The sequence below is a fragment of the Geotrypetes seraphini genome, chromosome 11, assembly GCF_902459505.1.
Source record: "Geotrypetes seraphini chromosome 11, aGeoSer1.1, whole genome shotgun sequence".
Taxonomy (NCBI): domain Eukaryota; kingdom Metazoa; phylum Chordata; class Amphibia; order Gymnophiona; family Dermophiidae; genus Geotrypetes; species Geotrypetes seraphini.
In genome coordinates, this window is record NC_047094.1 from 102,312,601 (window position 1) to 102,600,958 (window position 288,358).

Sequence of the window (288,358 nt, forward strand, 5' to 3'; positions counted from 1 at the left end):
TCTGTGCTGCAAGCAGAGCAAGTAGGGAGAAAAGCCGCGCGACTTAGTACATCCAGCACCGCAGGAATCCCGCGACCCTCGGAGGCGTCCCCACGGGATCCCCGCGACCCGTGCAGCTTTCTATTGAGGACCTTCCCGCGTGCCAGCTGCAAGGCCTTCGCGTGCCACAGCTGGCACGCGTGCCATAGGTTCGCCATCGCTGGCCTAGGGCCTCTTTTCATCTAAATCCGGCCCTGATTGCTGGTAGCAATTGCTTGCACAGCAGGCTGCTTCTGGCCAGCCCTGGGTTTCCCTCTGCTGTGGCCTGGATTTGGAGACCTGGACTGCTCTGATTCATTCTTTGGCCATTAGCACGCTACCATTTTCAAAAATTACTGCCATTTATTTTGTAGGTGGAAGGAGCTCTTGGGTTATCCATATACTAACCAGTTAGCAAGCAGTAATCTCAATGCCCTGACTGGTTAGTACAGTCTCTGCCCCTGAGATGCCCTCTCCAAAAAATTATTTTTAGCAAAACTATTACATGATGTCCTGTGTCAGGCACACAGCTTAGTAAAGGGCCCCTTAACTAATTAGTTATTTCCACTTGGTTACAGGCCTTACCTATGTACAATTATATAAAAAGTAAACTCAAAAACCAACTTAAAATACAATTGCCAATACTTATTCCCCACCTCATAAAACACGCATTCATGTGAAAGGCATGCACTGTGATCAAAACGAGGACTGGATCAGTCTGGCCTAACAATCCGGAACCACTTGGCAACCTTCCTCCACTGGTATTTCCAGCGCTGAACAAAGCAATTGCAAGAGTCATCGCCTGGGCCTGTCCTCTGCTTCCCTCAGCCACACTTCATAAAAATAGATGTGCCAAGATGTGAAGCTAGAAAGTGCTTTCACACCTCACTCAGGCCTAGCAGTAAGCAAAGCCTCTCACTCTGGACAAAACCCTGCCCCACCTCAAGCGGGACTCCTGCCTTTCTCTGCTGCTCTCGTTGCTATAGGTCTGAAATATGGCACTTAACTTCTTTGTATTTCATACCTAATACCATTTGGGTTAGATCAGAGTCCTTGGCAGTAATAGTATAACAGAGCTGCCAACTTATCCAGTTCCAGAAGGGACATTTTAGGCCAGTACTGTTTTTTGTTTTTACATGTTATATTTATTAGAATTTACAACATATGTAGAACACAAGTATTCACTTGTTCCAGAAGAATAATTGAATATTGTCAGAAGTAAATAAAATACTTAAGAAAATATATCAGGCCCCCTTCCCCTAAAAAGCCATTTAAAAACAGACAAGAAAGAATACAAAGGAAGTCAAATAAAGTGCATAAGGCATTATCAATGGAAGATCTCTGTTGCACTTTGCACAAACATAACCGTTTGGGAGTCAAAGAAAACATATTTAATACCTAATTATTGCAATTCATATTTACAAAAAAAATTTTTAAAAGGAAGGTAACCCAAAGAGCCAACATTTCCTGCTTTTTCACTCAGAAATTACTTCCTCCATCATGGAAATTCTCCACAGAGATTGAAAAAGTTGCAGTTCAAGACCTCCAAAACACTGGCTCTTTGGTATGAAAATATATTTTCAAACACAATCCTCAGCAAATTCAGGAGTGAAGCTAACAAGAAGAGTGGAGTGGGCCTTGATAAGATCACAGAGCCAGAGCTTTCAGAAAACTTACAAAGGTATGCAATATTCCAAAAACGTTTTGGTGCCTAAAAATGTGCACTGTTCTGTAAGATGGCATTGGTGTTTAAGTGTTATAACGTAAGTGTAACGGGATGTACACATGGGTAGGCATAGGCGTGCTTCCAATTTATACATGCAGCTTATAAAATCCCAGACCTGCTGAGGGGCCCAGCTTTTTAAATAGGAGATTTGGGGCTCACCCAAGCCCACTCATAGCTCCGCCCCTAACACACCTCACCGATGTAGCTCTCAGACCAGCAGTCACCTCCCCTTCCAGCGGCAGAAGGAAACACCTTAATAAAACATCAGCTTCTGCTTCCCCGGGACTACTTCCAGAGCTCTTATTGTGAGACAGGTTCATGGCAGCAGGAGATGACATTGTATTAAGGCATCTCCTAATGCCGCTGGAAGGGGAAGCTGCCCAGCGGGAGGTCACCAGCAGGAGTGCGGGAGTGAGTCTTCTGCTCAATGTGGGAGACTTGGCAGGTCTGGAATACTATAGGTTATGTATGTTGCATGGCACTCCATTTATGACAACCATAGATCTGGTATGAGTGGTTATGCCCACATTCAGGCTCACGAATATGGGTTTAAATTGAGGTACCCAGATGCTGTTATAGAATAAGTACTACCCACCTGTGGTGTGGTGAAGGGGGCAGACCTAGGGTTGCCAGATTTTCCAAGCCTAAATGATCACAGATAAACTCACCATGAAAAGACCAAGCCTAAACGACCTCAGATAAACTCATCAACTAGGCCATAGTGCTAAGTTCCTCACCAAAGAATGTATAGTTAATTAGAGTATCTCGCAGGCTTATATCTACCTTAGCTGACTAGTGTATCTCGGATGTTTATATCTACTATAGCATGTACTGTATAGTTAATTAATGTATCTCAGATGTTTTCTATGTACCATAACTCGGTCATTGTACCACTCGCTTTCCAAATACGTCTTGTCCATATTTGTCTTGACTATACTGTGTATTTACTCCTGTAACATGTTCTAATCTAATCTAATCTTCCATTTGTGAGTCGCTCAAGGCGACAGACTAAAGAGGAAGAGGAAAAGAAAGAGGGAAAGAGGACATGGAGAGATAAGAGGAGGGAATTTGATGTAAGGGATGCTATATAGAAACTGAGATAGTTAGTAATCAAAAAGGTGAGTCTTCAGGTTTTTTCTGAATCTAGTGTAGTTTGTCTCTTTCCTGATAGTTTCTGGTAGATCATTCCAGATGTTTACACCCAGATAGGTTAGCATAGAGTGGAAAATTCGTTTGTAGTGGAGGTATTTTATGGATGGTAGGTTTAGTTGGACTCTGTTAAGGATTCTTTTTAATGTCGACCAAACATTAGAGAATAATTGGATAAGAGGGGCTGCTGAGCTGTATCCCTAGTGGCTAGGCTGTATCCCTAGTGTAGGATACATGACGATTTGAAGATTATTTGGGATGATATTGGGAGCCAATGTAGTTGCCTGATGAAGGTTGTAATTGAGTCAAATTTCTTTAATTTGTAGATTAGTCTAACGGCTGTGTTCTGGATGAGTTGTAGTTTGTAGATAAGAGCGATGTTGATGCCAAGGTAGGCGGAGTTGCAATAGTCCAGTTGGGGTAGGACCATCATCTGAACGATCAGAGCAAAGTGGTGTGGGTGGAAGTATGGTCTTGTGAGTCGTAGTTGATGCATAGTGTAGATGGTCTTTTTCTAAACGTTAGATATTTGTGGATCCATTGTGAGAGTGTCGTCTAAGATGCAGCCTAGTACCTTGGTGGATTTTTCCATTATGAGAGTGATGCCTGATGAAAGAGTGAGGTTAGGTATGACATTCTTTTTTGCGGTTCGGAAACCAATGGCTTTGGTCTTAGTGGTGTTCAGTTTCAACTTGTTGTTCGTTGCTCAGGTTTGAATTTTATCTGTATTGTTTGAGATTTTTTTGGCAATATTGGGATGGTTATGGGTTATGGGGATGAGGAGGAAGATGTCTTCGGCATACGATAGTATAGTTTCATCTTCCATTTTAATGTGACCCAGTGAACTCATGAATAAATTGAATAGGATTTGGGATAATGGGAAGCCTTGTGGGACGCAACAGAATGCCCTCCAAGGGTTGGAATATGATTCTTGCCTTTTGACCATGTATTCGTGATTTTGTAGGAAGTCTGCAAACCATTTCAGTACAATTCCTGTTATTCTGATTTCCGAGAGTTTGGTTAGTGGTAATTGGCGGACAGTCGAAGGCTGCGGAGATATCAAATTGGAGCAATATGGCCAGATGACCCGAGCTTAGCAACTGTTTGATTTTAGTGATTAAAGTGATGAGGAGGAGCTCGGTGCTGTGCTGTTTTCAGAAGCCATATTGGGATGTGTGAAGGCAGGAGTGTTGCTCTATGTATGAGGTTAGCTGCTTGCTGGCATGAGACTCGAGGATTTTAGTGAGGATCGGAATGCCAGCAATTGGTCATTAATATTTAAACAAGCACTCCGGGTGATTCTCTATTATCGCTGAGTGGTTCCCAACCTAACTGCCCTACATTTTCCGGCAGATTTGAGCTGTTCTAGCTTTAGTTTTTGGTCAGTGCCTGAGCGCTGATTGGCTCAAGTATTGACAGGAAAGTAAGGTTTGATAGTTTAGACCTACTAGAAGATTTTGGCGCCATCAAGCAAACACCCCCCCCCCGCCCCCGGCCACAGGAGGGATGCTCACTCCCTGCCGCTGCTGCAGTTAAGTAAACCCTGTCCCCAACACACACACCCCTGGCAGCGGAAGGGATGTCCACTAGCCACCAGCGATCGGCACATGCAAATTTAGCGACCCTCCGTAACTCTCCACCAACCTCATTTGCATGTGCATTTTTTTTAAAGAATGACTCCCCTTTGTGATAGCGGCCTGTTAGATTTAGCATGAACATTTGAGAATCTTCCTGAGAGTTCTTGGCTTTTGTTTGCAAAACATCTGATAAAAGTGTAGGTCAAGTTTCAAGTGCTGTGCTATTGTGAATGCACAATGACCTGTGAATCAGTGAGAAATACAGCAATCACCAGGGCTTCAGCCCGAACCTTTTGCTCATTCCAAGAATATTGGGGGGGGGGGAGAGATTTCAGAAGCCATCTACTAGTCAAATGAGCTATTTATCTGGTTGAAAGGTCGTTTTGAAAATTGTTCTCTCTGTATACAGGTAAACATAGTTGCAGTAGTCCACAACACACCCATTTTTACAGAGGTGTTCCCAGGGAGGGGTTAGGATAGGGGAAGAAAGAGTATCTATGGTTTTGCATTTTCCAAAATGTACACTGTTGGTTTTTTTTGGCTGGGAAAAGTAGCCATAGAAGAAGATGATGAAAATCTCTGTGGCTACAGTTCTCTTGGTGTAAAATCCATGTCTAAAACCCTTGGTCATTGCACCTTCTCCACAGTTTTGAAAATTGCCCCTGAGGAAGTCAGTATTCGGAAGATATATTCAACTGACTAGATCAATTGAGAGGCAGACATTTGTTTATTTATGTAAAAAAAGCTTTTATCCTGCATTGACCCATGATTCTAGGCAGGTCACAGTAGTTAAAAAATAGAAACGTGATGGCAGATAAAGGCCAAATGGCTCATCCAGTTTGCCCATCCGCAGTAACCATTATCTCTTCCTCTGCTAGATAATGCCATTTCTAGTGTGGATATTTGAGAGGTTTGGGGGTTCATATCAGAATCTGACAGCAAGAGAACATGCAATTTAAAAAAAACAAAACTCCATTTACTATATTTATTTGATTTTAGCTCATATCTTTTCATTGATATCTCGAGGTAAGTTTAATTCAGGATCGGGAAGTTCTTCTTTGTCACCAGAGTGCTTACAATCTAAGGACATTATGAGCATTATTGGTAATAAGCCTCATTAAGGATAAAGGGACTTATGTTAAATAACACAGAGCTGCCAAATTATCAGTTCTAGGCTGGAGACTTTTTGGCCATTCCTGGTTTTCACTTACACATTTCAAAGCTGTATGGGATTTGTAATCCCTGATTCTACTCATTGAAATCAGTGCTGTAAGTCCCATGATGCATCCTGATGAGATTGTCAGAAATCCAGGGTTGGCCTAAAAACCTCCCTCCTGGATCTGGGTAACTTGGAAGCTCTGATAAGGTGTGCTAATTAGCATTAAGACAGATTAGTTACAAACTTTGTACATGAGTCAATGGATGGTGATGCCACGTCCCAAGGCCACTGGAAATGCCCATGGGATTTAAAACCTGGCTGCCAGCCTGTTGCTTATGTGTGTCACCTTCAACAGAGCTGCTAACAATTAAAAAGAAAAACAGTTATCCGGTATCCACCAATCCCCGTAGGTGCCAGATAACTGAGATTTTACTGTATATTGATAATAGATCCCTAGTATGTGTCGAGTTAGGATAAAAACTTGCAATGAAAAAACTTGTATTGTAACTATGACAAATTGAAACCCGTTGACTGTATATTATGGCTGGGATTCACTAACCTGCCCGATCGGGCCCGATCCGGGCAGGTCCGATGAATTTGGGAATGAAAAATATGCAGATGGGGCGATCGGAGGAACGCCACCATCTGCCTGCATGGATCGCTCTATAGATGGTCTGCGCATGCCCGTCTGAGACGAGACCTTTTTTTTTTTAAACTTTAGTTTTTAGCCCTGCGAGCCCGTGGTTAAAACCACGGGCTCACTGGGCGGGGAAGGGCAGGAGAGCTTCGGGGAAGGACAGGAGAACGGCGATGCGGCAGGAGAGATTCGGGGAAGGGCAGGAGAACGGTGATGTGGCAGGAGAGCTTCAGGGAAGGGCAGGAGAATGGCGATGCGGAGAAAATTCAGACAGAGCAGGGCGGCATGAAGGTGAGCAGCAGGAGATATGAAGCAGGGCAGAGCAGGGTGGCATTCGGGGTGAGCAGTCAGGAGAGATCGCAGGGCAGAGAGCAGAGCTTCCAGACAGAAAGACGTTTTCAACTGGTCCCCAACAGTCGCTTCTTCAGGTGATCGGCCAGCTCAATCGGATCGGAAATTTGGTGTTGTGAATCGCATCCCAGCCTACTTTGCATGCGTTTCACCTCATTTGCATGCACGGATTCGAAGCGGATCGCAGGAGAGGTAAGTGAATCAGGCCGGATGGAAATTTGATAGTAAAGGGGTCGCAAACTGATCAGTTCACGATCGATTTGGTTTGTGAATCTAGCCCTATGTATATTAACCTGTAACTCTTTCTGAGCTCGTTGGGGAGGATGGGATAGATAATGAATTAAAGCAATAAATTGTCCAATTTACCTTAAAGAGGGTTCCTCCCCCAAACTGGCATGAAATTATGATGGGTGGACCTAACGTAGCGGTGTGGAGTCTATCAAAGGGGAGGAGAGGAAGCATCCCAGTGCTGTAACCTCTAATCCCCCTCTCATCCCCATGGAAATACAACACTGTTTAGTCGGCCTCGGAAGTTAAATTTAGATGGTGAAATACAGTTTGTTGAATGAAGAAAAGGACAGAGGGAAAGCTGTAATATTATTTACAGAGCCTGCTTGAAGCTTTTGGATGGCGTTCAAAAATTTAGAGATTGCTTTTCTTTACTTGCACAGAGTAAAAAAATAACGCTTGCTCATTAGGAATGGACTGTCTTGCGATGCCATAGGAAATGTCAACATCATTTAGAAACATAGAAAAATGAAGGCCGATATAGACCATATGGCCTATCTAGTGGGGAAGGTGTGGCTCACTGGTAGAGCTGCTGCTTCTGCACCAAGAAGTTGTGAGATCAAATCTCAGTGCTGCTCCTTGTGACCCTAGACAAGTCAATTAATCCTCCAGCACTGCTTTGAATGTTAAAGCTGCAAAAAGACAGTATACAAGTCTCCTTTCCCTATGGGTGAACATAAGAATAGCCTTACTGGGTCAGACCAATGGTCACTAGTACCTGGCCAAAACCCAAGGTAGCAATATTCCATGCTGCCAATACAGGGCAAGCAGTGGCTTCCCCCATGTCTTTCTTAATAACAAACTATGGACTTTTCCTCCAGGAACTTGTCCAAACCTTTCTTAAAACCAGCTACGCTATCCACTCTTACCACATTTGTAAAATCCGGACCTCTAGACCTGCCCCCCCCAGGCCTGCCCATGTCCTGCCCTAGCCCCGCCCCTTCTGCATGCTCTGGTCGGGCAGGAGGGTATCCACACATGCGTGGATGTGACGCGATGACATCACGCGCTCTCGCACATGCGCACGACATCATCGCGTGGATGCTCTCTTGCCCAATACAATCTCGGGGGAAGCTTTTCAAAACCCGGACAAAGTGCTGGGGTTTGAAAAGGTGTCCAGACCCCCGGCCATGTCCTCAAAAGGAGGACATGTCTGGGAAAATCCGGACATCTAGTAACCCTACCTTTCCCTTTCCCCCTAGTCTGCCTAATCCTGCCATCTACTATCCCCCTCCTCACTTTTAGAGATCCAACTTACTTGTCTCAATCTTCCTAGAATTAAGATACATTCTTCATCTTCACCACCTCCCCTGGAAGCCCATTCCACACATTCAGTATCCTTTCTGTGAAAAAGTATTTTCTGAGGTTATATCCTGTACTATTGTGTGACATTATCAAATGAAAACAAGTAGTAAGAACTAATTTTCCCCCGAATGCTATAAATGGTAATTTGAATTGCATCCGCGAATTTGATTTTATGCCCAATTGACGTATGCAACATAATTGAATAACAAGTTAATTAACGCTCACAATTGGTTTCTTAACATGCGATTATTTGCATCAATTGGCTTTAATTTAAATTTACGTGTGTAAATTTAGGCATGCGATCTGCACGGAAATGGGAAGGCCATGGGTGGCTTGGGGGAGGCATGCCTCAAAGTTCCACATGTAGTTTATAGAATAAGGGTCATCCATGCCTAACTTTAGCTGCAAGGTTTTGCACTAAATTTTCATTGGTGCAAATGGACGTGCAGGGTTGTCTCCTACGCCAGGCAGGCCTCGACCTGTGCCAGATGCTGGGAGGGCAGCCCGATGGTCTGCGGTGTCGGCTGCTTGGTCGCAGTCTTTCTCTCTTTCTTCCTCAGCTGCTGGTGAATGTGCAGGCGTTGCTTTCGGGCCTTTGGTGATATCTGTAGGCACAGGGGGGCAGGCGGTCATGAGATGAGCTTCCCCCAAGGCACTGAATGCAAACCTCGTGGGTGTCTGCGGAGGTCATCTTATATTTGCACTTCTGTCACTTTTTAAAGGCTGGTTTAGCTGCGCTTTCTCTCTGAGGATCAGCCATGCTTTTCTATTTTCTTCTTTTTTTCTTGGTGGGGGAGAGTCCAAACTGTCAAAATGATTTTGCCCGTGGTTTGCTACCAAATGGGTATGAGTGCAATACAATTGGGCCATTATAAGAAATTTAAGGAGGTTTGGGACCCATTGACAACATTTTGTAAAGATTGATTATTAGTTTAAGCTCTTTGATTTTACATATCCAGGATGGGTGGGTGGAAGGGGATATGCCTTTAATTTATTATTTGATTATAAATTTTTTGGTCTTAATCAGTTGTATTACTCTTGATTGTCTTTATACTATATAAAAGGGGGGGGGAGGGATATGCATTTATTATATAATTTGATGAAATTAAGTGCTGTTTATTTTGTACAATCCAAGGAGTAGCAACATTCCATGCTACCGATCCAGGGCAAGCAGTGACTTTCTCAATAACAGACGATGGACTTTTCCTCCAGGAACTTGTCCAAACCTTTCTTAAAACCAGCTACGCTATCCGCTCTTACGACATCCTCTGGCTACGCATTCCAGAGCTTAACTATTCTCTGAGTGAAAAAAAATTTCCTCCTATTGGTTTTAAGAGTTATTTCCCTGTAACTTCATCGAGTGTCCCCCTAGTCTTTGTAATTTTTGACGAAGTGAAAAATCGATCCACTTTTTGGTGTACACGGTTGTTTCTTACATCAGTACCCTCCGAATATTCTGCATACATTAACACTGGCACATCGGGGCCTGAGAGAACTAGAGGAATGGCCCTGTCCTTCCAATTCTATTTCTTTCACTCATTCATTTCATTCTTATCTCCAGGAAAGCTTTCTTCACAACATGTTCCTTGCACTCATTCATCAGGGAGGGTCCTTAGAGCATCTTCTGAACCTTGAGTGCACAGTAACCCCTAGCTCAAAACAAAACAGTATCCAGGAGCTAAGAGGGTATAAAGCATCCTTTGCTCTGATAAAAAGGCTCCTCAGGCAACCATTTCACACATCCTTTTCAGATTCCTTTTCCAGCAACACCCTCCACCCCAAGATCACAGATTTAAGGGCTAGATTCACTAACCTTCTTTCTGTGTCTGATCCGTGCCCGATTGCATGCAGGCCAACAAATTCATTAAAGGCCTGGATGCAAATGGTGGCGATCGTTGGCACGCCCCCCACCAACCGCATGGATCGCTGGAGAGTGATCCTTGAGCATGCTTAGACCATCTTCCTAGACTGTAGATGGTCTGCACATGTGCTGGTGGGCCTTCGTGCCCCTTTTTCTTAACTATTTTTTTTTTACTTCGCGAGCCTGTGGTTTTAACCCGCGAGTTAAAATCACGGGCTCGCACTGCGGGGAAGGGCAGGTGAGTCGGGGCTGGAGAGTCGGGGCAGAGAGCAGAGCAGGGCGGTCAGAGCAGGAGAATCGGGGCAGAGAGCAGGGTTTTAGCACAAACGACTGGTCCTCACCAGTCGCTGGTTGTTTGATCGGCCAGCCAGTCGATAAGTTTAGTGAATTGCGTCCTTCCTGCTTTGCATGCCGATTCCCCTCATTTGCATGCACGGATCGTGATCGGATAGGAGAGGTTAGTGAATAGGGTCGGAGGGAAATCGGGTCGCAAAGGGCTCGTAAACCGATCGATACATGATCGGTTTGCATAGTGAATCTAGGCCCAAATCTCTTCTGCCACACCACAGTTTTAAAACCAAAGGTAGTTTTAGTGCTATATCACTAAATTCACTTTGTTGGTCAATCCGTTGGCAATCTGTGGCTGAGTCTTGCCGAGCGACCGATTCACTAAACAGTCCTCATGCAAATTATTTGATCAGAGTCTCCTCCCACACCAACCGCACAGATCACTGCAGAGCGATCCAGACGCATTTGCAGACCACACAAGCGAGGTCAAAACAAAGGGGGGGAATACAGAACACGCTGCAGCCAGGTGGAACAGAACACTCTAAAGCCAGATAAACAGAACACGCTTTTAACCTGTGGGTTAAAACCGCAGGTTAAAACCACGGGCTCGCACTGCAGGAGAGTTGACATGGACAGGGCGGCAGAGAGCAGGACAGTCAGCAAGGACGTGAGCGACTGGTCCAGCAGTCGCTTCTTTTTGGATTGGCCAGCCCATTCGGTGTTCCCTCTTTTGTTTAGTGAATTGCTGCCTTCCTACTTTGCATGTATGGATAGGAGAAGGATATATCCTCTATACCAGGGATCTCAAAGTCCCTCCTTGAGGGCCGCCATCCAGTCGGGTTTTCAGGATTTCCCCAATGAATATGCATGAGATCTATGTGCATGCACTGCTTTCAATGCATATTCATTGGGGAAATCATGAAAACCCGACTGGATTGCGGCCCTCAAGGAGGGACTTTGAGATCCCTGCTCTATACCCTTTTCTGTAGCCTCACACTTACCAACAAAATAGTCATAAGGTGTTTCAATGCTAACAGACCCTCAGCGGTACCACCATGATACTCAAAGTGCTCTCACTGTATCAGGCTTCACGTACCATATCTTCACTGGGCCATAATGAATTAGCTTTCTTAGTTTTTCAAACTTTATAGTGAGGATTATTTAGGGTTCCTTTTATCAAGCCGCGCTAGCGGGGCTAACGCGTGTGACTTTTCATCACGCGCTAACCCCCGAGCTGGCCAAAAACTACCGCCTGCTCAAGAGGAGGTGGTAGCAGTTAGCGCGGCCGGCGGTTTAACGCACGCTATTACGCGCGTTAAACCGCTAGCGCGGCTTGATAAAAGGAGCACTTAATGATACTTAAAAGTACTTAGCTTATATTACTTAAGTGGTCGAACTTGTAGAGGCATTCGTGCCGACATGTTTCACCCAGCGGGTTTTTTCCAAGGCTCATATCCCTAAACTAGCTTTCGCCGCATTATCTGACCACCATAGTATCTGAGCACCATGTTCAACTTTTCTCTCACAAAAGTTCACAGTACAAACTGATAGTGCAGTTCACCAATTCCCACTTTGCATGCCACTTCCCCCTCATTTTCATGGGCGGATCGGATCGGGTGGGAGGTGGATCAGCCAGGAGGTTAGTGAATCGGGTCGGAGAAGGCTTGCGAAGCTTAGCTACGTTAGCTAGATTGTGAGCCCACCGGGATAGAGAGGGAAAGTGCTTGAGTACCTGATTGTAAAAACCGCTTAGATAACCTTGATAGGCGGTATATAAAATCCTAATAAAAACTTGAAACTTGAAAAAAAACTTAGTGAATCTAGCCCTCAGTTACCTTAATTTAAATTACCGGTATGTCAAGTCTTCTATTCCGCCACTACCTTCACAGTTCAGGGCAGATTCCACTAAAGAGAGCAGATGAATATATCTGAGAATTACATCAGAAAGAAAAAGACAATCAAAACTAACAAAATATAGCCAAAACTATCAAGCTGAATCTTAATCCAACAGACCAAATTAGTGAAACGTAAACACTTTCACATTTTTCCAAAACTGCAAGTAGTGTTTACAAGACCTTAATAAGAATGGAAAGGTATTCCAAATTTCTACCGTAGATAGATAAATAAAGACACTTCACCGCCTTGAAATTGTTAATTCCTGGAAAACGTAATAAAAACTGATTACGGGTATTATACCTTGCATTTGAACCATGTAGCAATGTAATTAGATTTATCATGTATGAAGTAATCTCTCCTGCTAAAATATAAAAAAACTTTAATACGAGTACAAAGCTGAAAATGAACTCCTGCTTAGAGATCATCTCCAGGTAAATCTGGATGGGTTTTCAAAACCTGGCACTTTGTCTGTGTTTTGAAAACCATTAAGCTTGGGAGGGACCACATCTGGAGGACCTCTGCACATGTGTGGATGTGACACAATGACATATGCATGCACGCATGTGTGTAACATCATCTCAATGCATCCATTCATGCGCAGAGGCCCTCCAGATGCGGCACCGAAGAAATAGGTTTTGTGCGGGACTAGGGTTGGGGACAGAATGGGGCAGGACTAAAGGCAGAATGGGGGGGGGGGGGAAATGGGGCAAGGCCACATATTCTCTTTTTTGAGGACAAAATCTGGCAGCCAGTGCAAGTTAGCACAGAAAACATTTAACAGATTCAATCTTGCGTAAACCAAAAATCAAACGGATCGCTCTATTTTGAAAAGCTTGTAACTTGTTGAATAAAGCCTTAAAACAACCTGTCAGAGTAAGGTTGCAATAATAAGACCGTGCAGAAAAAAAATTAGCAAGTCCCATGTGACTCTCCTGTGCTTGGGGGATCAGTCCTCCCTTGTATCTGCATATATTCAAGTTTCAAGTTTATTTAAAATATTTGATATAATCGCAGTATCCAAATCCAATGCGATTTACAAAATTAAAAATAGAAAAAATAAAAAATTTCCAACAAACAGGACATTAAAGACAATTATGATGTAAAAACACTGATGAAGAGAAGGGGGGGGAAAAATGGATTAAATACAATTCGAAAATAGATAAAAAGGAAGGGTAAGGAAACAAAAGGTTGGGGAACGGTACCCACTTAATTTCTACTTAACAGTGTTCCTTGTCCAGATAAATTCCAGGGAATGTGATTATGAAAAGGGTCAGTTAAAGGCGTCCTTAAACAGCCAGCTTTTTAGTAGGCCTTTAAATTTAGTAGGTAATTTTTCTTCTCTTATATTGAGAGGAAGTGAGTTCCAAATTTGGGGAGCTATAACAGAAAAGATCGATACTTTTAGCTCACCATTTCAAAGGATGCATTCTCAGGTACAAAAAAAAAAAAAAAAATGCCTACCTCTGAGAGCTTATAATATAAGGAAGTAACACTAGATAAAGGGGTCCTTTTACTAAGGTGTGCTATGCATTAGCCAGTGGAATAGCCAGACCTAGTGTTTTGGATGGGCCCACAGTTAACTTGGATAGGTCTGTTGAGAAACATAGAAAATGACGGCAGAAAAGGGCCACGGCCCATCTAGTCTGCCCACACCTATGACCATAGAAACATAGAAATAGACGGCAGATAAGGGCCACGGCCCATCTAGTCTGCCCACCCTAATGTCCCTCCCCTACCTATGCCCTGTGAATAGATCCCTCCCCTACCTTCGCCCTGTGAATAGATCCCATGTGACGATCCCATTTGGCCTTAAAATCAGGCACGCTGCTGGCCTCGATCACATGCAGTGGAAGACTATTCCAGCGATCAACCACCCTTTCTGTGAAAAAGAATTTCCTGGTGTCAGCTCGTAGTTTCCCTCCCCTAATTTTCCACGGATGCCCTCTTGTTGTCTTGAAAAGGAAGATATCTTCCTCCGCCTATATGCGGCCCGTGAGATACTTGAACGTCTCGATCATGTCCCCCCTCTCTCTGCGCTCCTCGAGTGAGTATAGCTGCAATTTGTCTAGCCGTTCCTCGTATGGGAGATCCTTGAGTCCTGAGACCATCCGGGTGGCCATTCTCTGAACCGACTCCAGTCTCAGCACATCCTTGCGATAATGCGGCCTCCAGAATTGCACACAGTATTCCAGATGGGGCCTCACCATGGATCTATACAATGGCATAATGACTTCCGGCTTACGGCTGATGAAACCCCTGCGTATGCAACCTATGACTTGTCTTGCTTTGGATGAAGCTTGCTCCACTTGATTGGCAGCCTTCATGTCTTCGCTGACGATCACCCCTAAGTCGCGTTCTGCTACCGTTCTTGTAAGGATCTCGCCATTAAGGGTATAAGTCTTGCATGGATTTTGGCTGCCCAGGTGCATAAATTTGCATTTTTTGGCATTGAAGCTGAGTTGCCAGAGCATTGGGAGCAGCGCAGAGCATTCAGCACGGCTTCTTGCGCTAATAATAGCTGTCGCAGTTTAATAAAAGGAGGCATTTAAGAAAAGTTCCCCTTATTTACTTTGGGGCTGATATTCAAGTGCGATTCTGTATAGTGTGCCTATATTTTACAGAATTGCACTCAGCACTTTACTAGTTGGAAAAATTTTTTTAGGTAGACTATATAGAACTGGGCCCTGAATATCAGTGGATAGTCCAGAACAAACGATTTATCTGGTTTATCTTTCTGGCTGGTTAAATTGCTTTAAACGTTAATCTCTATGAGATTAAACAGAGCTGTGTAACACTGATGGGGGAGGGTTTTCCCCTCCAATTTGGATTCAGTTCCCACTTTTTCCTTGGTAGTTCAGGGCGAGTTATATTTAGATCCCGTAGGTATTTCCCATTCCTTCAGTGTTTACAACCTACGTTTTTGTACTTGAAGCAGTGGAGGGTGAATCAAGTTGTCCAAGTTCACAAAGAGCCTCAGGGGAACATTACTGTTGTTTTCTTGGTTCTCACTAGAGAATGATACAGGGACAAATTTTTCCCCGTCTCCGCAGGAACTCATTTTCCCGTCCCATCTCCGTGAGTTCTTTTCCTGTCCTTGCCCCATTCCTGCAAGCTCTGTCCTCATCTGCACAATCCTCATACACTTTAAAATTATAAGTAGCAACATTCTAGAGCCCAAATTGTGATGTCATAATGCCTCATTCCACCAATGCCTAAGCTCCGTCCTCATCTGCACAAGCCTCAAAAACTTTAAAATCATAAATAGCAACATTCTAGAGCTCAGATTGTGATGTCATAATGCCTCATTCCACCAATGCCTAAGCTCCGTCCTCATCTGCACAAGCCTCAAACACTTATCATAAGTAGCAACATTCTAGAGCTCAGATTGTGATATCATAATGCCTCATTCCACCAATGCCTAAGCTCTGTCCTCATCTGCACAAGCCTCAAACACTTTAAAATCATAAATAGCAACATTCTAGAGCTCAGACTGTGATGTCATAATGCCTCATTCCACCAATGCCTAAGCTCTGTCCTCATCTGCACAAGCCTCAAACACTTTAAAATCATAAATAGCAACATTCTAGAGCTCAGACTGTGATGTCATAATGCCTCATTCCACCAATGCCTAAGCTCTGTCCTCATCTGCACAAGCCTCAAACACTTATCATAAGTAGCAACATTCTAGAGCTCAGATTGTGATGTCATAATGCCTCATTCCACCAATGCCTAAGCTCTGTCCTCATCTGCACAAGCCTCAAACACTTTAAAATCATAAATAGCAACATTCTAGAGCTCAGACTGTGATGTCATAATGCCTCATTCCACCAATGCCTAAGCTCTGTCCTCATCTGCACAAGCCTCAAACACTTTAAAATCATAAATAGCAACATTCTAGAGCTCAGACTGTGATGTCATAATGCCTCATTCCACCAATGCCTAAGCTCTGTCCTCATCTGCACAAGCCTCAAACACTTATCATAAGTAGCAACATTCTAGAGCTCAGACTGTGATGTCATAATGCCTCATTCCACCAATGCCTAAGCTCTGTCCTCATCTGCACAAACCTCAAACACTTATCATAAGTAGCAACATTCTAGAGCTCAGACTGTGATGTCATAATGCCTCATTCCACCAATGCCTAAGCTCTGTCCTCATCTGCACAAGCCTCAAACACTTATCATAAGTAGCAACATTCTAGAGCTCAGATTGTGATGTCATAATGCCTCATTCCACCAATGCCTAAGCTTTGTCCTCATCTGTACAAGCCTCAAACACTTTAAAATCATAAGTGTTCGAGGCTTGGGCAGTTAAGGCAGAGCTTATAGGAATGGGAAGGGGCAAGGGACAGAAACAAAACTCACGAGGACGGGATGGGGAAATTGAGTTCCTGCGGGGATGGGGAGTCCCCATGTCATTCTCTAGGTCTCACCCTGCTGCTCTAAGCACTAGGTTATTCCTCCACTTCCATGGCATGTTTAAATATAAAAAAAGCACATTTCTTACAGGGCATTACATTTATTGACTTCTATTCCGTCTTAACCTTGCAGTTCTAGGTGGATCCCAATAAGACAGTGTCTCGCAAACTTTGTCCAAGCTGCAGCACACTAAACGAGACAGCCACGACTCGAGGTATCTGGAAATGCGTGTACGTCGATGTGATGACATCATACATGTGTGATGTCATCACATCAATATCCGTGCATGCACAAAGGCCCTCCAGATGGGCCCCTGAGCTGCCAATGGGGGGTGCTGGAAGGGAAGACACACGGAGAGGCACTGGCACTGGCTGACTTCCTACAGGATGTGCCCCTCACCGCGAGAGCCTGTCCTGTAGGCAGTCATTCTGAGCCGGCGCCTCTCCTCTTCCCTGGGGTCTCGCAGCACACCTGGAATCTCGGGCGGCACACAGTTTGCGATACACTGCAATAAGAGATATCTGGGTGTTTTGAAACAATTACATTTTCATCCTAGTACAGGGCAGTCATTGGGTTAACATGGCTTGACATATTTCCTAAATAACATATTTTTTTATTTCCTTTTGGAAGAGTCTGTAGTTTGGCACTGATCTTAATGTTCTGACAACATCTGCGTCCAGTCATACATCCAGGCGCCATTGGATGACATCACTCATATACTATATGTAAATGTATCTGCTGCTGTCCTTTGAGAATACCTGCTATAGGCAGTGGCGTAGTACAGGGGTGGGGGCAGGGGGCAGACCTCCCCAGGCGCCATCTTGGTTGGTGCACCGGCACCTCTCCAACTCCTCACGCCTTGCCCGCGTCCTCCCTTCCCCGCTCCCCAAACCTCTTTAAATCGGCACCAGCACGAGCAGCTTCTCTGGCCTGCTGCTCACGCTGGCCTGGCTCTCCTCTGAAATCACTTCTGGGTCGCGGGGCCAGGAAGTGACATCAGAGGGGAACAGCAGGCCAGATAAACTGTTCATGCTGGCAAAGATTTAAAGAGGTGCGGGGGGAGGGGGGTGCAAGAGTAGCGTGAGGGGCCAGGAAGGAGCAGAGGGAGGCAGAGAGGAGGGTGCAGGGGGCCCCACTGCCGCAGGTACCTTCTAACCTCTAGCCACTGACTATAGGTGAGTTAATTTCACTTTTCTTAAGCTTGGTGATGTAAGAGCTGCTTGGGGTTGAAAATTGTACATGGCTCTGCTAATATCAGAGGTGCATAAACTAGATTAAATGTTCACTAACCTTACCCACTGTGCATCTTGATTACTGAAGACTAAGTGGAGAGGGATCCCAAAGTCACCCTTGCTCTCCTCTACCAGACTATGTCACTTTCTTGGCACTTAGCCTGTCTCTTGGCCAATCAACAATATAATCAATTCCCCTCCTACTACATTTCATGGGTGAGACAAACTCGCCTCCCACTGACGAGAGGAGACATTTTGAAACAGTTGTTAGGACTGTATGTTCCTCACATAAATGGCATCCTGATACGGAAGCAGAGGCTGATGCTTTTTATCACTGTGGCACTGTCAGTTGCTGGAGTCAGAGATTAGGAAGCTGCCTCTTATCAGCCTGCCTGCGCCATGAGGAAGGCAGTCGGCGTGGTTTCATTTTAGGACTGAGAACACTCCAAAGGGCCCAGCCAGAAAAGCTGGTTTGTGACTGTAAAAAAAAAAAAAAAAATAAAAATTTATATATATATATATTTCAGAGCAATTCCTAGAAGGACTTTCTTTTTTCCTAAAACTAGATTGGAAAATTAATAAAATTTCTATGCCTATGAACCCCGTTTCTAGTTTCCTTGAAAATGGGATAATGTAGTGTTCTTTTAAATACTTTGGGGTTAATATTCAGCTGTTGGGTGGTGAGTGTTTTGCTCACCACCGACGGCGTTATTCCTGCATAATCAAAGCCAGGACCTGTGTGGCCTTCAACTTTGAATATTCAGTTATTTTTAAGCTGGTTGCATTTCATTACTTAAGTGGTCATAGGCTACCGCAAAAAAAATAGGACAGACTTTTATGGAATGCCACTTATGCGGTAAAGGGGATGGAACTCCTCTTGTATGAGGAAAGACTATGAGGTTAAGGCTCTTCAGCTTGGAAAAGAGATGGCTAAGGGGAGATATGACTGAAGTCTACAAAATCCTGAGTGGTGTAGAATAGGTACAAGTGAATAAACTTTTTACTCCATCACAAATTACAAAGGCAGTGAAGTTATAGGGAAATACTTTTTAAAACCAATAGGAGGAAATATTTTTTTTACTCAGAGAATGGTGAAGCTCTGGAACGCGTTGCCGGAGGATGTGGTAACAGCGGTTAACGTAGCTGGTTTTAAACAAGGTTTGGACAAGTTCCTGGAGAACAAGTCCATAGTCTGTTCTTGAGACAGATATGGGGGAAAGCCACTGCTTGTTCTGGATCAGTAGCATGGAATCTTGCTACTCTTTGGGGTTCCAGAATGTCGCTACTATTTGGGGATTCCGGAATGCAACTACTCTTTGAGATTCTATATGGAATCTTGTTACTCTTTGGGGGTCCAGAATGTTGCTACTATTTGGGGATTCCAGAATGCAGCTACTCTTTGAGATTCTATATGGAATCTTGTTACTCTTTGGGGGTCCAGAATGTTGCTACTATTTGGGGATTTCGGAATGCAACTACTCTTTGAGATTCTATATGGAATCTTGTTACTCTTTGGGGGTCCAGAATGTTGCTACTATTTGGGGATTCCAGAATGCAGCTACTCTTTGAGATTCTATATGGAATCTTGTTACTCTTTGGGGTTCCAGAATGTCGCTACTATTTGGGGATTCCGGAATGCAGCTCTCTTTGAGATTCTATATGGAATCTTGCTACTCTTTGGGGTTCCAGAATGTCGCTACTATTTGGGGATTCCGGAATGCAACTACTCTTTGAGATTCTATATGGAATCTTGTTACTCTTTGGGGTTCCAGAATGTTGCTACTATTTGGGGATTCCGGAATGCAACTACTCTTTGAGATTCTATATGGAATCTTGTTACTCTTTGGGGGTCCAGAATGTTGCTACTATTTGGGTTTCTGCCAGGTACTTGTAACCTGGATTAGCCACTGTGGAAACAGGATACTGAGCTAGATGGACCATTGGTCTGACCCAGTATGGCTAGTCTTATGTTCTTATGCTTAGGAGGTGAGTATCAGCACTTAAGTAGCCAAGAGCTGACTCTGCTCCTAGAACACCCTCAACAAAGCCAGCTTTGAGTTTAGCGCTAACTGCAATATTCAGTGGCACTTACTTGGTTAAGTGCCACTGAATATTAGCAGTTAGCCCTGACCAAGCAATTCTACTAGTCATTGGCGGACTAAATTGCTTTTAATAATGAGTTTATTGAGTATATACATTAACCTATATAGAGTTGTATTTTGATATTTTTCTGCCTCTTTATTTTTGGATATTGTGTCCTATTGATAAGTATGACAGTATTTTTAGGAAGAGGGGTGGGAGTGGGTGGGTGGGAGGACTGGATTACTTAAAATATAGGTTTTCTTTTTATATAAAACTTTGTTTCTCAGAGGTATTGGAATTTGGACTTTTGATGTATGTTTATTAAGGCTCTCTGTCTTGTTTTGAAAACCTTCAATATAAAGTATCTGTATTACACATAAAACTAGAGTGGTATGTTTAATGGATAAAAGTCATTTTTCCCTTATTTTGGCTAAACGGTTTGCCATTTTTTCTCTTTGATATACATATGGCTATACTGAGAATTTGGCAGCATGGGTTGAATGATTTGAGCGATAATAACAGAGAGATAAACTCAATACACAGGTTTTTTAAAAAGCACAAAATGACTGACTCTATGCTGTTAACCATCACTAGTCCAGAAGGCCTTGAATTTGTCTCTTTTTTTCTCAGGCATTAGGCTTGTGTCCTAGTGAGAAATCATGAAACATTTGTCAGTGGAAGTTCGACTTCTTCCTTCTTTTAGGAAAACTTTGAAGACGTATCTTTTCCAGAAATTTTTTAACTGATAAATAGGGGACTGTAACAGATGAATCTTTTGTCCAATCATTGTTTTCCTCTGTCTTTTTAATTAATTTTGTGAACCGGATCGAGTTCCCTAGTGGGAATGACCTAGTATATAGGACTAAGGATTGGATTGGATTCTCATGAGGAAATTATCAAAAGCTTGCCATGGAAGTCAGACTGGTTGTAGGCAGTCTTACATGTGAGGCAGATCAGCCTTTGATGCTCAAAAGGGTTTCTTCAGCAGTTTTGGCTACCAAACTACGGCCTCCTTTTAACAAGCTTGCTTTAGGGATTTTTATCGCCAGCTGCTGCGGTAAAAGATCCAACACTCAGGAATTCTATGAGCATCAGAGCTTTTACCGCCGTGGCTGGTGATAAACAAAAACCCTAACATGGCTTGATAAAAGGGGGCCTACATCTTTACCAATTAGTAAGATCTTCGAAACATTCAAAATACTGAAGGGAATAGACTTAGCAGATAAAGACAGGTTGTTCACCCTCTCCAAGGTAGGGAGAACGAGAGGGCATTCTCTAAAGTTGAAAGGGGATAGATTCTGTGCAAATGTAAGGAAATTCTTCTTCACCCAGAGAGTGGTAGAAAACTGGAATGCTCTTCCGGAGGCTTTTATAGGGGAAAACACTCTCCAGGGATTCAAGACAAAGTTGGACAAGTTCCTGCTAAACTGGAACGTACGTAGGTGAGGCTGGACTCATTTAGAGCACTGGTCTTTGACCTGAGGGCCGCTGTGTGAGTCCCAGCAGCGGCAATTCTTATGTTCTTATAAGAGGTATGGTTTCTGGATATACCTTCATTTAAGTTAGTAAGATTGGAAGAATACAGAAATACTCTTTTCTATATCTCAGGTCCTAAATGATGGCATATGCTACCTTTATCTTTGAGGATGGAGCAAGATGTTAAAACCTTCAAAAAGAACTTGAAAACTCTGCCATTTCTTAAGATTTACGAGATGTATGAGTAGGAAGGTTTGATCTTACTTATGCTGTTCTTAGGAAGAACATTATGATGGACGAGCAACTTGTGACAACTTATGTGTGTCTTGTTTTTGTAATCGTTTTAGTTATGTATGTAAGCTCCAGTGACGTGCGGTGAGGGCTTTCAGGGGATTCAGTGAATCCCCAGCTCTACAGCCCTGCTTTTTTTTATTATTTTGTTGACTTTTTGCTTGATGTGATTTGTTGAGTAGGTGGCCAGCTCAACCAGACAAGCTGAATCAAACAAAAAGTAAACAAAGAAAGCAGGACTCTTGGTCTGGGGATTCTCCAAACTCCCTGAAGGCCCTGATATTACTGATCTGAATCAGATTGTCTGTTGACATCACAACCAATCAAATTCAGAGCAGTGCCATCAGGGCCTTTAAGGGGTGGGGTGAAGTAGCCAGTCTAAGGTAGGGTCATAGTCACAGCGTGGCCAAGAAGGGCAAAGACCCGAGGCCTCCACTATTGGTTCTATCCCCTCCAACCTCTGAGCAATGAGAATATTTACTGAAACTTTGCAGAGATTCCCAGGCCCTGCCAGCTGAATTGTTTTGGGGCCTCTCTGATTTATAATGACATGAGCCGGTTCCAAAGGCACATTATGACTGTGCTTTTGGTCCCTCCTATTGTTGATCTCGTGAGTTCATGGGCCCAGCATGTGGCTTGTGAGGCTTTGATTTGCCATGAGTGACATGCGAGAGAAGGAGGGGAGCAGAGACAGAACAAGTGCCTCCCTTGTTAACCATTGGCCCCTCCAAAAATTCAGTTCTGGCTCTACCAATGGCCAACGTCACAGAGTCTGAGAGCAGGTAGAATTCAAATCATGACAGGCACTTCCGCTGTGATGACTATAACACTCCTTTTGAGTGCACTGCTAAAGAGGGTAATTTTCAAAGACATTTACCCAGGTACCAAGGTCTGACTGAAAATTGTCCCGTCCCACCACCGCTCTCAAAATGTGGTTACAAGTTCAAGTCCTTACACAATATGGCGCCCAGCCAAACTCCCACCTTATGTCCCAAACAGACCCCTCCGCTCCCAGGAGGAAACGCATCTCCAAATACCCCCTGGTCGGAGCCTCCAACTAGAAAGTGCCAGATGAAGGTCATACTCAACCTCATGTTTCATTACCTATCCCTTTTTATTTGTTTAAGTATTTATTCCTCTTTTTTTCTCTCCTCCCTTTTCAAACGTATTATTTTATAAAAATTGTATTAATTGTCTTGAAACTTGAAACTCTCACTTCTTACTGGAATCATCTTCCTCCTAACATCAAACCTCTTGATGGACTTTTGAGCTTTAGGAGAGCAATAAAAACCCACCTCTTCACCTGACCCCTCAGAACAAGCTAGCATTCAGACTATTATTCCCAAACCACTGTATCCATAATAGATGTCCAACTGACTCTCTCCCTGTGCATGCTTCAGGCTCCAAGGGTTTGCTAATCTAACAATTGAACTATAAGCACCTCATGGTACCTTAGTCTTCTGTTCCCTGTTAGGTGTCTTGTTTGCTGTTCTCCTTGGAGAGGACGAGATTTAAATTGAATTAAATAAATAAATAAGAATGCACAGTTTCTTCTGTGCATTCTTCTACCCATAATAGATTATAACATAACAAGTCTTTATTTATACTGTATACCGCAAAATGCCTTTCGGTTCAATGCGGTTACAGAAAAGTAGGTACAACAAAGAAGAAGAAAAAATTTATAGCATTAAAAATGAATAGAACCATTTGAGTGTAGTATTAAGGCACATAGGGGTCCTTAACTAAGGCATATTAACCGATTTAGCGCGCCCATTATATTCTATGGATGCATTAGCATTTAGCACGTGCTAATCGCTAGCGTGGGCTAAATCAGTTAGCACCGTAGTAAAAGGACCCCATAGAGTTTCCCTATCTGTCTCAGATTGGGATCACAATTTAAGCGAAAGTGCCTGCGAAGTAAATGGTATGAACTATATATAAAGGAAAGAAAAGAGGAATAAAACCATCTTGGATCACAGCCTGGGCCAAAAAGGCAGAAGAGAAAAATATCTGAGAGGGAAATATAAGTATAATAACAGATGAAAATTAACACAAGAAAAAAAATAAAACAAGGATTCAGCATAACTTAGGGTTCCTTTTACTAAGCCGCGTAATGGGTTTTAACGCGCGGAATAGCGCTAGACCTTAATGCCAGCACTGAGCTGGTGTTAGTTCTAGAAGCGTAGCACACGGTGTAGCGTGCGGTAATTTCCTGCGTGCGCTAAAAACACTAGCGCACCTTAGGAAAAGGAGCCCTTAGCAAAATAATATAAACTCTGAAAAGATCAAAAATAAAAATATACAGTAATTCCAGTCTGTAAGAAAAAAAAAAAAAAATCCAAATAGAGCATTATGACCATTTTCACTCCATGCGATGACCAATAGAAGACCTTATTCAACGTCAAGGATCTGCTAAGGCAGAGGTTCTCAACCCTGTCCTGGAGGACCACCAGGCCAGTTGGGTTTTCAGGCTATCCCTAATGAATATGCATGAGAGAGATCTGCATATAATGGAGGTGCCAGGCATGCAAACCTGCTCCATTTCCCCCATTGAATATGCATGAGATCTATGTGCATGACCTGCTTTCAATACATATTCATTGGGGAAATCCTGAAAACCCGACTGGATTCGGCCCTCAAGGAGGGATTTTGGGGACTCCTGTGCTAAGGCATGTGAGGTAAATGTTCCAGAAATAGCCATTTTGGACTTTGTGATGGAATTCACAGAGTGTATCAGAGATAATCACGATTTTGGATGATTCTGCAGAACTCTGCCATTCTGTGAGCATTTCCCAGTTGAACACAGGAAAGGGTAAAATGAAAAGCCATGTTCAGGCTTACTCAGCAACAGCGCACATTTTGTTCAAATATATTCTGTTCTATCCCATTCTTTTTCGGGTCCTTTTACTAAACAGTGTGAAAAGGTGGTCTTTCCTGCATGCTAAGGCCAATTGTAGTGCTGCTGATAAATAGCTGATTTTTACATTTCGGCAATAATTGGATTGGATTTATTATTCTTGATTAACCACTATTGACATAAGTACATGGTCATAAACACATGGAGCTAGATTCACTAAGGACACTGACTGTGTCCTGACCACTTTGCGATAGCGACCCCCGACCCGATTCACTAACTTCACTCCCGATCCGATCCGTACATGCAAATGAGGGGGAACGGCATGCAAATATAGGCAGGCAACGATTCCCTAAAAAAAATGAGGGACACCGACTGGGCTGGCCGCTCAAAATATAAGCGAATGCTGAGGACCAGTCACTCAGGTCCTTTCTGACTGCCCTGCTCTCTGCCCCGACTCTCCTGCCCTTCCCCGCAGTGCGAGCCTGTGGTTTTAACCCGCGGGTTTAAAGCGGATTAAAACCATGGGCTCACGATGTAAAAAAGTTTTTTAAAAATTCAAAAGCTCTGTAAACATGCGTAGACCATCTACAGGCAAAGAAGATGGCCTGCGCATGCGTCGGGATCGCTGTTCAGCGATCCGTGCGGTCGGTTGGGGGCGTGATTCCGATTACCCCCATTTCCATGTGATCGCATCGTGAATCGGGCGGCTGGTAACCTCACGGATCAGATCGCTAACGGATCAGATCAGATCCGTGAGGCTAGTGAATCTAGCCCATGGTCATTAGCTTATAAACACTTATCGATACCTATTTTGTAGGCAGTGCCAATATCGGTGGTCACCTGAAAAGTGTTCACTGATCGCGTGGCAAGCACCCTATAGAGAATCACACCTCAGCGAAAGATAGATGCCAGAAAATGTAGGGTTACCAGATGTCCAGACTTCTCCAGACATGTCCTCCTTTTGATTGGCAGCGGGTCTAGGGTGGGATTGGCGGTGGGACTAGAGCGCAATGGGATGGAGATGGGTGGGCCTGGGAGCGGGTCTAGAGGTCCAGATTTTACTAAAGTAAAATTTGGCAGCCCTATCCTAGCGCTAAAAGATACATTTTATTTTTTAGCACATGCAAAACTTAACCGTGGGATGCCTGAGTGCACCTTAGTAAAAAGACCCCTAGATGCTGTATCCAGTGGCATAGGTACATGTGGGCCTGGGCTGGTTCAGGCCTACTCAGTGATGACAACACACTAACCTCTCCTCCTCTCAACTCTGCAGCCTCCTGACATCTGCCCTCCTATCTCCAAACCTCATCCGTCCCTGGTGCACCTTACAGGCGTCCCTGGCACCAGCAGTGATTAATTTTTGCCCTCCAGGCTTCTCTCTGCCACATCCCGCTGGACAGGAAACAGGATGAGGCAGAGGGAAGCCTGGGGAACCAGCGCTGGCAGCGAAAATGAATCACTGCTGGAGCTGGGGACGCCTGTAAGGTACACCTAGGAGGGATGGAGTTTGGAGATAGAAGCCCAGATGCTGGGAGGCCATGGAGTTGAGAAGAGGAGAGATACTAGATGCGGTGTGGATGTAAAAACCTGTTTTGGGGTGGTTTTTTTTTCCATATCTCCAGAACAGAGGGGAGGTTGGAAGGGCCCATCCAAGTTAACTGCGGGTCCATCCAAAATGCTGGTTCTATCCACTGAAATTCTTATTCCTGAGGGGAAAAACGATACTGCAGGTGCCACCTTTGAAATGATGCGCTGCACCAGAGAATCAGCTTCAAATAATGTCTAATGGTCCATTGTTCAATAATCTGTATACAGTCATTTACTAAACAGACTGTGTTGATCATAATTTTCTGAACAGAAACAAAAATATCATCCACATATATAAACAGTTCACAACCTGATACGCTAAACAAAGGGCCCCATTGTGGTCTCGTATAAGTTAAATACAGTAATATGGGAAACCTTGTGGCACTCCACTAGCAGAATTTCAGCTTGCAAATTGTGTAGTGCAATTCCTCCCCCCCTTTTAAAAGCCACAGCAGCGGCTGCTGCATGGCAAATGCTCCAATGCCCATTAAATCCCTATGGCTGTTGGAACGATTACCACAGCAGCTGATACCGCAGTTCTGTAAAAGGAGCCTTTAGTTTATTATACATTTCTTTATGAAGTTAATACTATATTTAGGGTTTGGGGGTTGTTGTTTTTTTGCTGTGCTAATTTGTAACCTTAAAAAGGCAATATATAGAATATAGAAAAGAAAAGAAGATACCTTTATGTTTTCTTTTATTTCTATATATTACCTTTAAAAGTGGTCTAATAAAGCTACCACAGCATTTTAACCTTGAAAAGCATCTTACAAATATGTAAATTAAGTTCTGGAAAGATGATTTCTTTGTCATTGAAAATAATACAGACTGCATGAAAATGCTCAAACTGCTGGAGACAAAGAGCAGAGTAGATAAAGCTGGAACAAGGCAGGAAGCCAGATGGCATTAGTACCGAGTCCACGGAGTTAAAAAACAAACAAACCAACCCAGAGGTTCATGAGTCTGTTCCTCTTGTAAACTGGTCTAATACATCTCTCTATATAACACAAAGAACAGCAAGACTCCTTCCTCCATTGTGCACCGATAGCAAATTTCTAAAGCATAGTAACAAAGCAGATGTTGGCAAAAAGGACCATCCGACCCATTCAGTGTGCCCCTAACTACTCTCCTCTAGCTCTGGTTTTGCATACCAAGGAGGCAGTGAATGTAAATCAATCTCATGAATATTCATTGTGGATGACCTGGAAACCTGACCGCCTAGAATTTCCCCAGGTCAGGTTTGGGAATTACTAAGGCACATCTTCTCTGCGGGTGGAACACGTGTTGGTTCTGCATGGGAATGGCAGTCTTCCCAAAGTAGACAGAGTATTGCAGCGCAAACTGGATGGGCCATTTTGGTCTTTATTTGCCATTAATCATTATGTTGCTATATTACCCTATTAACTATACACTTCCCCCTCTGTATTCGCGGTTTCTGTATCTACGGATTCACTTATTCGCGATTTTAGACCTAAAATTCCTTTTTCTTTTTTTCGGGCTATTTTAATCCATGTAAGCCCCCCCCCCCATAAGCCTTACCTGGTAGTCTAGCGGGTTTTTGGGGCAGGAGTGATCATCCCACGCTCCTGCCCCGTGCAGATTGCTCACAGGAAATGGCTCGAGAGACTACGGGAGCTCAAGGCAGCCATTTCCTGTGAGCGATCTGCACAAGGCAGGAGCATGGGAAGATTGGTCCTGCCTGAAAACCTGCTAGACCACCAGGTAAGGCTTAAGGGGGCTTTCAGGGCTTAAAATAGCCAGGGGAAGCGGAGATTAGGAGCAGAACTGGCCTGAATATTATTCACATTTTTTTAAAATATTCGCGGGCTGGCTCTGCCCCTAACCACTGCGAATATGGAGGGGGAAGTGTACTATAATCTGGGCATGTATTTAAAAATAAGCCGTCATGTTAATGCTACTAAAGCATGACACAGGAACCACTGTAAGATTGTGGTTATTGCAGTAATTACCACTGCAGCAGTAGCGCCACTGGAAGATCCCTTGGGAATACAGCAGGAAGAGTGAACCATTCTATGGTAATGCTATGGGAATAGTATCCATTCTCACGGCATTTCTTGCCTTAATAGTTTCTATTAGTTATTTATCCATTCCCCCGACTTTTAATTATTTTTTTTAACTCTGTAAAGATGTAAACCGCTTTGGTATGTAAAAGTGGTATATCAAGACATAATAAACTTGAAACTTGACCTAGTCTCTCTCTGTCTTTCTTCCCTCCCCTTGCGCTCCCCACCCCCACCCCCACCAGTGGTGCTTTGCCTTATACACTAGCACTGCCAACCGGCTGGCTGGTTGGTTATGTCTCCTCTGTCTCTATGGAAGTTGCAGGTTACGTGGGAACAGGAAGTTGAAATAACTTCCTGTTCCTCCCTAGCTGCAACTGCCATATAGGCCGGCAGTACTAGTGAATAAAGCAAAGCACTGCTGGCAGAGTAGGTAGGAGTGTGGGGGGAGCGTCGGGAGTGTTTTGTGTTACTTCACATTACATCTTGGATTTATACCAAACCTTTCATAGCAATAGCTCAAGGCATGTTGCATTCAGATACAATAGGTATTTTTCTATCGCTAGAGGGCTTACAATCAGTGGCATAGTAAGGAGGGGTGTGAGGGGGTGGTCTGCCTCAGGCACGGTCTTGGTAGGGGCACTGGCACCTGCCCTCCCCTCCGCCCCTCCCAGACCCCCCCCCCTTTGCTGCGCATGTGCGCCTCTTCCCTTGAACCTCTTTCATTTTCCCTGCCCGAGCGCCATTATGAACTTGCTGCCCGCATCAGGGTTGCCTCTCTCTGATGTCACTTCCAGGCCCCGTGCCTGACATGACGTGGACAGCAAATTCGTGAGGTTGCTTGCACCTGGAGAATTAAAAAGGTACGGGGGAAGGGAGCTTGCACGCGGCAGAGGGGGTCGGGAAGGAGCGGAGAAGAGGGCAGGGAGGGGCACCACTCACCCTTGCTATGCCACTGCTTACAATTTAGATTTCGCATACGAGGCAAGTGACGTGCCCAAGATGTCAAGGGGCATCAGTGGGACTTGAACCCTGGCTCGGCCTGCTGCTCTAACTGTTAGGTAAGCTAATACAGCTAATGTTGATAACTCAACAGAAAATTAAAGGCTAGCACAGCTGAAGCCTGGTGGCCAATTGGCAACCTACCTAAAGCTGGCTTTTACAAAGCTGCAGTCAAAGTTTTTACTGCGAGCCTGTGAGGTAAATACTCCGACGCTCACAGAATTCCTTTGAGATGTCAGAGCATTTACCTTGCTGGCCTGCGGTAGAAACCTCTAGCATGGCTTTGTAAATGGAGCCCTAACTCATTGATAAGTACAGTCAAACCTTGGACGGCGAGTAACGTGGTTTGTGAGTATTTTGCAAGACGAGCAAAACATTTTATTAAATTTTAACTCGATAAATGAGCGTTGTCTTGCAGTACGAGCGTGTATACGCGCATCACGTCGAGTGCGCAAAATATATGCATGTCACATCGCTGAGCGAGACTGAACGTAATAAAAGCATCACGCCCAATTCACCCGCAGTGTAGTGACTGTTCGAAACGAGCGAAGTCTTGCAATACAAGTACGTACAATACTGTATTTTGTATTAAAGGGAGATCCCTTGCCGTGATAAGCTCAGCGGCCACGTCTACTTACAACCCGATCTTCTATCTGGTGTCTGTAACATGGACATAGGTTAGAGAATCGGGTTCACTTTAGGCGGGCTTAGGTGTGATTCTGTATAGGGCGTCCGTCAGCTTCTGAGACGTCCTATACAGAATCCGGGCCTAAAAGCCAAGCCGCCCATAGGAACAGAACGGGTGGATCAGCATTTAGTGTGTGCTGCTGGACAGCGCAGCTTTGCAATAGGACCCATTAGTGTTGCTGTCTCCTTCCACATATTATTTCATTGATGTCCCTAATTGTGTAAAATTTCTGCCAAGCCCTGTACCTGAATGGGGTTTTGGTGAATTTGGAACCTTCCAGCTCTCCACGAACAAAGAATTCCAACAATCATAGTAACAAAGAATTCTGGAACCAAAGGACTGACGAAAAGCATTCTGGGTAAAGACTGCTTTCAGTACCCTGCCACTTAGTTCACAAAAGGGACCAGCCTGTATCTCACTTCCCATGTTGTTATTTGATAGAACTACACGTGACAACATGCCTTCATCCAGCCGGCAGCCTCCTCAGTGCTATAAACTTGCTGGTCCCATTCCCTGCAACAATTTCTATATAAGTAAATTCTGTACCTCTGTTGAGAAAGCCAGTAATTGGAACACACTGGAGGCAGTTTATGATATAGAAAAGCATTGTTTTAAGAGTAAGATCTTACTGAACACTATTGCCAGAACAATTAATTACAGTTTGGCGCACATTTGAGAAAATCACTCTGAACCAGTGCACATCAGTCTTTTTATGGCTGTGACCCTATGATCATTGCTAAATCAAATCATGCAACCCTCCCAGGGGTGCAGAATAATGATGCGCCTATGGAGAGACCATTTGAAGTCCTAGTCCACAGTCTGTGAAGCTCTGAATAGTATAAGTTATAAGTTTTCTGTACTTCTGGGGACACTGAAATTATTGCTGACTTGGCTTGGCGTCATCCATAATGTGATTTTACTTTATATAATTAATAGATTAAAGGGTTTTCCCTCCCCCATACAAATACGATATGCCTGGGCAGCAGGAGATGATAATCAAATGTGGAACTACAGGTCCCAGCATGCACTGGGCTATGGAGCTCAGTGTTGATCCACAGGGGTGGGTCTCATAGGAGAGAGACATTTCTACCCAGGGTGGGTTTATTCTAGAGAAGTCCCTGAAAGAGAAAGAGGAACTCTCAAGATTTCCCTAGAGATCAGTGGAGGCAGGCCTTGGGAAAACAGTCTGATGCATGCAGGAGTTTTGTTGAGGTAAGCCAAATTTATTATATTTTGTGTGAGACAAATGATAACAAATAAAAATTCTCTTTATATGCAATTGTGTCTTGGCTGTATATGTGCTGACCTCTCTGGGCAAGCCAGGCTAGTCTCCCACAATAAACAGTATTACTAATTTACTTATTAAGATTTATTTATCACCTTTTTGAAGAAATTCACTCAAAGCAGTGTACAAGAATAAGTCAGTAGACAATTGCAACAGTGCAGATATTCAAATAACACAGCACATACTATAAAACATCTTAATAGGCAGCATAGGATATAAGAAGAGGTAGAACATATAGAAAGATAAGCTCTTTCGAGCAGGGACCATCTCTTGCGTGTTTAATGTGCAGCGCTGCGTGCATCTGGTAGTGCTTTAGAAATAATAAATAGAAGTTGTAGTACAGGGGTAGGCAATTCCAGTCCTTGAGAGCCAGAGCTAAGTCAGGTTTTCAGGATATCCACAATAAATATGCATGAGATAGATTTGCAATGCAAGGAGGCAGTGCATGCAAATCCATCTCATATATATTCATTGTGGAGATCCTGAAAACATGACCTGGCTCCGGCTCTCAAGGACCGGAATTACCTATCCGTGCTGTAGTAGATATGATACAGCAGAGGAGCAGGAGTTAGATACAGACTAAGGGAAGTCAGAGAGGTGCATGAATTTGATTGCAGCCATGGTAGGAGTGGAAAAGCAAGTCCTAGTCTATTTTTATTTATTTAATTTATAACATTTTATTGAAGGAATTTATTTATTTATATTCCACACTATTCTCGTAATAGATTCTAGGCCAGACATGGGCAACTCCGCTCCTCGAGGGCCGGAATCCAATCGGGTTTTCAGGATTTCCCCAGTGAATATGCATTGAAAGTAGTGCATGCAAATAGATCTCGTGCATATTCATTGGGGAAATCCTGAAAACCCGATTGGATTCCGGCCCTCGAGGACCAGAGTTGCCCATATCTGTTCTAGGCGGATAACAACAATTAAAATATATATATATATATATATATTGTGTCCAAACAAAATTATTCATTTAACAATCATCAAAAATACAAAGCGTTAAACAATTTTCTAAAGATATAGGGCAGGGGTGTCAAAGTCCCTCCTCGAGGGCCGCAATCCAGTCGGGTTTTCAGGATTTCCCCAATGAATATGCATGAGATCTATTAGCAAACAATGAAAGCAGTGCATGCAAATAGATCTCATGCGTATTCATTGGGGAAATCCTGAAAACCCGATTGGATTGCGGCCCTAGAGGAGGGACTTTGACACCCCTGATATAGGGGTATAATGGAGCAGTGGTTCTCAAACCTGTCCTGGGGGACCTCCAGCCAGTCAGGTTTTCAAGATATCTCTAATGAATATGCATGAGAGAGATTTGCATATAATAGAAGTGACAGGTATGCAAATCTCTCTCATGCATATTCATTAGGGATATCTTGAAAACCTGACTGGCTGGGGGTCCCCCAAGACAGGTTTGGGAACCACTGTAATGGAGGATATAGGGGGATAGAATATAATGGGCGCCTTAGCATTTAGCGTGCACTAATCTTTAGCATGTGCTAAATTGATTAGCACACGCTAAATCAGTTAACGCACCTTTGTAAAAGGACCCCGTAAGAAGAAGAAAAGTATCTTATTGCAGTTGGAAGATAATTCCAAAGCTTTGCCTCCAATAAGATCAAAACATTTGTTCATCAAAGATTTCAAAATGATGGGTTTTTATAGACCATGACTAATTTTATTTATATCCTTTAATTATATTTCATTATTTATTAGTAAATATTTGGTTTAACATAGTCTTCCTGTTTTTTTTGTTGTTGCTTTGATAGGCAGCGTCTGAAATGGAGGGGGACCCTCGGCATACATCATCGCGGTTTGCCTTCTTTGACAGGAGTGCTGTAATGTATGCCCTTAGATTCTAGATAGGTTGTCTTCTACTTGAAACTGTAGAAGACAGCCCGGAGCTTTCTGGGAGGACGGAATATAAATCAAAATAAATAAATAAATTTATAGACTAGCCAAGCCTCAATGACTTTCTCAATAATAGACTATGGACTTTTCCTCCAGGAACTTGTCCAAACCTTTCTTAAAACCAGCTACGCTATTCGCTCTTACCACATGCTCTGGCAACGCGTTCCAGAGCTTAACTATTCTCTGAGTGAAAAAAATATTTCCTCCTATTGGTTTTAAAAGTATTTCCCTGTAACTTCATCGAGTGTCCCCTAGTCTTAGTAATTTTTGACGGAGTGAAAAATCGATCCACTTGTACCCGTTCTACTCCACTCAGGATTTTATAGACTTCAATCATATCTCCCCTCAGCCCTCTCTTTTCCAAGCTGAAGAGCCCTAACCGTTTCACTCTTTGAACCCTTTCTAGCGCCACTATATCTTTCTTGAGATAAGGAGCAATACAGGGGCATAACATTCTTAGTCTTGTTAACCATCCCTTTTTAAAGCATCCTACTTGCTTTTTTGGCTGCTGCCGCACATTGGGCGAAAGATTTCATCGTATTGTCTACGATGACACCCAAATCCTTTTCTTGGGCGCTAATCCCCAAGGTGGACCCTAGCATCCGGTAACTGTGATTCAGGTTATTCTTCCCAATGTGCATCACTTTGCATTTGTTCACATTAAATTTCATCTGCCATTTGGACGCCCAGTCTTCCAATTTCCTAAGGTCTGCCTGCAAAGAATTTCTCTAATAAGCATTATTTTCTGGTTAATATGGCAAATTATAACCTGTATATTATGTATATTAGTATTAGACCCCTAGTATAGAAACATAGAAATAGACGGCAGATAAGGGCCATCTAGTCTGCCCACCCCAATGACCCTCCCCTACCTATCTCTTTGAATAGATCCCACGTGTCTATCCCATTTGGCCTTAAAATCAGGCACGCTGCTGGCCTCAATGACCTGAAGTGGAAGACTATTCCAGCGATCAACCAAGATAAAGACATAATTGGACTTAAATGTATTATGCAATTTTGGTTATTGAAAGAATCTCCAAGTTTCTGGCACTGGAGGAACCAGTTTTATCGTTTGCTTTTGTTTGAGATTTGGGAGGTTAGGAGATCGTCTAGAGCAGGGGTGTCCAACCTTTTGGCTTCCCTGGGCCGCATTGGCAGAAAAAAATGTTTCTGAGGCCGCACAAATGTGCAAACACTGCAACAAGACAGAGGAGGAAGCTGGCAAGACACCCGAAGGCAGCAGAGGAAAACACTGCATTGCCGTCGACCGGGGCCACACAAAATACTTCACAGGGCCGCAGGTTGGACACCCCTGGGAGAAAAACTCATCTTTTTATGGAAGTTTGGGATCCGTATATTCAAAACCTTTCACCTAGAGCAAGAAGTTTAATTCTCAATGATTTATATTGAAGCTAAGGTTGTTTAAATTACATTCCAGTTCTTTGTTTTTCTTTATTTTTGTCAGCTTTCATCCGGAAAGGGGGAATTGATTGTGGGATGGAAGGGACAGAACTTTTTTTTTTAAAATAATATATGGATTAGAATTTTAACAATTGTGAATTATTTATTATTTGTAAAGAATATCTTTTTGTATAATTTATAAGTATTTTTACTCTATTCCCTTAATAAAATGTTTGAACATAAATAAGGGAGGGGAGTAGGGAGGGAGAGGGGGGTTAGGGAAGAGGGGAAAAGGGGATGGGAAGGGGGGAATGGGAATAATGTATAGAGGTATGAGGTGGGTAATATGGAAATTTATTTTGGAGGAATGATAGAAATATGTATGAAAATTAGTATTGTGAATATAATTGTAATAAACATCTTATTGTATTATATTATTGTATACTTAGTTGATTCCTTCAATAAAATGTTATAAATTAAAGCAAATCAAGTGCAAATCGTAACTTGTTAACTGCATGTTTAACCTATAACCCGTTCTGAGCTTTTTGGGAAAAACAGGATAGAAACCAAATTAAATAAATAAAATAAACCCACTTGGATTACCAAAACAAACTAATGTACATGCAGCCAGTGTTTGTGATTAGTAGGTTGGTTGTTTCTTCCATTAAAGGCCTGGGAGGATAATTCTTACTTTGGTCTAATATATGGTACAATAATCTACAAAGTGTCCAGTTTTCTTCAACCGCAAAACAGTACAAGTGTGAAATAGGAGGAAACTTTTTTTTTTTACTGTGAGAATAGTTAAGCTCTGGAATGCGTTGCCAAAGGATGTGGTAAGAGCGGTTAATATAGCTGGTTTAAAAAAAAAAAAAAAGGTTTGGACAAGTTCCTGGAGGAAAAGTCCATAAACTGCTGTTGAGACAGACCTGGGGGAAGCCACTGCTTGCTCTGGATCGGTGGCATGGAATGCTGCTACTGTTTGGGATTCTAGAATCTTGCTACTCTTTGGGATTCCGGAATCTTGCTGTTCTTTGAGATTCTGTATAGAATGCTGCTATTTGGGGTTTTGCCAGGAACTTGTGACCTGGATGAAGCCACTGCTTGCTCTGGATTGGTGGCATGGAATGCTGCTACTATTTGGGTTTTTTGCCAGGTACTTGTGACTTTGATGAAGACGAGATGCTGGGCTAGATGGACCATTGGTCTGACCCAGTAAGGCTGTGCTTATGTTCTTAACAAATCATCTTTTCCACCCCAACTACTTTTACATTATAAAGTAAATCCAGAGAGGAAGCCAATGGCCCACAATTGTAAATGGTTTGCATGAGGACAATAGCATAGCAGAGCAGTCATGATCACCTTAACAAAATGGAATGGCCCTTTTGTCTGCTATAAAAGCACCAGTGAACACACTTAAAAGCCTGAAAGTAAATCTGGAGAGGGGGGGGGGGGGACAGCTTAAAGTGACAGATTTCTTAATTATTGTACTTAACAAGAGGCTGTGGCTTAGTCAAGAGAATTTGCATTTAAATAGTATGTTAAACAGCCTCCTACCAGCTCCAACTTGGTTAATATCTGGAAATCCAACGAGATTTGAAGATATTGCTTATGGAAGGTTTTGTAACCCAATTCCGTGGTTTTCAGGAGTCCTCGTAAAAGGAATATTTTCTTCTGCAGAACCTCACATGTCCTTCTGCGGAGAATGGCGGTCTAATGAGACTGCTGTGATGAGGTGACAGTTCAATGCATTACCAGATGAGTTATTATTATAGACATGTGAAGTTTGGAGCCCTGCGGTGATTTGGCCGGGCAGATCACTCTGTGTGATGTCCCTCCTCTTAGGCCATACTTAGAATGCTGATGAGAGAGAGAATGCCTGCTTCGTGTGTCAGGAGAGTTCCAAATCTGCCCATTGACCTGCCTTGGAATTTTGGCCAGCAGGCTGGAGTTAACACCCACATTCTTGTGAAAGTTACCACAGCATCCCTAAATATTCATAGAGTCAACAGGACCGCAGAGCAAGATCTATCCCTGGAGACAGCTCATCCCATTTGTATTTCTGTAGTGCTCCCTAATGCTATTAAATTGTGCACAACGCACAGTCAGGCAACTGATTTGTAGAACAGAATTTACATTCATAACTCAATTAGCTAATGAGCTGTTAATCATTGTGAATGGTCAAGTATTGCCCGTGCTTCATATTCAATTGTTTATTGAAAGCTTCTATACCTCTACTAATGGCTGGGGAGTCAATTCAGAGCGGTTTACATGAGCTTCCGTAATGGTGTTATAATACACGAGCTTCTGTAAAGGTGTTACAATACAGAGTTAACATTGGTTTTCAATTCAGTCACATTTATAGCATACTCAATCATCCAACGTATATTTGTTTATTTATTTAATTCATTTTCTATCCCGTTTTCCCTAAAGAGCTCAGAATGGATTACACGTTAACATATATAATACGAGCTAACAGGTTTCAATTTGTCATCGTTACAGTACAAGTTGTTGTTTTTTTATACAAGTATTTATCCTAACTCGACCCATGTGAGGAATCTAATACCAATATATACTGTATAATATACAATTTACAGGTTAAATTTGTCATAGTTACAGTTTAAGATTTTTCACTACAAGTTTTATCCTATCGTGACATATACTGAGGATCTAGTACCAATATATATTTCTTTGTAATTCATTGGCCGTGGTATATACACATATATTTATTTACTTAAAACATTTATAATCCGCTTTAAACCAAAGCGGCTCACAATACACATACGTACACAATATGGATATAAATCGCGTTGCCACAATAATCTTAAACGATAAAAAACTGAACCAATAAAATATAGACGGCGAAGAATACTACTCATCATGTCATCATATAATAGTAGTATTGTGTACTATGGGCTCCTTTTATCAAGCTGTGCTAGCGGGGGTTAACGCGCGCAACTTTTCATCACGTGCCAACCCTCGCGCTGTGCTAAAAACTACCGCCTGCTCAAGAGGAGGTGGTAGCGGCTAGGGCGGCCGGCGGTTTAGCGCACCTTTGTAAAAGGAGCTCTATGTTCATAATAAATCAATAACCCCCTCTTTTACTAAGGCAAGCTAGCCGATTTAGCCCGCGCTAAACGCTAACGCGTCCATAAAATATCATGGATGCGTTAGCATTTAGCATGCGCTAAATCAGCTGGCGCGCCTTAGTAAAAGGACCCCTAAATGCTACATGCAAATTCCAGAGCTTGGACCAGGGAGGGGCATGGGCAGGTCAGGGCATGTCTAGCAGTTGTATGCATGGTTATAGAATGTCTCCAGTTACATGCGTAACTGCTTACTTTTCGGTAGGTGTGCTTACACTAGTCATTTAGCTTGCATAAGTGCATGTGCCTATCATTACCTAACGTTAGGCGTAGAAATCCAGATTTGCTCTAGTATTCTGTAACAAAAATTGCACGCACTGCAGGGGCGTAACCACCCAGCACCCAGTTTAGGCTCAAGTGCACCCAGCGGCGGTCGACTTTGACAAGGCCGGCATTGGGGGAGCGAGCTGGGCTCCCGTGTTCCCTGCATCTCCGTCCCTTCTCTCTCTCTCTCGTTTCAACAGGGCAGTAGCAGTGACTCCTACATGCTGCCTGCTGCTAACCCAGAAGCCTCTCCTCTGCCACATCCCGCCTCCTCTGTCATGACGTCCAGTTTCTGCTCGGGCAGGATGCAGCAGAATAGAGGCTTCTAGGTTAGTGGCAGGGAGAGTGAAGGAATCGCTACCGCCGCCCCGTTGAAGTGAGGTACACTTAGTGGGGGTGGGGAGGGGTAAAGGAAGGAAAGATGCTGCACGCGGGTTGAGAGGGGTGAGAGAGGGAGGATTGTTAGACATGGGGCAGAGGAAAGGAAGGGAGAGAGAAAGGAAAACTGTTGCACATGGGATGGAGAAGAGGGAGAGATACTGCATGGAGAAGCCAGAGAGGGAGAAATATTGGGGAACAGGGATGGAGGAGATAGAGAGATGGTGCACAGGGAGAGAGGGAGAAATGGATATAGGAGGTGAGGGGAGGGATAGATGATGCATAGAGATGGAGTAATATTAAACATGATGTTGGAAGGGAGAAAGGAAAAGATACAGTAAAGTGTATGTGTGTGTGTTGAGGGGGGGGGATGCTTGACTCAGAGCACAAGGGAATGGGAGAGAAATGGTGGACAGTGGATGAGAGGCAGAAATGTTGGACAATAGGAGTAAGGGATACTGCTGGACCATAGGGGAGAGGACAGGAGGGAAGAGAAAAGGGACAGGGAGATGTCAGGCTACGAGGGCAGGAAAGGGAGAATGAGGGAGCAGATGCTGGGCTAGAAAGGAGGAAGATGCTGAGAATGGTAGAACCCTATTGGAGAGACCAGGAGGGGGAGGAGAGAGGTGAAAAGGAAATGAATAAGATTGTGATTACAGATAACTTAAAGCATAATTATAGAGGGTGAAAAGAGGGAAGCAAAATCATTAAACGGTACCCGTTTCCACCTAGTATTATTATTCAAATATCAATACAGGACAGCGTCGGCAGTAGTAGATCAACATGAATTTCTACATCAAATTCACGGTTGATTAGCCCTGCACAATAATTGCTGGTCATTTAGCTATGGTGTTAGCTCAAGGGGAAACCAGAGTGAAATGGGGAAACTCTGTAGAACAGGGGTAGGAAACTCCGGCCCTCGAGAGCCGTATTCCAGTCGGGTTTTCAGGATTTCCCCAATGAATGTGCATGCAAATAGATCTCATGCATATTCATTGGGGAAATCCTGAAAACCCGACTGGAATACGGCTTTCGAGGACCGGAGTTCCCTACCCCTGCTGTAGAACAAACAATGGACACTGAGCATGATCAATCTGGAAGTTAAGTCGCGATTCTTCTTTGTTTATAAGACCATAGTGAACTGAAAATAACCAATATTATATTTACAATAAGGAGGTTTTTCTGACCAATGATAGCTTCCAAAATTTGCTTGACACTGAGAAGCACTCGAAGTCTTTTCCTTCTTAATTATAAATTATGGAACATTTTTACTAAGGTGCGTTAAATGCCAAGGCGCCCATAGAATATAAAGGGTGCCTTAGAATTTAGCACGCACTAATCTTTAGCACGTGCTACATCGATTTGCGTGCACTAAATCGGTTAGCGTGCCTTAGTAAAAGGACCCCTATGTTACTTTAGCGAGGACGGTTCAAGATCTGCGGAGTGGCCTAGTGGTTAGGGTAGTGGAACGTAACATAAGAAACTCGGATTCAAATTTCATATTCACTCTTTCTATGTTTCTTTTCATAAGGTGTATGGCAGTGACTCGCAAACTTTCCGGCCGGCGGCACACCAAATCCGGAAGGCACCCGGAAGTGCGCAGCCGTCGACGCGATGACATCGCGCGCATGCGTGATGTCATCACTTCGACGTCTGCGCATGCGCGGAGGCCCATCTGGCCACGACCCGCTTCGGTGGAGGGATCCAGGACTTGCAGGGAGAGGAGGAGAGACGCTGGCCGGGAGGAGAGTCATCGGTGCCAGCTGACTTCCTACAGGACGTGCCTCTCAAGAGGCACGTCCTGTAGGCAGTCAGCCGGCGTGGACGGCTCTCCTCCTCGCCAGTGTGCCGTGGCACACCTGAAATCTCAGGAGGCACACTGGTGTGCTGCGGCACACAGTTTGCGATACACTGGTGTATGTGATCTCAATCTGTATACTTTGGAGGGAAGACGGGAGAGGGGAGATATGATAGAGACATTTAAATACCTCCATGGCGTAAACATAGAAATAGACGGCAGATAAGGGCCACAGCCCATCTAGTCTGCCCACCCCAATGACCCTCCCCTACCTTTCTCTGTGAATAGATCCCACGTGTCTATCCCATTTGGCCTTAAAATCAGGCACGCTGCTGGCCTCAATAACCTGAAGTGGAAGACTATTCCAGCGATCAACCACCCTTTCAGTAAAAGAATTTCCTGGTGTCCCCGTGCAGTTTCCCGCCCCTGATTTTCCACGGATGCCCCCTTGTTGCCGCGGGACCCTTGAAAAAGAAGATATCTTCTTCCACCTCGATGCGGCCCGTGAGATACTTGAATGTCTCGATCATGTCACCCCTCTCTCTGCGTTCCTCGAGTGAGTACAGCTGCAACTTATCCAGCCGTTCCTCGTACAGGAGATCCTTGAGTCCCAAGACCATCCAGGTGGCCATTCTCTGGACCGACTCCAGTCTCAGCACATTCTTACAGTAATGCGGCCTCCAGAATTGCACACAGTATTCCAGGTGGGGACTCACCATGGATCTATACAATGGCATAATGACTTCAGGCTGACGAAACTCCTGCGTATGCAACCTATGATTTGCCTTGCCTTGGATGAAGCTTGCTCCACTTGATTGGCAGTCTTCATGTTCTCACTGATGATCACCCCTAAGTCTCATTCTGCTTCAGTTCTTGTTAGGATCTCGCCATTAAGGGTGTAAGTCTTGCATGGATTTTGGCTGCCCAGGTGCATGACTTTGCATTTTTTGGCATTGAAGCTGAGTTGCCAGGACCTAGACCAGCGCTCCAGTAGTTGTAGGTCGTGCATCATGTTGTCGGACATTGAATTTATGTCTGTTGTGCTTTTGCTCACTACATTGCTTAGTTTGGCGTCATCGGCGAATAATGTTATTTTACCTCGCAGCCCTTCTGCCAAGTCTCTTATAAAGATGATGAATAGGATCGGGCCCAGGACCGAGCCCTGGGGCACTCCACTGATTACCTCCGTCATTTTGGAGGGGGTGCCGTTCACCACTACCCTCTGAAGCCTACCTCCAAGCCAGTTCCCAACCCATTTCGTCAATGTGTCGCCCAATCCATGCCGGCTGAATGCGCAGGAATCGAGTGTCTTTCATTTGTAAGGAAGCTCTGGAATGAGAGGGCATAGGATGACGTTAAGAAGTGATAGGCTCAGGGGTAATCTAAGGAAATACTTTTTTACGTGGTAGATGCGTGGAACAGTCTCCCGGAAGAGGTGGTGGAGACAGAGACTGTGTCTGAATTCTAGAAAACATGGGATAGGCACATGGGATCTCTTAGAGAGAGGAAGAGATAATGGTTACTGTGGATGGGCAGACTGGATGGGCCATTTGGCCTTTATCTGCCATCATGTTTCTATGTTTCAATATATTGAGGACTTGAATTGATATTAGTATAATAATACCAGGAGTTCTCAGGCATGATTGCGACCCTTTTCCACTTTACATTGGGGTCCTTATACTAAGCTGCAATATAAAATGGCCTCAGTGTGCCCTTATGTGTGTGGGTGTGTGTGTGGAGGGGGGGGGGTGTTACAGCCAGAAACTGGCTGATTTTCGATGTTCTTTAAGAAGCGCATGATATAGTGTAAAAAGCACCAGACTTAATATTTCTCTTCAGATATATGCACTAGAGAATGACACGGTGACGGTTTACCCGCGGCCACCGCATTTAAGCCGCGGGTCACCGCCGAAAACGGGGAAGAAAACTAGCAGTCGCTGCGGTGACGGGGACAAGGCCATTCACCGACCGCGGAAACGGTGAACAGGTTTGTCCCCGCGGGCCAATGTACCCCCTCAGTATTACAAATACAACAATTGTACATATCAAAGAGTTCTAAATAGGATTTTAGTGATTTTGGATCATCAGAGATATACGACGTATACTGTTCCGCACAGCCTAGTGCATGAATATCACTTCTTCATCAGTCCATATTTTAAATATAGGTCATTTTGAAAAACTTTCTCATCAATTTATTTTATCTAGCTTGAAACTGAATTTCTCAGGCACTTATCTTTAAAGACGCATCGGGGATATTAGGTGCTGACACGAATTCACGTTTTGCCGTGATCTGGATGTTTCAAGGCAAGTCCCCCTCTGTAATAGCTCTATCATTCACCTTACAAAAATGCTCCCATTAGCACGTGGCCATTAAAAGAATTAGTGCATGAGTACTTAACACCTACAAAATAGGTGGCAGTAAGAGGCTGATTTTACATGTGGCGCCTAGAAAACGGGTGCCTGCCGTGCGTCGATCACCAACAGGCACTGTGTATAGAATCAGGCATATCAACACCTAGCAAGGACCCTAGGCACCAGAAATATAGGCCAGGGTTTCAGAGGCCTACATTTCCGGCGCCTAGGGTCCTTCATGAATTGCGGCCAGAGTCGCCTAGTGATGCCGAAAGCTGACTCCGCCCCTAACCATGCCTATTGCCAGCCTTCGGCATCACTAGGTATCGGTAGGTGCCTTGGTAGGCCACGTAGCAGGGATGGGCTTTTTTTTTTATAACGAGTTATTAATTGGGTTTTAATGGTGCAACCAATTATCATGATACTTAAACCCAATTAAACCAATTAAGTTAGGTGGCAGTAGGGCGGCTATCGATGCCTAACTCAGAGCGCCATGTTGAGAATCTGACCACAAGTGTTCATGCACTAATCCTGCGCTAATCAGTTAATTCACAGTAATGTAGTTGTGTTAACTGATTAGCGCGGTAAATGGCAATTCTCCAACCGCAAGCACGGACCTTCCATGGAAAAATAAAAATTATTTTTTAGCATGCAATTTGTGCATGCAAATTAGAAATTTAGCGCAAGATGCCCGAGCACGTCCTGTAGTAAGCTCTTTTTGGCTGCAGTATGCACACTGTAGCATGTACCACAGCTTAATAAAAGAACCCCATTGTATTGTGTTAAAAAGAAAAGAATTAAGCTCCTCCTCTTTTTTTTTTTTTTTAAACTCCAGCTTGTAAATCATCCTAGGTTCTGAGAAACGATTTCTTGCTGCATGCGTGTATGTGTTTTTTTGTATATTTAAACTGAACTTAGAGAGACATTAAAAGTGTAAAAAGGTAATTCTACCAGCGGTATATCAAATGCAATAAATCAAATCCATTCCAATAATTTTGGAAAGTGCTTTGTTTGTTTTGCCAGGGTTGAAGGTGATCTAACATTTGAAGGAACAGCAGTGCTCTAAAATGCCTTTCTGAACCAGATCCAGGCATTTAAACGACAGTGACTGCTTATGCCAAGAATAAAGACAAAAACATTTAGAGACAGGAAAAGAGATTCACTGAACAAAAAGAAGTTGGAACATTAGGAGGCCTGCCCTAGATCTATCTTTATACCGGTTTTAGGAAGAAGTGGGGGGGGGGGATGATGGAGACCTCACAAGAACTTAGTACAAAGATGATAGATACTGTTATAAACCACTATATACCAAGAGACATGCATAGAATAAATACAGAGTATGTGTGGTGAAGAAGTGAGGGGAGGAGGTTACAGTAGATGGACTTATAATGATTCTTTCTACTATAGGGATTTTTATTCATTTGCATTCATCCCACTAGCTCGGAACAAAGGCTAGTGTTGGACAAACTTCTACAAACCCCGTCCTGTAAATGACAAAAAGACAGATGAAGATCAAATCCAAGTTTCTGAGTTTATTTAGGATTTCTCTCTGTTCTATCAATTTAATATCTGGGCAGCTTACAGAAAAAAGGAGGGGAAGTGGAGAATATATTAGACAGACTGTGGGGAAGGGAGGGAGAACTACAGTATTGGATAGAATAACGGGAAGGGGGTAGCACATATGGGTAGGGATGTGCTGATCAAATTGGTCGCCAGTGATCTCAGAATTTATTTATTTACCGTATTTTTCTCGCCATAAGATGCACCTGACCATAAGACGCATCTTAGATTTAGAGAAGGAAAACAAGAAAAAACCCATTCTGAATCAAATTCTCCCAGCCAGGCTCGTTACCGTGGCCTTCCCCCCTCTGGTGGTCTAGTGGTAGGCAGAGACAGGACACAGTGTATCAGTCATGCTGTTTGTGAAGATCTGAACTTTAAAAAATATGTAAGAGGAAGACGTGTTTGGAGTTTTTAGCTAGCAGGGCCTGGAGATCCCGTCCAGCTAGATCAGAGATGTTCTGCTGCTGCTGCTGGGTGGGCCTGGGCCAACCATGGCTATGCCACTAGTTCTATGTCTTTTCCTGCCCTGAGGGAACTGCTCCTGTTTCTCTGCCCTCCTTTGCTCCTGTTTCACCATCATATTTTCCCTACTGTTCCAGGCCTCCATGCTGGTGGTGACCTTTCCCCTAAAGCTTACTGTCGCCGAGTATCCCCCTCCCCCCCCCAGGCTGTCCAGTCACACAACACTGTCCCGAACAGCAGCATTTATCCGCGATGACCCACCAAAGATTCCAGCAGCTGTTCCGTCCCATCACAACCTTAACATAGTAACATAGTAGATGACGGCAGATAAAGACCCGAATGAAATATCCAGTCTGCCCAACCTGATTCAATTTAAATTTATTTATTTTTTTTTTTTTAATCTTTTCTTCTGAGCTATTTCTGGGCAAGAATCCAAAGCTTTACCCGGTACTATGCTTGGGTTCCAACTGCCGAAATCTCTGTTAAGACTTACTCCAGCCCATCTACACCCTCTCACCCATTGAAGCCCTCCCCTGCCCATCCTCCACCAAACGGCCATACACAGACACAGACCGTGCAAGTCTGCCCAGTAACTGGCCTAGTTCAATATTTAATATTATTTTCTGATTCTAAATCTTCTGTATTCATCCCACGCTTCTTTGAACTCAGTCACAGTTTTACTCTCCACCACCTCTCTCGGGAGCGCATTCCAGGCATCCACTACCCTCTCTGTAAAGTAGAATTTCCTAACATTGCCCCTGAATCTACCACCCCTCAACCTCAAATTATGTCCTCTGGTTTTACCATTTTCCTTTCTCTGGAAAAGATTTTGTTCTACGTTAATACCCTTCAAGTATTTGAACGTCTGAATCATATCTCCCCTGTCTCTCCTTTCCTCTAGGATATACATATTCAGGGCTTCCAGTCTCTCCTCATATCTCTTCTGGCGCAAGCCTCCTACCATTTTCGTCGCCCTCCTCTGGACCGCCTCAAGTCTTCTTACGTCTTTCGCCAGATACGGTCTCCAAAACTGAACACAATACCCCAAGTGGGGCCTCACCAATGACCTGTACAGGAACGTCAACACCTTCTTCCTTCTACTGACTACGCCTCTCTTTATACAGCTCAGCATCCTTCTGGCAGCAGCCACTGCCTTGTCACACTGTTTTTTCGCCTTTAGATCTTCGGACACTATCACCCCAAGATCCCTCTCCCCGTCCGTGCATATCAGCTTCTCTCCTCCCAGCATATATGGTTCCTTCCTATTATTAATCCCCAAATGCATTACTCTGCATTTCTTTGCATTGAATTTTAGTTGCCAGGCATTAGACCATTCCTCTAACTTTTGCAGATCCTTTTTCATATTTTCCACTCCCTCTTCGGTATCTACTCTGTTACAAATCTTGGTATCATCTGCAAAAAGGCACACTTTTCCTTCTAACCCTTCAGCAATGTCACTCACAAACATATTGAACAGGATTGGCCCCAGCACCGAACCCTGAGGGACTCCACTAGTCACCTTTCCTTCCTTCAAGCGACTTCCATTAACCACTACCCTCTGGCGTCTGTCCGACAGCTAGTTTCTGACCCAGTTCACCACTTTGGGTCCTAACTTCAGCCCTTCAAGTTTGTTCAACAGCCTCCTATGAGGAACTGTATCAAAGGCTTTGCTGAAATCCAAGTAAATTACATCTAGCATATGTCCTCGATCCAGCTCTCTGGTCACCCAATCAAAAAATTCAATCAGGTTCGTTTGGCACGATTTACCTTTTGTAAAGCCATGTTGCCTCGGATCCTGTAACCCATTAGATTCAAGGAAGTACACTATCCTTTCTTTCAGCAACACTTCCATTATTTTTCCAACAACTGAAGTGAGGCTCACTGGCCTGTAGTTTCCTGCTTCATCCCTGTGACCACTTTTATGAATAGGGACCACATCCGCTCTCCTCCAATCCCCAGGAATCACTCCCGTCTCCAGAGATTTGTTGAACAAGTCTTTAATAGGACTCGCCAGAACCTCTCTGAGCTCCCTTAGTATCCTGGGATGGATCCCGTCTGGTCCCATCGCTTTGTCCACCTTCAGTTTTTCAAGTTGCTCATAAACACCCTCCTCCGTGAACGGCGCAGAATCTACTCCATTTTCTCGTGTAACTTTGCCAGACAATCTAGGTCCTTCTCCAGGATTTTCTTCTGTGAACACAGAACAGAAGTATTTGTTTAGCACATTTGCTTTCTCCTCATCACTCTCCACATATTTGTTCCCAGCATCTTTTAGCCTAGCAATTCCATTTTTTATCTTCCTCCTTTCACTAATATATCTGAAAAAAATTTTATCTCCCTTTTTTACATTTTTAGCCATTTGTTCTTCCGCCTGTGCCTTCGCCAAACGTATCTCACCATTATTGATTGTGGAATTCTGACTGACAATTCCATTATAGGCCCGCCTCTCCTTTCCTGTTCATTCCGCTGGTCAACAATGTAGCGCTACCCCATTGGTCCTCCTATAACTTGATCCCACCCCTGAAGACACTAACCTGTCTGGCGTGCTACCAGGCAACTTGTGAGTTGCTGCCGTCTTTCCTCCGGAGGAGCGCCGATGCCGGGGGGCATTCACACAGTGGTGAGGGACAAGGCAGGCGTTAGAAAAGCTTGCGCCTGCCTTTAGCGCCGCTGTGACGCTGCTGCTGCTTCGGGAGTGAGCCGAAGGGAAGGGCAGGACTGCTGGAGCTAAATAAGGTAACGGCGGGGGTGTGGGTGGGTGGGGGTGTTTGTGGTTGGGTATTCACTCTATAAGACGCCCCCTTATTTCCACCCCCTTTTTGGAGGTGGAAAAAGTGCATCTTAAGGAGTGAAAAATACAGTATTTGGTTTTACATCCTGTCCTCCCAAGAGAGCTCAGAATGGGTTACAAGTTTATATACATAGCAAAACATGGTAAAATATAACATGGCAAACATGGCACGGTGTGACACAACATGATGAGGCATGACAAAAATAGGATGCCAGCTTTGCATGATAAACATAGTATTACAAGCTTGGCACACATAGGGCTCCTTTTATGAAGCTGCGTTAGGGCATTAATGCGTGGAATAGCGCGTGCTAGACACTAACGCCAGCATTGATCTGGCGTTAGTTCTAGCCGTGTAGCGCACGGTATAGTGTGTGGTAATATCCCGCATGCGCTAAAAATGCTAGCGCACCTTAGTAAAAGGAGCCCATAGAATTATATATACAAGTGTAGTATGAGAAACATAGCATGGCAGACATTATATTATACATAGTGAACCTAGTATTATATATACAAACGTAGCATGGCAAACACAGTATACAAGTGTGGCTAACCTAGTATGACATGACAGTAAGGAAGATTAAGTTTTCACTTCGATAGTCTTCTTTCCATTAGTTCCTGGAGGATTCAGTACGCCAGAAGTACAGTACAGAGCAGTGTTCGTCATAGGCATCAATGAAGAGAAATGTTTTAACATTGGTTTTGAATTGTTCCGGAGAAGATGAGTGTCTAAGATGAGCTGGTAGTTATTCCAAAGCGTGGGTCCCTAAACTGAAAAAACAGGATACCGCATGTCATTCTATATGATTTCCCAGACAGTAGGACTACGAGTAAATTTTCAGAATCACAATGCTATTTTTTTACATTGTTTCAGATCATTGATTGAACCATGTCAATGAAAAATGTAGAATTTTCAAGTGTGGAACACTGAGCTGTCAAGAAGTTCCTTTTCCTCCAGAGAAAAAAAACCTCCAAAGGAAATCCTTGATGTATGATGCAAACATTGAGTGATAAATGCCCATCATACTCAACAGTGAAGTGGGTGTACAAACTTTCAGCATAGAGATTTTGAGACTGAAGATGCAGCAAAGTCAAGCAGTGTCAGGTCCTGAAACTGTTGACAATGTCCATGACCTGAATTCGGCAGATCGGCGAATATCGGCCAAAACAATTGTTGAGACACTACAGATATCCAGGGAACAAGAGGACACTTGGAAAAGTTGAAAGGGGACAGATTTAAAACGAATGCTAGGAAGTTCTTCTTTACCCAACGAGTGGTGGACACCTGGAATGCGCTTCCAGAGGGAGTAATAGGGCAGAGTACAGTACAGGGGTTTAAGAAAGGATTGGACAATTTCCTGCTGGAAAAGGGGATAGAGGGGTATAAATAGAGGATTACTGCACAGGTCCTGGACCTGTTGGGCCGCCGCGTGAGCGGACTGCTGGGCATGATGGACCTCAGGTCTGACCCAGCAGAGGCATTGCTTATGTTCTTATGAACATGTTGGGTGTATAATCCATGAGCAGCTGGGTATACAGAAGCTGTCAGCCAAGTGGGTGTCCAAATGTTTGAATGCTGATGAGAAATGATGTTGAGTAGACACTTCTAAATTGATTTTGCAGCATTTTCAGCGAGCTTGGGACAACTTTTTGGAACGTGTTACTGTGTTTTGTTTTGTTTTTAATTCTTTACTGATTTTCAAACTACAAATGCGCAATAAATGATTCACAATTTTGTACATTATATAATAAGCGCAACAAAACTTACAAATATTACTGCAAAAAGAAATTCCCCCCCCCCCCCAACTAATAAACAAATATATCAAAACCTTCAAGAAACTATTCATAAAATCCCCGGATCAATTCCAATTCCACTCCCTTCCCCCCCCCCCCTTCCCCAGGATGTGTATGTTTACATGTCTATAAAATAAAGTTAATTATTTCTCTTTACAGTATTTAGCCAATGGCTCCCAAACATCCATAAAATTCTTAAATCATCCCTGTTGTACAATGTGATACTGTTGATGAAACATGGTTACACCACTATGATCATGAGCCAAAACAACAGTCCATGCAATGGTGGCACTAAGGTTCCACCATTGCAATCAACAGGAAAGGTCACGGCTGTAACTTGCTGTGGTGATTAAAGGAGGTATTGAAAGAAAAAAAAAAGGAGAGGGAAGCTGCGGAAAGGAGTTCTTTTTGCTGATGAAATTGGGGTTTCAGTGCAGAGACCATCCACCCTACTCTCCAGATCTTGTTCCATCTGATTATTTTCTATTTCCAAACCTTATAAAGAGTTTGAAAGGGTGACAACTTTTGAGTGATTCGGAGGTGATTTCAGCAGCGGAGCAGTATTTCATTGACCAGACATCAGAGTATGTTTTGGAAGGATTACAGAAACTTCAGACACAATGTGCCAAGTATGTTGAACTTAGGGGTGAATAAGTGGAACAACTTGTAAGTTTCATGACTCTACATCATTCCCGTCTTGGTTGGGCTGAGAACTTTTCAGCACCCCCTCCCCTTGTAATTACATGTGAAGTGAAGAATTATATTCAACAATTTGGTTTATAACAACAATTTTTATTGAAAGAATCAAATAATCAGTACAATAGGATAATACAAAAATACATTCAATACAATAAGAATCACAATAATATTTCATACAAATTTAAATCATTCTTTCAAATTTAATTTCCATATGAATTAATTCAATCTTATCTACACCCCCCTTAATTCCATCCCCTACTCACTATCTTCCCCTAAATGAAATCCCTCACCCTGTATGAAAATTGACAAAAATAAAGAATTAAAATAAAAAACTGGAATGTAATTAGTAAACCTAATTTTCATAATAAATCATTGATAACCATACTTCGTATTTTTGGTGAAAGATTCTGAATATAAGGATCCCAAACGTCCATAAAAAGATGAGTTTTTTTTAGGCGAACCTCGAACCTCCCAACTCTCAAATAAAAATAAGCGATGTAATTGATTCCTCCAATGCCAAAAACTTGGAGATTCTTTCTGCAACCAAAATTGCATAATACATTTATGTCCAATCATACAGGCTTTCTGAAATAAAAGACATTTTAGTTGGCCAAAAACCCCACAAGCTGATGCTTTACCAAAAATTATACCCCTAGGACAACCCACTATCGAATTACCCCATAAAGAACCCCAAAATAATAGGATGGCAGACCAAAATGAGTTGATCAAAGGACACAACCAAAAAGCATGATATAATGTGCCAGGATCTTTATTACATTTAATACAAACTGGGGTATCTATTAAATTTGCATGAAAAGCTTGAATTTGGGAAAAATAAGCCCTATGTAAAATTCTATAAGTACATTCTCTCCAATATCTTATTGTAAACCGCGTCAAGCTTCATGAGAAATGGGGATGATGCGGTATATACGAGAGCAAAGATTAGATTAGATCAGATCATTTTCGTTGCCCTTCTCTGTATCTTTTCCAATTCTGCTATATCTTTTTTTGAGATGAGTAACTATTATGTTTATAAGATACACAGTTCAGCGTCTTTTTCATTTTTTGCCGCTTACATCTCTGGTAATTAATTATGGAACTACAGCATGCATTGCTGAGGTTCCCGATGAAGGGGGTTTTATCTACCTGAAACTGAGCCCTGTAGAACTGAACATTGAGCCTTCAACAACTGTTCCAGCCATTGAGATTTTTTTTACTACTACAGGAGATAAATTTTATAGTTTTTACTTCTTCTATTCCACGGGTAGGGAACTCCAGTCCTCGAGAGCTGTATTCCAGTCAGGTTTTCAGGATTTCCCCAATGAATATCCATGAGATGTATTTGCATGCACTGTTTTCAATGCATATTCATTGGGGAAATCCTGAAAACCCGACTGGAATACAGCTCTCGAGGACCGGAGTTACCTATCCCTGTTCTATTCTGTATGCATGTATCTGACGATTCTATATTGTGACTATTTCTCTGATTGTCCAGCACCTCTTGTTGTAAACCGCCTCGAACTATTATGGCTTTGGCGGTATATAAGAATAAAATTATTGTTATTATTATTACTATGAATTTTTAAAACATACCCAGGTGACTTACTTGGACACTCTAGACACCAGATTATGGATTGCAACTCTGCCTTTCACCATTATTGCTCAAATGATTGACTCAAGCCAGCAAACAGAAAAAAGGAATCTCCCTCTTCCAGAGTTTGGAACGTTTTCAGAAGCACGGACCTTAGAAGAGGAAGCACGTGTCATAAACTTTAATCCTGTGTAAATCAAACATGCTGGAAATGGTGCTTACAGCAATGGGCTCACGGAGAGCTACCAATCTCAGATGCCACTGGGAATCACCTCTTAGTTCTGGGAGAATTTTGCACAGAAATGTTGATAATTCTACTGATGGGTTTATGAAAAACCTGCTTTATTAATGTATAATGTTATATGTAGGACCTGTTTTATTAATGTATACTGTTATATGTAGGATTCCTCCACTAAAGAACCAATGCTAGGAAGTTCTTCTTCACCCAAAGGGTGGTGGATGCCTGGAATGCGCTTCCAGAGGGTGTGATAGGACAGGGTACGGTATCAGGGTTCAAGAAGGGATTGGATGAATTCCTGAAGAAAAAAGGGATAGAAGGGTATAGATAGATAGAAGAAAAAAGGGATAGAAGGGTATAGATAGAGATCATTATACAGGTCCTGGACCTGATGGGCTGCCGCGTGAGTGGACTGCTGGGCAGGATGGACCCCTGGTCTGACCCAGCAGAGGCACTGCTTATGTTCTTATAGGGTCTTTCCTGCCTTAGGTAAAATGTAGCGTGTCAAGTATTGTCTGACAAAGATAGAAAAACAGAGTTAACAAAGCATGGTAAAAAAGTAATATGGCAAAACATGTTAAGGTGAGATATAGCATGGTGAGCCTAGATTGGCAAACATAGTACAGTATCCCCTCTGAATCCGTGGATTCGGTTATTTACAATTTTTTTTTTTAGAAACGCTGCATCCCGGACCTTACCTGGTGGTCTAGTGGAAACGCAGGGCAGAATCGATCGAATTATGCTCCTGCCTCATGCAGAGCCGTCATCAAAATGGCTGCCGTGAATTCCCGCTGTAGTCTCAAGACCTGCTTTACTAATGTTATATGTAGTCTCGAGGCTACAGCGGGAACTCACGGCAGCCATTTTGATGACGGCTCTGCACGAGCGTAGGATAATCAATCCTGCCCTGCGTTGTCGCTAGACCACCAGGTACGGTCTGGGGAAGGTCCGGGATGTGGGTCAGAGCCAGCCCTGAAAGTTATCCGCGATAGTTCAATATTCGTGGGCCGGCTCTGCCCCTAACCCCCGCGAATATTGAGGGTCTGCTGTATTACAAAGCATGTGTAGTGAGAGACTGACTGTAATAGTAACAAATACCAGATGCTTCTCTGAGCATACAACTGAAGTATTCTTCACTTTCTCCTCACTGGTATTTGTTACTATTACAGTCAGTCTCTCACTATACATCATAGCCATTTTACTGACTAGTGTGTACATAATAAGTAGCATATTACAAAGCATGGCAGTGACACGACTTGGCAAAAAATGGTTAAGGCGCGCGTGCACGACAAAACATCGCATGGAAGACATGGAATGGCAGACATTGCGTGCAGTGGCGTAGCGAGGATGAGCGATGCCCGGGGTGGTAGCGCCCCATCCCCTTTTTAACTTTGGTCTGAGCAGCCACCAACTTACTGCCCGCATTGGCTTCGGCGCTCTCTCTGTCACTTTCTAGGCGCGGGTCCTGGAAGTGACATCAGTGAGAGCGCCGAAGCTGACACGGGCAGCCAGTTGATGGCTGCTCGCACTGAAGTTAACAAGGTATGGGGGATGGGAAGGGGCGCATGCAAGGCAGGGGGAGGAGTGGGAAAGAGGGCGGAGAGGAGGAGCGGTGCCGGCGCCCTGTGCAAGTTGACGCATGGGGCAGACTGCTCTCCCTTATCCCCTCCCCTATACTACGTCACTGATTGTGTGGCAAACATGGCATGAGAGGTCATGGCGTGGCAAACATACTATGGTAAATATGGCATATAGTATAGTAGGACAAGGATGTTGGACTGTATGACAGAGTGTGGTAGAACATTGTATGACAAAACATGGATTGGTAAGACATGGCAAGAAACAACAACAAAGGTGACCAACTGCTGCTCAATCCCTTTTATTGTAATACACTCGACACGATAGTGTTTCGGCCCCAAAAGGGCCTGCTTCAGGAGTCTTCTTGTTAAGCCATATTAGATAAGATGTACAGATTCACATGCTCTTATTATTCATTGAGTTGACGTTGAACCGTGAGAAACATTACTGCTGGAAAAGACGGTGGAGAGTCGGGGCCCTTTGTCAGAGGGTCCAGAGAATTTGGATAGGTGCATTTGCAGAGGGTCGGGGAGAGAAGTGAATTTTTATTGCCTTGATGTCACCACTAGCGTTTTTATCTTTCTCCTTCGTCCCTGTGGGTCTGGCGTCTTTTCTCCCCGTCATCAGCAAGATGAGGACAGGATGCTTTTGTCTGGCTCATGGGTTTAGCCTCTGAGGCAGGATGCAGCAATAGACAAAGTTTACAGGATCGCAGGATGGAGAAGGGGGGAAATGGGACAGGAGAAGGAGTGATGCTGGACCCACAGAGATGGGAGGGAGGGGGGAAGAAAGAGACCAGACTGAGGGCTGAGCAGAGACACCGGACAGAGGAAAGGAGGGAAAGATGCTAGATGGGGGGGAGGGGGGCAGGGGGAAGTGAGGGGACACTGAAGAAAGTTGACTCAATGGGCCACAATCCCTACATCTAATGAGGAAGATGAAGACCTGTAACTAGGTATCAGGGAATATGTGCTCGAACAAATCAACTCTTCTGCTCTTTGAAAATGTTGATGCACCCCCAAACACCAGAAATACAAACCTTGCAGCCAACATGAGAAACAAAATTGCAGTGGAAAAACCAGGGCTGCAGTCCACGAAGGTCCTCCTGAAGTCCTAAAGTGGAGGCTCCAACCACGAGCATGCCACTTCCCTGCAGCAGAAATGCCAAGGATTTGTTAAACAAAGCAGGTGCTTATCGTCCAAGGCTTACACAAATACAAACATTCTGCTGGTTGAGAACAAATCTCAGGGTAATGATTTTCAGGTTTTCAAGAACGTTCCAGCCAGCGGCAGCAGTGCTAGAGAGCAGACACTGTGCTGCCTTTTTAGGACATTCTGTCAGTCTGAACAGAGCTTTCTAGGAAGAAGCCAGGCACATGACACTGCCGGCTGTACACTGATACATGACAGCCAGGGCTGGGAATGGAGCAGCAGAGAAAGCGGGCTCATTCTTGGGTTTGTCTTTTATTGCTGGCTGCTAACACAGCCTTTGCTTTTTCGATCAGCAAATCCTCTATATGTTTATTCAAATCTTCATATACCGCCTTATACAGCCAAAAAAGGATCAAAGCGGTTTACAATATAACTCAATGAAATTTATGAAACGAACTCCATTTAAAAAGGAAAGAAAAAGAAAGAAATTAACATTTCTAATACATAGTACCCTAATACATCCATATTAACAAATGAAATTAAAAATTAATTAATACAAATTAAAAATTATAAAACTATATAGATGCAGATTGCAGTCCCGAATTCAGCTCATCAATTTAAAAAGGCCATTTGAAAAAAAAAAAAAAAGTGCCTTTAAATGTCTTTTAAAATTTTGAAATGATTCTTCCTTTCTCAATTCCACAGGCATGCTGTTCCATGATATTGGAACTAAATGCACAATTTCTAGTCAAAGCAAGATGAGCCTTTGAAATATGGGGAACAACTACTCTATTTATCATTCAAAGATCTTAATAAGTGCCTAGGCGCTTAAAACAACACTAGGTTAGAAAGATATAAGAACATAAGAATTGCCACTGCTGGGTCAGACCAGTGGTCCATTGTGCCCAGCAGTCCACTCCCGCGGCCACCCTTAGGTCAAAGACCAGTGCTCTAACTGAGACTAGCCTTACCTGCGTACATTCTGGTTCAGCAGGAACTTATCTAACCTTTTCTTGAAACCCTGGAGGGTGCTTTCCCCTATACCAGCCTCCGGAAGAGCGTTCCAGATTTCTACCACTCTCTGGGTGAAGAAAAACCTCCTTACATTTGTACGGAATCTATCCCCTTTTAACTTTAGAGAGTGCCCTCTCGTTCTCTCCACCTTGGAGAGGGTGAACAACCTGTCTTTATCTACTAAGTCTATTCCCTTCATTATCTTGAATGTTTCAATCATGTCCCTTCTCAGTCTCCTATTTTCAAGGGAGAGGAGACCCAGTTTCTCTAGCCTCTCATTGTACGGCAACTCCTCCAGTTCCTTAACCATTTTTGTCGCTCTTCTCTGGACCCTTTCGAGTAGTACTATGTCCTTTTTCATGTACGGCGACCAGTGTTGGACACAGTATTCCAGGTGGGAGGGGGGGCACCATGGCACAGCAGCATGATAACCTTCTCCAATCTGTTTGTGTTCCCCTTCTTAATCATTCCTAGCATTCTGTTCACCCTTTTCGCCGCCGCTGCGCACTGCATGGACGGCTTCATTGACTTATCTGCAAGTACTCCCAAGTCTCTTTCCTGGGGGCTTTCTCCGAGTACAGCTCCGGACATCCTGTATACGTGCATATGATTTTTGTTATCAACATGCATCACCTTGCACTTATCCACGTTGAACCTCATTTGCCACGTCGCAGCCCATTCCTCGAGTGTGGTTGTCTCATTGTAGGTGTTCGCAATCCTTCTGTGTCCTCACTACTCTGATGGTTGTAACTCATACAATACTCTATGTGCTAAAATATTAGCAGGGCCTCTGATAAGCAGAAAAGCACATGCCAGCAAAGAGACGGGGGAGTCGTCTGGGAGCCCGCACAGGGTTTTGCTTCCTTTTGCTTATGAAGATGACGATGTGATAGGGATGGGGATTTCGAGCAGGGCTGCTGATATACATTCAGGATAAACTTGGGGGGGGGGGGGGGGAGAGGACTGGAGCACCGAAGTCCACCTGCAGAGTATGCCTCTTTCAACTTAGGGCAAGCCTTGGGCCCTTTGTGGCATAGGGGATGGAGGGCAACTGCCTTGTTTGTCACCCTCTAACACTGGTTCTAGCATGTCATTCTCTACGCTGAGCGTCAGAGGGCTAAGTTTCTGCACTGTTCTTGTGTTAGGGCAGTGTCTCTCAAACCTTCTCGAGCCGGGGCACACTAAAGTAGAGGCCACGGCTTGAGGCACCCAGAAGTGCGTGGACGACCCCGTGATGACATCACGCATATGCATGACATCATCACATCGACGTCCGCATGTGCAGAAGCCCTCCAGATGGGCCCTGAGACACCAGCAGGGGGTGCCAGCAGGGAAGAGGGCCGGAGAGAAGTAGAAGCACTGGCGCAAGCTGATTGCCTGCAGCAGTGTTTCTCAACCACTTCAAGCTAAGTACCCCCTAAGTCTAACAAATATCAACTGAGTACCCCAACCACAGACCTCCCTAGGCCCACCCAAGCTCTGCCCTAGATTCCACCCACTTTACTAATTGTAATGCAATTTTTTCCATTCATTTTTCATATACACACAATATACACAGCAGATATAAATGCTCAAAACTGACACATTGCAATCACTACATTAAAAATAAAATCATTTTACCTACCAGCGATCCTCTGCAGGCTGCTGTAATTAGCTTTAAAGGTGAGACTGGGAGGCCAGGGGGGGAAGCCAGTGGACGCTAGAGAGAAGGGGGAAACATGCAGGCCTTCAGCGAATCGGGCAGTGCTGGCGCTGTACCGCGTAGGGAAGTCAGCTGATAGGCGCCTATCTTCCTCCTCAGTGTGCCGCGGCACACAATTTGAGCTACACTGTCTTAGGAGGTTCGCTCTGTTGGCTTTAGCTCCAGAGCTTTGAGCATTGGGGCTTCAGAATGATACACAGAGTATATATAAAGAACTTGACAGCTGCTTTGTTTCTACTAAAGGTCTGTATCAGGGGTCAATTTAAACTAATGTCCCCAAAGAGATACAAACCATAGGAGACAAAGCAGTCACAAAATCCACTAATGTGGAACCAAGAAATTGAATTTTTGCAGCAGCTCAGAATCGGCTTAACCACTGGCATAGGTGAGATACTGGTTCAGGGCACTGCAATCCTTTGAGCCGGCCCTGCAGAGATTTGTGCTCTTCTTGTGTGTCTCCTTCAGACAACTTCATAAAGAGAAACAGGCACCCGCTTGACCTCTTAACTAAGAGGGCCTGTTATAAAATTACCTTCCAAAATCACACCAGAATTACTTGAAAGCACCCTTTACTGCCCACCCCCACCACAATGGAAGCTTCTCAAATCAGTCCTCGGGGCACACCCATCTAGTCAGGGTTTCAGGATATCCATGATGAATATGCCTGAAATAGATTTACTAGAGGATTATCGGATTCTTGCCCAAAAAAAAAAAAAAGAATGCGTGGCCCCACCCTGTTCGGCCCCATTTTGCCTACAGCCCTGCCTCGTTCCGCCCCTACACATACTTCGTCTTTTTGGAGCATATGTGTGACATCACAGTGTTGCATCCGCATTTTCACAGATGCGGCCCCGATCTCGATGCTTTTCAAAACCCAAAGTGCCAGGTTTTGAAAAGCTGTCTGGACACCTGGACAGTCCTCTAAAATCTGGACGTCTGGTAACCCTGAGATTTACATACCAAGGAGGCAGTGCATGCAAATTTATCTCATGCATATTTACTGTGGGCATCCTGAAAATCCAAATGGCTGGATGTGCTCCAAGGGCTGTGTTGAGAAGCAGTGCTCTAACAGTATTTCACTCAAGAACTCTTGTAAACACAGATGCTCTTTGCAGACAGTCTGGGAAGCTGTAAGGTGATGAATTTTCAGCACTAATCTACAAACATGACAGAGGAAAAGCCCTGCTAGCTCAGAGCAAGGGTCATCAAGCCCCGCAACCTTTTGCAATAGGAATTCAGCCCGGTCCCTTGATGTAGCAGTACATGAATGGTTTTCAAACCTGTCCTGGGAGACTGCCAGCCAGTCAGAATTTCAGGATATCGCTCATGAATATACATAAGAAAGATTTGCATGCCTGTCGCCTCCATTATATGCAAATCTCTCTCATGCATATTCATTAGGGATAACCTGAAAACACAACCGACTGTTTGCACCCCAGGGAAGGCTTGAGAACCACTGCAGTAGATCTCTGCCCTGTTGCTAAGATGCTATCTGGATCCAGATTTATCCCATTTACATGCAGGGATTTGTGGTAACATAAGAACATAAGCAATGCCTCTGCTGGGTCAGACCTGAGGTCCATCGTGCCCAGCAGCCTGCTCACGCGGCGGCCCCAACAGGTCCAGGACCTGTGCAGTGATACTCTATTTATACCCTTCTATCCCCCTTTCCAGCAGAAAATTGTCCAATCCTTTCTTAAACCCCAATACTGTACTCTGCCCTATTACGTCCTCTGGTCTTGCTTTTCATGAAGAATACAATGAGAAAATCGGAACCATGAGTCCAAGTTCAATTTCAATTTATTTAATATACCACAAATAAAAAACCAGAATGCAAATCTAAGCGGTTTACAATAAAAAAAATTTTTTTAAACCCCAAGAACAAATTAAATAGGGTAAGGACAGAAAGAAGACAAAACGTCAAGGAAAATAATGGAGAACATGGGGAAAGAGAGAATGAGGGATTACAATAAAAATGAAAAAAGTTGGGGAAAGGGATGAACAATGTGGTTAGAGAGGGAGGCAAATCTGACAATCCTACCCATTGTCAATTCCCAAATGCAGAAGCCCAGACAAACTCTTAACTTTGACCACACCTTCTGGCACCACAGTTTAATTGTGCATTGACAGAAAAAAAAAAGGTACTCTTAAGTATGCTAGAATGTTCCCCTAGTCTTTGTACTATTCGAAAAAAAAGTAAATAGCCTTATAAATTGTGCATGGTGTAGAATAAATTAATTTTGCATGCCTTTCTTAGACCCCGCTCTCACTTATTGCTCCCCTGGGGAGCTGTGATGAATAGCTTCTATGCATTATACTTACCGGGACCAACAGGTAATTGCTTTTTCTTCCCTAACAACATTCTAAAATGTTGGTAGGGCAGATATCAACCATCCACCCTGCTTCTCAGCAGGAAACATACAGCCCATGCAAGTGGTCTGAGCCGATAACGATGCATCTGTGCCATGACCTATAGTCAGGAGATGTGGGGGAAGGAAGCACGCCTCCCCATCTCAGTAGACTCTTATCAAAGGCTGCAAATGTCCAAATTCCTGGCAGTAAGTAGGTGGCATGGGTGATTTTCTGATCTGTGCTGCACCTGCGTCTGTGAGCCATGAGGGAAGAGAAACCAGTGGTAGGGTAGTCTGGCAGGAAGGGGAACTTCTTTCTCAAAACAAGGGAAGAAAACCCTTCTGAAATCTTAACCATTACAAAACCACACCATGATACTGTAAAAGCTGAAATTTATACCCCTATGTACACCATGTTTGCTTTTCCCACCAAAGTTTGTCTTACTTATACTGTGAATGTAATCTTGTAACCCGTTTTGGGCTCCTTTGGGAGGAAGGACTAAATAAATCAATATTAATTGCAATTATAAAACTGTTAACTATTCACTTGAGGATAATATCTCCAAATGGGTCAGTTTTGCACATACCATGAGAGTAATGAACTCATTCTTATGTGGAGTTTGATTTCAGTCTTAAATGTATTGCTAACACACACCGTAGTACTTGCATCTTTCCAAAGAGAGTATCCTGCCGGAGTTCCTAAGAACTTATTCAGGAGTGCTTGAAAAAGCCTTTTCATCTCTCAGTATGCAGAACAAACATATTGTGCAAAGTTATGTACCTCAGATCAGTCATTTTCACAACTAGTCACAGGGTTCCTATAGATTATCACTCCTATAGGAGGTTTGCGCTAGAAGACGTATGAGGAGAGACTGGAAGCCCTGATCATGTATACCCTAGAGAAGAAAGGACAGGGGAATTATGATTCAGACGTTGAAATACTTGAAAGGTATTAACGTAGAACAAAATCTATTCCAGAGAAAGGAAAGTGGTAAAACCAGAGGGAATAATTTGAGGTTGAGGGGTGGTAGACTCAAGAGTAATGTTAGGAAATTCTTCTTTACAGAGAGGGTGGTTGATGCCTGGAATGTGCTCCCGAGGGAGGCGGTGGAGAAGAAAACGGTGACAGAGTTCAGAGAAGAAAATAATGAGTATACATTGAAGGAACTAGGGCCAGTACTGGGCAGGCTTGCACGGCCTGTATCCTGTATATGAACATTCAGTTGAGGATGGGCTGGGGAGAGTTGCGATTTCTGGGATGGTTTAGATGGGCTGGAGTGAGCTTTGATGGAGACTCCAGTAGATGGAACCTAAGCACATTACTGGGGCAGGGCTCTGGGTTTCTGGCCGAGAAATATCTAAGAAAAAGGACCATTTAAAGTAAAGAATTAATTTATGGAGCATGTATACTTGGGGAGACTGGATGGGCCACTCGGGTCTTCATCTGCCATCATTTACTATGTTAACCACTAAGGTTGGAAAAAGTGATCCAAGAAAAGCCTAGAATATTGAGGCTGGAGCAAAACAACTGCACCTCTGCATGGGTGATTTCACCACAGCTGCTCAGGACAGGAGGCTGACTCACAATCCAAGGCCTCTTTCCATGGGTGTACTTGAATCCTTGATGGACTAGGGCAGGGGTGGGCAACTCCGGTCCTCGAGGGCCGTAATCCAGTCGGGTTTTCAGGATTTCCCCAATGAATATGCATTGAAAGCAGTGCATGCAAATGGATCTCATGCATATTCATTGGGGAAATCCTGAAAACCCGACTGGATTCTGGCCCTCGAGGCCCAGAGTTGCCCACCCCTGGACTAGGGTCTGTTGGGACACGAGCCCATGGCTGCGGCTGCAATCAATATGGCAACTGTGACCTATCACCATACTTTCGCAGTGGGGCTTGGGGTCATGGTGACACTGCAAGACCATGATGAAAAGTCGCAGCTGCCATATTGGATGCGACTGTGGAATTTAGGTAGGCCTGGGGGGCCCACAAGGAGAGTGAGTGGCTCTGAAAAGTTTCATTTTGTGTCATTTCCTGTGACAACAAAGAGGGAGTGAACCCCTAAACGACACAAGAAATGACACAAAATGAAAATTTTCTGGCTGTGTCCCCCCCTTCTTTAACCACCTGCTAGATTTACTCAACTTTGGAAATAGCCTCATAAGCTTTCCATTTGCAGCTACCCAGGGCTTTTCTGCCTGCCCTGTGGCCCGTTCATCGCTCAATAGTCACCTCCCTCTGAAATGTGTTCAAGTCCCGCAGTGGGTGACACTGGGGCACTATTGCCATCCTTTTGAATTGCAATTGAAATACCTCTGCATACCCCCTCCATTGTCCACCCTCTATAGTCTATCTACAAAGAAAACCATGTAGAGACCCATCACATGCCTTATTACATGTTAATAGAGTCAGTTTAAAACCTAATATATATGATACAGTTACATGCCTACGTATTGAGCCTTCAAACCCAAGCAGTGGCGTTCATGTACTGTAGAGACATCCTATTGAAATAGAAACAAAACACTAATTGCACATAATAAATCAGACTTGGCGCTGAAGGCTCCATTCTTCATTTCAACAGTCTTTTACTTGGCTGTAATTTAATGTCTGCGTTTTCAGCTGCAGGAAATGCATAGTTTCCCCTAGTCGATCACTTTACTAAACTAGTTAAGAGCATTATAGAACAGAAATAAAAAGCCCAAGGAACCATGTTAATGGACTAATGCTCCCTTTCTCCGACTCAAATTCACTGTAATATTTCTAAAGCACCTCCTCCAGGCGTATAAAATACAACCAATGTTGCATCTATCATCTGTTTTTAACATAAAATTTACAGTTAGTCCAATAAAAAGGAACCACTTTATTCTGTCCAACCCCTATTTCCATGCATTCAAGGGGATTAACCGTATTTCTTAATCCAGGGTCTTGCAGAAGCAGTTCTTGGTGAGTATGGCACAGTGGTTAAAGCTACCTCAGCACCCTGAGGTTCTGGGTTCAAACCCACACTGCTCCTTGTGACCCTGGGCAAGCCACTTAATTGTCCCAGATAGAGTGTGAGGCCACCAGGACAGAGAAAAATGCTTGAGTACCTGAATAAATTTATGTAAGCCATTCTGAGCTCCCTTGGGAGAACAGTATACCAATGCCTAAGAGCCAACCTCATCAGTGATGTCACAATGGCTTCATTGTCCTAGACTTGGCTCACTTTTACGATGTTTTCATTTCTAGAGTGGTGCAGTGGTTAAAGCTAGTCTCAGCACCCTGAGGTTGTGGGTTCAATCCCACATTCCTCCTTGTGAACCTGGGCAAAGCCACTTCATTGTCCCAGGTACACCAGATAGAGTGTGAGCCCATCAGGACAGAGAAAAACGCTTAATGCAAGCCGTTCTGAGCTCCCTTGGGAGAACAGTATAGAAAAATAAAGAAAGCCATATATATTCATGGACCTAATTAAAACAGAATTTCAGGAAATATAATACAGTACCACATTTTTGTTTGTGGACTAGTTCTCTCTGACTTACCTGTTCTTAAGTTCAAAGTACTGCTCATCAGATGCATGTACCAGTGGGGGCAACATTCGACTGCAGCGTTCTGTAGTACCCCTTGGCCTGGCTGGTTTTCAGGATACTAAGGGGTCCTTTTATAAAGCCGCGCTAGCGGGGTTAGCGTGTCGGACATTTCATCACACGCTAACCCCTGCGGCCGGCTAAAAAACATGCCTGCTCAATGCAGGCGTTAGCGGCTAGCGCGGCAGGTGGTTTAACGCGTGGTATTACACGCGTTAAACCCCTACCGCAGCTTGATTAAAGGACCCCTAAATGTAAAATTTTTTTTGCTTGACGGAATATTTGTTTAGCCAAGATTATAAATGGGAACAAGAACCATTTATTTACTAAATGAGCCTCAGAACATCTAGCTGCAACAAAAAGCAAGAACTCCTTCCACTGTACTTCTGGATTCTGGGGCTTCCTTGCAGATCGAGTTCTCCTCTAAGATTTTGGGAATCCTTTTTGACGCTTCTCTTACCTTTAAGGATCAAATAAATTCTCTGGTTAAGAAATGCTTTTTCAGTTTACGAGGAAGGTTAGATCTCTTTTTTCATCAAGGTCATTTTTCTGTCTTGGTCCAATCAACTATACTATCTCGGCTAGATTATTGTAATGCGATTTATCTTGGCATCACAAAGATCTGTCTCCAAAGGTTACAACTGATTCAGAATACATTACATTACGGATTTCTATTCCGCCATTACCTTGCAGTTCAAGGCGGCTTACAAAAGATTTATAAACGGGGTTACGATGGAGGAACCGATGATAAATTAGAGTGGTAAATAGATAATTTCGGGGTAAGGATAAATACAGTTTACAGGAAGTGTGTAAATGGAGGTTATATTGGTAGCATAGTTGTTATTGCTGGTGTAGTGAGGGTAGATGTTTTGTCTATTTTGGCATTGTTAATAGTACGTGAAGTTAGGGCTGATTTAGGAATTTCTTAAAAAGTATAGTTTATATTTCTTTTCTGAATGTCTTGTAGTCTGATGTGGTCATCAGCAGGTTGGAGATCCGGGTTTCCAGTTTTGCGGCTTGGGTGGCTAGGAGGCCGTCATGAAGAATACCGCTGCAAAGTTGATTTATGGAAGAAGCAAATTCGGCCATGTGACTCCTTTGCTTTTGAGCTCTCATTGGCGCCCGATTTATCTCAGGATTCAATTTAAATGTGCATGCATTACTTTCAAAATCTTATATGGTATTTTTTATTCCTCTTGTTCCTCTGCTATGGAATGTTTAAAGACTTTCCTAGGCAAGAGGCATTCAACAATTCAAACTTTCCCTCGCTCCCAGGAAAGGAATTAAAGGAGGAGTCAAGAACTTTAGCCTTTCATTGGCTGGCTTTCAAATTTTCTCAATTTTGGAATGAACTCCCCTTTAATTTTGAGATGCCCTAGCCCTTTCCAATTCTTCTGCAAATCATTAAAAACTTTTTTATTTGCTAAACACTTTGAAAATTAATTCCCTTGTAATTTTAGCATATCTTTCTTAATTATTGTTAACCGAACCGAGCTTCCTCTGGTTGATGACACGGTATTTAAAGTTAAGTTTTAGTTTAGTTTACAGCAGTTTGACCGCATTTTTGACTACCTTCCTTCTTTCCTGAAGCAGCATAATTTGGCAAAATACTTAAAACATAGAAACATAATGGCAGATAAAGGTCAAATGGCCCATCTAGTCTGCCCATCCGCAGTAACCATTATCTCTTTCTGAGAGATCCCACGTGTCTATCCCAGGCCCTTTTCAATTCAGACACAGTCTCTGTCTCCACCTCTTCCGGGAGACTTCCACGCATCTACCACCCTTTCCGTAAAAAATGTATTTCCTTAGATTACTTTGGAGCCTATCCCTTAGATTACTTTGGAGCCTATCATCTCTTAACTTTATCCTATGCCCTCTCATTGCAGAGTTCCCTTTCAAATGAAAGAGATTCTTGTTGAAGGAGGAAGATTTAAAGTAGCCCCGATGGTTGACTGGATTACAAATACAGTAAAACCTTGGATTGCAAGTAACTTGGTTTGCAAGTGTTTTGCAAACATTTTATTAAATTTTGACTTGATATACAAGCAATGTCTTGCAATACAAGTACATACCGTATACACGCGTCACATCATCACAACTGAGCCGATGGTTCTTCTCTCTCTGACGCTAAAAGAGTGTAGTGACTGTTCTAAACGAGTGACGTCTTGCAATACAAGTACGTATAGTATTTTGTATTAAAGTTTCTGGGTTGTGGAACGAATCGTCTGAGTTTCCATTATTTCTTATGGGGATATTCGCTTTGATATACCAGTGTTTTGGATTACAAGCATGCTTCTGGAACAAATTATACTCACAAACCAAGGTTTGATTGTATGTGTGTTTGAACAGCATGTTGATTTTCACATGTGAATTCCTGACAGCATGGTTGCAACTCTCTAAAGCTAAGTGCTGTTGGGGCTTTTTTCTCAATTTTTCCTTTTGTTTTGGGAGGATTTTTGTATTTGTTATCGCATTGTGTTTGCCTGGATTATTTAGGGACTATTTTTGAATTTATTCCTATCTGACCGTGGAGGATAGCCAAGGTTTTTTTCTCAGTGGGTCCTTTGAGCCCTCGGATTTCTCACTTGTTTTCCCTCTTGGTCAGAGGAGCCTATGATTTAATTTTCAGAGCCCTTTCTCATTTTTTGTTCTAGCTGTGCTACTTATCTCAGCTAGATGTTTTGAGGCTCGTTTAATAAATAAAATGGTTCTTGTTCCCATTTATAAACTTGGCTAAACAAATATTCTGTCAGGTAAAAAATTTTTTTACATTGAGTAGCTAGTTTTGACAGTAACGCTGATTTTTGCAGTACTTTATGGTTCTCAGGATATCCACAATGAGGATGTGTGAACTAGAGAATGACACGGTGACAAAATTCATCACCGTTCCCGTCCCGTGTCATTTTCTAGTGTCCATTTCAACCTCAGTCCTTCTACACCAGCATTCTTTAAAGCAAAGCTTGCGGGTCAGTAGTTGTGCCCAATTATACTCTGATTCTTCCCTCTCTCTTTAAATAATGACATGAAGATGGTTTCCCGCGGTTATCTGCGGGGACGGTGATGAATTTTGTCACCATGTCATTCTCTAGCGTGAACTTGATTTGCATATACTGCCTCCATTATATGTAAATCTCTTTCATACCTATTCATTGTGAATATCCTGAAAACCTGACAGGGAAGGGCATATTCCAGGACTTGGGAAACACTGCTCTACTGCGAAGCAATGTTTATACACTTCCCCCTCTGTATTCGCAAATTCCATATCTACAGATTCGGTTATTCACGATTTTTGACCAGAATTTTTTTTCCATTTTTTGGGGCTATTTTTAGCCCTGTAAGCACCCCCCCCCCTCTTAAGCCTTACCTGGTGGTCTAGCAGGTTTTCAGGCAGGAGCAATCTTCCCACGCGCCTGCCCCGTGCAGATCGCTCACAGGAAATGGCTGCCTTGAGCTCCCATAGTCTCTCAAGCCATTTCCTGTGAACGATCTGCACGGGGCAGGAGTGTGGGAAGATCGCTGCTGCCTGAAAACCCGCTAGACCACCAGGTAAGGCTTAAGGGCTAAAAATAGCCAGGAGAAGTGGGGGATAAGGGCAGAACCGGCCCAAATATTATTTGCGATTTTTCCATATGCGCGGGCCGGTTCTGCCCCTAACTCTGGCGAATACAAAGAGGTAAGTGTAATCATAATCTACTGCTCCAACCAACAGCAATAAGAAGAGACGGTAGTCTAAATGATTAAAACAGTAGATTTAGTGTGCCGGGGTGACTGGTATAAATTCCACCACTGCTAACGTGTCATTTTAATCTACTATTGAGACAAACATGGGAGCCTGGAACAACCTGCCTTGACTCAGTGCATCAGGATCCATCTCTGGCAGTAGTCAAATCCGGGCTTAAAGCCCACTTCTTCAAAGCTGTGTTTAAGTCCTAACCATACCAACTTGCAAAGCACACAAACCTTTTGCCATTCCCGCTGAAGTCTCCTTCCTATCTTAACATTCTCCCTGTAATTCCATACTAAACACACATAGATTCACCATTAGTTCTTTATGTTTGTCATAATTAGATTGTAAGCTCTTTCAAGCAGGGACTGTCTCTTGCATCTTTAATGTACAGCCCCGAGTGCATCTGGTAGCGCTATAGAAATAATAAATATTAGTAGTAGAAGCCACTGCTTGCCCTTGGATCAATAGCATGGAATTAAGAGAATGATATGGGGACAAATTTTTTCCCGTCCTGTTCCCAAAAGTTTTGTCGTTGTCCCATTCCTGTAAACTGCCTTAACCGCACAAGCCTCGAACACTTATGATTTTAAAGTGTTTGAGGCTTGTGCAGGTGAGGACAGAGCTTAGGTGTTGGTGAAATGAGGCATTATGACATCAAAATCTGAGCTCTAGAATGTTGGTACTTATGATTTTAAAGTGTTTGAGGCTTGTGCAGCTGAGAACGGAGCTTAGGCATTGGTGGAATGAGGCATTATGACATCACAATCTGAGCTCTAGCATTTTGCTACTTATGATTTTAAAGTGGTTGAGGCTTGTGCAGATGAAGATGGAGCTTGCGGGGATGGGAAAATGAGTTCCTGTGGGATCGGGGGAAAATCTGTTCTCGTGTCATTCTCTATCTGGAATCTTGCTGCTCTTTAGGGCTCTGCCAGATACTTGTAACCTGCATTGGCCACTGTTGGAAACAGGATACTAGGCTCGACAGACCATTGGTCTGACACAGTATGGCTGTTCTTATGTTCTTAAGTGAAGAAGTGGACTCAAATCATAAAAAGGAGACTTACTTTTTCTTTTTAAAGCAAACTAAAATAAACCATACCAATGCAATTCCCATCCATTAGAGATGATTCATAGAGAACTCTATTTACAAAGCAAAAGAGCCGGTGTGTTGATCAAACAGTCCTAGAGGTGCTCTTACACAGAAAAGAAAGAGTAAGCGCTATCCAGCTGCTAATAGCTCTGTCCTCACCGCTCCTGCTGCACAAGAAGAAGAATAATTCCTGTTTCAAGTTATAGAAATCCTTCTCCTTGAAAGTACAAAGCATTGAAAAAGCAATCTATAAGCTCCTCATTTCAGGTGTAATAGGTCATCTAGTGTAGAGAATTCTAGTGCTTGGCGGTTAGGCAGGTACTGTAAGGGTAAGATGCAATTACATAGGCGTCACACTAGAGGGAGCTACAAGTGCCATGGCAACCCCCTACATTTTTCTCCCTTGGTCTCTAGACCATTTCTTCTTCTTCCTCCCATGCTAGGCATCGATTCCTCATCTCTTTTCACTGGGCTGCAATCCTATAATCTGCTTAACAAAATGGCCCGGTGGCCAGCAGGCACAGTGCCGTGACAATCTGTGCATGTTCAAGGCCTGCCAGCTTCCACCTTTAAAACAGGAAGTTTGGAGGGGAAGAAGTCAAAGAGGCCTTGAGCATGCACAGCTGGTCAACACCACATGGGTTGAGCACATTGCAGAGTTGGTGCTGGGAGAGAGAGTAAGAAATCAGTGCTTAGCCTGGGAGGAAGAAGAGAGATGCTAAAGCTGGGGAGAAAATGCTGAAAAGGCACAGGAAAGGAAGATAAGAAAAAAAATGTTGGATACCATGGGGGGGGGGGGGGAAGGGGGGGAGAGAAAGAAAAATGCTGGGCAGGGGAGAGAAAAAGAAAAATGCTGAAGAAAGGAAATAAGAGAAATGCTGGACACCATAGCTTGGGGAATAAGGAGAAATATGCAGAAGACATGGGGGGAAGGAAAGAAATGCCGATGAAACCTTGAGGACAGGGCCCCTCACTAGGATGCTCCAGGAAGGTGGCTTAAGGCCCTAAGTAGCCTGGATATCTTAAGCCTCTGTTATGGGAGGGGCCTTAAGTACCTAGGCAAAAAAGGGCCTTAGGCCCCCTCCCCAGTGCACCCCAGAACACACCCAGCAGGGGCAAGCCTGCCATTTTGAAGATGCAGGCCTGCTGGCAAGAGGGTGTGGATATATCCCTCTTGCCAGCTTCCACAATGAAGAACAAGGGGAGGGGCTGGGGGAATTTCAAAGCTGGTACCATGGTGAATTGTGGTGGCAGCAGGTGTACTGGTAGAAAAAAGGCCCAATGAACAGATCTGAGCCTGGCTGCAGGGCTTAAACTAGGATTTCTCCATCTTCAGCAAAAAAAATAAAAATTCCTGTCTAAAAAGGGAAGAAGTGCAGCAGGCACTCAATTCCTAGTAGATAATGCAAGGCTGAAGAGTAGGGAAGGCTGTCAAGAAGAACCTTTTTTATGTGGTAGGGGAGAATCATATTAAAACATCTTGATAAATGCAATTAAAAAGACAAAACCCCAACTCCATCCTCAAACACCATGCGTTGCAATTATAAAACCCCTCCTAGGCAAGGTTTAGTTCCTTTGTATAAATTTATCTGTGCACTAGATCAGTTAAAATCAAATTTCAACAGCAGAGAGGTTTTTTTTGTCCAGGTCTTCATCATAGCCTATTAAGATAATTTGGTTGTTTAGCAAGGAGAGAGAACACGCATAATCTAAAGAAAACAGAGGCAAGAGGGCCTGGATTAAGCCAACAAGCAGTGGGTACCTCATATTCTACTACAAGATGTCATCATCACTGTGATATTTGGTATGGAAATGAGAACAAAAAGTCAGATTTCTGCAAATAATAATAAATTACTACTCATAATGACTGGTGTTGCCATTAAGCAAATTACATATAATTGGAAGGATTGGAGGAGATTAAATTACAACTTGTGGTGGAATTCTTTATGCCATATCTATAAAATGGAAAGGTTTATTGCAGTACAACAGGGATATTTTAAGAAGTTTTCAGGATGTGTGGAAACCATTAACAAAGTTTTGTAAAGATTAATTTGAAATTGTTCCCCTTATATTTATCAACTTAAGGTGGAGGGAGGGGGGAATTTTATTATATGTTTTATATGATAATGGAATATATGGGTGGGAAGGATGGGAAAGGGATAAGAATTTATGAAATGTATCAATGATTGTTTGTAAGTGATGTATTTATTGTTACTGTGAATGAATATATTTAACACTTAATGTAATTTTGAAAATGAATAAAGAATTAAAAAAAAAAAAAAGTCATCACCCAGCTTAGCAAAAAGGAACCATGTGTCCTTGGGGTACAGAAGTTATTTGATCCGCTTGCCTCCTCCTGCTTCTAGGTCTTTAAGGCAAATTAAAATTTCCCCACACTGGGTGGCACATTATCTCATTTCAATGACATATTACTGTTTCAGGTTGGGTTTTTGTGACAGAAGCCCTGGACTATGAGAAGCAACCAACACCCTTGTTTTCTCTCATATCGAGTGATAACACAGCAGAGGCATTGCCCCAAGGCCAGTGGAAACAGGGAAGCAGTTAGAGTAAGCCTTAGACCAGGGGTGTCCAATGTCTGTCCTCGAGGGCCGCAATCCAGTCGGGTTTTCAGGATTTCCCCAATGAATATGCATTGAAAGCAGTGCATGCACATAGATCTCATGCATATTCATTGGGGAAATCCTGAAAACCCGACTGGACTGCGGCCCTCGAGGACCGACATTGGACACCCCTGCCTTAGACAGACAGAATGAAAGCCGTTCAGAATTTGCTCTCAGGCCACATCCAGCCAATTGAGGTTTCAGGATCCCCACAATATGCATAAGCTGGAAGTAGCATATAAATCTGCTGCAGGCATCCTAAAAAAAAGCTGACTGGGTGGATATGGCAGAGGCCCATTGCATTAAATATTCTTCCCCACAAATTTGATTTGAGAAGGTAAGCCACCAACCTGGCTTGCTCATGGCATACAACGCAGATAAGTTGCTGATATATTTTTCATTGTGCTGATATCAGTTAATTATATATACTGTAATGACAAAGAAAACTGAAGACATTTTTTCCTGTTCAAAGAGGAAATACCATGTATATATGGGTTTTACTAGTTTTGGGATGGTGATTTTTCACTTATAACTTTCATTAAAAAGGCAGACATTACAATGTACAGAGCAGACTCATGAGTCATCAGTCTAGGGATCTTATAGAATTCTTAGTTCCCCAGTACCGAGGTCTGTTCCCTATAAATTTACAAATTTCTAAGTTTGTGATTTGCATTCCCATATTGCATGGTATAAACCTCGTTGTAGCAGGATGTATATGGTGAGATTTTTCACTCTCCATATCGATTGCCAAATTGTTGTTGATTTTTCTAAAAGTTATTGACAACCTTAGGTTTGTTTTTTTGCGCAAGTAAATGAAAACAGGAATTGTAATTTTAAAATGGTCATCTTTATTTTAAAATCTTGCCTTATATATAAAAAAAAAATAAAATTATTGGTTGCTCTAAGTCAAGAGGGGAACCAAATTGCTAAAGAAGAAGCCATGAACATGGCGGGGGAAGGTATGGAGACAAAAACAAATCATGGCTTGAACCCCAAAAGGGTCCCCATGTCATACAATAACCCTGCTACAGGGCAGTACAGCACCAGTCTGTGCCTGTCGCATGGGACAGGTTACCACAAGCGTGTCTGAGCTGGGGAAGGGGGGGGGGGGGGAGACAAAAACATCTGCCTGTCAAGACGTTTGAATGGCTTCACTCGTAAACAAAAATAGCGCACTTACTGTTTCAGTGGAGCTGAAAAATGCTGTAATTCCAATTAAATGAATTTTAGTGTCGGGACAATGAATTTTCAGCTTTAGAAAAAAGGAATTGCAACCCTGAGCAGTATTCAAAAACCATGCCTGACAGAGCAGAAATACTAGGGGGGGGGGGGGAAGACCCAAACATTTTACTGTTGGTTCTTAAACCCTTCAGAATAACTAGGGTTACTAAATGCCACCAACATGACCTATTTTCTCTCAGATCTCATTTATCCGAGACCTGTTATTCATGATACCTCAAATTCTGTGTATGGCTTCTAAAATCGTGCCCGTACATCAATGTGTGCAGTCGATGTATGCACCCAACTTGATTAATGGCCTAATTGGCAATTAACTCTTAATTAGTCCCCAATTAGCATCAATTGAGGTTATGTGTACAACTCCGAAAGTGCGGTTCTATAGAAAGATATGAGCCAGTTGCAGTGCATGAATTTGAAAAGGGGGCATGGCCACAGATGGATTAGGGCGTTCCCCAAAAAAAAAATTTATATGCACTTACAGAATACGCTCCATGTGCGCACGACTTAGCTGGCCTAAATGGGTGCCTGAAACTGGTGCTAAATACCTACGGCTAAGTTATGCGCCTTACACAGGTACTAAGCAGCGTTCTAGCCGGTGCCATTTTTAGTTTTTTAAACCACCCTAGATCGGCTATGGCTCAATATGTTTTAATAATGGAAACACTTAACTCTAGCAGTAGATTTCTTCACAAATAGCGGTAAAATCAAAGACAATCTGCCAGAGAGATCCTATCAAGTAAAATAGATTTCCCCCACCAGCAGTCTTCCAAGTGGAGCCAGATAAGGGATGAAGACTTCACAATTCTAATCTTCCCATTTCACTCACAAAAAAAAAAAAAAAAAAAAGTTTAGCAGCAACACATTACAGGGTTATTCCTACATACTTCCTGTGCATTTTGTGAATACCATAAAAACAGAGGCTACAACGCTCCGACTACGTCTGCCCAGTGATAGCTGCTTTCATACAGTTTATTGCTATTTTGCTTAAAAATCTTAGGTATATTTAACTTAGTCTGTCAAAGTATTCAGTCTTTAAAGTATAAAAAGACTCTTTGTTCAAAGATCCATTGTACCTTTTGATCACTTCCTGATCCAAACAAGACAGTACCCTATTTACCTTTACATAAATACTGAAAATTTCTCAAGGTTGCAGCAATAAGGATCCGTCAAAGAATACAATAAGTAAGGATTTTTGCTTTTTACATTTTAAAAAATAATTAAATTTGCGATCCTCTAAACAGATTAACAGTTAGAATAATATTACAGTGCAGCGACTATTGCTTTTATATCAAACACTCCCTTTTGTTTTTGCATACTGAAATGGTTTGAGCAATTCCTCAGATATTTTCCCTACTTACAATCTGGTAAAATGAGAATTAAACAAGGTAGATACTTACTAATCTCCCATTTTGCAATTCACGGCTCATGTGACTAAAAAAAAAAAAAAAAAAATATATATATATATAGATCGCAATAAATAGTCAAAAATAGGTATTTCTGTAAGGCATCTGCGTATACAAATTTTTTTTTTTTTTACAACAAAAAAATTTAAAAATGTTCGAGTATCTCAAATATATTTTTGCCACAGACTGGAAAATAAAAATTAAAAAAAAGACTAAAAGGAAATCTGAAGCAGGTATCGTGTGCAAGGAAAGGTATTTTCTCCTTAAGGAAAAATAAAATAAAATAAAGGATTTTGTCATTTAAGTCATCTTCAAGACAGATATTGGTCTGCAGCCTTTAAAAAGTTCTTGGCATGACTGTAGTTCAACTTAAGGGCTGAAGTTTGCCCTTAAAATAGTATAAATAGCTTTAATTTTTAGGCATTTAACAGGTCTGTTCATTTTTAACACAGTAGCTTTGGAATTTGTATCCTTCCCAAGATCAAAGGCTGTCCAAGGTGGTACTAGTGTGGTCCCATTACTGCATGCGATCCGGTTGCAGCTGCTGGGGTTGGTATTGAATGAAAGCGGTGGAGGCTGAAGCAGGATTGGTGGTGGCTGCAGCAGCAGTGAGGGGTTGCTGAAGAGCGCTGGCATAGCTGTAGCCTACAAAACCTGGCGCAGGGGAAGCTGCATAGGGGTATTGCTCATAGGCAGCTGTGGTATACTGGCTGTAGGCCTGAGCAGCTGTGCTGTAGTCTATATATGGAGACGTAATGGACTGGATAGGAGTAGGTATGACGACACTCGGCTGAACAAGAGCTTGGGGGTAGATGTACTGAGGAGAAAGCCTGTGGAAAAGAGCACACAAAAGCACTTTAGATCTCAAAAATGTGTTAATTAAAATTTGGATTAGTAGCACTGATGCTGTTCAATGTCCCCCCCCCCCACTCCCATCTTTCAAAGACGACAACAATGCTAGAAGCTAGGAAAAGCCCCCAATTAGTTAATAAAAAAACCCACCTTAATTATGTGCCATTAAAAAGTGGAAAAGAAAAAAGGTTTACAGTGCTGGACTTCAAAAATTCACAACAGAAATGAATGTTTCTACACCAGTGCCTTTTGGCAATATTCACCTCAGTGCTTGTTGCAAAACAGAAATTGTGTTTACTTTACCTTGAGTAATATTTCCTAGCAGCTGCCCTGCCAACACCCCCAGCTATTTAGTAAAGAGACCAAGGAGCTGTTGTGCTAAAGCCTTTTTTCATGATGTATCTACCTGCAGCCTCTGATGGAATAGGGAGAGGTCTCCAGTACAGCCTAACTGAAGCGATCTTTATTTTCTGCCAAAACTGAAATCCGCAACAAGAGGTTGGCCACTTGGTTTTGGAAGAAGCCAGAAAGTGCCCCAATACCTGACCAATAAAGCCCCTTTCCTGAGCCCGCCTGCCTGCCCACCAGCAACAGCTCCCTTTACAAGCCCTCAAACCTACTGGCTGCAACCCCCTCCTGGGCCTACCTTGTTATTGGTGAGCCGTGAGCACAAGACATTCCCACTTGCTCCTGCACATGAACCAGTTCCAGTCATAATGACTGCCAGGAATTACCACTACAGCTATACCACTTATTTTCCAGCACCACTGCTTCCAAAGCCTTGCCAGACTAACCATATTGCCAAACCAATAGTGATTGCCTTTATAACTGCAGTACAGGTCCCGAAGTCCTCCCCACTCATCCCTCAAAGGCTTTATTTAAACAGCTTGGAAGACCAATAAAAATGTCCTCTGTATTCTCTGCAGTGTAAATAATCCATATGAGCATGGTCTTATATTCAACACCATCTTTGGGGGCTGCCCAGTAACTGGTCTGGTAGGCATGGAAATTTGAAGTTTTCGCTCTTAAATTCTGTCCAGACTAAAGAAGTGCCAGACCATCCATTGCCAGAAAATTGGTACTAATCATTTCTAATCACACTATTAAGACAGCACTATACTCATTAGATGCAGGTACTCTGTCTGTAGTGGGCTTACAATGCAAGTGTGTTTTTGTTCCTGGAGCAATGTAGGGTTAAAGTTTGAATAAAATCCAGCTCCCTAGGCTTAGCCCACTGCACTAACCAGTAAGCCCTTACCCCTAAAGCAGTGGGCCTGTCAGCGAGGACTAGGAGGCAGTGTTGGGGGAAGAGCCTGGACTTAGATGGATGCCTACAATATTCAGCCAAGGCCCATACAAGCTAATCAGGTGAATCCAAGACAGCTCAAAAGCTGTTCTAAATTTACCCGCCCATCCCACACAGATCCCAGCAGAATATTGGACCGGGACCCATATTAAAAAAAGTGTCCCCCCCCAAAGGTCCACATGACCTCTCCAGTGGTCCAGTAGACTTGCTACTGTCTATTCTAATTCCAATTTCAAAATGGCTGCCAGTAGCTCCTGTGGTAGTTTCATGAACCATTTCTACTGACCAACAGCAAGGGCAGGGGGCTCATTTCTGCCCCTGAAGAGGCTTCATATGAGAGGGCCTAGAGGTGGTCAGGGAAGGCATTGGGGGGGGGGGGGGTGAAGCTCTGTTTCACTTTCAGCCAAAACCTAGATTCAGATTTTGGGTTGTTTCTGTACCAAATCCAAAACGGAAATTTGGTCAGCCTCGATCTCCGGTATGGTAAATTTCACATCTCTCTCCTTCAGCATTGGAGAATTCTCTGTGCTGAAGTGATAGATTAGAAACACACTCTAGAGACAGCTATTTAAACTAAAATCTTGAAATGGTCAAGCAGGAATTCTAACAGGACCATGAATAATTAAATCAGCATTGTTCACAGGTGATTTTCCCTCAGTTCCAGTGACACATGAACCATTGATTTAGAGAGAATCGCTTGCTGGTAGCTCTCCCTATTATTCTCAAGTGATATAAGCATTTAAATTTATTACCTGCTAAGAGATCAATGTTAGGGGGGATGGGAGCAAGAGCAAGAACCACAAAAGTAAAATGTCTGTTCAGTGCAAGTATTACCAACTGCTATTTAGTAACCTTTCATACACCAAAGAAAAAAGGGTGTCAGGTCAAAAGCGTGCCGGGACAAAGGTGCGCGCAGACAATTGAGCGCAGCACGGAGCTGCGTGCCGCAGAAAATTACTGTTTTTAGGGCTCCGACAGGGGGGGGGGGGAGGGAAGGCGTGGGGGAACCCCCCCACTTTACTTAATAGAGATCGCGCCGTGTTGTAGGGGGGTTTGTAACCCCCCACATTTTACTGAAAACTTTAAGTTTACAGTAAAATGTGGAGGGTTACAACCCCCCACAACGCCGGCGCGATCTCTATTAAATCAACTGGGTGGCTCCCCAACAAAACCCCCCTTCGGAGCCCCTAAAAACTGTAATTTTCTTCGGCGCGCACCTCCGTCTTGCGCTCAGTTGTCGGCGCGCGCCTTTGTCTTTCGCGGGGTTGTCTATGAACCGAAAAAAGTAGACACCATCAGAACACAAGCATGGAATAGTAGCCCATGTCAGAATGCCCAAACAGATTAAAAGCTAGACTGGTAAAGGGCTACAGTTGCCCCTCCGTGCCCTAGTGCTGTCCGATTCAGAGGGGGGGGGAGTTTAATTCGATTTAGCCTCTTGAATAGATTTTTCCAATTTGATTTCCTGCCCTAATTGGGTGCATTTTTTTTTTATTTTCAAAACATTCTGGCAGTTTTATTTTGTCGTCTCTCCACTAACCCTTTACCCTCTCCCCCCCAAGCTAGCACTGTGGTGTAAACAAAACAAGAGAAAGACTTTTCCTCTCTGTTTTAGTGTGAGCTAGGCCCTAACACCAGCTAAGGCAAGAAATTTCAAATCTGACGTATTATAAATCACAAAATAGAAAAAAAATAATAAATTCTACCTTGTGCTGTCATTTTATTATTCAAATCATGGTTGGTCCCAGGCTCTGGTGCCTGCTTGTCTTCTGCCCATTTGATGTTTTTTTCTCTGCTCACCATCCATCTTTCATCTCTGCACCTTTCCTTCCCACTGTCTACCATATCTCTCCTTGCCTTTGTGCCCTGGATCAAAACTATTTCCCTCCTTGCAGCATCTCTCCCTTCCTCCCCTCCATCATCACGTGAAATATTTCTCTTTCCCCACATGCGCCTTCTCTCCTGTGTTATACTCCCATCCTGTCTCCAACCAATCCCCCCCCCCCACCACGAGATCTGCCCCCTAATCCAGCAGTGGCAGTGCAGGGCTAGCAGACGCAGGCTCTGAAGGCTTGTTTGCGGCCTGCCTCACCAAGGCTTCCCTCTGCCACATCATTAGTGATGCAGCAGAGGGAAGGCTCTTGTTCAAAGCCTGCATCTACTAGCTGTCCACTGCCACTGTTTTAGGTGGCCCTGGAGGTATGCCAGCATCACCGAGGAGGGTGGGGCTGTTCACTTAATCAGTGAGTCTGAATTCTGGGGAAAACATCAATTTACCAAAGTGAATTGATTCAAAACAGCGAATCGAGCAGCACTACCATGCACCACAGCTGTTTTCAAGTTTGAAGTTTTAGTGCGCAATACCACATTACATACCTAAGCGGTTTACATCTTACAACGGTAAAAATTAAAAGGGGGTATTACATATAGGAATACATCGTTAGACAAAGTGGTGGGGAAGGAAACAAAAAAGGACATACTACGAATTTTATGTCTTGCTCTGGTTCTAGGTCTCATATGCGTCTTTAAAGAGAAAAGTTTTAAGCATCATAAGAACATAAGAAGTTGCCTCCGCTGGGTCAGACCAGAAGTCCATCGCGCCCAGCAGTCCGCTCCCTCGGCGGCCCATCAGGACCATGACCTGTAAGGTGATCCTTGACTAAACCCTTTAATTCCCCCTTATCATTCTATCTATACCAGGGGTCTCAAAGTCCCTCCTTGAGGGCCGCAATCCAGTCGGGTTTTCAGGATTTCCCTAATGAATATGCATTGAAAGCAGTGCATGCACATAGATCAAGCATATTCATTGGGGAAATCCTGAAAACCCGACTAGATTACGGCCCTCAAGGAGGGACTTTGAGATCCCTGACCTATACCCTTTCGGGTTTTCAGGATTTCCCTAATGAATATGCATTGAAAGCAGTGCATGCACATAGATCAAGCATATTCATTGGGGAAATCCTGAAAACCCGACTAGATTACGGCCCTCAAGGAGGGACTTTGAGATCCCTGACCTATACCCTTTCGGGTTTTCAGGATTTCCCTAATGAATATGCATTGAAAGCAGTGCATGCACATAGATCAAGCATATTCATTGGGGAAATCCTGAAAACCCGACTAGATTACGGCCCTCAAGGAGGGACTTTGAGATCCCTGACCTATACCCTTCCGTAACCTATCTCTACCTCTATCTGTATCCCTCAATCTCCGTGTCCTTCAGGAATTTATCCAATCCTTCTTTGAAACCCGGTAGTGTACTCTGTCCTATCACAACCTCCGGAAGCGCATTCCAGGTGTCCACCACCCTCTGAGTAAAAAATAATTTCCTAGCATTGGTTCTAAACCTGTCCCCTTTCAATTTCCCTGAGTGCCCCCTTGTTCTTGTGGTTCCCAATAGGCTGAAGAATCTGTCCCTTCCTATCTTCTCTATGCCTTTCATGATCTTGAAAGTCTCTTTCATGTCTCCTCCGAGTCTCCGCTTTTCCAGGGAGAAGAGCCCCAGCTTTTCTAACCTGTCTGCGTATGAAAGGTTTTCCATACCTTTTATCATTTTCATCGCTCTTCTCTGAACCCTCTCAAGTATCGCCATGTCCTTCTTGAGGTTCGGTGTCCAAAATTGGACGCAGTACTCCAGATGCGGGCGCACCATCGCGCGATACAGCAGCATGACGACTTCCTTCTTCTTGGTTGTAATACCCTTCTTAATAATACCCAACATTCTGTTTGTTTTCTTTGAGGCTGCTGCACATTGTGCCAATTTCATTGTTGTATCCACCAGCACACCCAAGTCTTTTTCAAGGTTACTTTCCCCTAGCACTGATCCCCCCATTTTGTAGCTGAACACTGGATTCTTCCCTATATGCATGACCTTGCATTTCTCTATATTAAAGTTCATTTGCTATTTATTTGCCCACTCCTCCAGTTTGTTTAGGTCTCTTTGTAGGTCTTCACATTCTTCTGTGGTTCTAACCCTACTTCAGAGTTTGGTGTTGTCCGCAAATTTTATAACTTCACACTTCATCCCCGTTTCCAGGTCATTTATAAATATATTGAACAGCAGCAGTCCGAGCACCGACCCCTGCGAACACCGCTCGTGACCCTCCTCAGTCCGAGTAGTGTCCCTTCACTCCAACCCTTGGCCATCTGTATGTCCCTTTCCACCCCGTGGTTCCACAGCTTCCTAAGTAGCCGCTCATGAGGTACCTGGTCAAAGGCTTTTTGGAAGTCGAGATAAATGATGTCTATGGGTTCCCCTTTGTCCATCTGGCTGTTTATCCTTTCAAAGAAGTGCAGTAAGTTTGTTTGGCACGATCTTCCCTTGCAGAAGCCATGCTAGCTCGCTTTCAGTTGTCCATTTTTTTCTATGCGCTCACAGATGCTGTCTTTTATCAGTGCTTCTACCATCTTGCCCAGAACTGAAGTCAAGCTTACCGGCCTGTAGTTCCCCGGGTCACCCCTTGATCCCTTTTTGAAGATAGATGTGACATTTGCTATTCTCCAGTCCTCTGGGATCTCCCCAGTCTTCAAAGATAGGTTATTTCGTTTTAGTTCTTTTAATACCCTTGGGTGGATTCCGTCCAGGCCTGGTGATTTGTCACTCTTCAATCTATTTATCTGCTTGAGGACATCCTCATGGCTTACCTCTATTAGAGACAGTTTTTCTTCTTGATTTCCACTTATCTCTTCGGGTTCTGGTACATTGGATTGTGTCCTCGCTCGTGAAGACTGACGAGAAGAACTTGTTTAACCTGTCAGCTACCTCTTTTTCCTCCTTTACCACTCCCTTTCTGTCTCCATCATCCAACGGTCCTACTTCCTCCCTCACCGGTTGCTTCCCTTTAATGTATCTGAAGAACGTTTTGAAGTTTCTTGCTTCCCCAGCCAGCCTCTCTTCGCTTTCCTAACCACTCGGTGACATTCCTTTTGGTGTTTTTGTGTTCCTTCCAGTTCTCCCCGGTTTGGTCCTTTTTCCAGTTCCGGAACGATTTTTTCTTGTCACCTATCGCTTTCTTCACTTCCTTTGTTATCCATACTGGGTCTTTTGTTCGATTTTTTTTGCACCCTTTCCTAAACCTGGGGATATACAGGTTTTGTGCTTCTTGCACCGTGTCCTTGAATAGGGACCAGGCTTCCTCTATGGTCTCCATCCTTTTTGAGCTGTTTTTGAGTTTTTCTCACCATTGCTCTCATAGCATTGTAGTTCCCTTTCTTGAAGTTGTGCGTTGTCGCTGTGGTTCTCTTCACTTTTGGTGTTCCTACTTCTAATTTGTTCCGGATCATGTTGTGATCGCTGTTTCCTAGTGGTCCTACTACTTCCACTTCCTTTGCAAGTCCCCCTAGCCCGTTGAAGATTAGATCGAGTGTGGCATCCCCTCGCGTTGATTCCTTGACAAGTTGTTCCATGAAGCAGTCCCTCACAGCCTCTAGGAATTCTGCTTCCCTCGCACAGTTGGAGTTTCCAATACTCCAGTCTATCCCGGGGTAGTTAAAATCCCCAATTACCATCACACTTATGATTTGTATTTAGAGGAATTAGATTCTTGCCTCAGCATAAGTAGTAGTGCTGCCCAATTCACGATTCTAATCGATTTACCCTGACAAAAAAAAAAAAAAAAAAAGCCTCCCAATTTTGACTGACCCTCCCCACTTGCCCTCTAAAGCAGGAGCGGCTGGCCTGCTGCTCCTGCTTTAGAGGGCGAGTGGGGAGGTCAGTTGGAAAGTGGCTTACCCGCTGGCCTCCCGCTGCTGTGTTGTCCGTCTTCCCCACTGGCCTCCTGGAATCAATCTTCCTAACTTCAGCAGCCTGCAATAAGATCGCTGGCGCTAGCTGTACAGCTTGCAAAGATTGCTAGCACCAGCGATCTTATTGCAGGCTGCTGAAGTTAGGAAGATTGATTCCAGGCGGCTAGGGGAAACATGCAGGACTTCTGGAGGGGGTGTGGCTTTCCGGGAGAAAGGGGGGTACAGGCCTTCAGAGAAGATAGGCAGGCCGGCCTTCGGGGGGTGCAGATATTCAAAGAGGGGGACAGGCAGGCAGGTTTTCAGGGGGGATGCACGCCTTCAAAGGGGGGACAGACCTGTGGAGGGGGGCCCTGGTGTAAAAGTACAGAGTGAGGGGAGGGGGGGTTCAAAGAGATGTGCTGGACTTGGGGGGGGGAAGAAATAATGGGTCTGAAAATAGGAGAGGAAGAGAGATGGACAATGGTATTTAGGGAGGGAAGGAACAGAAAGGGAGAGAAGTTGGGACACAAGGAATGTTGTGGAGGGGGGAGAGAGATACTGGATAGGAGGGTAGTTGGGAAAAGAAAGGAAGAGATGGTGGACCCTGGGGTGGTGAGGAAGGAGAGATGGATGAAAGGGTAGTTGAGAAAAGGTGAATCTGTGGATTGAGATGAAAAAAAAAAAGAAAAAAGAAAAATGGTAGACCTCCGGGGGAGGGAAGGGAAATGGAAGGGGAGGACAGAGATGGCAGATGGATGGATGGTTATAAAATGGAAAAAGAACGAGACCCTGGCAAGCAAGTTATCAGAAGAAAACCAGAGCCTGGGACCAACAAGATTTGAAAAATGACCAGACAACAAAAAGGTAGAAAAGCTAAATTTTCCATTTTCTGATTACAATATGCCAGATTTGAAACGTATATCCGCCAGAGCTGGTGTTAGACAGGAAACGCGAGCTAGGATTTAAGAGAGAGGAAAAGTCTTGTTTACACCACAGTACCAGTGTGGTTGTTTGAAAAACAAACAAAAAACCCCAATTGGGCAGGAAAACAGAATCGAAAAACCAATTCAGTAGGCTGAATCGAATCAATTTTTTTCCTGAATCGGGCAGCACTAATAAGTAGCAACGCGTTCCATACCGTTGGGGCTACCCCTGTAATTGTTTTTCGGGTTCTGCCATAAAATATTTGCCAAATGGAGGGCATTGCAGAAAGAGATTGAGTGGTCTGGAAGTAACATACAGATCCAAGAGTCTATCAAGTGGATGAATGGTTAGATAATAGTCGACTCCACCTAAGTGTGAAGTGGGGGTGGGGCGAGGGGGAGAGTTTCCTTAGGAACCAAGTTAGGCATCTACAGTCTTGCACGTTTAAGGGACAGGGCTGCTTTACATACCTGTGCAGATTGTGTCTACTGAAGGCACACATACAGTGACAGCATAAAAGTCTGCCTTCTTTGGAAAATACAGTGCATTCTGCTCCCAGGCTTTGCACATGCCACACAGTAAAATGCAAAAACTACCACAGTACAAGAGCCCCTTTGTATCGTATGAGGTCTGGATAAAGGGTGAGGAATGTCAAAGAATCCTCCAATAGGGGATGTGAAGCTATATCCAGTAGTGCTGCCCGATTCAGGAAAAAATTGATTCGATTCAATTTAGCCTATTGAATTGGTTTTTCGATTCAATTTTCCTGCCCAATTGGATGTTTTTTTCAAACATCCTGGTGGGTTTATTTTATAGCCTCTTCACCCACTTTGTCTTCTCCTAACCACACTAGCGCTGTGGTGTAAACAAGACTTCCTCTCTCAAATCCTAGCTCACATTTCCGGTCTAACACCAGCTCTGGCAGGATACACGTTTCAAATCTGGCATATTGTAATCAGAAAATGGAAAATAAAATTTAGTTTTTCTACCTTTTGTTGTCTGGTCTGGTCATTATTCAAATCTTGTTGGTCTCAGGTTCTGGTTGTCTTCTGATAGGCCTGCGCCCCCCCCCCCTCCCTCTGCTTTAGAGGGGAGGAGGGAGAGTCAGTCAGGAAGTGCTGTGTGCTGGTCTCCGGCTGCCCCCCTCTCTGGCGTCCGGTTTTCCGCCTGGCCTCCCCCGAGGACTGCATTCCCCTCCCCTCCCCCCGGGAAGGCCTCTGTGTTCCCTTTGGTTTCCCCGCACCGTTTACCTCATAGCTGCAGTCTGCAGTGAAGATCGTGGTTGCAGCGTCTTTGTAAAACTTGCTTTTGAGCTGTTTCCTCGCGATCCTGCCTCTTGACGTCAAAGGAGGGGTGGGACCGCAGCAGAGGAAACAGCTCAAAGCAAGTTTACAAAGACTCTGTAACCGCGATCTTCGCTGCAGACTGCAGCTATGAGGTAAACGGTGTGGAGAGGCCAGGGGGAACATGGAGGCCTTCCCGGACAGGGGGGGGGGGAGAAGGGAGGGAGGAATGCAGTCCTCAGGGGAGGCCAGGCTGAAAACCGGACGCAAGAGAGGGGGGCAGCTGGAGGCCAGCACAGCAGCACTTCCTGACTAACTCTCCCTCCTCCCCTCTAAAGCAGGTACGGCAGCGGCCGGCCAGCAAGAGCAGCGCTGCCGCTCCTGCTTTAGGGGGCGAGGGTCAGGACGAATCGGGAAGCCAATTTTTGGGGTTTTTAAAATCGATTCGAATTGATTCACCCGAAGTGAATCGGTGAACCGATTCAAATCATGAATCGGGCAGCACTAATATCCAGACAGATATTCATTGCAAGGGCCTTATTTTCCCATGCTGAGTTGCTCAACGGTAGGGCAGGCTCTGCTTGAATCCTACCAGGCAGAAGCAGATGTTGCCATACATTATTTTAGAATCTACTGCTGTAGGACTGAAAAATTCCAAAGCACATAACACTTGCTCAGAGGTTCCAAGCTTCTGCACAAAGAAAGGAACTGAGTACGTTTAAAACTATATCATAATTTGATAACATGCACGTTGACTTTTCCTTGCCACACAGCAATTCTTTATACACCATATAGGGACATACAAGCACCGTTACAGATAATGGCTAGGTTCATTTGAAGGTGCTACTGCACAAGAATGCATTAACACAACCAGAAACAAAACAATCCAGCCAACTGCAGCAGAAAAGAAAGTAAACTGCAGAGCTGATGTACAAGGGTTTAAAAGTAATCTTTGGTAGGAAAGATGCAATGAAGCATTCCAAACAAATTTTGCAAAGTAAACGACAGCAGATAGACACAAATGGTCCATCCAGTCTGCCCAACTGTACACTCTAAATTAATGATTTAACTTAATTGTCCTTTTTCTTAGATATTTTTGGGTCCGAAACCCAGAGGCCTGTTCGGTAGTGTGCTTAGGTTTTATCTACTAGAGTTTGTCAAAGCTCACGCCAGCCCATCTAAACCACCCCAGCCATTGAATATCTATTATTTTCTAATTATAAATCCTCTGTGTTCATCCCATGCTTGTTTGAACTCTCCACCACCTCCCTCGGGAGTGAATTCCAGGCAACCACCCTCTCCGTAAAGAATTTCCGAACATTACTCTCGAGTCTACCACCCCCTCAACCTCAAATTATGCTCTTTGTGCGAGTATACAGGACCCAATACAGTCTGTGTTTCGGAAAACACTCCTTCATCAGGGGTCCACAATGTAGATGTACATCAACGTAGAGAACCTGAATAATAATGTCGTCTGTCCTTTAAGGACAGTTGTATTATTCAGGTTCTCTTCATTGATGCACCTCTACATTGTGGACCTCTGACAAAGGAGTGTTTTCCGAAACATGGACCGTGTTGAGTCCCATATACTCACACAAGGACATTTGTTTGGAATGCTACATTACATCTTTCCTAATAAAGATTAGACTTTTTAAACCTTTGTACATCAGCTCTAAGTATCCTTTCTTGTTTTAACATGCATTAAAGCACATTAATTACTGCAACAGGGCTATTTGTATATTAAACAGCAATGGAGCACAAAAACACAACAGCACATTTAATAAAGACCAGCTCATAAGCCCTAACATAGGGCTAATGAGCTGCTGAAGATAAACATTAGATTTCATAGATAGGACTTTGGTCACCTGATATGACCTTTGAAGCTATAAGGTGAGTCACAAATTACAAAACAAAGGAAAAAAGCTACTTAATTAGGATGCATGCACGGCTAATCATTGCATACAGAAAAGTGATCAAATAAACAAACATAGAAAATGACGGCAGAAAAGGGCCACGGCCCATCAAGTCTGCCCACTCTAATGACCCCACCCTAATTTCTTCCATAAAGAGATCCCACATTCTTATCCCATTTTTTCTTAAAATCTGGCACGCTGCTGGCCTCGATTACTTGCAGTGGAAGATCATTCCAATGATCAACCACCCTTTCAAATACCAACCAACAGGGAACATATACTAAACACTGGATGAATTACGACTCTTCAGGGGCAGTTCTCCAAAATATGTCGATGGCATGGATGGGCAGACTAGATAGAAAGAGAAAATTTGAAGGCAGATAAAGATCACATGGCCTATGTAATCACAACAGAATAGCATTTCAATAAAAAACCAATTTCCCTATGATGGTATAACGTCTCAAAAGATTTCAGGTCAAGTAGAAAGCGGCACCGTGTATTTTAGTTGTGGTTGTTGAGTACCTTCTAGCAGTGCACAGTTAAAAAAAACCCAAAAAACACATCCTTAGTCTATCAAGATCTTTACTTCACAGCAGAATCTAAGAACATGCATGCATAAGTGAAGTGGATATAGCATGCTAGTTTCTATATAGTTCAAAAAATAAGAATACTGAAGAACCAAGTTCAGATCAAGTCAGGTCAGTTTTGATTACCAAAAACCCACAAACAAGAGACACAAAAAAAGCAAAATATCAAAAGCATGAAGTTATCTGCTGGTTGCTTCAGATTGTTATTCAGATGCAAGGTTCTTGAGTGCATGGATAAATTTGTCAATTGGACAAAACATACAGTGTGTTGGGGTTTTTTTGTTGTTTTTTAAAACAGTTTTGTGAATTTGGAAGCCATGTTTTAGTTTGCAAACCACTAATGGTCTGTATGCAGATCAGAGAATGATACAGGGACAAATTGGTCCCCGTCCCTGCGGGAAGTCATTTCCAGTCCTGGTGAATTATTTTCCTGTCCCATTCCTGCAAGCTCTGTCCTCATCTGCAGAAGCCTCAAACACTTTAAAATCATAAGTGTTTGAGGCTTGTGAAGTTAAGGAGAGCTTACAGGAATGAGGCAGAGACAGGGACAGTGACAACTCATGGAGATGGTATGGGGAAGCTGTGTTCCTGCAGGGACAGGGACAAATTTGTCCTAGTGTCATTCTGTACTGCAGTTCAAAGGGAAAACCACCCAAAAAAAGATAATTTGTTTTTCAGCTGCTCTAACATTTATTCAGGGTACTGGTCTTTGACCTGAGGGCCACGGCAATTCTTATGAATCTACAGGAATTAAAGCAAATGTGAACCAGAAGAAAACTTCATCTCCAAACCAGAAAGTGATCAATTATTAAAATAGTGATTAAAAAAGTCAAAATCAATGATCAATGGCATCAATATCACACATAATGAAGTTGTCCTGTGAGCACCGCACAGCATGAGATACATCAGCAGATCACTGGTAGGGACCACAACACACAGTGAATATGGTCAAACCTAAAAGGGAGCAGCTGCTGCCGCCAGCTGAAGAGCCAAGAAGTGCTTTGCTGTCTGTGCCTCTCGCCCACGGCACTCCAGATCAGTGGCAGCATGAGCCAGTGCATTTAACTAGAAGAGATAGGGAGGGGAAAAAAAAAGTGGCACCAGCCCCAGTCGTTATAAAAGAAACACATTGTTACAATTGTGGAGAATACTTCTAAATTGATGTAAAGGTTTTCTTTAATTAAAATGTCAACAAAGTCTAGAGAGGGATTCAAAAGTAAGAATCGCACAAGAAGCACAAGGGACAATTAGACTTCAATTTATTGGCCAACCCGACACGGGCAGTATTACGGCGTACCTGCCTGCATCAGTGGTTCATCGCATGAGAACAAGGAAGGAATAATTGTTGAAGTAATGACAAAATGATAAACAGGTAAGGCTTGAGGGTTTTAAAGCCAAACACATGCATGTTTTTTTCATTTCTACCATGCCAACGCAGTTGCACTGGTTGGCGTTCCGATCGATTTATATTTGGCATTACTTTGTTAATTTCAACAATTATTCCTTCATTTTTTCATTGTATGATCCCTAAACACAAGTGGGTATGTGTTGGGTCCAATAAATTGAACAAAGTCAGATTGCTTGGAACCTGTAGGCCCACTGTGCTTCTTTTTTCAAGCTTCCAAGAGTATATAACAGAAATAGCACAATGTCAATAAGAATAGCTTGTCACCTTGAGTGAAAGTTAAATGTAGATCAAAACTCTTTTTACTAAAGCTTCATATGCCAGCCTTGACTATGCTTTAATATTAAAAGGCCCCTTAGCAGGCAATGCTTCAGTTGCAGAGGTAAGCAGCAAAACTGTTCAGTATTTGACCATTTATACACTCTGGAATACAACTATGCACTTTTCATTCACACCCATGTTTGTGAAAAATACCCCATTTTTTTTTTTTTGAGTCCTCCACTGAATTAATGTTTTTAGAGAATGACACTGGGATAACTGAACATAATTGCCGCTGTTGGGTCAGACCAGTGGTTCAGCGTGCCCAGCAGTCCGCTCAATCAGTGACCCTTTGGTCAAAGGCCAGCGCCCTAACTGTGGGAAACCATCATGTATCATTCTTTAGTGGCGGTCCACAGACCGGTGTCGGTCCGCAAAAAAATCTTGCCAGTCTGCGAAGGATTCGGGTCCCTGCCGCAACGAAAGGTGCCAGCGTCAGCTGACTTGCAACTTCCCGTTGCCGTCGCTGTGCCGGGACTCCTGCCGCATATGCTTCCTGCCTTGTCTCTGCACCTCCAGACCAGCAGCGGCAGCTCTGTGTGCTTTTAACGTCGGCACATAGCTGCCCCTAAGCAGTAGTTTATCACGGTTTCATGAGGCAGCCTCGGGGCCTTTGTTAGGCCGGCCTGCTTCGATGATGCAATGTGGGCTGGCCTAGCAAAGGCCCCGAGGCTGCTTCATGAAACCGCGCTAAACCGCTTAGGGGCAGCTCTGTGCCGAAGTTAAAAGCACACAGAGCTGCCGCTTGCCTAAAGACTCTTGGGCCACTGAAAGAGGGCAAAGAGCAGCTGTCCTGGATGTTTCCCTTCCTCTCATCTTTGCAGGTCCTTTTTTTCCACCTTTTTTTCTTTTTTCTTCAAACAGCAACAGGCCCCAGCATCGACATCAAGTAAATTCCACTGTTCCTTGCAAACGGTTCTGTGCAGCCAAAGCTTTCCCTCTGACATGAGCCACCCTCAGGGGGGCAGATGATGGAATGGAGGAGATGAGAGAGAGGAGACAGATGATGGAAGTGAGAAGAAGGGAGAGAGAGAGCAGAAGGCAGATGGATGTCAGTTGAGAGGGGAGAGCAGATGCTGAATGGAAGTGGGGAAAGAACACATACTGGAGAAGCGGAGACTGAGAGGGGACATGATAGACTTATAAAATCATGAAAGGCATAGAGAATGTGGAGAGGGACAGATTCTTTAGACTAGCAGGGACAACTAAAACAAGAGGTCATTCAGAAAAACTGAGAGGAGACAGATTCATAACTAATGCAAGGAAGTTCTTCTTCACTCAGAGGGTGGTGGACACCTGGAACGCGCTTCCAGGAGAGGTGATAAGACAGAGTACAATTCTGGGGTTCAAAAAGGGACTGGATGACTTCCTGGAAGCGAAGGGGATTACAGGGTACAGATAGAAGTTTACCTTACAGGACATTGAGTGAATAGGGTATGGATATTTTAGGTTAGGTAGGGAACACTTTCAGGTCATGGACCTGGGGGGCCGCCGCAGGAGCGGACTGCTGGGCACAATGGACCCTTGGTCTGACCCGGCAGAGGCAATGCTTATGTTCTTATGGATAGAAGGAGGAGATAAAATAAAGGGGGAAGAAAATAGTAAGATAATGGAGGGGTGAGGGAAAGGGGTGACAAGCTGTGGGTAGACACAGTGAAGAGGGAAAAGGGACTAAATAGTAAGAAAGAATTTAATTTAGATGGAGGCAGGAAATAGAGAAGGAAGACCAGAGAAGAAAAGGGAAGAGAGCAGAGAAAGATATCAGATCTGAGTGAAGGAAATGAGAAGAGAGAGATGCTAAAAACCACAGGGGGGAGGAAAGAACAGAGATGCCAGACCATGAGGGGAACAGAAGGAAGATGATGGATGCCAGACCAAATTTGGGGGGGCAAGAGGAGAGATAGCAGGGAAAGACAGACAGTGAATGGAAGGGGCAGATGCTGGACTGAAGAGACAGAGAAGGTTATCATGCCGCTGTACCGGGCCATGGTACGCCCTCACCTGGAGTACTGCGTCCAGCACTGGTCACTGTACTACTCAAAAGGGTCCAGAAAAGAGCGAATAAGATGGTTAAGGGGTTGGAGGAGCTGCCGTACAGCAAAAGATTAGAGAAAATGGGCCTCTTCTCTCTCGAACAGAGGAGATTAAGAGGGGACATGATCGAAACATTCAAGATACTGAAGGGAATAGACTTAGTAGAGAAAGACACTAGTCACCCTCTCCAAGGTAGGGAGAATAGAAACATAGAATATGACGGCAGAAAAGGGCTATAGTCCATCAAGTCTGCCCACTCTAATGACCCACCCCCCTGACTTTACTCCCTTAGAGATCCCACGTGAATGTCCCATTTTCTCTTCAAATCTGACACGCTGCTGGCACTCTAAAGTTGAAAGGGGATAGATTCCGTACAAACGTAAGGAAGTTCTTCTTCACCCAGAGAGTGGTAGAAAGCTGGAACGCTCTTCCAGAGGCTGTTATAGGGGAAAACATCCTCCAAGGATTCAAGACAAAGTTAGACAAGTTCCTGCTGAACAATAACGTGCACTGGCAGGGCTAGTCTCAGTTAGGGTGCTGGTCTTAGCCCAGAGGGCCGCCGCGTGAGCGGACTGCTGGGCATGATGGACCACTGGTGTGACCCAGCAGTGGCAATTCTTATGTTCTTAGGGCAGACGCTGGATGGAAGAGTGAAAAGGCAATGAAAGCAGAAACCAGAGACGACAAAAAGGTAGAAAAAAAATAATTTTATTTCTATCTTGTGATTCAAATATCAGATTTGAAATATGTATCTTGCTAGACATAACTGGGGAGTGCAAAGCCCAGGCAGTGCTTCTTTAGTTTCCAGCTGGCTTAGGACTCTCTCTGACCAGATGAGTTGCCCTAGTTCCACTCCCTTAACACCATTCCTGTCATGTGTGACTGTTGTATTCTGTTACATATTTGTGTAGCATTCTGTAATAATTTGGCTTATTCAGTTTTCTTGATAGTAGAGGGGATATATGTGAAGGGGAGGGGAGACAGGGGTTTTGTTGATCTTTGCCCTGTATTATTTGTATTTATAAAATTACAATTGTATAGAATATTGTTTCTTTTTATACTTTAATAAAATATGTTCAATATAAAATCATAACTATTTGAGGCTTGTGCGGATGGGATCAGATGGTTTGTGGGACCGAGTGGCGATGGGTTTTTTAAAAAAAAAAAAATTTCAGTCTTAGTCTAAGTGGCTTTCTGAAAGGCTCTTGTGAATTCTCGCAAGATTTAAACCCCCACCTCCTCATTAGCCTTCAGTAAAATTAAATGAACTAAATTCTCAATTAGCTCAGCAAGAATCAAGTGTGAAAAACTACTTAAAACTTTTGCTTGATAAAGCTTTTGTTTATGAAATTTTATCAAACTGAAAATTTAGTTCATTGAACTTTACTGAAGGCTAACTTTACTGAGGAGGTGGGGGTTTAAATCTTAGTACAATGAAAGGGTTTGAGCCTAAGTGTTACCGCTGAAGCCAACAGAAAATCAACATTTGAAGATATTTAAACAATTAAGATACTGACCTACTCCCATGCAGTCTTAAAAAATTTACACCATTTGTGTCTCAATTAGCAGAGTAAATTACAAACTTTAATATGCAGATATTACTCATTCCGAATAGGAATGAAAACACTAAGAGTTTGGACCCTGGCACAGGTTGGAGTCACTAAAATTTGGGATTGTTCTTGCACCCAAAGAAAAGAAAACAGAAGAGGGGAGATATGGGAAAAAAAAAAAAAAAAAAAGAAATCCTATTACACAAGACAGAACCAGTTAAACTACGTTTAAATCCTACAGATACTTCTCATCTTGGGAAAGCACATTAACCCTGTAAGCAACCAGGGACAGGGAAATACTTAGCACAGATGAATTTTGTAATTCATTTGAGCTATTACTGAAAAGCATGAAACCAGAGACAGTAGTGTTATTCACCATGTTGAATCCTGCAAATATACCCACAGGAACAGTTTCATCTAGAGCAGGGCTGTCAAACTCAATCACACTAAGGGGACGAAATAATTAAACTACATTGTATGCTTCTCAACATTCATTCCTACCAGAACATAGATAACCTCTATGCAAATAAAGGGCCAAAAACTAAAAGTACTAATATATGAAAAAGAAACCCTAAGATTCAAGACTCTGCATGCAGTACAACCCCAGAGAAAAATAAACAAAACGTATTTTTTCCTGAGCAGTGCAAAAGATAGATTAAAATTCTCAAAATTGACAATTCAAACACTAAATTGAAAATAAAATCATTCCCCCTACCTTTGTCATCGCCCTCCCTCACCACTGCAGCTGTGCAGAATATTACTGGAGGCAGGAGAGGTATTCAAGCTCCCCACCCCTGCGCACATTGTACTGCTGGGCCAGACCAGTAGGGAGGTGAAGCTGGAGGAGGAAGTCAGGAGAGGAGGTGGAGATGGAAATCAAGAGGACAAGCCTACAGTTATCAGTGCTGCCTCAATTTTCTCTTTATGGTCTGGCTTCCTCCTCTCTTCAGCAGAGCCGGCCAGTAATTTACACATGGCATGAATTTAACTGTGCCAGCCCCAGCGATGCTTCCCAGCTGGGGCCGGCACAGTTAAATTCATGTCTGCTGCGCTGCCAGCATGCGCAAGTTGACAAATCACACCGGTGGTGTAAATTACTGGCCGGCAATAGGGTACGTCACTGGGATAGTTTCTGTTGTGTTGCTGACGCGTACAAGCTGGTGATCACTGTGGCCCATGAGTGCTATTGTTGCAGTCAGATGAGGGCCCAAAACAGAGAGCAAGGTGACATCATGAAGCCCTGTTTACTCCCCTGAACCGTGGGCCGCATAAAGCCAAGTGGGCCGAAATAGCCCCAAAGCCTCGTGTTTGACACACGTCATCTAGAGCAGTGTTCAACCACCGGTCCATGGACCAGTGCTGGTCCACGGAAATTTCCTGCCGGTACACAGGGCCAGCACGTGCATCAGGCCCAAAACAGTGTTCTTCAACCGCAAGTCCATGGTGTGATCGATGCAGTTATCTTCGAGCCAGCTCCCTCTTCCTCACTGATTAAGTGCACAAAGCCACGGGCAGTGGCTCCTACACATGTCCTGCGCCTGGACCGGAAGCCTTGGCTTCCAGATGAGGTGTGGGACGCACAAGGATTCACTGCCCACAGCTTTGTGCACTGCATCAGTGAAGAAGAGGGAGCCGGCCTGAAGATAACACCGGGGGCGCATAAAATGGCCAGGCATGAGTAGGCCAGAAGGTAAGGCAAAGCATGGAGGGAGGGAGACAACAAAGGTAGGGGGGGAATGATTATTTTTGAATTTAGTGATTGAAATGTCAATTTTGAGAATTTACATCTGCTGTCAAGTGTGCTTTGTGTAGTTTAATTTTGTGATTAACCATTATGTGTTGTTAATAAGATTATATTGTGTGTATCTATGAAAAATGAATGGAAAAAATAGTGTTACAATTAGTACTATTATGGAGGTGGAGTCTGGGGTGGAGATGGGCGGGGTCTGGCCCAGTGTTCTTCAACCGCCGGTCTGCGGACTGATGCCTGTCCACATAATAATTCTTTTATTTCTACCGGTCCATAGGTGTATAAAGGTTGAAGAACACTGATCTAGAAACCTAGTGTACCCATCAGGAACTGAAAAAAAAGGGGGCTTAGGTCCTACTAGACCCCAAAAGTGGAATTCTATTAAAGGAGCCTGCTTAGAACTTAAAAACTTGTTTTGCTCTTTTCAATGTCACTGGTTTTCCCCTTGTATACTTATTTTGATGTTTCCTCTAAAAAGTTATGTCTTCATTTTGGAACTATCTGGCATCCCCCCCCCCCATCAGCACAGGGACAACCTTGGGGTTATTTGGCTTCCCTGCTCGCCAACATGTCCCTCTCCTGAGCTACTCTTGTTTCTCTAATCAGACAGGCTGCTCTTGAAACTAGAGTCCATAAAGCCTTTACTGTATGGTATACCACCAACAGGCAAAAAACAGTGTCAGACTATTCCATTTTCCTGTCCTGCATCTCTATATTTCAGATTTAAGGGCCTAAGCCTCTTATGTCCAATATAGCATGCCACTGCATGGTTTATTAAAAAAAAAAAAAAAAAAAGGAGTTACCTCAGCCAGTCAAACAGGTGACTAAGTCTCCATGACTAGCATATGTAGATGAACCAAAGTCTCCCCCCACCAAAAATAAAAAAAATAAGTTCTCCTCCCTGAACAGGAAAGAAAACAAACCGGTGGCCTTAAAGCAGTGTCTCGGCACACTAAACCTAGTGCCTGCGTCTCAAGATACCTGAAGTGCACAATGTCGTGATGACATCGTGCACGCGTGTGACATCACCATACTGATGTCCACATATGCGTAAAGGCCCTTCAAAAGGGCCCTGCGCTGGCTGGGGGGGGGGGGGGGGGAGATTTTAGCAAGGAAAAGTGCTAGAGAGAAGAGGTGTCGGCTGATTTTGCAGTGAGAGGCATGTCCTGTAGGCCAGGGGTAAGCAATTCCGGTCCTCGAGAGCCGGAGCCAGGTCAGGTTTTCAGGATATCCACAATGAATATGTATGAGATGGATTTGCATGCACTGCCTCCTTGAGATGCAAATCTATCCCATGCATATTTATTGTGGCTATCCTGAAAACCTGACCTAGCTCCAGCTCTCGAAGACTGGAATTGCCTACCACTGCTGTAGGCAATCACCTGGCTCCTCTCCTCCTCCCCAGTGCATCACGGAGGACCTGAAATCTCAGGATGCGCACAAATTTGTGACACTGCCTTAAAGTTTCTCCCCCCACCCTACCCTCTTTCAGCTCCAATCTCTCATGAACATAGTAAAATGATAGCAGATAAAGACCTGCACAGTCTCATCCAGGATGCCCAACATATACAATGACTTATGATGCAATATAAAGCTTTCTTGATCTGTCCATGTCCTTTTCAAAGCACAGACTAAGTCTGCCTGGCACTGGATGTACTCTTGACAGGAGTAGCACATATCCATCCAGTTTACTTCCTTTTCAATCAGCTCCTGCTCGTTCCCAATTGCAATTCCTTACCCAGTTCCCTGTTATACAGAAGTTAAAACCTTTCATGAATATGTTTATTAGAATGGAAAGGGGGGCTCTGAATGGAACAGAGAAGCCTATATAAGCACTGATCAAATGATGCAAGATATGCCACCCATTCTATGAATACTAAGGGGGGGGGGGGGGTCAAAAGTACTTTAATATTTAGTTTACTTAACTCTTATATGGGCCTTAAAGATTTCCCCATCCCCTACCTGTCCAAATACCCCCCCCCAAAAAAAAAGCGCTCTTCCCCTATAGCAAATACCATTTGTAAGGGTCTCAAAGGGGAGGGAGATGGTACGACAAAGCTATATGAATATTCATCATATCACCTTGCAAGTAATCACACAGATAAGATGTAAAAGCATGAATCAATATAGCAAAGATTGATTAAAAAAAAGTGTACGATGGAGGAAGAATTTCAGAAAAAGGGGAGGTAAATAGAAAGCTGAATGCTTGCCTTGTATTTCACCCAAATGAGAGGAAGGCTAGGTTCTGTATTAACACAGAAAACCAAACAAAACATCTGTGAAGGATAGCAGAGATTTTACTGAGCAGCAAATTCAGGGGCCGATACAATTACCCTTGTGTTAGAACCTTTCTAAAGCTAAGCACAAACTGTTGCTCCCCAATGCTATGCAAATTGACAAAAAACCTCCTAACTTATGAGCACACTGAATGGATGTACATATGCATTTCTGGCTATGGAAACTGCCTTGCACATGGAAGAAAATCCCCCCCCCCAAAAAAAAACCAACAAAAAAACACCTCTGTACCGATGGCATCTGCTCTCAGCTTGTGTGTGCATACAAATACATCAATGTGAGCGCAGGTGAACATCAATGTTCAGTTTAGGTGATGTAGACACTTGCTGGAGTAATGTAATTTATTTCTTATATACCGCTAATTCCGTTAGGTTCTAAGCGGTTTACAGAAACTATACATTAGGGTGCATTAAAATTATAATTAAGATAGGTACTTAGAAATTCCCTTACTGTCCCGAAGGCTCACAATCTAACTAAAGTACCTGGAAAAAATGACAATTAGTCAGGGAGTGTCGGGGACATTTGGGGGGGGGGGGGGTACATGCATCAGTCCAGCAGTTTATTCTTCCTCTTTGCTCAAATCTACCCAAGCTCTTGCTGGAAGGCAGAAAAAAACCCAATGCTCTGCAAATCCTTTTATGCTCACATTAGTAAAAGGAACTAGGCAGGCGAGACAGCTAACTGCATCTCCTCAGACCTTATGTTCAAGCCCTGGCAATACTCAGCCTTCTTGTCTTCTGCTGCATACAGTATGTGCAAAAGAGCTAATAAATGTAAACTCTTATTCATATATATTTAAGGGCAATAGACAAGGCACAAAAATAACTTTCCATTTTTATTCTCCAATTTAAACAAAGAAAATGTTTGTGGATCCCAGACACTGCGCTTAATGGATAGTCTGCCCTGGGTTCTTTTCAAATATGACAAGGTATCCATGGTGTCTTGAAAGCTCATTTACCCACTGTGCTTTCAATTCCTTTATTGCACCCAACAACTTAAAATAAAACTATTAATCTGTATTTTGGACTGATGAAAGGGTGAATTAAATCTGCTAACAAAACAAAAGGGAGTTGCTTTTTCTTAAGCTGCAGACTTTTATAAAGTCTTACAGCACCCCCCAGCCTTTGCATTACGTGCACATTCCAGTCAAATATTGCTTTGCACAAAGCAAAAAAAAAAAAAAATCCAGTGCAAGTGGTAGGTTTGTTTCATTATAACTAAACCCTAAACAAAAAAATTTGCTTTCCTTTGGGCAGTTGTGTCTAATAGGCAGCTGACTCAAAAACATTTTGCTGCCCCAGAGAATACCTGTTATTTGGCCAGGAAATAAGGCCTGGCACAATGTGTGGCAGAAGCCCAGTACTAGCTGTTTCTGCCAGATCCACTTCCTAATTCCTAGGAAGAGAATGCATTAAGAAACTGAAGTGTATTGATGCTTGCACCCAGTGATATGTACTGTATATACTCGAATATAAGTTAACCCGAATACAAAGTTGAGATCCCCATTTTTCCCCCCAAAAAGGAGGGAAAAATGGTTGACTTAACATAAGTTGGGCAGCTTAATATTCAAGTGCCCTGCCAGGATCAGCACCCAGCCTCTTTCCCTTCGTCCCTCGCCACCCTGTAACCCCTGTCCCTATCATACCTCCTCTGCCGCTGGAATCCCTGGTGGTCCAGAGGTGTAGCGGACAGGAGCTAGCTTTCCACACCCCTGCCCCACTGCTAACCCAGTTGATCAATCGCTGCTGTGAGTTCTGGCTTCAGCAGCTGAGCGGTATCGAGTAGGAGCGCACTTTGGCACTGAACGGCTTTCTGAATGGCCCAAAAATCCCAGTTTATATTTGAGTATAAACAGTAATTCACTAGTTTGCAACCCTGGCTCTTAGGAGCTATTAACTAGGTTTCTGAGGTTGGTGCATCCAGAGATAGCCGATGCCTATTGGAATATGTTCCATTATCTGTTTTGAGATGACATCCTTTAGGTGGGAGACTGAATAGCAGCCTCCTGCTAGAGTTAGGGGAAAAAATGGCCAAGTTAATTTAACTTAGAGAAAAATTTCAAAGTTACAGTGGTGCCTCACACAACGAACTTAATTGGTTCCAGGAGCAAGTTTGTTATGCGAAAAGTTCGTTATGTGAAACGCGTTTTCCCATAACAATACATGTTAAAAAAAATAATTCGTTCTGTAGCATAAAATATGCTAAGATGACATAAAAAAAGATAAATTTGTTATTATTTTTATTTAGATACATCTAAAAACATAATTGTTTTTTAAAACACACATTTTTTAAATTTAAAGACAGACTAAGTAGAGTCTAATTTTACAGTGAGAGAGGGCAGAGTCTCAGCGGCAAAAACTGGGACTTAACTGTTCATTTTTTTTTTTCTTGGCTTATTTTTGGTTGGCCCGGTGGTTTTCATGTTCTGTGGTGTTAGTTTTTTCTCTTTTTCGGTGCAGTAACATGGCAGCAGAGGTGGTTAAAAGTTGTTTCCGGTGTGGGAAGCGGCAAACACCATCAGGGTTATGCGCTGCAGGGTATGTGGACGCTTCGGGGGAAGATGTAGTAATGGCGCCGGTTGAGTTGGCATTTTCCCGCCCGAATGATGTGCATTCAGTTTCGCTGGCTCTCTCAGTGGATGCAGCCACATAGGCGGTGCAGGACCCACAGCTGCTTGATACCGTGCTTCTTTCCCTGCGACATCACTTTCTCTTCTCGGCGGGGTGTCGGCTGTAGCGCCAGTGCTTGTTTCAGCGATAAAGGCCGGTCAGAGGGCAGTTGTTTCTGCAAGGCAGTTCTCTGCTCTACTGGTGGGGCAGCTCAGTCCCAGCATTTGCCGTTTTCCCCCGAGTTTGTGCTGCTTTTACATAAAACATTTCTTCTTCTGAGCGCTCACCCTTCCCTTCATTGGGAAGCGGCGAGAGTAGCTCCGCCCCCCCCAACGCCATCAGCAGTAGGCGCCGGGCCCCTGCGAGCCGACGGTCCACCACTGCACAGGGAGCCAGGCGGAGAGAGGGCAGTTAAGCGCAGTGCCTGCGCGGAAGGATGCAGCTCGGGCGACTTCGTTGTGTGAAACGAAGTTCGTTGTAAGAAGCAAGACATGAAGTTCGTTGTGCGCAGCGTTCGCTGTGCGAGGCGTTAGTTATGCGAGGCACCACTGTATAACAGATCTAGGTTTTAAAGAGTTGTTAAAATGTAGTTATCAATGAGCGAGGACGCACTAATCTATATTTTGTAATCTTGGGTGTGTCAGCAGGACGTTAAAACTACAATTCCATTCATGCAGTGGGACAAGATACTGAACAAGCAAAACAATTCAGAGGTGCTATGCAACTCAGCACTAGGCACTCAGCCTTGTTGCCTGGTCTGACTTTGAAGGCCTATTAGATTATATATTTAAAAAAAACACTTCACCCTATTAATTTTTATCCCATTCCTTCTCCCTCCATTATATCCCATCCCTTGACAGCACCACTCTTATTGACCTCAGACCTGACCAGAGTTTACCAACCAATCAATGAATGGGTCCCCAGTCATGACCTTGTAATTGCTGATTTGGGCCTGGATAAGATGCAATTCTACACCAAGAGCTATCTCTGGATCTTGGGCTCAAATCTAGCTAGTTATAATGCAACTAATATGTCACCTTCCACCTTTCCTTTTTTCTGCTGACATTAGATGAGAGAAAGGGAGGATGTAATATTGCACTATCATAAGAACATAAGCAGTGCCTCTGCTGGGTCAGGCCAGAGATCCGTCATGCCCAGCAGTCCACTCATGCGGCGGCTCATCAGGTCCAGGATCTGTATAGTGATCCTCTATCCATACCTTTTCCTTCAGGAAATTGTCCAATCCCTTCTTGAACCCCAATACTGTACTCTGTCCTATCACGCCCTCTGAAGCACATTCCAGGTGTCCACCACCCTTTGGGTGAAGAAGAACTTCCTAGCACTGGTTCTGAATCTGTCCCCTCTTAATTTTTCCGATTGGCCTCTCATTCTTGTAGTTTACTCCTCAGTAAATAAGGATGTTCTAATAGAGTTGTCAATTTTCAAGTTTCAAAAATAGCATGCTTTCACATTACTTAATACTATTGTGACTGTTCGCTGTGCCTCATCTTAAAGCTGTAGTGATGGTGAGATAAATTTTTAAAAAATTTGTTAAATACATGGAGGGGCATAATCAAAAAAACCATCTAAGTCCCTTTTTGGCCTAAGTCCTTAAACGTTCAAAGTAGAAGCAGGGAAAGTGTCCATAACCAAACCAAACGTCCTTGTTTTGATTATGGCCTTCCTCTGCCTAAACGCCTAATCACCACTTCATCTAAAAGTACACCCACATGACGTCTACACTTTTTAGCCATAATGAAACAAAAAACCGCCTAAGCCCCAAACGTCCAACAGAAGGGCTTTTAGGCGAAGGAGGAGCCAGGCCTTCGCCTAAAAGCTGGATTCTGTAACTGGTGTCTGTAAAAACACCGGTTACAGAATTCCCCCCCCCCTCCGATCGAGGCATGAGGGTGCCCAAGCCCTCCTGCCATGTCGAACCGCCAACTCCCTCCCCCCCGACAACATCGGGGCAAGAGGAAGCCCAAACCCCCCTGGCCCCGACGACCCCCCCCCCCCCCCGCTACTGGAATGAGCCAGGAGAGAGCCCAAGCCCCCTGGCCCCGACGACCCCCCCTACTGGAATGGGCCAGGAGGGAGCCCAAGCCCCTCTGGCCCCGGCAACCCCTCACCCCCCACTACAATACAGGCAGGAGGGATCCCAGGCCCTCCTGCCCTCAACGCAACCCCCCTCCCCCCAACCCCCGATCGCCCCCCCCCAGCCCCCTTTTCAAAATTGGCCGGACAGACGGGTGCCAAACCCGCCCGTCCGGCAGCCGACTCCAGAATGGGGCTGGATTGGCCAGCAGTCCCAAAGCCCTGCTCACAGGTGGGGCCTAAGGCGGCGGGCCAATCAGAATAGGGGGGGGTGATCGATGGGGGGGAAGGGGGTTGTGTCGAGGGCAGGAGGGCCTGGGATCCCTCCTGCCCATATTGTAGTGGGGGGTGGGGGGTTGCCGGGGCCAGGGGGGGCTTGGGCTCCCTCCTGGCCCGATTGTACTCAGGGGGGGGGGGGGGGGGGTGTCGCCGGGGCAAGGGTAGCTTGGGCTCTCTCCTGGCCCACTCGAGTCGGGGGTCGCCACGGGCCAGGAGAGCTTGGGCCCGATGTGAATTGAGGGGGGGGGGTGATGGATTGCGGCAGGGGAGATGAGGCATCTCTCCTGCTGTGATGGTTGCAGTGGGTAGGTTGCCGGGCTGCTGAACTGATGGCGCCAGTGGCCATCAGCTCAGCGGCCCCTTTTTCGGCACTTAGACCTGGTTTGACTACGTATAAGTCAAAAAGGTCTAAGTGCCGACTAGGCAACCTGTAAATGTTTTGGTTATACCTGTTGTACGCCTAGGTGTAGGTTGGCCCACCTCCCGCCCACTCTATCCCCTCCTCTAAACACACCTCTTTTCTCTCTGTGCATCTAAAGGCAGGGGAAAGGCCTAAGCTGTTTTTAGATACGTCTAAAAACCAGCTTTGGTTATGGGTACTTGGACGATCAGGCTTTTTGATCGTCCAAGAAACCATTTAGGACACAATCACCACAAAGTTTGCGAGACTGCCTTAGAGCAACGCTTTTAATTCTTTCCACCACCCCATGTTTATTGGTTCATGCAAGAATGAATGCAAGCTGTAGTTATATGCTGTACTCAGAATATCTTGTGTACTGGCTGCAATACATTTACCAGTTAACAAAAAAAAAATAAAATAAAAATTCAAAATCTTGTGCAACACCCTCAAAACAAATAGTTTCCAAAAGCAACAGTGCAGTGAAATGTTAGAGCAAAAAAACATAAAAAATAAAAAAAAACACCCCCCCCAAGAAACACTATAACATTAACACTGCCACCTTATGAGAAACAAACATGACGGCAGATAAAGCCCAAATGGCCCATCCACAGTAACCATTATCTCTTCCTCTCTCTAAGAGATCCCATGTGCCTATCCCAGGCTTTCTTGAATTCAGACAGTCTTGTCTCTACCACCTCTTCTGGGAGACTGTTCCATGCATCTACTACCCTTTCTGTAGAATAGTTATTTCCTTAGATTACTCTTAGTTATTTCCTTAGATACTTCCTTAGATTACACCTCTTAACTTCATTCTATGCCTTTCATCCAGAGCTTCCTTTCAAATGAGACTCAACTCATGCTTACATCACATAGGTATTTAAATTGTCTATCAAATCTCCCCTCTCCCCACCTTTCCTCCAAAGTATACAGATTGAGATCTTAAATCTGTCCCCATACGCCTTAAACGAAGGCCATGCACCATTTTAGTAGCCTTCCTCTGGACCGGCTCCATCCTTTTTATATCTTTTTGAAGATGCAGCCTCCAGAACAAGTACATCTACACATCTCAATTTATTCAGAATCACGACTGATGGCAGGCAAAGAATGGGGGATATTACAACACACAATGAACTAAATTAATTAATGTCTCAAAAGCAAAAGTAAAAAATACAAACTTCTAAAAAATATATATATATATATATATATATATATATATATATATATATATATATATATATATATATATATATATATATATATATATATATATATAAATGGGGTGTGGAGGGGCAGGTTTTAAGTTTTACAAAGTAGTAATATTCTCCTTCTGGAATGAAGTAAAGACATACATGAATCATTAATAGTTAAAATGCAGGCAGTATGACATTCTCCATTGTTCTCTAGCAACATTTGTCTTTTCCACAGCAGCTGCCAGATCTCTTTAGATTACATAAAAGAACCTTCGGACTGCAAGGGGATGGGATAAGGCATTGAAACAGACACACAATAACCCACTTTTGTAGAGACTCTTCCGAGGTCAGCAGAACATCTGTCCAAAAATCTTTCCAACCTAATGTTACTTTGCAAGTATGAGAACTAACATGGTGAATACCAAGAGAAACACAATCAGCTCAGATTATATGCGCCTGAAACACCATTAACCTTGTATACAAAAAAAAAATGCAGTGCATGTCTTGGCTTACTGAACTATTTTGCATTCTTTATGATGTAAAGGAAAATAGATTGGACAAAACTCATGGTATGGCGTGTTTAGCTATAGACAAGTTAGCACATTTATCCTCTTAAAAATAAGATCCAAGACAAAACCTTTTAAGAACTTACCCATAAGATCTCTGAATAAATGCGGGATGTATTGGCTGGACACCTATGGTAAAACCTAGAAAAAACAGATCAGATTGAAATGCCACACTGTCAAATAATGCAGGCAAAGCCTAAACTGGTAAGGGCAGCACTTGTATACTGCTATTTAGAGCCGTCCAAGATGCATATTAGGGACTGAAAGTCTAAATGACCTGCTTAGAGGCTCTATTTCCACCTTATCCCCTATAGCAGGAATAGGTTATTCCGGTCCTCGAGAGCCACAGGCAGGTCAGGTTTTCAGGATATCCACAATGAATATGTACAAGATGGATTTGCATGCACTGCCCCCTTGAGATGCAAATCCATCTCATGCATATTTGTGGATATCCTGAAAACATGTCCTGCCTGTGGCTCTCAAGGACCAGACTTAACTACCCCTGTCCTATACAATCTCATCTCTCAAAAATCAGGGCTTACTGAACATTAAAAGACAATTCTACAAGTTGTGTCACTTGTGCCAATAATTCAAAGTTATGCATGTAAGTTCTGTGAGGGGTGGGCAACCCAGTTAAGTTTCCAAGACAACAATTATGCATAGAGATACATACAGAATGGAAGCAATACATGCAAATCAATCTCATGCATATTCATTGCAGAAATCTTGGGAGCCCAACTGAAGCTTTTAAGTTCTTTAGCACGCAATTGCCAAGAAGGTATATGGGTGGAGCACGAGTACTTTAAATGACACATGCAGCTTATAAGAATACTATCAATTGCATATGCTGCACTTAGGCACACAAACTTGGATATACATTGACACATCAAGTTTGGCGCAACACAGCAGCTTTATTCTAGAATTCTATAACGGCTTGGGCATACCTAGAAGCTATTACAAAACTGGTACTCTATAGATTTGTCCTCAATGTGCTAGAGCAAAAAGCAGCTTGTGGGATATTGCACTAACAGAGCAAAATGTTTGTGGCACACCCACAACCCCACCCGAACTGCATCTTGTTTTCACTGAGCTTGGGCCCATATCTGGAGTTCCCCCCCTCCCCCGAGTATATACAGACATTGATGCAGTGACGCTGCACACGACATGTCGACATCCGAGCATATTCAGAGGCCCTCCAGATACAGCTCTCTCGGGGAAAACAAGATGTGGTTCAAGCAGGAGAGGAGAGGCACAGACGCCAGAAGTGACTCAATCTCTGGCGGCACAGTTTGCGCTTCACAGCCTTAGTGCCTGTAGGAAAACCAGAGGGCTCTTACTAAAGCAAAAAAGTGTGCCCTTTCCAGCATGCCTAGGCCAGGAACTTGTGACCTGGTTTGGCCACTATTGGAAAACAGGATACTGGGCTTGATGGAACTTCGGTCTGACCCAGTATGGCAGCTCTTATGGTCTTTGATGCGGTCAGAAATTTCCCGATTGCTAGAATTGACGGTACTATGCTAATCCCACAATTAGCTCATGGCCATTAAAGTTATCATGCATGAGTCCTTACTGCCACCCATTTTGTAGGTAAGGGCTCATACACTAACCAGTTAGCACATAGCAATGCCCCACATGCTAACTAATTTGCAGTCACATCCACTCTCCATCCCCAGAAAATTAGATTTGTGAGCTCACCGGGACAGACAGGAAAAAATGCTTGAGTACCTGAATAAATTAATGTAAACCATTTCTGCAGGATACCTCAACACACCCTACAGTAACTTTAAGATGTGCCAAGCAAACTTTAGTTCTTACAGTAGATTGTAAAGAGACCGTTAGGATGAATTAGTTTTTGTAACAGTTTAGTGGTTTGAAATCCTCTGCCTGTTGACGTGAGACAAGGTTCATCTTACAAAAGTATAAATCTATTTTTTTTTTTATTAAGCCTACAATAAATTTTATTTTTTTTAGTTTACTATAAATGCTACTTTTTTTCTTTTTTTTTAAAGTAATCTATTTCACAAAACATCAAGTTGCATTTGATAAATTTCTTCCACCTAGAACTGTTGGACAGATTTTTCAGTACCAATTTAATATGGAAACAAATTTATCGGCAGCAGTTATCAAAGAAGTTTGCTGAGTCAGTGGTAAGCAAGCAATTTCTAAAATATGACACAGCATTAACTTATTTAGAATGCATGTTACCCAGCTTATGACTCAGATGTTTTGTATGGTAAACTTTCTACATAATCTGGTAGAAAGAAAAAAGCATACCGAGGATACTAAATGCCCCCAAGACATCAAAATCCTTTATTTGGATGACAATTCAAAGAGAAATAGTCATGGATTCTCCCCAACTTTTGTTTGGATATCATAGTATGGTAGAGAAATGCCTATTTAAGGCAGTAGCTCCCCCTTCCAAGGGAAAGCAAAGATAACTTATGCTAGCTTTTTGAAGCCAATAGCAAGTGATTACCAAATCTTTTATCTTTGAATTACAGCTTTTAATTTAAGGAGTGTTATTCTAGTTGGAAGAAAAAAATTCTCCTCAATTAGGCATTTATTGTAGATAAAACAAGCCAGTAAACTTTAGCAATAAATTTACTACTGTCTGTCATTAGCTAGGAAACAATTTCCCAAACTGTGGAGCATATCCCCCCAAAAGGGTCAGTATACTGTATCTAGGGTCACGGCCTGGGTGGACTCTCCATAGGTTATCATTTTTCACCCAGGGGGGGGGGGGGAACAGTTTTGATTACAGTCATTGACACAACCCACCCATCCCATCATCCTCACCCCCATACCTTGTCAAGCTTGGTACTTGGAACCTGGCGTGGCTATAGAAGACAAGATTCTGGGCTTGATGGACCTTGCTTTGACCCAGCATGGTTTAGCTTATTTTAAGCTGTTTCCACAATGATCTTATTTTTTAACTGTCATTCACAGGAGAGGTAATTTGTGGAAAGAGATTCATTTTAGCTCCCCCCCCCCAAAAAAAAAAAGTATATCAGAGACCTTGACCTGAATACATTTCACAAAAAGGTACTATAAATAAAAAAATTACACCTCCTCGTGCCTCACCGCTTTGAATATTTCTTGGTTTAGCGCCCAGATAAGCCAGGTTCACATTTGCCTTTCTACCATCAATGATCGGATTAGGGTCTTTGCAGGCTCGTTCTGCTGCTGCCCTGTCGACCATTGTCACCTGCAAAGGAAGAGAAGCCGTATTTAATCAAGTCAAGCAATAGCGCCACCTATCTAAGACAACTTACTCTTACACCAGAAACTAGGATAGAAACAAACATGAAGATAGATAAAGGTCAAATGGCCCATCCAAGGATGATCTTCCTAGATTACCAAATAACAGGCCACAGACACAAACTCAAAGAAATACATCTCACAAGATAACTTTTGTACTGAGGAAACAAGAGTACAGTTTAAGGCTGCATGAACACTAACAAGTGCTCAAACTATAGCGAGCTCATTCAGAAAGGCCCGACGAGGAGTCTTCAGGCAGTTATTAGTAAATTTGATGCACAACATGCCATCAGAAATAATTACGTTCGAGATGCTTTTAGCCTTCTTGGTTGGTTATTTTTGTGCCCAATTCCAGGGGCAGATGACGTGCAATCTTTTTTTTAGCCAAAAATGCACAAGGGCTGGGAGCCAAAGGTATTGATCAATCTGTTGAAGAAACACTCACCAGCAGCATCAACCAAAACACCTTAAAGCAAAAAGAAGAAACATTTCCTCAGAACGCTAAAAGTGAAAGGAAAAGGTCCTCAGTGAATGCTACATGTTCTGTGTAACCAGCTACAAGACAGCTTCTATGGAAAGTTAGATCTATATTTTAAGATGATATTACACGTTGGAACATGGCTTGTTTGGTCGAATGCTGTAAATTATTCACTAGAGTAGGACAGAAACATGCCAACATTTAGAAATCCGAGAGGAAACAAATTGCTTTTTGTGATGTGCTTTGGGAGGGGGGGTTAGAAAAGAGTGAAAAAAAGTCTAGCTTTGGAGAAGGTGGACCTCTCAGAAAAGCTTCACAATGAGAAAAGGGAAACTGAGGCCAATTCACACCAAGTACAGTCATTGTTTGGCAGCGCCCCTCTATTTTTTTGCTGTTGGTGCTTTCAGTCAATAAAAAGCTTGTTTTTTGTTTTATTTTTAATAAATAATTCTTTTTTTTTTTTTTTTTTCAAAGGCGCCCCTTCTAAACTTCAGGAGCTCACGCCGCTCTTCACATGAGCTATAGTTTCCTCTCACGATGACAAACTGGAAGAAAAGCTAGGGTGGAAGGAGTTCAGTCTAAGAAATTAACAGGCACACACACACAAAAGGAGGCTGTACCCCATCCCCCAACCCCTAGGCAGGTTCTATGGCCTCCCCCGTTTTGAGCACGACCTGCCCCCTCTCCAGAGATCTAGTCCCCCCCCCATAGGCACGAAGCAAGGCATCGAAAAGCTACAAAAACTAACTCCAGCCCTCCTGCAAAAAGGTTCCCAGGCAGAGCTTCATCCCCCTACTTCGCACCATGTTTACAAAAAAAAAAAAAGAAAAGACAAAGTGAACCTATAAGTTCTCTCTTTACGGATCTCAAGGCATTTTGCCCTTTGAGAAAATTCAAGGCGCCCCCCCCCCCCACGTTCAGTTGGGTCGGGCAACGTCGGCGAACGCGTTAGTTTTTCGGCTGCCCACGTGCAGGATTTGGCGAGCTGCTGCCGCCGCCGCTCCTTGGTAACTAGGAGTAACAAGCGCAGGGAGGCACTTACAAAGCCGTAGCCTCGCGACTTGCCCGTCTGCCGGTCGGTGATGACCACGGCTTCTTCGATGTCCCCGAACACTTCAAAGTATTTCCTCAGGGAGGAGTCCGTCGTGTGGTAGGGCAATCCGCCCACGAAAATCTTGGTGAACGTAGTGTCCTTCTGTACAGTGTGCATGGTCACCGGGGTGTAAACTAAGGACCTTTGCAGGAGCATGAAATAAAACGCGAGAGGCGCTACGATAACAAAAGAAAACAAGTTTAAAAAAAAAATTAAAAATAAAATAAAAATAAAACGGCCTCCAGGCAAAGGAGAGGCTGGAACCGCGGTCGCTGGTGCTGCGCGCGCGCTCCCACACGGCGCTCGCCTTTCCCAACCCCCCGCCGTCCGCCGCTCTGCAGGTCACCGAGCATGGCTCGGCAGGCTTTGTACCCGCAGCTAGCCACGCCCCCCACTCCCCAGAGATCGGCTCCACCCCTGTAAGCGGGAAGAAGCGTGAAGGCGGGCGCGGACGTGGAGGAGGCTGGGAGTTGTAGTTCCGGGGTTTTTAAAAAATTTATTTTTTAGCATCGGCGTGAGTTATGGAGGTGCTTAAGCCGAGGGGTTGTTTGTTTTTTTAAAATCCTCGGTAAAGCCGCGGAGGGGAAGCTTGGCTGGGAGACATTTTCTGCAGGGTCAAATGCTTCCCCCCCCCACCTCTCTCTCCTTGCGCTCTCCCTGGTAGCTCTGGCTACAAAAGTGGCGTAAGCTTTGTCGCTTTCCCTCGTTCTCTGTTGTGTCTGGGAACAGGCTACTTCCAAAATAATGTTAGATCGACTCTTTTCAGAGCCCCCATCACCAGCTCAGCTCGTTTGCTCTTACGAATGGCAGGTACACGGTAAAACTTGGTCGTGCATATTTGCGGGGTTTTTAATGCAATGCATTGCAAAGATGCGCCCTGAAACCAACTTTTTTTTCCTGATCTCTGCTGGCTATAAATACATGAATAAAAAGCCCTACCCGCCTTTAAGTCCCGTGGTGCCCAGCGGTGCCCTCCCGACTCGTGCAGTGTTTGGTTGGGCGACCTGGCAAAGAGCGCCTCCCGCTCCCCCGCCCCGGAGGAAAGGAGTGGCCTCGGCTCATTTGGCTAAGAAATATACGTTTGCAAAACAAATAAGTGTTGAAGCCCGCCACGAATAGCCGCTTTAAAGAAAGAAAGAAAGGAAGGAAGATAAAAGGATCCCTTCCCTCCCACCCACCAGCTGCAGGTGCAAACGTCATATTTTATTTAAATAAAAAAAAATTTAAAATATGGACGTCAACAAGGCTGCTTAACCAAATATCTTTCAAGATATTAGGCTTCAGGTTTCATGACTGACTGACTGACTTTTTAACATAATAGATCATCAACTCTCCTACCTACAAAAGACAACATATAAACGACTAGATTAAGGTTGAAATATGACTTTTCTAAAGCATTTGCTAGTGGGAAAACCCTGCAGATTGCTTCACCTAGCTTGAAAGCAGAGTAGAGCAGATACAGGCACAACAGTAGGCTGAGAAGCCAGGAGGGCAGGGGTCAGCTTCCACTATCACCATTGATGTTTCTTGTGTCCATCAGTAAGTCATTTAGGGCGAGATTCTCAAAACTTACCGCACCATTCACAATGGTCGCTAAACCGGTTCGAACCAGTTTAGCGCGCTAGTGTTTTACCAGCCTGTTCCAAGCTTCCTAGAAGTCTCTGACTTTGCCATGTAAATGTGGTACAACTTGAGGCCAAAAATATTAAAATTGTAGTAAAATAGGCTCGTCCATATTTAAAGGAGCACTCCGGGTGATTCTCTGTCATTGCCAGGTGATTCCCTACCCTCATTGTGACACATTAGCGGGCAAAATTTTCCAAGAGGGTCTGAGCTGTTATAGCCTTACTTTCTGGTCACTGCCTGACTGCGGATTGGCTCAGGCACTGACAAGAAAGTGCCTACTCAGATGCCCCCGCAAATTAAAAAAAAAAAAAATAGGACAGCAGGATTGATGCCCACTCCCTCCCGCCACCCCTTCCCTGGATACACCCAGCAGGAGGGATGCCCCCCCCCCCCAATACACCCATCAGGAGGGATGCCCATTCCTACCGCCAGTGCTCCCCAACAACCCCAGTACCTTTCCGACGAAGGCCGGCAGGAGGGATGCCCACTCCCTCCTGTCACTGCTTAAGGGGAAAAGGAATGGAACTTGTATACTGCCTCTTTGTGGTCACACTTTCAAAGCAATTTACATACTCATATATACAAGCACAGGGTACTTATTTTGTACCTGGGGCAATGGAGGATTAAGTGACTTGCCCAGGGTCACAAGGAGCGGCGCTGGGATTTGACCCAACAACTGCAGGGTGCTGAGGCAACAGCTCTAGCACTAGGCCACTCTTCACCCTGCTAATTGCAGGGACACAGAGTGAGCATCCCATTGCTAACCAGTTAGTGCATCTATCTTAATGGGTGCTCATTAGCACCATTTGTAACTCCGACCACTTAACTCTACCATTGCCATCAATGAAAAGTATTAAGTACGTGTGAGTGTTCGCAGCAAGTCTTTTCATTATAAAATAGAAAAAGCACGGAACTCTCTTCCTACAGACCCAAACTATTACTGAATATTCCATGTTCAGGAAATGTCTAAAAACATGGCTTTTCAGAAACCTGACAGATACAGCCCATAAAACTGAAAACACCTGATACAACACTCTGCCTTATGAGAAAAAAAAATATAAGCAACAACCCGATTGATAAGAACATAAGAATAGCCTTACTGGGTCAGACCAATGGTCCATCAAGCCCAGTAGACCGTTCTCACGGTGACCAATCCAGGTCACCAGTACCTGGCCAAAACTCAAGGTATCAACATTCCCTGCTACCATTCCAGGGCAAACAGTCTTTCTCAATAACAAACTAGAGAGTTGCGCAGGGACAGAAATCCCACCCATCCCCACCTGTCCCCGTGAGGAATCCCTTCCGTCCCCGCCCGTCCCCATAAACTTCAGAAATAGTTATTTCATTTAATTATGCTACTGAATTAAAGGCTCTGGTAGAAACCCATTTACAAATAAGCAAAGAGACTTTATTAATTTGAAAATATTAATTGGGAAGAATACATACTTTGTAAACGGGTTTCTACCAGAGCCTCTAATGTTTATAAATTTTTATCAACACAACTAATATAATACTTTATCCTGAAGCAAAAAAAAAAAAAAAAAAAGAAATTGAATTTTTTCCTACCCTTTGTTGCCTGGTTTCTGCTTTCCTCGTGTTCTCATTCAATTCCTTCCATCCACTATCTCTCTTCTCTCTGCGTCTTCCATTTACTCTGTTACTGTGCCTCTCCCTTTCTCCCCCCCTTCCAAATTGGTCTGGCACCCATCTTCTTCCCTCCGCTCCCCCCATAGTCTGGCATCTCTGTCTTCTTCCCTGCCAGCGTCTTCGCCCCTCTCTCTTCCCCATTTCCCTTCAGCATCTTCTCCCCACTCTCTCTTCCCCATTTCCCTTAAGCATCTTCTCCCCACTCTCTCTTCCCTATTTCCTTTGAGCGTCCTTCTCCCCCCATCTTCCCCATGTCCTGACAGTGTCCTTCTCCTCCCTCTGTCTTCCCCATGTGCTTTCAGTATCCTTCTCCCCCCTCTGTCTTCCCCATGTCCTTTCAGCAACCTTCTCCACCCCTTTGTCTTCCCCATGTGCTTTCAGCGTCCTTCTCCCCCCTCTGTCTTCCCCAGTGCTTTCAGCGTCCTTCTCCCCCCTCAGTTTTACCCATTTCCCTTAAACGTCTTTTCCTCTCCCCTCCACCTTTCCTCCCTTTCTCCCTCCCTGCCCCTTACCTTCGTGGTGCTTCCCCGCCCGCCCGACAACAGAACAGGCCCGGTCCAACAAACCTCCCTGCCCTGAATCCAGCTGCTGTAAGAAGGTAATTTAGATTCACGGCTACAGGGCAGGGAGTTTTGTCGGACCGGGCATGTTGTCGGTCGATCAGGGGAAAGCGCCACGAAGGTAAGGGGATCTGGCCGGCTCTGCACCCCCCCTAAGGTCCCCCCCCTTGGTACACCACTGCCTTGAATTTATCCTACCTGCCCTGCCGCAGCACACAGCCGACCGGAAGTCTACCCGATGTCAGCGCTGACGTCAGAGGGAGGAAGGGCTTTGCTTAAGCCCTCCCTCCGACGTCACCACTGACATCATGGAAGACTTCTGGGTCAACTGTGTGCTGCGGCAGGGCAGGTAGGGAAAAGAAGATGAGCCTCGCGGCTCAAGTGCATCGAACCCCACAGGAACCCTGTGACCCTAGGGGGCGTCCCCACGGGATCCCCGTGACTCGAAGGGGGATCCCCGCGGGTCCCGCGGGATTCCTGTCCCCGTTCCCGTGCAGCTCTCTATAACAGACTATGGACTTTTCCTCCAGGAAATTGTCCAAAACTTTCTTAAAAACCAGCTACGCTATCCGCTCTTACCACATCCTCTGGCAATGCGTTCCAGAGCTTAACTATTCTCCGAGTGAAAAAATTTTTCTTTCTATTTTAAAAGAATTTCCCTGTAACTTCATCGAGTGCCCCGTAGTCTTTGTAATTTTTGATGGAGTGAAAAATTGATTCACTTGTACCTGTTCTACTCCACTCAGGATTTTGTAGACTTCAATCGGTTCATAGTCATAAGCGTGCGAGACAAACACGCGCTGACATTTCAGAGTGGACAACTGAGCACAAGACGTGAGCGCGCCGCTCTAAAAGCTTCTTTTAAAAGGCTCCGATGGGGGTGTGTGAGGGGGAACCCCCCAATTTTCTTAATAGTGTTGGCGCTGCTGTTGGGGGTGTTTTGGGGGGGTTGTAACCCCCCCCATTATACAGAAAATTTAACTTTTCCCAAAAAATAGGTAAAAAGTTAAGTTTTCTGTATAATGTGGGAGGTTACTCCCCCCACCCCACCCCAACACGGCAGCGCAAACGCTAATAAGTAAAGTGGGGGCCCCCCTCACCCCAGTCAGAGCCCTTTAAAAGAAGCTTTTAGAGCGGCTCGCTTGCCTGCTCTGAAATGTCAGCATGCGTTTGTATTGCGCGCTTTTGTCCTGTCACCCTTCAATCATATCTCCCCTCAGCCGTTTCTTTTCCAAGCTGAAGAGTCTTTCTCCATACGAGAGGAGTTCCATCCCCTGTATCATTTTGGTCGCTCTTCTTTGAACCTTTTCTAGCGCTACTCTATCTTTCTTGAGATAAGGAGAGCAGAATTGAATGGGTGATTCCCACCTCCAGTCCTCTCTTCTATTAAAGGCTGTAGCAAGCAAACTCTAGCCCTGAATAACAGGGCTTATGAGAATCAGGAATGTGTATTTATTTGAAATAAGAAGGCTTTTTTCCTGAAAACAATAGAACCCAATCCCATCACCTCTCCAATTTTCTTCATGTGCTGTACCGAATAGCATATTTTACTATGTGGTTGAAAATGAATAACAAAAATTAATTTTTCTGCCCGATAAAAATGGGGATTGAGCTTTAACATACCAATGAAAGAAGCAACATGAAATGAGAAATCAATAGGATTTAGCACAGAAGAGCTCCGGGTTATTTGTTCTGTATTTGGAATTTAAATCACTATTTGGCCAAATAGGAATAATGTATTCAGGGCCAAATCAAATCAAATACAAATATTCGGTGCAGCCCTAGTGCACACACTTCTGAAAGAGTACGTACTCTGCCGAAAAACGATGTGGTCTTTTCAAAAGGGCATGTCCTCTTTGCATATAGTCTGCATTGTTTTTGAAAGTGTAACTTTAATGCTAAGAACATATAAGAACTGCCATACTGGACAAACCGAAGGTCCATCAAGCCCAGTATTCTGTTTCCAACAGTGGTCAATCCAGGTCCCAAGTACCAGTCAGAAACCCAAAGAGTAGCAACATTCCAGAGCTGAGATTGTGATGTCATAATGCCTCATTCCACCAATGCCTAAGAGCCAACCCTCACCAGTGATGTCACAATTGCTCAATTGCCCTATACTTGGCTCACATAAGAACATAAGAATTGCTATACTGGGATAGATCGAAAGTCCATCAAGCCCAGTAACCTGTTTTCAACGGTAGCCAACCCAGGTCCCAATTATCTAGCTAGATCTCAAGTACAAGTAGTAAAATAGATTTTATGCTGCTTATCCTAGGAATAAGCAATGGATTTCCCCAAATCATCTCAATAATGGCCAATGGACTTCTCTTTTAGGAAATTATCCAAACCTTTTTTTTGTGTAAATATGTTTATTGAACAAGAAAGGAAAAACAGCATACAGTGAATCAAAACTTTTTTCTCCATACCATCACAATTCCCAATCCCCCCATCCCCCCCTCCCACCCCACCCAGGCAGCAGCAACTAGAACCAATGTGAGAAATAAACAAGAAGCAGCTCAAGCATCCCAGAGTTGTCTACGAACATAGGGAGTAAAGGTCAAACTAAAAGAATACCAACATTGACGAAAAAGTCTGCCTGTCTTGGCGGACATGTCCACGATGTCTCTGCGCTCCAGCAACATTTGCTGCAGCATTAATGCTCTCCACTGTTGAATAGTCGGGGGTTGAGAAGAAAGCCACTGCAACAGAACACACTTCCTCCCCAGCAGGATAGTCCTCTTGATAAAGGCCGAACAGCCCGGTTTGGGCGGGTGGAAACGAATCTGTAGAGTAATGAGGAAACTCGGGTGGAGTCTCCAGGAGCACCCCCATAGCTGGGCCACAGCAGATACCAATTGCAACCAAAAGGCAGACACCAGTGGACAGGTCCAAAACATATGTCCAAAAGAAGCCATGGGTTGTTCGCATTTACCACAGCCGTGCTCCGCACTGATCCCCATTACATGAGCTCTCTTGGGGGGGTAAAAGGCTCGCAGGAGAAATTTATAATTGCGTTCCCACTCCATGGAAGATAGGCGTAGGGCATTCCCCAAGCAAAGTCCCTTTCGAATCATGTCAGCTGTGATAGGCACCTGCAAATCCACCGTCCATTTCCTGGCCAAGGTCGGAAAATCAATATCTCCCAAGCAGTCCAGAAGCAACCCATGATATATTTTCAGGGGTATCAGGTCCTGTGCTGTCAGTCCAAGAACTTCGTGTAGTTTAGTGTAGTTCTCCTCACACAGCACCGCCGGTGTCAGGTTCCGCAAATAATGCTGCAATTGTCTGTATGCAAACCAATCAGCTGCAGGGAAGTGGAACTGTGTGGTTAGGTCTGTAAAGGAGATAGGTAGTCCCGTGTGTTGTATGGCCTGTGAGATGTACTGAAGCCCCACTGAGGTCCATCGGTGAAACGGTCCAGAATCCAAGCCAGGTGAAAAATCACCATTGCCAGCAATGGGCAAGTAAGACGTCACCCTGGAGTTGATCTTCAACAGTCTGCATAAGGATTTCCAAGCCCTGCGCATGGCCGGCAGAAGTGGATGAGAGCTAAGCTGTGGCAAATCCGGCAAGTGGAGAGCATGTAATAAATAACTAAAATGGTATGGTTTAAAGCAATAACATTCAATCTCCGGTAGAGAAAAATATTTAGTATCACAAAACCAATCATGGATATGTCTTAGCTGGCAAGCAAGGTTAAATCTAGAAACACTTAGGAGACCCAACCCCCCTTTCCTACGAGGTAACATCAACTTAAATAGAGAAATCCTAGCCCGCTTCCCCTGCCAGAGATATGCATTAAGGTGGGAATTGTGTTGAGATACATGAGCGGGGGAAAGCATGATGGGGAGCATCTGTAGTACATAAAGCCATTGGGGCAGGATCATCATGTTGTAGAGGGCAATACGGCCAAACCTTTTTTAAACCCCACTAAGCTAACTGATTTCATCACATTCTCTGGCAACAAATTCCAGAGTTTAATTACACATTCTGTGAAGAAATATTTTCTCCAGTTTGTTTTAAATCTACTACTTAGTAGCTTCATCGCATGTCCCCTAGTCCCAGTATTTTTAGAAAGATTGAACAAGCAAACCACCGCTGAGCCATCTCTGCTCCAAGCTGAAGAGCCCTATCCGCTTTAGCCTTTCCTCATATGGAAGTCACCCTTCTCTGTACCTTTTCTAATTCCGCTATATCTTTTTTGAGATAAAGCAACCAGAACCGTGGCTCTGTAACAAAAACAAAAAGCAAAACAAACATTTTCAATGATACTGAAAAAGAAACAAAATGAAACATTTTGGGTTACACACTCCTAAAGCGAATGCACTAAGTTAGATAGATCTTGATGTATTGGGAGGTCTACCTAACCTGGGGGCTCTTTTAGCAGGTTCCATTATCCACTAACCTTAATGCAGCTTAAAAGTGGTGTATCGTGGGACATGCTCAGGTACAATAATAATAGTAATAATTTTATTCTTATATACCGCCAAAGCCATGAAAGTTCGAGGCGGTTTACAACAAGAAATGCTGGACAATCAGCGAAGAGTTTACACTACATTGTTATCAAATATAAGCCATGATGATTTGAGGCAGTTTACAATGAAAGGAACTGAACATACAGTGAAGTGGTCACAATACAAGCTTACAGAAAGGAAGAAAAGGAAAGTTTATGAAACTGTTGTATCTGTGACAATGAGAGTTGAGCGACTTACTCAAGGTCAAAAGGTGTAGGCAGGCTTGTAACTAGGCTTCCCTGCTTGTCTTCCCAATGCTCTAACCAGGTACTCCATTCATATTCTTTTAAGTATCCTCTGCTCAGTGATGCAATAAGAACATGGAATGATCTGGAAAATGGCATTTTGTTCTTTGTTGTAACATATTTTCTTGTATTTGTCTGTAAAGGGGTTCCCCTCCCCCCCCCCTTTATTATTAACGCCTGGCCTGTTTCACCTATGAGCACCCTTCGTCACATTTTGTGTTGGGTGACGTATGGCATATGAAAGGGGCAATTATGAATAGCCGGATCTCTTGCGAGCAATTTTATCTACTACAGCCAAATGAAACTCACCTTAAACTGCTGCTGAAAAAGATGTGTTAAATCCTACTTAAATAAAACGACACAGAAATATCAAGCAATTGAGATAAAAAAGTAAGAGCTTGGAAACGCCAGTATCCTCTCTCGGAACCAGCCTTCTCTTTATTTGTTTCCCACCTTACCTCTCCTACTTCTAAAGTCCTCACCAGGACTTATTGCCATGGCAGTGCCAGAGTGCACAGGGCTGTACGTAAACAAACCTTCAGCAGATGACACGACAGGGAGGACAGCCAGCGCCTCCAGCCCTTTCGTTTTTACGACAAGTCTCGGCTTTGAAAACAAACACTGATGTCATTTGCTTAAATGCTCAGACCCCCAGAACACTGTGCTCCAGCCCTGAAGAAAAGAGCCGCACTTGAAAGTCAGTCACTAATACGTTACCGCTGCCATATTTTCTCCGCTTTTAGAATCCATGACGCCGTACGCCTGGAACAGACCGCTCGAGTTGGTTCGTCAAGCCCCCATCCCTGGCAGTATTCAAATCCAGACTAAAAACCCACTTTTTCAAGGTTGGTTTTAACTCTTAATCCTCTCATCCTAAAGCACCTGCTGTAGTCTCCTTGTGACCCTGGGCAGGTCACTTGGCACGCCATTGCCCCAGGCACAAACTTACAATAGACTGTGAGCCTGCTAGGGACAGAGATACCGGCATAGCAAGGGTGAATGGTGCCTGGGACGGTGGCAGCCCACCCCTTTCCCGCTGCACATGGATGTCCCTTTCCCGTACCTTTTTAACTTTGGCGTATGCAGCCACCAACTTACTGCCTGGATCCTGGAAGTGAAGTCAGAGAGAACGCTGAAGCCAACGGGGGCAAAGTGCTTGTGTCAAAGTTAAAAAGGTACGGGGGAAGGGAAGTGGCGTGCACACGGCAGGGGGAGGTGAAGAGGAGGGATGCCAGTGTCCCGTGGAAGATGGCGTCTAGGGCGGACTGCTCCACCGCGCCCCCCCCCTTACTACTCCACTGCAGAGATATACCTGCATATGTGTGCAGTGCTGCATACACCTAATAGCGCTGTAGTACAGAATGACATGGGGACAAATTTTTCCCTTGTCTCCGCGGGAGCTCATTTTCCCATCAACGCAAGTTCTTTTCCTGTCCTTGCCCCATTCCTGCAAGCTCTGTCCTCATCTGCACAAGCCTCAAACACTTTAAAATCATAAGTAGCAACATTCTAGAGCTCAGACTGTGATGTCATAATGCCTCATTCCACCAACGCCTAAGCTCCGTTCTCATCTGCACAAGCCTCAAACACTTTAAAATCTTAAGTGTCTGAGGCTTGGGCAGTTAATGCAGAGCTTAGAGGGATGGGGATAGAGACAAAACTTGCAGGGACAGTACGGGGAAATTGAGTTCCTGTGAGGACGGGGAAAGATTTGGCCCCGTGTCATTTGATTAGTAGTAGCAGTAATTTTTACGTTGTCCATAATTATGCTTAACAATTTACTAGCTGAAATATTTAGAAGTTAGTTCCCTGGTTTATCTTATTTCTGGACCCCTCAAATGATGTATTTAGTAAGGTTGATTTGTTTTATCTTGCCTAGATTATTTGCATTGTTTTAACTCTTCAAGGGTAATGTGCCTAAAAGGGTTAATATTGCACACCGTGACAAGAATGAATCTCAGCCCTATGCCAGATTATATTACATAGTAACATAGTAAATAATAATAATAATTTATTCTTATATACCGCCAGACCACGAATGGTTCTAGGCTGTTCACAGCAGATAAGGCTGAACAACCAGCGAATATACATCAATTTCTAGAATGTACACAATACATGTTGTATTTAAAAAGCATTAGGAAGCTTGGGTTACAAATTTGTCAAATAGTTGTGTCTTTAATAGTTTTCTAAAACCTAGACACACCGCAGGAGGACAAACGAGACGAGGCTCGGGGACTGGAAGCCCATGAAGGGGTCGGCAGGAGTGCCAAACCACGAGGAAAACCAACAGGGAGGGCAAATAACCGGGACTTACATTGCCTATACACTAATGCTAGGAGCCTAAGGGCCAAAATGGGAGAGCTGGAAGTCATAGCCAGAAAGAAGGACCTAGACATAATTAGAGTCACAGAAACATGGTGGTCTGATGACAATAAATGGGACATGGCCATACCAGGGTACAAACTATACAGGAGAGACAGGACACATAAAAAGGGTGGAGGAATAGCGCTATACATAAAAGACTCCATACCCTCAACCAGGATGGAAACAACAGTAAGGGCGGATGGCTTGGAATCACTAAGGGTTAAGCTACCAGGAGGAACTGGAGCAGACATAAAATTGGGTCTGTACTACCGCCCACCTGGACAACCGGAAGAAATCGACCAGGACCTGGAGGCTGAACTGAGGCAGGTATGCAAAAGCGGAAGTGTAGTGGTGATGGGGGACTTCAACTACCCTGGGATAGACTGGAATATTGGGCACTCAAACTGCATGAGGGAGACCAAATTCCTGGAGATCACGAGGGACTGTTTTATGGAACAGCTGGTCACGGAACCAACGCGGGGAGATACCATACTTGACCTAATCTTCAACGGACTAGGGGGACCCGCAAAGGAAGTGGCGGTATTAGCCCCACTAGGAAACAGCGATCACAACACGATCCAGTGCAGGCTAGAAATTGGATCATCAAAGGTGAAAAGAACCACAACGACGGCACTCAACTTCAAAAAAGGGAGTTCCGCAGGGGGTGCTGGGACCGCTCCTGTTCAATATCTACATTAACGACCTAGAGGCGGGAACAAAATGTGAGGTCATTAAATTTGCGGATAACACCAAACTATGCAGCAGGGTTAAAACCACGGAAGACTGCGAAGATCTCCAAAAGGATCTAACGATACTGGAAGAGTGGGCCAAAAAGTGGCAAATGAGCTTCAACATAGGGAAATGCAAGGTCATGCATGTGGGGAAAAAGAACCCGATGTTCACTTACAAAATGGGGGGATCACTACTTGGGGTAAGCAACCTTGAAAGAGACCTGGGAGTGATGGTAGACACAACACTGAAGGCGTCGGCAGTGCGCCACAGCCTCAAGGAAAGCAAACAGAATGTTGGGTATCATTAAGAAGGGTATCACCACCAGGACGAAGGAAGTCATCCTGCCACTGTATCGTGCAATGGTGCGCCCGCATCTGGAATACTGTGTCCAGTACTGGCCGCCGTACCTCAAGAAGGACATGGCAGTACTTGAGGGAGTCCAGAGAAGAGCAACTAAGCTGATAAAGGGTATGGAAAATCTCTCATATACTGACAGATTGAAACAATTAGGGCTGTTCTCCCCGGAGAAGCGGAGACTTAGAGGAGACATGATAGAAACCTTCAAGATCCTGAAGGGCATAAAAAAAGTAGACAGGGACAGATTTTTCAAATTATGGGGAACCACAAGTACAAGGGGGCACTCGGAGAAATTGAAAGGGGACAGGTTTAGAACAAACGCTAGGAAGTTCTTTTTCACCCAGAGGGTGGTGGATACATGGAACGCGCTTCCAGAAGCTGTGGTAGGCAGGAGCACGTTACAGGGCTTCAAAGAAGATTTGGATAGGTTCCTAGAGGACAAAGGGATTGAGGGGTATAGATAGGTGTAGAGGTAGGTTATAGGGATAGGAGTAGAGGTAGGCTATAGAGCTAGTCAGGGACCACTGCTCAGGCAATGGGCCTGATGGGCCACCGCGAGAGTGGACCGCTGGGCGAGATGGACCTCTGGTCTGCCTCAGCGGAGGCAACTTCTTATGTTCTTATGAGACTCCTGGCATGATTTTGCCAAACCAGGCGTTCATGACAGCAAATGATCTGTGTGGTCCATCCAGTCTGCCAAGCAGTCTCACCTTCATCATCTAATAATTATTTATTTCACTTGTTAAATTCCTATATAAGATGTGTATCCCCCACACACACCATGATAAGCAAGACCCGCACTCAGATTATATGAATGTGGTCTAAAATACATACACTTCTCCCTCTGTATTCGCGGTTTCAGCAATCGCGGTTTCGATTATTCACGGTTTTTAGCTTGCTTGCTGGCTCCCCCCCCCAATTGCATCAGCTTGCATAGAGAAATCGCTGATTCCAAGCGTTTACAGAGAAAAATCGCTGATTCCCAGCACTTTCTTCACCGTGTGTTGCCTCTTCATCAGGAACAGGCCAGGTCTTCCACCATGCTATTTGCAGTTTCACCATATTCACGATGGGTTTTACTAGAATAGAGCGAATAACATATGAAAACCTTGTTCGCGGGTCTGTTAATCCCCTATCACAGCGAATACGGAGAGAGAAGTGTACTTGCTCCTGATCTGTCTTGCCATATACAGGACATAAACCGTAGAAGTCTGTCCGGCATTGGCCATATTGCCCAAGTGCTGGAGTCACCGTCAAAGTCAGGCTAACTCCAGCCAACTCCAGTCCCGATTTGCCTTACTTATTGGACAAAGATTGTAGAAGTCCATCTGGCATCAGCTTCACTGCTGGGGCTGCATTTAAGCATCATAAGCTTTTGAGTTTCATGTTGATACCATCCTCTTTCTATTTAAGAATCCTTTGTGTCACTGTTTTTCTTTTTTTGTCTCTACTACCTCCGCAGGGAGGGCATCCACCACCATATCTTTGAAGAAGTAGTTCCTGATATTACTCCTAAGTCTACAACCCTGCAACCTCATATTACGTCCTGTTTTACCTCTTCGCCAATTCTGGAAAAGATTTGTTTGTAGATTAATACCATTCAAGAATTTAAATGTCTGTATCATATCTCCTCTACCCCTTCTTTCCTCTAGGGCAGTGTATTGTAAACTGCCGTGGCGAGATTGCGAATGCAGCACGCCAGCAAGGAGAGGCACTGGCGCCTCTCCTCCACTTCTTACCTTTCCTCCTCCAGCGTAGTAATTGTAGGCTCAGGGCCCATCTGGAGGGCCTCCGCGCATATGCAGATGTTGATGTGATGACATCATACCCGCATGTGACATAATCGCATTGATGCCCCTCGGCAGCGGCCACGAGTTTGGTGCGCCACAGCTTTAAAAAGTTTGCGAGTCATATTCAGGTATTTGAGCCTGTGTAACGGGAATACTGTTTCTCGTTTGCGTATGTTGTTTTTTAGTCCCTCGAAAAACATCCAAAATGCATATACTGATACAGCAATTGAACCATCCGCACCCTGATACGATGGAGAAAAGGCCTCAGTGTCCCGAAGGATATAGCTAACGTAATGTCCAAAGGACTTTAACTAACTTCAAAAGAATTTTAATTTTGAAGTAAGAGGCACATCCTTGGTCAGAAAAACTCCAACATCAATTATAAGGCTTAACTTTTACATTAATCTTAGTGCAAGTGACTTCACGGTTCAAAAAACCACTGCCACCATTGTTAAAAATATCCACATTTTAAAATGTTTGGATTCCCAACAGGGTCCTTGCTTCGTCAGGGGAATCACTATAATCCGAGTTTCCCGCTTCCAAATTGTTGTTTTTTTAAAGCAAGTGTGTGGTTTGTTCCTGTATTCCACCCTGGGTTGTTCTGTGGAAGGGTAGCCTATACATTTGTTGCCCTAAGTGCAATATCCAGCTGAACGAGTAACAGGTTGCTATTAGAGAATGACACGGGGACAAATTTTTCCCCGTCCCCACGAGTTTTTCGCTGTCCCTTTCCCTGCCCCATTCCTCATCTGTACAAGAGTCAAACACTTTAAAATCATAAGTAGCAACATTCTAGAGCTCAGATTGTGATGTCATAATGCCTCATTCCACCAATGTCTAAGCTCCGTCCTCATCTGCACAAGCCTCAAACACTTAAATCATAAGTAGCAACATTCAAGAGCTCAGATTGTGATGTCATAATGCTTCATTCCACCATTGCCTAAGCTCTGTCCTCATCTGCACAAGCCTCGAACACTTTAAAATCATAAGTGTTCAAGGCTTGTGCGGTTAAAGCACATCTTACAGGACTGGGACAAGGAAAGGGACAGCGACAAAACTCACAGGGACGGGACAGGGAAATTAAGTTCCTGCGGTGATGGAGACAAATTTGTCCCCATGTCATTCTCTAATTGCAATTATGTACAATTTGAAAGTAATTTACTGGGACAATCCATCGGTAGTATTGAACAAGTCTGCTTTAAAATAGCACTTACCATTTATAGATGGGGGATGTTTGACACTTTGGTAGAAGGGGCTGCTCAGCATGTCAAAGCCTTTGCTTCTTTTACTATTAAAAATGCCAAGTGCAAAATGAGCTATAAACATCATGGGCAGAATGTAACTCTGTTGATATTATTACACAATAACCATTGAGTCATAACCCGAATATAAGATAGCTACCTAAAGTTCACTATATCCAGGGCCGCTTCTGGTAGATTTTCATGCTCACATTTCAAGTTTGAAGGTCAACCACCCGTGGAAAGCCCTGGAAGGTTCTGTGACCAAAACAAGACCCAGCATGTCCTGATCTGGAAACAGTCCTACTATTTGAGCTCCTAGAAAACAATAGAATAGTAAAATAGAAAACAGGAAATTCCTGCCCTCCCATTATTTCTTTTACAAATAGAGTGCATTTGCTTGTATGTTAAACATGTAGCCGGTTATTTATTTATAGTATAGTCCGTACTGTCCAAAGATCTAGGCATATCTGAGTTTAATTGCAAATGTTTTAAAATGGTGTATTACTGAAAAAGTTTTTGTTCTTAACTAGACTTTTAAAGTATTTTAACCATTTTTTAAAAACTTATTTTAATCTGAAAGCGCTTTATCTGCATTGGATGTTACAGAGCTTTGAAATTCCAGTGCAATTAAGAAAAAAAATTGTTTTAATGAGCTGGTTGATTGATTTTTGGTTTAAAAAAAGAACGACCATATTATCGTTTACTTCATTGGCTGCCTTTGGAGGCAAGAGTATTATTCAAATTTTCCTGTATGTGTCTCCAGCTTACCTTTTTCCTCATTTTATGTTGCATAAACCATCAAGAGAAACTAGAAACTTCTTATTTGCTTATCCAAAAATTAATGGGTATAGATATAAGACTTTCTTAGATAGGATCCTAGCATTTCAAGCTGGTAGGCAACAATCTTGGTTAGGTAAATGTATTCAGCAAGCTATGTTATCCTATTGCTGTTTTTGGAAATTAAGACCACTTTGTTCGATAAGTTTATTACTTAATGAGAGTTTTATTATTGAAATTTTATTTTACAAATATTTGTATTTTTTACTGTATTTTGCTGATTGTCCTGCTCTTTTTAGTGTAAACTGCCTAGAACTTTTGGTTATGGCGGTATAAAATAATAAAGTTATTATTAAAAAGTTTGTGCTGTTTCCTTTTGTTCACTGTCCGCAGATTCCACATCTGGGATATCAACATAGGTTTTAGGGCATCCGTAGAGTGCATTAGTGGAAGTGTGTTCTTTCTCAGGGGAGAACAACTTACTCTCGACCGCTGTGACCAGAAGCTATTTTGGCTTTTGCATTGGAATGGAGCAGCACTGAAGCTAGGGGGCGCTACAGAATGTCCACCTGTTTCTTAGAGATCATCCATCAGAGTGGGCTGTAGAGAACAGCTGGGCATTTTACCTTAATTTAAGAGAATGCTAAGCATAGCCAGATGACATAAGACATGAATTTTATTGGGTAGAGTAGACATAGGAAAAAGATTGTAGGCTTTCTGGCTACACAACTATGACAAAATGAAACCTGCCTGGTGTTTCAGTTTTAGGAAACAGAACTAGCACTTTGTCTTGAAGACAAAGCAAAGGGTTGGTTAAAATCCCCATAAGGTGAACAAAACCAGGTCCTGAATTTACCTGGTCCTTTAATCTTCTATACCTCACCTAGAATAGTAGATAGTGCGAGCCACAAATGTTTTCAATAAAATAAATATTTCAGAGCTCTGATGGGATCATTTCACTTTAAGCACACATCAAATTCTAATGATAATTTTATTGGAAAATATTAAACATGAAACTAAGATACAGCTCAAGCCCTTCAAAGTAGGGTTGACTAGAAAACTGAGTAAGTTAGTTAGGTGTCATCGACTTGTACTTGAGTCCTAGAAACTTGATGAATTACAGATCTAAAAAGAGATCGGTTTTGTGCTAGTTTGGTAAGGTCCTCCAGCATCATCCCCATGCTTGTTTTCAACATGTCCAACCATCTAATTGCAGGTCGCCCTCTTTTCGTGGTTCCTTCAATCTTCTCCAATCATCTTTCTCTTCTGACAGTGTGACCAAAATAAGAAAGTCATAACTTCAGCATTTGAGTTTCGAGTGACACAGCTGGTTTGATCTCTTCCAGAATTGATTTGTTATTTTTGGCAGGCCAAGGCATGCATAAAATCCTTCTCCAGCTCAAGTTAATCTTCTTTCTGTCTTGTTTCCGTAGTGTCCAGCTTTCGCATCCGCAAATGACCACTGAGAAAATGAGTGCAAGCCACTGCTTGCCCTGGATCGGCAGCATGGAATGTTGCTACTCTTTGGGATTCTAGAATCTTGCTACTCTTTGGAGATTCTGCGTGAAATGCTATTACTATTTGGGGTTCTGGAATATTGCTTACTCTGAGATAATGGAATGTTGCTACTCCTTGGGTTTTGGCCATGTACTAGTGATCTGGATTGGCCACCTTGAGAACGGGCTACTGGGCTTATTGGGCTGACCCAGTAAGGCTATTCTTATGTTCTTAAGTCTGATCTCCTTTGGTATGTCAGCTCTAGAGGAGTTCTTGTAATCATCTTCCCCAGCAATTTTGTAAACAAGACAGGTATAACAAGCATGGATTTTCCTCGATATTCTGCAGAATTAATTTTCATCAAAACAGTACCTATAAATTATAGATCTGGATGTTACCCTAAATTCATCACACATTGAGCTAAAAGGCAATCTAATGAGACACTTTGTCTCCTGCCAATGGAAGGACCACAGCTTGAACTCTGTCAGGTGTGTCAACCCCGGCACTGGTAGAGATTACTGTGGAGGCATCATTTACACCCATATTAGGGGTGTGGAGGGAGCTGTGTTCATTCCTTAAGGGTGACTTGAATCGGAAGTCAGTTTCATAGCTCCAAAAGGAACCTTGGTGCAAGGGCCCCAACCCAGGACAGTCACTGCAATGATCAAGCGAGATATGCTGCAGGTGGTGGGGAAAAATTCCTGGGTAATTTCAAATGAAGACTCCAAGATCCCAGCCCTAGCTCCAACTGAGCTGGAGCTACAAAGAAGCAGGCGGACACTGCCAATTCAATTGTTATATGGTTGTAATGGAGTTCCCAAGTCAGTAAGCCATGTCCATCTCTGGCCCTATTCAAATCCAGGTTTAAAAGCCAACCTTTCTGAGTTTGATGAATCCAGCCCTTATTTATCTATTTAATAGCCATGTTGTTTAAATCATTTCTATAATAAATGATACTCCCTCAGTGTTTGTTTGTCTGTCTTGAAAAGACTGTTGGTCTGACGCAGCACTGTACAGTCCCTGCTCTCGTAGAGAGCTAATAGTGCTATAGAAATGAGTAACAGTAATAATTGAGTTAAAATCTGCCAACGTGTGAATGAAAATAGTTTAGTTTAGTTTTCAGCACAGAAGCGAAATAATGAAGTACCACCCTAGAACGCTCACTAGACCATTCTGGTCTAAACCAGGTCCCATCAACATCTTAACACCGACGTAATTTTTATTCCCGTACAACCCTGCTGTTGCAGTATTTTCAGACCTCACAAATAGTATACATTTTTCAGAAAAATGTGCATTCGCTCCTCAAACTAATTCAAGGCTCATAAAGAGATTCACTGCAGAAAATAATTCAAGAGTAACGTGACAGTCAGTTGCAATCATTCTTTTTTTTGTCCTAGGAGTAACATAATCCCCTGTTTTGGGCAGTCAGCGATCTGTTTTTGTTTTGTTCAGACATCAGGCCCCAGTGAAGTGTAACTGTTAAGAGACCGTGCTGATGTAGCAACCTCACACTGTGAACCTGGCCACAGGCGGGCTAATCTTTATCTTCGTGTCCGTCTAGAACACCGGCTACAAATCGGCTGCATTTTTGTTTAAATGTTTTACAGTGGTTGCTCATTAACCGAAGTTCTGTTCTTGCTTTGTCTGTATGCAAATATCACACCTGTAATCAAGCAGTACGGCATGCTTTGTGCAGCTGGACTTTCCCGAATTAGTCAAATTTCACACAAGGCAACATGAATAAGTTATGAAATGGCAGGGTTTACGTTGAACTGCTCGGTGTGTGTGAGAAGGGAATTGTGATGGGAAGGTATGTTGGGATTCCTTTTCTTAGAGAGGGAAGGACTAGGGAACCACAGGTTAGCTTGGTGGCTTTACAGAACAGCAGTCTTACTAAGAATGGCTCCTAGAGGTAATAATTATTCCCTTAATAATGCTTCTGCTAGCTTAAAAGTTCTGCTTTGCATTTGGAAAGTTCATTCCTTTTAGTCAAGTTGTGAGAAGTTAAATAAAACTAACCTAAATGTCTTCCACAAAGACAGAGCACCACTCTTAAAGGTGCTGCATGTTGCAATATTTTCTGCAGCTATAGTGCAGGAGAACAGATGTCAACCAAGATTTAAAAAAAGGAAAAAATAAAACGCACACACACAAAAAAAATCAACGACAGCGCACTCCCTTCTAAACTTCTAGCAGGATAGTTATTTTGTGAAAGCAGCATACAGACCTTCCAAAGAGAGTATGTATGCTCCATGCTTTTTCATGCATTCAGTTGTGAAGTACAAGTCCCTCCCTAGCAGTCTGCATACTCTTTATATGAATTATATGGTCCCAGGTTCCAGCAATCGTCTTCCACTTCATGGCTGCAGAGTTCCTTCAGGGGCTGTGCTATGTAAATTCACCATGCACAAATGCCTTATTTGGTATACTGCCTCAGTGTGTATGTAAACAGTAAAAGGGAGTTCTGTTTCTATTCATCAAAAGCTGTCAAATTAATTGGCATTGTATATACACAGGGAAACGGCAGCCGGGCCCCTGCTTAACAACTTCCTACAGTAAAACATACAATTATCATAAGACTAGTATTTTAGCCCGTTACATTAATGGGTGTTAGAATATATGTCTTGTCTGTCTTTATTTCTGTCTCTCTCTCCCTCCCGCTGTCTTTCTTTCTGTCTCTCTCTGTCCCTGGCCCCCTTTGTCTGTCTGTCTTTCTTTGTATCTTCCTGCCCCTGTGTCATTCTTCTTTACCTTCTATCTCCCTTCCTCCCACTGTCTGTCTGTCTGTCTTTCTAGCTATCTGTCTCTCTCCCTGCCTCCTATGCAGCAGCATTTCTCTCCCACCACTTCCCTGTGCAGCAGCCAAAGCAGCATTCCCTCCCCCTCCATTTCCCTCCCCCCCACACCACTTCCCTGTGGAGCAGCAGTAGCGTTTCCTCTACCCCCCCTTTCCCTTCCCGCGGTCTGTCCGGCTCCCTTAGTCCCTTACCGCCCCCCCTTCCCGCGGTCCCGACTACGAACCTGGCGATTCCAGCAGCGTATGCAGCAGTCTTCACACGCTGCTTCGGGCCCTTCTACTGCCCTGATTTGCTCTGCTGCGTCCCTGATGACATCATCAGAGACGCGGCAGAGCAAATCAGGGCAGTAGAAGGGCCCGAAGTAGTGTGTGAAGACTGCTGCATAAGCTGCTGGAATCGCCAGGAGCTAGAAAATATGGGGTTTGTTTGTTTGTTTGTTTTTACATGCCCTCCCTCCGGCGCTGCTCGCTCCTCCTCCCCCCAGCCATGAACGCTGCTGATCCTCGGAGCAAACTTTAGCAGCCCGGAGCGGGGAGGAGGGCATGGCCCCACCAGGAAAAATGCCTCCGACAACGCGTGGCGGGGTCAGCGCAAAGAGCTGGGAAGGAAAGTTGCTGGGCTCCTCGGGTCCTCGGCATTCTTTGAGAGGAGCCGCCGCTGTGAACTTTAAAATAAACTTTGGCAGTAAAGTGTAAGGGAGACGGAACTTGAACTTACACCGTGAAGGGAAAGGGAGCCAGAGCCGGCAAAACCGCACCTCACCTTGCGGTTTGCAAGAGAGGGAGTGTTAGCCACAGACCTATGGATCACGGATCACGCAGGTGAGAGTGCGCATGCATGCCTAGCGTTTTATTATAGAAGATACAAAGTAAAGAGTTTAGATTATGCAAAAATATTCAATCTGCTGGACAACAGAATCATGAGCATGCACCAGCTCAGAAATAAATTTCTGAGGTGTTCCACTGAGCTTTTACTTCTCATAGGATGAAATCAGTGTCTTCCAGGAAATTAAACTCCTCTTAATTCTCTGTGAATACTGCCAGTTAAGAGTGCTGACTTTCAAATCCAGGGCTATTTTTTCTTTGTCAAAATGCACTCACTTGTTTTTGTGTGTTTAACAGAGCAGCATAAAGGTGAATGGAAAAATAAAATGTGCTCTTATGCCTGGATTTCTTTCTCAGTGTCATGCACAAGAGCATTTTCTGTGGTCATGTTTCATGGTCCTGTGACCTTTCAGAGACTCCTGTTGTAGGGATTATTAGTCTGTCTGGAATATTACAGTGAACATTGTCCAAACTAAAACAGCAGCTTCAGCATCCACATCCCACACAAAAAACACAGAGGCAACAAAGAAAGGGGGACCATATGGAGGCTGAAAAGTGGGATCTTAGTAGAATCAGCTGATGCAACTGCGGCAAAGGGATATAACTTCAACATAATCAACTCACACAATATGAAATAAAGTACAGCGTGCATTAATATTGTCTACAAAACATTTTTTTAATGAAAATTTTTTTGAAGAGACCATAAAGTGTGTACATACATTTATTTATACATGAAGACAATCTTTACTCATGCTGACTCCAGAGTTTCACAAATAATGAACAGGCTGAACAAGCAGTCGGCTCTGAAAGGGAACAAATATGAGTTACCTTAGTATATGCAGAGTTGGGATTCTTTTATTTTCTCTTTTAGCTAGAAAAAACAATCGACAATGACCTGATTTCACTTACAGCTCTCTTTTTAGATTTCTTACTCACTTACATAGAAACATGACGGCAGATAAAGGCCAAATGGCCCATCCAGTCTGCCCATCCGCAGATGGATGGTCTATGCACTGAAAGCCTAACTGCGTCAAAACATCCATCATTTTGCCAGGCCTGTGAGCCAGTGAAGTTTCCCTCTCCTTTTTCTTTCAACACCTCCTTTAATTGGCACAGCAAGTTTCAGTAAACTAACTGTTAAACTGTTTGGCTCCCATTTGAAGATTAAACTTTTCCCCCAGTAAAGCAGAGTTAACTTACCTGTAACAGGTGTTATCCAGGGACAGTAGGCAGATATTCTCACAGATGTGTGATGTCATCCATGGAGCCCGGAACGGACAGTCACTTTAAGCTTTTAGCAAAGCTTCGAGACTGACTGCACCACACATGTGTGAGTGCCTTCCTACCTGACACCAGCTCGCGAGGTCATCGGTTCTATGCCTAAGTGACGAAGTCAACTAGGGGAGGTGGGTGGGCTGTGAGAATATCTGCCTGCTGTTCCTGGATAACACCTGTTACAGGTAACTGTGCTTTATCCCAGGACAAGCAGGCAGCATAATCTCACAGTTGGGACTCCCTAGCTTAACTGAAAGGGATGGAGGGAGAGTTGGCCTCTAAGTAAAGAATAAATGGTGCAGTACCACTTAATGAACTTGGATATACCATCTTATATGAGTATGTAGAGAGTAATGGGGGAAATAAATGGTACACAATGTTCTCAATAAGAGCAAAAAGCAAATACTGTAATCCAGTAAAGCCATCACCGATTGAGGTTGGTAAATGTATCCCAACCTCATAGTAGTAGCCAAATCCGAACACAGGAGAGCAAGATGTTATGAAGACCCAGGTATAATGTCTATTTGGGTTCTGGAATGTGGGATGTGTAAGGAAGAAAAGGAAACAACAGGTTATGTGAAGCCCTGCATGGCTTAGGTCGTTGTATGATAGGGAACGGGCTGACTGGGCTTACAGAACGTTGCCAGCAGTATTCCCCTAGGGATTACCCTGAGAGCTCTGGTAGCTTTCCTGCAAGGTGAATAAAGATCAGTGCTCTAGGTTCACCGACTCAAATAGGAGAAGTGGTACTTTCCAAGACAGGTAATGAAAGTCAAAAAGAGCAGAGGTGTGGCTGGAAAAAAGATCAGCGAAGATAAGACCAGTTGGAGAGCACAACCTGCTGGAGAAGGCTTGAGCATAGGGTTGGAATACCTGAATGCGTCCATTATTGTAGAATCAAATGGATGCTGCTCAGGGAGAGGGTTATGGCTGAAAGGAAGTATTGGAGGAACTGATAGGGGTTGAAGTGTGATCCAAAAAAAATCTAACCTCAGGTTCTGCTGAGATATGGAGTCAGATAGCTGTTCTGAGAGCCATGAGCACTAAGCTTGACAACATAAAGGGCTCCTTTTACAAAGGTGCGTTAGGGCTTTAATGCACGGAATAGCGTGCGCTGAATTGCCACGTGCGCTAGACCTTAACGCCAGCATAGAGCTGGCGTTAGTTCTAGAAGCATAGCATGGGTTTAGCGCGCGCTAAAATCCTGCGTGCGCTAAAAATGCTAGCGCACCTTCGTAAAAGGAGCCCAAAGTTTCAAGTTGAATAAATATTTGATTAATCGCCTATCTTGAATGCAAAGCGATTTACAATATAAAATGGTAATGCAAGGTTAAAAATTACAAAGACAGACTAAGAAAAACGAGAGGAAAAAGGGTTGAACTACAATAAAATCAAGAAGAACGAAAAGGGGAATAACAAGGAGGTGGGGAGATTCTTCAAAGGTGGTGTTTCTTTGAAGGCAAGAGGAGGGTTAATGTCAGTGCTCAAAAGCATCGTTATTCACGTTGTCAAATGAGACTTGGACAAGAGGGCAAGGGCTGAAATTGAGGGGCGACAGGCCCAGGACGAATGTCAGGAAGTTCTGTTTCACACAGCGAGTGGTGGACGTTTGGAATGCTCTCCCGGAGGAGGTTGTGATGGAAACCTCCATTATGGGATTCAAGTGCAAGTTGGATGCACACCTCCTTGCAAATCACATTGAGGGATACGGCTAAATATGGTCATCATAAGGGAACACCTAGGTCTCCATCAAGGAACACCTAGATTGGTCTCCGAGTGTGCGGGTCACCGGACTGGATGGACCAAAGGTCTGATTCGGTGAGGGCATTTCTTATGTTCTTATGAATAAAAAACATTTCAAAGCCCCCTTGAATTTATCCATGTTTATTTCCTCTCTGACATGATGGGGCAGAGAGTTCCATGCGAGGGGGGCGGTTACTGAAAATATTGTTGAATGGCGCGTGCTGATTGTCTTAAGTGAGGGGACAAAGAATAAATGTTGGGCTGTAGATCTAAGAACTCTGGGCGAGATATGAGGAATGAGCATTTTATTGACGAAAGCCGGTTCTCTGGTTTTATGTTTTGAAAGTGAGTAGGGTAATCCAAAGAAAATGTGGAAAATAACAATTTGTTCAAAACAACAAAAATTAAGTGCTCTTCTTTAATGTTTTTTTATATACAATACACCAGCTGTTGATTTTGATATTGTGAGTAATAACTTGAGCCGAGACAAGACCGATGATGAACACATTACCCCAGTAAGGACACGAATAAAATCTAAGTAGTGTTTTGGGTGTTTGAGGTCTTGCAAAGAATTCATGTTGCATCAATTTGTTCTTTGTTTATTTGAAAGTGAGTAGGGCAAGCTTATAAATGATTCTGTGAGGGACGGGAAGCCAATGGGCTTTTTTTTGTAGAGGGGTAACGTGGTCATATTTTTTGAATTGGTAATGATTTTAATGGCTGTATTCTGGATCAATTGAAGACGCCTAATTTCTTTTTGTAGTAGCCCTTCGTAGAGGGAATTGCAGTAATCAATTTTGGAGATTACGAGTGAATGGATTAATATGTTTAGGGAGGAAGGCTCAAGTAAACTGGCTAAGGACCTGATCATTTGAAGTTTATAAAAACAATTTCTGACTACTGCCCCAATTTGTTTCTGAAAGCTTAGTTTACTATCGATGATTATGCCCAAGATTTTGATAGAAGTAACCTCATTGATCGGGGTATTGTCTATGGAGATTGGTGAAGTTAGTTGGAATAGCAGGGAGGCAACTACAAAGAGAGTGCTTAGGAATCTAGAGACAACTGGTGAGGGATTACACTAGGAAGTGAAACAAAACTAATGGAAGCAAAAACATCAATTACTGGATGGCCTCCAGTACTAGGTATGATAGTAGAAAATGGACAGAGAAGGGGAAGTCCTTCTGGCTGTTGGACGTAAGAGAGTGAAGGCTTTATGAAACAGAAGATCTCGGTTCTGCGTAAACTGGAACTGGAAAATAAATATATGTTTCTCTTTTTGGTTGAAATTTTTTTCTTTTAAAAAGGGTTTTTTGTGTCAAACTGTTAAAGTAGAAACAAAAAAACAAGTCTGCCAGGGCCATCAAAATGGTGGAAGAATGATGGTGGTTAGTTGTCAGTCGAGTGTGAGGAACAACCTCATGACTAGAGGGTGGAAAAAGTAGTTGAAGCCACAAGTTGGGTTTGTGCCCATGGAAGTGAACACTTAGATAGGGTTAACAACCTCTGGAGTAACTTTCTGCCTTCACTAGATATGAGGAAAATAATGTGGAGAATTGAAGCAATGTGAAATCGTTAGGAGACTCAAATAGATTTGTAGGAGGAATTTCCCAAGGGGAGAGGATCCGATGCCAAGCGGTGGAATGGAAAGTCCACTAGTGTAGTGGAAAAAAAGTACTGAGCTTGTAGAAATAGACACGAGAGAGAAGTAGGGCCAGATCGTTCACTGCCTGCTATGCGTGGTCTCATGACACAGTAGAAGAGACTGCAGATATCATTGTGTGGTGATATAATACAGTACAACAAATGCAAAAGTCCAAAAAAGAAAACCTGGAAGAGGCAGATAAGCTGGAACTCTGAAAGAGAAGTGCCAATTACTCACTGCGTGCAAGGAGAAGTCCCAGACTATGGAGGAGACTCGTACACATACATTGATGAATTTTGTGTGAGAGCAGTATGTGGAAGATACATAATAGAACACATCTTTATAACCCGAGACCACTGCAAGAGCAGTATCCATTGCAGAGGTAAAAGCATGAAAATGGGTTATACGAATAGTAGACACCAGTTGGTGTAGTTTTAGCCCGAGTCTGGAAGGGAATTATAATGAGAATCATTGAGAGATTTCAGTACTAATCTTGGAAGTTCCATTAAAAATATTATCGCTTTGGGAGCTAAAGTATTTGAGGAGATGAGACTCCTATTAGGTAAGCATCTCAAGAAAGAAAACTTTGTAGCCGTGAAAGGAAGTGTTGTTGCTACCACAACGGAAAAAATTAGTTAGTAAAAATTCTGAACAAAAAAACCTAGTCAAAATAGCATTATGAGATGAGAAGTAAGGAAGCTGCAGTTGCATATGAAGGTATAGGCAAATGCCTGTAAGAGGTCTAGTGAGTACATATATAGACCAGATGGGAAGAGGTATACTGCTGTCAAGGTCACCTTGGGGGTTAGCGCCCAAGAAAAGGATCTGGGTGTCATTGTTGACAATATGATGAAACCTTCCGCCCAATGTGTGGTGGCGGCGGCCAAAAAAGCAAACAGGATGCTGGGAATTATTAAAAATGGGATGGTTAATAAGACTAAGAATGTCATAATGCCCCTGTATCGCTTCATGGTGCAACTTCATTTGGAGTATTGCGTTCAATTCTGGTCTCTTTATCTCAAGTGGCACTAGAAAAAGTTCAAAGAAGAGCGACCAAGATAGTAAAGGGGATGGAACTCCTCTCGTATGAGGAAAGACTAAAACGGTTAGGGATCTTCAGCTTGGAAAAGAGACGGCTGAGGGGAGATATGATTGAAGTCTACAAAATCCTGAGTGGAGTAGAACGAGTACAAGTGGATCAATTTTTCACTCTGTCAAAAATTACAGACTAGGGGACACTCAATAAAGTTACAGGGAAATACTCTTAAAACCAATAGGAGGAAATTTTATTTCACTCAGAGAATAGTTAAGCTCTGGAACATGTTGCCAGAGGATGTGGTAAAAGCGGATAGCGTAGCTGGTTTTAAGAAAGGTTTGGACAAGTTCCTGGAGGAAAAGTCCATAGTGTGTCCACTGCTTGCCCTGTATTGGTAGCATGGAATATTGCTGCCTTGGGTTTTGGCCAGGTACTAGTGACCTGGATAGGCCACCGTGAGAACGGGCTACTAGGCTTGATGGACCATTAGTTTGACCCAATAAGGCTATTCTTATGTTCTTATCCTGATTAGGATGTATAAGTGGCCTCCTCCTCCCCTACAGCCACTTCCATTCCTCCAAATCCTTCAGAATAAGGAAGAAATAGTTGGAGTAGAACTCTTGGTTTCTGCTTTCAAGGCAATGTTCATGCTCCTGTTTATTTGGGAGGGGGGGGTTGTCTCACCAGTTCTACAGCAGGTGGTTGGAAAGCTTCAGTTCTTGAAGGAAGAGGAGAAACAGAATTGAAAAAGAAGCTACAGAAGAGTAGAGTGGAGGACCATGTTGAAGCAAAACAGGAAACCCTCTTATATCACTTAAAGAGATTATGTGATAATAGACATGAGAGCCAGCATTGATGGCATAGTGGAAGAAGACCTCCGTTGGTCTGAAAAGAAGGCAGAAACAGGAAAACAATGGGTATGCATTGTAGAGGCATGTCCAAAAGAATGCGCTCATGGGTAGTACTGGAAAGTGCATGTAGAATCTGGTTGATACTGCTAAGAACATGATTAAACCTGAGCAGAGACACCAGAGCGTTACTGTGAAAAATTTGCAGAGCATTACAAGCTCCTTGTAGTCTCCTGAGGAAAGCGACGTAGTCGCCAAAACTTGGATCCTAGTCAGGACCATATTCAAACTGTTTTCAAGGACTTGTATTTGGACTTTGGACTAATTTTCAATAAAGTATATGTAACTGGAGGTTGGTTTTGACATCACCTGTGCCTCTTCTTTTGTTATACAGAAGATTAGACCATTCCCACCCTAACTGCCTGTGTCTGAGAGCAGTAAGACCTAAGCAAAGTTGTAAACTGATATTCTTGAAGGTCTCTTCCATGAACAGCCTTAGGGATCTGGTTAAGCAGGGCCCTAATATTGACAGTGTGAACACTTAAACCCAAATCAACTGTATTTCCCTATGACTTAGAAGTAGATCAAAGTCCTTTGGGGGAACAATTTAGTACCCAAGAGAGGTGGTGGAGAGTAAAACTGTGACTGAGTTCAAAGAAGCGTGGGATGAACACAGAGGATCTAGAATCGGAAAATAATATTAAATATTGAACTGGGCAGACTTGCATGGTCTGTGTCTGTGTATGGCCGTTTGGTGGGGGATGGGCTGGGGAGGGCTTCAGTGGTTAGGAGGGTATAGATGGGCTGGAGTAGGTTTTAACAGAGATTTCGGCAGTTGGAACCCAAGCAAAGTACTGGGTAGAGCTTTGGATTCTTGCCCAGAAATAGCTAAGAAAAAATTTAAAACTTTAAATTGAATCAGGTTGGGCAGACTGGATGGACCATTTGGGTCTTTATCTGCTGTCATCTACTATGTTACAGAGCTTTATGATAAACAGGAGATCTGACCTTGATTTAAACGGTCTTCCCCAGTAACTCATCCAACTGGGCACCTATACGAGTCTGTAATAATAATAATAACTTTATTTTTATATACCACCATACCATAAACAGTTAGACCCTTACAATCTAATGACAAGTAACTTATTAGACTTACTATAATGAGCCACTTGAATATAAGCAAAGTGATATCCCCCTGTTGCATGGAGAGCCTCTCACTATGAGATGCAAAAGATATCAGCGAACCATCATCTCTTTAAAAATGTTCAACCTGGGTAAAACCCCACCTAGCCCATCTTTGTGAAATTCCTGAGTCCATCCCCAGGGAAACTGTCCATTGTCCATGCTTTTATGCTTATCCTAGAAAGTAGATCAGCAGAATATACTGGCCATCACTGAATGCTTTGTGCGCTCAGCACCAGATCAGGGGCAAAATCAAAACAGAGTGCAGCAAATTCCGTCATATTGCCAAGTCAGTGATCCAAAGTGATGATTCTGGAACACTAAAGAGGAACTATACTCACTACTTCTTATTTCTGGGCTTTAATTCTTCTGCTGCATTACGAAGAAAAATATAGTTTTTCTTTTGTGAATTATAGAATTCATGACCCTATAAACAGAAAGAAAATTCATTAATAGAAAGGCACTGCACCATCATTGATTTACTATTAAATTCTACAAAAAAGAATTCCAAGACCTGCATCAGCTTTAATTTATCCAAGCTTGACTTTTCACAATCAGATAAATTACCATCTGCCATAGCACATGCAAAAGTGTCAAGAGGACAATATTCCTTTAAGTTTGAAAGAATTGAATATTTCTCTTGCCTTTGACCAATCGTAGCTGGAGGAATATGCAAATATATTGCCATTGTGGTTGAAGGAGCAGGCGGAGATTGGCTGATCCAGCTGTTCAGATGTTTTTAGTTTTGTTCGTGCATCTTTATCCCAGAAGCTGAATCGCCCATCAGATCCTACAGTGGCAAGAGTCCCATGGACAGGATGGAAGGCAATGCCATTAACCTACATACAGCAATGCAAATTCTTAGTGCAAATGGGAATCTGCTTGTAAATTTGCTTTTATCATAGGTGCACATCATTTTAAGAAATAAAGATTAACAAATAAGTTGCATCTGATGTCTTGTTACTGTATGAATTCAATATGTCTGTTAAACTGTGGCTAAGTTTGCAATTATTTAGTTCAATGAAGTAACACCTTTAATTTGTTTTTATAGACTTAAGTGAGCTAAAAAAACACACTACCACAATTGTTTTAAAGTTCTGACACTTATTCAGGCTTTAATACAGATTATGGTTGGGGGAAGATGCTTATTTAAAGCACTCAAATACAGTACTGAGTTTTTGTTTTCCATTCTGTGTTAGTGTTTAATAGAGAACACAACTAGAGTCATCAACAATATGATTAGCAGTCACACTCCTGCCTCAAGGACAAGCCCTCTGAAATTTCAATTTTTATTCTGCTTACCTCTCAAGCATGAATATCAAAAATTCTATGGAAAGATGATTCAGTTTTTCAAGAAGCTGTTGTATGCATAATATTATACACAGTCTTCTATATTAAAGCATGCACTCCTCTGGTACAAACACTATGGGGCTCATTTTCAAAAAAGAAAAACTTCCAAAAGACAGCATAAACTAGCACTTGGACCTCCTATCGCCAGGACCTCCAAGGGTTGATTTTCTTATTTTTCCAAATCTTTATTCATTTTCATTTCTTACAAGTGTACAATAAAATATCAATTAGATCATACAAATCACTTGAAAATCTAATCAAACATCAGCATAAATATATAAATAAAAACCCCTCCCCCTCCCATCCCTTCCAACAATAGTATTAAATTAATTCAATATTACATATATTATAAACAAAAATAGGAAAAATTATAACTCTAAATACCCTCCCCCCTTCTAACTATGTTCTGTTATGTAAGAAGGTGTCTAATCATTACAAAATGCTATCAATGGCCCCCAAATCTTCTTAAAATTATTATAATTCCCCTTTTGTAAAGCAATTATTCTTTCCATTTTATATATGTGGCATAGTGAGTTCTACCAAAAGGTGTAATTGAGTCTGGTATAATCTTTCCAGTTTCTAGTAATATGCTGAATGGCAACTCCTGTCATTATTAATAGCAATTTATTATTATTTGCTGAAATTTGGCTTCTCAATCTCATAGAAGTACCAAATAAAACTGTATCATAGGATAGGGCCACAATAAAACAGGGGAACCAATTCCACAGAAAACGAACAAGCAAACAGGCACAAGGTCTTTCTCTCACTGCATGGCCGTGTTATTTTGCAGCGTTTACAGACTCGGAGCAATGGTATGATTGTTTTTCTTTAGACCATTTGCCATTCAAAGACTACTTGCTACCCAAAGACTCCTAAGACTCCTGATGCAGGCCGGATGGCCGAAACATGATCATGTCGAGTCATTGAGTTGCTTTGGATGTACGATTTGTTTTGGATGAATAAAGACCATTGGATTTATCAGATGAGTTGAAAGATACTTTTTTTGTGCACCATTCTGATTGGACATTTCCACTTTGCCCTTGCTTGTTCATAGGATAGGGCTACATGGTTTTCTAATAGAGAAATAAGGAATAAGGAATGCCTGGTATCCCCTTTGCCTGATTAATGGCTAATAACAAGGGTTCTAAAACAACATCAAAAAGCAAAGGAGACAAAGGACAACCCTATCTAACCCCCCTTTGCAAGTTAAACCGATCTGATAAATTATTATCTAATATAATAAAACGCTAGGCCGCGCATGCGCACTTCCTATGTGTGTGCCGGTTTTCCGTGAGCTGTAGCAACATATAGGAAGTGCGCATGCGCAGCTTACGCTCTGTCCTGCTCCCTGTTGAAAGACGCAGCGGTGGCTACTATCACGATCCCCGCCTGCCGTCCACGCCGCCTCTCCGCTCTCTCTCTTCCTCCCCTCCCCCAGGCGGATGTCGGCCGCGGCGGCTGCTGGCCGCACATCAAAAGCCAACCCTTCTGGATTTTAAGTTGGGCACTGCTTCTCCTGCGGCGCCGCGTATGGGGGGGAGGAAAATACTGCACAGGGAAGTGGGGTGGGAGGGAAATGCTGCAACACACGGAAATGGAGGGCACAAAAGGGGTTGATGTAAAGGGGAAGAGGTGCAGATGAACAGGGAGGGGGGGCAGAAAAATAAAAACAGGCCTACTGCTGGACAGGGGGAGCAGGAAGGAGGTGATGATGGACAGGGGGAGGTAAAACCAAGGAAGAAGGGCTTCTGCTGGATAAAGTGAGCAGTGATGGGGTGGTGGAGGACACAGGGGAGGTAAAAGGAAGGGAGAATGGACAGGGGGAACAGGCAAGGGGTGGTAGTGGACAGCCAAGGAAAAAAAAAAAGAGAGACAGAAATACAGAAAGCGACTAAGGAGATAGAAAAAAAAATAAAAACAGACACACGCATATATATTCTAGCACCCGTTAATGTAACGGGCTATAAGACTAGTTAATGTATAATCTTGCACCAGGAGAGCTATACAGCGTCTGAATCATTTGAATAAAACCAGAACCTATACCAAACCACTCCAATGCCTGATACATAAAAGTCCATTCAACTCGATCAAAGGCTTTCTCCGCATCCAAAGAAACTAAGAAAGCCGAATCATTCATAGTTTTTGTTAAATTTAAAGTATGAAAAGCCAATCTAGTATTATTAGAAGAATGTCTCTTCGCAACAAATCCTGTTTGGTGCACATCAATAATAAAAGGGAGAGCTTTAGCCAATCTTGAAGCCAATATCTTAGCAAAAAGTTTTCCATCTACATTTATTAACGAGATAGGCCTGTAGTTTGAAACCAAAATAGGATCTCTGTTTGGCTTTGGTAAAACAATTGTTAACGACTCTGCCATAGTTCAAGTGTTGATTTTCAAAACCATCTTTCTGGATATCTTGTGAGGCGTCCTAGCCGCTGTGTGTCCAAACTGGACACACATGGAGGCGTGTTCTGGGTGGGCTTAGACACCTTGTGGCAATAATCAAACGTTTACCAAGATGTCCTGGATGGAATTTAACAAGATACCAAAAAGGAGGCAGTAAAGATCACACGGTTCTCGGAGAGGCTGCTTGCTGACCAAACAACTGTGAACACACAAGAAGATAGAGTAAAATCAATATATTAATTGTTATAATTTAGTAATGGAGTACCCTCAGTGTGACAGAGCAGCGAAAGGAGCAATACTCCAGCGCTTCACATCATGAGACAAGGACCAGCCAGTCCCTGCCCCCACACCATCATGGGGTACTTCCAGGGTGTGTCATGTAAATCAAAAGAAGTGCAAAAAGTGCAAAATGAAGCACAAAGAAAACACAAATGAGGTCAATCAAACAATCTCTCAGAGAACCTCCCCCAGAAAACTCCCACAAGAATCAAAAAGCCGACTTAGCTGAAGATGAAAACGGATGATAAAGTGGTCTCCCAAAACCAGGGAGATCCGGAGGATACCAGGTCCAACCAAGCCTGGTTTCGAGAACCAAAATCCCTTCTTCAGGAACCCAAAATTACAAATCTCTGAAGACCATCGAGCCGGCTGGGGGAGAATTTAGACATCCAGAGCCAGATCTGTTTTAAAAGTGTGTAAGTGTCAAAAAGGTACCCAAACTCGCCAGATGACCACCGGAGGGAATCAAGTCACTGACCCCCTCCCATCCTCCCAAAATATGAATGCATGTGTCTAGAACAGCAGCACCTGGCATGGGAAATCCTAGTAAAGCATCACACAGGTATCTTAAGTAATCTGGTGGGTGGGCCAGTGAATCAAAAAGAGGAGGGTCCAGGCCCATAAGCCACTCATTTATGGTGGAAAGTGTGAGGCCACCAAAACCCTACTATACTGCTTTATAGGTGCTACCTGCAGCCATAAGAACTACTAGGGTGGTAGACAGATAGTATATTATTCCTGCAACCTTTGTTTTTCATCCTACCTTTTTGCTTTTCATTAAAATTTTAGCTCAATCAAGGCACATCCCCCTCCCTCATTCTTCCCCTTTAATGTAATCTTTTCTTATAACAATGTAATTCTTCCCTTCCTCTCCCTATGTACCTGTTAGTCACTGTCTATTGAATGTTATGTAAGTATTCTGATGCCTATGGGATATTGTTATTTGCATTAATGTACTCTTTATAAATGTCCTGTACCCCGATTTAGTTTGTACAGCGCTTAAAAGGTTTTTATAAGCGTTTTATCAAATTTTAAATAAACTGTTTAATTACCTTTTTCCAGGGATGGTCACACATGCTTCCACTTTCTTTGGGGTAATTGTGCAAAGGCTCATATGTGCATTTTAAATGAAGTCAAATGAAAACTATGTCTTGGTCCTGAATCCCTATGAGCCTAATATGGGGTGCCATTTCTAAATGCTGCATACAGTATCACAATTCAAGTTTCAAGTTTATTTAAAATTTGTTATACCACTTATCACATTTCTAAGAGGTGTGTACTGTTTATTTAAAAAAAAGAGGATTTACAAACTGATAATAAAAATCTACGTTAACAAGACATTACTAAGGTATGAGAAACAGGAGGATAAGGGGGGGAACTCCATAAAATATATAGGATAGTGAGACATTTAGGGGAAGTACATAAGGGAGTGGGAATCTTATCTGAGATGGGCCTAGAAGGCATAGTTTAGATTTCAAAAGCATCAGTGACTGAAAAAGACAGGTCAGGAAGAAACCAAAGAGCATCCATTCAAATACTCACAGCATAGATGTCCTGAGGCGCTGTAGTGTTAGTCCCGTTGGATCGATGGCATTTAAAAGTGAAGTTATCTTTGGCACTAGAAAACAAACAATAGAAAAACAGTTCTTGAGATGCCTCTCAAATGAAACAAGAAAGAGCTAGCGTAGAAAAAATGGTCAGCAGCGGACTTACGGATTTGGTGGATTAATATAATGGATGGCAACTCGTCCTTCAATACTTCCCAGAGCAAACCCCGTTGGCTTATTCTGCTTGTCTTTAAATATGGCAACACAACGATGCTGAATCAAACGATGAAAGGGGCATTTCAGAGACTGCTGTGATATTGTATGTCAGACTTAAGTAACCTGTGTTCCCTACTTGTGCGAAGAGTTTAAAGTCCCCAGCCAGGTACAGTTTTTATAGAAAATGAAGCACTGCCCTGATCCCAAAACACCAGAGCTCAATAAAACACTAACCATGTTCCACTTTATATTTGTCCAATCAAGGGTGTTGGGCTTTAAATTAAAGGCTAGCTGCTGGCAGTAATACTTACACTTAAAAATAACTGCCATTTTTATAATGCCACTGGATGAACATAGTGCTACACAGCACCCGCCAAGTACAATATGAATATTCAAATACAAGTGGAGAAGAAGCCTAATGGTTAGAGCAGCAGTCTGAGAACCAGGAAAGTCAGACTAAAATCCCACTGACACTCCTTGTGATCTAGTGCAAGCGGCTTAACCCTCCACTGCTTCACATACAAATTTGGAGTGCTCTGGGGCCAGGGAATCATATGGAAATCGAATTGAACTCCTAATGAGGTATACTAGGGAATCTTACATATTTATACAATACTAGTCATTAAGCCCGTTACATAAACGGGTGCTAGAATATATGTATGTCTGTCTTTCTGTCTCTCTCCCTCCCACTGTCTCTCTCTCTCCCTGGCTCCCTTTCTCTGTCTTTCTGTCCCTCTCCCTGTGTCTTTCCTCCAGGTATTTCCCTTCCCCTCCAAGTCCCTGTGCAGCAGTATCAGCATTTTCCCCCACCCTCCTTCCCTACTCTTAGCACGATGTGGCCTGCTCCTTTTGGCCCCTCCCCCTTCCCTCCCGTGGTGTAGCCTGCTCCAAGGGCCCCCCTTCCCTTATCGTGTTTCCCGCAAGCAGGCTCAGCTTCTCCCTGCACGTACCGTTTTTTTTTTTCTGTTTCCCTCCCTCGCGTGGCTGCCTGCCTGGTCCCACTGAGCGGCTCGCAGCTGGAGTCTCTTTCGGCGCTTCCCTGCCCGGTCCGCGGTCTGGCCTGCTCTGGGCGAGTGTCGCAGGGTTCCTCTCGATCCCCGCCAGCGTCGGACGCCTTCTCCGACACTGGTACGGCTCATGAGAGGAGCCGACACTGCGATCTGGAGAGCAGGGAGTCCAATGCTGGCGGCTGGGAAGCAGTAAGGCTGGGGACTCGCGCATGCGCACTCCTGCGGCCACGGACCTACATCTCACAGATCAGAGATCACGGAAGCACGCAGTTGAGTGCGCATGCGCGGCTAGGGGTTTTATATATATAGATAATGCAATACTATAACTGACTGTAACTCACCTAGAACTACTATGAAAGGCGTAAACTAAATTCACAATTCATAGGACCTTCCTCTAAAGAGTTTACTGCTTAAGTCAGTACCTGAGGCAGTGGGAGATAAAAGTGACAGAATTTCAGCGGCAGCAGCAGGATCTGAATTCTGACTTCCTTGGTACTTAGACCACTTGCTCTAACCGCTAGGCTATTCCTCTGGTCCCAGAGAGGCTGTATTGGGTCATGACAGCTACAAGGAATTCACCATTCTCTGTGTGTGTTACCATCACCAAATTATTAGGCCATCAATATTTCAAGAAACATGGGAAAATAGTGTTCTGGAAATTACAGACCTTTTAATAGAAATGTCATACTTCTATAAAGACATTCATTTGCAGGTGTAAATCACTGACCTGAATACTCTGTGCATTCTTCTGTACATCTTAAGCATCCAAATGTCATTTCTTTTTCTGGTACTAACTGTCTGGACCTTGCTAGGACTAAGCAGCATAACCGATCTCCATAAAGTTTGGGTTAGAGCTAAGAAGCAACAAACAGAATCTTCTAAAAGAGCTAATCCTAGTCTAAACTGGATGTAATCCATGAGGGGTATCTATCTACTTCACCGCTGCTCTAAACACCAATATCTTTGTATTGTAAAAGAGTTACGGCATGGGTTGGCCATGATTTTATTGCAATTGCTTAATGTTTATCCAGGAGCAGATATGGATCGCGGGCATATAAGTTTGAATAAACTAATGTGATCATTTGGACTGTAGTAGAATCCTCTTTTACAGGGGTCAGGGTGCTTACCTGATGTTTAAGTGGAGATTCTATTCTTCTGAATTCTGAGGGCTGGTTTTCCAGCTGGTAAACTATAAGACCTCTTTCTGCACTGGCTACAACAGCCATTGGATATACCTTTGTCACAGCAATTAAAAAAAAAGAAAGAAATCATTGACTTGCATCCATCTCAGTGTCTTTGTTTATAAGGATCTCGATGTAAGCACAAAATAAAAATGTTTTCTGATCAGGACCCTTCCTCAACAGAAATGTTATGATAGTTACTATTAAAACATTAATTCTTCACCTATATTAATAGTGTGCAAAAGCCGAGGCTCACCCTCAGGCTAAGCAGTCTCCAGGCCATGCAGTTCTGAGTTTGAACCCTCATCAATTTTGCAAAAAGCTACTCTACACAGAACAGCATACATTTTACACCAATATTGCTACGATTCCCAGGTCCTTGGATAAGATTCGAATTGTGTCATACATGAAGATACATTATTATTATTTATTTTAATTCTGTACAATCTTCCAGATGCTTTTGGTACCTTAAATCTCCCCCCCCCCCCAATTCAGAAGTATTAACAAAGGATGTGGGCGGTTCCAGATAGCCTTTTTAAGAGTGCTAATTAGTACAGGGACTACAACTACTGTTCTCTTTAAACTGAGCAGAAGTCCTGTTTCACCATCACATTTTCTACTGCAAGGGACAGGCAGGCTCTATAGGACCCGGGGGAACCTGCCTGTCTCTAGAGATTGAAAACCTAATAATTTTAAAAAAGATTTGGGGGCCATTGATTACTTATTCTAATGATCAGACATCTTAAACACCTTGGTATTATATAAGATATAGGTGGAGTGGGATTGGGATTGGGAAAGATAATAATTGCTAATTGTTTTATTATTAACTAGTCTTTAAGCCCGTTACATTAACGGGTGCTAGAATATGTGTGTGTGTCTGTATTTATTTATTTCTCTTTCTCTCCTTAGCCTGTTTCTGTATTTCTTTCTTTCTGTCTTTCTTTTTTCTCGGCTGTCTACCACCACCCCTTGCCTGCTCCCCCTGTCCATTTTCCCTTCCTTTTTCTTCCCCTGTCCACCACCACCCCTTCACTGGTCCCCTTATCCAGCAGCAGCCCTTCTCCCTTTGTTTTAACTCCCCCCCTGTCCAGCAGCACCTCTTTCCTGCTCCCCCTGTCCAGCAGGAGGCCTCTCTTCCTTTTTCTGCACCCCCCCCCCCGTCCAGCAGTAGCCTTTGTCCCTTACTTTTAACTCCCCCCTGTCCAGTAGTACTTTTCCCTTCCCTGCTTCCCCTGTCCAAGATACTACCTGTCCCCAACCAATCACACCCCTACTTCTAAAGCAAAGCAAGTTAATTTCTTGTAGCCAAGAAATCACACCCCTCCCCCCAAAGGAAAGCAAGATTTCTTGTCCCCAACAAATCACACCTCTTCCCCCACAATGGAAAGCAAGATTGCTTCCTGGGCCCCTTCCCCAGCACACCCACCCCTGGCCTTTATCTAATCAATGCACGATAGTTCACAGCTTCCCCAGCACACACCCTTAACCCAAAACAAACCGCAAGTATTTTTTCCTGCCCAGCAAACTGCTGTAAAAAAACAACCTTCTAAATCGGCAGTTAGTTTTGCTTACGTCGGTTGCTAGGGCTGCGAATACATTTTCTTCAATGTCGGTGCAAGGGAAAGAATCTGCCAAGTGTCCCTTACTTTCGGAGGCAGCTGGGGCAGGGCTCGCTGTAGGTTCCTTTTGTAAGTGGGGAGCCGAGCTGAAGGGAAAGCCAGCAGCTACTGCAGCGCGAGTATTCTTTTTCACAGGGAGGCTGTTATTTGGTGACACGGTTACAGCCGGCTGGAGATTTTTTTCGGCGCTTCCCTTTCCGCCCCTTGAAGTGTCACCTTGGCTCCTCTCGATCCCCGCCAGCGTAGGAAGCCTTCTCCGACGCTGGTGCGGCTCCTGAGAGGAGCCGACAGGAGAGCAGGATGTCCAGCGCTGGGGTCCATGGTGGCTCCGTGCTTCGTGCTTAGCCGCGGCGGCCTGCAGCTGCTGATAGCAGCCACGGCCTGCAGCCGCCGGGGCTATTAGGCTTTCACCTCTGACTTTTGCCGGTCTGGTCTGGCCTGCTCGCCTTGCCGTATTTTTTTTTTTAGTTGAAACACGCGGAGGTGGCTCCTCTCATGATCCCCACCTGCGTCGGATGTCCGACGCAGGCGGGGATCGTGAGAGTAGCCACCGCTGCGTCTTTCAACTAAAAAATGCAATACGGTAGGGAGCAGGCCAGACCGTAAGCTGCACATGTGCACTTCCTATGGGTCGCTACAGCTCACGGAAAACGGATGCACGCGATGGGAGTGCGCATGTGCGGCCTAGCGTTTTATTATATTAGATAAATGGGTGGGTGGGAAGGGATTCTTTTATATTTTAATGATTATAAGTAAGATTGTCAAGTGATTTGTTAAAAATTTTTCTGATTGATTATTATACACTTGTTGTAAGATATGAAAATGAATAAAGATTAAAAAAAAGTAAACCTACTGCGTTTCCCCGAAAATAAGACATTGTCATATTCATTTGGGACCCAAAAAAGGCATTAGGTCTTATTTTCGGGGTATGCACATGATCATCTCTCCCTCCCTCTACTTCACCCCAATTCTTCCTCTTTCCTTTCTCTCCCCCACATGTACAGCATCTTTCCACCCCCTCCCTTTCTCCTATCCCCCTGTGCAGCAGAAGTTTGCCCAGCTTCTATCCTTCCCTCCCATCCCTTGTGCAGCATAACCCTTGCCAGCTTCTATCCTTCCCTCCCTCCCATCCCTTATGCAGCAGAACCCTTGAGCACCCCCGCCCTGCGCAGCCGAACCCCTGCTGACCCTCCATCCTTCCCTTCCCGACAACCGCGAACGAGCCCTACCTTCAACCTAAACAGCGTCGGGCCGGTAGCACTCTAAACAGGCTGCCTGGCCTTGTCCGTTGGGGATTTCACTCTGCTGCATTACTGATGATGTCATCAGTAATGCGGCAGAGTGAAATCCCTGCTATTGAGGACTTCTCAACCACGCAGAGTTTTGCCAAGAGTCATTTTTAGCCTCTGATCCATGTGTTTCCATGCCAGGACCTTTAGGGACCCCTGAGGCAGACAGTTTTGTCAAAACACGGACCGTGTTGGGTCCATAGTCCTCAATGATTTGGGTCCTTAATATTTCTTTTTGTGGATTATTGGATTGAACTTTTAATAAAGCCTGCATCTTTATCATCTTCTCCACGGTGTCTTTGGTTTTATCAGATTTTTATTTTGGTGGAGTTTTTCGGGGTCAACCTTTTGGTTGTACTGATTAAACCTTTAACAATTTTGTAATTTAAAGGACAGTTGTTTCAGGTGTGAATAGATATATGAAAGAAAGTGGTTAATGCAATTAAGTCACCCCCTCCCTCCCCCCACACAAATCCATTAACTCACCACATCTGCACAGTAACACCTTTCTGGAAGCTGCAAGGTCATCATAGGATTTGGTGATCGAGTGTCCCAGAACTGCAACAGAAGGAAAAGGACTGTCTAGGAGGGCCCAAGATTCAACAGAGGCTAACTAACAGCACACAGCAAAAACGGGTACCGTATATACTCGAATATAAACCGAGATTTTGGGGCCCAAAAAGGGGGGGGGGGGTCTCAGTTTATATTTGAGCCTTGATCTTTCTTGCTTTTTCCCTCTGTCTCTCCCTCCCTCTCTCTGAAGATTACATCTCCTCCCCTCCAACCAGCACCTCAGGCCTACCACCTCTTACTGCTAACCAGCATTTCTGTTCCTGACCCCATCTGACTGGCACTTCAGGCCTACCACCTCTCCACACAATAACCGGCACATCCGCCCCTCCCCCCAGCACTGTTCTTTTCTGGTCTGAAGCTGAAGCCAATGCTGTATATTGAGCCGGAGCGGAGCCTTGTGCATTTGCGCATGATCAATGCCTGCCGGTTTCCATCCTCTCCGAGAATCTCAGTAAAGGAAAGGAGCCAGCAGAGGCTCTGAGCATGTGCAGATGAGCAAGGCCCCGCTTCGGCTCAACACACAGCACTGGCCTCAACTTCAGACTGGAAACAAACTGTGCCGGTCGGCCGGGGGGAGCGACAGATGTGCCGGCCATCAGGTGGGGACGTGGTAGCACTGAAGTAGCCGTCGGGCAGGGGCGAAAACAAGCCCATTGCTACAAATTTTCTTTAGCAATTATTTGTAGATGCCAATAATTTTCCTCTGCACAGTTGATGAATTATTCATGATTTTCACTATATAAGCTACGATATTAGTTTGTAGATATAATTTCTGATGATTGTTTGTGTGTCTGTTTTATTATGTTTTTATAAAATTATGTATGTAAATTATGTAAACCGTTTAGGTTTTTTTTTAGAAATTTTTAAAATAAATAAATCTGAACTGTTATTCTCAACACATACCATTAAAACTTGTACATGCTCAAATTAAGCCTCAGCACAGCTTGTAAACACTTTTGTAAATAGGACAGCTATTGGAGTTAACCAGCATCACAAATCATAACTTCCACAGAGGATATGATCAGTTTTTCCTTTTCAGAGTATAACCCAGGCTCCACTACAATATTGCTTGATGTGCTTCAAAAGATGAGCCCAATGGCTATTCAAAAGTTTAGGATATGATCTTCAGCAGTTAAACTTTTAGTTAACACAAAGGGCTCCTTTTACTAAGGTGTGCTAGCATTTTAGCGCATGCAGATTAGCTTGCACTAACCCCATGCTACGCGGCTAGAAACAATGGCAGCTCAATGCTGGCATTAGCGTCTAGTGCGTGGCATTGTAACGCGTGCTATTCCACGCGTTAAAGCCCTAACGCAGCTTAGTAAAAGGAGCCCAAAATGTTCTTCAGCACTTGATAGTCTTGGAAAACATTTTTTGTGCATGTGCCCGCGTGTTATCTCTGCTGCCTACGTAATAATGGCGTTGTTGAATTTTATGCTATGTTTTATTGCTCCAGCTTCATGTCTTGGATTTGTGTTTTCTCTAAAATGCTGTGTTTTACCTCTATGGTGTAACATGGTACACACACATAATGCATATCATTTTAATAGTTATCTGCTAGTATTGTGGTTATTCTTATATTTATTGTATTCTTATATTCTGTAATATTATTTTAAATTTATGTTTCAGCTATGCTATACATAAAGTGTCATATTGCTTAATTTTATCTTTATGATTTGTGATTTTTATCTATTTTTATGTCCCAGGGCTCCTTTTACTAAGCTGTGCTAGCGGTTTTAGCAGGCGTTAGTTTTTGGCGCGTAGCGCGGGGTTGGCGCGCGCTAAAAACGCTAGCGCATCTTAGTAAAAGGAGCCCTCAGTCTTTTGTGTGGTGTTATATACAAAAACTCTTTTCTATTTTTAAGGTTTATGTCAGGGAAACAAAGAGGTTAAAATGAGACTTTGTAAAGTTAAATAATGTATTAAAATTTATGGCAAAAAATGTCTAGTCTTTGTAGACTGGCTTACAGTGATAACCCAAGTTTCTAACCTCGGTTTATATTCGAGTCAATCTCCCCCCACCTCAACTTGGGGAAAAAAGGTTACTGGTTTATATTCGAGTATATACGGCAATTAAAAAATAAAATGTTTGAATAAAAAAGGAGCCAGTTACATTGTATGCAGATATATCATGCTACATAAATGTTTTTTCTTTTGTCTGGATACTTTCTTTTCTGTATATGCATCACAGATTTAACACTCTTTACAACTGAGCTTTCCAAACTGTAGGTTGGAACCTGCATTCGGGGTAATGAATTGTATGGGCACCTCATAGGTTGTTACTGACCTGCACTGTCCAGATGACATGAGCTTTCTGTGACCATACAATTTGGGTTCCAATTATAGAAAGACTGAGGAGTACTGCTTTATGCTATACCTTCAGTGTTTTGTCCCAGCTTCCTGTCATTATGCACGTATAATTTGGTGCTTTAATCCAATGGACAGTCTTGATAGGAGCTTCATGCTTTAAAAATAAATAAATAAATAAATTAGAAAATAAATTACTCAGTGCTACACACTGCCATGCTTGGGGACCTGGATTTCATTCCCAGCCCTGGTCTTCCACTCTCTGGGAGTATTGCAGAGGTAGCATTCACAATCCCTCTGTGAGAGCTGAAGTGAGGAAGTTATTGTCATTGCACAATGGTGACACCTAGTGGCTACATTTAGGGCTAAATTCTACAAACGACGTCCTGATTGTAGACGGTAGGTATCTTGCTGCTGTCTAACCAGCCAATAGGGACACATGTTTCTAAAAAAAAGCAAAAAAACATAAACACCCCAAGGCAGGCTGTAGGCATCTGTCTCAGTTGAGGGAGATGCATAGGGATGCTTAAGCTCACCCAAGGCTGGGTGTGGGCATGGTTTCAATCAAAAGTAGCCTTAGGTGAGCTTAAGCAGCCCTTTGCATCTCCCTAGGGCCGCGTGAGTTTAAGCAGCCCTTTGCATCTCCCTAGGGCCGCAAGATAGGCACCTGAAATGTAGGCCTTTGAAATCCTGGCCTACATTTCAAATAGATGCATCCGCTAAACTAATCGTGGCAAGGAAATCTCCCTGCCATGATAAGCTCAGCGGCCACAGCAGGGAATACCCACTGCAAGTTGGCCGGAGGAGGGATGCCCACTCCCTCCTGCCACCAACCCTGAACTCTCCCCACCCCAGGAGGGATGCCGAATCCCTCCTACTACAAACCACAAAACAATCCCCGGCAGGAGAGATACCCATTCCCTCCTACTGGCACCCCCAAACCCATGACTTCCCTCCCATACCTTTAAAAGGAAGCCCAGCCAGAGGAATGCTTACTCCCTCTGAACGGCAGGCCCTCCTCTTCAGAATGGCGGGCCTTCCCCTTCCTACTGCATAGGAGGGGCTTTAGGCACCTGGGCTAACCGGAGTCTTAGGCTTCCTTCCAAGTGCATTCTGGAATGCATTGGGAGTGGCCTAATATTCCGATTGGCCAGAACCCTAAGGCTACTCCCTTGGGCATCACAATTCTCTAAAACAGCATCTGTGTCATGGACGCCGGTTAGAGAATTGAGGTGGTTAGGTGATTCTATAATTGACGCTCATGTGCGATTCTCAAAAGCCGTTTAGGTGGCTGCTGAGAATAGGCGCTCTATACAGAATTAGGCCCTTAGGGTCCACAACTGCAGGGTTCTGACTCACGGCAGTGACTGCACCAAGTGAGTTGAAAGGGGATAACTTTGTATAAAGACTATAAACTATTTTAATTTGTAGTTTCTTTATGATGATTATGGATTACTGTCTTTAGTTAAACGGAAATAAAATAGAAGAAAAATCTGATCAATTGTGAATTAATGCTTATGGCACCAGATCCGAGCCCTGGTTACAATTAAGCTTCAAGTTCAAAGGAACAGGACTACTAGGGTTATAAATGATGCAGTGTAACATCTACTTGAATTAACCTTTCCAATTTTCAAAGCTGGATAACAGATTAAAAAAAAAATTACTTCACTAAATAGATGTTGCAATCACTTGTAATATGAGGCTATGATTTTTTTAAAACAGACATTTACAAAAGTCATTTTTTAGAATTGTTATTGTAGAATGAAAACAGAGAACTTGACTTTTACAAAAAGATGCATTTGCAGTAAAGATGTTGCTACATTTTCACTCGGAGAGCTACATTCCTGTAGTGATGTCAAAAGTCTAGATCTAACTAGTACAGCAATTTCTTTCTTTTTTTTTTTTTTAATTCTTTATTCATTTTACATCTTACTTTTATTTATTTATTTATTTATTTATTTATTTAATCAGTTTTCTATACCGTTCTCCCAGGGGAGCTCAGAACGGTTTACATGAATTTATTCAGGTACTCAAGCATTTTTCCCTCTCTGTCCCGGTGGGCTCACAATCTTTCTAATGTACCTGAGGCAACGGGGGGATTAAGTGACTTGCCCAGGGTCACAAGGAGCAGCATGGGTTTGAACCCACAACCTCAGGGTGCCGAGGCTGTAGCTTTAACCACTATGCCACACTCTCCCCTCTTACAACAAGTATATCATAAAATAACATTTAAACTTATACAATATCACTTGATTCTCTATCAATTTAACTTAAATCATAATATTTAAACCCTCCCTGCCAACCCTACTAATTCACATGTAGTACATATATCATATAATATATTACATATTCTGTCCTATTAATCTAATCATTTAATATCAAATCATAAATCCCACCCCCCCATACTTTGCAATTATACTTATTAGGGAAAAATGATAATCCAATAATTACTCATTACAATATTCTATTAATGGCCTCCAAACCTCCTGAAACTAGCACAGTTCTAATGGAATTACCCGCAAGAAGCATATAAAAAAAAATACAAGGGGATTATTTTAAAAGATAGTCTTCAAAATCATAGCTTCCTCTAAGTCAACACTAGCAGAGTGTGGTGACTGATGGCACCCCCAACTCAACCTGTGATGCCTCCCTTCACCCCCTCCACTGAGCCCTCACACAGTCTTGTCTATATCCCATCTAAGGCAGTGGTTCTCAAACCTGTCCTGGGGGTCCACCACTCGAGTTTTCAGAATATCCCTAATGAAAGCTGTCAGAGTCAGGAAGATGCCTGAACCCCCAGCGTCTGAACCAGCCTTAAAATCCCCTTTCCTAAGCAAAGCAGTTGTTCCTCAAACACAGAACATACCAGGAGACAGGAGAATCCCAGCCTAGAGTAAGACGGGGATGCAGGAGAGATCACAGTGCATAGTAAACTTTGCATGGGAAGGGTTAATGAAGGGAGGAGCCATGAGGAAGACAAGCCTCCTTGGATCCATGTAAGTTTTGAAGATCATGTTAACAACTTAGGATTTTCAGACTTTCTTACAATACAAAAACTAAGAAGGGTAAGACCCTACTTCTTCCAACAGCATTTCAGGATTCTAATAATAATAATAATAATCATTTTATTTCTTATATACCGCCAAAGCCGTAGTAGTTTGAGGCGGTTTACAACAAAGAAGGGCTGGACAATCAGCAAATGAGTACAATCAGCGAATACAGATACAATTAATATATGTAAGCAGGGAACAGGTGCAATATAAGGGGTCAAAATGTGTAGTGAGCAAGAGGCAGAGGTATGACAAAAGAGATCTTGGGGGACAAGGGTCGGGTAAGAGGTCTTAGGTTACAAATCGGTTAAATAGGTTATTTTTAAATAATTTTCTGAAGTTTAGGTAGGATGAGGAGCGCGAGATAGTATTGCTCAGCCAATCATTTAGATGACCTGCTTGGAAGGCAAGTGTTTGTTCAGGTATCTTTTGTAACGGCAGGCCTTCAGAGTTGGATGGCTGAAGAGATGAGTTCTGTGAGTGGGTCTGGATGGACAGTCTAAGGTAAAATGGGGAACCAAGTATAAGGGGGTCGAAACAAGAATGGATTTGAAACAGAGACAGGCAAACTTTAATTGCACTCTTGTTTCCAAGGGTAGCCAGTGGAGATTTTGGTAGTAGGGAGTTATGTGTTCCCATTTTTTAGCCCAAAGATCAGTCGGATTGCTGAATTTTGGATGATATGGAGTCTTTGAATGGTTGTTTTGAAGGACCCCAGGTAGATAATGTTGCAGTAGTCGAGTAAGCTCAGAATGGAAGATTGCACCAGTAAGCGGAATGAGGTTCCATCGAAGTACTTTCTGATGGTTCTTAGTTTCCATAAAGCGGAGAAGCCTTTTCTGACTAGTAAGTCGGTGTGAGTTTCAAGAGTGAGGTTACGGTCTAGTGTCACTCCCAGAATTTTTATGGAATCTGTGATAGGAAAGACTTGACCGTTCAAGGAGATTGTTGAATCTTTGATTTTGTCGTTCGGGCTTGCCAGGAAGGTTCTAATGCAGTCAACGATATTGTCACTACTAAACTACACTTCTCCCTCCATATTAGTGGTAATTAGGGGATGAACATACACGCGAATATGGAAAAACCGTGAATAACTTTGTATCTCTACTGCACTTCTCTCCACACGCAGGAAATGGCAGCTACCCCCCCCCCAAAAAAAAATGTGCGAGACGTAACGCCCCTTTGTTCCTCCCTTTGTTGTCATCGGCTAATAGGAAATGCAATGGTCCGGCTGTTCTTCTACAGCTTTGACCCCACCTCGCCCTCTTTTCAGCTGAGTCGTGGCTGCCAATTGGCCTTCCTTCCTGCCTTGCACACGGCTCTTCTAAGTTGGGTTGCCTAGCAACTTGGCATAATGTTGAGTTTTCTGTTCTCTTCCCTTCCCTGTGCAGAGGCTACAGGTAATATGGTGCTTAAACTTCTTAACTGGACTTTGGCCAGAGTCAAGGTTTTGGTGGCGGAGGGCTGAGATGTTTCTAGGTACTGCATTTTTTTCTTTATGTGACGATAGGTATTTAAAGACGTGTCTCTTGCAGCTCTCTGATGAATGGAAAACGGTAGCTGCTACTTTGAAAGCGCCAAAATTTTTATCGGATGGCGTAAATGGGGGGGGGAGGAGCCAGCATGGCAAAAATCACGAAAACCCAAAATTGCGATTGTTGAAACCGCGAATACGGAAGGAGAAGTGTAATGCAATGCTCTGTTCTCCGGTATCTCTAGGAAATTAATGAAAAAACTCCAACTGATACAAAACACTGCAGCAAAACTCATATACTGTACTACAAATCAAGATTTGACCATGTCATACCACCTCATAGAACTATACTGGTTACTGATAGAAAAGAGAATAGAGTTCAAACTATGTTGGGTAGCATTTAAAACGTCATACGGTGATGTTCCCTAATAGCTTCTCCAAATTTGCTGAACTATTAGGTAGATCTGCAGACCAATGTAACTCTAACAACCTGACCCTATCATTCCCAACTCTGAAAGATATAAAATCTCATCTCATCTCATATAAAAAACATCTCATACCAAAACATTTACCCCCTCTTTTACGAACGCATAGCATGGGTTTTAGCCCGTGCTATGCGTTCATAAAAGAGGGGGTTAATTACCAAATGGCAAAAGTGTGGAACTCACTTCCCATTGAAATTTGCATAATCACAGTATACACACTTTTGCAAAAATCTAAAAACATGGCTTTTTAAGAAATCCCTACCAGGGGTCCAAAGAGACTCAGACTAACAAAACAAGTCACCCAAAACAAAGACAATGTTTATGGTCAGTTGTTATGAAATATTACCTCAGACTGTATATATACTTTAATTTGATAACTTCATGGTTTTTATTTATATCTCACTTTATACAAAGCGGGTTCCAAAAACACATACATAATAAAGGAGAAATTAGGTTCTTACCTGCTAATTTTCTTTCTTTTAGCCTCTCCAGACCAGTATAGCTGTAATAGTAATCTTACAGATGGGTATGTATCTTATCATGACCAGCAGGTGGAGACTGAAATAAAACTTTGGAACTGTACATAATAGGTTACGCTCCCTTATTCCCTCAGTCTGCCGAATAGCCAAGCAGGCCACAACACGACCAGTTCCCTAGAAAACTCCAGGAAGGGAGACTTAAAGAGAAAGCCTGCAGCCCAGAAACATGCTTAGCAGAAGTAATAACCACCAAGAAGACCACTTTAAGGGTAAGGTCCTTTAACGAGTAGGCACCCAAAGGCTCAAAAGGAGAGCGCACCAGCACGGACACGACCAGATTAAAATCCCAAGATGGAACAGACGGTTGCATGGGAGGCTTGAGCAATTTGGCCACCCACAAGAAGTGAACGACATCAGGAATGGCAGCCAGACGCTGACCTCACAACAACTCAAGAAAGGCTGACATGACCGCAAGCTGAATCCAGAGAGAAGACCAAGCCGGGCCCCTGTCCAGGCCATCCTTCAAGAACTTTTAGATGTTAGGCAGAGAAAAGAGACCACTTCACGCGCAGCACACCACTCTTCAAAGACACGCCAAACCCGCACATAAGCCTGAGAAGTGGAAATGACTTTATCTGAATACCCTTTTTTACCTAGGCGCTCCCTTTCAAGATCCAAGTCCTAAGACAAAAGGGGCCCGGATCGAACATTGGAATGGGACCCTGAGTCAGAAGGGTGGAAATGACTTTATCTGAATACCCTTTCTTATCTAGGCGCTCCCTTTCAAGAGCCAAGCCGCAAGACAAAAGGGGCCCGGATCGAACATTGGAATGAGACCCCGAGTCAGAAGGTCGGGCGAGAGTGGCAGAGGATCCGCCATCAGATGCCACACCAGGTCCGAATACCACGGGCACCTAGACCAATCCAGGGCCACCAGAATCACCAGGCTTGGATGGCGAACAATACGAAGTAGAACTCTGCCCACTAATGGCCACGGAGGGAACACGTACAACAGACCCTCCATTGGCCATGGTTGGACCAGAGCATCCAGACCCTCGGCCTGACTGTCTCTACGACGACTGAAGAAGCGGGCTGTTTAGGCACTGACACCCGTGGTCATCAGGTCCACGAGGGGCTGACCCAAAGACTGCACTATCAACTCAAAGGCCTTGGGACTTAAGATACCACTCTCCGGGATCTAGCACGTGACTTAGAAAGTCCGCCTGAACATTCTCCACTCCTGCTATGTGGGAAGCCGAGATGTCCAGAAGATAAGACTCTGCCCAGACCATGAGCAGAGCTGCCTCTTGCGCCACCAGAGTGCTCTTGATGCTCCCCTGACGATTCACATAGGCCATCGCTGTGGCATTGTCTGAAAGGACCCTGACTTGCCCGTCAAGAAGGACTGGAAGGCTAACAGCGCCAGGTGGATGGCTCTGGTCTCCAGAACATTGATTGACCAGGACGCCTCCTCTGTGGACCAGGTGCCCTGAGCTGAGTGACCCAGACACTGAGCCCCCCAACCCAAGAGACTGGCATCCGTGAGAAGCACCATCCACTGTGGCTGATCCAGACTCGCCTCTTGAACCAGAATTTTGGGGGGGGGGGGTCTTAAGCCACCAACGAAGAGTGCAACGAGCCAAACCCCTCAAAGGAACAGGATGATCCAGACCGTGCCTCTAGGGTGACCACCTCCGAAGAAGAACATACTGAAGAGGACCGATATGGGCATGAGCCCACTGCACTACCTCTAGGGAAGCCGCCATTGACCCCAAGACTTGGAGGAAATCCTGCGCTCGAGGACACCGGGATGCCAAAAGAAGGAGGTGTCGAACAGAACCCCAAGGTACTCCAGGTTCTGAGATGGGTTCAACCGACCCTTGGAAAGGCTGACAACCCAGCCCAGCAACTGCAGGAACCCCACCACCTGAGCCGTGACCCAAATGCTCTCCTGCAACACCTTTGCTCGAATGCCCTCTTGGCGCAAAGCCGCTGCGACAACTACCATGACCTTGGTGAATGTCCATGGAGCCGTGGCTAGACCGAAGGGGAGCTGACCCAAGATCGCAAAGTGAAGGAAGCGCTGATGAGAGGCTTGATTTGGAACATGCAAGTAGGCCTCCGTCAGATCCAGAGAGGTCAGAAACTCCTCTGGCTGAACTGCCAGGATCACAGACCGCAGGGTTTCCATGAGAAAAGAAGGAACTTTGAGAGCCCTGTTGACCCCCTTCAAATTATCTAAGTTGGTACGATAGGTCCCCTATTTCTTGGCCACCACAAAGTAAATCTAGTACCTTCCGGTGCAACACTCCTGAAGGTGAACTGGCACAACTGCTTAGAAATCCATCAATCTTTGAAGGGTCTGGCGAAAAGCCTGCTTCTTACACTTTGCATGACAAGAAGCTAGAAAAATCCGGCAGGGAGTGAGCAAACTCCAGAGCATAACCATCCCAAATCACCTCCAAGACCCACTGATCGGACATGATTTCTGCCCACTTCGGAGAAAAATCGCACAGCTGGGCACCCACCGAACCAGAGAGGGCACCAGCAAGGATTCCCAGCTCCCCGAAAGGACTGCATGCGCTGATAGAAATGACCCCAGGAGAAACCAGAGGTCGGGTAGGGAGCAGCCCCTCTCCCAGGGCAGTATCTGAGGAACTCCAGCAGACGTCCCTGAGCAGTGCCACCCCAAACAGCCTGGCAGGAACAGTCGTCAGGCAGGCAGGGTACTTTAGAGTCTGTCAGAGTCTGAACTAACTTATCCAAATTCTCTCCAAACAAAAAGGACCCCCGAAAGGGAAATTTAGTAAGTTTAGTCTTGGACGCCGCATCCGCTGACCAAGCCCGCAGCCACAGTCTGATATGCAGCCACCTCGAAAGCCATCCACAACAAATCATAGAGGGCGTCCGAGAAAAAGGAAGCAGTAATCTCAATCTTTGGCACCTCCTGATCCACTAAGGACCAGTCATCAGACTCACAGTCAAGGACCCACTCAGCCCACAGAAACATGGCCCGAGCCACCAGCCACCCACAAATAGTCGCCTGGACCCCCAAGGCAGACACCTCAAAATTCTGCTTAAGAATGGTATCCAACTTGCATTCCTCAGAGTCCTGTAAGGCAGAACTGTGCTCAATGGGTACAGTATGCCGCTTAGCAATAGCAGGCGACTTTAAGGTAGCCCTATCCCCCTCCGGGATGGGATACAAATGAGCCATGGAGCAGCCAAATTTAAAAGGTGCCTCTGGCGTAGACCACTGCGCCAGGATAATATAACGAATATACAGATGCATCGGAAAAGAGCGGATCCACCTAAGAGAGTCCCCCACACTCGGGGTCTCCGGTGGCGCCTCTTCAAAATGCAACACTGAGGAGACCTGCTGAATCAGATCTGGGAGCTCGTCCCTCTGAATAAGGCGCACCACTGACGCCTCCTCACCGGTAGCCAGAACCGCAGAGGCCCCGCTACCAGCAGCCGTCCCCTCGAGAGGATTCTGGAGGTCTCCCTAAGGGTCCAGGTCCTCTTCAAGATCCACACGCTCCTCAGACCACAAGTCTTCATCCTGAACCACCTGCGGGCGCCTGGACGAGGGAGGAGGAGGAGGGGTGCTAAAGGAGTAGAGGGGGCAAAGCCGCAGGGGATGCAGAGGGAAAACCCACCCCCGAGACCCCCGCCCACCTGAAAATAAGCTCTGCACAAAGCAAAAATTAAATCAAGGGAACCCCCCCCCCTTGTGGCAACCATGGGACTCCCTGCCACAGCAGGGGATCCTGCTGAAACCTGCTCCTGTTTTTCCAATATAGGGGGAAGGTCACCTGAGGTTGCAGACAAGATGGAGGGGCCTCCCGCCAAAAATGGCAAAGATCCTGCCAAAAATAACCTCTCCTGGGCCTGTAGCGGCTGGGAAGCCTGAACTGTCACAGCCGCTAAAGCAGGAAAGCCGGCATCAGCTGTGAGGAAATCCCCAGCCGCATTGGCAGTAAGGGAATCCTTTTTACCCTCAAGAGGAAATCCCTCCATGGGCACTGAGGGAAGACCGGGCATCTAAATGACCCAGACACACATAAAATACACGGACTTTAAAAGTAGTTTTTGTTTTTAAAAACTCACACTAATCCTTGCATTCTCTATTGCTAAGTTTTTCATTCATAATCATCAAACCTTTCAGCCCAACTTTTATATAGTGCTCAAAAACAGGATTCCACCTCTCCTTTGTTAGCTAAATTACACTGGTGACCTATTCACCTATGCATCTGGTTCAAAACCCTTTATCATAAAGCTCTTCATTTAGGAATGCCTCTTCACCACTTCAATCACTTTGATCCATGGATGAAAACCAACTTGTTTTACCTCCCCTTAAGTTTGCATCTTATGACTGAACCAGAAATTCTGCTTTTCTCTTTATAGCAACTAAATTGTGCCATTAGATTAGAACCTTCCTTTTTTTCAAATTTCAAATTCTTTTAAATTTGTCAGCTAGCCTTTGGGGTGAGTTTACCAACTTAATTTTCTCTAACTATGCCATAGCCATGAGTACAGTTAGGAGTTTTATTGAATGTATTCTTTCTAAAGGTATGGATGTTGTATGTCCTATACATATTGGCATTCCTTGTAAATTTTATTATATTAGCGGTTTACAAAAAGCAATAGAAGCTATGATCTGCACGTTAGAAATGCCGATATATCAAAACTTTTAACATAAACCTTGTGCAGAGTGCTGAGGCAGACTATTTGACTACTGCTTAAACACTGCAAGTGTGTGGCCCTTTCTATTGGCAGAGGACCCCTACCATTATAATATGCATGATTGTCACCTCTATTACATTCAAATTTCTCGTGCATATTTATTAACAAAGCAGGGTACAATTAACCAAATTACCTATCTCAAAAAGTATTTAATACATATAACTAGAGAGGTTTTTTATTTAAATATACTGTATTTTTATTAAATAACACAAATCTTAACACTATATTATATATTAAACATAAATGAATCCCTATTGCACTTCCAGTTACTAAAATCTGTATTATCCCACAATACAGTGGAAGAAAACCTGGTGCTTGTATTCAGTCCATTCACAAGCCTTTTCTGATGAAAATAAAGCTGTTCCACATATATTATTTCATTTCTCCAATATTCCAACAAGCATATATTGATTCTTAGACAAAGCTGTTATAATGCCTTCTCACTCCAATTCAGACTGTGTCCAGCCAGCCCGACGTAGCGCCACGTTTCGCTATTACAGCATCTTCAGGAGCTGAAACGGGCAGGTTTTCAACTTCTTTACTGCTTCATTTCATTATAGATTAGCAACTGTACGGGTACACAAGCTCACTCTTCCCTCAGACAGGATACAAACAGAAAAGGCTTGTGAATGGACTGAGTACAAGCTCCAGGTTTTCTTCCACTGTATTGTGGGATATTATATATTTTAGTGACTGGAAGTGCAATATGGATTAATTTATGTTTAATGTGTAATATAGTGTTAAGATTTGTGTTATTTAATAAAAATACAAAATATTTAAATTAAAAACCTGTCTAGTTATATTATGTGCATATTTATTAGGCATATACTAGAGAATGACACGGGGAAAAAATCTGTCTCCGTCACTGCCCCATCCCCAGCCCACCGCCCCGTCACTGCCATTTCCTCTACCGCCCCGTCACTGCTATCCCATTCACTGCCCCGTCACCGTCCCCGCAGCATCCATATAAGCCTTAGTACTGCAATATTTAGCTTATTCCTTTCTTATAAATCAAAGTTCTGGCTGCTGAACTAGAGAAAGAGATGTTCAGCTGGCAGGGCTTTGTTTATAAATTTTTATCAACACAACTAATATACTACTTTATCCTAAAGCAAAAAATAAATAAATAAATATAATTTTTTTTTTTCTACCTTTGTTGTCTGGTTTCTGCTTTCCACATCTTCTCATTCAATTCCTTCCATCCACTGTGTGTCTTCTCTCTGCGTCTTCCATTTGCAGTTACTGTGCCTCTCCCTTCACCCCCCCCCAATTGGTCTAGCACCCATCTTCTTCTCTCCGCTCCCCCATAGTCTGGCATCTGTCTTCTTCCCTTCCAGCGTCTTCTCCCCACTCTGTCTTCCACATTTCCCTTCAGGGTCTGTTCCTCTCTACCCTCTTTCAATGTCTGTTCTATTCCTTTCTACCATCATCCTTCCCTCCCTCCTTCACCATCTGTTCCTTTCTACCACCCTTCAGCTCCTCTCGCGTGGCTTATCTATCTATCTACCTCCCTCCCTCTTATTTTTGTGGCACGTTACAATGTAATTTGTGCAAGCCGCTGGAGCCTGCGAGCTCAGTCCCTGTCCCATCTCCACAAACCATCTCGCTTCTGTGTTCCTATTTTCCCCATTTCTAATATCTCCCCAATGTATCTGCCATTGCCCTCACACTGTGTCCATATACCATCCCCATGGCATGTCCCCTTTATGTCTCTGTCCCTATGCCCCATGCACATAATTTCCCCTCTTTCTGTTATCTTCCTGTGTCCAGATTTCCCCTATCTTCCTCTTCCATACCAGTATGTCTCTTCTTTTCAACGCCATCTAGCTTCTCACCCTTTTTCTTCCACCCCCCTGCTTCCAGCATCTGGCTCACCTGCCTGTCCTCCCCTTTCTTTCTTGCTGTGGATTTCTTTCTTTCCCTCTTCATCCCCTTGGCCCAGAATCTTTTTCCCTTTCACTCCCTCCTTCCTAGTGTGAGCCGGGAACACACGCGATCGCGCGGTCCAGCAGCCCCCACCCGCCCGATCGCAGCGTTTCGCCAGCTCCCTCTCTCCACCTCACCTTATATGCCGAGTTTGCCGGCTTTCTTTATCCCGAGCCGCATGCGTTCAAAAAGACACGCACATGCGGCTGCGCGAGTTGATCAATCTTCTCCTCTCCTGCAATTTCCTGTTTCCAGTTGCGTCAGAGGAGATTGATCAACTCGCGCAGCCGCACGTGCGTGTCTTTTTGAACGCGTGCGGCTCGGGAAAAAGAAAGCTGGCAAACTCGGCATATAAGGTGAGGTGGAGGGAGGGAGCTGGCTAAACGCTGCGATCGGGGGCTGCTGGACCTCGCGATCCTTGATGCCTCACTGCAGAGACAAGACCATTCACCGCTCCACGGGGCGGTGAATGGCCTTGTCCCCGTCCCCGTAGCGACTACTATTTTTCTTTCCCCGTTTCGGCAGGTTACCCGCGGCTACTCGTGGCTAGCCGCGGGTAACAACCACCATGTCATTCTCTAGGATATACTGAAAAAAACCCCGACTGGCTGGTGGTCACCAGGATAGATCTCAGAACCACTGATCTAGGGCCACCTTTTAAGAATGGCCTTCATGATGCCATATGCAGGGAAACTTCTGTTCTTTAGCTCTTATGCCCGATTGCAAGACAATGTTCACAATTACAAGTTTTCTTTGCTAAAATGTAACAAAGTCCTAAATCTACTTGTAAACAAACAGAAATGCGCTGTACTGCAGATCTTTTTACCTGGGCAATCTGTATGGCCTGATTACTGTTGAGGTCCCACATTTTGGCAGTTTTGTCGCAAGAGGCAGTGAACACTTTGCTTCCATCCTAAAATTATAGGAAACAGTAGTAAATAATTGGCAGTGACAACATGAGATCCGCTTAATACTTTTAAACAGACAAGTCAAAATAGAATTGGCCTGACAGCTGGTAAATCTAGAGCAGATGTCACATTTATTTAGAGGACAATTTACAAAGCCTTTTCTGTATGTGAAGTGGATAAAGTGCAGTTGTATACTTGTATTAGGGGTTCTCTGTAGCCCTACCTGTTGCGTTTTGTTCTTCCAGATGGAGATGGAACCAGTACTCCATTTCCTTTAGCAGAGAAAACCTTTTCCTTCCAGGCTCTTGAGCATTTCAGGGATCCTTCTATACCAGTGGTTCTCAATCAAGTATGGACACACTAACGTGTTCCCAAAAGACAGGAGGCGTGTCACAAAAAAATGTGATGTAACAGACAACTGAGAGGTCTTGCATACATCCCTTGTAGCATACAGATTTAACAGCAGAGCCCGATGACAGTGGAGATTTTGCACGGTTGATTCCAACTGGCTGGTGTGAAGTTTAGGGAAATAGGTTGGTAGAACAATGGACTGGTTAAGATGGAATTCTGTGATCACCTTTGACTGGAATTTAGGGTAGGTATGAAGGATCATTCTGTTACTGAGGAACTTAAGTATATAGATAATACACTAGGACCTGAAGTGCACTGATTCTTCTGGCTGAAGTAACAGCTATTAGAAACAGTCTTTCAGGTTTGAAAGATGCTTCCCTCAGCAAGCTCAAAAGGGAGCATTCTAGAAGCTATATCAAAACAATATTAAGCTCCACAATTGTATAGGTTTTCTCTCTCTCTTTTAATTGAAAAGAGGCTTTACTGATAATAAACAAAGGATAAACACAGGCAACTCAAATTTACTTAGCCAACAGAGCATCAGATTGCACCAGTGAGAGGACTGGGACTCCTCCTGTTGCTCCAACACCCCACCCCAGGTGCTGGGAATGACTTTGGTGAGTGGATGGAGTGCACAGACCTCCAAGTTCTTAGCACAGACTGGAGGGAGGAGGAGCAGCTGCTATTGATACAGGAGGATCAGTGCATGTACAGGAGAACAGATGGAAAAGGTTCCCTGAATTGGAGAAAACAGGGAAAGTGTGCCTGTGTGACCTTTTACTTGTCATAAGAACATAAGAACATAAGCAGTGCCTCCGCCGGGTCAGACCATAGGTCCATCCTGCCCAGCAGTCCGCTCCCGCGGCGGCCCAAACAGGTCACGACCTGTCTGAATCACCAGAAGGGGCCCCCTTCAGTGTTCCCTCTAAGCTGCGCTGGCGCGCGCTGGCGCACAAAATATTGCCTCGCAGCGCACAATGTCACGTCACAGCGCACGGCGTACGGAGATGGCAGGCCGCGGCGAGAGGAGAATCGGGCGAGTTGGTGCTGGCGCCCGATATTTTTAGCGCACGGGGAAAAAATTTTGCTCACACCACCCGCCCGCTTAGAGGGGACACTGGCCCCCTTGCCACCTTGGTTTCCCATTGAGTCCTATCTTCCCATCGAAGTCCTAACCCTCCGGTCTTGCACATGCACGACCTGGTTGAGTTTCTATACTTATTACCTGGTTAGCTTTCTATACCTATGTTACATCCCAGCACCTCTCTCAGTATCCCACGATCCCTTTATCCCTCAGGAATCCGTCCAATCCCTGTTTGAATCCCTGTACCGTACTCTGCCTGATCACTTCCTCCGGTAGCGCATTCCAGGTGTCCACGACACTTTGTGTGAAAAAAAACTTCCTTGCATTTGTTCTGAACCTATCTCCCTTCAGTTTCTCCGAATGCCCCCTCGTACCTGTTGTCCCCTTCAGCCTGAAGAATCTGTCCCTATCCACCCTCTCTATGCCCCTCATGATCCTGAAGGTCTCTATCATATCTCCCCTGAGCCTCCTTTTTTCCAGAGAGAAGAGCCCCAGCCTATCCAACCTCTCGGCGTATGGGCAGTGTTCCAGCCCTCTTACCAGTTTCGTTGCTCTCCTTTGGACTCTCTCAAGTACTGCCATGTCCTTCTTGAGGTACGGCGACCAATATTGAACGCAGTATTCCAGATGCGGACGCACCATCGCTCGATACAATGGCATGATGACTTCCCGCGTCCTGGTTGTTATGCCCCTCTTTATGATGCCCAGCATCCTGTTGGCTTTTTTCGAGGCTGCTGCGCACTGCGCAGATGGCTTCAGTGATGCATCCACCAGCACACCCAAGTCTCTCTCTAGACTGCTGTCTCCCAGCAATGCCCCCCCCCAATTTGTAGTTGAACAACGGGTTCTTTTTCCCTATATGCATGACCTTGCATTTTTCCACGTTAAAGCACATTTGCCATTTGTTTGCCCAGTCTTCCAGCTTGTCCAGGTCCCTTTGCAGGTCCTCACACTCCTCCCTGGATCTAACTCTGCTGCACAGTTTGGTATCGTCTGCAAATTTTATAACCTCGCACTTTGCCTCCTTTTCCAGGTCATTGATAAATATGTTGAAGAGTAACGGCCCCAGCACCGATCCCTGTGGCACACCGCTCGTGACTCACCGCCAGTCAGAATATTGTTCCTTTACTCCGACCCTCTGCAGTCTACCCGACAACCAGTGCTCGATCCATCTGTGCACATCCCCTCCCACCCCGTGGTTCCACAGCTTCCTAAGCAGCCTTTCATGTGGCACCTTGTCGAAAGCCTTTTGAAAATCGAGGTAAATGATGTCTATGGGTTCCCCATTGTCCACCCGACTGCTTATTCCCTCAAAGAAGTACAAAAGGTTCGTTAAGCATGACCTTCCCTTACAGAATCCGTGCTGGCTTGTTCTCAGTAGGCCATTTTTCTCAATGTGCTCGCAAATACCATCCTTGATCATAGCTTCCACCATCTTCCCTATAATTGAGGTCAGGCTCACCGGCCTGTAGTTCCCGGGGTCACCCCTCGATCCCTTCTTGAAGATAGGTGTGACATTCGCCAGTTTCCAGTCCTCTGGTACCTCTCCAGTTTTCAAGGATAGGTTGCAAACATGCCGGATTGTGCCCGCTATTTCTTGTCTTAGTTCCTTCAGAACCCTTGGGTGGATCCCGTCTGGGCCCGGCGATTTGCCGCATTTTAACCTGTCTATCTGTTTGAGGACATCCTCCCTACTTACCTCTATGTGTTCCAATTTTTCAGCCTGTTCCCCACTTATGAGCTCCTCTGAATCCGGTATGTTAGATGTGTCTTCTCTCATGAAAACTGACGAGAAGAACGTGTTCAACCTCTCAGCTACCTCTTTATCCTCCTTAATCACTCCCTTCCTATTCCCATCGTCCAACGGCCCCACCTCCTCTCTCGCTGGTCGCTTCCCCTTTACGTAACTGAAGAATGCCTTGAAGTTCTTCGCCTCCCTGGCCAGCCCCTCTTCGTAGTTCCCTTTTGCTTTTCTAACCTCCCGGTGGCATTCCTTTTGGCATTTCCTGTGCGCCTGGTGATTTTCCTCCGTTGGGTCCTTTTTCCATCTCCGGAAGGATACTTTTTTGTCATTTATTGCCCTCTTTGCTTCTGTTGAGATCCAAACCGGGTCCTTTGATCGCTTGTTCTTGCCGCCTTTCCTGAAACTGGGGACGTACATTCTTTGTGCTTCCTGCAGGGTGTCCCTGAATAGGGTCCAGGCGCTTCTTACAGTCTCCATCCTAAAGATGTTTCTGAGCTTCCTCTCCACCATTTCCCTCATAGCAGCATAGTTCCCTTTCCTGAAGTTGAGCGCAGTTGTTGCGGTCCTCCTTACTGTGGGTGTCCCCCTTTCTAATGTGAACCTGATCGCATTGTGGTCACTGTTGCCTAGTGGTCCTCCCACTTCTACCCCTCTTGCAGGCCCCCCTAATCCGTTTAGGATGAGGTCAAGAGTAGCACTCCCTCGCGTCGGTTCCCTGACTAGTTGCTCCATGAAGCAGTCCCTCACAGCTTCTACAAATCCTGTTTCCCTAGCGCAGTTGGAGTGACCCGTACTCCAGTCAATAAAGAATGGCTCTTATACAATTGCACAGTGACATATATACAAAAGGTAGGTGCAATAACATAGGGGGTCCTTTTACTAAGGCGCACTAGCTGTTTTAGGGCACGCTAAAACGGCTAGCGTGCCCTAGTAAAAGGACCCCATAATGCCTCTTATCCAATGTGAGAAGAAACTTTCAGGGGCAGAGCTGTGATGTAGATGTGTGTTTTATAAAACACATTTACACTGTCTTCGGCGCATGTGTAAATTTGTACATTATTAGAGGTCACTCTAGAAGCCTATTTTATAATGTTGCTTTCATAAAAGGGGTGCTTTTTTCACAACTTTTAGGCATCCTATTATGAAATTAGCAACCATATGATGCCTCTCATAGAACGACAAAAACAGGGGGAAAAAACAAAACCACTAACTCAAATGTACCAAACGCTCAGTGGAACTCTTCGGTTTTTTGAGAAGTTTTAGTTGACTTTCTTTTGGGTTCAAAGTCTGGTAAGACCTATCAGAGTGGGAACATATTCTAGATATTCACATTGGTGGCGCTCAAGACTCCTAAGAAAGGCCTGTTGGCCGAAACATGTGCATGTCGAGTCATTGGACGTATTTTTATGTCATTGGATGAATTATCCGATGCATTGGAGGACACTTTCATTAGTGCACATCATTCTGATCTGGACAATTCCACTCAGCCTTTGGTGCCTCTCACAGAACTACATGATGGCAGATAAAGGCCAAATAGCCCATCTAGTCTGTCCATCTGCAGTAACCATTATCTCCTCCTCTCCCTATTGGCTAAGACTCTCTTAACATTTGCATCTCCTCTTCCTATAGGCTAAGGCTCTGTGCACCTGCATTGTGAGGTCATAGAGCTGCCCATCCACAGTAACCATTATTTCTTTCTCTCTCCGAGAGATCCCACGTGCCTATCTCGAACCCTTTTGAATTCAGACACAGTCTCTGTCTCCACCACCTCTTCTGGGAGACTGTTCCATGCATCTACCACCCTTCTTGTAAAAAAGTATTTCCTTAGAGTACTCCTGAGCCTATCACCTCTTAACTTCATCCTATGCCCTCTCATTCTAGAGCTTCCTTTCAAATGAAAGAGACTCGACTCATTACGTAGGTATTTAAATGTCTCTATCATATCTCCCCTCTTCCACTGAATACCAAGTCAAAACATCTTTTGTATTGTCCTCTCCTCAAGAGGTCTTAATATACTGGTAAGAAATCACATTCCAGATGTATTCCTACACTGTATCATACTCCAGCAGGATCAAATTACACAGATCTCTAAATGCTCCATAATTGGTAAACTAAGCCTAACAAAGCAAGCCTTTCCATTGTTAGCGGACATTGTGACACTGCCATCAGAATACGAGAAATATTTCTGGGGAAGGAGAGGAATCAATTCAGTTAAAAAAACAAAATTGTGGAAATGCAGATACATACATCGCTCCAGCAAACATCCAGCACAGGGCCCGTATGCATCTGCTGAGCTTTTGGAATAGTTTGCCCGTTATCTTGGACCTCCCAACATCGAACCTAGATAGAAAGCAAAGGGAGATGCGTCTCTCATAATTTAACATTCCACTCCCCTACCGCTCCTCACTGTCTCTTAAGCCAGAGTTGAATAAGACAAAAGCTAAACTACACTTCCCCCTCCCTATTCGCGGTTTTGATGTTCGCGGCTCCGATTATCTGCGGTTTTTCCCCCAGGCCCCTCTCCCCGAGAATCGCTCATTGGCATAAAAAAGGCTGGCTCCAGGACTTGGAGGAATGTGATCAGAGATGGCGGGGGGGGGGGGGGGAAGAGGGGTGATCGGAGGCAGCGGGGGGCGGTGACGAGGGGCAGGAGCGATCTTCCTACAGTCCTGCCCCGTGCAGAGCTGTGCTGTGAATTCCCATGGTCTCACGAGACTACAACAGGGAGTTCCTGTTGTAGTCTCGTGAGACCACAGGAACTCACAGCACAGCTCTGCACGGGGCAGGAGTGTAGGAAGATCACCCCTGCCCCGTGTCACCGCTAGACCACCAGGTAAAGGTCCGGGGGTGGGTTAGAGCCGGCCGAAAGTTATTTACGGCCTATTCGCGGGCCGGCTCTGCCCCTAACCCCCGCGAATAGGGAGGGAGAAGTGTAAACAGAAATGAAAAGCTTTACTATGTCATGGCTTAAGCAAAGCTTGCAGTGAAATCTAATGCAAATTTTACTATGGGCAACTCATACTACAGCAGAGATAGAAAAACAGAATACTTGGGCACGCACTACAGTTTTTAAGATGCCAAAGAAAAAACTTGCTTTCCAGTTAACATTTTATCTTTACTTTATTGTTCGTTTATTCTCGTCCGTTCTCCCCTCTAGTTTTTTTTTTCTGTTCTCTGCAGCTGAGCAGTTCCTCTTAGCCCCAGACCTGTAGGTGATCAGGTGCCTTGGATTTTTCCTCCCCTTATTCACCCAAAGCAGAGGTTAGAGAAATTGCCTGATAACCAGGACACTTAAATTCAAACTCTGCTCCTACTACCGACACTCAGAACCTTGGGAAACTAGTCTCCCACTGACTCTGGTAACAATTTAGAATGTAGTCTCTTTTAGGTAGGCATGTACTCTACCTGTATGCAATTTGTTCTAAAGCACCCGAGTGCCAAAATAAACACCGCCAACACATAACAAGACAGAAAAGGGCTGCAATAATCACATTATGACTGCATGCAAAATAATACCTTTTTACAATACTTACATCATTTGCCCATGATCCTGCAATGAGGAAGTTACCTGGTAATGTCAGGGGACTAAAAGAGAGACAACTTATGCTATCATCTGGTGGAGAAGTTACTTCAATATCCTGTTCAAGGAAAAGAAAAGTGTATACAAAGAGATTATTCATTATCTCACAAAGAACTATGCAGAATGAGACATTAGATAATAATAATAATAATTTATTTTCTTATATACCGCCCAACCGGAAGTTCCGGGTGGTTCACAGCAAGAGAACTGAGACATATCAGCGAAGACACAAAATACAGTAGAATTCAGTGGAATACAATATGATGCAGTACAATGTAATATAATGTGAAATCATCGCATAAATTTACCAAACAAATAGGTTTTTATTGATTTTCTGAACTCAAGGTAAAATTGGGATTGGGCAATTAGAGGACATAGACAAGAGTTCATTTTCTCCGCTTGAGAAGCCAGAGTTTTGTCTAAGAATCTTTTAAAGCAACAGGCTTTCAGAGCAGGGTACATAAACATAGCATGCTGAGTCGCTTCTGATGGGTCACTAACAGGGAGATTTTATTCTGTGCTATTTTGACTATAACAGCATTATTCAGGTTGCACTGTAAAATGAAGGGCTTGTGATTTCCTAGAAGGACTACTCCTGGCTGAATTCTGCGCAGTTCTGGTGTTACACTTATCCAGTCAATATTGGGGTAACTGAAATCACTCATTATTATTGTGTTACCCAGTTGTTAGCCTCCCTAATTTTTCATAACATTTCTGCGTCTGTTCATCCTGGCCAGGTAGATGGTAGTACACTGCTATCACTATCTTTGTCTCCTTTACATAAGAGATTTCTATCCATAGGGATTCCAAAATGTGTTTTGTGTCCTGCAGAATTTTTAGCCTAATTGATCCAAGGCCCTCTTTAATCTATAATGCTACCCTTCCACTGCAATATAATTTGTACCCTGCTATGACAGTGTTCCACTGGTTATCTTTCTCAGATATGCCTATTATATCTATATTTTCATGTAGTGCAATATATTCTAATTCTCCCATCTTATTTCTTAGGCTTTTGGCATTTGCATACAGACATTTCAAACACATTGGATATTCCTATTTGCAACTTGCTCAGCAGCTGACAAAGATAATTTGCAACCTTTAAAATCTGACTGCTCTGTATTTAAAGGCACCTGGTCTACTGCAACTTTTATTGCAACCCCTCTGTTGAGATGCACTATCTTTTAAAGATACCTTGTTCTAAACCACATGCTTTTGAGCGACTGTCAACCTTCCCTTAGTTTCTAGTTTAAAAGCTGTTCTATCTCCTTTTTTAAATGTTGATGCTAGCGGCCTGGTTCCACCTTGTTTGAGGTGGAGCTCATCTTTCAGAAATAGGTGCTCCTTCCCCAGAATGTTGCCCAGTTCCTAACAAATCTAAAACTCTCCTTCCTGTACCATCATCTCATCCACACACTAACATAAAAACATAAGAATTGCCATACTGAGACAGACCGAATATCCATCAAGTCCAACAGTGGCCACCATGATCCAAGTACCTAGCTAGATCCCCCAGCAACTCAATATCTAAATAAGGGCCAGCACTGAACATCCAAGTTTAATTCAATTAGACTAGCAAGCATTTCTTTCAAATTATTTTTTATTAACCAGTGAAAATACAACAGCCAGAACCATGAATCAACATTGTAAATACAGTAAACAACAGAATCAAAGCCATAACACTGTAATAAATATACATTGATGTCCACACCTTAAAATTTGGTTCATATATTTTTATTTTTTACCCCTCCTCTCACCCCCTTCTATACCCTCTCTTCCCTTTCTCCTTGTCAAAGAGCTAACACCAACCCAATCAGGCTGTGTTTTTATACCACATTGGATTCAATATCCTCTCACCCCGTCCCCCACACAGATTAATTAATTCAAGACCCAAGTGCATGCACTGCAGCCATACTAGTTCCCATATTTTCTGAAAATTAGGCCTCCTTTGTGGGTCAGTCCAACTAGTTCTGTATCTTCCAAGACAAGATCATCAAGCTAAAAAAAAAGGATCTGCAAAAGTTAGAAGAATGGTCTAATGCCGGCAACTAAAATTCAATGCGAAGACGTGCAGAGTGATGCATTTGGGGGGTAGAAATCCGAGGGAACCATATGTGCTGGGAGGTAAAAGGCTGGTAAGCACTGACGGAGAGCGGGACCTTGGGGTGATTGTGTCTGAGGATCTAAGGCAGGGGTGTCCAACCTTTTTCGCTTCCCTGGGCCGCATTGGCCCAAAAAAAATTTTCTGGGGCAGCACAAACTTGTAAACGCTGCAGCAAGACAGAGGAGGGAGCTGACAAGACAGTAAACACCTGGGAGCAGCAGAGGAAAACACTACATCGCCCTTGACTGGGACCACACAAAATACTTCATGGGGCCGCTTGCGGCCCTTGGGCCGCAGTTTGGACACCCCTGATCTAAGGCATCTAAACAGTGTGATAAGGCAGTGGCAGTAGCCAGAAGGATGTTAGGCATAAAGAGGAATAACCAGCAGAAGGAAGGTGTTGATTCCCCTATATAGGTCATTGGTGAGGCTACACTTGGATTATTGTGTTCAGTTTTGGACGCCGTATCTGGTGAAGGATATAAAGACCTGAAGCGGCCCAGAAGGCGACAAAAATGGTAAGGAGTTTGAACCAAAAGAAGTATGAGAGGAGGTACAGGGGAGATATGATACAGATGTTTAAATACTTGAAAGGTATTAGTATAGAACCAAATCTTTTCCAGAGAAGAGAAAATGGTAAAACTAGAGACCATAATTTGAGTTTGCAGGGAGGAAGACTCAGAAGCAATGTTAGGAAATTCTTTTTCATGGAGAGGGTGGTAGATGCCTGGAATGCCCTCCCAAGAAAAGTGGTGGAGAGGAAAATGGTGATTGAATTCAAAAAAGCATGGGATAAACATAGAGGAACTCTAATTAGAAAACAAAGGATGTAAATTAAAGAACTAAGGCTGATACTGGACAGACTTGCATGGTCTTTATGACAGATATCCTGCAGGATGGTTGGATAGGCTAGAGTGAGCTTGGACAGCAACTTCAGCATTTGGAACCTAGGACAATACCAGGTGGACTTTACAGTCTATGACCCAGAAATATCAAAGAGACAAGTTAATTTAATCATGTATTTTTAATGGGTATAACTAATGGACAGACTGGATGAACCGTTCAGGTCTTTATCTGCCGTCATTTACTATGTTACTATGCAAATACCAAATTCAGTCACATTGCAACAGTGCTGTGTGTGTGTGTGGGGGGGGGAGACTCCAATCTCTGTTGGATTAAAATGCTTTTCTTTGCTAATAAAATCAAATACTTTCACAATGATTGAAGCTGATGACTGGACAGAAGAGAAATCACTAAAGAGAGAAAGCTATGGAGCAGCTCAACTGGTAACCCAACTTTCAAAATGCGAAATCTATTGTGATGAACCGCCATCCAGAAGCGTTTTGATATATGTACGTGACAAAAACAAATGTGACAAGGTGTACCCCCTCTTGTCACATTTTACTGGCTAGCGTTTACAGAAATGCTGATCGCTGCTGGCTCTTAAGTATTTATTAGTTTTATATCCCATGTTATCTCAATGATCTAAATGGGTAACAAACAGTATGTACAATACTCCTTAGCTAATTGCTATCAGTACATCAGAATGCACTACTAGTAGGGGTCAGGCTACAGCAGTTTTCAAAATCAAGATCAAGAGCATTTGGGACTCATTCCTGCTCTCTGCCGATATTCTATAATGGACAAAGCCATGAGAAGAGAACTGTTGGGTCAGCAAATGTGATCAAGAGGATGTAAAGCCCTTCACCCCCCTCCCCCCAAGACCCCCACTGGGAGAGGGCTTTTTAAAAAATATATTTTTGATTCCCTCCTGGCATGGAGTTTGTGGAAAGACTATAATCCACTGAGAAAAAAAGGAATTCACACTGCCTGGGTTATGGCCTCTGACACCAGATCAGCAATCGTGTTAGCACAAAGCTGTTTTGGTGCAAACCTTTAGCTCCAGGGAACATTAAGAAAAAAATATCACTACAGCTCTTTGAGGTGTAGTTGTTTTGGTGATAACAGTCAGACCTATGAAGATATTTTTTTTACAGCAGTTCAATATTGTTAAATTTACATACATATACCCTAACAAATAGTGGACGCAATTACTATGCCTATGAGGTAACGACTTATAAGAACATAAGAATTGCCGCTGCTGGGCCAGACCAGTGGTCCATCAAGCCCAGCAGTCCGTTCATGTGGCGGCCCTTAGGTCAAAGACCAGTGCCCTGAGACTAGCCTTACCTGCGTATGTTCTGGTTCAGCAGGAACTTGTCTAACTTTGTCTTAAATCTCTGGAGGGTGTTTTCCCCTATAACAGTCTCCGGAAGAGCGTTCCAGTTTTCTACCACTCTCTGAGTGAAGAAGAACTTTGTACGGAATCTATCCCCATTTAACTTCAGAGAGTGCCCTCTCGTTCTCTCCACCAAGGAGAGGGTGAACAACCTGTCTTTATCTACTAAGTCTATTCCTTTCATTATCTTGAATGTTTCGATCATGTCCCCTCTCAGTCTCCTCTTTTTAAATTGTTTTTTAATGGCATAGTCAATTACCGATTAAAACCAATTAAAGCAATTAAGGCCCTGTTTTATCAAGCCGTGTTAGGGTTTTTTATCACCGGCCGCTGAGGTAAAAGCTCCAACACTTATAGAATTTCCCACAGCTTTTACCACAGTGTCTGGCGATAAAAAAAAACCCCTAATGCGGCTTGATAAAAGAGGGCCTAAATTAGGCAGTTTTAGAGCGCCTACCGCCACCTAACTTACGGTGCAGTTTATAGAATCCAGGCCTTAATATTTATTTAGCATGACAAAATGGGTTACGGCACAATGAGTTAAAGCATTTTGTGCCATTTTGCCCTTTTCCTCACAGTAGCTTTGTGTTAACTAAGGGCCTCTTCTATCAAACTGCGCTAGCAGTTTTTAGCACAGAGAGCCACGCCAAATGGCCCGCGCTGCTCCCAACACTCATAGGAACTCAAATGGCTCGCGCTGCTCCCAATGCTCATAGAGTTCCTATGAGTGTTGGGAGCAGCGCGGGCCATTCAGCGTGGCTCTCTGTGCTAAAAACTACTAGCGCAGTTTGATAGAAGAGGCTCCAATTTTTTCTTTTTTTTAAAAAAATGTAAATACATTGTGTAGAAGCGTTATCCAGTTAGCATGCTATGATAAGCATGTACTAACTGGATAATGGACAAACACTTAGTACTTCCTAAACAGATGGTATGTGGCAAGTGCTCCCATGTGCTAATGGAAAAATGCAAGACCTAAAAAAAAGCCAACTGCTGCATTAAATGTGTGTGCTGTGCAGGAAAGTCCTGCATTAAAATGTGCTAAACCCAGATTCTAGTGCCTTTTAGTTGAAGGGCCCCTTAATAAAACATATCTGTGATCATGGCCAATATGAGTTGGAGATGCTTTCAAAGTATTGAACAAATCATTGCTGGATGTTAAGTCATCATAGAGGTACTGCAGATTTTCTTTGGCTAGGAATCTTTTTATACCTTCATAGGGTTGTGATTATCTGTAGCTGTGCTTCCAAACATACTTGTGCCACCTGCACCAAAACCAGAGGCTGTTCCAAACAGACTCATTTTCACTCTGAAATTTTTAGAAAGAAATGAAAGTTGTAACATAAGGTAGTTGTCAGTTATACAAGCACATTATCAAGAGGCAGCTAAAATAGGAATATGCTAAAGTGCTGCACTTTCTACTAACCATATTCTGCAGATGCTTTCAAGAGGAAAGCAAACCAATATCCACAGCCAACATGCATCGCTTAGCTCTCAGCATAACCGATCAATGGCACGTTTTTCCAGTTCTATAGAAATGACTATTTGAACAGAAAATCCAGTGGAGAAAGCATCAGATCTTTCCCAATGACAAAGGCTGCCTACTTTAGAGCAACTTACAATTTAATTGAAAAGATAACATAGCATTTAAACCCGCACAGCCCCTTTCTGATATTAAATAAAAAGTGAAAGTCACCAGATTAATCTTTCATGAGCAGATGAGCCAATGATAATTGGTTAAATTAAACCCCCAAACCCCAACTCATGTCCTCTCTAAAATAAGACACAGGCAGCGGGGAACCGGTGTCTCCTCCCCCCCTCCCCCCATCACAGACACAGGCAGCGAGGAGCCACCTCCTTCTGGATCCAGCCGCGTCCCATCCCTCCTCGTCCTATCTTTAAGCTAACGGCGATTCACAAACCTCGCCTACAGCGACCCCAAAGCCGTCTCCCTGCCGCGTCCTGCCCCGCCGGAAACCGGAAGTTGCGTCGGAGGGGAAGGGCGCGAGCTGCGAGACGCAGCGGAGGCAGGATTTTGTGCCCTGGGCAGAAAGAATGATTCGCTGTCGCTGCCGGCGACCTCAAAGGCAAACTTGAAGATGTAAATGAGGAGGGGGGGGGGGGGGGACGAGGAGGAAAATCTAGGGGAGATGCTAGGAGCGAGAGATCGAGAAGAAGGGGAAATGCCAGGGATGAGATGGAGAGGAGAGAGATGCTAGGGGAGATGCCTTGGCGAAATTGTGAGGGAGGGGACTTGTATACTGCTTTTTTGTGGTTACACATTCAAAGCGGTTTACCTACCCTTATTAAGGTTCCATAGTACTGTATATGTCTTTCCTTGCTCGTTTCTTTTCAACCTGGCTATTTAGACCTAAATTCTATATATCAGTGTTCTTCAACCATCGGTCCGTGGACCAGTGCCGGTCCGCAGAAATTTGCTGCCTGTCCACATGGCCGGCATATGCATCTGCTGCCTGTATTTTGCACTGTTCAGGAAGAAATGCATTTGTTTCTTTTTCTATGGGGTTGTACTGCATGCAGTCTTGCATCTTAGGGTTTTGTTTGTATATATTAGTACTTTTAGTTTTTGGTCCCATATTTGCATGGGATTATCTGTTTTCTGGTAGGAATGAATGTTGAGAAGCATACAGTGTACTTTGTGCAGTTTACAATCAAACAATTTTTTTATTCATGCATAAAACAAATATCACCAATGCCAAATTTAGGAATATAACTTTGTGTGGTTAACCATTATGTGTTAATAATATTATACTGTGTGTGTATATATGAAAAATGAATGGAAAAAATTATGGGGCGGGGTTTGAGGCGGAGATGGGAGAGGTCTAGCCCACAACTTGGCCTGGTGTTCTTCAACTACCAGTCCGCAGACCGATGCCGGTCCACAAAATAATTCTTTTATTTCCACCGGTCCATAGGTGTAAAAAGGTTGAAGAACACTGCTATATATGACACCTAAAGTTGTGCGAGAACATTGGTGCATGTAGCTGATATATATGTACAACTTAGTTGATTATTTGGCAATTTTCACCTCATGAATGAAATTTAAACACGTAACTTGGTAGGTGTATTTCTGTAAAATTATGCATCAGTTCAAGTGAGCACTGTTGAAAAGGGAGCATGGTTGGGGCGGATCATGGGCATTCTTTTAAGTTATGTGCAAGGTTTTGACCTATGCGCAGATCTGTGCACAACTTAGGCACATTGCATTTAGGCCAAGAAAACCCTGGCCTAAATGGTTAAGTTAGGATGCAGAGTGGCGCTTAGTTGGCAGTAAGGGCTCCTTTTACTAAGCTGCGGTAGCGTTTTTAGCGCATGCTAACCCCCCGCGCTATGTGGAAAAACTAATACCAGCTCTATGGAGGTGTTAAGTGTCTAGCACATATGGCATTGTAGTGTGCGCTAAAACCACTAGCGCAGCTTACTAAAAGGAGCCCTAAGTGTGATTCCATAAATTCTGCATAGCTGATAGAACTGTACTTTTGTTGTACACAGGAGTCTATACTGTAGTTGTGATTCCCATTTCCCTTTAACTACAGCAGGATATCACTTTAAGAACGTGAAACTCCTCCCTTTCAACACCCTCCTCAAGATGATAAAGGGGATGGAACTCCTTTGGTATGAGGAAAGACTAAAGAGATTAGGGCTCTTCAGCTTGAAAAAGAGACAGCTGAGGGAAGATATGATTGAAGTCTACAAAATCCTGAGTGGAGTAGAACGGGTACAAGTGGATCGATTTTTCACGCAGTCAAAAATTACAAAAACTAGGGGACACTCGATTAAGTTACATGGAAATACTTTTAAAACCAATAGGAGGAAATATTTTTTCACTCAGAGAATAGTTAAGCTCTGGAACATATTGCCCGAGGGTTGTGGTAAGAGCGGGTGGTTAGACGGGGTTAGGCATCTGTCCATTAGGGCAGATGCAATTCTGTATAGGATGCCAGTCTGTGATTCTCAGCCACTTCTTAGGTGTCTACTGAGACTGGCATCCTATACAGAATTTCCCCTATGTGTGTCTGGTAACACACATCCTCCTGGGTACAATTTACTCTCTCCAAATATTTTATTGATCCATCTCTTAAATTTAAACTTAAATATTTAAACAATGATTTTGTATGTATCACACAAATGCATGGATTTGCAGTTCAGATTTGCATAAGGAAGTCAATGGGAAAAGTGTATTATTAATATCATGCATTCAGTGGGAAGAATCAGGACTGGATCAGACTGGTTGACCTGTGATGAGGTGGCAACCCTGCAATCTGAATGCCCCCATGAAATGTAATCCAGGACTGAAAAGATTTCTTCAGTACCCTCAGTCATATTTTGTAGCTGCTGCCATAGCCCTACATTGAGAGCAGAGACGAGAGAAAAGCGTGAGCTGAATCTAATTCCAATCTTCCCCCTCCCCTTCCAAAGTAGACTTAGGTTCAAGCTCAGAGCTAATTAAATTGCTATCAACATATGAAAAGAAATAACTGTTGCTTTTGTAGTTATAATTATTACACACAAACACAAAGATGTTTCACAAATGTATTCAAAATGAAAATAATACATCTTTATTACCAACAGGAAATGATGAAAGGAAATTCAGTTATGATAACCTACAGTTACATGAGGAAATAATACATTTTCTTTAATATCAGCTGCATAAGCAGCAACTTCAACAAAATAGCAAAGCCTGGGGATGAAATTTGTCTTTAAAAGAAGTTCTCTTACATATTTAGATTTTCCTGTGCCCTTCACAAGAGTAAGTGAAAAATGCATGAAAGAGAAGAGAAGTATTGAAATGCTTTTGAAAAGAGAACTTTTAAGGCAGAATGCTTCTTGACCGAAAAATGGCAAGCCAATTTATTTATGCAAATTAAGAATCATTTTTACTAAGAGTTAACATGTTTAAATCATAAATGTGCATCATTTGAACCCCTCCTTTTTTTTTTTTTGCAGTAACAAGAGCCAAAGCATTACATAAAAATAACTTCAAATACAAAAGAACTGCATTTTGTTGATATAACTAATAACATAACACCAGTTTTTTTATTAGCGCACACAACTAGACTCAGCAACATTTTAGATCATTAGAAAATAGTTCTGTTCATCATAATTCATATCTAGATCCAGCCACCATATTGTAACTTGTTTGGTAAATACACTTTTGAAAGATAATCAGAAGACAGTGAGGTCAGGGCTTGGATTTCTGCCTTCATGTTAGATGCTTCCATAATTTCCATCTGTAATTAAATAGAAACTATAAATTATAGCATAATTATCCTTTGAGAAAAAATACATATAGATGCAATAAAAAGAATGGACATTGTGATTCTTGTATAAACTAAGGGAATCTTTTACTAAAGATTAGCACATTTTATCTGCAGCAAGGACCATAGGAATAAAAAGGATCATGTATCAGATAATATGATAATCTTCATTAAAAGATCTATAAGCAGTTAGTTTGATATAAAGAAAATGTAGCAAAAGATCCTTGTAGAAGTAGCACATTTGTTCAAATATATCTTGGTATCAGTTACACGTTCCTTCTTAAATGCATGAAGTATACAGCTAATTCAGAGTGGCCTTTTTCCTAGTGGACAAATTAGAAAAAAAAAAAAGATATCCCATTCTGATGGAGTCCAAAGATATTAGTAGAAATGCCAATGCAAATCTATCAATACAGTGTTTGTTTTCTCTGTGTTTTTTTTCTGCTAAAGGCATTGAGATGTCTCTTATGCATAGAGTAACAGTGACACCTAGTAGCCAAATGTGAGTATTCCAGCAAAAGATCAAAATATCACATCCTTGCAGTACAGAAGGGTCTCTCTCAATCATTGTATTGTAATGACATTTAGAGGTCATGTGTAAAGTGCACAGTCATCTGTCTTGATGTGAAAAAAAATACAGACTGGAAAGAGGAGAGGATCTCTCAAGTAGGAATTCTAAAGTTTTAACTTAGAAAATCTGGAAAGATCAGTCGGAGCTGGTGCTATATATGCTAGGGCATAGGACAAACATTTGGGAAGGGGCATAGCCCAAATAACTAGTCACATATATTGATGCACCATTCTCCCATCTAAATGCTTATAGTGTTTTATTTGCAGATGGATTGTGGGTGATTACGTTACCTTAACATTTAAGGCACAATACACCCAATTTCCATATACAACAGAGAATAAACTATCAAGACAATTCTATAGCCAGGTGCCTTGTTGTGGGGGCCCCAATACTTTATGCTAACAGCCTATTCTTCAATGGCATCTGGGCACCCACATTCTGTTATAGAATACTAGTACACTTTTAAGTTCTTGCAGTTTCACTAGCCATAGCACTCATGTAATTGCAGGTGCTGAAATGCAGCAAGGATGCAATATTTTGTAAGTTGCAAGTGTAAATGACCTCAATGCCAGTTCCCCTCCTATGCTCTGCCCGTGAGCATGCCCTTGCATTTATGTGCTATTCCACTTATGCTTGCCCTTACAGCATAGCACTTAGTCACTTTGCAGTCACTTATATGCATTAAGTTACTCAGTCCATAAAAGTGCCAGTGTTCTAAATATTTATGCATGCAAGTGATACATAATTATGGGTTTTCCTTTTTCAAGTCTTTCACTCCTCCCTCCTCCCCAGTAATAGAATTCCCCCCTCAGTGCACATCATAGCCCAGCATATCATTAGGAATGGGACTGGAAGTTAGGCTGCAGGACCTGACAGTAACTTTTCAAGAAAATGCTAGTAGACAGAGCCATGCCTATCTCACGCCTGCCTTGGAGAATCGATCTCTATCTGACTGGTTTAGAGATGAAAGTGCTCTTTCTTAATCCAAACAAATATCTTGAAATTAAATATTGAAAATCCTAATGATGGAATTTAAGCCTTAACTAATACATACATTGTTTTGTAAAGCCCATCCCAAATTCCAGGATGCTAAGTTAATGAATATACTCACTTCTTTCTTCCAAATTGGTTGGCAGGCAACATAAGGCCTCTTCTGCAGACTGGCAAGTTTTTTTTTGTCCATTTCAGTCAAGGGAATTAAAGCATCAGGAGATATATGTAATCTAAACAAAATATGAGATTTATTTATTTTGAATATAAAGGAACGTTTACAACATCATTAGTTTTTCCTTTTTTTCAACTCTTTCACTCTTTTTTCCTCATTAATATTTATTCAATTTTCTATACCATTCTCCCAGGGATTTATTCAGGTACTCAAGCATTTTTCCCTGTCTAGACCAGTGAGCTCACAAACAATCTCTCTAATGTACCTGGGGAAATGGGGAACCAAGTGACTTGCACAGGGCCACAAGGAGCAGTGTGGGGTTTGAACCTACAACCTCAGGATGCTGAAACTATAGCTCTAAACCCTGCGCCACACCCTCAGCCACAGTATGGTAGAAGATAGCATGGCAAACAATGTCTGACAGAGATGGCAAAACATAGTTAACAAAGCATGGTAAAATTTAATATGACAAAACATGGTATGGTGAGACATAGCATAGCAAGCGTAGTATGGCAAAACACAGCATGGCAAACATAGTATTACAAAGCATGGTTAAATGATAAGGCAAGGGTGCATGATGCGACATAGCATGGAAGACATGGAAGCATTGTGTAGCCAACATGGCATGAGAATATCAGAACATTCTCTCACACAGCCCAGTTGGATTAGAGCTTGTGGAGAAACTTGAACAGATTGAATCTTCTGGCATTGTTCTGCAGCCTTCTAAAGAAGGCCAAGATGGCCACTAACTTATCTCTGTGACAAATATAGATCTGATAACAAACACTCCCATCTCCAAGCTAAAGAGGTAAATCATATTGAGTATTAAAACATTTGATTGCATTTCTGCTAAAATACTAATCTAATCTAATCTTCCATTTGTGAGTCGCAAGGCTCTAGGCGATGGCGACTTACAGGGAAAAGGAAAGAGAGGGAGAGGATGGGAATATAAAGGAAGGGAGGGGACAGGAAAAAACAAGGAGAGGCCTGAAAAGGGGAGATGCTAATAGTATCAGTATCAGTACCTTTTTATATCTGATGGAAGGATTCCAAGCCACCTGATGGATGGGACAGTCAGATTATGAGCATCAAAGGACATGGACTAAAGAAAGTATAAGGACACAATCCAATTGATAGTTAGCTAAAACCATACAAAGATACTGAAATATACTTAGGGCTATTTGTTTCTAATTCTTATTCTTTATACAGGAAAATGTCTTACAGATAGGCCTAAGGGTTATTGTCCTGGAAGAAAGTGGGTTTAACCTTCAAATCCTAATCTTCCGAATGTGCCAAATTGGTCCCTCCGCTCCCAGGATAAAATATGCCTCAATATGCCCCCTGCTCGTGCCTTTTGAATGCAAACTGCCAAACGACGATCCTACTCCCATTTCATACCAAGTTACTGGAATCGACTGCCCCCACAGATCAGATCCCTTGAAGGACTCCTCAACTTTAGAAAAGCAATAAAAACATACCTCTTCATCTAACCCCCTGCCCTTGACCCATGGACTACAAAGAAATGCATATTGGTACCAGAACCAGTATGTGTCACGTAAGGAAAACTTACATTGTAAAATCTTGTACTGTAACTATGGGGTAGCCATGCTCTTATATCATGTTTTAGGAGTCAAATCATAAGTTTGATCTAAATATAAAAGCACATCAGCAATGAAGTCTTCTTGAAATACTCAACAACAGGCTTGTGTTCTCACAACCTGTCCACCTCCCCTAGTTGGCTTCTTAGCTTTTTTTTATTGATGGTTCTGCACATCATTGACTGGGAAGGCACCTGCATGTATGCAGTGGGGGCACATACGTGACATTGTCCACACCGGGCTCCATGTATGATGCCTCCCACATGTGAGTATATAATGCCTGCTTGTCCTCAAACAAATTGGAACTACACCAGGCTGGAGATTTCCAATAGAATTGTAGTAGATACTTATAATTTTAACTGAACTACAATTAAAACAAGCTGATATTCAACCCACCGTGGTCAGTGACAGTCATGGCACTGACTGCCATGGGCAGCATTTAACCTAGATTTTCCATGCTAGCGCAAATCTGGGGCATCAGTATTGAATATCTGGGCTTGCATGGTTACTGGAAGTTTTCTAAGTATCATAAGAACATAAGCAATGCCTCTGCTGGGTCAGACCTGAAGTCCATCATGCCCAGTAGTCCTATCACACGGCAGCCCAACAGGACCAGGACCTGTGCAGTAATCCTCTATCTATACCCCTCTATCCTCTTTTCCAGCAGGAAATTGTCCAATCCTTTCTTGAACCCCAGTACCATACTCTGCCCTATTACGCTCTTTGGAAGCGCATTCCAGGTGTCCACCACACATTGGGTAAAGAACTTCCTAGCATTTGTTTTGAATCAGTCCCCTTTCAACTTTTACGAATGCCCTCTTGTTCTTTTATTATTCGAAAGTTTGAAGAATATGTCCCTCTCTACTCTCTCTATGCCCTTCATGATCTTATAAGTCTCTATCATATCCCCTCTAAGTCTCCTCTTCTCCAGGGAAAAGAGACCCAGTTTCTCCAATCTCTCAGCGTATGAAAGGTTTTCCATCCCCTTTATCAGATGCGTCGCTCTCCTCAACCCTCTCGAGTAACGCCATATTCAGACATGCCTAGATATCAATGCAGATAAAGCCTTCTTGCTGTCCTAACTTTATCTACTTTGTGATCCAGTTAGGCTGAATAAGACTACTTGCCAGATAAAATCCTACTTCACCCTGACTCCTTCCACAGACTGTCCCGGAACTAAGTGGATAGTAACATGTCAGTCTCCCCAGATTTTCAGTGGCACTATGCAGTTATGTGCTCTGAAAACTGAGGGGTTAAATGGTCAATGAGAACTAACTGCTTAGAAGACCTCTTAACTAGTAATCTCCCCAGAATATCAGTAAAAATATATTTAAATGATCACAAAGTGATGCATTCAGGCCACTTGTAGTGAGGGGTTCAACATTCAGCTTTCAGATAGTAAGATGAATGGAATTTATCATCTAGATAGGACCAGCTCAACCTATGTAACGTGAGGTCCTGGCCCAGAGAGCCAGTGATAAAGGGTGTCACAATCCTATTATAGTCTGCCTTCAAACTTCTACAGAAATAGATGTTAGATTGGTATTATGGCATCCTTTATCATCAGTGTCCTAAGCCACTGCCTTACCTTGCCTAGCAGGAGGAAGCAGATGGAGATTCCAGATTGCAAAGGTGGAAGGGAAGGAGTGGGGGAGGGGTGGAGACCACTAATGAAAAAGTTGACTCTGGGTGTTACAGCCCTTGAGCTGACCTTCCATCTAGATCTATTGTTTTGGGTAGGAAAGTAGGTCTCCCTGTTATACATAAAGATGGCAGTCCATGAAAAAAAGTACTTACCATAGATCCGTACTTGTAGATGCACATTATTTCTATTCCTGCATTACATAAACATACATTCATATTTTACATTGCTTGACTTTTTTTTTATACTGTTCATGATATATGAATGATGAATGCTTGTATTAGATGCACAAATGGATAATAGCCAGCCTTAATGACATACTATTACAAGTTTCAGATTTGCACTGATTTGGCCTGTTTTCGAGTTTGCTATTACTGTATTTGTCTAACAAATGTGTGCAGATTTTCTGTTTAAATATGAGCAAGCTCTATGAAGTGGGCCAACTGGTGGAAGCAACCTGACTTCAACAGCACATGTGAACTGACACCTAATGATTAAATGATGAGAAATCTCATACAAGCCAGCAATTTGTTACTTGTGGTTACTAGGGTTTATAACAATATCTACCCCCAATTTCAGAAGTAAGAAAAAGAGACATGAGAACTACAAGCCAAACTGACAGTAGAACTTCAGTAAGGAATTTTGGAAAGCCTGGAACTTTGCTTTATTACTGTCTGATGTGTAAGGCATAGACTTTGCCAAGCGCCATGAGTACCAATCACCACTTTCTTTCTTTTACATAGAAGTCCTAGATTACAATGACTATTCATCCAATCTTCTATACAAAAGGCCTTTATTAGAGATTTTAATTAGGAAATCAGAGGTAAAATGAACTGAATTCTGGCATCAAAATGTAAGAAATTTGCCATTTTTAAGCCAACACTTGGCTGGAATACACAAAAACCGAGGATTCATCTATTTCCAGATTAGAATCACATTGATAACAACAGAACAGGATAATTAAAGACAAGTGTATTTCAATAATAAATCTTGTCCTCAGTATTAGATTAGTCTGCAACTAGTCACTCAGTAATTTTACAGGGATCTCAAAGTCCCTCCTTGAGGGCCGCAATCCAGTTGGGTTTTCAGGATTTCCCCAATGACTATGCATTGAAAACATTGCATGCACATAGATTTCATGCATATTCATTGGGGAAATCCTGAAAACCCGACTGGATTGCAGCCCTCAAGGAGGGACTTTGAGACCCCTGGTAGAGCATATACGAGGTAATTCTCAACAAATTGTCAAAAGTTAGGCTCTAGGATACAGTGTTCTATGTACAAATTCTATATTGGCAATTATGTGTGCAATTGCTGTAATACAATAGTAGCATAAGAAAAAATGTCTTACCCGATAATTTTCTTTCCTTTGGTCCTACCAGTCCAGTCCAGACAAATGGATTATGTCCGTTCACTAGCAGAAGGAGATGGAGAGCAAAGTGGTTCTGAGTGAATTGTCCATTTAAGGGAATAGTGTTGCTCTAGATTACCGTATTCAGTATGTTGAATAGCTAAGCAGTGGTGCTCATGATTCCACTGTATGCCTCTATTACATACTCAAGAGTAACTTCTAGATTTCATAAATACCTACAATTGAGGCAGATACACAACTGACATAGATGTATTTCACTGAGTCAAGAATTATGTTAGCAAATCTTGAAGACTGGATGAACAAAACCTGGATGGAAACCAACAGGAAAATAATTTTATTTAAAACACTTATATTCCACAAATCGCAAACATCTCTGCGGATTACAACAAAACACACAAAATATTACACACAATCAAAACATTGGACCTCACAGAAGAAAAAAGTCAACAACCGAGGTATTCAGGGTGGTCTGGTAGGACTAAAGGAAAAAAAAAAATTATCAGGTAAGATATAATTATTTCTTCCTTGTCATTCAGACCAGACCAGTTCAGACAAATGGGATGTGGCATAACAGTACCTAAAAAGGGGTGATGGCAGAACAAGTAGACTAATGTGAACACGAGTTCCTTAAGAAATGTGAAGAAAATGGCAAATATGTTGAGAGGAACAGGAAATCAAGCTTCTTCATAAACCAGAAAGAAACCCAAAGGATAAAGACCAAAACCAATCAAAGCTGAACCAGAAGATATGCATCAAGGACAGTAAGGTTCAACTAGACCTGGTGAAGAAAGGACCTTCTAAAGTCAAATTTGAAGGAAAGGAAATCATAGGAAGATACTGTAAGTATTTCTATAGCTAGAAATTGCAGAGGCATAAAGAAATCTGCAGAGTGCAGAATAAGTAGAGTTAACAGATACTAAAGCCAAAGAAACTGCATTCTTTTTCCCATATTTTGAAGATTGGCTGAAAACACAAGAGAAGTTCAAAATTCCTTGGAAGAAAATAAAAGACTAGTAGGAACTTAATTTCTGAAGTAGAGCCAGGAAGGACTATTTGGTGAAACAGTGGTGTAGACTAACCATCCCAGACAGAAATGCCTAAATACTAATAGCAGTCCCAAAACATGCAGAAGATAGTGAATATTCATCAAGATATTTGCAGGAATACAGTCAACTGCCTGCAGAAAATTGTGAAAGGTGTAAAGTAACAGGTAGAGAAGAAGTCATATAGACCTTTTATCAAGTTGAGAAAATTAGTTCCAATGGAGAAGGATGTGAACAATGCATATTCACAAGAGGGCAGTGTTCCACAATTCCAGAGATATCATGAAACAATGTAGATTTCTATAACATTACAAAAAAAAGGTCTAATCAGTTAAATTGTCAGGGAAGCTGCATAACATATTTGACTAGGATAAGAACATCATCCAAACAACTGTGATCAAAGGCCACCTGTAAGAATCCACAGATAGAGAGAGGAAATATAAAATACTATCTGGGAGAGTCTGAGCTCTACCGTTAGCTAGTAGATCTGCATTATAATGGTAGAAATTGCCAGAAGTCTACTGAGACAAGTGCTACATCTGTAACTATCCATTGCATGGCAAGCCTTAGAGTCAGAGGCAGCAAGCCAAAGAAACATCTGATTGCTAAAATGCCCAGAGCAGGCAATGCAATAGGAATATATGCCACACCTGTGCTATACAACAAGGTGCTGCAACCAAACTATGTAGGTAAAGGTAGAGGAAATTGATAGGGAAGAGTCAAAAGAGGATAGCGATTCAAATATTCTTAAACTATCCTCTTTCTCAGCATCTTCTTCTTACTCTCTCTTCGCCAGTGTCTTCTCCCCACTCTCTTCCCCATTTCACAGTGTCTTCTCCCCTCTCTTTCTTCCCCAGTTCCCTTCAGGCTGCTTCAGCGTCTTCTCCTCTCCATCCCCCCATCCCAGCACCCTTCGCGCAGTCCAGCAGCTCTCTCCCGCCGGCCAGCCATGCATCTTCCTCCCTCTCTTCCCCTTACCTTCTCTTCGTGATGATTTCTATAAGGCTATGCGTTGTATTGCAGCCAGAGCCTTGAAGTCGCATTGCGTTGGCTACTGGAAAAGTCTCCGATGCAACCTGAAACAGGAAGTTGCATCAGAGGAGACTTTTCCAGCAGACACACGCGACACGACTTCAAGGCTCCGGCTGCAATACAACGCATAGACTTATAGAAATCACGAAGAGAAGGTAAGGGAAAGGGAGGGAGGGAGATGCATGGCCAGCCGGCTGGCGGGAGAGAGGGGGCTGCCAGACCCCACGCTTGTTCACCGCGTGTGCTCACTCCTTTAACTGCGGAGACAAGACCATTCACCACTCCACGGGGCGGTGAATGGCCTTGTCCCCATATTTGAGGTGACTTTTTTTGTCACCGTTTTGGGGGGGGTAATAACCACTGTGTCATTCTCTAATTCAATTTAATTAATAAAAAAAAAATTAAAAAAAATTATTCTTAGCTTATTCTGGGCAAGAATCCAAAGCTCTACCCGGTACTGTGCTTGGGCTCCAACTGCTGAAGTCTCCGTCAAAGCTCACTCCAGGCCATCCACACATCCATATTTTCTGTTTGTAGTTAACTTGAAATAGCTAATTCAAATGACAGTAATGTCTAAAATGTACTAAACTTTTTTTAAAGTTTAGCCAAACACAGATGTGTATGTGTGTTCATCATAAACTAGCTCCTAGTGTTTGCTTGCTTCTATCTTTTGCCACATTTGTCAATGTCCATCTGCTACGTTTGGCTGCAGTACTGGTACAGACATGGCCTGTTACTCATCAATCATATTTTACTACAGTTATAGTTTTATTTTCCTTTTGACAATGGCTATCCATTTTAAGCACTGTATATTTTCATGCGTCTCCAATAATTCTGTGACTCTTAATAATAGACAGGACACCTTGGCTCAATGACATACAAGCCAGTGTTGAGAAGCAAGTCAAATTTCACCCTATCTCTGCCTTATATTGTAACATGAAGACTGGAAAGACTGAGGGACCCTTCTATTAAACCATGTTAGGTACTTAACACACAGCTTAAGAGGCTTTGCATACATTTGCAGTTAATACACAATAAGCTACATGGTAAATGCATATCATGGTAGGGGGCATGGCATGGGCCAAGAGTGGGCATAGAAACATGACGGTAGACACAGGCCAAATGGCCCATCTTCAGCATCCACTATCTCCTCTCCCTGAGAAATCCCATGCTTTCTTGAATTGGAATGGTATGGCATGGCAGGTGTTTGACAGTGTACAGTATAGCACTTAGGCCCTGATTCTATAAACAGCACTTAGTGCTTAGAATCATATCTAGAGGTGCCTAAGCATTCGTAGGTGTTGGTAGGTGTTAAAACCTTTGGCACACTGCCATTTAGGCCAGGGATTTCTTGGTCTAAATGAGTGTGCCTAAGTGAAACCACACCCAAAATCTTCCCCGAATCCACCCCTAATCACGCCTACTAGCTGGTAGGTGCCTCAGTGTAGGCGCCTTCTGAGTTAGGCACCTACCATCTAATTAATTGTTTAATGATTTTTAATGGCGTTTTCAATTATCAGCATTGATTAAGCCAATTAAAAATATTAAGTTAGGTGTCTAGATCGGCCAGGTGCAACATTTATAGAATCTGGGCCTTAGTGCACACTGACTAATGCAGAGTTAATGCAGGACAACTAACCAACTCCTAAATAGAAGGTTCTAGGTGCTTTTTGTTCTAGGTCTGTGGACAGTACCACACACTATCTACAGTTTTAATAATCGGAATGACTCCAATGGTTATGAGGGGCCACTGAAAAGTTCTTAGCCCAACCAACAAAGTTGGAGCAATCTGTACACGTGGAGGGGCATAATCAAAAGGAACGTCTAAGTCCATTTTCGTCCAAGTTGCAAGTTGTCCAAAGTAAAAAACAGCTTAGGACACATTTTCGAAAAATACGTCCAAATATATATTTTTTCATTTCAAAAATCGTCCAAGTATACGTCCTGCCGATCTGATCGTCCAAGTCGCTAAATCGTCCATCTTTATGCCACATTTTCGTCTAACTTTTCGTCCAAGTCAAAAATGCCTAGAACAAGCCCTATTGGACTTGGGAGGGGTCTGCAAAGTGATGGACTGAACAACCAGACATGGCACCTAAATAGTTGGGTACCTTACAGGCCACTGCTGAGAACTTCACAAAAAGGGTGCCATGTCTTCATCTCACTACACTACATGGTGAGCCCCCCAAACCACCTCCAGAATCACTTATCTACCACCCCAATAGCCCTTATGGCTGCAGGAGCCATTTATATGCCAGTAAAAAAGGGTTTTGGGGTGTATAGGGGAGCGCACATGTTTCAATATCAATGCAGTGATTACAGGGGCTTATGGGTATGGGTCTTCCTCTCCATGGGTCCCTAACCCACCCCCAAGATGGCTTAAGACGCCTCTGTGCAGCACGACTAGGCTTTCCTATGTCAGGCACCCAGGTGATGATGTTCTGCAGGCACAATTTTCAAGTTGTGATTAATATTTTTATGGGGTGGGGGGGTCGGTGATCACTGGGGTAGTGTGTGGGGGTCTGTATTATGTGTTTGCAGTGCTTATCTGATCACTTTAGAGTTTTTTTTTGTGACTTAGACCATGTTTTAAATGGTCTAAGTCACAACGTCCAAGTTCTGTCGCTGTATAAGTTTTGATTATACATGCAGTACGACTAAGTCTAAGCCTGCCCACGTCCTGCCCAAATCTTGCCCTCGACACTCCTCCTGAAATACCCCATTTAAGTATGGTCGTTCAGCGGCACTGTGAAGGCCTAGGTCGTTTAGAAATACCCGTTTTCATTATTGGCACTTGGACGTATTTTGACAATGTTCATCCAAGTGCTGACTTAGGCCGGTTTTTGGACGTTTTTCTCTTTCAATGAGCCCCTTAATCCAGCAATTTTCCACTATCTTTTGTTCCGCATTTTTCCAATGGAGCGAAAAAGGTGGTTAATCACTGGACTTAAGTATATAGCCCTTGATGAAGAGTGCCCCAAGTTTGTTGGTTGGGTTGAGAACTTTTCGGCAGCCCTTTGTATTACTTTAAAATGGCAGCTACTTCACTGTAAAGTCCCACCTAAAGCTACGGTAGCTACAATTTTTACCACAGCTTATTTATTTATTTTTATTTACGAGGACCTTGCTATACAGCTAAAACTGAACAGTGCAGTCCTAAGCAGTTCACAGTCTAAGTCAATGGTTCCCAAACCTGTCCTGTGGGACCCCCAGCCAATCAGGTTTTCAAGATATCCCTAATGAATATGCATGAGAGAGATTTGCATACCTGTCACTTCCATTATATGCAAATCTCTCTCATGCATATTCATTAGGGATATCTTGAAAACCTGACTGGCTGGGGGTCCCCCAGGACAGGTTTGGGAACCACTGGTATAAGCTAAAGAGAGTACAGAGCAATATAAAAGTAAGGGGGAAGATCAGGAAAAGTAATAAAACAATCAAAAAAGTTTATACCACGGAAGGTCTCCTGAATGTCATATGTAGTCCTTTGTTCAAACTTTGGATGGTCTTTTGTTAGTTATGTGTCAGTACAACACTCTGCTGCATGGAGTTTTCTATATGATTGTTATACTTTGAACATGTGCAAGGCCTCAAGAAATAACACATTTTGTGAAGTAACAATAACAATTTACCATATGGATCTGCATCCACAAGCGTGAAAATAGGAATATGAAATGTATCCCACAGTTTTCGGACCAACAGTCTTGTATTCAGATCGGGGACACCTTTTCCCTAGGCAAAATGAGAAAACAGCTAAAAAAAATGCTATAATTTTCACCTAAAAAACAAAAGACAATGCATTAGTTGAAAATGTTAATGCAGCTATTAAATCTATTTATGGCAGATGCAAATATGCAGCGACAGCTGTCAAAAAGAACAAAAGCTGGTGGCAGTGTATAGACTAATTTATTGAGGCACTTGGGAGAGCCTTTTACTAAAGATTAGTGTATGTTATCTGCTACAGGGCCCATAGGAATAAAATGCGTCCTGTGCCAGATAGCATGAGTTAATCTTTAGTAAAAGACACCCTTTATCAATTAAATGCATTTATTTAAAAAAAATTATATACTGCCTTTATACAAAGCTGTTTCCAATGAACATACATAATTGTAAACATAAGACAGAATTACAATTCTAAAATCAAAGCTAAATTACAATCCCATAAATTACAAAAATAATAAAAAAAGATACTATTCTCACCGAACAAACAAATAATACCCAGCCTAAAGTATCCTCCAGGCAATCAATAACAAAAGCATTTAAAGATCCACTTATTGACTCGAACAAAGAGAGCCAAGACAGAAGTTCCATTTTCCAGGAAACATATTATCGTGTAAGCTGGAATGGCTCTACAAATAGACGGCCACAAATAGCTTGGCTTTCAACAGCTTTCTAAAACTAAAGCGGTCAGTGCTTAATCTTAGATGTCCCAACAGCTTATTCCAAAGTGACATTCCAGCCACTGAAGACATCTTAAATTTTGTCACTACATATCTCACACTTTCTTCAGTAGTCGCTAATAGTCTCATGCCACCTTCTGATCGTAATGCTCTGTTTGGTCTATAGACCTTAAGAACATAAGAATAGCCTTACTGGGTCAGACCAATGGTCCATCAAGCCCAGTAGCCTGTTTGCACGGTGGCCAATCCAGGGCACTAGTACCTGGCCAAAACCAAGGTGTTGCAATATTCCATGCTACCAATACAGGGCAAGCAGTGGCTTCCCCCATGTCTTTCTCAATAACAGACTATGGACTTTTCCTCCAGGAAATTGTCCAAACCTTTCCTAAAAACAGTTATGCTATCTGCTCTTACCACAACCTCTACTAGAAATGTAAAAAGAAATCAGACCTAAGATTCCATCATACCCAATACAAAACTGTATAGAGAAGAAAAAGCACAGTTACTTACCGTAACAGTTGTTATCCAGGGACAGCAGGCAGATATTCCCACACATGGGTGACGTCACCGACGGAGCCCCGCAGCGGACAGCCTCGAAAGCAAACTTGCTTGAAGATCTCGATCTTTCGAGCACTGTACCGCGCATGCGCGCGTGCCTTCCCGCCTGAACTAGGGGGCGCATCTCCTGAGAGGATCCTCAGTTCAGATACCTAGCCAAGAAGCCATCCAGGGGAGGTGGGAGGGTTGTGGGAATATCTGCCTGCTGTCCCTGGATAACAACTGTTACGGTAAGTAACTGTGCTTTATCCCAGGACAAGCAGGCAGCATATTCCCACACATGGGTGACCTCCAAGCTAAGTAAAAAGGGATGGAGGGAAGTTGGCAATTTACGAAAAAAGATTTTGCAAAACAGATTGGCCAAAGTGGCCACCCCTCCTGGATAAGGAATCCAGACAATAATGAGAGGTGAAAGTATGAACCGAGGACCAAGTGGCAGCTTTGCAGATTTCCTCAATGGGAGTTGATCGAAGGAAATCTACAGATGCCGCCATAGCTCTAACTTTGTGGCCCGTCACTCGACCTTGCAGAGGAAGACCAGCCTGAGTGTAGCAGAAAGAAATACAAGCAGCCATCCAGTTGGAGATTGTGCATTTTGATATAGGACGTCCCAACTTGTTTGGATCAAATGAGATGAAAAGTTGAGGAGATGTTCTGTGAAGTTGAGTGCGTTGGAGGTAGAAAGCCAAAGCACGTTTACAGTCCAAGGTATGAAGAGCGGCTTCTCCAGGATGAGAATGAGGCTTTGGAAAAAACACAGGTAGAACAATAGACTGATTGATGTGAAATTCTGAAACAACTTTAGGTAAGAATTTAGGATGAGTACGGAGGACCACTTTGTCATGGTGAAAAAATGTGAAGGGTGGATCTGCAACTAAAGCTTGTAGCTCACTGACTCTTCGAGCAGAAGTGAGAGCAATCAAAAATACAGCTTTCCAAGTGAGATACTTGAGGTGGGCTTTGTCAAGCGGTTCAAAAGGAGGTTTCATAAGTTGAGCTAAAACAACATTGAGATCCCAAACCACTGGAGGTGGTTTAAGCGGTGGATGGAGATTGAGAAGTCCTTTCATAAAGCGAGAAACGATAGGATGTGCAGAAAGGGGTTTTCCATCCAAAGGCTGATGAAAAGCAGCTATAGCACTAAGATGGACTCGAATAGATGTAGTTTGAAGTCCAGATTGTGATAAATGGAGTAAGTAGTCCAGAACGGATGTCAAGGAGGAAGATCTGGGTGGCAAGTGACGTGTAGAACACCAAGCAGAGAATCTAGTCCACTTCTGGCCATAACATTGTCTAGTTGATGGTTTTCTGGAAGCAAGTAAGATATCTTGAACAGACGGAGAGAATTGAGAAAAGTCTGTTATGCAGAAAGGTACCAAGCTGTTAAATGTAGAGACTGCAGATTGGGATGAAGCAAGGATCCTTGACTCTGCGTGAGTAGAGAGGGAAATACTGGTAGAAGAAGAGGCTCCCTGGTGCTGAGTTGAAGTAGAAGGGAGAACCAAGGTTGTCTGGGCCACCGAGGAGCTATCAGAATCATGGTGGCATGTTCTGACTTCAGTTTGACTAGAGTCTTGAGAATCAGAGGAAACGGAGGAAAAGCATAAAGGAACTGATTCCTCCAGTCCAGTAGAAACGCATCCGCTTCGAGACGTTGAGGGGCATAGATGCGGGAGCAAAATTGAGGCAGTTTGAAGTTGAGAGGTGACGCAAACAGATCTATCTGTGGAGTTCCCCAACGGGCAAAGATTTGGCGAAGAGTAGGAGAATTGAGTATCCATTTGTGAGGCTGTAGAAGACGACTCAATTTGTCCGCCAAATAATTGTGTTGACCCTGAATATAAACAGCTCTGAGGAAGATGTTGTGAAGAATTGCCCAATGCCACAATTTCAGAGCTTCTTGACAGAGGGAGTGAGAGCCCGTCCCTCCCTGTTTGTTGACATAATACATGGCTACCTGGTTGTCGGTACGTACAAGAATCACCATGTCGTGAAGGAGATGTTGAAAAGCTTTGAGAGCATAGAATATCGCTCTGAGTTCCAATAGATTGATATGACACCGACGGTCTGCTTGAGTCCAGAGACCCTGAGTGCGTCCACATGAGCTCCCCATGCGTACATTGATGAGTCGGTTGTGAGGACTTTCTGATGAGGAAGAGGGTGGAACAGCAAGCCTCTGGAAAGATTTAAAGAGAGCATCCACCAACGGAGAGACTTCCGCAATGAAGGAGTTATGGAAATCAGTCGAGTTGGTGGATCCACTGATTGCTGCCATTGAGATGCCAGTGTCCATTGAGGAATACGAAGGTGAAGTCTGGCAAAAGGAATCACATGAACTGTAGAAGCCATGTGACCGAGCAGAACTATCATCTTTCGTGCTGGAACAGTTGAAAGTTGGAAGAGTTGTTGAGAAATCTGAAGCAGGGCGGCCTGACGTGGTTGTGGAAGGTATGCTCTCAGATTGATAGTGTCGAGTTGCTCCTATGAATTGGAGAGACTGAAAAGGAGTCAACTGAGATTTGGGAAAGTTGATGTGAAATCCCAAACTTTGTAGAAAAAGAATAGTCTGTTGGGTCGCTGCAATAACCCCTGAAAAAGAGGGAGCCTTGATGAGCCAGTCGTCTAGGTATGGAAATACTTGGAGACCCTGGTTGCGAAGAGCTGCAGCCACGACCACGAGACATTTTGTGAAAACCCTGGGAGAAGAAGCCAATCCGAAGGGGAGAACTCGGTACTGCAGATGAAGGCTTCCTACTTGGAATCTGAGGTACTTGCGAAATGCTGGATGAATAGGGATATGAGTATATGCCTCTTTGAGATCGAGGGAACACATCCAATCCCCTTGGTCCATTAAGGAATATAAAGTTGGCAGTGTGAGCATTCGAAATTTCTCTTTGACTAGATATTTGTTGAGAGCTCTGAGATCCAGGATCGGTCGCAAATCCCCCGTCTTTTTGGGAACTAGAAAATAACGGGAGTAGAATCCCAAGTTCCTTTGGGAAAGAGGAACTTCCTCCACAGCTCGTAGGAGAAGCAGAGCTCGAGCTTCTTGGAGAAGAAGGGGAAGATGCGACTGATTGGAAGGACACTCTCTTGAATGGCGATCTGGAGGCACCTGAAGGAGCCGACGAGAGTATCCCTCTCGTAGGATGGTAAGCACCCAGAGATCTGATGTAATGAGCTCCCACTGGTGATAAAATGTGGAAAGGCGACCCCCTATGAGGAGGGGAGAATTTGGAAACAGAGAAATTTGAATGCTCATGTCGAGATTGTCAAAAAGACTGAGCAGGAGGCAGCAGGAGTCTGAGATTTTTGTTGTCGCTGTTGTTGAGGAGGACGAGGAGGAGGAGGTCTTGAAAAAGCAGGAGTCGTTTTCTGAGGATAACGACGTGGAGTCTGTTTGAAACCTCTAGTTGGTGCAGGTTTAGGTTTTGGTCGAATGAGGGAAGCAAAAGAGCGTTCATGTTCTGAAAGACGCTTGGTAGCTGCCTCAATAGAGTCATCAAATAATTCATTTCCCTGACAAGGTAGATTTGCCAATCTATCTTGAAGGTTGGGATCCATGTCCACAATACGTAACCATGCTAAACGACGCATGGCTACAGCAAAGGCCGATACTCGAGACGAGAGTTCAAATGCATCATATGAGGCTTGTAACATGAAGAGTCGTAATTGAGAAAGAGTCTTAAGGATGAGTTTAAATTCTGAAAGACGAGTGGTAGAGATATCCGGGTAAAAAGATGATAAAATCTTCAGAAAATGGTTGAAGTAGGACGTAAAGATGTAGCTGTAATTAAGAACTCTATTTGCCATCATAGAGTTTTGGTATAAACGGCGACCAAACTTATCCATGGTACGACCTTCTCTACCTGGAGGAACTGAAGCATAGATTTTGGAAGGATGTGCTTTCTTTAAAGAGGATTCTACTACCAGGGATTGATGAGATAGTTGAGACTTTTCATAACCTTTACATGGAACTGTTCGATAACGGGATTCCAATTTAGATGGAATGGCAGTGATGGAATAAGGAGTCTCCATATTACGAACAAAGGTTTGTTTCAGAACAGGAGTCATAGGTAATCTGAGGGACTCTTTCGGTGGATGAGGAAGCTCCATATCTGCTAAATATTCAGGAGTATATTTAGAATCTGAATGAAGATCCAGTTTGAGAGCTTGTCCCATATCAAAAATAAATTTGGCAAAAGAAATGGATTTGGAATCAGACGCTTCCTCAGGAGATACACTGCGAGATTTAGGAAGAGCTGAGTATGAGGGAGAAGCCTCTCTAGAATATGGTGAAAGTGGTTCTGAGTCTAGACGTAGAGTCACAGAAGAAGCTGCACTGTGAGGTGGAGTAAGAGAATGTTTTCTCTTCAGGCTCCTGGATGGAGAAGTACCAGGTGTACGTGGTACAGAATGAGTTGAGGTCTGTGGTGAACTGTCTCGACGGGGTGGCTTCGATGGTGGAGTCTTCGGTCGAGAAGGACTTCGAGTCGATGCGCGATGGTGTCGAGATCTGTGCTTCTGCTTCGAAGAATGAGGCAGAGAAGTCTCGGTATCCAATGCCGAAGACTCCCTCCGAAGCTTGGGAGCAATAGGTCTCGAATGCTTCGACCGGTGCTTCGGAGGAGGCGAGTCTGGAGAAGAATCAGACGAAGAAATTTTCTTCGGTGTCCTGGATCGGCCTCGAGATACTGGAAGCTCTGGTTGTGTGACAGGCTGATCAGTCCGAGGCAAGGTCGAGGACGGGACCAATTGAGCCACTAATCTGAGTGGTGAGTATAGATTTCAGCATGTCCTCCAGCATCGGCACCGAGACATAAGATTCTGACTTCGTAGGTGCAGCAGTACGCTCCGAAGAGGGCGACCTCGAAGGTGAGTATTCCCTTATCTTGGAGGTACGCTTGGAAGATGGACGTGCAGAGGAGTCTGGTGGCTTCTTGGGTACGGTACCTGAAAGAGAACCCGGAGACTTACCCCCCATAGAAGACTTCGCAGATGGCACCGTCTTCGAGGGAACCGAAGCAGGTAAGGTCGAGGCCTTCGAGACCGAAGCTCCAGCCGGAGCCTGGGTCGAAGCCTTCGAGACCGTAGTCGTCGATGTCGTCGGAGTCGAAGCCTTCGAGACAGGGGCAGCCGCCGAGGTCGAAGCAGAATCCGAAGGTTGCTCCATGTCTCCGAAAAGTTGAAAAAATTGAGCGCACCGGCGTCGAAAAGCCCGTGGAGTAAGAGTGAAACAACGGTGACAATCTTCTGGGGAATGAGTGGGACCCAGGCACTGTAGACAGCGGCAGTGGGGATCGGTGACCGAAATCACACGATTACACTGGCGACAACGTTTGAACCCGGTAAGAGGCCGGGACATGGAAAAAATAAAGTCCGTGTCGAACGAAAGGAGCAAATGGGCCTAGGCCCAAGGCTCACCGGCCGGACACGAAATCAAAGAAACAATTGAAACTTTTTTTTTTTTTTAAGAAAAGAAAACGAAAAAGAAATAGGAGAGCACAGCGACCGAACTTAACTGAAAGAAAAGAAACAGCCGCGGTGAAGAGAAGGCAATGCTGCAGAGATGTAGAAAAACGTGTCTTCTTGTCTCCGCGGAATTAAACGAACTGAGGATCCTCTCAGGAGATGCGCCCCCTAGTTCGGGCGGGAAGGCACGCGCGCATGCGCGGTACAGTGTTCGAAAGATCGAGATCTTCAAGCAAGTTTGCTTTTGAGGCTGTCCGCTGCGGGGCTCCGTCGGTGACGTCACCCATGTGTGGGAATATGCTGCCTGCTTGTCCTGGGATAAAGGGGGTAATACGATGTTCATACAAAACTTACCACAACCTCTGGTAATGCGTTCCAGAGCTTAACTATTCTCTGAGTGAAAAAAAATTTCCTCCTTTTGGTTTTAAAAGTATTTCCCTGTAACTTCATTGAGTGTCCCCTAGTCTTTGTAATTTTTAAAGGAGTGAAAAATCGATCCACTTGTACCCGTTCTACTCTACTCAGGATTTTGTAGACTTCTATCATATCTCCCCTCAGCCGTCTCTTTTAACCGTATTAGTCTTTCCTCATATGAGAGGAGTTCCATCCCCTTTACCATCTTGGTCGCTCTTCTTTGAACCTTTTCTAGCGCCACTATATCTTTCTTGAGATAAGAAGACCAGAATTGAACGCAATACTCCAGATGAGATCACACCATGGAGCAATACGGGGGCATTATAACATTCTTAGTCTTCTTAACCATCCCCTTTTTAAAAATTTCAAGCTTTTTTGGCCGCCACTACACATTGGGTGGAAGGTTTCATCGTATTGTCTACAATGACACCCAGATTCTTTTCTTGGACGCTAACCCGCAAGGTGGACTCTAGCATCTGGTAACTGTGATTCAGGTTATTCTTCCCAATGTGCATCACTTTGCATTTGTCCACATTAAATTTCATCTGCCACTTGGACACCCAGTCTTCCAATTTCCTAAGGTCTGCCTGCAATTTTTTCACAATCTCATGTGTTTTAAGAACTTTGATAAAAGGGATGGAAAACCTTTCATACGCTGAGAGATTGGAAAAACTGGGACTCTTTTCCCTGGAGAAGAGAAGACTTAGAGGGGATATGATAGAGACTTACAAGATCATGAAGGGCATAGAGAGAGTAGAGAGGGACAGATTCTTCAAACTTTCAGAAAATAAAAAAACAAGAGGGCATTCGGAAAAGTTGAAAGGGGACAGATTCAAAACGAATGCTAGGAAGTTCTTCTTTACCCAGCGTGTGGTGGATACCTGGAATGCGCTTCCAGAGGGCGTAATAGGGCAGAGTACAGTACTGGGGTTCAAGAGGGAATTGGACAATTTCCTGCTGGAAAAGGGGATAGAGGGGTATAGATAGAGGATTACTGCACAGGTCCTAGACCTGTTGGGCCACCGCGTGAGCGGACTGCTGGGCACGATGGACCTCAGGTCTGACCCAGTAGAGGCATTTCTTATGTTCTTATGTTCTTAGTGTCATCTGCAAATTTAATCTGCTCACTCGTTGTTCCAATTTCTAGATCATTTATAAATAAGTTAAATAGCACCGGTCCCAGTACAGACCCTTACGGCACTCCACTGATTACTCTCCTCCATTGAGAAAAATGACCATTTAATCCTATCCTCTGTTTTCTATCCAATAACCAATTTCCTAATCCACAACTGAACTTTGCCACCTATCCCATGACTCTTTAATTTTCTCAGGAGCCTCTCATGAGGAACTTTATCAAAACCAGAAAGGGGCCGATTGGTACAAGGTCTGGTATACCAAAGATAACACTTTATAATGAACCTGTTGTTCAATAGGTAGCCAGTGAAGTCGTTTTAAAATTGGGGTAATGTGTGCTGTTCTAGTAATGCCTTTAATTAGTCAAGCTGCAAAGTTCATAAGAACCTGCAGAGCTTTCAACTTAACCTTAGTTAAACCCATAAAGAGAGAGTTACAGTAATCTAATCTTGATAAAATCAAGCTTTGAACCACTGTTCTAAAGTCATACTGTTTCAATAGGGGTTTTAGTCTGCATAACATACGTAATTGATCATAGCTTTTCTAAATAACATTCGTGATATGTTTTCCCATAGTTAATGCTGAGTCTTCATAGACCCCCATTATCAGGCTATTGAGTATTTTATTTTTAGTCATTCTATGCCTGCTTTTATTCAGAGCAGATTTTCTTGCAATGGGCTTTATTTAGTTCAGTATACTTCCAACTAATACACACTAATCAAATGCCCCTGATGAATAAAATTTAAAATAAACACCAGAAAACCCCCACTTCCCCTTCCGCCCTGTCACCCCTTTCCTAGCTTGTCTTGTATCCTCTACTCAGTTTTTGTGGTTTTTCTATGCTGTTGAACCATACATATTGTGACCCAGCAGATGTAAGCCCGACCAAAGCTCTAGAGAAAGTAAAAACCTCCAGGGTTAAACTAGAAACCCGGCAGGGAAAGTCCAGGATCTTGAAAGATGAAGGTGAGGAAGATAATATGAATCTCCACCAGGGGAGCTCTAGAGGTCCCTGGTCGTCAGCTGACACTGCTAGGTCAGGCCACACCCCGAGAGTAGAAAAGCCAACAGTGGCTTTCAAACAAGGCAACAGGTTGGGGAGGAAGTTTGAGCCTTGCCTCCCTAGGGTTCTTCCCAAGCCAAACAGGGTCAATCGTCCTGTCCCTATGGAATGGCGTGAGACTGACACAGCCGAAGACTTATCCAGGTTCAGTGAAGAGCCTATGGAGTTTGAAGAAGTCTGTGCTGATTTGGGAATTGATTACCCTGAAAGAATGCAGGTGGATTTAGCCGGTTGCCACAAACTGTGAGTGAGTTTTCCAGTGAAATGTTTGGATAGTGTTTTGATTTTGTTCTCTAAATCACTAGTTTGAAATTATCGTGGAAAAGCTGGGAGAAGCAGGGAGAGGTTTTGCTTCCAGCTGGGAGGGAAATATGTAAAGCTGTTTTTTTTGGCTTTAAATTGCAAAACCTAGGGCTTTCTCCCTATTTCCTGGCAGTGGTCACAAACCTGCCAGAGGCTTGATTTTTGTTTGAAGCACTGTAGTATGGTTAAGCAGTGCATTGGACTGTGTTTTGGTCTACTACCCAAATGACTTGAGTGAATTTTGAGACTGACCAAGAGAAGCTGAATTTTCAGCCTGAGTTTATGTGGAACTTTATTTTGTCTTGTTTTTTTTTGACCTTTTTCCTGGACTGTTCTTTTGGCTGCTGACATTGATATCACTGCTGATGAACTGCTTACCTGTATATTGAACCATAGTAAAGCTGAATGTTGTTTCATCCGTTTGGTTAACGTTTTTTTTTCTTATTTTGAATATTAACTCCAGTCCAGCCTGCAGGGTGACTCCATGTCGGGTCACATGTAAAGTGAACTGTGTTTGTAGTCACCTGTATCCTTGCCTAGCCTATGCTAGGTGAAAGTGGTGACCACAATATTTGATCCCACCAGATACGGTACCCAGCAATACATACTGGGTTAAATATGTTCCTAATTTAAAGACCCTTTTACTAAACTGCATTAGGCATTAATGCATATCCAATGAAGCAAGTTCCTGGGCTGCTAGAAGTAATGGAAGCTTTTGATAACACCTCATAATCACTGCTGCTAGGAATGTCAACATGTAGAACTCTTTTCTTATCACTTACTTAAATTCTGTACCGTTCACAGGCTTCGATACATACCGTAATCATAATGCAGGGAGACACCTTATTGCAGAAATCATCACTTAACAGTCGCTGGAATGTAGCATCCTTTTCAACAATTAAAATAAATTTGGCATTGGAGGTCATATCTTTAGTGTTAAGGCTGGAAATAGCACACAATACAAAGGAAAAACCAAACCCACATGCAGGATATGAAGTGGGGAAGGCACACAGAGTCAAACCGCTGTGAGGACAATCAATTTATTAAAACATCATATATATCATGTACATAAAATATGGCAAGCATAAAATCTTGCCGCCATCAGTTCAGCATGCATTTGGGGTTTAATAATAGGAAGGAACCGTATATGCTGGGAGTGAGAAGCTGATATGCACGGATGGGAAGAGGGACCTTGGGGTGATAGTGTCCAAAGATCTAAAGGCGAAAAAACAGTGTGACAAGGCGGTGGCTGCTGCCAGAAGGATGCTGGGCTGTATAAAAAGAGGCATAGCCAGAAGAAGTAAGAAGGTGTTGATGCCCCTCTTGGAGTATTGTGTTCAGTTTTGGAGACCGTATCTGGCGAAGGACGTAAGAAAACTTGAAGCGGTCCAGAGGAGAGCGACGGAAATGATAGGAGGCTTGTGCCAGAAGACGTATGAGGAAAGACTGGAAGCCCTGAATATGTATACCCTAGAGGAAAGGAGGGTCAGGGGAGATATGATTCAGACGTTCAAATACTTGAAGGGTATTAACGTAGAACAAAATCTTTTCCAGAGAAAGGAAAATGGTAAAACCAGAAGACATAATTTGAGGTTGAGGGGTGGTAGATTCAGGGGCAATGTTAGGAAATTCTACTTTACAGAGAGGGTGGTGGATGCCTGGAATGCGTTCCCGAGAGAGGTGGTGGAGAGGAAAACGGTGACTGAGTTTAAAGAAGCGTGGGATGAACACAGAGGATCTAGAATCAGAAAATAATAGTAAATATTGAACTAAGGCCAGTACTGGGCAGACTTGCAAGGTCTGTGTCTGTATATGGCCGTTTGGGGGAGGATGGGCTGGAGAGGGCTTCAATGGCTGGGAGGAAGTAGATGGGCTGGAGTAGGTTTTGACGGAGATTTTGGCAGTTGGAACCCAAGCACAGTACCAGGTAGAGCTTTGGATTCTTGCCCAGAAATAGCTAAGAAGAAAAAATTTAAAAAATTTAAATTGAATCAGGTTGGGCAGACTGGATGGACCAATCGGGTCTTTATCTGCCGTCATCTACTATGTTACTATGGCAAAGCGATTCTCTAACCGGCGTCTGTAATATGGGCACTGGTTAGAAGGGTGGTTAGGTGGCTTAGGGTGATTCTGTATAGGTCATCCATGTGCGATTCTCAAAAGCTGCTTAGGCGGCTTCTGAGAACGAGCGCCCTATACTGAATCCGGGCCTTAAGGCTCCTTTTACGAAGATGCGCTAGCGTTTTTAGTGCATGCACCGGATTAGCGCGTGCTGTACCACCTGCTCAAGAGGAGGCAGTAGCGGCTAGCGCGCGGGGCATTTTAGCGCGCGCTGTTCCGTGCATTAAGGCCCTAATGCACCTTTGTAAAAGGAGCCCTTAGTGTTTAGTGTGCGCTAATCTTTAACGTGCTAATGCAGTTAGCAAACACAAAATCATAGCACCCCTTGATGAATTCCCCCTTAAATTTTCTTTTATTTCTCCTTCTCCTTTTATTTCTTGTATCAGTTCTTGCACTAATGTTCCCATTAGTGCATAATACCTGAAAAAAAAAAGATAATAATAATGCGGGAGCACACTGTCTACTAAATAGGAAACGGTAAGTGCTCCCACAATAACCCTACGTCCAGGGCAGGATTAACCAATAGGCCAAGGGCCTAGGGCCCGAAATGGTCAGGGGGGCCTGATGAAGGAGAGCATCAACATTGTTTTTTCCAAACGGCAATGGGTCCCTCTAGCATCGATCGGCAACGCGGACCCCACTCCGATCGGCAATGCGGCCCCCCCACCATCGACGGAAAGTAAGACAAGCAAGCAACACGGGTAAGAAAGGCAACGGGAACTGTAATTGTGCAAGCGGTGCTGCTTGCCCAAAGCTTCCCTCTGACGCAGCTTCCTGTTTCCGCCTGGGCGCATGGTGGGGTGGGGCGGGGCAGGGGGGCCCAGTGTACTTGTGTGCCTAGGGGCCCTCGATGAATTAATCCTGTCCTGCCTACATCATCCAGTTAGTGGGTGTTAAATTAAAGTGAACATGCTACTTGGATAATGTGGGAGTGTCCACTCTCCACCCATAACATGCCCCCTATACAAAAATGTTTATAGCAAAATAGCATGCCTGCGTTTGGCGTGCAAAGACAAAATACTGCTTTTCAACATCTTTTGCCGTAGCCTGTTTTTTTCCATGCTAAGCACAAATAAAGGGCCCTTAAATCAAAGAATGAATGTTTTGGATGTGTCAGCTTCTGGGTCAGACTGTGGTATTCATAGCTCAGTTTTAAAGTTATCATCGGACTATTTCAAGGTATTAAAAACCGATGACATTGAGAGGATGTGCTTTAAATTGGAAAGGTTTCTGTTTTTAGTCTTTTTTTTCTTCTTTGTACACATCTTAAAGGATACTTGTAATTCCTTGAATATTTGATGGCACAAGGACTGACTACAACAGAAACAAAATATATTACTTGTATTATTGCAACACAAAATGGCAACAGGGGTCTTTTTACTAAGGCGTGCTAACCGATCTAACGTGCGCTAAATTGGTTAGCGCGCCTTAGTAAAAGGTCCCCTTAATTGTGCAAGTAATATCTCTATAGTACACAAACAAAAGGTTGACGGTTTTCTCAAAACACGGACCGTGTTGGTATCCATAGTCCCCAACGATTTGAGTCCTAGGTATTTCTTTATGTGGATTATTGGACTGTACTTTTAATAATGCCTTCATCTTGAATGTCATCTTCTCCACTGCGTTTTTGGTATTGCTCATATCTTTACAGTACATCACTTTTTTACTGCTTTACGCCCTCTTTTACTAACACGTAGCGTGGGATTTAGCGGCGGCAGTAACTGCTCCGGCGCTCATAGGATTTCCATGAGCGTTGGAACAGTTACCGCCACTGCCGGCGCTAAAACCCCCGCTACGTGTTACTAAAAGTTTCAAGTTTATTAGGATTTTATATACCGCCTATTGAGGTTATCTAAGCGGTTTTTACAATCAGGTACTCAAGCATTTTCCCTATCTGTCCCGGTGGACTCACAATCTATCTAACGTACCTGGGGCTATGGAGGACTGAGTGACTTGCCCAGGGTCACAAGGAGCAGTGCGGGGTTTGAACCCACAACCCCAGGGTGCTGAGGCTGTAGATCCAACCACTGCGCCACACACTCCTCCCAAAAGAGGGGGTTAGTTAAGGAACTCCATTTACTTTGCAGTAGCCTCCAGGCAATCTGAGCATGCGGAAACAAGTTAGATGATTCATTTGGGGCTCCTTTTACAAATCCACGGTAGAAGTTTCTACTGTGGGCCAGTGAGGTAAATAAGAATTCTATGAGCTTCGGAGCCTTTGCCTTGCTGGTCCACCTATACCGTGGCTTTGCAAACCCACCATTGGTAATTAAGGCCCCCCTTTTACGAAACCGCACAGCCGAATGCCACGCGGCAAATGCTCTGAAGCCCATTCATTTTCTATGGGCATCTGAGCATTTACTGGCCTGCGCTGCCAGCTTTTGTAAAAGAGGGAGAAAACACATAAAACCTTAAAGAGGGAATATTAGTATTTCAGGGGTTCTTTTACTAAGCTGTGTTAGGTGCTAACACAAACCTAACTCAGCAAAATTGCCTGATGTGGGACGTTAATGCATTCCGTGTTAGTTTTGGAGTATGTGTGCTAATCATGCAGTAAATATTTTTGGTAGTTTTTTGAGAGAACATATTAGTGGAGGAGAGTTGGCATTCCTGTGCTAACAAGTTAGCATATCTATATTACTGCACGGTAACTGGTTAGTCCACAGGCCTTACTACCTCCTTCAGAGACATAGGGCTCCTTTTATCAAGGTGCGCTATGGGGGTTAGCATGTCGGACATTTCATCACGCGCTAACCCCTGTGGCACGCCAAAAAACTAACGCCTCGTCAATGGAGGCATTAGTGACTAGCGCGGCAGGCAGTTAAACGCGCGGTATTCCGCGTGTTAACCGCCTACCACACCTTGATAAAAGGAGCCCATAGTAATATTTAAAAGTGGCCGCGCACAGCTATAAATGAAATACATAGGAAATAACTGTGTAAGGCCAGTTCTTACCACACCTTAGTAAAAGAACCCCTAAAGTTGCTAAATGTTGTTCTTAACTGTTTCCATACTTAGGAGTCCTAGAGGTCCTTTTACTAAGCTACTATAGGCGTTAACATGCACCTAACGAAGGTATAAATGGCATCCCATGGGACATACTCATGTATATAACTAGATAATTCCATGTCAACTGGTCCAATTTCAAGTATGGTTCCCACTCGACATCTTCCGTGGATACAGAAAAGTGGCTCAAATACAGGGGCCCCTAATGCTGGACCTAGTTGAGATCATGTCCCAAAACTTTATTTATTTTTAATCTTTATTTATTTTTAAACTTTGACAATGCAATACAATTATCTGAACATAAATCAAAACTTTAGATATCTTTATTAGGGGTCCCAATTTATCCACTGGATAAATGTCATCAATGTCTGAGATTGCTGAGTGGAAAACTCTGGACTTGATAACTGCTAAATTAGCACACACTAATCCAGGCGCTAAAATTTTATTGGATTTTTTGTGGCGAAGCGTGTCAGGGGGGTAGAGAGTGAGCTAATCAACTCAGCTGGTTAGCATAGGATTACTGTGTGAGTCTTTGCCACCTATAAAATAGGTGTCTGTAAGTGATCATGCAGTAATTAAAATAAAAAAAATGGTTGCACGCTAATGGCAACATTATTGAATGGCCATTAATCCAAGAAATGGAAAATCAGCCATTTTACTGTTGTGGTAAAAAAAAGGCCTTATTGTGGGGGTTAAACCCATGCAAGGGCGTGCTGAGACCAGTTTTGGCTGCATGTTAGTAAAAGGACTTCCAAGTAAAGTGGACAACTAATACATTGACTCTTACCAGAACTCCACACAGCTCTATGAAATGAAAAGTAACCCAAATGACTATGCAGATATCACATTGAGTTATAGAATAGTAGAAGACTGTTAAAAGTTAACTTGAAAGAGAGGGGGAAGATAGAATCATTATAAAAGGAAATCTATTAGGATATTATTTAATTATTTGGATTTAGCTTATGCCTTTTCAGCAGTAGCTCAACGCTACTTATATTCAGGTATATAGGTATTTTTCTATCCCAGAGGGCTTACAATCTGCTCGTAATTAGAAATAAAGCTGAAAATAGGAAGTGAAAGTTAATATATAGGCAAGCTGATAATCTAAAGCAGGGGTAGGGAACTCCGGTCCTCGAGAGCTGTATTCCAGTTGGGTTTTCAGGATTTCTCCAATGAATATGCATGAGATCTATTTGCATGCACTGCTTTCAATGCATATTCATTGGGGAAATCCTGAAAACCCGACTGGAATACGGCTCTCGAGGACCGGAGTTCCCTACCCCTGATCTAAAGGTTCTGCCTAGTGTTCTTGTTTCAAACTATAAACATTCTGCTATAAATAAGCTTCACGTACCATGGCATTACCAGCACAGTTCACTTTAGTACCATCTTCCGTATAGCATAAATCACCAGCAATGCAGCCCTTGGATGTGGACAACTAGAGGAAAAGATGTTAACAAGTATGATTTTATTACATTTGTGATGTGAAATGTGTTTAGCTTCTGGTTGTGAATTATTTCAGAGACAGTATACATTTTATTTATTTATTTTAACAAGTGGGGAAAGGATGCAGAGAATGGCTTATGAAATTCTTTCCAACTCATAGGAACATAAGAATAGCAATACAGTACTCACCCGAAATTTGCAGGGGTTCCGCTCCAGGAACACCCGCAAATTTTGAAAAACTGTGAATGCGGTTTTGAGTCTGTAAAAAGGAAGGAGAGGGCAGCTCCGAGGGGGAGAGGAGGAGGAATCATCTGTGCAGAAGGCTGATTTCCTGATTGGAGGGGAGAGGAGGAGGAATCGTCTGTGCAAAAGGCTGATTGGCTGACCAGGGGGAGAGAGGAGGAGGAATCGGCTGTGCAGAAGGCTGATTGGCTGACCAGGGGGAGAGAGGAGGAGTAATCGGCTGTGCAGAAGGCTGATTGGCTGACCAGGGGGAGAGAGGAGGAGGAATCGGCTGTGCAGAAGGCTGATTTGTGGACTCATTCCCTGTATTTTCTGACCAGAAGAGGCAGTCAGAAAATACTATGAATAACTGAATCCGCGAATCGCCAATTCGCGGGGGAACACTGTACTGGGTTAGACCAATAGTCACTCTAGCCCAGTATTTTGTTTCCAACAGTGACCAATCCAGGCACAAGTACCTGGCAGAAACCCAAATAGTAGCAACATTCTATACTACTGATTCCAGGGCAAGCAGTAGCTTCCTCTGTGTCTGTCTCAGTAGCAGAGTACAAAGGGGCATTGAAAAGTTCTCAACCCAACCAACTTTCAAATTTCTGAGTGTTATTTTGCTACTACAGTAAAGCTGAAAAGTGTGTTATTTTATTTTAAAAGTACCAATTTGCAGAATTGTAATGCTATATTTTGACAGTTTTAGATCATTAATTGAACCATGTCAACGAAAAGTGTGAAATTTTCAAGTGTGGAACTCCGAGCTATCATTAAAAGTTCCTATTCCTGCAGAAGAAAACTCCAAAGGAAATACATGAATGTATGATGCAAACAATGAGTGACAAATACCCATTGGGTGGCCAATGTTACACTGATTTTTAAAAAGGGTTCCAGGGGTGATCCGGGAAATTACAGACTGGTAAGCCTGACTTCAGTACCGGACAAAATGGTGGAAACAATTATAAAAAATAAAATTGTGGAACACATAGACAAACATGATTTAATGAGACAGAGTCAGCAGGGGTTCCGATATTGCCCAATATGCTTGATTTCTTTGAAGGCGTGAATAAACAAGTGGATAAAGGTGAACCAGTTGATGTAGTGTATCTAGATTTTCAGAAAGCTTTTGACAAAGTTCCCCATAAGAGAAAATTAAAGAGTCATGGGATAGGTGGCAAAGTGCAGTTGTGGATTAGGAATTGGTTTTCAGATAGAAAACAGAGGGTAGGGTTAAATGGTCATTTTTCTCAATGGAGGAGAATAAACAGTGGAGTGCCAAAGGGATTTGTACTGGGACCAGTATTATTTAACTAATTTATATAAATGATCTGGAAATTGGAACGATGAGTGAGATGATTAAATTTGCAGATGACATTAAAATGTTCAAAGGTTTTAAAATGCATGTGGATTGTGAAAAATTGCAGGCGGGCCTTAGGAAATTGGAAGACTGGGCATCCAAGTGGCAGATGAAATTTAATGGGGACAAATGCAAAGTGATGCACATTGGGAATAACCCCCTTAGGCTCCTCCCCGTGCATCAAATGGTGCACTGGGGAGGGGAAGGCCTGTCATTTTCGACAGGCGGGCCTCAGACCTGGAGGGTCCCTCCAGCTCCCAACATCTACCAAAGGTAAGGGGGGAGGGTTCGGAGAGTAGAAGCGGGGGTTGGGGAGCATCCGGTGGCAGGAGGGAGTGAGCATCCCTCCTGCCTTTTTTTTCTTGGGAAGAAGGGGGAAGGGTATGGGATGGCTTGGGGATGGGGCCTCCCTTCCTCCAAAGTGGGCATCCCTCCTGCCAATTTTCTCTCATGTGTGTGTGGGGGGAGGGGGGATTCCCGGTGCCACGTTCATTGGGGGTTGTTGGACAGGGCTGTACTTGGCGGTGGAGGATTTTTTGTTTCATTTTTTTTAATGGGACAGATATTTTGCGTGTGTAATCAAACAGTCATCCAGATAAGGATGAACCAAGATGCTCTCCTTGTGCAAAACCGCTGCCATCTACCACAATAACCTTGGTAAAGGTCTATGGGGCCAGGGCCAGACCAAACAGAAGCACACAGAATTGATAGCGCTTTCCCAGAATCGCAAAGTGAAGGAATTGCTGATGGACATCCTGAGTGAGAATATGAAGATAGGCCTCTATCAGGTTGAGAGAAGTCAGAAATTCCCTGGGCTGAACTGCTAAAATCACGGATTTCAGGGTCTCCATGCAAAAGGAAGGGACCCGGAGCACCCTGTTTATACCTTTCAGATCCTTAATCAGATGAAAAGACCCCTCTTTCTTAGGCACCACAAAGTAAATGGAGTACCTCATGGTGCAAATCTGCGAAGGAGACACAGGAACCACTGCCTTGAGCTCTATGAACCACTGAAGAGTCTGATGAAACGCTTGCTTCTTCCAAGAGGCTTGACAAGGGGAAGAAAGAGAAAGATCTAGCAAGGGCCAGTCAAACTCGAGAGCATAACCATCTAGAATCACCTCCAAGACCCATTGGTCCATCATGATCTTGGTCTACCACCGGTAAAACTCCCTTAAGCTGACGCCCATCTGAACCGGGGGAAGGACCCGAGCACCGTCATTGGGCAGTTGAGGGAGGAGGGGTTTCAGCCTCCCCAACGAGCACCCTGAAAGGACAACATCCCCTGGAAGAAACGACCACAGAAGGAAGCCACCACTGAAGACACTTGACCAGGTCTATACTGGCAAAACTCCCAAAGATGACCACGACCCAGACCCCCTCTAGCAGACTGGTCCTCTTTAACCGGGGCACCTTGGAGTCCACCAAATTTTGAACTCATTTCTCTAATTCCTCTCCAAAGAGAAAAGAACCCTTAATGGGAAAGTTACTGAGCTTGGATTTGGAGGCCGCTTCTGCTGACCAACCACAGAGCCATAAGATATGTCTAGTAGCCACCCCCAAGGCCATAGACTTAGCCAAAGCATGCAACAAGTCATACATGGTGTCTGAAAGATAAGAAAAGCCCAGTTAAATTATAGCCACCTCCAGATCTACCAGCAATCAGTAATTAGACTCCTGATCTAACACATGCTAGGCTGAGTGGAAACAGGCCCTGGCCACCAGTCCACCACAAATCATCACCTAGACCACCAGAGCTGCCACATTAAAACTCCATCCTCTGATCCTGGGGGTGCCTCAGGGCCAAACCCCCCTCCACCAGAACAGTATGCCTCTTGGCAATAGCCGAAACCACCTTATCCACAACCAGAGACCACAAAGAAACCTTATCAGGCTCAGGAATAGGATAAAGCTGGGACATGGACTGCATCAACTGAAAAGGGACATCTGGAGTCTTCCACTGAGCATGCACTATATCCCATAGATCATGATGCATGGGAAAGGAATGGGAAGTCATCTGAATCCCCTTAAGAAGAGGATCCACCACCCGTGGAACTTCTTTGGAGTACTCCTCAAAACACAAGACAGAGGACAGCTGAAGAATAAGTTCTTGAAGCTCTTCCTGGTGAAAAATCACACCACAGATGAATCCTCCCCTGTGGGTGACTCAGACAGACTGCCACCCGCATTGTCCACCTTCTCCCCGGAGGGTCCTACAGGTCCCCAGAGAGACCCAGGTCCTCATCAGGGGACAAAACATTATCCAGGAACACATCCTCCTCCCACAAAACACACAGCTGCTTAGACAGAGGTGAAAAAGATGGAGGGGACAGAGAAGGTGCTGGCACTGATAAAGAAGACTTCCCTGGATGAGGCTAAATCCACCAAAGAGGAGACAGTGCCACCAGCTGTGTGCCTGCAATATGCCTTGTATATGACGAGAACAAAATCCAGGGAAACACCCAGAAGAGGAAGAGGCTTGCAAGACCTGCTCCTGCCTCTCCAAGCTAGGCGGGAGCTCCTGAGAAAACAGCCAAAATGGTGGAGTTTCCTGTCAAAGAAGAAAAGCCCTCTGAAAAGGGATCTCTGAGGCCGAGGGCACTGAAAAGGCCTGAAAAAGCAAAGCCACACTAAAGGAATCACCACAAAGGTCCAATGTGCTGGTAAGGAAATCCCCAGTATCTTTGGCAATAAGGGAAACCCGGTCTCCCCCCCCACACACACACACACACTGGCAGCCATGATGGCTGGGGAATCCCCAGCACTGTCGGCAGTTAGGGAACCTCGGACCTCCCCACCGTCCATGGTTGATGCACCCTTCACGACTGCTGGAGAAACCCTCTAGTCGAATTGCTCCAATAATAACGAGGGTTCCCCTTCTGGCCACAAAAAACCCACAACAAAGGCCAGCAGCCACTTTAAGTCCTCGGCGGGATCACACTGAGCACTTCTTTGGCTTGCAAGAAATGTTCATTGTGAACCGCGAGGCAGGCTGAATGAAACAGCAGCAGAATGGGAGAAAAAATGTGAATGAACACAGTCCCTGTAAACCAAGGAAGGCACCCGTGCATGTGTGGTATGGCAGTCTTTTAATTTCTTAAAGTGACAGTTCACTTTAAACTGGCTGTGCCAGGTTCTGTGGATGACGATACCCCACATGTGAGAATATGCTGTCTGCTTGTCCTGGGATAACTGACTTTATAGCTAAACAGAACCAATGGGTTTAGCACTGAGCATACTTTGTAAATGGGTTTCTACCAGAGCCTCTAATGTAAATCTATATATATAAAATCAGAGGTATGTATGTGTGTATGTATGTGTGTGTGTATGTGCCGCGATCACGCAAAAACGACTTGACCGATTTGAACGAAACTTGGTATGCAGATCCCTCACTATCTGGGGTGATATGTTCTGAGGGTCTCGCGGCCCACCTGCACACGTGGGCGGAGCTACAAACATAAAATCAGATTTCACCCATTCATGTCAATGGAAAAAATGTAAAAAGCTGCCATTCTCACAGTAATTCAAAAACGGCTTGACCGATTTGAACGAAACTTGGTATGCAGATCCCTCACTACCTGGGGTGATATGTTCTGAGGGTCTCGCGGCCCACCTGCACACGTGGGCGGAGCTACAAACAGAAAATCAGATTTCACCCATTCATGTCAATGGAAAAATGTAAAAAGCTGCCATTCTCACAGTAATTCAAAAACGGCTTGACCGATTTGAACGAAACTTGGTATGCAGATCCCTCACTACCTGGGGTGATATGTTTTGGGGGTCTCGCGGCCCACCTGCACACGTGGGCGGAGCTACAAACAGAAAATCAGATTTCACCCATTCATGTCAATGGAAAAAATGTAAAAAGCTGCCATTCTCACAGTAATTCAAAAACGGCTTGACCGATTTGAACGAAACTTGGTTTGCAGATCCCTCACTACCTGGGGTGATATGTACTGGGGGTCTCGCGGCCCACAACTCTATGTTGCTTGCTCAAGGGTGGGTTCACCCAAGAATTTATATGTTCTTGCTCTAGGAGGTGAAACTAAAAATGTTGTTTATAATCACGTTTTGCGTTAGTTGTATTGTATTCATTTGTCAAATATTTCACATTATAATTTGAATATTGTACTTTTTATTAAGCTGTAAAAAAATAATTTCATTCACCACTATAAAGTATCTTTATTTGAATCCATTTACAGTGTTATTGCTATAATTAAATACCCGTGCAACGCCGGGGCATCAGCTAGTATACAATATAAATAAATACTCAGCTGGTGAGAACCTCCAAGCTGTCAGCTGAGGACTTCCTTTGCAGTTGGCCGGGGATCCCTTTTGCCAAGCTTGGCAGGCAGCACTAGCATCCCTGAGTCACAGATGCTGGCACCTCAGTGGCTCATGGATGTTGCCAGCGACTGCTGTGCTTGGTGGAGGGGAGTTCTGGCCGTCTCTAGAGGAGGTCCTCTGCTGGCGGTGCTTGGGGATCCCCACCAGTCACAGCAAGGGTCAGCAAATACTTCAACACTGTAGAAATAAAACCAGAAATGCATTTCCTTTTCTTTTGAACACAATACAAAGACATCTGCTATATACATTTCCCAAAGCTAACATATTGAGTCCTCCCACCTTTGTTCCAGGTCTTTCTGTCTGTCTCACTCTCTTTGTCCTCCCTCTCCCCAGGGCCTGGCATCTCTTTCTTCTCAGTTCAGTGTGTTTCCCCTCTCTACCCCCTCTAGTCCAGCATCTACTCTGTCTTCCCCCTCCCTTTTGATTCAAGTATGCATTCCAGCCCCTCCTCAAGGTCCTTTTCTGAATCTCTCTCTCCTCTGCCCCCCATCCATATCCAGTGTCTATATGGGTTTACAGTCAGCTAAACTCTAGGTTAAGTGGGATATTCAGTATTTAACAGACTATGGTGAATGGCATAAAGGAAGGATTGAGTTTTAAGCACAGTCCCATTGACTTTGGCAAGTTAAGTCTTGAATATCAGTCCTTTACTAGCCAAATGCTCACTCCAGCCACAGAATGTCCCCAACATACCTGATTTTCAGTGACCCAGAGCCATTTAGGGACAGTGAAATTGATTTGAATATCTCCCCCCCCCCCCGAGACAACCACCTCTTTGGTGCTTACAACGAGCTTTGGAAATGCTTAAAATCACCGAACTTAGCCCTGAAACAAAAACACCCTAGGACAGGGGTCTGCAACCTTTAAGACATAAAGAGCCACTTGGACCAGTTTTCGAAAAGAAAAAAAAAACTTGGAGCCGCAAAACCATTATAAAACAAATCTAACACTGCATATATTGTTTCTTATCTTAATGCTATATACAGGATCACTAAATTGAAAATAAAATCATTTTTCCTACCTTTGCTATTTGGTGATTTCATGAGTCTCTGGTTGCACTTTCTTCTTCTGACTGTGCATCCAATCTTTCTTCCTTTCTTTCAGCCTCCTGTATGTTTCCTCTCCTCCAGACCTCATTCTCTCCCCCAACTTTTTCTTTCTGTCTCCCTGTTCCCCCTTCTTTCTGTCTCCGTGCCGTCCCCCAAGCCACTCGGTTTGCTGCCACCGCAATCGGGGAACAGCCCCCAAGCCACCGCCGTCCCAAGCTTTCCCTGCAGAAGTGTTGCGCTGACCAGCATTCCGCTCCCTGACGTCAATTCTGACGTAGGAGAGGAAGTTCCGGGCCAACAAGGCATTTCTCCTCATTCCATCCAGCCTGAGCCCCATCTCTCCTTGATCCAGCATTTCCCTTCTGTGTCTGTCAGAATTACCATTCCACCTATTTTCCAGCATCACCCTTCTTTGTGTCCATCTCACCTATATCCCTATCTCACCACTTTTTCAGAATCTTCATTTGTCTCTGTCCTTATCTTTACGCCATGTTCACCATTTGCCCTTTCAATGTCTTTATCTCCCCCCACACACTTTTTCAGCATTACTTCTATGTCTCTATTTCACCTCCTCTTCATGTCCCCTCTGTATCTCTATCCTTATTCAGTAGGTCCTGCTTACCCTTTCTCTTCTTTGTGTCACTATCTCCATTTTCAGCTTTCCCCCCTTTTCCTTTGTTACTGCACCCTGTAGCTAGAATCTTTCCACCCTCCCTCCACTCCGGCCCAGCCCAGTATGAAATATTTCCTTTTGTTTCCCTCCCCTCTCTCTTTCTATCTCTCTTCTCCTCCCTCACCCACGAGTCCTGCATCTGGCCCTCTCCCTTCTACCTGCACCTGGCAACACCCCCCTGCTCCGCGGCTCTCTTCAGCAACTCGTCAGCAGCAGTGATCAAGACAAGCTGCTGACATCGAGGCCTTCCCTCTACGAGTCCCGCCTTTGTGGAAAAAGGAAGTTGAAACAAGCGGGACTCGCAGAGGGTAGGCCCCGACGTCAGAAGCTTGTGTCGATCGCTGCTGCTGAGTTGCCGAAGAGAGCCACGGAGCAGGGGATGTGGCCGGAAGCAGGTAGAAGGGAGAGGGAGATAGGAAGGCTATAGATCTCTGGAGCATGACACCGACCCCGGCCAGGATGATTTTTTTTTTCAGGCGTGCACCTTACAAGTCCAGCGTCGCGGCGGGAAATAGCCATGCTGAGCAGTGAGCTCAGCACTACACAGATGAAAGCCTTGCTTGCTGATTGGTCCAGCGGCACGGCGGGGCGGGGCCGCCGGACCAATCAGCAAGCAAGGCTTTCATCTGTGTATGTGCTGAGCTCACTGCTCAGCATGGCTATTTCCCGCCGCGACGCTGGACTTGTAAGCTGCATGCCTGCGTGACACACTACCGGAGCCGCAGCAAAGGTGGAAAAGAGCCGCATGCGGCTCTGGAGCCGCAGGTTGCCGACCCCCGCCTTAGGATTTAAAAGCTTATTTTACTCTTAAAGCGTGCAGTAAGGCAGCTCCTCCATGCCTAGGCCCAATGAACCGTCTCTATCCCCAAACTCCTTGCGACCTGGATTACATCGCTTCCTACTGCAGGAATGGAAACAGATCCGGGACTAGAGCTTTGGTTTCCCTGAGAGGTAATAAGCCCCTCCCCAAGCCCACGCTCCTCCGCAGTGTTTCCATCCACAGGAATTTGTGTCAGAGGAGGCGTGGCATGGCAGATGGAAGGCATTGGAGCGGCTGCTGGTGGATTGTTTGCAATTGCTGCCAGCGACCCACAGCAAGTTTGGAGCACTGCAGGGGAGGTGAGAAGAGGAAGAGAGAGCCGGAAAAGTGAGGGGAGAGAGGGAAGTGATAAATGCAGGCTCCAAGGTGCCGGGAAGAGGGTGAAAGTGCAGAGCCTGTGCTTGAGAGGAGGGCTCTGCACCGGCTGAGCTGGCAGGGAGACAGCCGGGCGCTCACTTAAATTAGCTGGGCGGAGCGCCCAGCTAAAAGGCGCTAGGAAGAACACTGCAATATGTAAGGACATTTTCAAATGGATAGAAATCAGACTAGGAAAAATCTAGACTTAAGTTTCATATTGGATATGCTGGGGGGTCGCTTGTTTTCCCTACCTGAAAAACATGGCATTTCTCAAAGTAAAAGGCAGGAGATTTGGGTGCTAGTAAATCTTCATATTTGGTAGGCCACATGGTTTGTGGGCTATACTCATGTATCTTTTTGTGCTGACAAGATATTGGCATAAGATACATAAAATATAATTCTGTTTGGAAATGTTTTATAGGGATCAAGCTGATTCACTGCTCGTCTTCCATTTCCTGCCTGCCCTGCCGCAGCAGACATAGCCGACCGGAAGTCCTCCGTAAGCCCTCCCTCCGACGTCAACGCTGACATCGGGGAAAACTTCCGGTTAGCAATGTGTGCTGCGGCAGGAAATGGAAGATGAGCCTCGCGGCAGGGCAGGTAGGAAAATCAGACGAGCCTCGCAGCTCGAGTTGTATTGAACCCCGAGGGATCCCCGTGACACTAGGGGGTGTCCCCACGGGATTCCCGTGACCCTAGGGGGCGTCCCCACAGGATCCCCGTGACCCGAAGGAGGAACCCGCGGGATCCCCGTGGGTCCCGCGGGATTCCCGTTATCCCCGTTCCCGTGCAGCTCTCTAATCTGGAGGTGTTATTGCTTGCTGACAAATGATTTTGAGGCTCATAGAAAGAGTCAAACAAGAGGGATGTAAAATCACCAAGGATATATCATTCTTAGGTATGGCTGAATAATGCAGGAGAATGCATAGCCATCAATTGAGAAAACAACAGTAAAAAATAATGTGACTTCTCTGAATAAAACACTGCAATTTCTTTAACAATATTTCTTATAAAAAAAATTATCTATAAAGAAATTGTTTCAAAAACTTCCACTTACTATATGTAGACTTCTCCTAGGTATCTTTAGCAAACACGAAATGTCATCAATAATAGTGTCCACAATGTGCTGGCTACCAAACAGTTGAACATTAGTGTAATAAATGTCTCTGTCAAGGCAAATATAACAACACATTTGTTTCCTTTACTTGTTTCTGTTTTGTTAGAGGGAATGCTGTAAGACAAAATGTCTGTGGAACGTTGTTTTAAATTTATGCATGCCTGCAAACAGTTTTTTTCCCCAAAGGAAACCTCTCTGATTGTTGACTATCTCTAAATTTCTACCAGAGGCAATAGAAGGTTAAGGCCCTCTTCTATCAAACTGCGCTAGCAGTTTTTAGCGCGGGGAGCCACGCTGAATGGCCTGCGCTGCTCCCGATGCTCATAGGAACTCAATGAGCATCAGGAGCAGTGCGGGCCATTCAGCGCGGCTCACCGCATAGCGCAGTTTGATAGTAGAGGCTCTAGGTGGCTTGCCCGAGATCACACGGACCATCAGCATGATTTGATCCTTTCCTCCCAGGGATTACAGCCTGCTTCTTTAACCATTAGGCTAGCTTTTTGTTTCTTTCAGAACCTGAGATCAAGGCAAGATACAATGCTTTGAGTTCTGTTTTTAGTATAGTAGGTGTTTCCCTGTTCCAGAGAGCTTATAAGGGATTTATTTAACAAGCTGTTTTATGGGGAAAACTACTTGGCTACAAAGGGAGCTATGGTGTATGATGGCTCCTGGTCAAAAGACTGTCACTGCAATGGTTGAGCTATAGGGTGCGAGAGGGAAGGATGGATAAAAACACTATGGGCCTGTTTTACAAAGCCGCGCAGCAACGGCCCCAAAGCCCTTTAAATCTCTATGGGCTTCGGAGCCGTTACCACGCTGCAGCCACTAGCACGGCTTTGTAAAACAGGCCCTATGTATGGGTCATGCATTTGATATATCACTTTCATGTACTACAACCAAAGTGGTTTACTTATTGCATACAGGTACTTTTTCTGCCACTAGTGGGCTCACAATCTAACCCCCTCTTCTACTAAATCATGCTAATGGTTTTAGCGCAGAGAGCCGCGCTGAATGGCCCACGCTGCTCCTGCCGCTCATAGGAACTTTATGGGCGTCGGGAGCAGCGTGAGCCATTCAGTGCGGCTCCCCGCGCTAAAGCCACTAGCGCGGTTTAGTAGAAGAGGGGGTGAGTTTTTGACAAGGACTTTAAGCTATTGATATCAACCTTTATTGCCTACCTACACTTTAGGAAACAATTGAAAACTTTTTTGATTACTAGGTTTCTGGGGAATTGATATTCTATATTCAATTGTACGATTTTTACCTTTTTGTAAACTGCATAGAACTTTACGGTTATGCGGTATAGAAGCTGATTTTTATGTTATGTACCTGGGGCAATGGAGGGTTAAGTGACTTGCCCAGGGTCACAAGGAGCTGCAGTGGATATTGAAGCAAATTCTCAACCCAGTGCATTAACCATTAGATTACACCTTCGCTATGATTTTAAAAAAAAAAAAATGTTATAAAAAAGGAGAAATTAGGTTCTTACCTGCTAATTTTCTTTTTTAAAGTCCCTCCGGACCAGCACAGACAGATGGGTTTACACGTCTCTGCCAGCAGGTGGAGACTGAGAACACACTGAATTCTTACAGTACAAGTGGGCTGTGCAGTACCTCATAGAATCAGTCTGACGAATAGCCAAGCAGGAACTCAAAACTATAAGCTTTGTCCAAATGTATTTAATTTGATTACAATTAACAATGAACAGTGCAAAACAAAGAACAACTGTTGGAAAAGGATCAAAACAGGCAACCATAACTAACCCCAAAATTCACAAGCTACACCAGACGAACCAGATGTCGCAGCTCCACAACCACTATTTATACTCCCCAGAAAAAAGAAAAGGCAAAAAGAACAAAATCACGAGACTGCATTCTTGAGAAAAAAAACAACTCTTCACATCATCACGCACTAAAACACTGGGTGGGTTCTATGCCAGTCTGGAGAGACTAAAAGAAAGAAAATTAGCAGGTAAGAACCTAATTTCTCCTTTATTGTCCCTCCAGACCAGCATAGACACTAGCACAGACAAATGGGATGTACCAAAGCAGTGCGCATCATGGGTGGGACCCCCAAAGAGCTACCACAAGAACGTTCACCAAAAACAGTGTCCCGATGGGTCTGAATGTGATAGTGACACACAAAAGAATGCAGAGAAGACCAAACTGCAACCTTACAGATATTCACCAGGGACATAAGAGAAGACTCAGCCCAGGAAGCTGCCAGACCCCAAGTGGAATGAGTTTTGAGAAAATCCATAACCAGTTTCATCTGAAGAATGTACACAGAAGTAATAGTCTCTTTGATCCAGCATGCAATCAAAGCCTTAGAGGCACTTTTCCCCTTACAACTGCCCGCCAGGAGAATAAAAAGACAATCAGATGCCTGAACTTCTGAGTCCATTTCATATAAGTACAGAGGACTCTGCGAACATCCAACTTGTGCAACTGCCTCTGCTCTAAAGTACCTTCCCGCCTACCCAAAATCGGAAGGGCAGCAGTCTGATTCACATGAAAAGGGGAAATGATCTCAGGAAGAAAGGAAGGAACAGGCCGCAGCACAACACGCTAGTACTGCCCGATTCACGATTCAAATCGGTTCACCAATTCGAATCAGGTGAATCGATTCAAATCGGTTCGTTTTTGTAGAAAACCGGACTTACTGATTCATCCTGATTAAAGTTCATTCTTTTTTCACTGCCGGCCACCGGACTCGTTCCCATCTAATGTAACTTCCAGTTTTGCAAAACTGGAAGTTACATCAGAAGAAATGAAAGGACGTGGGAGCGTCGAGGGGGAGCGAGCAGACCTTGTGCAGCGGACCAGTCGGAAGCAAAGGGTATTTTTTGGCTGTCTCCACATTTCTCCTCTCTTCCCCATGATTCCACATCCAGTCGAGTAAGTAACTGAACCGGCAGGGAGGGCTGAGAATCGGCAGGGGGGTGCTCAGAATCGGCAGGGGGGGCTGAGAATTGGCAGGGGGTGCTCAGAATCGGCAGGGGGGCTGAGAATCGGCAGGGGGGGCTGAGAATCAGCAGGGGGTGCTCAGAATCAGCAGGGGGGCTGAGAATCGGCAGGGGGTGCTCAGAATCGGCAGGGGGGCTCAGAATTGGCAGGAGGGCTCAGAATCGGCAGGGGGCTGAGAATCGGCAGGGGGGACTCAGAATCAGCAAGGGGTGCTCAGAATCGACAGGGGGGCTGGTGAGTCATGGGGGCTGGGGATGGAAGCTGAAATCGTCAGTTGAGTCGAGTAAGTAACTGAACCGGCAGGGGGTGCTCAGAATCAGCAGGGGGGCTGAGAATCGGCAGAGGGTGCTCAGAATTGGCATGGTGAGTCATGGGGGCTGGGGATGGAAGCTCAGAATCGGCAGGGGGGGCTGGGGATGGAAGCTGGGAATCGGCAGGGGGGATGGTGAGTCTGGGGGGCTGGGGATGGAAGCTGGGAATTTTTGATATATTGCCTTGGTTAAATAAAATGTTTAAACTTAAAAAGCTGTGTCATTAACAGTGAATCGAATCGAAAAATTGATTCAACAGGGTGAATCGAATCGAAATATTTTTCTCTGAATCGGGCACTACTACACGCTCCTTCAAAAACTCCAAGAAGGGAACATGACAAGAAAAGGTTTGTAACTCCCAAAAGTACTGAGCTGTGGAAATGGCGACAAAAAAAACAGTCTTCAAAGTAGTGCAGGAGCCAAGGGGCTCGAATGGAGGCCAAATCAACACAGAAAGCACCAGAATGAGATCCCAAGCTGGAACCGAAGTGTGAACTAGAAGTCAAATCAACTTCGCTGCCATCAAGAAATGGATCACATCAGGAAGAGACGACAACTGTCGACTGCGCAAAAGACCCCTAAAGGGGGATAAGGCTGCCACCTGAACCCTCAGGGAAAACCAGACAAGGACAGTCTCCAGGCCTTCCTGCAAAAACTCCAACATGTGTGGCAGGGACGTATGCAGGGGAATGACCGTCAGAGTGGAACACCAGACTTTTTAAGAGGCCAAATGTGCACATAAGCCCTAGACGTTGAAAACCGGTGAGATCTCAAAAGTGTAGAGAACACTTTATCTGAATAACCATTCTTGCTTAGCCGGTCCCTTTAAACTGACTCTTGGAAAAGTTGACCACCCAGTCCAACAACTGCTGCAACTCCATGACACAGGCCGTGACTTGGGAGCTCTCCTGAAAGGACCAGATAATCAACCAGCTGTCCAAATGAACCAAAATACCCTCCTTGCACAAAGACACTACCACCACTATAACCTTGGTGAAGGAGCATGGGCTGTGGTCAGACCAAACGTAAGTGCACAGAACTGATAGTGCTTTCCTAAAATCACAAAGCAAAGAAATCGCTGATGTGAATCCCACATCGGGATATGAAAGTAGGACTCCATCAGGTCAAGAGAAGTCAGAAATTCCCCGGGCTGCACTGCTAAGGTCATGGACTTCAGGGTCTCCATGTGTAAAGAGGGGGCTCGGAGTACCCTGCTCATACCTTTCAGATCCAGAATCAGATGAAAAGACCCCTCTTTCATGGGTACCACAAAGTAAATGGAATACCTCTCGGTACAAATCTTTGAAAGAGGCACAGGAACCACTGCCTTGAGCTCTACTAACAGCTGAAGAGTGACAAAATGCCTACTTCTTCCAAGAGGCCTGGCAAGGGGAAGAGAGAAAAAGATCTGGCAAGGGCCGCCCGAACTCAAGAGCATACCCATCTCAAATTATCTCCACGACCCATTGATCCATTGTGATCTCGGTGCACCCCCCCTCCCCCCACGGTAAAACTCCCTTAAGTTGGTGCCCACCTGAATCATGGGAAGAACCCAAGCACAGTCATTTGGCAGGTCAAGCGGAAGAGGAGAGGGAGGAGTGGTCCCAGCCTCCCCAGCGATCACCTCAAAAGGACTGCATCCACTGGAAGAAGCCCCCACTGCATACATTCAACTAGGTCTATACTGGTGAAACTCCCAAAGATGACCTCAACCCAGATCCCCTCTAGCAGACTGGCAAGGTTTATCCTCCGGTAGCCAGGGTACCTTCGGGTCCGCAAAATTCTGAACCAGCTTGTCTAATTCCTCTCCAAAATGAAAAGAACCTGAAAAAGGGAAACTTACTGAACTTGGATTTGGAGGCCATGTCTGCCAACCAACCACAGAGTCATATGGTATGTCAAGTAGCCACCCCAAGGCCATAGACTTAGCTGAAGCACGCAACAAATCATACATGGTGTCTGAAAGATATGAAGAGCCCTGTTCAATTTTAGCCACCTCCTGATCCATCAGTGACCAGTCATTAGACTCCCTATCCAACACATTCTCAGCCCACAGGAAAAAAGGTCCTGGCCCCCAGATTACCACAAATCGCTTTCTAGACCACCAGAGCTGCCACATCAAAACTCTGCTTAAGAAGAGACTTGATCCTCCGGTCCTGGGGGTTGCTCAGGGCAGAACTCCCCTCCACTGGAACAGTATGCTTCTTGGCAATGGCTGAAACCACAGCATTCACAACCGGTGACTGAAAATAATTTTTATCAGGCTCAGGTATAGGATAAAGCCAGGACATGGACCGCTCCAGTCGAAAAGGAGCATCCGGAGTCTTCCACTGAGAATGCACCATATCCTGGAGATCCTGGTTCATGGGAAAAGAATCGGAAGCCATCCAAATCCCTTAAGAAGAGGATCCACCACCCTCAGAACCTCTTTGGTGTCCTCAAAATGCAAGACAGAGGCCACCTGAAGAATAAGCTTTTGGGGTACTTCTCGGTGAAAAAGGTGCACCACAGACAAATCCTCCCCTGCGGGCAGCTCAGACATCCAGCTACCCACTTTGTCTGCCCAACCACTCCCCCTCCCCGCCCCCAAGGATCCTGTAGGTCCCCAGAAAAATCCAGGTCATTAGCAGGGGACAAAACATTGTTCAGGAAAACATAGTCCTCCCACAAAACATGCAGCCACTTAGGCAGGAACAGAGGGGATGTTGGCACTGACAAAGAAGACCCCCCCAGACAAGGCCAAAGCCACCAAAGAGGAGACAGGACCACCAGCCATGTGCATGCAATAAGTTTTGTATATGGGAAGAACAAAATCCAGGGAAAAACTCACAGGCGGGATAGAATCACACTCCCCAGCAACCCAACTGACTCCTTCCCCCCCATCCCATCCCACTATGAGATTTTTTGCAGTCTGCTGCACCAGGACTTCTCTCTACCACATCTTCAGTGATGTCATCAGTAACACGACAGAGGGAAGGCCCCAGTGGGCTGTAAGAAGCCTGTTCAGAGTGTTTTCTCATTGTCGGTAGCCTTAACTTACTGCTCTGCTAGCGTCGGACCTTCCTCCTGCTTCTGTGAAGGTAGGACCCGGCAGAGAGGAAGGCCTGACATCGGCAGAGCAGTGAAGTTCCCGGACAATGATGCCAATCCCAGGAATACCCCCTTATGGTCTGCACCCGGGGCAGGCCGCTCCCCTGTGTAATACCCATCTTTGTTGGTCTAGAGGGGCTAAAGGAAAGTAAATTAGCAGGTAAGACCTAATTTCTCCTTCTTAAGTTACTTTAATGCATGTTAAATTTATTCACAATTTATAGAGATGCACTTAAGAATCATTCTAGTTTTTGCTGTTGTCTTTTCTACCTGCTTGGGCACCTTAAGATCATAAGAAGTGGCCACATTGTAACATATAGAAATCTGAAAGAATTGTTTAGGAAAGGTGAACATATAATAAAACAGAAAACATGATCAAGGACTTGAAAATCTATATCAAACCCAAATACCAAGTTAATTGAAAAACAATTGAATGAAATATTACCTTTTAGTTGCATACATGTTACTCTGGACCAGCTTGTAGATCATGGAAAGAATTTTAAGAATCAGAGCTAAAGCAGGAGACAAGAAAACAAAACACTGAAGCAAATAGTTGAAAGGACTTCAGAATTTTCTTTCAATTTGTAGTTTGGATATGTGATTTTCAAATATCAGAATGGAAACAATAACCCTCTGCTATAATCATCAATTTATAATTGAATTCTTTCTCTAATTACCAAAACGTACTTCAAATGATATACTTAATTAGAGAACAGTGGCTTCCTTAGAAAAAATTTGGTCTTACCACTAATTTTCTTTCGTTTGAGTCCAACCAGAACCACCCAGAATGTATAGGTTATGTCTGTCAGCTAGAAGATGAAGACAGAGACCAATGAGCTGTGAGCTCGGCACTATAAAAGGTACCGTGTAATTCATCAGTATTCTTGCTTCAAAGTTAGTATGGATCAATAAAACCAGAAAGATATTAATAAAAAAAAGAGCTACAATCTTAATCATGAAATCAAAGAAGAGAATCCAGAGGTCTGAAATAAGAAGCATCTCCTCATGGATTGACTAAAGAGTTTTAGCCATCTGCTCTATGTTTACATAAAATAGAAAAGAAAACCTGAACCTGAACCTGTGAAGAAACATCTTCACAGGGTGAGTTTGCTATTGGTCTGATTAAACTCAAGGTAAGAAAAATGGCAGTTAAGACCAAAATTTTCATTATTTTTTGTTCTAACCAGACCAGTTCAGAACATATGGGATGTACGAGAGTAATCCTCATATTGAGTGGGAAAAAGACACTGTGGTCCTCAAAATCCTGGCAATGAAAGCAGCCACCTCAACTTCGTCATGAAAATCTTCTTGATAAATTCAAGACCAAACTAAAAACATTTCTTTTTCAAGATGCATATCATAATCTCTAAATACTTCCTTCCTCAAAACCAGTAAAATCATCTCAACCGCTTTCACAAAGCGACCTCATCCCTGATGTTATATCCTTCCCCTCTCTTCCCTTCTTTTAACTTTCATTTTAATAATGTATTTATTGACCTTTCCATCACCCTAATACCCTCAAATTCATGTAAGTCCTTGTCTTTTGTCTTTTAATGTTCACTCCTCCCCATATATATATAATTATTATTTTACTTTTTATCTTTTTTTTTAGCATTGTAAACCGGCCAGATTCATGTTGATGGTCAGTATATTAAACACAATAAAATTTGAAACTTGAAATCTCTCTTGCTCAAACATTCTACTAGTATAAATTGTCAAAAGAATGCAAGAAGGGCCAGGAAGCAACAATGCAAATGTCATTTGGAGAAACTGCCAAGAAATAACCATTCCCCTAGTTGAATGAGCGCTAAGATTTAAAAGAACATCACAGCCTTATAAGGACTGAAGGAATAGTGTCTTTCAGCCAATGAGCAATAGTTGCTTTCATGACTGCCTCATTATTCTTGGACCCATCAAAAAGAATGAACAAATAGTTGGATCTGCAAAAGTCATATGTCACTTCTAAATAATGCAGCAACACAATAAACAGCTAACATCAGAGCACTGTACTCCTCCCCCAATCTTTCTTTTTCAAAGAATGGGAAAGAGATCACTTGATTCACATGACAAAACTATTTTGGGAAGAAAGGATGGAACCATTCAAAATAGAAACTCTATTTTCCCTATGGTTGTATGTTCCTTTGCAGTTGTTAATAAAGATAATTTGAAAAAAAACAAAAAACAAAGGAAGAGATCTCAGCAGGATAAGGCTTATAATTCTGAAATTCTGCTTGCCACCAATATATTGATTTTAAGGTATTTAAGATCCTTTAACATTATGGGCTCCTATTATCAACAAGCGGTAGAGCCTTTTACCATAGTACTCATACTGGTACCTATTTTTCTCTGTCTCCATTTGCTGATCAACAGGCACAACCCATAGGTTCTGGACTGGTCTGTGAGGATGCTAAGGAACCTTTATCTATTTAATAATAGTAGTAATATTTACATCTCTCTGTCTCTCTCTCTCTCTCTACATATACAGTATATAAAACCATAAACCAAACATCTTTTTTGAGATTTCACACGGGTACTCTGTTATAACACCAAGTCTATAATATACATGGTAACAGATGAAGGGGATTCACACTTGTGCTTATTCAAATATTTTACATTTCTCGCTGATATGTGCAATTATTTTTTCAGCAACTTAAAATCTAGTATAAATAGTACATACAGCCCTTTTTCTCTCATATACCCTGCATGAAACCATCAATCCATTCCATGGTGACACTCCTCAGAAAACATCTACAACTCTCATCTCAGAACTGCATAAATGATTAAAAAAAGTGTCACAAAACATTTTTAATTGACAAAGGTTGAGTGGTTTCATAGCTAAAGAGTTTAACATCATATGCTGAAACAGCAGGAAACACCTCTCTCTTGACATAAACATTCACCAGCTGGGTTACAGTAATGGTTCTGCCACCACCAACTGATTTTGGGCTAGATTCACTAAGCAAACTGATCGTGTACCGATCGGTTTGCGACCCCTTTGCGACTCAATTTCCCTCCGACCCGATTCACTAATCTCTGTGCCGATCCGATTCGTGCATGCAAATGAGGGGAAACGGCATGCAAAGTAGGCAGGGACGTGATTCACTAAACAGAAGAAGGAAGACCGATTGGGCTTGCCGATCCAAAGTGAAGTGACTGCTGAGGACCAGTCACTTCACTTCTTACCGACTCTCCTGCCCTTTAAAACCACGGGCTGGCAATGTGCTTTTTCAGAATACATTGCCAGCCTGTGGTTTTAACCCACCCCCCTCCCCGCGCCGATGCACATCGTGCTGATGCCCGCCCCTTAGAGCATGAAGGGCTCTAAGCCAGTGTTCTTCAACCATCGGTCCGTGGACCAGTGCTGGTCCGCAGAAATTTGCTGCCGGTCCACATGGCTGGCATGTGCATCTGCTACCTGTATTTTGCACTGTTCAGGAAGAAATGCATTTGTTTCTTTTTCTTTGGGGTTCTACTGCATGCAGAGTCTTGCATCTTAGGGTTTTGTTTGTATATATTAGTACTTTTTGTTTTTGGTCCCATATTTGCATGGGATTATCTGTTTTTTGGTAGGAATGAATGTTGAGAAGCATACAGTGTACTTTGTGCAGTTTACAATCAAACAGTTTTTTTATTCATGCATAAAACAAATATAATCACCAATGCCAAATTTAGGAATATAACTTTGTGTGGTTAACCATTATGTGTTAATAAGATTATACTGTGTGTGTATATATGAAAAATGAATGGAAAAAATTGTGTTATAATTAGTACTATTATGGGGCGGGGTTTGAGGCGGAGATGGGAGGGGTCTAGCCCACAACTTGGCCTGGTGTTCTTCAACTGCCGGTCCGCAGACCGATGCCAGTCCACAAAATAATTCTTTTATTTCCACCGGTCCATAGGTGTAAAAAGGCTGAAGAACACTGCTCTAAGCCACATTGTGAGTTCACCACTGACATTCTATTAGCTTGGCATTCAGTCAGTGTTTGCAAATACACATGCAGAACAGAATAAACAGTAAGGCCCTGATTCTGAAAAATGCCATCCTGATTTTATGCAGCTGTAGGCGTCCTACAGCTGTCTAATCAACCAATCGGGATGCAAGTTTAAAAAAAAAAAAAAATGCTCCCCAGGCAGGCCGCCTATATTGAAGGTGCCTCCGGGAGCCTAGGGAGGCCCGCAAGACGCCTAAGCTCACCTAAGGGCCTTAGGCGAACCTAGGCGGCCCTACGCGTCTCCCTAATAGAGGAAGAGACACTTAAAATGTAGGCCAGCAAAATGCCTGCCTACTTTGTAAGTAGACGCAACCGCTATACTTATCGGGGCAAGGGATCTCTCTGTCACGATAAGTATAGCGGCCGCCTGTCCAATTGCCAGCAGGAGGGTGCCCAACCCCTCCGGCCGGAAGATGCCCACCCCCCGACACTACTGATTGCTGGCAGGAGGGTGCCCAATTCTTCCTGCCGGAACGCCGCCCTCCCCCCCGACACTACCGATCACCGGCAAGAGGGTGCCCAATCCCTCCTTCCAGAAGACGCCCCCCCTCCGGACGCCCCCCCCCCTGCTAACAGCCACCAATGATCACCCCTAACTTCCCCCCAACTAACCTCCCCCCCAAACTAACCTTTAATTGTTGGCCGGCCGGCTGGGTCTTGGTACCATCGAGCCGGCAGGCCCGCCTCGTCGAAATGAGGTGGGCCCGCCCCTTCCTGGCCCATACCGCGAAGCCTAAGGCCTGATTGGCCCAGGCTCTAGAAGCCGGTGATCGGTAGTGTTGGGGGGGCATCTTCCGGCAGGAGGGATTGGGCACCCTCCTGCTGGTGATTGGTATTGTCGGGGGGGTATCTTCCGGCAGGAGGGATAGGGAACCCTCCTGCCGGTGATCGGTAGTGTCGGGGGGAGAGGGCGACGTTCCGGCAGGAGGGATAGGGCACCCTCCTGCCGGCAATCGGACAGGTGGCCCCTATACTTATCGCATCAGGGAGATCCCTTGCCGCGATAAGTGTAGTGGCTGCGTCTACTCTAACCCGATTCTGTAACCGGCGTCTGTAACATGGACGCCGGTTACAGAATTGGGGTTAGTGTAGGCCCGATTCTGTATTGGTCGCCCCTCCTGGGCCGTCCTATACAGAATCTGGGCCTAAGGGTTTGGCTGTGGTCTTGTGCCACCTGTGGAGGAATGAGGGGAAGGCGCAGGCAGGGAGCTGGCTCTGCATCTCTGACACTTTCCAGAAACAAAGAGTAACAGCCGAAACATCTGAAGAGCCACACTTAGCTAGCCGACCAAACCCTGAAATAGGAAGTAGAGAATGACACGGTGGCTGTTACCCGCTGCTAACCCGCCGAAACGGGGTGGGGGGGAAGTGTTGAAGGGAAATGGGGAAGACAGAGTGGGAAGACGACGCTGGAAGGGAAGAAGACAGAGATGCCAGACTATGGGGGGAGCGAAGGAAAGAAGATGAGTGCCAGACCAATTGGGGGGTGGGGTGAAGGGAGAGGCACAGTAACAGAGCAAATGGAAGATGCAGAGAGAAGACAGACAGTGAATGGAAGGAATTGAATGAGAAATTGAGGAAAGCAGAAAGCCCTGCCAGCTGAACATCTCTTTCTCTAGTTCAGCAGCTAGAACTTTGATTTATACGGAAGGAATAAGCTAAATTTGCAGGACTGAGGCTTGTATGGATGCTATGGAGACTGGACGGGGATGGGGTGGGGACAGTGGTCGCAGGGACAGTGGTCGCGGGGAGGGGACAGGGACGGTGGTTGCGGGGACGGGGTAGTGACAGGGACAAATTTTTTCCCGGTGTCATTTTCTACTTCAGCTATCTCTCAGTTCTGTGCGGTTTACAGAGTAAAGATACTGGATATTCACAGTGAATTACAATCTATTATTTTAAAAATATTATCAAACAAGTTTGTTTTTAACAATTTTCTAAATGCCAGATAGGTGTTGGAACTTAATATAAAATTACCAAGATTTTATCCCATATACTGGCCTGATAAGATAGAATTCTGCCAAAGAATCATTTGTAAACACATCCCTTAATAGATGGAAAGTCAAATATGCAGGAACCCCGTGTAGGGTGTTTTCTATTAACAAATTTAAAGTTGGCAAGAAAATAACTAGGTAAAAGACCATGTAAAGACTTAAAACATATACAACCACACTTAAACAATATTCTCGCCTCAATTGGCAGCCAGTGCAATTTTTGGTAATATTTTGTCACATAGTCGAATTTATTCAGACTGAATATCAAATGAACAGTGGTATTTTGAATAACTTGGAACCTCTTGATATACATCTGAAAACTGGCCATTTAAAAACAAACAAACCAGGATCGATGTTTTGCAGCTTTAAAAATGGACATGTTTGGTACTGCATTTTTGTGTGTCTTCTGCAAAACATCCAAACTCGAATTTCGATGTCCAAACTCGAATTTGGACGTCATTTTGGAAATGGTCCTTTTAGGTTTGTTTTTGGTTTTTATCAGTAATGCTTTCACTTACCAAACCTTTGTGCTGATTTAGGACAATCACTCCTTACTTTTTTTGTAGTACAATGTGAAATCATTTGTAGACCTACAGACTCGTTAAATCTTCCATGGGCAATTATAGTTGCACGCATATGAAAAAGAGATACACAGTTATTAGCAAGTAAAACATGGCATTTGCTCACATGTATGAGGGAGCTATTCATGTTTGTTAACTTGTCTTCCATGATTCTTACTTTACTGTCAAAAATGTATCTCCCTCTTATACAAAACCGTACTAGTGGCTACCATGTGGCAAAAGCCCTGAAGCCTGAAGCCCTGAAACACCGGGGAGGGGCCTTAGACCCTGATTGGCCCAGTCACTTAAGGGCCCTCCTGTAGGAGGAACCTTAGCCACCTAGGCCAACCAGAATCTTAGGCCCCATTTGCAGTGCATTCTGGGATGCACTGGGAGTGGCCTAAGATTTCAATTGGCCAGATCCCTTAGGCTACTCCCATGGGGGCTAGAGGGGTCCGGGGGAGGGCAGGGGGTCTGGCAGGGGGATGCCTGTAATGTTCAGGGGTAGGATGGGGGGTTCCAGCAGGCATCCTTCCTGCCAGTGATCTGGGGGGGAGGGTCTGGCAGTTTCAGTGATGTTCAAGGGGGTGGGGGTTCCAGCAATAGGGACTGGGCATCCCTCCTGCCAGCGATGTTCGTGGGAGGGGGGATGTCCGGCAGGAAAAACTGGGCATCCTTACTGTTGGCGATGTTCGGTGGGCTCGGGTGGCCGCATCTGCTTACAATGTAGGCCAGCAGTGAGGTTAGGCTCCTGGAGGTGCTTACAATGTAGATGGCCTGCCTCGCTAGGTATTTTTTTTTTTTTTTTAAGTGCGTCCCGATTGGCTGATTAGACAGCAGTTGCCCACTTACAATTGGGACGCCGTTTATAGAATTTGGCCCTTAGTCTGCGGTAGAAACCTCTACTGTGGCTTAGTAAAAGAGGGCTTTAAGTATTTAATTTATTCAAATTTATTAATTGCAACATTCTCAAAACAAGTTTGATGTGGTTTTTATGCAGTGCAGTAATCTAAAACACATACACAAAGATCACAACAGTTTTAAAACATTCAGTATAATACCTACTCAATGTTTCCCCAGCTGGATCTGTTGTTCAAAGTAAAAAAAGGTGGTTCATTTCTGGACAGACTTGAAACTATATCTTGGATTACACTCTCTATTGCTCTGAGAACCTGTGAACTAAAAGAAAAAAAAAGGAAGGGTACAATGGAATATGCTTAACAGCATGCTTTCTTATCTTCAATAAGAATTCAGATATAAGGATTGTAAATTCAAACGAGTAGTTTCAAGTTTTCAAGTTTTATTTAAAATTTGATTAATTGCTTAATCATACTTCTAAGCGATGAACATTGTTAAAAGTTTACAACATTCAGGGGATACAATATGTCATACATAGAAAAGATGTACAGGACTTGCTGTACCAATGGGAAAGAAGGGTAAGAAATACATTATCAGATAGGAAAGAAATAAGGGAAGGACAACAGGAGGAGTGAGTAGAAACCAAAAATAAAGCAGAAAAGAAAAAATAAAAGGAAAAAGGAATAAAAGGAATTGGATTGAAACTGAAAGAGAGCAAAAGAAAAAGAAAGAGAAAAAAAGGAAAGAATGGTTGAATGTAAAGCCGAGGGCCTGACTTACAGTGCTAAAGGTCAAAAGCATCTCTAAAAAGGAAACATTTTACGTGTGTTAAATCCAAAAAGGAATAGAACAAGCTTATTTCTTTTTCTCCTATAAATCTTTGGGCTCCTTTTACTAAGCTGCGAAAGCGTTTTTAGCGCACGCAGAATTTTAGCACGCGCTAAACCCACGCTATGCGGCTAGAACTAACGCCAGCTCAATGCTGAAACCGCTATCGCAACTTAGTAAAAAGAGCCCTTTGTCTTATAGGTGGAAATTTTCACTTCAGAGCCAATGTTTCAGTTGCCAGATACATCAAGAAAGTCAACTATCCTTTGAAATTCTGGCTGGAAAAGAAAGTGAATACAGAAATATCCATGGACTCTGCACCTATTTTACTGTAGGTGCAAAATCTGCAAGATTTAAAAATACTGTAAAATCCCCACCTGCATTTCCCTTCCATGCCTGCCTTTTCACCCATGGATAAAAATATCTCTTTATCTGCTGGCAAGTACATACATAATTTTTCCACTGAAGGGAGGGTAATTTTCAGTCCATGGAATTTACCTGGGCAAATTCCTTTGGAACAGTGTCCTTTCATAATTGAATCAAAGCATGTTATTTCTGTGTATAAGCACAAGTATATTGACATGTTTTCATTTCGTGTTGTCATCTGCTTTGTTATATCTTTGAGGTAAATCCACAAATCATGGCACATCACCAGTTCATGAAAATGTACTTGGATATTCATAAGGTAACCAGGAACTAGTCTGAATATTGACCAGTGCTTGGACAAAGACTAGGCTAGCTATAACCACCAACTACAAAGCTGAGCTCAGCAAGAAGGAAAAGATAAAATTTACCAGGATAAGCAAAAACAAAGATGATAACATCCTGGCAGGCTTTTTAGTTGTCTATTGGGATTTTCAGCTGAACTCTCCTAAGGTCAACCCTCCTCTCCTAAGGTCAACCCTCCTCTCAAGTACCTTTATGGCAGGGGTGGGCATCTTCGGTCCTGGAGGGTTCCAACCCAGTTGGGGGGGATTTCCACAATAAATATGCATGAGATCTATTTGCATACAATGGAAGAAGTGCATGCAAAAGAAATCCTGAAAACCTGACAGGTTGCCAATCCCTGCTTTATGGTATATGGAAACCACAATTCTTATGATATTCTCTGATTAGCTGGAAAAGCTTTGACAGGACTTCCATGTCATCCTGCAGATCAATTTAGAGACCTGCAGGATATATCCATCTACCAGCAGGTGGAGATAGAGAGAAAACCAGAGCTCTGCCATATAGCTGAGGCTGTAATATAACAGCCTCACTCTCTGTATTCTGTTTCAGCAGATGAATAAGCTTTATGACTCATTGGTCCTTCATTTCTGACCTGGAAAATGGATAATGTCTCTCTTTATGTAACTATTTACCTTGTTATTGTGTCCTGGAACTGACTGGTAGCATTTCTGCTTGCTTCCTCCATCATAGACTCATGCTCCTTTGGCAGACAATTTAGCAGAAAAACTCTGTGATTGTCTACAAAACTGAAAAAATCCTGGTTTGTGGCAAAAGCCATTGCTGCAGAAAGAAAACAAGACAAATTTTCAGTTGTTGAAGCAAATACAAGAATTTTACTATCTGGTCTTTAGATGCCAGCTCAGTCATTCAGTCTCCATGTAACCTAAAGTGAAAAGACTTGTGAATGGCATCAAAATAGGCTGATCAAACACTCTAAAAATATAAAATAAAATAAATCTGCTGTGGATTCAGTTCTGCATTTTCTAAAAAAAAATTTGATGTGCTGCCACATGCATTTGAGTTAGGCTTCTGAGTCTTGTAAAGACAGTTTGAACAGGAGAAGGTACTCTCTTGCAATGTGTTCAGCTTTGCACTGCAGATTAGATTAAAAAAAAAGATTCAGTTTTTTTCTGAGTTCATTGGTGCACAAGAGACTAGACTAAAAAAGGCTGTGTCTACAAATTAGATGTAACCACAAGTGCTTCTGCCCCATGGATCACTGCTGGGCTACCAGGGACTGTCATTTCTAAACCTTTGGCAAAGGACAGGATATTACAGTGAAAATGTAAATGACTCCCCATTCCTAGCAGTTCCTTATTCTGCCACTTAATATCAATTGATGCACCAGGAGGTGGATGTTTGCAATTCAGGATTGGCCTAAAATCTCCCTCTAGGAACAGTTACAGGGCAAGTAAAACAGTAAAGCAAATTTCTAATAGTTTATTTGATTCACCTTTCCAGGCTGGAAAGTTCCAATAATTTCTTCTTTTTTTGTGTGTTTAAATATTTTTATTAATTTTATATGATAATAACAAGATATACAAAACAATCCAACTGTACAAATCATGGGTGGTATATACATAGCAAAATAAAGCAAAACTAAACAATAAACAAGGGAGAAAAAAAGGGTAAATAGCAATTAAATAAATAGATGAATATATACATCAATCCATATATATAAATATATATGTATATACAGTATATATATATACATATGGTAGGGTCAGTACACAGGTTATCATTAAAAGGTATATATGTGAGCTTGTAGTAGTATTTTCAACAAGCATTACCTATTGACTTGACTCTGAATTGTCAGCGATCTAAGTCGCAGTAAATTTGGACAGAACTCCAGATTTTAAGGAATGAACTGGTGGAATGATGTTTTTCTGAAGATCTCGGGGTATTGGCTCAGGTCTACCAATTACTTCAGGAGGGAGGAAAAGGAATTGGGACTGGGGCAGAGAGAGGCAGATTGGAGAGGCTGAGGCAGTTATGTGGAGACTGGCTGAATATTGGCTGCATAAACCCTAGTGGCCAGTTCTGTTTCAATTAGTCCCAGTTATTCAATGCCAGTGCTCAGACATGTCAGGTATTGAATATATGGGGCTAATTCTACCTACAATGATCAGCATAAAAAAAGCAAATCACTGCAGGCTGAACTTCTACCACTGGGTCTTCACCAGCTCTGGCCAGATTTCATCATAGGGTTTAGTTGCTGGTTACCATATAAGCTGGCTTTCTCTTTTCTATCATTAGAATCCTCAAATCAAGAATGAATTTAAATGAGTTCAGATCATCAAACTATAATGTCGTAAACCCAGCTGAAACAGCTTAACTGAGATACTGAACTAATTCCCATCAAGAGTCCAGTATCCACACATACAGCTCTCTGCTGATTTGAACTTTCTTCATAATAATATTCCCAATATTTCTTTTTTTTTTTTTTTTACTACTTCCCTCACACACTTTATACTCTTCAAACACACAGACTCAGCTCTAAATTTTGTAAAAGCTCTCTCTCTGACAAGAGCTCAGCTGCTCATTACCTCAACCTTTCAACTCAAGTGCCAAACAGACAAATAAATCTGTGACTGAAGAAAAAAAAGCAGCATTCTCCCGCCAAAACCCGTCCAGCCAATCAGAATCATGCAATCTCAGACATTCTTTTGCTCATAGGCAACATTCTCCCACCATAAGCTGCGCAGCCAATCAGAATCATGCAATCTCAGACATTCTTTTGCTCATAGGCAACATTTTCCCACCAGAAGCTGCGCAGCCAATCAGAATCATGCAATCTCACACATTCTTTTGCTCATAGACAACATTCTCCCACCAGAAGCTGTGCAGCCAATAAAAATCATGCAATCTCAGACATTATGTTCATTCGCAGCATGCTTTACAGTCTATACACAGCAGAAACTGCATTTAAAATATTTAAATTAACTAATGCATGCACTACTCATTCTTAATGAATACTCCTTGCACCTTGTAGCCCTACTATCTTTTAAATTTGCAGGCACTGGTCTGATTGCAGAGAAAAGGAACATGAAACTTTACATCCTGTCAACCAATTCTTCTATGCTTCCTCACGCCTTGTGCACGTTGAAATCTCATTTTCTTCTGTGCATTGTGGAGGAATGCCTAATGGCCTCATTACCATTCATTTCAATATGGTATGCATCATTGTCTACTGCACAAGTTAACTGCCACAGTAGTGAACCCTTTTTGAAAATTTATTTAGATTTTTATCCCATCCTCCCAGAATCTCAGAACAGGTTACAATAAGACATTCACAATGCAAGTTAAGGACATGAGTGGTTACAAACAGGAGTACTGTATACAAAGGGAGTCTGTCTGCTGAATGCAGTATCTTTCTTCATTGAACTCTGTGCTAAGAGCAGAAAGTGCAGAAGAGCCCAGCAGACTAGCAGAGACAAAAGGATGGAGGAATACCATTCCTGTTGGGAGATTCATGCTCAGTCTATTTCATGCCTTAACTTTCAGACTTGCTTCCTGAAGTGTCAGTTCCACATAAACAGAGGCACTGATTTTCCTTGGCTCCCAGTAACCTCTGGAGTATCATGTGTCTTTTTATTTTTGTTATTGCTTTTATTCAATGCTAGTCTAGTTGTCTTTGACACAGGTGGTCACTGTCTGAAAGGTTTTATGAGAGAGAGAAAAAAAGAATTTGAGTAGTGCTTCTGTGACAAGCTACATTAACTTCCAAATGCAGAAATTTATACTATGCATAAACCATTTCCTAGGATTTAAAATGCATCACAAACCATTCACAAACTGTTGTTCTTTGCCCATGTGACTTTTTATGGACTGTACGAGAGTGATTTGAAAAGTCTGGTTAAAAAAAAAAGAAAAAAAAAAGCAAGTTAAATACATACATCGACCTTTAGAAAGCTGTGGTAGAGGTTTTTACCGTGGGCCGGTGATGTATATGCTCCAACATTCATAGAATTCCTGTAAGCATCAGAACATTTACATCACCAGCCTATGGTAGAAACCTCTACCGCGGCTTTACACTTAGTCTGGTGAGTTTCCAGTTTTTCATAAGCTATTTTTCCTACGATATGAAAAAACTGGAAACTCGCTGGACCAGGTATATAGCCCTCGAAACAGATTACGTTGTTTAACTTGCTTTTTACTAAACCTTTCAAACTACCCTTAAATATCAGTCACTATCCCCCTCTTCTATGAAACTGCGCTAGCAGTGTCTAGCACGGGGAGCCGCGCTGAATGGCCCGCGTTGCTCCCGACACTCATAGAGTTTCTGTGAGGGTTGGGAGCAGTGCGGGCCATTCAGCGTGGCTCCCCGCGCTAGAAACTGCTAGCGCTGTTTCGTAGAAGAGGGGGTATGTTTTGCCATTGTAATTATGCTTTGATGTAAGAGGCTGCTATGATTCTTTGTCTATGAATAGATATCTTCACTTTGAGAATGCAACTTCATTTTATTGTGCATCTGTATATTAGTGAGTTTCATATAGCCTTATAATTACACTGCACAACAATTTTTTGGTTAAGTCTTGATTCCTGAAAAGTTTTTGGTGATTATGACAGGTACCAACTTGGTATGCTCAAATATGGTTTTGGTTTTACTGCATCACGTAAGAACTATGAGAAATAGACATTTTTATGTTTACTGACAATAAAATATATAGTCAAGTTTACGTTTCGCACAAGCGACTAAATGAAACAGAATTAAAAGTGTTTTGCTCCCGAGTTTCTTTTATATTCAGTGTCTGGTGCATCACGTTGTAGCATCCAATAATAGTCGGCAAGCATTGACGGATTCCAATTGCCCTGGTATCGTTTCTCCATCGTAGCTATGTCTTGATGAAACCTTTCACCGTGCTCGTCACTCACAGCACCGAGATTTGCGGGGAAGAAGTCCAAGTGTGAATGGAGGAAATGAATCTTGAGTGACATATTGCACTTCATTCTCTTGTATGCTTTGAGAAGTTTGTCTACCAGCTGAATGTAGTTTGGGGCTCTGTAATTGCCCAGAAAATTGTCAACAACGTCTTTCAAGGCTTTCCAGCCAATTTTTTCCGGCCCAACTAACAGATCTTCAAATCGCTTGTCACTCATAACATGTCTGATCTGGGGGCCAACAAAAATACCCTCTTTGATCTTGGCATCAGTTATTCTTGGGAACATCTGTCTTAAATAACGAAAACCTTCCCCTTCCTTGTTCATTGCTTTCACAAAATTCTTCATGAGTCCCAGTTTAATGTGAAGAGGAGGCAAAAATATCTTTGTCGGGTCAACAAGCGATTCATGTGCTACATTTTTCTGTCCTGGAACTAACTTTTTACGGAGTGGCCAGTTCTTTCTAGAATAGTGCGACTCTCTGTCTCGGCTGTCCCATTCGCAGATGAAACAGCAGTACTTTGTATAGCCAAGCTGCAGTCCTAGTAACAGAGCAACGACTTTGAGGTCTCCACAGATATTCCAGTTATACCTGGTATACTGGACATACTTTAGTAACATTTCCATATTCTCATATGTTTCTTTCATATGTGCTGCATAGCCAACAGGTACTGAAGGATAAACGTTGCCATTGTGCAACAGAACAGCTTTCAGGCTTAACATTGACGAATCAATGAAAAGACGCCACTCTTCCGGGTTGTGATCACAACCAAAGACCGAGAACAATCCTTCAATGTCACAACAGAAACAGAGACTGTCGACTTGTGCAAAAAATTTGGTTATATCATGATGCCGGTCTCGAAACACAGAAATTTTCGTACCTGGTGATAGCAAACACCATTCCTGCAGTCTCGAACCTAGCAGCTCAGCTTTTGCTTTTGACAGACCCAAATCTCTGACCAAATCGTTCAATTCGGACTGTGTTATCAGATGTGGATCGCCTGATGAGGATGGTTCAAAATCCGGGTCAATGTCACTGTTAGAACCCTGCACTGCAGTTTCTTCATCTGGTTCGTCTAAGGTCCAATCCTCTGGTGGTTTCGGAACTGGAAGACTGTCATCATGTGGCATGGGTCTCATTGCTGAAGGCAGATTAGGATATTCAATTGACTTCTTGTTTTTGGCAGAGAAACCAGACACATTAGTCAAACAGAAATAACAGTCCGTCACATGGTCTTTCTGTTCTCGCCATATCATCGGAACAGCAAATGGCATCGTCTTTCGAGTACCTCTGAGCCAGGCTCTCAGACTAACAGCACATGTCGCACAGCAAATGTGAGGCGCCCATTGCTTGTCTTGATCACCTATTTTGCAGCCAAAATACAGATGATAGGCTTTCTTTACAAGGGCAGTCATCGAACGTCTCTGAGGCGTAAGTGTATATTCCCCACAGATATAGCAGAATGTGTCGCGGCTGTTACGACACCGACGAGACATATTGCCCGACACCAAAACGTCTATAGCATCAAGCTTACTTACTGTTATATTGCTACAGCTACTATACTACTATACTTTACTATACTGATACTATATACACACACGGACTATCTATATTAACCAAATGAGCAGGATCGGTGTATGGAAGCCACCATTATAGCATGGTGAGACAGCGCAAGCTCGTTCAGACCTGCCCAGACATGCCCAGGATGTCATCTTCCATAAAACAGCTTCCAACCTGGCTAGATTTTATGCATGGACATACCCAGGCGGCACAAACCGTTGTTGATAAGACACTTATGGGAGAAAAAATTGTTTGCATCCAAATATAAGAAAAAATCACGACAAAATTGAAGATTTCTCTGAAATGGTACGTGATGGGTAATTTTTGATGTAATATTCATGATCAGCACCCAAAATTCTATAAGAAACACCCAGCAGTGTTCAGGAAGCAAAAACTTTGTTGTGCAGTGTTACTTACTGTTATCCTGAGTCCAGGTTTTAACTGATTCTTCCAGCTTGCTGAATCATAATTAAATATGTAAGAAGCATGTTCCCTCTCAGAAATGCCACAGATTGTGGATGTGATGATCAGATGTTTTGTTTATGTTTATTAAAATCTTTATATACCACCTCTACAGCCAAAAAAGGATCAAAGCAGTTTACAATATAACACAATCAAACTTATAAAAGAACTCCATTTAAATAGGAAAGAAAGAACAAAGAAAATAAAATAACAATTCTAATGCATCATACCCTATTACAACCTGATTGACAAATAAAGCAAAATATTAATTGATAATACAAATTAAAATTGTAAAAAAAAGAAACAAAAATTATATAAATGCAGATTATATATATAAATGCAGATTGCAGTCCCAAATTCATCAATTTAAAAAGGCCATTTGAAAAAAGAAAAAATGCCTTTAGATGTCTTTTAAAGTTTTGGAATGATTCTTCCTTTCTCAATTCCACCAGCAAGCTGTTCCATAATATTGGGACTAAATTTTAAAAATGCACCGTTTCTAGTTGAGGCAAAGTGAGCCTTTGAAATATGGGGATCAACTACTCTTTTTTTCAGTTCAACAAATTTTATTGCGTTTAGTAGATGAAGTACAATAAATGTTAACAAGGCAAGAAACATGCATGCCGTACCAATGCAAAGATTCACAAAATATTATCTACATAATGTAATACAGCAGGCAGACCTATGCCTATCTATAAGGAGGAAAGTAGCAGCACAACATGCAGCCAAAAGTACATGTAAAATCCAAAAACACAGAGCACAGAGAGACACTGGAGCCATACACCTATAGGAACACTGGGAGTGAGCCATAAAGTAAGAGCCATGTTGAGATGATGATATCTTCAGAATCACAGGTCTTTGGAACGACCTTACTACCCCGCTGCGGAACCTGGGCTCCCTCCATTTATTCCACAAGCAACTGAAAACCTGGCTTTTCACTAAAATATAATTCTATCCCCCCTTACTCTACTCTTCTATATATAAGTTCATGTAAATCTTTTTTTTTTTTTTTCCTTCTCTTCCTATATTTTAAGTTCTTGTAAACCGTGCCGAGCTCCACATCCATGGAGATGATGCGGTATATAAACTTAAGGTTTAGTTTATTTTAGTTTTGATATCCATGTTTCAGCACATGAACTGAATGTCGTCAGCCTGTGTTGCAATAGGAGTTAACCGGACTCCATATTTTAGTATAGGAACTCATGGCCTTATGTTCAACTACTCTAATAGCATTCACAGATCTTAATAAACGCCCAGGCGCTTAAAACAACGCCAGGTTAGAAAGATATGACGGTTGTATCTCAAACAATACTCTATGTGCTAACATCAATATCTTAAATCTGATTCTAAATTCCATAGGTAACCAGTGGAATTTCAAATACAGAGGAGCTATGTGATCATGGATATGAGCACGACCTAGCAACAGAATCACAGCATTTTGTACTGTTTGTAAGCGTTTTACTTGCCCTGTTCTTATTCCTGCATATACTAAATTGCAATTGGCTTTGTTATTAAGGGGTCCTTTTACTAAGACGTGCTAACCAATCTTCAGTATTCTACTAATTTTATGTTCAGAGAAAAGGCCTCAGGACATAAGCAGGCCCAATGACTCACACAGGAGCTTCTGTGCCCTTGTTGTCCAGGGCTGGGAACGCCTTGCGGACCTCTAGGGAAGAGACTCCTGGTCCTCCTGATTGGAGAGACTGGGGCTCTTCTCCCTGGAAAAGCGGAGACTCAGAGGAGACATGATAGAGACCTACAAGATCATGAAGGGCATAGAGAGAGTAGAGAGGGACAGATTCTTCAAACTTTCAGAACATAAAAGAACAAGAGGGCATTCGGAAAAGTTGAAAGGGGACAGATTCAAAACGAATGCTAGGAAGTTTTTCTTTACCCAGCATATGGTGGACACCTGGAATGCGCTTCCAGAGGGCATATTAGGGTAGAGCACGGTACTGGGGTTCAAGAAAGGATTGGACAATTTCCTGCTGGAAAAAGGGATAGAGGGGTATAGATAAAGGATTACTGCACAGGTCCTGGACCTGTTGGGCCACCGCGTGGGCGGACTGCTGGGCACGATGGACCTCAGGTCTGACCCAGTGGAGGCATTGCTTATGTTCATATGTTATGTTCTTATGTGCCTGCTTATAGAAGGAAATGTAGGGCCAGATGCACTGCGTGGGAGAACACTGACTTTTACAGCGATTCTTAAGTATTCTTGTGTAGTTAATAGTGCGTTTTATGCAGTATTTTATGTTCAATTAATTGTATTGCACTGTCAAAGTTTGAAAATCAATAAAGATTTTAAAAAAAAAAAACCCAACCCAACAAAGAAACAATCGATGCTCTCAACGCTAACAGCATGCAAATTACAGTATATGCACGCCGTTAGTGTTGAGTAAAAAGGAGAGGAATATACCTGGTGCATGCACACAAGAGCTGAGCGATAGGCACAGCTCTGGTGCACATGCCCAGTAGAGCATATGGCTATGGTCTCCAGAACTCCAAACAAAGCAGAAGTAATACTCAAGGCCCCCCCAAAAAATAAAAATCATTCACAGAGTTGCGGCTGAAGCCTCTTGCTATGGCAGTAGTTTAGAACATTTATTTATTTTTGTTGCACAATGATTTTGGACACACCTGTAAGGTGCAGGACACACACTTATGCAAATCACACGGTACACCATCAAAAGCGTGCAAGACAATTTCGCCCCAACAATTCTGCTCCGTCAAAAGCGTGCAGCGACAAGTGCCCGCATGAAGGAAGAAGGATTTTCGGGGTGCAATTGTAAGTGCAGTGGGTTGTTTTTTTTGCGTCAATCTTCAAATTGAGAGCGCATCGGCATCTCTCTGAATGAGAGCGCGATTGTAGTGGGGGGATTTCTTCCCCCCCCACCCCTCAGAGCGGAAGAGCAGAAACGGGAAGTCTTCTGGAGGAGAAAGCGAGTTGTAAGTGTATGGGGGGGGGTTTCTCCCCAACCTCCCACAGAGCGCAAACGGAAAGGCATAGGGGGGTGGAGCGCATTTGTCCTGCGCGCAAAGGTCAGGGTGGAAATGTTAGTGCGCCAATGTCCTACGCGCATTTGACGGGCCATCAAATCACACACATGGCCAAATATCCCACGTATGTGCAGATTTAAAAAATGCTAGCAGACTGCTCCATCGAGAAGTCGCCCTCATGCTAACACTGCTCCATACCTTCCAGAAAATTTTCAATGCTAAAAGGTAGGCATTCCTCTCTGTGCTCATTTTAATACAAATGAGCTCATTGTAATGCATTTACATAGGATTATCGGTGGCTGCTACCATGAACCATAGGCATTGGAATGGGGGAAGCCACAGGGACCATGGCCTCCCCAAAGATTAGTGGTCTCTTGATTGGTCGATTGGTGCCCACCCTCCCACCCGCTTCTTGGTCTTCTAATTTTAAATCTTCCAGCAGCTGCCGCACAGCGTCAGTGAGCAAGCCTGGCCCGGAGCACTTCATTCTATTTTCAGGAGCAGGTCTGCTGGCTGACACTGCGCAGCGGCTGCCTGAAGATTTACAAGTATAGCGTCAGGAAGAAGTGGGTGGGGAGTCAGGAGCTGGGGAGAGGCCGCACCGTAGGATTCCGCGGGGCTAGGACGGATCTCCTGGGCCCCCCAAACCAAGCAGCGTTCTGCTGTCTATGCCGTGAACAGCAAAAATCACACAGAACCCATTTGTGCATTAGCAGCTGAAATAACTTGCACACTAGATTGGCTACACCAGTCTAAATCAAACCTTGCTGGTATGGTAAGCTTTGAGCGTCGGGGCCATAGTTATTGCCTATCAGAGCAGTGGCATAGTAAAGGGGAAGGGCAGAAGGCAGACCCCACAGGAGCGGCCTTAAACAACCTGGGCCAATCAGAGTCTTAGGCCCCTCCCCGGTGCATCTGGGGAGGGGCCTAAGGCTCTGATTGGCCCAGACACCTTTGATTGGCCCAGACACCCAAGGTCCCATTGGAGGGGCCTTAAACAACCTGGGCCCATTAGAGCCTTAGGCCTCTCCTCAGTGCATCCCAGGATACACTGGAGAAGAGAAGGCCTGCCATTTTGAAGAAGCGGGCCTGTTGGCTGGAGAGAGTAGGCATTCCTCTGGCCAGCCATCATAAATAAGATAAGGGGGAGGAAGCGGGGGTTGTCAGAGGCACAGGGGGTGTCAGGGGGCATTGCATGGCAGCGGGAGTGGGCATCTCTCCTGCTACCGTGGGAGGAAGGGGTGCTTGACTTTGGCAGTGGGAGGGAGTGGGCACCTCTCCCGCTGCCATGTGGGATGCTTGACTTCAGTAACAGGAGGGAGTGGGCATCTCTCCCGCTGCCTTGGAGGGTGTGTGCTTGATGTCAGTGGTGGAGGGAGTGGGGCATCTTTCCTACTGTTATGGGGGGTGGGGGGGGGGTTGCTTGACTGGTGGCGGGAGGGAGTGGGCATCTCTTCTGCTGCCTTGTGTGTATGTGTGTGTGTGTGTGGGTTGCTTGACTTTGGCGGCAGGAGGGAGTAGGCAACCCTCCTACTAATCTTCAAATTTTTTTTTCCCATTTATTCTGCGTATGTGCCCGTCGTTATCACCAGCAATCTTTGCTACTCTCCACCAACCTCATTTGCATGCATGTTTTTTAGAGAATGACTTGCCTTTTTGAAATCGTTACAATAACGGCTGCGATAGCAGCTCATCAGATTTTACGGTGAAGTTTTAAGAATCTAGCCCTGAGATGGGTAGAAAATTTTCATGAGACATTTTTGCATCCAGAGGTTTGTAACAATGTGCGGAAAAACCCCCCCAAAAAAAATTTCTCTGAGTTTCCATGTGTTTTGCATGATTTTTTTTTTTTTTTTGTCTGAATAAAATTCAAAATTAAGTACATCAACATCTTAGCGAGCCTAAATAAATTAATGTCATCCTAATGGAATCTCTTTTTGTAACTTTTGGGGAAGAACTTATTGAAGTGATTTCCATACAGATGCAGTAGGAACGGCATTTTGACAGCATCCTGAATTTATGTTTTCCTTTAAAATAGCAGGCCTCGTTTGGTTTTGGAACTATGCTTCAGGACTCATGGAATTCATATCAATTTCACCACTGCTTGACAGCTTTCTAATATGCTCACCACATCTCTCACCAATCTGGAGAGTTCTATGGTCTTTCAAAGATCTGCTGTCAACCACTTCACTTCACTTGGTTTTATTTTGGCCAAACATCTCCATATGTCTTTCCTATGCTTCTGAATCATGATAGCATTTCTCTGGAACTAGTTTAAGAAACTCATAAGGTCAGAATTATAACAATTCAAGATGGAAGGAATAACATACTGGTTAGAGCACTGGGCTAAAAACCAAGGAAGCTGGACTGAAATTTCACTGATGCATCTTGGAATCTTGGGCAACTTTAGGGTTACCAAATGTCCAGAAAAACCCGGACATGTCCTCTTTTTAGAAGACTGTCTGGGTGCCCAGATGTACTTTCCAAAACCTGATAGTTTTTCTGGGTTTTGGTAATCCCCGACCTTGGCTGTGTCTGGAGGGCCTCTGAGCATGTGCGGATTATATCACGCGCATTGGCGCATGCTCGGAGGCCCTTCAGACATGGCCCCGGGGGTTGGAAAACAAAGATGAGGTTTTGTAGGGGTAGGGCTGGAGGTGGAACAGGGCAGGGCAGGTGGCAGAATAGGGGCGTGGCTGGGGGGTGAAACAAGGGGGGGCTGGGGGTGGAACAGGGCGGGGCCATGTGTCCAAGTTTCTCCCTGGAGAAATCTGGTAACCCTAGGCAAGTTCAAGTTTCAAGTTTATTTAAAATTTGATTAATTGCTTATTCAAAGTTCTAAGCAATGTACAAAAACTAAAAATTAAAAATTTCAGGGGGACAGAATAAACAATTTGGACTAACCAGACAGAACATACCAAACAAAAGGGGAAAAAAGGGGAAAGAAATACAATTGTTGATAGTAAATAAGACAAATAAGGAAAAAAACAACAGGGAGGGTAAAAGCGGTAGACTTGAAATAAGTCAGAACATAAAATTCGTTAAAGGATCCTAATCTAGCTTACTAACATACTAACAGTCAAATGCATCTTTAAAAAGGAAGCTTTTTTAAAAAAAATTATTTATTTCTTAAAAGGAAGCATTTTAACTTGCTCTTGAATCTGTCAATAAGGCGTTCTTCCCTTAAATAAATGGGGAGGGACTTCCATATTTGGGGCGCTGTGACGTAGAAGATAAATTGTCGACGTGTGTTAATATTTTTGAGAGAGGAAACAGTTAATAAATGTCGTTTAACTCCGCATTACCTCAGGTACAAATTTTGAGGCCCTTTTACCAAAGTGCAGTATTAATGCATGGTGGGCCTGATTCTATATATGTGGACCAAGTGCCGGGTTTCGAAAAGCCGTCCGGACCCCCGGACATGTCCTCAAAAGGAGGACTTGTCCGGAGAAATCCGGACGTCTGGTAACCCTATCAATTCCTACTGCAGCTCCTTGTGACTCTGGGCAAGTCACTTAACATTTCATTGCCCCAGGTATAAAATAAGTGTCTGTCTATAATATGTAAACCGTTTTGATTATTACCACATAGAAAAAGCAGTATATCAAGTCCCATCCTCACTTTTTCCTCACTTAGCAAATAGCCAGCTATGTTGCGTGATTTATTTAATTTAATTTTAATTTAATTTAATTCTTATATACTGCTAATAACCGTGAGGTTTCTAAGCGGTTTACAAAAATGATGCATTAAAGATACAATAAATAAAAACTAAATAAATAAGATAGGTACTTGGAAATTCCCTAACTGTCCCAAAGGTTCACAATCTAACTAAAGTACCTGAAGAAACAGTATGAAAAATAAAAATAAAAAGACAGAGGTAGAGATAGAGATAGAAATGAAATATTCCAACAAGTAATGAATAAATAATTTAGATAGAATTAAAATAATAATTAAAGTAAACAAAATAGAGATAAAAATAAGCATAGAGAGAAAGAGAAACAGAAACACATTCCAAAAAAGCATCAAGATCTTTGACTTGTAATTATTATTATTTGACTTGTAAATATTATTTATGAGTTCGTGGCTGGCTAATTGCAAAATTTAAAGCATTAGCCAACTAAGTTTAGTGGCCAAGTTGGGCCATATAAATAGCTGGTCTATCTTTGGCCACTAGTGTTTAAAACTGACTTAACTAGCTAAGTTTGAGCCAGCCAAAAATAGGCCGGATATTCAATGCCAGTCACTGGAAACAGTCCGGCATTGAATAGCCGGGCAAGAGTCAGTCCGCCTAACTACCATGGTCTGAATATCAGCCCCAAATGTGTGCAAGTTTGGTCTGCTCTTTTTATTGTGTATATCTTCCGGTATCACATTCCACAACTTGATAGGTTTCGATTAAGTAGGATGTGGCTTGCTCCATCTGTATAGCTTTGAATAAAATCCTTAAAATGATATATAAAAAAAAAAAAAGCCAACATTTTTTTTGTATATAATAAATCCTACTAAGTGGGCCAGTATGGTATGCAGTTCATCGATTGCCAAAAATGTTTTACTCCTCAGGAATGTCAGCTTCAAAGTTCAGCTGCCAAAAATAACTGTGTCTATTTAGAATTATTTTCCAAGTTGTCCTTCTTCACCCAGTAACTCCATTAAAGGTCTGTTGTAGTGGTTCAGCCATGATTTCTGGGTTCTTTTATCCTTTTTTTTTTTTTGCTTAACCAAATTTGTGTGCTTGACAAGAGCTGTTCCTAATCCTGCATTAAGCCCACAGGGAGCTGTTGTCAAGAAGATAAGAACTGCGGCAGGACTGACAGCATTAACCCTTAAGAGGTGTTTTTTAAATTTTTTTTTAAATATGGTTTTATTGATTTTAATTCACTCTACTGCTCTTAGCAGAACAAACTCAGATACCAATTTTGTTGGCAACATCTAATACATCGTAGTCTGGGGCAAGATGGACATGTGCCTTCTTCTCGCCATCAGGTCTGATCAGCGTGTTCACTTTTGCCACATCAATATCATACAATTTCTTCAAAGCCTTCTTGATCTGATGCTTGTTGGCTTTGACATCAACGATAAATACTAGTGTGTTATTGTTTTCAATCTTCTTCATCGCCGACTCACTGGTCAGTGGGAATTTGATGATGGCATAATGATCGAGCTTATTTCTCCTGGGAGCACTCTTCCCTTAAGAGTTTTTACTTAGGTGGAAATTCGACAGATTGGCACCTCATTTTAGGTATCATAAATGGACATGCTTTGCACCAACCTTAAAGGTGCTCCTAAGCTGTTATAGAATATTAGTATAAAGCCACATTGGCACACCAAAAGGTAGGTGTGACAGCTCAATGCTGGTGTACATGGGTGCTCCCCAGTATGACATGCAGTGCATGTAACTGATAGGGGGAGAGTGTGACGCAGTGGTTAAAGCTACAGTCTCAGCACCCTGAGGTTGTGGGTTCAAACCCACACTGCTCCTTGTGACCCTGGGCAAGTCACTTAATCCCCCCATTGCCCCAGGTACATTAAATAGATTGTGAGCCTACCAGGACAGACAGGGAAAAATGCTTGAGTATTTGAATAAATTCATGTAAACTGTTCTGAGTTCCTCTGGGAGAACGGTATAGAAAATTGAATAAATTAATAATGTGAAAAGCTTTAGCCTCTCATAACTAGAGCTGGTATTGTGACATCATAACACCTCATTCCACCAGTGCCTAAGAGCTAACCTCATCAGTGATGTCACAATGGCTTGATTGTCCTGTACTTGGCTCACTTTAACTACATTTTGATTTCTAGAATGGCACAGTGGTTAAACCTACAGTCTCAGCACCCTGAGGTTGTGGGTTCAAACCCACACTGCTCCTTGTGACCCTGGGCAAGTCACTTAATCCCCCCCATTGCCCCAGGTACATTAGATGATTGTGAGCCTGCTGGGATAGGCAGGGAAAAATGCTTGAGTACCTGAATAAATTCATGTAAACTGTTCTGAGTTCCTCTGGGAGAACGGTATAGAAAATGGAATAAATAAATAGTATTCTATGAGTTGTATATGTTGCTCGGTGACATGCCCATGATACGAGGGGGTGCTGAAAAGTTCTGTTGTTGTTTTGCCACTGTAGTTTAAAAGAGTGTTATTGTATTAAAGACTGCAAATTGCCACTTTTCAAAACTATAATAACACTCTTTTCAGCTGCAGTGGCAAAATAACATCAGATTTAGGAAGCTGGTAGGGCTGAGATCCTTTCAGCACCCGATCGTATACCCCCCTGACACTTGTATGCTAAACATTACTTTCTTTCTTTCTTTCAAATATATGTAGCCCACACCATCCACAGATCTGGGCAGAAAACAATAATATATACCGGTAACAATAAATTTAAACTTGCTACATCACATCAATTGACAAATAACATAACAATAACAATGGCAAAAAAAAAAAAAAAAAAAATCAAATAAGATCATTAAATCTCAAAATTTTTTGTTAAAATTCAATAAAATGATTAAAATTTAAAACAACAGCAACTCCTATAAATCAAAATCCAAGGAGTAACATTTAAAAGATAAACAAAAAAAGGCTTAGGTCCTCTTTTACAAAGGCGCGCTAAGGGACTCTTAATCAAAAGAGAAAAACATCCAAAACCTGGCCTAAGTTGGCACTTGGACGAACATTTCCCAAATACGTCCAAGTGCCGATAATAAAAATGGATTTTTGATGTATTTCTAAATGACCTAGGCCTACATAGTGCTGCTGAACAACCAAAGCTAAACGGGGCATTTTGGGAGGAGTGTCGAGGGCGGGAGTTGGGCGGGACATGGGCCGGCATAGACTTAATCGTACAGCATGTATAACCGAAAGTAATACAGCCCACAATCGATGGAACATGGACGTTGTGACTTAGACCATGTAAAACATGGTCTAAGTCACAAAAACCCACCTAAAGTCAATGGATAAGCACTGCAAACACATAAAATAGATCCCACCCACACTACCCCAGTGATCACCAACCCCCCACCCCCATAAAAATATTAATCACACCTTTACAATTCAGCCTCCAGACCATCATCACCTGGCCTGGCATAGGAAAGCCTAGTCGTCCAGCACAGAGGTGTCTTAAGCCGTCTTGGGGGTGGGTTAGGGACCCATGGAGAGAAGGACCCATGCCCATAAGCACCTGTAAATACTGCATTGATACTTTAACATGTGCACTCTCCTATATATCCCCAAAACCCTTTTTTACTGGCATATAAGTGGCTCCTGCAGACATAAGGGCTATTAGGGTGGTAGATAAGTGGGTCTAGGGGATTCTGGAGGTGGTGTGGGGGGGGCTCACCATCACCTATAAAGGAGCTGTAGTGAGGAGAAGCCATGGCACCCTTTTTGTGAAGTTCACAGCAGTGCCCTGTAAGGTACCCCACTATTTAGGTCGGGGTGTTTAGTCCATCACTTTGCAGACCTCTCCCACGTCCAACAGGGCTTGTTCTAGGCATTTTGGACTTGGATGAAAAGTTAAACAAAAATGTAGTATAAAGATGGACGATTTAGTGACTTGGACGATCAGATCAGCAGGACGTATAGTTAGACGATTTTCGAAACAAAAAAAATATTTGAACGTATTTTCGAAAATGTGTCCTAGGCTGTTTTTTACTTTGGACGACTTGTGACTTTGACGAAAACGGACTTAGACGTCCCTTTCGATTACGCCTTTCCACGCGTTTTAGCGTGGATTTAGCATGTGCTAAATCAACGCATGTGCTAACTGCTAACGAATCCATAGGATAACATGCACTCATTAGCGTTTAGCGCGTGTGTAGCACGTGCTAATATTTAGCGCTCGCTAAAAAGCTTAGCGCACCTTTGTAAAAAGGGGGGGGGGGGGGGTAAGCTGCAGTAGAGTTTTCTATCATGGCTAGGAGCGCAAAATGCTCCGACGTTGCTCCAACTCTCATAGCAATTCTACTGGAGTCAGAGCAGCGTCAGAGAATTTAGCGTTCCGAGCCGTGGTAGAAACCTCTACCATGGTTTAGTAAAAAGGGGGGGGGCAAGGGTTAAGTTGTTTTCTAAACTATATAGGACCCAAAGTGTTTCTCAGGTTATATTACATTAAAGGCATCGTTTATATTCTACCATTACCATTCCAAAGATAAAGGACTCCTTTTACTAAGGTGCGCTAGCGGTTTTAGCGCACGCAGAGTATTACCGCGCGCTACGCGGCTAGAACTAACACCAGCTCAATGCTGGCGTTAGCGCCTAGCGTGCGGGGCAATGTAGCGTGCACTATTCCGCGCGTTAATGCCCTAACGCAGTGGTTCCCAACCCTCTCCTGGAGGACCACCAGGCCAGTCAGGTTTTCAGGATAGCCCTAATGAATATGCATGAGACAGATCTGCATATAATGGAGGTGCCAGGCATGCAAATCTGCTCCATGCATATTCATTAGGGCTATCCTGAAAACCCGACTGGCCGAGTGGTCCTCCAGGACAGGGTTGGGAACCACTGCCCTAACGCAGCTTAGTAAAAGGAGCCCAAAGTCTGAGCATTCATAGGAAATAACAATAAATACATAAGCAATAAACCAAAACATCCATATTATATTTTTACCAACCAACAACCCACACTATACCAACTCAGATAAGTACAAATAAAAAACACAAGGGTTCTTCAAGTTCTGGGCAATCAGACTTCAGTATATTATATAAGAACACTAGTGTTTAAGCCCGTTACATTAACAGGTGCTAGAGTACATGTTTGTCTGTTGTTTTTTTTAAATTTGTCTCTCTCTCCTTGGATGCTGTCTGTCTGTCTCTCCCTGGCCCCCTGTCTGTCTATCTTTATTTCTAACTCTATCCTCTTCCCTCAATCCTGCATGTGCCCTTTTTTCTTTCTCCTCCCCACTTCCTTCCAAGGTCTGCTCCCCCTGCCCCTCAGACTTCCATTCAGTGGATGTCCCTCCTCTCCCCCACACTTCCATTCAATGTCTGTCTCCCTCTCTCTACCCCTTCTATCTACTGTTCACCCTCTGTCTTGCACCTTCCATTCACTGCCCTCTCTTCTCTTTCCATCCAGTGTCCGCCCTCTCTCTCTCTCTCTCTCTGTTCCATATGGCATCTCCTCCTTCCTTTCCCCTTTCCTTTTCCCTTGGTCTGGCATACCATTCCTCCTTCCCTCCATGCCCTGCCATATCTTCTTCCCTCCAAGCCATTATCTCCCCCTCTGCTCCCTTTCCTCCTTGAACTTCATCGGGCAGCAGCAGCAGCATTCACAATTCATTGCTGTTGCCGGCTTCAGGTCTTCCTCTCTGTCAGGTCATCTTCCTGAAACAGAAAGTAGGCAGGACACGCCAGAGAGGAAGGCCTGAAGCCGGCAACAGCAGCGAATTGTAAACGCTGCTGCTGCCCGAAGAAACCAGGCCATGAAAAACCCGAGGCAGACCGCTTCTCTTCCCTCCCAGCCCAACCCCCGCTGACTCGGCTCCCTTACCCTTTCCTATCCTTGCCTGTGTCACGGAAGCGGCAATTGGGGTGGTGAGGATGCTCAGGTGACTGTGAAGATGTTGGCGTGCGGCGGCGCTCCACGAATCCCTCCTCCTGGCAGCCGCCGCTAGCACCAATCGGGGCGGCGAGGACGCAGGCAGGGAGAGAGCTTGCCTGCGCTTCCTCCAGCGATTGGTGAGTAAGGGCGGGAGGAGGGGAGTGGCTAGAGTGATCCCTGTCTCCGCGTTCTAAAATGGAACGCGGCCACGGATCAGAAATCACAGCAGCAGGGATCACGAAATTTCAAGAGCGCATGCGTGCTCTAGGGTTTCATTATGTAGGATGGAGGATAAGAAGAGCCTTACTGGGTCAGACCAATGGTCCATCAAGCCCAGTAGCCCGTTCTCACAGTGGCCAATCTAGGTCACTAGTACCTGGCCAAAACCCAGGGTGTAGCAATATTCCATGCTACCGATAACAGGGCAAGCAGTGGCTTCCCCCATGTCTTCTTCAATAACAGACTATGGACTTTTCCTCCAGGAACTTGTCCAAACCTTTTTTATTGATGGACCCGACACTCAGATAACACATATAGAATAAAAACACTTTCAAGGATTTACAAAACTGTTTATAATTAAGCATGCACTTCAAGATCTGAGATAGTGAATTCCAAGTTATAGTGGCTTGATAAGTAAAGGTAATAGAGAACATCTGTTTATTTCTGACCTTTGTCACTCTTGGATAATGAAGGGTAATGTGGAGGGGCATAATCCAAAATGTGCCTGTCTGAGGTTGGACATTTTGTGCAAGACGTCCACAAACCCAGCAGGAAAAATGTCCATTTTCAAAACCGCCAAGCGTCTTATCTTTTATCTTTGAAAATGAGCGAGGTATAAGTTTCGGTCCTTAGGACGTCTACTTTTCATGCCCATTTTCAAAAATAAAAACGTCCATGCGAAAAATGTACAAAAGCAAGTTTTGTAGACGTACCTATCAACTACCTTGTTTGATTGCGGCAGTAGGAATCCCCATCCTCGGAGAAATTGAGAGGGGACAGGTTTAGAACAAATGCTAGGAAGTTCTTTTTAACCCAGAGGGTGGTTGACACATGGAACGCACTTCCGGAGGTTGTGATAGGCCAGAGCACATTACAGGGGTTCAAGGAAGGTTTAGATAGTTCCTAAAAGATAAGGGGATTGAGGGGTACAGATAGAAGCAGAGGTAGGTTATAGAAATGGTCAGGAACCACTTCACAGGTCATAGACCTGATGGGCCACTGCGGGAGCGGACCGCTGGGCGCAATGGACCTCTGGTCTGACCCAGTGGAGGCAACTTCTTATGTTGTTATGTTCTTATCAGCTGAGCTGGTTTCGGGGATTCCTGGTGGCTCATCTGGTGGGGATTCCCCTGCCAGGATCAGCTGAGCTGCTGAGCCCTGCACCCCTCTCCCCCATATCCCCACTGCTAATGATCCAGCTAACTTGCCCTGTTAATCAAAAACTATAAATAATTACAAAACTGTCAAACCTTTGACTTTCAGCAGCAGAATTGCAAGGTTGAGGCGGAATAGAAATCAGTAATGTAATGTAATGTAATAATGGTTACTGAGACCATGGCTCTACCAATGTTAATCCAACACAGCATCAGCAACTGGAGAGTTTGCGGAGGCAGGGATGGAGATTGGTTTGTTTGTCTCCTCCAACCAAAAAGATGTTTGTGGCTTTTAGTGGAAAACTCTGTTTTAAAGAAAAACTTTTGCCAAACTGGAAAGTGTTACAGTTTGCAGTGGAATGGGTAGACGTAAATCACTTGTTCATTCTTTCTAAAAATACATGAACTAGGAGGCATGCAATAAAGCCACTAAGTAGTAAATTTAAAACAAACTGAAAAACTTTTTCTTCACTCAGCATGTAACTAAACTCTGGAATTTATTGCCAGAGAATATGGTGAAAGCAGTTAGCTTAGCAGGGTTTAAAAATATGTTTGGATAATTTCCTAAACAAAAAGTCCATAAGCTATTATTAAAATGGATTTGGAAAAATTCACTGCATATTTTGGACTCTTGCCAGGTACTTATGACCTGGGATGGCCACTGTTGGAAATACGATACTAAGCTTGATGGACCTGTGGTCTGTCCCAGTATGGCAATTCTTATGTTCTTATGAGATGCGGTGACCAGAATTACACACAGTATTTGAAGTGCAGTCACACCATGGAACGATACAAAGGCATTATAAGATTCAAAACTAGATATTGAATTTCAAGGACATTACCTTTATACACCTGCAAAATAGGATTCTATATCCTTGCACTTTTATATGTATTTTTATTTGAGTCAAGATGTTTGTTTCAAGGTTGATGTGCTCTATCCCACTCCCCACTTGTTTTCTTTTCTTCTTGTATTTTACGTAGGGTTTCTGTTCCTTTTTTTTTTGGTTTGCGCTTGGGTTTACAATTTATTGCATTATCAAAATAGAAAAAAATACACAATCTATATATATAAAATCGGAGGTATGTATGTGTGTATGTATGTGTGTGTGTATGTGCCGCGATCACGCAAAAACGGCTTGACCGATTTGAACGAAACTTGGTATGCAGATCCCTCACTATCTGGGGTGATATGTTCTGGGGGTCTCGCGGCCCACCTGCACACGTGGGAAGGGTGGGTTCACCCAATAATGTATATGTTCTTGCTCCTGGAGGTGAAACTAAAAATGTTGTTTATAATCAAGTTTTGTGTTAATTGTATTGTATTCATTTTGTCAAATATTTCACATTATAATTTGAATATTGTACTTTTTATAAAGTAAAAAAATATTTTCATTCACCACTATAAAGTATCTTTATTTGAATCCATTTACAGTGTTATTGCTATAATTAAATACCCGTGCAACGCCGGGCCATCAGCTAGTAATATATATAAAACCAGAAAAGATAAAGAAAATTAGTTCTTCTCTCTCTAGTATATACTCTGAAGGAAACAAAAAGAAAGTGGTTAATTTTGGTCTCTCTTTAAGGGAAAGAAGTTGACTTCAATTACACCTATTATGCTTCAGATAGAAAAAAAAAAATCCCTAGTGGTTATCCTTCAAGGACCTGCACTTTCTCTAGCATTTCAAACATGACTGCCAATTAGTAATTGGAAGGGTCACAAGCAGGGTCGTTTTCAGAAACTGGAGAGTGTTGTGGTTGGATGACTTTGGTGTAATAAATTTCAGCTAACTTGTCATGAGTTTTGTAGCTTTTCTCAGTGATAGAGTTATGGCGTTTCCTGATGTTTCAAAATGGACACAACTTAGACGGAAGAACTTTCTGGCTTTACACCAGTCAGTTTTGAATCTGGGAGCTTCTTGTTAGCTGTGCTTTCCAAGTAAATGTTTTAATTCTTATCAGAATAATAGATACAATTTTATAAGCCAGCACAGTTGCAATTTTGGCGGGAAGGTAAAGCTGTTTCTAGAACCCCTAATAATGTCATAGGGTATGCTTTGGTATTTCTTTCTTTTTTTTCTTTCTTTCTCTTTTCCTGGACCTATTCCAACTTCCATTAAAAATGTTGTTCTTGGTTTCCCCTTTCAATGTGGACTATGGGGTTCATTTTCAAAAAAGAAAAATGTCCAAAATGTGCCATAAAGGGGCAGATGGACAATTTTCTCACCAAACTCTTCCAATTCACTATTTTCCAAACCTATTTTCTAGATGGATTTTCTATGGCGATTGTCTGCAGTGCCTCTAAATCCCAAGGGGGTGTGTTAGAGGTTTGGTTTGGGCAGACGTAAGATTTGGATGTTTTTCTGCAGTGATCAAATATTTTAGGAAATGTCCGAGGCTTAATTTAGACATTTGGGGCTAGACCAGTGGTCTCAAACTCAAACCCTTTGCAGGGCCGCATTTTGGATTTGTAGATACTTGGAGGGCCTCAGAAAAAATAGTTAATGTCTTATTAAAGAAATGGCAATTTTGCATGAGGTAAAACTTTTTATAGTTTATAAATCTTTCCTTTTGGCTAAGTCTTAATAATAATAATGTAATTTAGAGCTAAAGAGACATATGATCAAGAAACTGTTTTATTTTATTTTTGTGATTATGATAAACATACCGAGTGCCTCAAAATAGTACCTGGCGGGCCGCATGTGGCCCCCGGGCTACGAGTTTGAGACCACTGGGCTAGACCCTTTTTTAACAAGGAATAAGTACCAAAAAGATGCCCAAACTGACAAGATGACCACTAGAGGGATGAAGGCATGGCCCTCACTCACTCTCCCAGTGGTCATGACCCCCTCCCATCCCCAAAAGATGTAAATGAAACAGTATGTATCTGCCTATATGATAGCTTACTACTACTACTATTTCTACTATTTATTATTTCTGTAGCGCTGAAAAGGCGTATGCAGCGCTGTACGTATTCATATATCGAACTTGTTCCCTTTTCGAGACAGGTCCCAAAGATTGCCAGCTAGATCCTCAGATGCACCACTCCAAGTTCAATTCAAGTTTCAAGTTTATTTGATTAATTGATTAAACGCCTATCCAAAATACTAAGCGTTGTACAATAATAATTAAAACATTAACAAAAGTACACAGAGACTAACATCTTAACATACTTTGGGGTTTTTTGTTTTTTTTTGTTAATCTACAAGGACACAATAGGAAAAAGGGGGGGAAAACTACAATATTTATTAAGAAAAGATACAGCAAAGGAAAGAACAATGGGATGGGAAATCAAGAGTTGCTGGACTTGAAACGAATAGTCAATTGTAGGCATCTTTAAAAAAGAAACATTTTAAACTATTTTTAAATTTCTGTAAATTGTGTTCAGATCGTATATATATAGGAAGAGAATTCCAAATCGTAGGGGCAGTTACTGAAAAGATTGTATTACGTCGAGTACCTATTATTCTTAAGGATGGGATATTAAGAGTATACTGTGAGGTGGATCTTAGAGCTCTCGGAGGGTCATATGGAATAAGAAGTCTGTCAATAAATGCTGGGACATGTGTTTGTATTGTTTTGAAAGTTAGAAGTGCTATTTTAAATGTTATTCTATATATGACGGGTAACCAGTGGGCTTTTTGTAGAAGAGGAGTAACATGAAAGCTGTATTTTGAATCAATTCAATTTCATAACGTTAAGCTTAATGTGCATTGTCTTCACTGGATCCAATTTTATAAATACATTTAATACTCCATGTTTAACTTTATAAATATATAAATATACTAATGTTTAAGCCCGTTACATTAACGGGTGCTAGAATAGATGTCTGTCTGTCTTTCTCCTGCCCCCCTGTCTCTTTCTTCCTTTCTTTCTGTTTCTCTCCCTGCCCCGTCTATCTTTTTTCTTTCTGTCTCTCTCCCTGCCCTGTCTATCTTTATTTCTTTCTATCTTTCTTTCTCCCTCCTGCTGTCTATCTTTCTTTCTATCTTTTTTTCTTTCTATCGCTCTCCCTGCCCAGACCCTCACTGAAGCCGCCTTCCAGCGGTGCCAGCTAAGGGATCCCTTGCCCTTTCCTCAATCCAGCTGTGGTCAGTTGCCCGCACACTCCTGGTGGGGGAGGGGAGGGGTTCCTTTAGCTCTCATTCGCTGAGGTGGTGGGCCACCCCATCCATGCACTCTCTCTCTCTTACCTGCACTTCAAATGCCTGCTTCTCTCACCAGCCCAAAGCCTCTCTCTCTAGTGGCTATCCCATGTCTCTCTTCTCCTCACCAATCCAGGCCCCATTTCCCAATCAGGCATCTCTTTCCGCCCCCACCCAACTATCATTCTCCTCCTTGTCCTCCACCCTCATCTCATGATTGATTCCCTTGCTCCTGCCCCCAGCTGACCATCTAACCTGCCGGTTCCTTCTTCGGACAGATGGGAATGATCTCCCTCTTCCCCCTTGCTCCAGGGGAGTTTACTTTGGGGGTGGGGGGTGGGGTCACAGTCGCAGGCATTGGGAGTTTTTGTTGTTGCAAGCTCCTGTTTCCCCCTACATGCCAGCGATTGTTGAATTTTTTGGGGTTTTTTTTCGGCAGACAGAGAGAGGGCGGGAGGGGGGGAGTGGCTACCGTGGTGATCTGGCCGACTCCCTTGCCGGAGTTATTTTTCAGTTTATAGGTGCCATGGCAGCTCCTCTAACGATCCCCGCCTGTATTAGAAGTCTTCTCTGAAGCAGGTGCGGTTCGTGCCAGGAGCCGCGGCGGCACCTGTAAACTGAAAAATAACTTCGGCAAGGGAGCCGGTCAACTGGCAGTTCAATTCGGAGCTTTGGTCTGCCCAGCTCCCTGCGTGCCTTGCCGTATTGTATGTTTTAGTTGAAAGGCGCGGCGGTGGCTCCTCTCATGATCCCCGCCTGCGTCGGAAGTCCGACGCAGGCGGGGATCGTGAGAGGAGCCACCGCCGCGACTTTCAACTAAAAAATACAATACGGCAAGGCGAGCAGGGAGCAGGCCAGACCGAAAAACAGAACCCTAAGCGCACATGCAGGTCCCTACAGCTCACGGAAAACCGGCGCATGCAGTGGGAGTGTGCATGCGTGTTTTATTATATTAGATAGATTTAATTTTTAAACTGAAAAGCGTGGTCTAGATGGATGGCATTTAACTATTAGGGACCTGGCCTTGAAAAAGCTCTCTTCAGCCAAACATGTTGGCAAAAGGAAGTCCCTAAGAACGAGAGGCCACAAACTAAAAGATAAGTTAAAATTTAAAAATTAAATCTATATATTTATAAAGTTAAACATGGAGTATTAAATGTATTTATAAATTGGATCCGGTGAAGACAATGCACATTAAGCTTAATGTTATGAAATTGAATTGAACGTGGAGTGGTGCATCTGAGGATCTAGCTGGCAATCTTTGGGACCTGTCTCGAAAAGGGAGCAAGTTCGATATATGGTTATTGATGAATGATTGTTGAGCAAAATTTATGAATGAAGTGCAGTTAGTTGGATTATATCTTAGCACTGTACATATTAACATACAATAGACAGTACCTTCTCAGAAGAGCTTACAATCTAATTTAGACAGGACATTAAAGGGTTGGGGAGATTATGATAGAGGAAATGATACAGTGGGTCTAGGTATCTGACAGCAGTGAGTGGGAGTTAAGAGTTGAAAGCTTCAGATGTTATGGCCAATCCTAGCAGAACAGCAAGCAGGTTCTTAGAGTATGCCCCCTTTTGAGGACATGTCTGGGGATCTGGACGGCTTTTTCAAATCCTGGCACACTATCGCGTCACCCCAGCGCATGTGTGAATGCCGTTTGATGTCTCTCGTTGCTTGTGCAGGTCAAGGGGGATGGGGGAGGGTCTGGGGGTGGAACGTGGCATGGTTAGCCGCATCTATTTAAAATGTAGACCAGCATTTTGTTGACCTACATTTCAAGCGCCTATCACGGCCCTAGGGAGATGCCTATGGCCGCCTAAGCTCACCTAAGGCCACTTCTGGGTGAAACCACGCCTATGCCTAGCCTTGGGCGAGCTTAAGCGTCTCCCTTAACAGTGACAGAAGCCTCGGGGTGGTTTTTTAAAAAACGTGTGTCCTACCACTGCCTGCAATTGGGACACTGTTTGCAGAATTTGGCCCTAAGTACTTACCACAGCTTAGTAAAAGGACACCAATGTTTTCGTAACACAATGTGAGCTCACAATTTGTTATAGATTGTGCTCTTTTTCGGCAATTAGAAGTTGGAGCACAACAGAAGAGAGTTCAAGGAAACAAAAGCCACCCTGGGAAATCCTTGCCCTTTCTCTGCTTGCTGGACTCAGTAATAAGATCAGGTTGATCATTTATGTCCGGCCAGAAATGATGCACAAGGTGGCAGTAGAGAGCTGGTAGATGTCAGTCAGTAACTCAGCACTTTCTCATTTCGTAGCCTCTTGTGTAAGTGGTTGTCTTTCTCTCTCTCTTTGTCTCATATCATTGAATTGACTGAATCTTGCCTGTTCTTTCTTTTACTTTAATATACAAAAACAAAGGCTAAGAAATAAAAAGACAAAGGAATTTTTATTACATGGTATATATACATGGGGCTATATTCAGTAAACGGGACTCAAAAATTGGTGCAAAACAAAATTTTCGCTAAGGCCCCGGTTCTATAAATGGTGCCTAACTTGTAAGCGCCCTGAATGCAATTGTCAATCATCCACCACACCATTTGTATAGGGTTACCAGACATCTAGTTCTCCGGACATGTCTTCCTTTTGAGGACATGTCTGGGGATCTGGACAGCTTTTCAAAACCCGACACTTTGTCCAGGTTTTAAAAAGCCTCCTTCAAAATCGCCATCGGGTAGGAGGGCAACGCAATGATGTCGCGCACGCATGGATGTGCCATCATTGTGTCACAGGTGCACATGCGCACATGCCCTCCTGCCCAACCAGAGCAGGCAGCAGGGGGTGTGGCTAGGCGGGGCTAGGGCGGGATTGGGGCAGGACTGGGGCATGGTGGGGCAGGGAGAGGTGGAACTGGGCAGGCCTGGGGCGGGCCTAAGAGGTCCAGATTTTCCAATACAAAAATCTTACAATACCATTTATATCCATTTTACCAAAATTGTAGATCAGCTGATAAAATAGTTTCCAATTTTTTACAGAATCTCCAATAATTAGCTTCAATCCTTAACTGAGCAGGTAAATTATTCCAAATTGTAATAGCAGCATAAACAAAAGAGGTGGTAAACTGATGTTTATACCATATGCCTCTAATTTGTGGGAAATGCAGTAAAAAAGTACTATTTAATCTAGTAGAAGAATAATGCAATTGAAAGAAAAACAAAATTAAATTGCATGAAGAATTCATTTGTAAAATGTGATGAATCCTTTCAAGCAGACGAACTTGATATGTTTCTCAACCCATACCCAGGTCATGCATTTGGGCTGCAAAAACCTGAGGGAATGGTACAGTTTAGGGCAGTGGTCTCAAACACGCGGCCCGGGGGCCACATGCGACCCACCAGGTACTATTTTGAGGCCCTCGGTATGTTTATCATAATCACAAAACTAAAATAAAGCAGTTTCTTGATCATATGTCTCTTTAGCTATAAATTACAATATTATTATTAAGACTTAGCCAAAAGGAAAGATTTATAAACTATAAAGAGTTTTATGTCATGCAAAACTGTCATTTCTTTAATAAGACATTAACTATTTTTTTCTGAGGCCCTCCAAGTACCTAGAAACCCAAAATGTGGCCCTGCAAAGGGTTTGAGTTTGAGACCACTGGTTTAGGGGGAGAAGAACTTATGTACACGACAGAAAAGCAGGACTTGGGTGTGATTGTAGGTGATGATCTTAAAGTGGCTAAACAGGTTGAAAAGGTGACGGTGAAAGCTAGAAGGATACTAGGGTACATAGGGAGAGGTATGGCCAGTAGGACATAGGAGGTATCGATGTATAAGACTCTGGTGAGACCTCATTTAGAATATTGTGTACAATTCTGGAGGCCACACCTTCAAAAAGATATAAAAAGGATGGAGTCGGTCCAGAGGAAGGCTACTAAAATGGTATGTGGTCTTTATCATAAAGCGTAGGGGGACAAACTTGAAGATCTCAATATGTATAGTTTGGAGGAAAGGTGGGAGAGGGGAGATATGATAGACATTTAAATCAAAATAATTGAAAATGTCACTCACAGTCAGTGGACTCTTATTTCTCAGATCCCCCATTCAGTACAAAAAGGTGGAGAAAAAGCCTCAAGAAATAACTTATCACGTAGCAATCATTCATGATTTTAAGCTAGCGTTGTTTTTTACATTAGCGAAAAACTCACACCAAAAGGAATGCAGGGATCTAGAGAGATACAAACCTCACTACTGTGCACAGTAAAAAAATGTTCTTTTTAATATATTTAATATTTTTTTATTTTTAGCTTAAAATCATCAATGATTGCTACGTGATGTTATTTCTTGAGGCTTTTTCTCCACCGTTTTGTATTGAATGGGGGGATCTGAGGAATAGAATCCACTACTGGTGAGTGACATTTTCAATTATTTTGGTTTTTCTGTCACTACGATTTATTTACTTGAGAGACATTTAAATACCTATGTGGCATAAATGCACATGAGTTGAGTCTCATTTGAAAGGAAGCTCTGAAATGAGAGGGTATAAGATGAAGTTAAGAGGTGAAAGGCTCTGGAGTAATCTAAGGAAATACTTGTTTATAGAAAGGGTGGTAGATATATGGAACAGTCTTCTGGAAGAGGTGGTGGAGACAGAGACCGTGTCTGAATTCAAGAGGGCCTGGGATAGGCACGTGGTTACTACGGATGGGCAGCTCTATGACCTCATAATGCAGGTGCACAGAGCCTTAGCCTATAGGAAGAGGAGATGCAAATGTTAAGAGAGTCTTAGCCAATAGGGAGAGGAGGAGATAATGGTTACTGCAGATGGGCAGACTGCATGGACCATTTGGCCTTTATCTGTCATCATATTTCTATGTTTCTAAGATCGGTATAAACCAGTGTTTTTCAACCTTTTTACACCTATGGACCGGCAGAAATAAAAGAATTATTCTGTGGACCGGCGGTTGAAGAACACTGGGCTAAGTCGTGGGCCAGACCCCCCCCCCCATCTCTACCCAATCTCCACCCCAGACCCCGCCCCCAGAATAGTACTAATTGCACCTTGCACATCCCGTGCCTCATCTGGAAGCCTTCCCTCTGATGTTGCAACATCAGAGAGAAGGCTTCCGGTTTAGGCGCAGGACGCCCGTAGGAGCCACTGCCCGTAGCTTTGTGCACTGAATCAGTGAGGAAGAGGGAGCTGGCTCAAAGATAACGCCGCATCGATCGCACCAAGGACCGGCGGTTGAAGAACACTGTTTTGGGCCTGATGCACACGTGCTGGTCCTGTGGACCAGCAGGAAATTTCTGTGGACCGGCACTGGTCCATAGACTGGTGGTTGAAGAACACTGGTATAAACTACAGTAGCACTGTCATATCTTTTTAAGCCATAGATTAACCTAATGGCGGTGTTTTGAATTAATTGCAATGTTCTACTGTATTTAGGAGGTGTTCCCACTTTACCGCTGTATTATCCAGTTAGTTCATGCTAAGTATAACACACTAGCTGATTAACATTCCCCACTCATGCCCACCCCTTCCCCCAAAATATTAATGTTCAGTTAGTGCAAGCAAACAGGCAAAATACTACAAAACACTTTAATGCTGTGGTAGCCTGTTTGTACCTTCTGTGCAAAAAGAGCTTAATGCCCTTTAGTAAAAGGGCTCCTTTATGTTTTAAACCCAAAAATTTTTTCATGATTTGCTTTTATGTTTCATTATTTGATATATCCATTATGCAAAATTTTAAACAGACGTGATCATTTCTGATCTGAAGAAGAAGGTTTACCTTTGAAAGCTAATCACAAAACGTATTAAGTTAGTTCAATAAAAAAGTACCACCTTATTTCATTCATGTTTTGTTTTATTTCTCAATATTAACAACAGAATCAAATGCATTGCGGTAGTATGTACGTGTGGGATATATGTGTGCTTCTGTGAGTTTTTCAGGCTCTTTCCTTCTATCTGGTCTCTTATTCCCTAAGTTACGTTTGTAAAAAGTTTGTTAGTCATATAAATTCTTTATTCATATTCATAAATTACATTTATATCTCTATTCCTCTTCCCTCCCTCCCATCCCTAAACTTCATTTTTGTATAATATATGTTAAAATAAAATATCCCCCCCTTTCTTCATAAATTAATAAACATAAGGGAAATATTTCTACTTAATCTTGACAATATTGTGTTAATGGTTTCCATACATCTTGAAATTTTTTAAAATATCCCTTTTGTAACGCAGTAAACCTTTCCATTTTATATATATGGCATAAAGAATTCCACCAAAATGTATAATTTAGTCTTTTCCAATCTTTCCAGTTATATGTGATTTGTTGAATGGCAACCCCTGTCATTATTAATAATAATTTATTATTGTTCACTGAAATCTGACTTTTTTTCTCATATTCATACCAAATATCACAGTATCATAAGATAATGCCACTGGGTTTTCTAATAAATTGTTAATTTGGTCCCAAATTGATTTCCAAAAATTATTAATGTATGGGCAATGAAACAATAAATGATCTAAAGTTCCTACTTCTAGATGACAATGCCAGCATTTATTAGACAAAGAACTATCTAATTTTTGTAATCTAACAGGGGTCCATAACGCTCTATGCAATAGAAAAAACCATGTTTGTCTCATAGATGCTGATACCGTACATTTCATCCTCCAAGACCAAATTCGTGGCCATTGAGATGCAGTAATTTCATGCTTATATGATTATAGAACATATGATAGAGAGGGATGGGAAGGAGTAGGGGGGGAAAAAAGGATGTAATGCACAAATAATAGAATGTTAAATGATATATTTATTGTGAATGTGATTAAATATATATATACATTTAATGTAATTATGAAAATGAATAAAGAATTATAAAAAAAAAAATAAAAATAGCTTGCAAGCCAAAAAAAAAAAAAAAAAAAGTTTGTTAGGATAAACTCCAGTTAAAGGCGTCCATGTTATTTGGGTGGGGTGGAATCTCTGTTGCCTGGAGGTAAGGAGATGGACTGGTTGTTCTAAGTATCCTTTATTATGCTACAATTTCAGCCAAGGCAGCAGATCATGGAGCTTGAGAACGCAGCAGTGAGAGGACGGATCCTGGCATGTTCTAGCCTAAAACTCACGGTGACGGGACTAAATCATGCGAGACAACGGCGTGCCGACAACTGAGCGCAGACAACTGAGCGCAAGGTTGACGGCGCGCCGAAGAAAAGCACTATTTTAAAGGGCTCCGACGGGGGGTGTTGGTGGGGAACCCCCCCTATTTTACTTAACAGACATCGCGCTTGCGTTGTGGGGGGGGGTTTGGGGGGTTGTAACCCCCCACATTATACTTAAAACTGAACTTTTCCCCTAAAAAACAGGCAAAAAGTTCGGTTTCAAGTATAATGAGGGGGGTTACAACCCCCCATAACGCCAGCGCGATGTCTGTTAAGTAAAATAGGGGGGGTTACTCACCAACACCCCCGTCAGAACCCTTTAAAATAGTGCTTTTCTTCGGCGCGCCATCAACCTTGCGCTCAGTTGTCTGCGCGCCGTTGTCTCGCGCGATTTTTTCTATGAACCAAAACTCACAGAGATAATTTAAAATAAAGATTATTTAAAAAAAATAAATAAATAAAAAATTGTTCTGCTCTGCATGGAGCACATGGTTGTGCCTACCTTTCATGATGCATGTCAGTGCATGGCAATGTTGGGAGTGTGTGGTGCAGTGGTTAGAGCTACAACCCCAGCACCCTGGGGTTGTGGGTTCAAATCCCGCACTGCTCCTTGTGATCCTGGCAAGTCACTAAATCCCCCAGTGCCCCAGGTACATTAGATGGGGAAAAATGCTTGAGTACCTGAATAATTTGTAATCTGCATTGAAATTGTAGGATATGCGGTATATAAATAATAAAATAAATATAGCTAGCTTTTGGGCAGCTGTGCTGAAATGTTCCTTTAAACTAAACTGCAAATGACATATGAATTACTGCTGCTTGTCTAGTACAGTATATAATCTATTCCTTCAGTGAGTTTGAAACATTGTATTTACGAGGGGGTGCTGAAAAGTTCTCAGCCTAACCAACCTGCCACTGTAGCTGAAAAGATTTTTTCGTTAGGTGCCAATTTGCAGAAACAAAATTCTATGTTTTTTGACATTGTTTCAGATCATTGATTGAACCCTATCCACGTCATTCTCGTCCAGGTTGGGCTGAGAACTTTTCAGCACCCCCTCCTAATTGAAGACTTTCAGTCTCTAGTAACCAGAGCTGAGATTGTGATGTCATAATGCCTTATTCCACCAATACGAGCCAGCCTCATCAGTGATGTCACAATGGCTTGATTGTCCTATACTTGGCTCACTTTTATTACATATAAGGGGGTGCTGGAAAGATTTCAGCCCAACCAACCAACTTCCTAAATTCTGAGCATTATTTTGCCACTGTAGCTGAAAAGAGTGTTATCTTATTTCGTTAAGTGCCATTTGCAGAAATGAAATTCTATTTTTATTTTTTTTTTTTACATTATTTCAGATCATTGATTGAACCATATTCACACCATTCTCTTTATGGTTGAGCTGAAAACTTTACAGCACCCCCAGACACAACTTTAAAAAAAGTGTAAACAGTCATGGTAGTGCTTCAGTGTCACCCACACAAAAATAATAAAAAATAGAATACAATTATCATGTACAAAAAAATCTCTTTCATAATGTTTATTTCAAGGTGAACATTGACTTTTACTAAATGATCAACAGTTGATTCTTGTATATTCTGGGGAGGAGCTATTTCACTTGATTTACTGGGTGTCTGCTTCTAAGCAAATTACAGTGAGGCCTCAGGAAAGGTCAAAAAGCAGTTTTGCTGCATACCAAGAAAGGAGCAACATTAACATAGATGCATCTGGTAGAGTGGCCAGAGATTGTGTCCCAGTATCAGTTCCTTTCATGTGTGGAATTCCTCCTCTTATCTCATTCTTTGACATGGATCTCTCCAGTGTACATTCAGGACCTGAGCAAACAACAGAAGGGCCAAGAGCTTCAGAACAACCTCTGCCTACTCTTTGTTTTGGTCCGGCCATGAAATCCCATCATATCAAACCACTTTATCTTCCCCTTGAGGGTCTGGAAGGAGACCTGCCATACTAGGAGCAGGGTACATAAAGGATTCTTAATAATGGGAGTTTCTCATAGTATACATTTTCATTCGTTTCATAATAGATTGTCCAAAACGTTAGACATGTTGTGGTTCATTAGAAAATAACATGGACGGGAAAAGAGATCAGCTGCTGTGGTTGTGGCTTTGCAAATTAACTGGTAGTCTTGCTCTTATGGGCAATCCAGGTTTAGCGTTGACCCACTTGGGATTATATAAAAGTGATGAAGAGGCAGCTGTGGACGTCTGACATGTATTTAAGGGGAACTTACAAAACTGATAAAATAAGGCATTTTATTGAATCTTAGTTTACTATGACAAAGTATTCAAAGGCAAAGAAATAGTAGATGATGACGGCAGATAAAGACCCGAATGGTCCATCCAGTCTGACCAACCTGATTCAATTTAAATTTTTTAATTTTTTTCTTCTTAGCTATTTCTGAGGCAAGAATCCAAAGCTTTACCCTGTACTGTGTTTGGGTTCCAACTGCCGAAATCTCTGTTAAGACTTACTCCAGCCCATCTACACCCTCCCAGCCATTGAAGCCCTCCCCAGCCCATCCTCCACCAAACGGCCATATACAGACACAGACCGTGCAAGTCTACCCAGTACTGGCCTTAGTTCAATATTTAATCTTATTTTCTGATTCTAGATCCTCTGTGTTCATCCCACGCTTCTTTGAACTCAGTCACAGTTTTACTCTCCACCACCTCTCTCGGGAGCGCATTCCAGGCATCCACTACCCTCTCCGTAAAGTAGAATTTCCTAACATTGCCCCTGAATCTACCACCCCTCAACCTCAAATTATGTCCTCTGGTTTTACCATTTTCCTTTCTCTGGAAAAGATTTTGTTCTACGTTAATACCCTTCAAGTATTTGAACGTCTGAATCATATCTCCCCTGTCTCTCCTTTCCTCTAGGGCAGGGGTGTCCAATGTCGGTCCTCGAGGGCCACAATCCAGTCGGGTTTTCAGGATTTCCCCAATGAATATGCATGAGATCTATTAGCATACAATGAAAGCAGTGCATGCAAATAGACCTCATGTATATTCATTGGGGAAATCCTGAAAATCCGACTGGACTGCGGCCCTCGAGGACCGACATTGGACACCCCTGATCTAGGGTATACATATTCCAAATGAAGATCAGACTTGATAGAGACATGATAGAGACTTTTAAAATACTAAAAGCATTCGACAAAATAGAGCAAGAAACATCGTTATTCACATTGTCAAATGTGACTCAGACAAGAGGTCATGGACTGAAACTGAGGGGCAACAGGCCCAGGACAAATGTCAGGAAGTTCTGTTTCACACAGCGAGTGGTGAAGCTTGGAATGCTCTCCCGGAGGAGGTTGTGACGGAGACCACCATTCTAGGATTCAAGGGCAAGTTGGATGCATACCTTCTTGCAAATCACATTGGGGGATACGAGTAAACAAGGTTTCTCAGCAGGGAACACCTGGCTTGGCCTCCGCGGGTGCGGGTCACCAGACTGGATGGACCTAGAGTCTGATCCGGCGAAGCCATTTCTTATGTTCTTATGTTATGACTGCCTTATTTTGATCATTGGAAAAGGACATCGTGTTTAGGAAGATCGAAGAAACCAGACAAAGAGGGCGACCCGCAATCTGATGGCTGGACACGTTGAAAACGACCATGGGGATGGCGCTGGAGGACCTTACCGGACTAGCACAAAACCAATTTCATTTTAGATCTGTTTATGGCTTATTGAAAGCTTCTATGCCACTACTAATGACTGGGGAGTCAATTCAGAGCTGTTTACATGAGCTTCTGTAATGGTGTTGCAATACAGAGAGTGTTTCTTTGATGGTTTTCAATGCAGCTTCAGATGGTACTCACTGATGGTTTTGGTGCATTTAGGTGTCATGGTATGGTGCATTTACATATCTTTTACATTTAGCCTTTTTGACTGAGTATAGTGTTTACACAATATTTTTACCCTATATGTACTCTAGAGCAGTGATTCCCAACCCTGTCCTGGAGGAACACCAGGCCAATCGGATTTTCAGGCTAGCCCTAATGAATATGCATGAGAGAGATTTGCATATGATGGAAGTGATAGGCATGCAAATTTGCTTCATGCATATTCATTAGGGCTAGCCTGAAAACCCAATTGGCCTGGTGTTCCTCCAGGACAGGGTTGGGAACCACTGCTCTAGAGAATACTATATTCACCCTATACCAGGGGTGTCCAATGTCGGTCCTCGAGGGCCGCAGTCCAGTTGGGTTTTCAAGATTTCCCCAATGAATATTCATGAGATCTATTTGCATGCACTGCTTTCATTGTATGCTAATAGATCTCATGCATATTCATTGGGGAAATCCTGAAAATCCGACTGGATTGCGGCCCTCGAGGACCGACATTGGACACCCCTGCCCTATATTGTATATAGACCAGTGGTTCCCAAACCTGTCCTGGGGGACCCCCAGCCAGTCAGGTATTCCAGATATCCCTAATGAATATGCATGAGAGAGATTTGCATATAATGGAAGTGACAGGTATGCAAATCTCTCTCATGCATATTTATTAGGGATATCTGGAAAACCTGACTGGCTGGGGGTCCCCCAGGACAGGTTTGGGAACCATTGATATAGACTCATCATACATATTTATACCATATTTAATCCTACGTATATATATACGTATGTACACACATAATACCATTCTCATGTACTATGTTCATCCTAGATTTACATTCTAGTTATTTGTACTTCTCCTCAGCATTCTGGGTATATCTACTTTGTTCACCCTATCGTGTTCCTAGTGGGGGAGTAACCAGCTATTTCCTCTATATTGCTACTCCCCTTGTTTGTTCATTATTAAAGTAGTCTGTGAAAAGGATGGTCTTTATCCCTTTCTTGAACTTTCCGGAAAGTTTTAATTCCTTCGGAAGGGAGTTCCACCACATTGGAGCCATCACGGAGAACATTCTTGTCCTGACACTTTTGTATGTGATATCTCTGAAGGAGGGTATTTCCAGCAGGTATTTTTGGCACATGTTGATGTATGGTTATGTAGCCTGGCTGCTAGATTTTGCAGTTCTGAGAGATGAATGATTTTGTGTGTCAGCATCAAGATCTTGAATTTTACTCTGCTTTCATTCGGGAGCCGGTGTAACTCTTTCATTAGCGAAGTAGATCTGTCATTCATCAAGTCGCTAGGACTCAGACACAAGTTGATGGCACCTAACAAGCTTAGCACAGGAATCGCAAACCATGGCTAAATCAATATTACAGGTTAATGGAAAAATATTTCCTCCTATTCTGATGAAGAATTATTGTAAAATGGGCTGCAGGATGCCTCTCAACATCCATGTCCTGGAACTCAAATGTAGACTCGTGCTTTCTTCTGGCGTATTTTCTGAGTGGATGTCTATCTTTTTTGAGCCCTTTACAGAGTATTCTATAAGTAATCCATTGGATTCTATATAGGTTGTCCAGATTTGGCATGGATCCCAGATCTGTGCATAAAATAATTAGTCAAATAATAATTAATCAAAGTGTGCAATAGTTAGAGCTACAACCTCAGCTCCCTAAGATTGTGAGTTCGAATCCTGCACTGCTCCTTGTGACCCTGGGCAAGTCACTTAATCTCCCATTGCCCCAGGTACATTAGGTAGAGTGAGAGCCCACCAGGACAGATAAGGAAAAATGCTTGAGTACCTGAATAATTTGTAATCCGCATAGAATTGTAGGATATGCGGAATATAAGTTATTACGAAAAAAAAAAAAAAAAAAGTTCTAACAATCAAATATTGGTGTGAACAAGCACTTAATTGGTAGTAATTAGGAGATTCGCAAGGATTCGCCCTACATCCTATTCTATAGCATGTGCGCCTAAATTCATAGAGTGTAACTTCAAAGGGGTCATGGCCATGGGAGTGATGTGGGCGAGTCAGGGGCATTCCCAGAAATCAGGCATGATGTTACAGAATGCCTCAAGTTGCAGGTCTAACTGCCATCAGTTGGATCAGTTTATTTCAACTGAATATATTGTAAAGATATCATAATGGAGCTTTACTAAATGATGTTGTTTGGTTGTGCCAGGCCCTGAAGAAGTATTGCTTACAAAACATGCATGTTGGCGTTGGTGGCTTACTGTGCCTGGAATTGGATTTTCTGAACCGGGACGATTAAAAAGATAAGTTGATGAAATTTTCAGCATTATATGTTGAAAGATCTACTGAAAGATGACAATTTAAATTATTTAAAAAGCTATAAATTATGTTATAAACTTTATTAATTTAAGAATCTAGTATAATAAAACCCTAAGCCGCGCATGCGCACTCCCACCTGTGTGCTCCAATTTTCCGTGGGCTGTAGGGCATGCACGCAAATCTCTCTCTCTCTTTCTCTCTCCCCCCGAGGCGGATGACAGCCGCGGCGGTTGTCGGCGGCTGCAGGCCATGGCGGCTGTCGGCTGCTGGCTACTGCAGTCTATGGCGGGTGAGCACGGAGCCAGTGTAGATGGCTGGAGGAGGACGAGCAGCGTGTGAAGACTGCTGCACACGCTGCTGGAATCGCCAGGTTCGTAGTCGGGACCGCGGGAAGGGAAGGGAAGGGGGGGAGGCGGTAAGGGACTAAGGGAGCCGGACTGACCGCGGGAAGTGAAAGGGGGTAGAGGAAACACTACTGCTGCTGCACAGGGAAGTGGTGTGGGGGGAGGGAAATGGAGGGGGAGGGAATGCTGCTTAGGCTGCTGCACAGGGAAGTGGTGGGAGAGAAATGCTGCTGCATAGGAGGCAGGGAGAGAGACAGATAGATAGAAAGACAGACAGACAGACAGCGGGAGGAAGGGAGACAGAAAGAAAATAAGAAAGACACAGGGGCAGGGAGATGCACAGAAAGACAGACAGACAAAGGGGGCCAGGGACAGAGACAGACAGAAAGAAAGACAGCGGGAGGGAGAGAGAGACAGAAGTAAAGACAGACAGACATATATTCTGTATATATACTAGTATTTTAGCCCGTTAATGTAACGGGCTAAAATACTAGTAACTGATAAATTAGTATGAAGGAGTGTCAATAGCAAGATAGCCCCTCGGGCTTCTACTTTGTGTAGTTGGGGGTACCGCTTCTGATGGCTCTATAAATACTAATTGAACACCTTGTAAGAAGTGAAATTAAGGGACCCTTTTACGAAGCCCCGTTAGCGGCTTTATCGCACATGACTTTTTATCACGCGCTAACCCCCGTGCTAGCTGAAAAACTACCGCCTACTCAAGAGGAGGCAGTAGTGGCTAGCGCGGCCGGCAGTTTAGCGTGCGCCATTAGGCGCGTTAAACCGCTAACGCGGCTTCGTAAAAGGAGCCCTAAGTTATATGTAGATTTGCAGAATTTGACGAATCAGTTGGGTCCCAGCATTTACACCACCCTTTAGCAGATCTAAGTCGTTACGCTCAAAGTAAGGCCCAGTAAGCTTCAACTAGTGCAGCGCTAAGCACGATTCTCTAAATGTGAGACGCACAATTTGTACCTTTGCTTAATCTTTTGTAAACCGCATAGAACTTCATGGTACTGCGGTATATAAGCTGTTATTATTATTATTATATAGAATCACGCTTAGTACCACCTAAGTCGTTTTAGATATCACAAGGCATCCTAACTTTAAGCCCACCATATTTGTTTTTCTTGGCCTACGTGTGCACCTAAGTTAGGTACACAATGGCGCCTAATTCAAAAACAGGCACCTAACTTAAAAATGTTCACGATCCTCCCCCCCCCCCAACCACGGCCGCTTTTGGGTAGGCGCTTTGGACTTGGCGCCTACTTTTTATAGAATCACGTTTTTCAAGTTAGGTATAGTTAGAGGGTACTATATAGGATAAAATATCTTAAGTAAAGGATCACTACAGGTCACGGACCTGGGGGCCGCCGCGAGTGCGGACTGTTGAGCACGATGGACCTATAGTCTGACTCGGCAGAGGCGATGCTTATGTTCTTATTTATTTAATTCATTCATTTTAGATCCTGTCCTCCCCTGAGAGCTCAGAACGGGTTACAAGGTAACGTCCATAATATTTGAACAAACGAGTTAAGTCCAATTAACAGCAATTATGAGGTGTTAAGGGTCAATTATTGATGCAGATTAAACCTAGTAACCAATTTTGGGCCAGGCAGTGGCGTACCTAGGGTATGTGGCACCCGGGGCCCATCATTTTTTGACACCCCCCCCCCCTCATGTAAATTTTTTTTTTTTTTTTTTTTTGCAATAACCATGAAATGGAATAAATGGTCAGAATAGAAACAGGCAGTGAAAATTTTCTTTTTTTTTTTTTTTTTTTTTTCCAAAGTATTTTTATTGAGAATGGCAAAAGGTCCAGACAAGCAACCATGGTCTGTACAGAAACTTATACATTATCAAAAAGAACACAGAATGAGAGTAACAGCAACAACAAGCATGAACAAGCCTCTCCCAAGAGAAAATTGCCAATGAGAAGCATAGCAATACACAACAAAAGGCCAAAACTTGGGGCAAGCAAACAAATCCCACCCCAGAACCCACAAGAATAATAAGCCGGACTAGACCCTCAGCCATATTTTATAATGAAAAAAAACCCCACAAGCAACAACACCCAGACCGCTCACCAGACACACCAATCCGCACAACAAGCACCCAAGAAACACCCAGCCACCACCCAGACAAAACTACCAGACACACCTACCCCACCAAGCCCAGACCCAACCCCCCCTCCCCAGAGAGTGCAAGCGCAAAGTGGACCGTGAAAAGGGCAGCTGCAGAAGTGGAAAGCCCCAGATAAGTAGGTTAGCTAAAGAAAGCCCACAGATAGAAGAAATCAGGATAACAGAAGTTCCAACAAATGCTCCCACAGAAAATTTTCTTTTATTGAACCTCATTTATGTAACCATTATTCCAAACATAACATAACATAAATTATGTCTGAATTGTCATGACATCAGAAGTACATATGGAGTAGTTGCAGGTGATGCTTGGGACAGTTCTGATTATGTTAGTTTGGTTTTATGTGTTTTTTTAATAGAAGGGTTTTTATTTCTTTTTTTAAGGTTTTGTAGTTTGTGGTCGAGGTCAATAGGTTGTAGAGTTGGGGGTCAAGTGTTGCAGCTCGAATGGCTAGGAGGTTGTCGAACAGTTTTTTTCTTTTGACGTTTTTGGTTGGAGGGTGTGTGAATGGTGCGTGAGTTCTCCTATGTCTGTTTGAAGTGGATTGAATTATTTAGCTGAAGAAATTAGTTACCCCCCCCATTCCACACACATTAATTCTCTTCCATTTTTGTTCCCATTATAAAAAAACACTGATAAGTTCCCAGGAAAAAAATACATTAAAATAAGAAGTGAAAACAAAGGCCCCTACAGATGAGAACATAACATAAGAATAGCCTAACTGGGTCACACCAATGGTCCATCATGCCCAGTAGCCCATTCTCATGGTAGCCAATAGTGCTGCCCGATTCAGAGAAAAATATTTCATTCGATCCGATTCACCCTGTTGAATCGATTTTTCGATTAGATTCACTGTTAATGACACCGCTTTTTAAGTTTAAACAAAGTATAACAATAAATTTCACAACAACAATAAATTTCACAAAGTACTTAAAAAAAAAAAAATCACATTTTTCCATTAAAGCAGTTCTGGAGACATTTGCTTGAACAGTCTTTTTTCCCAGTCCATAAGCAAGCAATATGAAAAAGATTTCCTTAATTATCTACTCAAACATTTTTGCTATTTACTTTCATTGTACCTATACTATTATTCAGTAGAAAAAATGGACTTAACTGTGCAGGAAATGAATCTCCTCATACACCCACCATATAGTGCAAAAATGTGCAAAGGTCTGTTTTTTTCTTTCGATCACTACATAGCCTAATGCCACACAAGCAGCGCTGTTACAAACATATTCTGAAGGTCAATGCTAAGGTTGACAAAGTTTCCTTCCTTGGACCAGAAGGAGATACTGACAAACCACTGGAAGAGATTCTAAAACAACTACCCAGAAATAACACCCAAAGACCCACTCAGTGTGTGAACCAGTTGAGTGGAGTGGACTAACTGGGGGTGGAAATGGGCCCAGAGTTTGCTCAGCAGAATTTCCCAGACTACCTCTTCCTCTCAACACACTGACATGCTACCACCACCACCAACACTAGGAACACCTCACCGAGTATGCCAGCAATGCTTATAAACTTTATAAAACACATTATTATATTTTCTTATAAAGCATATATTTTAACTGAACTCAGCCTTGCCATTCACAAAAATAGAAAAGTTCCCATTTCAAGCTGTCTCATGTACACTTTTCAAATCTAACATATTGTAATCACAAAACAGAAAATAAAATTATTTTTTCTACCTTTTGTTCTCTGATCAATATTCAAATCTTGTTGGTCCCAGGCTCTTGTTGTCTTGCTTGCCAGGGTCTCCTTTCTCCGTGCTAACCATCCGTCTGCCATCTCTGTTCTCCCCTTCCGTTTCCCTTCCCTCTCCCGGAGATCTGGCATCTTTCCTTTTTTTTTGTCTCCATCCACAGATTCACCTTTTCTCAACTCCCCACCACCCCAGGATCCACCATCTCTCCCTTTCTGTTCCCAACTATCCTCCTATCCAGTATCTCTATCCCCCCTCCACACCATCCCCTGTTTCCAAGTTCTCTCCCTTTCTGTTCCTTCCCTCCCTAAATCCCATTATGCACCATCTCTCTCCCACTCCTCTGTTTTTAGACCCATTATTTCTAACCCCCAAAGTCTGGCATATGCATGTATCTTTGAACCCCCCCTTCCCTCTCTCCCTCTGTGTACTTTTACACCAGGACCCCCCTCCCCCGAAGGTCTGTCCCCCCTCCGAAGGGCTACACCCCACCCCCGAAGGCCTGCACTCCCTTGAAGGTCTGCACCCCCCCGAAGGCCTGTCCCCCCTTGAAGGCCTGTCCCACCCCCTTGTAGGCCTGTCCCCCCTTTAAGGCCTGCCTGCCTGCCTTTCCCCCCCTTGAAGGCCTGTCTCCCCCTTGAAGGCCTGCACCCCCCTTGAAGGCCTGCACCCCCCCTTGAAGGCCTGTCTCCCCCCTTGTAGGCCTGTCCCCCCCCTTGTAGGCCTGTCCCCCCCCCTTGTAGGCCTGTCCCCCCCTTGAAGGCCTGCCTGCCTTTCCCCCCTTGAAGGTCTGCACCCCCCCGAAGGCCTGTCCCCCCCTTGAAGGCCTGTCCCACCCCCTTGTAGGCCTGTCCCCCATTTAAGGCCTGCCTGCCTGCCTTTCCCCCCCTTGAAGGCCTGCACCCCCCTTGAAGGCCTGCACCCCCCCTTGAAGGCCTGCACCCCCCCTTGAAGGCCTGCACCCCCCCTTGAAGGCCTGTCCCCCCCCTTGTAGGCCTGTCCCCCCCTTGTAGGCCTGTCCCCCCCCCCTTGTAGGCCTGTCCCCCCCTTGAAGGCCTGCCTGCCTTTCCCCCCTTGAAGGCCTGCACCCCCTTGAAGGTCTGCACCCCCCCAAAGGCCTACACCCCCCCCCGAAGGTCTGCACCCCCCTGAAGGCCTGCCTGCCCCCCTTGAAGGCCTGCACCCCTTGAATGTCTGCACCCCCCCCCCCGAAGGCCTGTCCCCCCTTGAAGGCCTGCCTGCCTGCCTGTCACCCCCTCCCCCTTGAAAGCCTGCTTGCCTGCCCGCCCGCCCCACCCTGAAGGCCTGATGCCCCGACCCACCCCGAAGGACCGCTCGCCCCCCTGGCCTCCCCGCACCACCTATGAACAGCCGCAGCAGGATCGCGAAGTCAGCGTCGGGTACCAGCCCTAAGGGGGTGTTCCCGGCCTTGCCGTTCAGTCCCCCGCCACCCCCGAAGGACCGCTCGCCCCCCTGGCCTCCCCGCACCACCTATGAACAGCCGCAGCAGGATCGCGAAGTCAGCGTCAGCGATCCCTGCTGCTTCCTGCGCCACGGTCCCGCCCCTCCTCTGACGTCAGAGGAGGGGCGGGATCGCGTCGTAGGAAGCAGCGCAGGGATGCTGACGCTGACTTCGCGATCCTGCTGCGGCTGTTCATAGGTGGTGCGGGGAGGCCAGGGGGGCGAGCGGTCCTTCGGGGGTGGCGGGGGACTGAACGGCAAGGCCGGGAACACCCCCTTAGGGCTGGTACCCGGGGCGGCCCGCCCCCCCCGCCCCCCCCCTAGGTACGCCACTGGGGCCAGGTTCACCAACCGATCCGGGCAGGTCCGACAAATTCAGCAAACTAAAATATGCAGATGGGGGCGATCGGAGAACGCCCCATCTGCCGGCACGGATCATTTTTCTGTGATCCCCATGCATGCGCAGACCATCTATAGAACCACAATCTTTTTATTTTTTTTTAAACTTTAACTTTTATTATTAGTTTTTAGCCCTGTAGTTTTGACCCGCTAGTATTCTAAACTAGTACAATCCTGGATGTTTGTTTAGACTCGGCTTAGACTATGGGGAAGCAAATTGTGATTGTGATTAAAAAAGGATATGCCCAACTCCGTATGCTATATAGGCTGAAACCACTTTTGACTAACTGTGATTTTAGGATCATAGTCCAAAGCCTGCTTAGATTAGATTACTGCAATTCATTATTTTTGGGATTAGCTAAAAAAATGCTAAAATGCTTTGCAGGTGCTTATGAATTCTGCAGCTAGGATGATTTGTGGGGGTTGCAAGAACTGCGCATATAACCCCCACATTGAAAAGTTTGCACTGGCTGCCAATTGAACAGAGAATTCAATTCAAAGTATTATCATTGGTGCATCAGATTTTATACCAATCTGCACCTTTCTGGTTCCAGTTTTTGTGGGAGGTCTATAAACCAAATACAGCATTGCGCTCTGAAGGGGGTATGAGATTAGTAGCATTGACATTTGAGAATGTAAAGTATGTGGCAACGAAACTCAAAATGTTTTCTGTTGCTGGGATGTCCCATTGGAATAAGCTTACTGGGCAATTGAGATTATGTGCCGATCATTATAGCTTTAAGAAGTTGTTGAAAACCAAGCTGTTTGTGGATGCGTACTTTTGATATGCCGCTCTCGAATATGTCTGGTCTCCTTGGAAATGCGTTATATTATATGTTACTGAAGAATTTTTGGTTGTATTTTTTTTTTTTAGATACTGTTCTAGAATGATATATATTTTGTTTGCGTATTATGCATGTTTTTATATGGAAACCACTGCAACTCCTGGTGGTATATGAAGTTTTAAAATAAATAAATATAAAGGATGTTCTGTGCAGAGCCCCCATTACAGAATGCTAGCTTAGGGCAGATCATCTCAGCGTTTAACTTTGGGCACCATTTATTGAATCCAGCCCTAAGCATGCAAATGGGAGCCCTACCTATGACTAGGGTTACCAGATTTCCATTTGGAAAATCCAGACCCCTAGACGCGCCCCTAGGCCCGCCCAGTTCTACCTATCCCTGCTTCATCACGCCCGCAGTAACAGCTCAGATGCTCATAGGAATTCCATGAGTGTCGGAGCTGTTACCATAGCGGCCGGCGCTAAAAACGCTAGTATGGTTTTGTAAAGAAGGGGGATAGTTACATATGTTACATTTATGAAATAGGTGTAACATATGTACCTGTGTGCTTTCCCTGGGCACTATGTCACAAAATAACCCATTTGTATATATATATTTCATATATATACACGAGGGTTCTTCAAAAATTTTCTGCAGTCTCATATTTTCGTGGGAAATGGTTGGGGGCGGGAGAAATGGTAAGAGGACATGTTGTAGAATGTCATGTGAATGTCAGTCAGGCAAGCTGGCTCACCTTGCAGGTAGTGACGTAATTTGCTTTTGAGATTTTTAATAGTGTTAAAAAAAAACATAAAAATGCGGAAACTTTTTGAAGATCCCTCGTACACTTCTCCCTCCGTATTCGCTGCGATAGGGGGGATCAACAGACCCGTGAATACAGAAAAATTGCAAATAAGTTTTTCATATGCTATTCGCGGTTTTCTATTAAAAACCATCGTGAATATGGAGAAACCGCGAATAACATGGTAGGAGACCTGGCCTGTTCCTGAAGGAGAGGCAAATCACGGTGAAGAAAGTGCTGGGAATCGGCGATTTTCTCTGTAAACGCTTGGAATCAGCGATTTCTCTATGCAAGCTGATGTCATTTGGGGGGAAGGAGCCAGCAAGCTAAAAAACGCAAACAATCGGAACCACGATTGCTGAAACCACGAATACGGAGGGAGAAGTGATATATGAAATTTAGATTCTGGTGTTTATGACCACTGGATGCAGGGGACTCTCTGGAATCTTATATTTCTCGGGTGACCTAAGTTCTAAGTCCAGCACTATCGCTGTACCCAGTTTTCAGGGAAGAGGGGGTGCATTCTTTTCAACTTTACTGTTTAGGATGAGCTTCAAAAACACTGGGTTATAGAATCAAAATGTAAATGAAAATAAAATGCACTTAGATGTGGTAAACGCTCATTTTAATTTCCCAAAATACTCACGACACTATAAGATGTGTTTCTGGTAATTAATGTTTGCAGAAACTATCCTAAATAATAGCTGGACCACCAAAGCAGAGTGAAGTAACTTTCTCTCCTGCTCTCCGAAAGTTTCTGTCTTGTGTTCTGCTCTGCTCGTCCCTTTCAAAGCTGTCTCAATGAGCAGCCTTGTTGAGACCTCTGCTGGTGCCACTGTTTATGGAAGGGATCATTAGGAACAGTTTAGGGAGAACAAAAAGAGTTTTGTTTCCATTGTCCTCCTTGCATTTGACTTCTTTAAGTGAAAAAAATATCTACTAACTACCAACAACATTAAATTTGCCTATGGAATTTAGACCATTGTCAAAATGCTCCCATGCGTACAACAGATCGTTCACAAGGAACACACTGTGGGCTCCTTTTACGAAGCCGCGTTAGCGGCTTTATCGAATGCACATTTTTAGCATGCGCTAACCCCCTGCGCTAGCCGAAAAACTACCACCTGCTCAAGAGGCAGTAGCGGCTAGCACGGCCGGCAAATTAGCGCGCTTTAAACCGCTAACGCGGTTCGTATATTTAAGGCTTGTATATTTAAGGCCATTGTACCACAAGTGCTCTGGATAAATTAAGCACAAATGGTAAAACATCTGTGAGATACAAGATGTGAGATACAAGATGTCTGCCTTATGCAAGTTTTCCTATACAGCTATATATATACAAGGATGAGCACTTGACATTTCCATAAACTAATAGCAATAGCCACCGTCTGGAAGGCATTGTTTAGAAAAGGATGTTTTACTTATCAAAATATGTAACATCACTAAATTTAGAATTCATATATTCCTTATATTGTTCCTGAGTTGTGGTCAGTCATATTGTGGTGTGGAGATTTTGTGGCAAACTTGACCTTGGTGAATCAAAGCTCAAGATGGATCAGAAACCCTGGAGAACTGGGCAAACAGCTCTGAACTTGCGTATGTAATTGGCTGGGGGTGGGAATTATGACAGGGAGTGTTGTGGCCAGTTATTTTGTGGCTTAAAACTATGGAAGAGCTTAGTTCCAAAACCTCTTATGTGCAGCAAGCTGCTTTCTGGATAAATGAATGTGTTTTATTTTCAAGAATTCCAGTCAACTTAAGAATTGTATTCCATTTTTTTCCCCCCAATATCAAATACCTTATGAATAAATGTCTTTTAGTTCCAATTTTACACATCTCATGACTATCTATAAAGCCGCAGGGCTGCCCAAGTCCGGGCCTTGAGATCTACTGGCAGGCCAGGTTTTCAGGATATCCACAATTAACATGCATGAGAGAGATTTGCATACCAAGAAGGCAGTGCAGGCAAATCTGTCTCATGCAAATTCATTGCAGATATCCAGAAAACCTCGAGGACCGAACTTGGGCAGCCCTTTATAAAGGCATTCTGCTTCTGATATAAACGAATTTTTGAAAAAAAAAAAAAAAAAGATCAGGTTTGGAACTCACCTCTTCTTCCTCTTTTAGATAGAGTTTAGAAAAAGACAAAGAGGAGATTTTATTTATAGAAGTAGTTAAGTGTTACCATGTGCACTGAGATAAGTACAGTGGAGAACTTTCAGTTAGAATAATAGAAGCAGAGGTCAACAAAACAGTTCTAGATAATAAAGATTATTGGATGTTCAAGAGTTTTAGGGCTAGATTCAGTAAGCAAACCAATCGTGTACCGATCGGTATGCAACCCCTTAGCGACCAGATTTCCCTCCGGTCTGATTCACAAACCTCTCCTACGATCCACTTCAAATCCGTGCATGCAAATGAGGGGAAACACATGCAAAGTAGGCAGGGACACGATTCAACAAACAAATTTGGGATACCGATTGGGCCGGCTGATTAAGAATAGAAGCGACTGCTGGGGACCAGACGCACATATCTTGCCAACTCTCCTGCTCCATTGCCCTGCTCTTTTCCCCGATCTTGCTGTGTAGGAAGAAAGGTTTGCAGCACCGGGAGGGGGGGGGGGGGGGGGATAAACACATTCAACTTCCCTTGTGAGGCTCCTGCTCCTGCTCTACTCTCTGCCCTGAGCTCCGCTCTGATCTTCCAGCCCTGCTTTCTGCCCCGAGCTCCTACTCTCTGCCGCTTTCCCTGCAGTGCGAGCCCGGGGGTTTAAAGCAGGGCTGCACACCGCAGTGCAGCCCCGTTTTAAACCCGCAGGCTCGCACTGCAGAGAAGGCAGCAGAGAGCAGGAGAGTCGGCAAGAGCAGGGCTTGGCTGGAAGGGGAGAGCAGGAGAGTTGGCACGTGTTAAAAAAAAAAAACAACAAACAACCCAGCAATTAAAAAAAGAAACCCAGACACAAAACGCATGCGCAGAGCATCTGCAGGGAAAGCACCTAGTCTGCGCATGCGTCAGGATCGCACATTCGTGATCCGTGCGGTCAGAGGGGGGCGTTCCTCCGATCGCCCTAATTTGAATTTCTTCGTGTTGTGAATTCGCCGGGCCTGCTGTAATCGGTCACGGATCGCCCCCCCGGGAAAAAGGTTAATGAATCTAGCCCTTATTCCTTTAATGGAATCAGTATGAAATGAGCAAAAGATGGTATACTGTGTCCAGTACTGGTCGCCGTACCTCAAGAAGGACATGGCAGTATTTGAGAGAGTCCAGAGAAGAGCAACAAAGCTGATAAAGGGTATGGAAAATCTCTCAGATTGAAACAGTTAGGACTGTTCTCCCTGGAGAAGCGGAGACTTAGGGGAGACATGATAGAAACCTTCAAGATCCTGAAAGGCATAGAGAAAGTAGACAGGGACAGATTTTTCAAACTAAGGGGAACCACAAGTACAAGGGGGCACTCGGAGAAATTGAAAGGGGACAGGTTTAGAACAAACACTAGGAAGTTCTTTTTCACCCAGAGGGTGGTGGATACATGGAATGTGCTTCCAGAGGCCGTGGTAGACAGGAGCACTGTACAGGGCTTCAAAGAAGGTTTGGATAGGTTCCTAGAGGACAAAGGGATTGAGGGGTATAGATAGGTGTAGATACGGGTTGTAGGGATAGGAGTAGAGGTATGGGTGTAGATAGGTGTAGATATGGGTTGTAGGGATAGGAGTAGAGGTAAGTATAGGAATAGGAGTAGAGATAGGTTATAGAGCTAGTCAGGGACCACTGCTCAGGCAGTGGGCCTGATGGGCCGCCGCGTGAGCGGACCGCTGGGCGAGATGGACCTCTGGTCTGCCTCAGCGGAGGCAACTTCTTATGTTCTTATGTATCTGTATTTACATAAATTCACTTAAGAATTTGTGAGTATTATTACTTTCTGTTTGGAAAGCTCCATAATCCTCTGTTACGCATGGAGGTGCTGTATGAGGGGGTGTTGAAAAGTTCTCAGCTCAACCAACCAATTTCCTAAATTCTGAGCGTTACTTTGCCACGGTAGCTGAAGAGAGTGTTATCTTATTTCGTTAAGTGCCAATTTACAGAAACAAAACTCTATATTTTGACATTGTTTCAGATCATTGATTGAACCATATCCACGCCATTCTTTTCTTGGTTGGGCTGAGAACTTTTCAGCACCTCCACGCAAGTATATTTCTGAAACTGTTTCAAAGTAGTTTCAATTTGCTGAGTTTGAGTTTAACTAACTCATTGTATTTGTTTATATTTGGTCTTATTACTACTGTTATGCTGTTAATGAAAGTGTAAGTTTTATGTACACCATATTGGGTAAATCTCTTCATAAAGGTGATGAATAAATTCCAATAATTCCCTACTATTTGGGGTTTGCTGTCTGGTCTTGCCTATAGGCATCAAAATCATAAATCCAACTCTACCAGGGAACTCAACTTTTCCCCGTGATGATGCCACACGTAACCTAAGCATGAGTTACTGGTCTCTTGGAGAACTCAGAAACAGTTTCCAATAAAGCTACCCTTATTGCTACATTTGCATTAGAATATGGCAGGAATTGGATACTCCGAATTAGAGAATGACACGGTGACAAAATTCATCACCGTCCCCGTCCCCGTAGATAACCGCGGGAAACCATCTTTAAGGAGAGAGGGAAGAATCAGAGTATGAATGGCCACAACCACTGACCCGCAAGCTTTGCTCTGAAGAATGCTGGTGTAGAAGGACTGAGGTTGAAACAGACACTACAGAATGACAGTCTCTAGTATCCAGAGCAGATATTGTGATGTCATAATTCCTCATTCCACCAGTGCCTAAGAGCCAATCACACAATGGCTTCATTATCCTTGGCTCACATAAGAATCAGAGTATGAATGGGCTCAGCCACTGACCCTCAAGCTTTACTTTGAAGAATGCTGGTGTAGAAGGACTGAGGCTGAAATAGACACTAGAAAATGACATGGGATTATTTCCCGCGGTTATCTGCGGGGGACGGGAACGGTGATGAATTTTGTCACCGTGTCATTCTCTACTCCAAATGTATTTCAGGTTTAAGGATGTAAAATTTATGGGTAATTCCGTTTTGATATTTCCTGACCTTTGTAGGTCCACTCAACAGAGGAGAAAGGCCTTTTTGGCTCTTAAACCTCTGGTATTGAATCTCAAAGGGACCCTTTTCTTACACTTTCTGTGTAAATGCATTGTTAAAGTAGATGAGAAATCCTTTGCATTCCTTGATCCTGAGCATTTGAAAAATTTTTGGGAATCAAGAAAGCCTTTGGCACCCGTGGCAATCTCCACTCCTTCCATGTGAATCAGCTAGAAACTGACGAAGTTTAACATGTAATCCGCTATTTATAAATTTCCTTTATTTGATTTCTTTTTTTTTCTGATCCCTGTTGATTTCAATGTCTTGCCTCAGGTCTCTTAAAGACTTCCTTCTTAATGAGGTTTAAGTAATGTTACTCATTGTAAAAACATGGGAAATTCATTTTTGTATACTTAGGGGTCCTTTCATCAAGCTGCGGTAGGGTTTTAACGCACGTAATACCGCACGTTAAACCGCCTGCCGCGCTAGCCGCTAACACCTGCATTGAGCAGGCGTTAGTTTTTTTTTAGCCAGCCACCGGGGTTAGCGCGCGATGAAATGTCCGGCACGCTAACCCCGCTAGCGCGGCTTGATCAAAGGACCCCTTAATTTCAATTATAACCTTATTTCTGGTCAAGATTTATGCTTGTAAAAATTGGAAATTTGAATAAATAAATAAAAAGGTAACCTAAGCACGATTAACTGGACCTCAAAAACCAGGAATGCGTGAAGCTGAATAGGGGATTCTGATTAGGGCTGGAACTATCAATAAGCAATTGTGGGGGTTTTTTTTGCACCTGGCTTCACTTGTCAGTTCCTACTGACTTATGCAAATGAAAACCCCATAATGAGTCTCTGCACATGATTTCCCATCCATCTGAACCCCACATTCCTAATTCTGATTATCAGATTAACAGAGTCATAGCTATATGTATATATATTTTAAAAATTATCATAGATCAGCTTTCTTCTTGTATGAGGGTTCGTGCTCTATTTTATCCTCTTGCTAGAAACAAAACAATTTTGCAGTTTTGAGCCGCTTCCTTACTCTAATGCAGTGTCCCGCAAACTTTGTCGAATCGTGACACACTAAACGTAGTGGCCGTGGCTTGAGGCGTCCTGGAAGTGTGTGATGTCAACATGATGACATCAGCACATTGATGTTGCGCATGCACGAAGGACCTCCAGACGGGCCCTGAGCTGCCAGTGGGGGAGGGGGGCGTGCCAGCCGGGAAGACATTCAGAGAGAAGGAGAAGCACTGGTGCTGGCTGATTGCCTACAGCACAGGTGTCAAAGTCGCTCCTCGAGGGCCAGAATCCAGTCGGGTTTTCAGGATTTCCCCAATGAATCTGCATGAGATCTATTTGCATGCACTGCTTTCAATGCATATTCATTGGGGAAATCCAGAAAACCCGACTGGATTCCGGCCCTCGAGGAGGGACTTTGACACCCCTGGCCTACAGGATGTGCCTCTCGTAGTGAGATGCACGTCCTGTAGGCAGCCGACAAACACCTCTCCTTCTCCCCAGCGTCTCGCAACACACCAGAAATTTCAAGAGGCACACAAGCAGTACCTCTGCTAGGTCAGACCAGAGGTCCATCATGCCCAGCAAGTCCGCTCATGCGACGGCCCATCAGGTCAGGACCTGTATAGCAATCCTCTATCTATACCCTTCTATCCCCTTTTCCTTCAGGAAATCATCTAATCCCTTCTTGAACCCCAATACCGTACTCTGTCCTATCACGCTCTCTGGAAGCGCATTCCAGGTGTCCACCACCCGTTGGGCGAAGAAGAACTTCCTAGCATTGGTTCTGAATCTATCCCCTCTTAATTTTTCCGAATGCCCTCTCGTTCTTATAGTTTTCAAAAGTTTGAAGAATTTGTCCCTCTCCACTTTCTCTATGCCCTTCACGATCTTGTAAGTCTCTATCATGTCCCCTCTAAGTCTCCGCTTCTCCAGGGAAAAGAGCCCCAGTTTCTCCAATCTTTCAGCATATGAAAGGTTGTCCATACCTTTTATCAGTCGCCTCGCTCTTTTCTGAACCCTCTCGAGTATCGCCATATCCTTCTTAAGGTACGGCGACCAATATTGGACGCAGTACTCCAGATGCGGGCGCACCATCGCCCGATACAACGGCAGGATAACTTCTTTCGTTCTGGCTGTAATACCTTTCTTGATAATACCTAGCATTCTATTTGCCTTCTTAAAGGTTGATGCGCACTATGCCAACGGCTTCATTGTCTTGTCCACTATTACCCCCAAGTCCTTTTCTAGGGTACTTTCACCCATTACCAGCCCTCCCATCGTGTAGCTGTACTTCGGGTTTCTGTTTCCCACATGCAAGACTTTACATTTCTCTATATTAAACCTCATCTGCCATCTTGTAGCCCACTCTTCTAATTTGTTCAGGTCCCTTTGTAAATCCTCACATTCCTCTTTAGTCCCAACTCCACTAAATAGTTTGGTGTCGTCTATGAATTTTATTACTTTGAACTTTGTCCCTATTTCTAGATCATTTATAAATACATTGAACAGCAGCGGTCCGAGTACCGACCCCTGCAGAATCCCCATTCAGCTTCATGCATTCCTGTTTTTTGAGATCCAGTTACTTTTTATTTATTTATCCAAATTTCCAGTTTTTACAAGCATAAATCTTGACCAGAAAATAAGGTTATAATTGAAATTAAGTATACAAAAATGAATTTCCCATGTTGTTACAATGAGTAAATTATTTAAACCTCATTAAGAAAGAAGTTTTTAAGAGACCTGAGGCAAGAAGGTGGAGGGGCATAATCGAAAGGAATGTCTAAGTCCGTTTTCGTCTAAGTCGCAAGTCGTCCCAAGTAAAAAACAGCCTAGCACACATGTTGTCCAAAATTTTTTTTGTTTCGAAAATCGTCTAACTATACGTCCTGCTGATATGATCATCCAAGTCACTAAATCGTCCATCTTTATACCACATTTTCGTCCAACTTTACGTCCAAGTCAAAAATGCCTAGAACAAGCCCTGTTGGATGTGAGAGGGGTCTGCAAAGTGATGGACTGAACACCCAGACAAGTCACCTAAATAGTGGGGTTTCTTACAGGGCACTGCTGTGAACTTCACATAAAGGGTGCCATGTCATCATCTCACTTCAGCTCCCATATAGGTCACGGTGAGACCCCCAAACCACCTCCAGAATCCCCTAGACCCACTTATCTACCACCCTAATAGCCCTTATGGCTGCAGGAGCCACTTATATGCCAGTAAAAAAGGGTTTTGGGGGTGTATATGGGAGTGCACATGTTTACGTATCAATGCAGTGATTACAGGGGCTTATGGGCATGGCTCCTCCTCTCCATGAGTCCCTAACCCATCCCCAAGACGGCTTAAGCCGCCTCTGTGCTGGACGATTAGGCTTTCCTATGCCAGGCTGCCAGGTGATGATGGTCTGGAGGCTGAATTTTAAAGGTGTGATTAATATTTTTATGGGGGGGGGGTCGGTAATCACTGGGGTAGTGTGTGGGGGTCTGTTTTATGTGTTTGCATTGCTTATCTGGTGACTTTAGGTGGGGTTTTTGTGACTTAGACCATGTTTTACATGGTCTAAGTCACAACGTCCAATTTTCGTCTAGGTTCTGTTGTAAAACTTTCAGTTATACAGTGGTACCTTGGATTACGAGCATAGTCCGTTCCAGGAGCATGCTCGTAATCCAAAATGCTTGTTTATCAAAGCAAAGTTCCCCATAGAAAATAGTGGCAACACCGACGACTCGTTCCAGAACCCAGGGTCTGAACCTGTCAGGTGCTGGGTGCTGCAGCGCCGTCTCCTCCATCCGCCTCCACCGTCCGTCATCCGAAGAACTCCGTAGTGCCGCTTCAGAGGCATGCCTCCTCCATCCGCCAGCCAGCCCTCCATGTCGGATGCTCCCTGCATGCTGGAGAGCCCCCACCCGAGCCCTCGCAGCCGAGCGCCGCCCCACCTGCACGCCACGCATGACATGCACAATGCCAATGATTGACGCTGTGCGCGTCACACGCAATGCGCAGGTGGGACGGCACCCGGCTGCGCAGGCCCAGACCGAGGTCCTCCAACCTGCAGAAGGCACCCGACATGGAAGGCTGGCCGGAAGACGGAAGAGGAATCCCCCGAAGCGGCGCTTCCTGGGCTTAAGTGCTCGTTGATCGGGGCAGTGCTCGGTTTGCGAGTCAAAAGTTTGCTGAGTGTTTTGCTCATCTTGCAAAACGATCGCAAACCGGGTTACTTGCAAACTGAGGTTCCACTGTACATGCAGTACGACTAAGTCTAAACTAGAGGTCTGCACGGGAATGTGGATCGTGGGAATCCCACTTGGGTCCCGCAGGAATCCCCCCATCCCACGGGACTCTCACGAGGACCCCCCTCTGGCCCACAGCACTCCCACAGGGACCCCCCTCTAGCCAACGGGACTTCCACGGGGATGGAAGGCTTTGGAAGCAGGGTTCGTCCATATAATATAATGGACATGTCAGCCTTAGTAAAAGAGGGGGTTTATAAGTTAATTACCTGAACAGAAAACAAAAAAAGGGTTCCACCAAAGAGATTCCACAAGGAAAACAGCAGCGCAAACACAAAAGAAGCTGAAATTGATGATCCTGTCAGAAGTAATTGCTGCTTTTTATGGGGACGGGAGGGGATGGAGATAATTCTTTGTAGGGATGGGTGGGGACAGAGAGGATCCTGACGGGGACGGGTGGGGACGGAGAGGATCCTGGCGGAGATGGGTGGGGATCCTGGCAGGGACAGGCGGGGATGGGTGGGATTTCTGTCCCCGTGCAACTCTCTAGTCTAAACCGGCCCATGTCCCTCCTAACTCCCAGTTTAGCTTTGGTTGTTCAGCAGCAGTGTGAAGGCCTAGGTCGTTTTTAAATACCTCCAA

General features: G+C 43.6%; 4 protein-coding genes across 9 annotated transcripts; all 4 read right to left on the reverse strand.

The window, feature by feature from the left end:
• Positions 1–71,222: 71,222 nt before the first annotated feature.
• On the reverse strand, positions 71,223–107,284 carry RBM38 (RNA binding motif protein 38). The gene is made up of 4 exons (XM_033914086.1): positions 106,888–107,284; positions 105,191–105,314; positions 102,196–102,250; positions 71,223–73,863 (listed from the first exon to the last, which is right to left on the reverse strand). Exons 1-4 carry the CDS (start codon positions 107,092–107,094, stop codon positions 73,551–73,553), a joined length of 699 nt encoding a protein of 232 aa, XP_033769977.1. The 5' UTR covers positions 107,095–107,284; the 3' UTR covers positions 71,223–73,550.
• A 5,960-nt stretch (positions 107,285–113,244) lies between these two features.
• On the reverse strand, positions 113,245–116,526 carry LOC117345527. The gene is made up of 2 exons (XM_033914307.1): positions 115,989–116,526; positions 113,245–115,000 (listed from the first exon to the last, which is right to left on the reverse strand). Exon 2 carries the CDS (start codon positions 114,659–114,661, stop codon positions 113,288–113,290), a length of 1,374 nt encoding a protein of 457 aa, XP_033770198.1. The 5' UTR covers positions 114,662–115,000; positions 115,989–116,526; the 3' UTR covers positions 113,245–113,287.
• A 12,045-nt stretch (positions 116,527–128,571) lies between these two features.
• Positions 128,572–175,643, reverse strand: RAE1 (ribonucleic acid export 1). Of its 3 annotated transcripts, XM_033963724.1 has the most exons (14): positions 175,504–175,624; positions 175,008–175,122; positions 174,794–174,890; positions 169,198–169,302; positions 167,912–168,004; positions 162,404–162,490; positions 149,488–149,574; positions 147,024–147,095; positions 143,576–143,683; positions 141,389–141,495; positions 141,218–141,293; positions 136,284–136,478; positions 135,981–136,066; positions 128,572–128,713 (listed from the first exon to the last, which is right to left on the reverse strand). In XM_033963724.1, coding segments are annotated over exons 3-14 (1,107 nt in total). In that variant the 5' UTR covers positions 174,884–174,890; positions 175,008–175,122; positions 175,504–175,624; the 3' UTR covers positions 128,572–128,712. The 3 variants fall into 3 exon arrangements, with proteins under 3 accessions (XP_033819615.1, XP_033819614.1, XP_033819616.1); XM_033963723.1 differs by lacking the exon at positions 175,008–175,122 and having other exon boundaries at positions 175,504–175,643; XM_033963725.1 differs by lacking the exons at positions 128,572–128,713; positions 175,008–175,122 and having other exon boundaries at positions 135,980–136,066; positions 175,504–175,643.
• Positions 175,644–178,121: 2,478 nt separating this feature from the next.
• Positions 178,122–235,050, reverse strand: SPO11 (SPO11 initiator of meiotic double stranded breaks). Of its 4 annotated transcripts, none has more exons than XM_033962759.1 (14): positions 235,032–235,050; positions 233,118–233,265; positions 231,136–231,249; positions 230,029–230,117; positions 223,967–224,033; positions 217,095–217,203; positions 207,112–207,195; positions 204,029–204,065; positions 201,449–201,558; positions 190,919–191,018; positions 183,992–184,029; positions 181,622–181,698; positions 180,543–180,654; positions 178,122–178,833 (listed from the first exon to the last, which is right to left on the reverse strand). In XM_033962759.1, exons 2-14 carry the CDS (start codon positions 233,261–233,263, stop codon positions 178,714–178,716), a joined length of 1,203 nt encoding a protein of 400 aa, XP_033818650.1. In that variant the 5' UTR covers positions 233,264–233,265; positions 235,032–235,050; the 3' UTR covers positions 178,122–178,713. The 4 variants fall into 4 exon arrangements, with proteins under 4 accessions (XP_033818650.1, XP_033818649.1, XP_033818651.1 ...); XM_033962758.1 differs by lacking the exon at positions 235,032–235,050 and adding an exon at positions 234,276–234,462; XM_033962760.1 differs by lacking the exons at positions 201,449–201,558; positions 204,029–204,065; positions 235,032–235,050 and adding an exon at positions 234,276–234,463.
• Positions 235,051–288,358: the final 53,308 nt, after the last annotated feature.

Bases quoted from the DNA above. Each gene is read 5' to 3' on its own strand.
- SPO11 (XM_033962759.1), bottom strand. From the start codon at position 233,263: ATGGCTTTTGCCACAAACCAGGATTTTTTCAGTTTTGTAGACAATCAC. The intron at 224,034-230,028 runs GTAAGTGAAAGC...CTCCTGCTTTAG, and splicing joins TAAATCAGCACAAAGGTTTG to CTCTGATTCTTAAAATTCTT. The intron at 201,559-204,028 runs GTATCCTTTAAG...TTAACACTAAAG, and splicing joins AAATATTCAAGGAATTACAA to ATATGACCTCCAATGCCAAA.
- RAE1 (XM_033963723.1), bottom strand. From the start codon at position 174,883: ATGAGTCTGTTTGGAACAGCCTCTGGTTTTGGTGCAGGTGGCACAAGT. The intron at 141,294-141,388 runs GTAAGTCCGCTG...TTTGTTTTCTAG, and splicing joins TATATTAATCCACCAAATCC to TGCCAAAGATAACTTCACTT. The intron at 136,479-141,217 runs GTGAGTATTTGA...TGCTGTATGTAG, and splicing joins CGCCTCAGGACATCTATGCT to GTTAATGGCATTGCCTTCCA.
- LOC117345527 (XM_033914307.1), bottom strand. From the start codon at position 114,661: ATGATGATCCTGCCCCAATGGCTTTATGTACTACAGATGCTCCCCATC.
- RBM38 (XM_033914086.1), bottom strand. From the start codon at position 107,094: ATGCTCCTGCAAAGGTCCTTAGTTTACACCCCGGTGACCATGCACACT. The intron at 105,315-106,887 runs GTAAGTGCCTCC...CTTCCTTTGCAG, and splicing joins AGTCGCGAGGCTACGGCTTT to GTGACAATGGTCGACAGGGC. The intron at 73,864-102,195 runs GTAAGTTCTTAA...TCTTTTCCACAG, and splicing joins TTTATTCAGAGATCTTATGG to GCTTTCTCCTCAGTACATCT.